The sequence below is a fragment of the Rhamphochromis longiceps genome, linkage group LG2, assembly GCF_057381845.1.
Source record: "Rhamphochromis longiceps isolate RC_006_pf linkage group LG2, R_longiceps_female_GT1.1, whole genome shotgun sequence".
Taxonomy (NCBI): Eukaryota; Metazoa; Chordata; class Actinopteri; order Cichliformes; family Cichlidae; genus Rhamphochromis; species Rhamphochromis longiceps.
Window position 1 is genome coordinate 33629739 of NC_140558.1, and position 288358 is coordinate 33918096.

At 39.6% G+C, this 288358-nt stretch overlaps 2 protein-coding genes and 1 long non-coding RNA gene across 4 annotated transcripts; 1 reads left to right on the plus strand and 2 right to left on the minus strand.

Moving 5' to 3' along the window:
* Positions 1 to 1234: 1234 nt before the first annotated feature.
* Positions 1235 to 12536, plus strand: bicc2 (bicaudal C homolog 2). The gene is made up of 19 exons (XM_085424453.1): positions 1235 to 1614; positions 2760 to 2806; positions 3172 to 3241; positions 3377 to 3456; positions 3606 to 3767; positions 3860 to 3913; positions 4164 to 4379; positions 4461 to 4712; positions 4840 to 4971; positions 5169 to 5358; positions 5467 to 5600; positions 5677 to 5879; positions 6230 to 6335; positions 6804 to 6843; positions 8186 to 8349; positions 9387 to 9597; positions 9692 to 9861; positions 9999 to 10098; positions 10213 to 12536. The coding sequence occupies exons 1-19, from the start codon at positions 1338 to 1340 to the stop codon at positions 10341 to 10343; spliced, it is 2739 nt and encodes a 912-aa protein (XP_085280579.1). The 5' UTR covers positions 1235 to 1337; the 3' UTR covers positions 10344 to 12536.
* A 2137-nt stretch (positions 12537 to 14673) lies between these two features.
* On the minus strand, positions 14674 to 133928 carry spock1 (SPARC (osteonectin), cwcv and kazal like domains proteoglycan 1). 2 transcript variants are annotated; one of them, XM_085424470.1, is made up of 12 exons: positions 133789 to 133928; positions 133153 to 133284; positions 67066 to 67111; positions 57504 to 57584; positions 47414 to 47528; positions 41718 to 41850; positions 37827 to 37947; positions 21094 to 21213; positions 19207 to 19428; positions 18711 to 18773; positions 17990 to 18127; positions 14674 to 16113 (listed from the first exon to the last, which is right to left on the minus strand). In XM_085424470.1, exons 2-12 carry the CDS (start codon positions 133282 to 133284, stop codon positions 15917 to 15919), a joined length of 1368 nt encoding a protein of 455 aa, XP_085280596.1. In that variant the 5' UTR covers positions 133789 to 133928; the 3' UTR covers positions 14674 to 15916. The 2 variants fall into 2 exon arrangements, with proteins under 2 accessions (XP_085280596.1, XP_085280589.1); XM_085424463.1 differs by having other exon boundaries at positions 133153 to 133287; positions 133789 to 133924.
* A 108384-nt stretch (positions 133929 to 242312) lies between these two features.
* LOC146677628 (uncharacterized) lies at positions 242313 to 261611 on the minus strand. The gene is made up of 3 exons (XR_014913957.1): positions 260534 to 261611; positions 249647 to 249751; positions 242313 to 247561 (listed from the first exon to the last, which is right to left on the minus strand). It is a non-coding gene; the product is annotated as an uncharacterized LOC146677628 (long non-coding RNA).
* Positions 261612 to 288358: the final 26747 nt, after the last annotated feature.

A 288358-nucleotide genomic window follows, 5' to 3' on the forward strand; every position in this document is an offset into this window, starting at 1 on the left:
ATTTCTTCATATTTTGCTTCCAGTGAGCCAGATTTCATTTTTTTTCCAGGTGTTAGAAGGTCTTTCAAAGTTATTCTTTGAACATTGGCTGCTTTTCCTTCATTTTTCACCTGATCCCACTTGTTAAGCCACTTAACACAGACCTTTGACTCGTCCGAGCATGAAAAAGGTACCTAACCACAAAAATGAACAGAGATTGTTTCTTTACATAACAGACAGATTAGCAAGGAAGCTTTTTTAAACTGTATCTTTAGGTTTGTCACAAAATCCCATAATTTGTTCCCATATCTTTAGGTTAATCTTTGATAAAGATCAAAGATAATACAATTTGACAAGCTTAAATCAGTAATTTTACACCAGCAAGGTGATTCCCAGAGAGCTGTTAATTAAAATTTTTCCATATTTCAGCATGCTGTGCAATATGTCTTCAAAAGAAATCAGGGAAACAGTATCTGAAGGAAAATAGGACAAAATCCAACAAAAACCTGATACAGGATCTGAGAGATGCATATGAAGTAGTTACAAATGTGTTACCTGGAACAGTAAATGACACTACTGACACTAACGATGTGATCATACTTTGATACAGTATATATATGTTTTCATATCTTACAGTATTCTGTTGGTAGAGTTGCAGATAGTAGGACTTTTTCTAGTACAGACAGGAATTGAAAGCTTCTTTTGAAAAACTGCTGCATTACACCCCTTTGATCGCTTTCACCCCGACCTCTGGAATCTGAAGCCCCCTGTGTCTCATTTAGAGGACGGGGAGGGAGTGCAGACATGATCTGAGGTGGCTGGATGACCTGTTTATTTTGTTAGCTGTGTGCGTTGATGTGAAGCTGGATGTCAGGATGTGTGCGTGTGTGTCTGTGTGAGAGAGTTTTGTGTCCTGACTTATCATTGGACCTTGACTATCAATCCAGATAATCTGTGGACACTGAAGTGAGGATTACTGAGGATTTGTTCTGAGAAAAGTGAGCCTTACTTGAAGTTGTATTGTCTTAGCCTTTCTGCAGTCACTACGATAGAGCAGACACTGTGTGCCGGTGCAAAGAAGCTACTTTTATCCATCTGTGCAATGAAAGCCAAAGAGACAAGTCCTTCAAGGCTCCTAAAGCTTGAACGGGCAGAGAAAGAGTTTTGTGTACCAAACTAAGTGAAGGGGGCGGGGGATGTTTAAAAAAAAAAGACACAGGGGGTGTTTCTTGCCCCTCTCTCCCTTTTTTCTGTCCCTGTTGGTCTCCTTGGTCACACACATGCACACATACTCCTCGGAAACACACACACACACACACACACACACACAAAACCACTGACAAGGGCTCAGTCCTGCTATGGCCACCACTACCACAGAGGAAAGCTCTCCAGTCCCGACCACTGTAGCACCCCAGCAGCCTGACTTGGATGACAGCCTAAAACCAAACTCAGAGGCAGAAGCTGAGCTGGGCGAGACCCAGTGTGACAGAGAGGAAAAAGAGGATGAGGAACATGAAGAAGTGGGAAGAAGCTGTGATTCGGAGCAGGAGAATACAAAAGGGAAGAGTTTGGACTCAGAGTGGGTGGAGGAGAGGTTCAGGATCGATAGGAAGAAGCTGGAGACCATGTTGTATGGTGAGTTAAATGGGATTATCAATTTTTATGGATGGAACTGTCAGTGCTATGTGCCTGAACTTCTGGGCTTTCTTATCGACTTCATTCTCACAGTCTGCCTTGAACTCTACAACATCTGAATTTTGTGTTATTTTGAAACCTATCCTATCCTGTGTTCCTCATTGACCTTGTTATCTACCTGATCCCACGTGCCTCTGGGGGCCTCCAGCCGCCTGTGCCCTTGTTGTCGTCATCAGTAAACGCCATCCACTAAACCCCTGTTGCTGCATCATTGTGATTTATGACCTGCAATTGCTTATGCATTCGCAGGTCCTTTTGGCTATTATCATTCCCGTCTGTGAAGCAAAGGTAACTGCCTCTGTTAGTTATGGCTGCTTGGCGGGTTTATGACAAATGCCTCCCCTGTGTCGCCGGGGAAACTCTTTCTGACAGCGTGCCACCGCTGTAGACACAAGCTGATGTTTGCGCTTGATGGGAAAGTGCTTCAGCTCTGATAACCGCGGCTTGGTTTTTAATGCGCGCGCAGCTGGGACTTCTGCTTTTACTGCTGTTTGAGCAGCCTCAATCAGGCAGTAAACACCCCATCTCAACCCTTTAGGTAATAATCTGTCACACCGCATTCAGGCCTTCACACTGATTTTCGTACATCCCCCTCCCTCCCCTTTGGTTTTGTACTTTAATTTTTTTTTTCTTTTTGTTTGGGTAAAGTGGGAGGTATTTGCGTCAGCAAATGCCATTGATGTGATTAGTTGTCTCCAGGCTAATTTGTGGCTGCCTTTCCTAACCACCACCTTTTGCTCCACCCCATAGTGTTTTCTTCTCATTCCTCAGCTCTGGCCAGCGTAACCCGTAGTGATAAAAGGAGGGGGTTGAAGGCGTTCCTGGGGCTCCCCCTGAACCCTGTAAATGTCACCATGGAGCAATGGCCTTTTAAACTTGTTTATGTTCCCAGCAACCTCTTGTTCCACTGGCTTGACAAATTTCAGCCAAGTCAACATTGAAATGCAGACTTTGTGTTCACATGCGTCATATTGAACATTGCGTGGCGACCAATACAACCTGACAAATCTCTCTGCTGGGTTTTATTAGGGGTTTATTTTATCTTTATCTGCCTTGTTTTTACATTTGCCTACTTCTTCTTTCAGCTCCAAAGCATGAGGGTGTCGAGACGGGAGAGGAGTTTTTTGAGAGAGTAAGTGGCTCTACACACATTCAAACACTTTATTCATAAACCAAACAACTAATAATATTTGGCCATTTTCCTTTGTAAAAACCACTGACAGTGTAATCACTAGTGTTTTAAAGCCTCGTGGTGAAATTTATCTTAGACCAGTGAAAACATCCCTGCTGCAGTTTTATTACTTGTTGGATGCTCTTCATTCAGTGATTACAGATTTTATGGTGGTGATAATTGGAGGTGGAGGCAGCTTTGTATCCTAAGATCTGCTGTGTTCTCTGAATGTGTGTGTTCTCATTGTATCTGTTACGATCTTTCCTGCATAGAGTGATAGCAGCTTCTTTGTTTCTCACTCTCTTCTATTGTCCGTGCTTTCACAGGTAATGAGAGAAACTAACACTCAGGTGAAATGGCCATCCAAACTGAAGATAGGAGCCAAATCAAAGAAAGGTGGCAAATTCTTCATGTTCCGTTCACACCAAAATCAGTGCTCTTTGTTTTGTGTTTTTCCCACAGCTTTGTGTGTGTGTGTGTGTGTGTGTGTGTGTGAACAGAGATTTATCATTTTCCATCTATTGTTTCTAGATCCACACGTGAAAGTGGAAGGGAAGAGAGCTAATGTCCTGGAAGCCAAAAGGAAGATACTAGAAGTGTTGGAAACCAGGGTGAGGTTGCTGGTGCCTTAAATTTACAATGTCAAGAATCCATAGAGGAATGTAAGCTTTTAATAAAAGTAGTTTTATGTTTTTTTTTTATGTTAAGGCCAGTATTGAACTGAAATCTGCTCAAATAACCAGTGTTTATATAAAACCAGGTAAACAAGGTGACTCTAAAAATGGACGTGGCCTATACGGAGCATTCTCATGTGATTGGAAAAGGCGGAGGAAATATCAAAAAAGTGATGGAGGTCACATCCTGTCATATTCATTTCCCTGACTCCAACCGTCACAATGCTACTGGAGAGAAAAGCAACCAGGTAGGTGGCATTTTAATTCCACTAACTGCTGCCACTATGACAGGAAACTGAAAACCAATTTGTTTACATGTTATTTATTTATTAATTACCAGGTCTCCATCGCTGGGCCCGTAGAAGGCGTAGAGGAAGCCAGGAGGAGGATAAGAGTGAGTTGTCAATGTGTAATTTGAGCAAACTGCACAGAATAGATTTTTATTTGTCTCAACACTCAATATTTTCACTCCTGTCAGACGGAAAGATCAATAGAGTGATTAAGAGGATGGCTGACACAAAAAGGACAGGTATATCTGTCAATGCACTGCCTGTCTTGTCTCTGTCTTTGTTTCTCTCCCACCTCTTCATTATCCCTCCCTTCTGTGTCTCCTTCTCATCGAACCCTTGCCCTTCTTATCCCAGGACCTCCAGCCGCTATCCTTGACCTTTGACCTGCCAGTGAGTCTTGTGCCCCAGGCTCTGCCAGATCCGGGTTCACCACTTATCCAGCAGGTAGTACAGACTCTGGGGGTCAGTGTGAGCTTCAGGGCCATGCCACCCCAGCCTCAAGCCCAGCCGCCCTTTTATGGAAGCTGCTGCACCGTCTGGGGTCTGCAGGGCAATGCAGATGTTGTAAAGGTTAGCATTAAAGATTAAGGAGACTACTGGGTAATGAGGTTTAAGTATCATGTCGTGACTATATATACCATCACCTCACAGAAGGCGACCTGCATCTTGATGGACCTCCTGCTGGGAGCAGAGGTTGCAGGCGGTATTGTCAACAGCCAGCTGGACGTCACCTCCCAGCAGCACCTATTCCTGCTGGGACAGAATGGCGCTCACTTCCTGAGCGTTATGCACCAGACCCAGACCCAGATCATCCTACCGGACCTCAGCGCCCCTCAGAGTCCTCCCTCGCTGCTCATTCAGGGCAGCCCTGATGGGGTTTGTCTGGCTAGGCAGCATCTCATGGTACAGCGGGGCTGTTTATTTTGTGTGCACATAACTGCTAAAAAACAATGCTGAGAAAACTTTGCTGCTTTTAATGTTTGACACTTTTACAATCTGTGTGATGTTTGCATATTTGTGTACACAATAGGACTGTCTGCCTGTGTGTTTGATGTTTGACATGCGTGAAGATGGGGAGGCCGATCCCTGTAAGCTAGCTCAGATGATGCGAAACCTTGGAGTCTTCATTAGCGTCAAGCCCAAAGTAAAACAGACCAGCAAGGTACATTTTACCTCGTGGCTCTGATGCTTATTGTTTGAGACACAACTGAAAAAAGAATGCTAATTTGATTGGGCTTTGTATTGATAAAAACTTGCCCTGAAATATTTCTTTGATTTTGAATGCAAAATATTCTCCCCTGTAGTTTTCTGCTGAGTTGAGTACTGATCTAAAAATCTGTGTTGGTTTATAATTGTCAGTCAGTTGTGGTGAAAGGTCTGGAAAGGAATATTTCCTGCCTCTATGAGGCCCGCCGTCTACTCCTGGGGCTGGATTCCTCTGAGACTGTTAAGATAGCTGAAATGACCCCTGGCTCTCTGCTACCTGGCAGTGGGCTGACCAATTACTGGCTCAATATGTTGCTGCAGCAGCTTCGCCTGTCTGAACAGGGTGAGAGCATTAACACATGTGATTTGTTTTTGCAATCAGAATAATTCTTTTTAAAATTTTTCTGCTTCATACTGATTCATTCATATCACCCTTCTTCTTGATGATCAGGCCCCGTGCCTGTTCCTGCTACAGAGATGCCGAACGGTACAAAGCCACGTCCCTCACCTCCACCAGGCCTCACCTCTCCCACTGAGGAGGGTAGGGTAGGGCCGAAGGGAACAGATGGTCGACCTCTGGAGAAGGTGTTTCACTGTTAATGTTCAAAATGACAAAACACAATGGGAAATTCTTCTGAAACTTTCCAATTCTCTTTTTCAGATTCTGGAAAATGAGGACCAGTTTGGTCAGCATGAGAGCTCTGAGTGTGTGGCGATGTCATCGTCTGAGACGTGTGACGCTTTGAAGAGCAGCATCAGCAGGATCGGACTGAATGGTCGGAGGGGGAGCCTTCAGGGTCCTGAAATTGCCAAGGTTTTCAGCCAGGGCAGGCGCCATTCAACAGGGCAGGTGTTAACATACAGGTGAGCGTTTTGCAGGTACACACACCTACTCTCTGATGACTCTTCATAATCTTTAAAGTCTTAACTTCTGGAAAATTCTTTTGTTGTTGTTTATACTTGCTCTACTTTGGTTTCTGTTTGATTTGATATAAATCAGCTCTACAGAGCGTGCAGTTTTAATGATGCAGCTCACATTTAACACACTCTATATTTAAACTGCACGATGACACTTTGAAAGAACTGCTGCAGCCAGGTGAAAGAAAGAGTTAGTAAGAACTCAAAGATTGCACAGAGCCATCACAGTTTCACCTAACCTTGTGTGCGTGTGTGTGTGTGTGCGTGCGCGCGTGTGTTCCTCCTGACTGTGCCAGACTGCTGAACGCAGACACTGAGGGGGGGAGGAGTGAGCGGAGGAACAGCCTGAGGAGAGATGTGACTCTGGCTCAAAATGTTCGCGCTGACTCATTCAAGGCTGAGGTGAGAAAAACAGGAGCTGCAGGTTTCTTCCTTGCTTGTTTCTTCACGAAGTTATGTAGAGATCTGTGGCAGACATTTTGGTCACGGATGATGCTCAGTGGACAGATAATCACATTTCTGTAGGACAGTGGATGAGCGAACGCTGAAAATGTCACGTTAAACTGAAAATGGGAAGATCATTTTCTTTGTCACGGTCTATAATCTATTGATTTGCAGTTTGATTTTGAAAATTGGGTTCTCTCTTTGTTGGTCTCCCCTCTTATTTTTCTCCCATCTCACATACGCAAAGGTTATGCAAAGAAGGATTAACAAGTTTACTGCCACGGCAGCAGGACGTGTTTTCTTATGCAAGTGTTTGTTCCTGCTGTAAATTAGGTTCCCGCTATCCTCCCATCTCTCAGTAACCAAAGAAAAAAATTCAATTTCATGCATTATTTACCTACTCCATTTCCTGTTTGTACTTTGTAGGATTATGACTATGAAAAGAAGAAACTGCTGGCAACCAGAGGTTAGTCCTCCTAAATGTTTAATATTTCTTCCTGTCTTGCTGCGGTTTCAGAAACGTTCTGCAACAATGATTAGCACTGCTAAGCAAGCGTTCCTTCTTTTTTATTGATTCACAGTTGCTGTTCTGCAGATAGTTGCATGAAAATAGATTTTGGTGAAGTATATTGTTGTTTTGCTCATCAGCACACTTTTTTGTTTTGTTTTCGGAGCTGAACAGGAGCAGGAATAATTTAGTTTTGCTGGTAACAATCACATGTTTTGCTCACATCATTGCTGGGAAAATACTTAATGTCAGTGGATTAAGCCAGATGAAGTAGGCTTTTAAGTTTATTCAAGCATGCTATAGGGGAGACACATTAATATCCCAAGCAGAAGTAGGGATTTGATAAAGGGGTCCCATTTCCGCAGTGCTCACTGCCAAGACAACTGATGAAGGGGGCCTGTTTATGGGCTGCAGTGTGCCAAAGTTATAATAGAGTAGCACTGGCACTCCCACTTAATTCACCAGGGGTAGATACACAATGCAGACAACCCACGCACACATGCATCCAGGAATGGTGCGTGTGCTCTCATACACAAGCGTGCGTGGACACACACGTAGCATCCCTCACGCAGAATGAGAGATACTGAAGAGATCTGCAGCCAAATGGTACCAAATTCCCTCAGTGTTCCTTTATGGGATTATGAATTAGCAGTTTGAATGGGCCATCTGCCTCACAGCCATTAAGACACCCGTATGCCAGGATATGAATGGGACATTTACGCCACAAATACACACAAAGACACCCGAATGAAAACCTACCAGTAATAATCCTGTTGATATTGCACTCTTTATGGAGTACTGTTGCAGTTTTTATCACACATTCACACATGGAAGAGGCCCAGGGTCACTTGTTTGTCGATTGAATGCGTATGCCAGTCTAAGTCTTAGCGCTCAGAGTTTTATTAAGTATGCCACATGCTGGCAAGAGAAGTAACACTGTTCGTGATTCATTATTTAACACATGAACCCAGCCTGCTCACATCAGAGTACCAAAGAAGACGTGGAAAACCTGCAAAGCATTTTTATGATAGACAGACTGCGGATATGAGTATTGATGCTTGCTGCAAAATCCATTTATGTGAATTTAAAGCTGTAAAGCTTTCTGAAAGTGTTTCCTTATTCACTTCTTTTGCCACAGCACTACTACAGTCAGACTTTCCGCATTGAACATGCAACGTGCTGCATTTATGTGAAAGCTGGCAATCAGATTTCAGACAACATCACAGACGGTAATGCTTTTGATACCAGTTGGTCCCAAAGTCACATTTTCTAACTCTGTGTTTATGTGTATTTATGTTAGCCATGCAGAGGAAGCCTATAGTCACAGAGGTCCGCACGCCCACAGACACGTGGAGTGGCCTTGGCTTCTCCAAGTCTATGCCAGCCGAGGCTGTAAAAGAGCTTCGCAACATCAGCAGACGCAACTACAAACCCTACCTGAGCACCGGTAATAACCAGCAACAGGTACAGATGAGCCTACTGCTTACTTAAAAGCTGAAAAAATGGTCTCACAGATTAACATTTTGAGTTTTCGTTCAAAGTTATAGGTAGAGTTCATGATTTATAGGTACAGCTACTTTTGTTGGACTGAATTCAGTTGAAGCTTTTACTGCAGTGCAGTGAAACAAGCGCTGCCACGGTGTCCCTCTAACACAGTCTCATTTATTGGTTTTGCCCCCTAACAGTCTCGGGCATTTATCTCACTGTGTGGTAAGCACTGCCAATTTGTACGCTCAATTACCTGGAGTCTGATACCATCAGTGTGGTCAACACAGGCACTCTTTGGCAACCTGTTTACCTGAGCTGGTTCAGCTCATCTCCCCTGCTCTTTTAAAGCCTTTTGAATAGCTGCTCTCTGACTGCCCACTGGCCATTGATGTAGAAGCAGACTCACTTAGGATAATGAAAGCAAGAGGCATTTCTCCAATGAGTTCAATTTTCCTCTGAGACCCAGGCAACTGGGAGGAAGCATTTGCTATGCCCGCTGCATTGATAGATTCGAGTGAACGACTTTTACTGTCACAGATCAGCCCACAGTGGCAAATAAGCTGGTTTAGAGACACGCTAAATGGATTTGGCTAAATCCTTGGATCTACAGGCATTAGAAAGTTTATGGCCACTTGCAGCTATTTGTCTCTGGGACAGAGACAGGGGAGAGATGACAGTAGGGCATGGTGGCAAAATGACACGATGATGCTATTGTGCAAAACGCTGTCAGAAGAAAGCAACATTAGCCTGTATATGGGAACTTATTATAGATTCCCATATTTTCAGTTTGGATACAAGAACAGCAGTAACATCCACCTGGTTTTCAAACCTGTCAGACAAAGTGTCAGAGCAATACAAGAAAAAAAAAAAACAGACAGTGGATGAACGGAGGGGATGCACCAAGACCCAGTAAAAGATAAATAAGGAATATCTTTAACCTTGCATCATGCAAAGTTAATAGAGTCCAAGAGCAAAAATAGGTCCACTTTAATGCTGTTACTATCTCCTTCTAGTCTTGGGCTGCTCAGACAGGAAAGGTGGCTAATGGAAGCGACTCTGAGAACTGGAGGGACAGACGTGGATCCACATCTTCATCCCAGCCCATCTCTTCCTCTTCGTCCTCATCCTCATCTTCCCCATCCTCACCTCTGACTACTTTCTCCTCATCATCCTCTTTTCCTGCATTTGCCTCCTCAATGAACCGCAGTAGAAGCGACAAGCCCTGTAAGTCTGACCTCTGTGCACTCAGCTAAACAGAGATCACCTGCTCCCTGCTGCGTTTAACCTTTTCCTCTAAACTTTGGCCTCCGGTGTTCAGCGGAGAGCTTTGCGAGCAATGGCAGCAGCTACTTCGAAAGTGTGTGCTCACAGAGGAGGGGGTCGACCTGCAGTCAGCGGAGCCCCAGCCCCCACTTGACAGATGACCTGCCCGAGCTGCTCGGCCAGCTGGGCCTGCTCAAATACATCGATGTGTTTGAACAGCAAGAGGTAAACTCACACACAGAGTCGCACTTGATCATTTTTTGAAATCACTTTTTTTTTCATTCAGCTTGCAAACACAAGCCGAAAGAGTTAATGCATTATAAATGAGCATCATGATGCAACTTCGGTCTACACTCCCCTAGATCGACTATCAGACATTCCTCACTCTGTCTGATGAAGATCTGAAGGAAGTGGGTGTATCTACCTTTGGAGCAAGGCGCAAGATGTTATTAGCAATCTCAGGTGAATCTCTGAAGCCTCAGCCGGGATTTATGCCGTATCCGCTTCTCTCTCTGTTTTGGCAGTATGCTGTGCTCCTCTCCTCTTGTAAAATTGATTATTTTTCCTCTGATACAGAACTGAACAAAATCAAGAGGAGGCTCTCGGATACACCTGCTGTGAAGTCTGGCTACCTGGAAGGTGGTGCTAGTGGTAGACTTCCACGAATCATGGATGTGGAAGCTGCAGCTCAGAGTAACCGCTGGTGAGGGAAGACGCCAAATATGTGGAGATATTCTAATGGGAAAATATACAACAATGATGATGCCAGTGCAAAAGTCTTACTAGCTCATTTACTACAAAGGGAGAGGTGCGAGATTATCCTGAGAAACTACAAAAATTATGTAAAACATTTAAACAGGGTGCCTTTCTTCTACAACGTAACCCAAAGCTTTTTTTATATAATAATTCAAAACAAGGAGGCTTTCCATCCAAAACTCAGTTATGACAAGAAACGAACTACACAAAGCACACAGGAACAGGAGAAAATGTTGATTTTTTTTTTTGTCATAAAGTGCCTTTCTTATGCAAACTCTATATTTTGACCATATTAACCACAATCTTTATGCAACTGTAACATTTACCCAAGAAAAAAAACATGTCATAGTGATGATAATTAAAAGGTTGCTGTAAAAGACTGTTTTCTTTTATGAGAGTGAAAAAATAGTGAATGACATATTTAAAAAAAAAAACACAACACGTCTATGGCCGGACTCAGTTATGTGTTCAACGCCTTAAATTGATAACCTCCTATGTCATCAGTGGAAATGTGTGAGGCAAGTAAAAACTGGGAGCAGACCACAAGAGGGCACTAGTGTCACACACAGTCTTCTTTTTACAAATTCACGTCACATTTGTGCTGCATGGAAAATAATGTCATTTGTTTCAAAGTGACAGCAGCATCACAGCTCCTGCTGGACAAGGTGGGGTTTGGTTTTGAATTATACAGGGCCTAGTATCAGATAAGACAAATGATTTAGAAACCATAAATACATTTATTTGTTTGAGGGTAATATGAAACTCCTATTATAGTGGTTTGCATCTTCTGACTTCTCGACAAAGAGTTTCAATTCGTTTTATCGCTACTCCCTGGAATGAAGCCAGTGCAGCCACTTTTTGCTACCTGTTAATATTATCTGCAGAAGGCTGCATGCAGCAAAATACGTGCCATCAGGGAGAGGGCGCTGACAGAAATGTGCAAATTTGGAATAGCAGTGCTGCTTATCACATGGAATTGAATGGGCCAAGATAGCTCCACTGGAGGGCATGAAGGGGTCTCGAGGCTCGACAAGCTGGTTGGTACAGTGGCAGCCAAGCATGAAAGAGAGCGTGAGTGCGATTGGTGGGCTGTGACAGATTAGGGGGAGATGATCCCTACTTATTACAATGTGTCTGCCAATTACATAGGCAGGCTTTAGACTGGTGATCCTCAAATCTGGTCCTTGGGCTCTGGAGGGATGCTGAATTTCTGTCCTGTCAGGTAGTTATTTGCAGTCCCCTGGGGTTGTGAGCGTGAATTGGTCCTTGATCACACAGCTAGAATGAAAACAACCTGGAAAAAAAATGAGCAGTGCTCTCATTCCTGAGGACTTTGGAGATCCACTTTGACTTTTAACATGTAAAGTGGCAATCTTGACTTATGGCCCAGTTAAATATGTAAAATGAAGGTATGAGTGACTCCAATAGCAGCTTGCCCACTTTAGAGAAGTCTGGTTTAGTACTGGACTTAGCTTGTCGATATTAATAACTTGTAGTATACCCTGCAGCTTTTAAATGGAAGCCCATGGATTTAACTGACGTGTATGTAGGGAACCTGATACCAACAAACAATCTAATTATTTCAGTATGAATGCATTCAAACATCACCACATCGTCATAAGCATCTCATCAATGAAACTACATGCATGGTGCTACATACAATCAGCTTCCTGTCATATTTTCCCCAGTGGGAAACTCCAAAACTGTGCAAATGACCTTTAAAACTACCAGTCTTTATTGTTACCAACACATACATGGCAAAAGATGGTGACTTATTAACCTGTGCTTGAGCCATGATGACAGCTTTATCTGTTTTCTTCACAGCCATTAGATAAAGACAGAATGTAGGAATGTATCTGTGCCGCACTAGTGAGTTTCATAAAGTGGAGCAAATCCACATGTAGGACATTGTCTCCAAATGTGGGATGAGGGAAGAAAAATGCTGTGTAGTCCTACATAAATGATGACCCCTTGTCACTGTGGATCAGTCACATGGCCATTTACTGAATACATCTTGTGTGAATGTATGTATACGGGAAGCAGTTTTGGAAAATATGCTTTGTTACCTTTTTGCCAAGTGTTAAATAACAATCTTTCAACTTCAATGTGAATCTCCATGCAAGCATCTTAATAAAAATTCACTAACAGAAAAACTACATGAAGAAACAAAGTATAGGTATAACATAAGGTTTTATGTGTTGGACAAGATCCTGACTAAAAGAAATTCCTTTTTTTGCTTTAACTCTTTAACTCCACCCAGGAGCTTGATTTCCATACGATAACTGCAGCCAACTGCATAAAGCCCCACTTGTGGCCATCACCGGTCTCTATGGAGACGCTGGGTGGATACGAGGATCCACCCAACAGGAAAAGTCATTTGGGGATAATAAAGAAGCAGCCAATAGAGAAACGAAACAGAGCAGTGAAGTGCCCTGAGGATAGAATGCAACCAAGCTTTCCCTTTTCTGAGATGAAGACAGAGCTCACTACAAGAGGAGTGAGTTTCAGTGGGAAAGCAGAAGAAAACAGAAACAATAATGAGACAGCATGTGAGTGGCTGAATGTGAGCCGTGGTGTGCAGTACACCACGTTAGCTGAAGTTCCTAAACAACCTTCCGTGTGTTCAAAATATCCATCATACTCCTGAACCCAGTGATACTTTGTCTGATTACTCCTTTTAGTAAAATGGCATCTGCACGAGTTGGAGTTCTGTTGCAGGTGGCTGGACGAACCCATGCTGTGACAAAAATTTCATAACAAAGATACCGAGATGTCTTCAAGCAAAAGCACAGAGTGAGAGGAAAGATGAAGAAAACAAGCCGATTTCACCTTAATTCTGAATAAACAAACCATTTCCTCCTTAAACATCACTCTGAATAACAGAAATTAAACACTTTATGTAACGGCTCTAAAGAGGAAGAGATGTTTTTCTGAAACTGCAAGGTCTTTCTCCTGAAGACAGACAAGCATGGCCTTGGTGCCACAGATGCTTAAGTAGATGCATTCCTACTTATGACTATATTTAAAGGTTTTCTTGGAGACCTTACCAAGGAGAGGAATCCCTGCATACAGGCAAGCTGTTTTGCATTTTATGTGAAAAAAATTAGCTATTACAATGCTATTTATTTGTAATAGGAATTTGAGCAAAATGTATTTTCGTTTTCTTTATGATTTGATAGACTGTGTTATCACTAGGGCGATCGTGGCTCAAGAGTTGGGAGTTCGCCTTGTAATCAGAAGGTTGCCGGTTCGAGCCCCGGCTTGGACAGCCCAGTTGTTATGTCCTTGGGCAAGACACTTCGCCTACTAGCCGATGGCGCGATATGGCAGACTCGCTTCTGTCAGTCTGCCCTGCCCTGTTGTAGCAGGTGGTTCGTCCAGCCACCTGCTACAACTGTAGCTTGCCTCCACCAGTGTGTGAATGGGTGGATGACTGGGTGTGTAAAGTGCTTTGGGGTCCCTAGGGGGATCTAGTAAAAAGCGCTATACAAATACAGACCATTTACCACTAATTATTATTAAGGCTCCAGTGAAAGGAATAGCTGAGAGCCATATAGCACTGCAACTGGGAATATAGGCGGATACAGTAAAGACACAAGAAGCAGACATTTTCTTTCCAACTTTTCTCATGTAGCCTGATGACAGCAGAAGACGCACGAGCCAGGGTCCCAGAATCGGGTGATTATACACCCTCCACAGCTTCCAGCATAATTTGATGCACATAGTTAAGCCCATTGTCTATTCTGTGTGACAGAGAGTCCTGTGAACTGCTGAATAGGCTTTTTCAAGCCAGAAGATTCAGTTGTCCTTTTAGCTTCTGATTGTTGCTACAATGTGTTTTCAAAGTGCTGCGCAGGCTGTTTCAAGCCAGTGGGGTCAGCTGTCCCATTAGCCACTGATATTACAAAAACACTCATTAAGCTTTTATGTTCTTATGGGCACCGCTAGCTTTGTGATTCTCCTCTCTCAAAGGCAAGTGATAAGAGTATTTTCTGCAGCTACCATTTATGTCTGCTTCTAACAGGGACGACGCTTTCTCAAGGTTGGAAAAGGTCAGTATTGATGGAGGGCTTTGATTGTAATACTGCAGCGAAATCCGGGCTTTGGAAAAAAATAAAAAATCTTATGCAAATGTGTTTGTGGTTTCAAAGAGAGGCAAGAGATGTGTTTTTATTCATCATTTTTTTTTTATCACGATTTTGTGAAATGAGATGAAACACATGACGTCCTGCCTAAAAGGTTTCATCACGGGGGAGCAAGAGACACATGGACGCAGACCTGTAAGGTTCAAAAGACACCCAAAGTGCCACTTTACTTAAATTCTCAAAGTTACAAATAAAAGTTCACGTAGTTGACATGGTGAAGATTTCAATTTCAAATCACTGAACATATCCAACGCTTTGACGCACAACTGAGCCTCTTCTTCTGCATGACTTCGTGTGTCCTCCCAGCTCAGGAGCAGCTTAGTGTCCATGCGCAGTCAAAAATCCTCAGCAGCCCTATTGACCAATTAGTAGAAGAATAGCTGGCTGAGAACCAACCGATTTGGACTGTAGGTTTTGCAGTTTGCTTTTCTTAACTGCTATCACACTTTGCAATGCAACTTCCTACCTCCTGAGATTGGGAGAAGAACCAAAAAGACACTAGACAGCATCAACATAGCAACAAAGTATTGTAGCAGCCAAATAGGCATCACTTTCTGTTTGAGATGCATAGAGCTAGACCTGGCCAGGTAAATCTCTCTTTTATAGAAACACGATGAGAAACATGCAACAACAACGACAATACATCATTAATCTCATTGTTTCCTGGGCTTCCTGGAACATTCAAGATCAACAAATATTTTACAATCCTCCTTAAAACAACAGAGAGAGAGTGAGAGAGAGAGGGAGAAGGAGCATCTCAGAGCCTTAAACTGTGGCAGCAATTTGCAGAAACATCATTGAACACCAGAAGGAGCCCGACGGTGGAACACACAATATGAAAATGAGCCGCTGATGGAGCAACAGGGAAGGTAGTCCATAGCCTGGCCTCCCTTAAGGAAACATATTTACATCCAATACATCAGCTAACATATCTGGGCTCATAGACTGACCAGAGATTCTGACATGGACATACAATGATAGGAGAAAGGGAGAACGACTGAAAGAAGATGGAACGAGTGACAGAGATAATAGAGTCCCTGTTAGAAGGTGTTTACGATCACAGGTTTGGGGGAACGTGGAGGCAGAAAGTGGACAGCTCGAGCAGAATTCTAAAAGGGGCTTGACAGTTGTTGAAATCTAATAGTCTCTCTATTTTCTGTCTGAGGACAGAGTGAAACGCTTGAAAATGAAGAGGTCAGATGAGGTTCACTGAAGAGAGAGATTTGGATGAGAGACAGAGATTGCAGTAGCAGGTTGAGGGGCCAGGAGATGGACTGCTGCCAAGGTAACTGGAGGAAGAGACATTGGAATGGCTTTAGATCTGTGCTGAGTTAACGGAGTTTCCTGGTCAGCTGATGGCAAAGGAAAATGGAGCGGAGCTACCAAACGTAGCCGATTTCGTCATCCTTGTCCTCTTCCTCGTCCTCGTCGTCCTCGATGGTCCCTCGGGGATGGATGCGGCCCCGTCTCTTCTTCTGCCGGCTCCGACCGGTCTGTGATGGCTCCTCTTCTTGATCGTCGAGGAGTATGACCGCACCGCCGCTGCCAAAATCCCCCGATGTCTCCTGATCCTCATCTGTAGAGAGAGAAAAACATAATAAAGAGATTACACAGATATCCCCAGATTAACATTAATTATGATATATTAATGATTTCCCAGATTATAAATTCTTTGCCAGTGGGCTCCCTGAAACTTGAAAGCCTACTGGAAGTAACCCTTCCAGCACTTTTCTGAACTGACAGGTTTCTGTCATATTTAAGGCCTGCTTACATAACAAAATTAGTGGGTTTGCTTCGGCAGTTAGCAAGGGTGGTCTACGCTTCTGCAGCTACCTTTGGAAAAACCCGGAAACTATGCTAATAGTCATCAAACCACATCTTTATTGATATATACAGAGGTGTCAAGACTTTCATTAGAGGGCACAGGAGGTCATGATGCAAAACAAAACATTCAGTGTAACACTTCACCCCCAAAGACCTTCAGAACTAATTCCACTCTCATTAGCTCCAGCCTTATTTTGTTTTGCACTAATTGCTAATGTTAGCAATTAGCCTGGGTGTAAACTCTTGAAATAGGGCACAGAATCAGAGTAGGCCATCATGAGCTAACTCTTTCCCTAACCAATACATTCTTTTCAGGGGAGCAAATAATCTACTAGAAAAAATAAATGAAAAAACAACAACTTTTGCTTTCTGTTGATTTACCCAACAAACAACATGCGGCTACAGGGAGTTGATTATACTGGATGGTTTTAGTGGTGTTTGGTTAATGGGAGGCTAATGCTGAATCCAGTGGAGCTACAGTGTGAACAGGAGTCATTATCAGCTTCTGCCTCGAGCATTTTTTGAAGCTCGAACTTCAAATTAGTCTGTGTTCAAAACAGCCTATTTACACCTGGGTACAACTGTGCTGTGGTTGAGTGGCACTTACGCTGTTAAAATCAGTTTGGTGTCCTTGTGTTCAGGCTATTGAGTGGAGAGCTGCTGCATTGCTACCTGTTTGTTCTACGCAGGCCAGAATGGGAGAACTCCAGGCAACCCCTGCCTCAGGCCACTCAGCCAGAGTTAGATGAGCTTGTTAGGACTGGTGTTGTCTACGCGTGTGCATGTGTGCATGTGTGCATGGAGGCTGGACGGACATCAATACTGGAACCTGCATTTACTGGTTTTCGACTAGACTGGCATCCGTGCGAGGTGCAATCTGCCAGTGAGTTGGCTGTTTGATTGGTAATTAGTATGTCTGCCTGGATTCTTTCCTCCTAATTATTGTTCTTTTTTCCACAGTGCAATTGATTTGTAGCAAAGTGCTTTTATTGGCTTTTTGACCATTTCATTTGAATTTCCATGGCTGACTTGTTAGGTATCACTATAACATGTCAAAAAACTTAATCTTGTATATTCTTTGTCAAAATATAATGCAATAGGCAGTAGTTTATTTGTTTATTCTCCCCTGTGAGGTACGCCTCAGCACTGCTTCAAATTCATATTCATAACAGATCTTTTGACATTGCTCCCTGCTGACAAGTGTGACAAATTTTCTGTCTTGACTTGCAAGATGCTGGTGTTTTATCAGAGGTACACGAGCAGGATATCAGAGGCAGATAGAATCAGGCATATTAGAAACAGCTGAATTGGCTCCAGAGGCATGCCTAATGTTATCTATTTCCTAAATGATAACTGATCCGTAGATACCGGTACAGATAGAGACACACGGGGAGAATTACTGAGCAAAGAAAGAGAACAAAGTTGCAGCTGCAGTGCTCTCTGTGTGTCAGTGTTGTAAAGAAGAGATCGGCAGGCTTTCTAATTTGTAGAAGATTACAAATGAAACAAAAAAGACAGATGTTCAAGCAGACAACGTGGATCAAAGCACTAACACAGAAAGAAGGTCAGAGAAATGGAGGAATAACAGAGCAAACTGAAGAATATCTACATGTGTGGCTTGGTCTTACCACAGTTGGGATTGCCTTGTTTTCTAGAGCCAGCTATCTCGTTGCCATATTTGTCCACACACCAACACTGGCCAGTGCTGCCGTGACACTGAGTTGGTTTGAAGTAGCCCTCGTCAGTACAACGGGGAATATAAGTGCCTGGAGACGAGCAAAGAAAAGCAGGAGGAAATGAGAAGGAATGACGAAAAGTCACAGAAAGTTATAGAAAGCTGCTGGAACGGTTAAACAGACAAAAATTAAAAATAAAATCTGAGCATATAATGCAAACTCTGCTCAGCAGAGGTTACATGTACACGTCCTCAACTTGCAGCAAAGGTTCTTGTGTATTCACACAGGGAGGGAGATCAACAATCAATTACTGCTGTGAAGGTTGCAGACAGGAACCATACATTCTGCTTAAGGAAAAGCAGTCGCTTGATAACACACATCCACAAACGCACACATCTATTTTCTCTTACCTTCATTTGACCCTGTCCCAGCTCGTTTTTCAAGCTGTTTTGTAGTGAGCTGAAACACTACACGATCTGCTCAATGGGTACAGATGACATGTGTACAAAGTGCCTGGATGTGCTTTATAGTGCTGGTGCAATATCTCCTTTTTTCCCCTACTCGAAAATATTTATTAAAAGAAATCCAACTGCCATTTCACTCTGTGGTCGTGAGTTTTCCTCCAAGGGCATTTAAAGGAGCGAGCAACTGACAGCTGCCACTTCAGACTGACCTATGAGGCTCTTTCTTCGACTTTGACTCTGGATCCTGCTCTTCTCAGTTTGACAAGGCAGTCCTACAACAACAGAAGAAAGTCAGTATCATTAAATTGAAAACTGAAACAGCTCTAGTTGTATCTTAGATTATAGTTAATAATCACTCAAACCTGTTTCCCTCCACTAACAGCTTAGTGACATATTATACTGGAGACATCCTCCTTTGCTATCAGGCTCAATACCCATTATCCTTACATTCACTATTGATTTACAGTCCTTGAATGACGTGACTATTTATCCTTCTTAATACATTATTAATTAAAAACATGTTTTTATTAGTACTCCATTACTAACATTTAGTTCATTACATTATATCAGAACTACTGTAACTGGTCTTAAATGAGGTAATGCAGGCAACTCGTATCTGTGTCACTTAAGCTTTCTTTCCTTCCTTACTTATTCATATGTTCCCTCCTTCTTTTATCCCTTTATCTTTCATCCCCCTTTCCTCACCATCGGGCTTCTGGAAACAGTAGCACCACTCGTTATTAGAAAGCTTGCCATCCTTGAACGAATCACAGGAGTTGAAGAGAGGCTTCATGCACAGTTCATACTTGTCAAGGTAGATGGCACTCAGCTCCGACTGGTCCAGGAGTAGGTCAAAGTTCATGTCTAGCTTGTTGAACATCCAGCCCAGTGAGTCCTTACAAATGGGCAGGATGCTTGTATCAAAGTCTAGAGAAGAAAAAATGGAGACGCAAAAAAGAAAAAAAGGAAAAAAAAAGCACATCTGATACTGCAGAACATGTCCAAGTCACCGACATTTCCTTTTTTTAAAGTAACACACTGAGTTTCGAGTTCGAGTATGTGCGCAAGAGTGTTTTCAGCGGCAGAGAGCTGAGATGTGTTCAGACTAGAGATGGCACGATACCACTTTTTATGTCCGATACCGATATCTTAAATTTGGATATCGTCCGATACCGATATAGTGTGTTTTTTAATAAATAAAACTTTTTTTAAAATATCTTGCTGCATTTTGTATAAGTTCAAACTCAAAAAAAACCCCACTAAAGCTATTCTGTTATACCTGTATGCAAAAAATACACTGCACCCAAAATATTTCATAGTTCAGCAATACTGATCAATCTAATAAACTTAAACCTACTTCATCTTTCCTATTCTGGTATTTTAAAGAGTAAGCAACCTAACTAATAGGGTTACAAACTCCCAGCAAAAAAATAAAAAATAGGGAACCACCCTCCACCTCATGATGCTTAATCGACGTAATCAACTTTAATTTGATGCAGTGTGAAAAAAATGCACAGAAATCAATTATTTTTCAAGAATAATTAAAGAGATTCAACATCTTTCTTCAACAGAATTGCAGACTGCACAGATGGTATCTTCCCAAAGGAAAAAGTACTATAGTTTACTAGGGTATATTAGACTTAATAGTTACTATATACAGTAATGGACTTCTATACTTTTTACATCAGATTAAAACTTTGGGTGTAAGATTCAGATAATTATTTATTAAAAGCTAGACATTTTAAATGAGAATAAGAAAGAAAAGTATGTCTTTGTGCCCCCTTTTCCCTGTTCATGCCCTATCGGCCCCCCTGGCTAAACTTTGCTAGATCCGCCCCTGCACAGTTACCAGCCGTCAGCTATGTAGAAAAAGATCCTGGTGTAGAAAGTAATATTAAATAAATTCTAACAACAGCTTATCAAGGTTAAACGTGCTGCTGTTGTTCAGCCGCTGGTTTCCTCTTTCTGGCGCGAAGTGGGCGATAAACAAACAAGAGAGACGGACTGACGACAGAAAAGCCGATCAGCTGATCATTGATCAGTTTCACGATTGAAGTAGCAGCAGGCGAGAGAGAGAGGCAGTCGCTCCATATATTGGTTGTTAAGCTTAACGCAGGAATGCTTTACAAACATTCAGAGATGAACTTACACACTTGCTTTACTTCTCTCTGGGATAACTTTCTCGGAGATGAAATGCTCAACCAGACCACCGACAGATCTGGCACGCCACAGCCGCTCTATCACGTGATGCATACTGCTCTGACGTGCTAAGGTTATGAGCCGAGTTATGCCATGTCGCAAGTTTTGTGAGGTGCTTTTTTGATATTTAATGGATCGGATTACATTTTTTATTTCTCTCCGATATCCGATACAGTAATTTAGGTCAGTATCGGACCGATACCGATACGTAATATCGGATCGGTCCATCTCTAGTTCAGACATGTTGACATTACAGAGAACAGAGCAGGGTCACTGTCAACATCAGTGCTAGCCCTCATGAGAACTGAAAAAAAGCATGACTTTTCAGCAGCTACTGGGTACACACACGCACACACACACACACACAGGCACACGGCATGGGGATGTACTCACGTCCAGTGGTGGAGTCAAAGCTGTCAGAGGATTTGAGGTCTCTGTTGGCATCGAGGTGGAGAACTCCGAACCAGTCCTTCAGTCTGGCAGAGAGACTGTGAAGCTCTGTATCAGTGCAAGCTGCAGAAACACACACACACAGACACACAAAATAATGAGGAAAAGGGAAGCTGTCAATCTACTGCTGTCATCTGAGTAAAAAAAAACAGCTCTTTTTCTTGCTCCTCATCAAACTTTCATTCCATTTCTGCTGTGTACTTTTCCTTTGTATTCTTTCCTTTCTTTTGTCTCGTCCAACTTTTCTCCTTGAGCAAACACAGTGGGGTGATAACGCATACTCAAATACTGGTTACCATAGGAACACAATCTGACATGCACATATGCACATACACACATGTACAGTATACATATTGTTATTTCCATGGCTCTTAGCATTTCTGTCCAGTTTCATTTAGCATTCGTTCAGAGTTCAGATGAATGACTTTATCTTTGCAGGAAAAGACACAATCTCACACACATACACCATACCAGTGGAGGTCTGTCATGCCACTTTGCCTTCATAGTAAAACAAGAAAAAAGAAAAGAATAGTTGTGTCTGCATTAGATGCCACTTTATTGTTGCAATTTTAAGATAAATGCATGTGTTTCTATTAGGGCTGCCACAAACGATTATTTTGATAGTCGACTAGTCACCGATTATTTTTGCGATTAGTCGACTAATCAGAGTCGACAATGCATCCATTGGACGTAAAACGTACAGCTTATTGCACCAGCATGCATCTGCTCTTATATAACTATCATTAGCTTACAGCTTTAAGTGTTTAAGCTATGTGCTAACTCAAAATAAAGGCAAGATGATAGTTTATTAAATTTTAATGAAATTTACAGATTGTTTCGGTGAAGTTTAATAAACTCCTTGCTACTTAAAATATAACAGGACACCGGAGTATATTCTTGAGCATCTCACACTTCTGATAATCAGTTGTCTGCTTGACATTTATTCAGCTGTGTAAAAACTATAACTTTAATCTCAGCCAAACCGATTTACTCAGGAACAAATAAAATACTGAAAAAAGCCAAACAATAACATTTTTAAGTTATCTAAGTGACTTATATATGTTTAACCTGAGTAGCGAAAGACGGCGGTGGGTTTGAAAACGATTTGCCCGGAGTCCGGGATTCTCACCGGCTCTAGTGAGCTTTGCCCCTGGCTAGCTATCGAGCTAGTGGGTAACGCTTTTCAAAATATGTGGTGTCTTGATAAACTGAGCAGATATTTGAGGTTTACACAGTTACATTCTCGTCTGAAAATATGTTAAACGTTTATTTTGTGACCCAGAAAGAATAATAAGAGTAATATTAAAACTAACTAGCTGCTGCCATTGTTGGAAACTGAGCTAGGCTGCGCTATGAATTCTGGGACAAAGCTACTTCTTCTTCTTCGGGGTTTAACGGCAGCTGGCATCCTTGTACATGCAGTGCTGCCATCTTCTGTTTCAGTCCGTTATTACACTCTTAAATCCTACTACTCATTCCTGCGTCTTTTGTGATCTTACAAAGCTTCAAACGATGCATCGACTATTAAATCAGTCATCGACGATTTTGATAGTCGACGTAATCGTGACTAGTCGACTAATCGTGGCAGCCCTAGTTTCTATCTTTGTGCATGATCGCTCGCATCTGTGCAAATGCAAAGAAAGTTCACCCAGCACTGTCACCCATTTTGATGCTTTAATGACAGAGAGCATCAACTGAATTTCCCTAATTTGAGTCATAAACAACAAGAAAGAAAGCTCTCGTTGCTTCAGCCCCGTGGGACAGACATGGTTGGACTGCAATTCAAGCAGACCTCTGCCTCTGCCTGTCTCATTCTGCATCTTTGTGTGTCAATCTTCTGCGCCTGATTGACACATTTGTTTCTCATTTTCTTTCGTCTGAGAGTTTGATAAATGTGCCTAGAGGACAACAGCCATTCGGCATCTCGAACCATCATTACCGATCAAAATCCTTCAGCTTTGTCGTGTAGCACAGACGATCCACAGAGGAAGGTTGTCGACAATCCTGTTGCACGTGGCTTTCCTTTGATACAATCGTTCTTTTTCTAGTGTTTACATCTGAAGATAGAAAACTGAGAAAATCTTCTGAATGTTTGAAATGTGAACGCCTAAATGGACCAAAATCACTCATCCACACACGCACACAAGGACTTGCACTTAAATAAAGAGAAGACCTGAATCACACTTTGCTGTCAGTGGATTAAGATGTCAGCAAACATGGGATCAAAAGGATATGAGCACATCACACACACAAGCAAAGTGTAAACACTCCTCAGCGTCAGTGGTAGTTTATAAGCACATATTTCTGGCATCTTGCTTTTAGCTGAGCCACACTCAACATCCTGTATTCATGCATTCTTGTCAGGTCATGCACACATGGAGATACACCTGTACATACTGCATTTTACAGTAATAGTTTGGAATTGTGCACATCTTCCTCCATAAAAGATGTTCTTAGTAAAAGAGGATGAAAAATACTTGTCTGACTGAATTCATGTGTACATGTGCGTAACTACGTATGTGTGAGTGTGTGCCTTCAGGACCAGACAGATAACATTTCACAGCACTCTTCATTTCCACAGTCTGGAAAGAGAGAACAAAATACCAACAGCTAAACATCATCTCTCCTCAGCGATTCTCAGTCGGTAGCACGTCGCCCGTTCGAAGCTCAAACCTCTGGAAGGTTTGTCCCTGCCTGATCCTTTATGTGACTGCACTGCATTCCTACATCATCTCTGCCCTTCATCGTCTTGCTCTCTGTTCCCTCTCATTGCTTTTTGTATCACTCTTTGCTTTTCTGATTCTTTTGTTGCCTTTGAGACTTGCTGATTTCTCTCGATTGCTCGTTCATTTCCAATTCTCTAACTCTGTCGATTTTCAAGATTCAATATAAGCCACTTATCACACCTGGCTGTGGCTAAGCCAGTTTCTTTTTATGACGAAGAAGAAGGCCACTTTGATATGTCCGACTCTCTTTATTTCTTTCTCTCACCTAAATTGCTTTGAGTGCTTCATTTCCCATTTCTCTCCTTGTACATCCCCCTACAGACTCTAAAGATTTAAGCGTTTCTTTAACAGTTTTTACCTTTGATATCCACTCCCTCTATCGCTTTCCATCTTATTGTACACTTTTTCTGACTTCACTACACTCATCTTTTCCTTTCAAAGTTTCTAGACTTGGCACTATGGCTCAGAATGAGTCTAGATGGACTCTTATCTTTTTATTTTGTCTGCATTGTTGAAATAGTTTCTGATAATTCCAGCACTGCTGAGTGCATAAGGAGCCTTTTCAGAGGGCGTTAAGTTAGAAAGCTGAAAATATTCACATATACATCCAATGCAGAGAGTTATAAAGGCCTGTTCTTACACTTTTCTATGTTAACAGAATACATTACTGTGCAAAAGTCTTGAGCCACTCTTTCAATCAATCCCACACTGGTTTAGTAACCAGTCCGGGGACTGGTGAGGCCAGTCCATGACACTTATAACTCCATTGTGTAGTTTTTCTATCCAGGTATGTTTTTACTGCACTGTTGGTGTGTTTGAGGTCATTATCACGATGAAAAAAGAAACTGTTGCCAGTCTCATATTTTCTAGATCAGCGGTCTCCAACCTTTTTTGCGCCACAGACCAGTTTAACTCCAACAATATTTTCATGGACATACTTTAAGGTAAATAAGGTAAATACAACAAAATAAAACCAGCACCAGTACAAAAAAGGGAACATTTATTCATAAAACACATGGGAAAAGACCCAGGGAAACCGAGTTAATGATAAAAATTATTTTAAAAAAATGACAAATACAGATAAAAACCTTGAAAACTATACATTTCACACCCAAGTCTCAACTCTCATGGCCCAGTACCAAATGACTCGGCCCGGGGGTTGGGGAACGCTGTTCTAGATGGTATTGCATGATGGATCAAAATCTGCCACCTCTTATTTTATCCACTTGTAGATTTTCCTTACATTTTTTAAGGGCATGTGACACACCATGCTGAGGTACATCAGCTTGTTACTGTAAAATACTATTTTATGTCTAACTATGTGATTGTGTACATTTTTCATAGATTTGACTACAAAAATTGGGACAAATTAAGGGTTTTGTGCCAAAAGATACAATTTAACATTTGTCTGTTATGTTTAGAGACAACACCCATTCATTCCTTGAGGTAGGTCTATTTTTAAGCTTCCATTCCTCTGTAAATGTCAGCTATAAGGACTGAAAATGAAACAGAAAGAAAGGCAAGAAAGTCTGGGTCTATGAAAGCAAAGTATAAAGAAATGATGTGTGGCTCAAATTTTTGCACAGCACTGCACATCATATTAACATTAACATTTGTATAAAAGCTAAATTTTAATGGGTTGTTCCTGTAGTCGTTGTATTTACTTCTTTTCACTTACAAAATCAAAAGCCATGTAGGCCAAATCTATCCCTGGATACTTTATAACTGTCTAAGGTTCTCAGTTTTCCCCCCTCTTTTCATTAAGTTGTCAGGATTTTTCCATTGTGTATTTTCATAAAGAAAGTTTGCTGACAGCATCCATCAGTTCAGGTAGTTTCCAAAGAGTTTTGTATGTGATACTGCAGAACTATGACTAAGCAGCAATGCAGTCCTTGATTTCCTTGTGAAATCATAACTGATGCAACAGGTGTGAGAAAAACAAAGCTGAAAAGTTTTGCACCTTGTCAGCTTCAAGAAACTGGAAGATCTCTTTGGTGGCTTTTATATTTTAGCAGCAAATTTAACTCTTACTTATCACAGTGCAGAGTGACAAAAAAAGGCAGAAGTGGGCAGAATAAATAAAAACCTTTGGGTAAATAGCTACTTTGTCAAATCTCAACAACTAAGAGCAAAATGTGCACTCTACTTTAAATAATAAACCAGACAACTGCTTTCCATCTGTTCTTAGGTGGTGTGGAGACTGCAGTGTCAGATTTGTCAAAGCCCCACTCTAACCTATCAAAGAGAGTTTGACGAGGAACCTTTACAGCGGATGAAGCAGACAGAGGCAACAAGTCAGCCAGCCAGACACTCACACACACAGACACACGCACATATATAGAGGCAGCGTTCTCACATGAGACGCCATCGATCATAGCTGTGGGTCAAATATCAACCACTGAATCGTGGCTTAGAATCACCATCTATCCTTCTTCCTTCCTTCTGCTTTCCCTCTCACCCACCACATCCTCACATCTGCTGTCTTTCATGTCTGCGAACCTGGATGAAAATCTGGCACCTAACTAAAAAAAAAATATCACAGTCTACGAGTCCTTCACAGACTGATTCAGAGGAAAACTACCTGCTGAATGTGGAAAAGCAAAGTTAAAACTGAAATCCATCACAGAAGATAGAGAAATGGACAAATGAAAAAGTGTGTTGAACAACATTATCTTAGATAGTGGCAGTGAAATAAAAAATGAAAATGAAATCAAACACTAGCTGGACATTTTAAAGAGGCTGAATTGCTTCATTATGTTTAAAGTTTGGTTTATGTGTTGTCTCACTGGGAATTACAGTTTTCTTTTCTTTCTTTTTACACCTTAAAAGCTCAAATTTCAGCTGTAATCTTTTAAATTGAAGTGTACTACACTGCTACTAAACACCATGACAACAACGATAGCACTGTTTGTGTCCTTTAATTATTATTTTCCCACCACACATACATATAAATATATATATATTTATGTGCACACTGGATGAACACGGGCAGCTCCAAAGAAGACTGGTTTGTGGGTATTCTCGGTGATGCCACTTTAAACATTTTCATTTGTGTTTACAGATGTGTTTTGTTGACTTGTCGTACTAATTATCCCTGAAAAACTTTATTATGTGCCTGACAAAAAAATGCAATGTCCTGGTAGCTCACATAGCTAAATGGTAGTAGCCAAGTTTCAAGGAACCATTACAACTAAAAAACAATGATCTCTCAGTATAAAAGAATAATATATAGTTTGTGTAATTAGTCGGTAAATGTCACAATGCCCATGATTGAATGTTAGCCACTTGAAGACAAATGTGCTAATTAATAGAGGTGGGAATCACCATACATCCCACGATACAATATTATCACAATACTTAATGCACGATACGATATTATTGCAATTTTTTAAAATATTTTGCGATATTCAGATTCTGTACATAAAGGTAAACTTTATCAATATTCATTTTATCTAATATCAAAGTCTCGCACTCAGTCTTTCTCTCATTTCAGTCAGTTTTAATGTTGACAAACTGAACGGTTTGTATTACAGTCTAGTCCAACTTAACTAAATGCAACCATCTGGTACAATTATAGCTATTCTGAACTATGCAATTTATGAAAACTATGCAGCCCCTTCAGCAACTGAAGAATTTGAAAGTAAATTAAAACAAAATATAATTTTACATTAAATAAAAAAGTTTTAAACTTAATTAAAATAAAAAATGTCTTAAGTTAAAATAAGTAAACTGTCATGTTTATTGCTGCAAAAAAAAAGTTAATCTTTTGCTCAGAAAAATATCACGATACTACACAGTATCGATTTTTTCTCACACCCCTACTAATTAACTAGATTTAAAAAAAAAGGGGGGGGAAAGGGGGGGAAAAAATCCCTGCATGAGTGCTTAAAATTTCAACATCTACTGCCTTCAGACTTTAATCTTACAAAACTGATGCATGAAAATGCAAAATACTGTGTGCGTTTTTCTGTGCTAAACAAGCCCTTAAATGTCTCTTATGCAATGACAACAGTGAAGACAAAGGCGAGGCAAAGCTATTGAATTTAATTCAATTCAGGTTTATTTATACAAACCACAACAATCACCTCAAGGTGCTTTATACTGTAAGGTTCTGAAAACAACCCGTAACGATCAAACAAACCCCTATGAGCGAGCACTTTGTGACAGTGGGAAGGAACAACTCCCTTTAACGGGAAGAAACATCCACAAAAGGAGAAGAGAAAAGACAAAGAGAGCATAGTTCTCCTAAATCTTCTAGAAATATTCTCCCATACTCATCTGTGCACTTTTGCACTATCACCAGATGTTAGAGTTGTTACTTTCATTAGGAGGAGATTGAGCAGAACTTTCCCAAATTACATATGTCAAACCCTCCAGGGCAGTTTAGGTCATGAGATAAATGTGTGTGCCAGACGTTCTGAGATACAACTCCAAATATCAAGAGAAATTAGGCCTTGAGGTCCTCTGTGGGTCCCCTTTATCACCTGTAAATAATTAACTAAGCGTCTCACTGGCTCCAGACAAAGTAAAAGGTAGGTGGTGATCACCTTGAGACATCGAGAGTAGCGTCTGATTGAATCAAAATTAAAGATAGATGGAAAGCGAGAGAGGATTGGTGAGAGGCAGTGGAAGGAGATGGCATTTCTTAACAAGGTAACAGAAAGAGAAAGAAAGGAAGTGCGACAGTAAGGAAGGAGATACAAGGAAGATAGAAGGTCAGATTCATTAAAAAGATACAAAGGTATGTTTGATTTCCTTTGCCCCGAGCTATCAGCGTTCCAGAGTGATTTCACTGGCACTGAGCTAAGTTTCGCCCAGATAATGATCAGTAATACAGTGTCTACACAGGCAGAGAGACAGGTAGAGATAGAAATTGGCCAGATACACAAACAGCGGAAGGCAGACAACCAATTCAGGTTTAGCCTTAAGAGTAATTTTATTTTGGCAAAATCAGTATCTCTTCTACTTTTTTAAAGCTCATTTTTCAAAGTGGAACTTTTCTGTGTAATCCAACATCACTGGATATAAAACAGTCTAGAGAGGCTGGAGGAGAATGTGTAGGGATTAGGGAATTAATAAACTAGCAAACCAAAAGTAACCATTTCAGTCACCATTTTATTGGTTATTTAAATTTACGGCATGGCCTGGATATGATAAGGCATGTGAAACTACTTGTTTGATACTATAGCTATACAAAGACAGCAGAACGCAGAGGTTCCTATTATCCTGATGTTGGATTGTCCATGCATCACTCCAAACAGGTTATTTCCTCTGTTTGGAGTGATGCATGCACAGCCCTTTGCTGTGTTACATATTCAGAGCAGTGCCACAAAACAAATAAAAACAAAGAGTGGAGATTCTTATTAAACTTCTAGAAAATGCAACTATTTTCCCCAATTATAACTAATCATTCTTGTAATTATTATCTCCAAATGTGAGATATCGGAGCAGCCACAAGTTCTGGCATATCTTAGCTGTTTATGTCAATGCAATTCTATTTTTCTGCCTTAGATTAATTGTAATTTAGGCCTCAATTACACAATGCAAATGCGACATGCTTAAAGTTGTAACCACAAAGTTGTACACTAAGCCCTGCAGATGACTCTCAACATGACGCTAATGCAAAATCATTTAGGAATTATGTATCAACGTAAGAGCAAGGTGTATAGTCAGGAAAGACCAACAAAGACTGTTTGAAAGTGGTGAAGACAGTCTCAACAAGAAATTCGAAAACACTCTTCACGCTGGTCAAGACTCTGGAAAAAATCCCTGAGCAATTGGCACACGTCAGGAGAGCATAGGAAGTGTGGAGGCAGGAGAAAAGAGAGCACAATCTGTCCTCCTGTGTGCTCTCAGTAGAACTGTGAGACTGAAATGCCAGGGCAAATTTAATTTAGCGAGGGGATTTAGCCTGTTCAGCATCTTACAGTGCTCTTTGTTTTGTCAGTGTCTTTTTTCCCAGTGACAGCTGACATAAAAATGATCTATTATTACTTTAAAAATCTCATTGACCATAACCAGCGCTGACTTACGCCGTTATAGAAGATCATCTGCTGGATCGCTTCATGTCAGGTCGAGTCATTGTTTTACAGGGGAAAGTAATGATGTGCAATGTCACAGAGTGCTGCCTCAGGGGAGATGGCAGATCAAATGAAACCTCAGCACCCCCGTGTCGATGTGTTAACCTTCTCTGACAAACAGGCAAACAGCAGCAATGGATTTCTGAGCACATCAGGATTAAATGTTCATTAGGAAAACTCAGAGAAATTACTGGTTAATGCATGTAATTAACCTGCAATTATGGCCTAATTCTTAAGATTTTTCTAAATTCTCTGTTGTAGACAATTTATTTTCCCAGAGCTTTTGTAAGTTACAATTCTGCAGAGACTTTCTATCATCCGTTTATGCCAAGCAGACACTAATTTGTCCCCATATAAATGCAGTTCAGAGATGCATGTGTTTCACAGTCTTCTAAACAATCCAAAAAATCCCCAAAAAACAAGAAACAACAGCAACAATGAGAAAGACAAAAAAGCGGAGGTGGAACTTTAACCTAACACTCTGCAAAATGATGGAGTGGAGGCTTGAGACAGAAAATAAATGAGAAACTGATAGAGTTGGGAGAGGGAGGAGGAGACTGAGGAGTCAAAGGGAAAAGTGGGAGTGATGTGACTGACAAACACACATGTTCCCCATAGGCCCGCTACCACTCAGCGATAAATAAAGGTTATTAGTGTGGTTTAGGGAAAAGTATACTCGCAAACATGGAATCTGAAGACTACCACTCTGCCTTGTCAAAGAAAAACAACAATATTCACCCTGCTCTCCAAATAAATTGCATGCTGCAGCGTAGACTCTTCTACAGCTATCATTCAAAATCAAGGGAGTGTGCAGCAGACATAAGATACAAAGACTGAAATCTATGTACAGAAAGTGTTCGATGCCTTTGCATAGTCATATGACAGGCAACAAATTCATTTATTCCCAATCCTCAGACTATGTGGCCCCTTGCGTGCCCTATTCCATCTGTGTATATATTTTCTGTCTTGTAAAAGCCTTTTTATGGAAGTGCAGAGTTCAAGATGAACTAAAAAAATGTAGCTATAATAAATATATATTCAGTGTTCACTTTGCCATTCAAGCCGAGCGTCCAAGTGGAGAAGAAAACTGATTAAAGTGACTTTAAAGCTGGCTTGATTGTTTGTGCCGGATAGTATTTTAGAAACTGCTGAGCTGCTAGGATTTTCCCACTTAACCATCTCCAGGGTTTACACAAAATGGCCTGGAAAAGAGAAATATCCAGTGAGAGGCAGGTCTCTAGGTGAAAATTACTCGTTGAAGCCGGAAGTTAGAGGACAATGGCCAGAGTGCTTCAATCTGATAGGAAGGTAAACATTCATTAAAGCCATAGTATGCAGAAGAGTATCTTTGAAAGCACAACATGTCAAACCCTGAAGCAGGAGACCACACCTGTCAGTAAAGAACAGAAAACTGTAGGTTCAATTTGCATGGGCTCACTAAAATAGGGCAACAGAAGATTGGAAAAAATGTTGGCTAGTCTGATAAGTTTTGATTTCTGCTGCAACATTCAGATGGCACGGTCAAAACTTGGCACTAGCAAACATGAAAGCATGGATCCATCCAGCTTTGTATCAACGGCTGAGCTGCAGCTGGTAGTGTAATGGTGAGGCGGATATTTTCTCGGCACACTTGGTTCCCCTTACTACCACTTAAGCATTGTTTAACTCCCACAGGCTACTCAGTATTGTTGCTGACCACGTCCATCCCTTTATGACCACACCGTACCCATCTTCTGATGGCTGCTTCCAGCAGGATAAAGCATCATTTCACAAAGCTCAAATGATCTCAAATTGGTTTCTTGAACATGACAATGAGTTCACTGCACTCAAAAAGCCTGCACAGCCACCAGAACTCACTCTAATAGAGCACCTTTGGGATGTGGTGGAACAGGACATTCTCATCATGGATGTGCACCAACTGTGTGACGCTATCATGACAATATAGGCCAAAATCTCTGAGGAATGTTTCCATCACCTTGCTGAATCAGTGCCACAAAAAAGCAGCTTAGAAAGCAAAAGCGATCCAACCTGATACTAGCACAGTGCAAATAATGAAGTGACACCTAATTTAAGAGTTCAAATTCTTTGAAAAACTCCAACAATATAGCAAAATCTACTGCTTTGTATTCTGTTACTTTTAAGCTTGAATACTTTACTACACTACATCCTACATTAGCGTACAAAAAAAGCAAACAAACAATAAATAAACAAACAAAAATCCAATGACTAATAAGTTTACCTCTTCTGTTACATAAGGAATAGTGGGTGACTGTTTAACACAGGGTTAATCAGAAAATTTTTAATTAGATCTCAGGTTGCAGAAAAAGTGCTAAATGTTGCCCTGGCAGCAAATTCTAAGGCATCTATATTCAGTGTTTACTTAATGTAATGGAAAGGAATTTAAAGTGTCTTGTTTACTGGGTTTACTGACAGTTATATAAATGTTTTAATCATTAGACTCACCTTAACAGTCTATGTGCTCATTATAAATAAACGGTATAAAACGACTACAGGAGTAAATTTAAGTAAAATGGTAAATGGTCTGTATTTGTATAGCGCTTTTACTAGTCCCCCCTAGGGACCCCAAAGCACTTTACACACCCAGTCATCCACCCAGTCACACACTGGTGGAGGCAAGCTACAGTTGTAGCCACAGCTGCCCTGGGGCAGACTGACAGAAGCGAGGCTGCCATATCGCGCCATCGGCCCTTCTGGCCAACACCAGTAGGCGGTAGGTGAAGTGTCTTGCCCAAGGACACAACGACCGAGACTGTCCGAGCTGGGGCTCGAACCGGCAACCTTCCGATTACAAGGCGAACTCCCAACTCTTGAGCCCCAAGTATTAGAGCATAATGTGTTTTCCAGCCTCAGTGTAGCCCCACAGTGTTTACAGGAAGATATGAAAACATGCACATTATATTTAAAAAGAGAATATTATGTTTGGCTCATTTAAGCACTTCTTGTAAATATAACAAGGTCAAATCAGTGATATTAACAATTACAATAAATTTGTGTAATTTATAAGCTTTAAATAGTGATGTAATCATACACAGTTGAACTTGATATCATATAAAAGTAAAAGCAAGTCTATTTATGATTTTAAATGATGTGTTATATGTTTTTAAAACTTGATCTCAGAGCATCTAATACCTCCGGGGTTGCAGCTGAAACAATCAGGCACACACTACAACGCTATAAGAATACATGCAAGCATAACATCGGTTTAATGGAATATGCTATTGTCATTATAGCTGGATATACCAGAGCCTTAATGATGGTGCCACATACTGATAAGTCGTGTAATTGAAATGGTGTGCTTCTTTTTTGCAGATATGCCTCCTGGCTTTAAATGGACTTGATCCAGTGCTTTTACCTTGTTACGAACGACTTAAAGTCCTTAGGGCACACATGCTTAGTGGGTTTTTTTCTGTTACTTACGTACTGCTTAGCACCCGGTTGGATTTGGGCACTTAACCACTGTGCATTTTTCTAATATAATAGTTTGCTCTTTCTTTAAAAAACAAGCTGTTCTTCTGCTGTTTGTGCTTATATGTTGGAAACACCACTAATTCCCATTCATACATAAGTTGCATGAATGGGAATTAGTGAAGCCACGTAAGGAAAATGTTGTTGTTGTTTCATGAGTTTTAGCACAGACAGATGTGGTCAAAGTGATTCCTTAGTCATTGCTGCAGTAAAAAGCTTTGAAGTAAAACTTTGCTGTCTGTCAAGAAAGGCACTGCATGCTAATTTTATATCAGTCAAAAGTAATAAGCAATCCCATTGGATTAATTACTGACATGTTAATGCTAAAAATAGTAGATTTCCTAAGACTGGAGCCAACTAAAGGAAGTTTGGCAAGCTACTTCTTGCTGCTCCCTTATTCCACACCACAGCAGGTAGTTTGTGTTTGATGCGGCATTTTTTTTATACTATGTATGGTGGCCCTGAGAGGCCAAATGGACAGCAACTTAAGAAAACACCAGCAAAAAGAAAAACGCTGCAAAAGCACACAAAACACAACGGAAATAGGAAAAAACAGATTTCCAAAAGCACAAGGGAAGTGTTTCTCAGGAGACAATAACATGATAAAAGACACCTAGCATGTTTTGGGTTCCTGCAACTGGTCCGTCGGGTTATTGTCTCCCCAGAAACATTTCCCTTGATGTTTTTTCCTATTTCCAACGTGTTTTGTATGCTTTTACAGCTTTTTTCTCATTGCTGGTGTTTTCTTAAGTTGCAGTCCGTTTGGCCTCTCGGGGCCACCGTATGGATGCCCTTCCTGATGCAAGCGGATCCTGAAGTCACACTTATAACATATGAATACTATGGAGTCAATAACAAAACTTTTAAGCAATTTTAACCCCCTCAAAATAGACACTTGAAACTTTTTAAATGCAACTGATTGTAACAATCAAAAAAGTAAAAAAGTAAAATCAAACCAGCTACAGGCCCGTGTCAAGCTGAAGCTCACCAAACGGTCAATTAAACCATCCAACGATATCAGAATCAGACTTTATTTATCCCCAAGGGGCAAACTATGACTTCTGATATAACTATGACTTATGATATGACTTCTGCTCTCTATAGATAAATAACCAATCCATGACACTCAGAAAAAAGACAAACGTCTCACTAAAAGCACAATCAGATAACATCAGCATGGATTTATCACAGTGGAAATGAGAAATTTTCCTTGAACATGACAGCCGCCGATGCCCTTTTGTCCCCACACAGCTTCACAGTTTGTTTCAAAGTTTGAATCAATAATTGCTCCAAGACATTCATAAGACTGAACACATTCCACCGTCTGACCCTTAATGGATGCGATCTCTTGTGTATGAGTACATGTTCTAAAGCCAGTGATCACATATTACTTTTTAACAAAATCATCAAGGACTGTGCCACGGTTGGGCTCATTATCCTGGAGCTGACTAACAATAACAGAGTCATCTTGATACTTTAAAATGAGCCTGCTTTCATACCCAACTCTGTACACACATATTTATTTATGGAATAAATAATAGATAACAGATAATAAATAAGGGTAAAAGCACACATCCTGTGGGATGCCAGTCGCCTTCTGATTAAAATGTGAGACTGAATTGTGTTGAAGGTCAAAGAAAACTCAACAAACAGTAGCTGACCATGAGACCATGAGAAGTATTTCCTTCTAAGTGTTTAACAGTTATGTTCATCAAGGTTATTGTGGCATCATCTACTCCTTTGTGTGGTTTATAAGCTAACTGCATAGGATCAAGGATATACTTAGTTCGTTGAGATTTTCAATTATTTTCCTATCAACTGATGTAAAGATAATTGACAAATGGATTTAGGAGCAGGAACTAAAACAGCTTCTTTCCATGCAACACTGTGCCTGTGAAGACTTTTTAAAAATGCAGTGAAATACAGGTCTCAGCTGTTAAGCACAAGATTTAAATAAACAACCATAGAAATTGTCAGGTCCATGACATATATTTAGTCATATGGAGCAGAAAGCCTTTTCATCACTCCTTAGGGCAATGTTAAAATACTGATTATTTCCAAGCTTTGAAGCAGTTCCTGAATCATTATGGCGGAAAAAAAGTATGAAAATGATTTTAAAGATGATAAAGTATATTAGCTAACCTAAAGTCTGAACAGAAGCCATCCAGAGTGACCTGACTGCATGATTTGGGTCTTTTTTCATACTGGACCAGTCTTAATCAGGTTTATTTGCAGCCATTTTATTCTTTAAGTAAAAACGAGAGAAGCCTAAAACCTGAAAAATCCATAAAAGTACCCATAAAAGCAAAACACTTAAAACACACAGAACATTTATACAAGGACGCCAAACTCTCACTGCTGGTCGCTGCGTGTGCACGCGCCATTATCTATAATACATCATATATCTAATAATAAATGTGCATTTTCCCATATTTACAACTGTGCATATGACAAAACAAACAAAATTTAAAAAAGAAAAAAAACCACTATCATCTATTCCTTTTTATTAAATCTAATTAAAGTGAATATTAAAACAATAGCCTGCATGAACACTTGTACAGGTACACATTAGAGTGCACACCATCTGTCGTTCTTCCTGTGTCTGAATCTAAGCAGAGAAAAAACCCGAAACAAGCAAACACAGAGGGGCAGTAACACAACAGCACTGTTTACTGATAAAGTGATGCTTATGGTCCTGCAGTTACAGACGCAGGTGTAGTGTCGAAGTGTCGGAGTCGAATTTCCCAGAGGAACCCACCCGAGGGATTAATAAAGTTCTATCTTATCTTATCTTATCTTATCTTAGTGCGAAGTGAGATATTTACTAGTCTGGTACCAATGTTCAAACTCCGTAAACACAGTCGAATGACTGCACATATCAACCTGATGCAATCTATTGACTGTTACCACAGGAACACAATCTCACACATACGCAGAGTGTTTTCCTCACCTACTGCCACCCCCATCTGTTTACCATTTTATGTTGCTGATCTAATGAGAGATTCTATCAGGTTGGGAGACGACAAACATTTCACTCATCCCTGCCACCTCTGAATGCACAAACATTTGGACCTGCTATCTGATCGATGGTTTTTAGGACAGACTGTGCTGAAAAGGTCAGTGAGAGTCATAAAAAGAGGAAGACAAAACCATAGATGAACTTATTTAAATGAGAAATAGGGACAGAAAAAATAGACCTTAGTGAAAAGAGTCAAAGCAGGAAGCCAGACAGAAAAAAACCCCCAATGCTGCATGCTGACAGTGTCCAAGATCTGGAAATAGATTTCCTTTTTTCCCACAAACTCATCCACTCTGTTCCCTCTCAGAGCCAGACTCTTAGCAAACCAAACACATAATTATCGTTTTTATTGAGCAAAGACAGAAGGGAATTAATTAGACAGCAGTCAAGTTGTTAAAACACTTCTCTGTAACCGCATCACTTTCTGTTCCCGCCATTCATTCAGACTTAAGCTAATGGACGAGACTGTAAGATAAAGAAAGAGTTGTCATTAATTAGCAGACACTGAACCTCGGGAGCTTTATAAATGCTTCACAATCAAATAGTAATTAGATAAGACCTCTGAGAGTGCAGTTTGATTTCTGTATGAAGTATATATATATATATATATATATATATATATATATATATATATATATATATATATATATATATATGTATAGAGAGAGAGAGAGATAGAGAGAGAGAGAGATAGAGAGAGAGAGAGAGAGAGAGAGATAGATAGATAGATAGATAGATAGATAGATAGATAGATAGATAGATAGATAGATAGATAGATAGATAGATAGATAGATAGATAGATAGATAGATAGATAGATAGATAGATCGATCGATCGATCAACACTACACAAAGTAAAACCATTCCACCAATCCCCTATTTGTGAGAGAGGAAGTCTGTAACGATAACAATCCATCCTATTCCTTTGCTGCTTTCCTTTAGATTGCATTTCTCTACCAGAATCTCTCCATCCATCTGCTGAAATCCTATTTCCATGACAAACAATAAGACACACACACACTCACTCCATCACTGATCCCTGCAGCTGTCAGAGAATGGGTGGGGGTGATGGGACGGTAAGGAAAGAAAATAACATAAGTAAGGAGAGGGATGACAGGAAAAGGATGGAAACACTTTGAATCACCAGAGAGTTTGAGGGATTACCAGTGAAAGGATGTTTTTGTGTGTGTGTGTCTGGTGAGACATAGTAGAGTGCTTCTGAAGCTGAAAATTGCTAAAATGCAGATAATCTTTTTCAGCTCAAATAAAGGCAAACACGACTAACTACGTAACCGTCTAAATAAAAAGGAAGCAACTTTAAACCTGATGGTTAAAGAAAAAAGATCACTATCAGGTTAAGTACTCACCAGCCTTCTCGCCATTGTGCAGTGGTTTGCTGAGCTCCTGACTGGGCAAGCAGGGACATAGCCCATCACATTTCACTGAGATTTTCTTCCCAGACAGGCAGCTCTGGAACTCCAATTTACACTGTAAAAAACCACAAAGACCTTTTCAGGGTCTAATTCCCACAATCACTGATGACAAGAGCAAAAAGGAAACACTAATTTGACAAGTTTTTCTGTTGTTGTTTTGCGTTTTGAGAATGATGTTAAAACTTTGAAAATAAACTCATTATTTTGATTAAAAAAAATGCTGAAATAGTATTTCAAAGAAAACAATTGGGATTGTGAGGATAAATTTGTTATACAGTGTGGTGATACGTATAAGGGCTTTGAAGAGATGGTGCAGAATAAAACTAAACATGAAATAGTTAATTTTGTAAGTGAAATAGCTGGCAATGGACTTGATCTTATGCTCAACATTTCCACTTTATTCTCAACTTATTCTTGAAATTTCCACTTTATTCCTAACATGAGCAATACAAAATCCTTCAAACATTTTTTCCTTACACTTGAGATACTACACAGCTAAATAAATAAAAATAAATTCATCTGCATGTTGTATAATGTCACCTGTGGCCTTGCAAGCGCTATGAGTGTAAGACAACAAGCTGTCATTGACGAAATCATTGACAAAGTTTGCGGGAAAGAAATAAAAATAAAAACCAGAGTGCATGGGTGTATTAAAGATCCCTATTATATACTGCAGTCTAAGGAGGCAACACTTCACGAGCACTTTCAGTCCAAAATATTGCCCTGAATCTACAACTTTGACCTGACTGAACTGAAAGATGGTAACTATGAGCAAAAACATTTTTCTGCAAACCATGCAAACAAGCGTGAACTTTGGAAGATTTGGCAAGCATCAGGAAGTGAGTGTTTACTATAGAATTTGTACTGAGCTGCGTTAAGTGGGAACTGGATGTTACCTGAGGTGAAAACAAATAATGGCGCTCCTTAGCTGGTATGTTTAAACCATGGTGGTTTATTATTCTATTTATGAAATTACAACAAAACAAAAACATGAATATTTCTTATTTGAGCTGATTATGGGAAACATTTGCTGATACAGGATTGGTCATTTATCTTGGATGAACAAATATGTCCGTTAGGCAGTCATGTAGACATGCCATTAGAAACCGAGATTCCCGTTGACATTCTATTATTCACTGCAGTACAAACCTAATGCAACCCAAAAAGCAGACTACTTCTGAATGTAATTTAACAGCATAAATCTCATTTCAGGTAAGTGAGGGATAAGAAATTGTTTGGACTAGTTGGAGGAAAAAAAATCCAATTACCAGACCCTTCCAAGAGGAATAATGAAAACTGAAATGAGATATGTAAATTCTGTTTGCGAGATGATGACGACAGGATTTGTCAGAGTGGGACCATGACGGTGCATAAACATCTATACGCATATCACGCCTTACACAGGCTTAGCCTTATCCTTCCAGCACTTTCATTTCCCACGTTCTAATTCAAATCCATCATTTCCTCCCTGTCACCTCTTTGATAGCGCCGCTAATGTTGCTTAATGAAATCTGTTGACAAAGGAACAGTGCTCTGTCCTGTTTTCAACATATTGAATTAGCTGTCTGCGGATGGGAGAGGGAGAAAGAGAAAGAGAGAGAGACGGGTGGGGATAGAGGGTGGGGGAAATGGATGTCCTCCCCCAGTCACTGTCAGAGAGAGAGAGGCACCATGAATCTTTATGTTTGTCTCTCTCCTGGGGTTAATGTGGTTTTGATGAAACAGTATTTTAACACCTGACTTGGTCAAGTAAAAATAGAGGTGAGGTGAGGAGAGAAGCCGAGGGGAGAGGAGAGGAGAAAGGATGATTTAAGAGGAAGTAAGTAATGGATTTAACTTAGTGGGCCGAAGCCTCTCAGGAGATAAGAGCACTGTCCTCTTAATAGGATATTGAGTGTGTGTGAGAGTGTGTGTGTGGTTATGATGAGGGAGGCATGTAATGTAATAATAAAACATGAATAAGCTTGAGACCAGCAGCTCACTGGTGAGCAGAGTTTAAGTTGGGCCACAGGGACCCATCACTCCAGCAGCTAACTGAACCCCTCCAACTAATTTACCACAGAGAGCAGAGGGATTTCCTAGCCCTCCCCCGGCTTTTTGTTCTTCCTCTTTTTTCGCCTTTAACACGACTCCTCCTCAGCTCAGTCCCAGCTCACAGGCAGTGTTGGTCATTAGCGAGGCCTACGTCCCGACTTCTGCGGGTCAGGGCACAGACCTTGATAATCGCAGTTTGTGTCATACTGATTGGTTGGAGTTGCAGTTGTGGATTTCGCTGGTGCAGTAAGGATGGAGGTCTGGGTAGGTGCGTGGGTCAACAAAACATAAGGATGCGCATGAAAATGTTTATTAGCCAGTTAGCATTATCTATTTACTATTATTTTTGTACTCCACCTCCTACCCTATGACCCTAACCCCCAGCAGGTCGTGGCAGACCGCTGCCAGAGATTTCCTCTTCTTAAACGTTTTTCCTTGCCAAGGTTGCCAAGTGCTTGCTCATAGGGGTCAAGTGGTTGTTGTGATTTTCTCTGTATTATTATATGGTCTTTACCTTACAATATAAAGCACCTTGAGGTGACTGTTGTTGTGATTTTGTGCTATATAAATAAAATTGAGTTCATTTGAATTCTTCCCTCAGTCCTGAACTGGAACAGTGTGGTTAAGAAAATGTATAGATGGATGGATGTTCTCTAACTATAACATAAATGGAAGCTTATGGAGGCTATTTGAATCTACAGCACACTTCAACCACAGTGTCACCGTGCTATAAAGATCAATGTATGTGTGTATGTGTGTATGTACGCATGTATGTTCCCTTCTCCTTCTAGACGAGTGGACCAATCTTGAACAAACTTTGCATTGAAATTGCCTAGGGCACCGTGAGTGCCAACATCTATATAGCTTATACAAAAATTCTATCTAAATCTCACAATCATATATATTTGTACATTTGACAGTTCAATTGAGCAGTTATCGTCCAAAGGAGCTGAGGAGATTGACATGCTTAATGTTGGGATGTCCCCCCAAAAATTTCCAACACACAAAAACATATACTGCTCTACTTTTATTGATTGTGTCTCATCAGACAAAATTGCGCTGTTAAGGTAAGTTCCTGACTGAAATGTTGGAATACATTACAGCGAAAGTGACAAAAAGTCTTCAGTTCCCAGATTGCTGCATTTTGCCAATAACTGTCATTAAGACTTTGAATTAGCTGTGTAAGACACTAAAGTGCTGTCCATTATGTTTTACGGTTTCTGTGTATTGGACTGTGTTTCACTGCTGACAACCAAAGGGTTGAATACAAGGACAAGAAGTTAAGATGAACATGGACGTCAATAAGAATCTACAGTGTGTTATACCAAGGACGGAGCCTCACTTCTTTATGGCATTTTCTGCCCCTGGATATCGATCTCCGCCTCCCCCAGCCCTAACTTCTTCTATTTACTTTCTTCTTGACTTATCACAAAGGTTAAACCGTGAAATGTCTTTTCTAATTACATGGTGAGTTTGTGTCTATGTGCGATTTTATGTAGCTCAGGAGGCGCTTACAGGTAGGAGTTAGTGGCTAGAAAGAATTGCACGGGACAATGGGTGAACAGTTTTTCCAAAATGCCCAGTGACATCACAGGCAATGTGATGTTTTGAGAAATTTGCTCAGCAGACTATTGGGAACCTGCAGCTCAAAATGAATCAATGCAGTGGAGGCATCTGGGTAGGAAGAAAAGGTGACGACTGATGAATTTGAAGAAGAATGAGCACATTGAGTAAGAGCATCAAAACTATAGATGCTCATATTCCAATGATGCTAACAGAGTTATGTCTCACCTCGGAGGAGTAAGTGTGCCCATCAGAACCACAAACAGGAGTTGACTGGAGGGCTGAGCAGAGCCTGCATTTCCCATGAGCACCAGCTTCAAGCCTATGCTTGTGGCCTGCACTGCCTTTCCTGGGTTTCACACTGGTGGAGAGAAAAAAACATTACAAACAATGTTTTAGACCAGCGGTCTCCAACCTTTTTTGAGCCACGGACCATTTTATGCCCGACAATATTTTCACGGACCGGCCTTTAAGGTGTCGCGGATAAATACAACAAAATAAAACTAGTACCGGTACTGAAAAAAAGAAGATTTATTCATAACACACGTGAAAAGACCCAGGAAAACCGAGTTAACGATCAAAACGATAACAAAATAATGCTGAAAACCGATAAAAACCCTGAAAACCATACATTTCACACCTGAGCCTCAACTCTCGCGGCCCGGCACCAAATGACTCACGGACCGGTACCGGTCCGAGGCCCGGGGGTTGGGGACTGCTGTTTTAGACAGTTATATGTTTGACTTTTGACATACAAAGTAAAAGATTACACAGAGCCAGAAGCCAAACTTTTAGTAGTACATATAGTATAGGCATAATAACATTTGTGTGCAGAGGGAAATTGTTGTAATGATCATAATTCTTTTTTTTTGTCAGAGTCAGAAGAAGCAGATTTTCTGAGAAGTCCCTTTCAATAAGCAGTGTAATTATGTTTGATCCAAATCTTGCAGCAATTTCTGTCTAAGTGCTCTCATTGAACACCCGGCTGCCTCCTGATCTATCAAGCAGATAATAAAGCTGAAGAGACTCTTGAAAATTCTGTAAATTTCTGTAATATTTCTCAATTTGGAGAACACCTCTGACCAAGTGAATGTCTGACATGTATAAAATATTCAAGAACAAAAAATAGTAAAAAAATCCATTCCAGAAACCCCCCCCTCCCAAACCAAACCAAACCAAACAAAAAAAACTTTCCCACTGGAATATTACCGTAAGTGTTGGGCTATAAGCCGCTACTTTTTGCACAAGCTTTGAACCCTGCGGCTTTTAGTCAGGTGCGGCTTTTCTATGGATTTTCCATGATTTTTGTCATATCGTAAGACGATTTGTTTTGTTTGTTCCGGTGTTGTGCGGCACTACGTTGCCTGGCGGAAGGGCATGTGATCAGACACACAGTATCGGGTTCAAGAGTGGTATGTTGGTCACATGTCCATCCGCCAGGCAACATAGTGCCGTACAAGTAGCGCGAAAAACAAACTTCAAAGTACCGCTATGCGACACTGGAGAAGAGGACTTTGGTGGTTTTAGTGCGCAGGAAGATGGTGGTGAATGACTGACTTTTCTTCTTGTTAAAGCCGTGTCACTGCACCTGAGCCTAAAAGGTAGTCCAATCTATTTTTCTGGTGTGCTGTAGGTTATTGTTATGTACTACATTTGTTACTCATTCATGAAGCACAGTACATGTTTTGTACTTGTAATTACCGCTACTTGTACATATACCTAAAAAGTTATGCAAATATGTACCCATAACTTGTTTTTCAAAATATTAATAAAAGGGGTGTGTCTCCAAACAGCCATCTCTTTCCTGACAATTCGCTTTGTGCATATTCTCTTACATATGATAAGTCAACATTGAAACACCTGCGGCTTTTGGTCAGGTGCGGCTAATGTATGTACAAAACAGGATTTTCCCCTGATTTTAGCTTGTGCGGCTAATATTCAGGTGCGCTTTGTAGTCCGGGAAATACGGTAACTTACAAACGTTTTCACAAATATTTTGTTCTGATCAACAGTTTCATGTACAGTTATGTAAACTGGTAAGTTTTACAGCATACACAGCAAATAAATCATTGTTGGCTAAATTATCCAGTCCTGAGACTCGTTCATTAAGTGAATTAAATACCTTAATCAAATATACAGCAAAGCATTACAAAAAAGATACTAAATATAAAAAAATGGTTGGCAAATATCCTTAAAATGAGGGCCCGGTGGCGCCAGTGTTCGGCAGCCTCGCCTCTGTCAGTGCGCCCCAGGGTGGCTGTGGCTACAATGTAGCTTGCCATCACCAGTGTGTGAATGTGTGTGTGAATGGGTGGATGACTGGATATGTAAAGCGCTTTGGGGTCCTTAGGGACTAGTAAAGCGCTATATAAATACAGGCCATTTACCATTTACCATTTAAAATTGCAACTATTTATCCCATATTTTAAAATTTAAATAAACACAGCTCGCAGCTTTCAAATGAAGTGAATAATCCAAAGGTCAAATGATTAAACATGGAAACCATTTATGAACCAAATAAAAGAATACATAAAACACAAAACAAAAAATGCAACAAATCACCAAATAAGATCAAGATAATAAAAGCACAGGATTAAGGTATTACAATCTTCAGTCACCCCACATTTATTTAAACATGTGCAAACCTACATGTAAATACAGTATATAAAACAAAAAACAGAGTTTGTACAATTCTAACAAGCCTGAAAATCAATATTTGTTATGACCAAATTTATTCTTGAACAAAGCCTGACCTCTCTGAGAGAAGCTTTTTTTCAAATTTCTGAGTTTTTTAAATAGTCTTCACCTCCACAGAGCCTCCATCGTGTTTCTCAGATGGCTGTAGACACTCACTGTGGTATCTCTCTCCTGACCTCCTCCGTACATACTGACAGGAATCTGAGCTAAAAATGTCACATTTGGATTCATCACCGTATAAGACCTGTTACCACTGATTTTCAGTCCACTTCTTGTGTAATCTGGAATACCTCAGCCTAAACTCCCCATTTTCCTTCCTTAAGAATAGCTTCTTGACAGCTATCCTTCCACTGAGATCAGTTCTGATGAGGCTTCAGCGAACAGTAGATGAATCGACTGAAGGCCATATTTATCTCTCAGGTCCTGTGTCAGGTCTTTGCTGGATTTTTTACTGTTTCTTAACCTGTATTGTTCATCTTTTGTAGATAGTTTTTTTTTCCAGGCTTGTAACTTCTTCTTTTGTTGTCTACACATCCAGTTTCCTAATCTAAAAAAAGTACTATTTCATGCCTATCAAACTGCAGCATTTAAAACTGGTTCTCTGCTAAACTATCTGTGTGAACACAACACGGGTGCATTCTTGATGTTTGAATGATTCATAGGTCAGTGTTCAGGGGCTTAAGAAATCCTGAAAATCTTTTAAAAAATTGTCAGGTAGAAGGACTGGATTGAAAACGAGTGAACAAGCAGCCAATGTCCAAAGAAAAACTTAGACAGACCTACAGAAAGCCTGAATAACTGAACTATTGCTCCTGATTAATTGAAAAAAAAATCAGTCTTGCTCCTACAAAGCAAATTATATATACAAAATGAGGGGTCGTTCAAGACTTTGTCCCAGTAATGTACATTTAAGTCTATTCCATTATAAAATCATGTTAAGAGCGCAACAAACTAACTAAACTAGTTAATGCTGCTAAAGCACAGCAGGCATGCACACATCACTGAAAAATAACCCATACAATCAGCTAAATGTAGACAAAAGTTCATCACAAAGGCCAACGCTTCCCCTCATCCATCTCCCAATCATTTTATTAGAAGACAAGACAGTAGCGATATTTCCATCTCAAACAGACAAAAGAAAGTGATCATTATCTCCCTCATCTAACAATATATTTCAGCTACCCGCTGAGAGTTTCCAAGATGCTGTAGTCTGTAAAGTTTCTGATTTGACATAAGTACAACCCCGTCACAGCGGGACAGAGGGGGCGAAAAATTATAAACGAGCCTCCATAATGGTTTTTGAATTACAGCTTGGTTGCTAATGTAGACGTTCAAGCCTGCAGCTAAATATTATCACCCCAATAAGAAAAGTCAGTTTTATACTCAAATCTTTCAGTTTGAAGAGGAAGACCAAAGAGTGCTTGGGATTTTTGTGTCGACAGCTGTTTAGAAAAGGAAACTAATTTGCATAAGGATTTTTGTTTGTGCTGTTTACAGGGAAGCAGTGAGTAAAATCTAGATAAACAGGACATACTTCATCACTGTGTAAATTATTACACAATATGTGTTTGCCAATGTCTGGAGAACAACAAAGTTTGGATTTGGCCTCTAGGAGGACACTGAATCGGTTTTATGCCAATTGGTGCAACTAGTTTATCTTAAATTGATTCAAAATAATATACATATCATTGTCAAAAGCTCGGGTGAATGATAATACTTGGAAATTTCACAGTCCAGGTGAATAATTTGTCACATTAGAGCGAAAATAGCACTTGTAATTAATTTAATACAAATGGAGGGAAAGAAAGGATTATAGTCAAGATTCTTAGGAGCTAATGACTTGAGGAAATCAATTAAACCCAAGACAGAGACAGAGAAATATTCTGTCGTCTTCTTGAAGAAATGCTTCTTGAACTGAAAAATTGAAAACCCTTAAAATTGGCAATGGTTGAAAACACAAACAAATTGGGTGGTGACAGAGCAAACAGATAGTGTGATTAAAATTAATTGGTGTTGGGAATACGTAAGCCAATGTCTGTCATTGAAGCACGCTGAGTTATTACACAGTGCTAAAACACAAAACGATACTTGTTTGCTTTTGCTTGATGTAATTTGTTGAAACTGCCTTGCAGGTAGTTAGGATATTGAAGTTAAACTTGGCATAGCACTTTAAAAGATATAATAAGTTGTAGCTTTTCGAGCTGGCTTAATAGCACAAATTTGATTTAAAGAGTGAGAAAAAAAACTCCCGCTGCTCTTCGGTATATGACAAAGATAATATGTGTTTCGAAACTGTTTCAAAACTGCTCAAAAACACAATTAACGTTGCATTATCATAATCACATTCACAAATCTGTTTCTGATGTGTTGTAAAGACTGCAACAGAGTATGTTGGAGATTCACATTATAATAGTGTGTCCCTTTCATCAAAAAGTACAAGCTCACTCCAGTATTTTTCTCGATCTTAAGATTTCTTTTAGCTTTACATTATTCTTAGGTGCAATTTAGATGCTGGCCATTGTTAAAGACAAACTTAAATTATAACAAATCTCTCATTTTTCATGCTTTGTTCCTCAGGAGCCAGACTTTCTTATCATTTTTAAAGTGGTCTTCACCTTTCTGAAGGTCTTTCAAAGCGTTTCTTAGACATTGGCTGCTTTTTCACTCATTTTCAGTCCAGTCCTTGTATCTGTTTCTGGGTTTGTTAAAACACTTAACAACAAAGTGTTCACACATTAAAAAGGCACCTAAGTCAAGGAACAAACCACTGTTGTGTCTATACATAACAGGCAACTTAGCAAAAAAAAACTAAATTTTGATCCACCATGTAATACCATCTGGAAAAGAAATTGGGAACTGCATGATTTTTCTGCAGTGACCTGAAACACTCGTAATGTAGCAAAAAGCATACCTCATACTGTTCCACACAAAGTGGAATCATGGATTGGCCTCCCCAGAGCCAGTGTGGGATGTGGGATCATCTTGACAGACAACAGAACAGAAGGTGGACAATATCCAAAGAAGAGCTTTGAATGTCCTTCAAGAAGCCTGAAGAACTATTTCCAACAATTACTCAAAGTACAAGAAATCTTGCTCGAGAAAGTTCAGGCTGTGCTGAAGAATAAAGGTGGCTGTACCAAATACAACTTTCAAGTTATTTCCTTTGCAAAACATGAAGAAATGGGGGGTGGCTGAAGACTTTTCAAAGCACTGTAACTGACTCTTACCTGTGGCCTGGCTGCTTGTGATTGGTGCAGATCGCCGTCTGGTAGTCATGACTGACACAGATCTTGTGAGGAGGACAGCGAACCTTCAGGCATGGATCCTTGGTGGCATCTGGTCCTAAAAATGAGAAAGCAGAAACAAACTTCATCTCTGAGCTGCAAAGAATAAGTTATCAGAAACACATAGAACAGGAGGATCAGCACAATGAAGCGCTGGGGTTGAAAACTGATGCAGCAAAACATCCAGCTCCTCTTTTGGTTTTACAGTTGGCGGGCTCTTATGTTCTACTAACTGAAGCAGGCAGAAAAATAATGAGTTGGAGAAAACGACAGAGGAGAAGAATGGTAAAAGGTATGAAGTAAACGTTGAGTTTTCCGCGTTGTGAGCTGCTTAATGAGTACTATTCTCTCCGAGCGTCAACCCCATCTTCCTCCAAATCAATCTCCAGAGTGACATTATTGCCGTGGCAGCCAGGCACAGCTGGCTGGTGTCCAAGATGACAAAAGATCAAAGCAGCTCATTGACTCTGAGCATTGTGTCATTTCACACTAGGCTAACAGCACAAACCCGCTTTCATTTGACAGACTGAGGAAAAGGGAAAAAAACAAAAAACCCCATAGGAGGCGTGTGAGGTGAAAGCGACAGTGGGAGTAAAAGAAAAAGACAAGAGCTTTTAGCACAAATGGAGTGAGAGAGGCCAGCCAACACCAGCCAGTGCACTCTGGACTAGTGGTCATAGTAATTCTGTCAATTACACAGTCTGTACCAGATATGTATAAAAGAAAGATGAAAGCCCTTAAAATGGACAAACCCGAGTGACAAGACAAAGCTAATAAAATGAGATCAAAGACGGAGTGGGTTTTTAAACCGCATACGGAGACTGCATGCTGTCCCCGCAGTGAGTGGACAAAAAATGATTTCAAATCCTAAGTTAATTCTCACTCCTTGGCGGCCGCTTATCGGGGCCTGGAGCCTGGGGCTCGCTCGGGCCACTTCGGAGGTGGGGTGCCCCCGGCCTCTCGGCCTGGGGCTCGGTCACTCAGGCGCAGCTGGCTGCCGGCGGAGCTCACGGGCGCGTCACTGCAACTCCCCCTGGCTTCTGCTCCGCGGCTGCTGAGTGAGCCCTCATCTGGGACTCTCCTCAGCTCTTTCCGGGACAGTGGCGCAGCTGCCCCTCTGTTGGTCTTCCTTGGTCTCTTGTGTTCTGGGGGCCTCTGGATGTCTGGAGTTTTGATCTCCTCCACACCTGCTTCACGCCCTGGAGGACGGGGCTGTGGCCCCCCCACACCCTCTAGCAGATTATTACATGAAGGAACCTTTTAAAAAAACAAAAAACAAGCGCGTCCATGCTCACAGGTGTACACACGGGTGATCACACCCACAAACTACACCCTTTTTGGCTCCTACCTCAAAGCACACTGTGTTCTGTTGATCTTATGTGCTGCACAATAATGTTTAACATTTAGTATTTACTGTCATATTCCCATATATCATTGTGATGTTGTTTATTCTATTACTCTTGTTCTCTTCTGCTTGCTTTCTTTTTTCTTTCTCAGCAGGTGATCCAGGTGATTGATATATGCATTTTTTTTCTCTGCCCGTTCTGTTGGTTTTTGTCTTTTGCCCTTCTCCCCCGTCCCTCTTCTCAGCTGTTTCTCTTTCCCTCTTTCTTTCTCCCCTTCTTTCCCCCAGTCAAGTCTGTCCCGTATTCAGTAAGTGAAAATAAAATAAACAATAAAAGGTGAATCAAATGGACCATTACGGCAAGGCTGGGATGGTCAGTTTGGTAAAGTAAATCCGTTGGGCATCTTTCTTTGCCTTTAGACAACAATTCTGATGGCAAAAGAGCCAAACGGGACAGGCCAAAAAATAAATAAATAAATAAAATAAAATAAAAAAAATAATTAAGAGTGAGTACAAAGTGTATAGATCAAAGCCCAGCATTATGTACAAGTCATTACCATGAGGCTGCTAACATCATAAAACAAGAGCGGCCTTGTCTCCATTAGGAAACTAATGGGTTGTGTTTGAGCCACAGCTGGTGTCTGATGCCAACATCAAGTAGTTTCTGACCTGATCACACACCGCGCTACGGTTTGCATTATACTTTATCATCATTAAATTGTCCAGAAGTCCGAACACGGTGCTGCAATCTCAACAATCTTTGGGGAAAATATATAAAACAGCTATGTATATAAATTGTAAACATGTGCTACTGTGAATATCTGGAGCTGTCAGATATTATGGAAGAGCTTTCTTTATCTCTGAGGAAAATGTACAAACCAAACACTAAAGATGGTGAAGCTTAGATAGTCTCAAGGAAAGAGATTCATAGTCCCCTGTAGACATCTGTCATAAATGAGCAGCACACTTTTCTTCCTCCTTACAATGCGTGAAACGCATGCACAGATGCAAAAATACATTTATAAGCCTGCATGGCCTCTTGTAATCTCCAGAATGCAGAGAGAGATGGAAGGTCAACCTCCCTCCTGATAGCTGTCTGTTGTGCAATGTGCTTCTTTTGCCTGCTGATTTGGGGGCCTGTCCTCACCTCCATCTATCAGCACTGGAAGAAACCCATCTTATTTCACTTAGCTGAAAGATGGCATTACCACTGCAAGGAAATGAGAGATGAAGGAAACGAGAAGAAAGTGACAGAGGAAGGATGGAGGAAAGAGGGGGTGGATAGGTACCTGGTTAACAGAGGATTGGAGGACAATTTGGGATCATTGGGCGACCTCCACTCTTAGATAAATTGGAACACACACACACACACACACACACACACACACACACACACACACACACACACACACACACACACACACACACACAAATAAGGGACACCTAAATACTCCCAATCACAGAGGATCCTATCATATGTAAGTTTTATGTAGTAAACAGTAAGAAGTCACTTTATAGAGACAATGATAGTCCAAATGAAATATTGTGTTCAGCTGGTGTTGAGAGTATTTTGGATAGGTGAAGAATTACAGTAGATAAAAATTAAGTGAAACCAGGACAAGAAAAAACAAGGGAAGAGAGAAAAAGGGTGAATAAAGCAGGAGAAGGTGGAAGAAAGAGGAGCCAAGATAAGGATGAAAGTTTAAGGAAAGGAAAGAAAAAAGATATTGAAAAGAGAAGAGAAGATGACAGGATAAAGAGGATGGAGAGAAGGCAGAGAAGAGAAGAAGCGACTAAAAGAGTGCTGGGTGACAGAGAGTTTTATCCATCTATTTAAAGCTTGAGTGAGCAGCACTGGTGGTTAAACCGGCCAATCAATTGTAATGCAGGAGCACTGCAGCACATTTGCCACCTCTCTTTCAGTCTCTCCTCTGCTTTTCTCAAGTATTTCTCAAGTATAAGTCGAAATGCACAAGTAACAATCAAATTGCACTTAGTAAAAGTGATTTTACTTTAAAATGTTCAATTTTTACCACATTTCTATAAATAAACCCACTCTCTGCTGCGGATATGATTTTTTCCATAAAGAAACAGAAAGTGCAAAAAATCTGGTCCTCGTCTGTGAGCATGAAGTAAATATGATTCATTGTATGACACGCGCAGTGGATAAACCATGCTTTGCTTTACAACTGAGAACTCATAAAGGAGAAAAATATGGAGCAAATCATGTGTGTGTTCTTTGTGTGACGCTAACCATTTCTGCAGAAGAGCAACAGTCTTACTCACAGACACCACTACTAATTTGTTTAGCCATTGTCCTTGGCCATATGTAGGGATGACTGATTCCCCTCGGGTGAAGGGTTACCAGTCTGTTGGGATGAGACAGATGGAAGAGCTGGCAGAGCTGTAGCTGAGGGTGAAGAACGCACAAGATGCCTGCAGAGCATTAACAAATGCCCTCCGTTTGAATTCAAGATTGGCATATTTATTTTTTTCCTGTCATTAACAAACATTGTTTGTATATAAACACTAGTTTGTGGGGCTTGTGGCATGGAATTCAGCGTTTTAAAGTGTACAATAATGGCAAAGTTGAGCTTCCTCAATGGACAAACTCTACGACTTTTAAGAATCTGCCTTTGAGAATCTCTTGGCCTACACATACATAAACAATGCATGGCTGTTGTAGTGCTTTGAACACTGCAAACCCAACATCAGCCCCACTCCCATCTGGTCAGATCTGCTTTTATATAGTGTAGTGAGGATCAATATACTCCCTGGTTGGTAGCTCACGCTCAGAGAGCACAGCAAACACATAAAAGAGAACACATTACCTGCTGAAATCAAATGTTGTGCTGCATCTTAGTAGGAAAGATAAGCTCAACTGAGTGAACATTAGGATCAAAGTCACCCTCTTTAAGATCATGTATAAATAATATCCATATATGTCTATCGGTGAGAGATTAATCAGCTCTCAGCATACACATAAATCATTGTGTTAATGTTTTGTCTAAGCGGCACGTCTTTTATGCACTCTAGTTTTAATAAATGCCTCACGCATTAATTTTCAGAAGCCATAATAATAAAACCCAATACTTCCATCACTCTGTTCACTATGTTACATACTGTTACAGTATATCTCAAATACCATCTTTCAGCTCTCATATAACTGACAAAAGAATTGAATTATGACTGCAGTGATTCACTTTGTGCTTATATGGCAAGCTTTTAAAGATGCAGTATATTTTTTTTTCAGACGTGTGTGTTCTATGTATATCCAAATCCTTAGGGACTAATAAAGTATGCTGATTCTGATTCTGATAACAGTGGGTCTCATACTCATCTGTCATATTTTAGTAAGTTCTAGTGCTATAAGATTATTATTATATGATTATTATTTCAAATAACTATAGATTAGATGCGTAATGATTTATTTGCTTATAAAAACAGGCGATAATTAACTTTTCCTGATGTCTCAAGAAAGGTGTCCAATTATAACAAAACGTCTCAGTTTTTCAGCGTTCAGTCCACTGTGATACTACTCTCTGCTGATGTAACTCAAATGCTTGGAATTGTTTCTTGGCTCAACCACATTATTTCGGTGTTGTATGGCAAGCCATGGGTGATGTCTCTTTTGGTAAGAAGATTGTAATACTACCTGCATGCTGCTAATAATTCAGACCTCTCTGTCTCAGATGCAATAGTTTGGAAAACCAAACTCATGACTTTATGCATTTTTAAAACACAGGGAGAAGTAAAAAAGAAAAAAGAAAAAAAAAGGTAAACAGACTGCTTTTTTAGAGTTCTCTTTTACTTTTATCTACCAAACAGTTATTACTATGCATACAGTGCTTTTCTCAGCACAAACCCTTTTGATGAACATATTTTAGGAACCTGTACCTTTCCCAAAGACACTTTGACCAATCCTCTGATTAGTGGACAACCTGCTCTACCTTTCGAGCCATAATTGCTCTAAATTATTCCCTCGTTTTCTGCAATTTTCACACTTTGCAAAGCGTTCTTGTGGTCCACAGATCAAAAGTTTGAAATCCCTGGTTTAGAGGAATATGCCCAGAGGGATACGGGAAGAGGATTTCAGTGATTTTAAACTCCCTGCTTTTTTTCAAGAGATAAAATCTGGCAACTGTAGTAAAGTGATGACATTGTTGTAGTCATTATTTAAAAATGAAACTTGCAGATATGGAGGTTTAATGTCCTCAGTCTCCTCATTTTCCAGGAGATTCAATCCCATACATAAATTGTAGCTATTTAATTGCTGCAACCCTTCCTGGCAGAAAAGCACATTGTACTTGTGGCTGTAAAATGTTATCACAATTAGAGCTGACAGTAAATGACCCTACTTGCTTACGTTTTTGTCTTCGCAAGACTTTTTGTCCCTCTTTTTAAAACTTTAATGTTCCTTAAGAGGCAGGTAAAACTTCCTAGAAAAGAAGCGGTGGAAGATAAAACACTCCTCTTGTGTCCTCTAATACTGGATGAATGCCAGGGTGAAGTGCAGTGATTGGGTAATAAAGATAGAGTCCAATAGTAGAGGCCACAATCCCAGCAAGCCCTGCCAGAGAACAGACCATAACCTCAATTTAATTGTTGTTGAGCTTTACATGGGTCAGCCAGATATTTTTAGTAACCTTTGTGTATGGATGTGTATATTCCTTTATTCATTCTGTTCTCAATTGCTCGCCATTGTTTGTGCTCCTCAGATAAACAGCTACTTTCGGCTGCTCCCTTATTCACTAGAGGTCACAGCAGGTAGCTCTGCATATTTGACATGGCAGATATTTACATGAGATGTATCCTCACGCAACCCCCGAGTGATGTGTTTCCACCTGGGGTTGAACCAGGGATCTTTGACTTGTTAGGTAAACGTGTTAACCACTTTTTTTTTCTAATAACACATAAGCTTGAAATTAAATAAACAAGAGCTCCAAAAAACATTCCCAAAGGACAAATTCACAACTCTTATTAGAAATATGAGCACCACTTTTAGGCTTTGATACACTAATTAAAAAGGTGTTTCTTCTCTTTTGCCTTAGAGGGTTAGAAATAAAAACAAGACGGGGAAAAAGAGAGGGAGATAGACAAACATATCAATAGGAGATTAAAATCTTCCCTCTATGCTTTGTGAACATTCCTCGGGATCTTACTATTTGGCCTCACAGAGGTTCTAGAGCAAAAGATGTCAGAGAGTAGTGATAGAGGGATGAAAGCAAGCACAGAGAGCCTTGGGGACAGCACAGGGAAAGAGCAGAATCACCATCCAGAAAATTAATTATTGAAAACATGGGCAAATCATATTATTGTGGATGTAACTGAGGAATGGAGAAGATAAACAGGCTGCTACAGTTTGAATGTCAGAGAGCACATTGGCTTACGGAAGAAAAATATCTAGAGAGAGAGGCTATTGACTATCACTTACAAGCTGAATATTCATCACTGCCAAACAACCATTATATGCACACACACATATACACACTTTATTGTGAAAATCCCTAAAAGAGGACGCTTTGTGAAGCTGTGGCTGGCAGCAAAACAATTCTAAAAGGACACTATGAAAGAAAATAATCAAAGAGTCTTTGAAGACAGCTTCAAAGAAAAGGCACAAAGATGCTTTTAAGGACAACATGCCTACTAGAGGACATTAATTTCTGGTGGAAGTTGTTAATAGTCACGGATGAAACAAAGTTAATGCCAAAGCTACCTAGCCTGTCTTGCTTGAAGCATGTTTATAGTTTTTACTGTTGGTGTGAAGAACAGAGCAAAAATAACATAGAATATGCATGAAATTGTCTAGTTTGGGATGGAGACACACTTTTAAAGTGTTCAAACAATGCTAGATGTAGAAGCTGGGGGGTCATGTTGCATCCTCGCTGAGAAAATAAAAACAGGACGTCAGCTGAAGCAAGCTGCTGATAACAGCTGTTAAACCAAGTTATTAGGCAACATAGCTATGCAGTGATAACTTCAGCAGTTCAGGCCTGTAATATCTAGGTACAGCAGGCTATTGTACAGCTTATCAAGTATTTAAAAAAAAAACAATGTAACACACAGAGTAGAATTTTGACAGGTTGGTGGATTATAATTTATAGCTTATTATAATCTGAGGGACCTGTGAATTGCAAATTATGTCCATTGACTCCAAAGATAAGTCATTTCCCTCAAAATCACAAATGTGAACCTCAAGGAAGTACAAACTTCTCCGGCACAATAGTAGGGGATTCATCCTCTGAGGACCATCATGTTTGTCACAATCTTTTTCCAATCTAGCGTCAAAATTTATTTTAATGTATTTTGTTTTTTAAATATTTTAGTATGAAACCTGTGATGAGCAAGCATTTGCATTTATTTTGAAGCCCTGCATCATTACACAGTTTTGTAAAATGCAGTCTGTAATTTCCTTGCTCCTTTTCTTCAAAGCAATGCAAGGAAGAAAGAAAGAAATATTATAGACATTACACCTGTGGGCACCAGATGCTTGAATGGCAAGGAGCTATTCAGGAAGGGAAGTTTTTCCATTTTATTCACTCTAGAATTCTTTTAAAAAAAAGGAAAAACCTTTTTTTTAATGCTTGTACAATGTCAAGTGGTCTCCTTTCTTCTTCTTTAAGAAGATCCCCAAGGCACTTAACTGGCCATGTGTTGCTGCCAGACAAGTAGCTTGTGTCAGCTTGACCTTTAGTCAATTTCAGGAGAGGTCACAATGAAAGACCACAAGCTTGACTTACAGTGTGATTTTTGGCTCATTGACACACTGTGATCTCGTCCTTTTTTTTTTCTGTACACACACACACACACACACACACACACACACACACACACACACACACACACACACACACACACACGTGGTCAGAGGGCCCGGTGGCGCCAGTGTTCGGCAGCCTCGCCTCTGTCAGTGCGCCCCAGGGTGGCTGTGGCTACATTGTAGCTTGCCATCACCAGTGTGTGAATGTGTGTGTGAATGGGTGGATGACAGGTTGTGTAAAGCGCTTTGGGGTCCTTAGGGACTAGAAAAGCGCTATACAAATACAGGCCATTTACCATTTACCAATACACAAACATGCACACATGCACAGAGGACAGATCTGACCTCTTGCCCCACCCTTCAGTGTCAGAGATAATTAAATGTTTCTGCACTGTCCTAGACTGTGGCATTCATTAATCTGAAGCTGAAGTGTGTGTTTGTGTGCACGTGTGTGTACAAGCATGGATAATCTCACACAGATATAGCCCAGTTTTCCCCCTGCTTTTATCTCGTCTCCTCTCCTGTTATCAGTAACTAATCTCACCATCTTATTATTGTTCCTAGAAAAAATTACACAAACAGCAGTTAACATGGCCAAATAACGTGTCCTTTATATCAACTTTGCATAAAGTGCGTAAATCAAATAAATATTGTGCTCCATTTAAATGGGAAATCCGTGAAGTTTATTTCCCAATAGTCCACACAGGGTCAGCACCAGTGAATCACTTTACTTTACTCTGTTACTGAGTTTTTTGGGTCCTACAACTCACAGCCATGATCATTCTGTTTTGAAGCTAATGTATAGCCAATCAAAAGCATGTTTTAGGATACGCAGCACTGCATTGTTATACAGTGACACTGCTTTCATCATCAAGATGACATCAAACACAAAAGAACCTGTAAATAACTAAAAATAACCAGACGTCCAGATGCATCTGTGAAAATGTACTGAAAATGTATCCAGGGTTTCGCAACATCACAGGTCTTTTTCGTAGAAAGTGTGGATTACTATGTGTTCCCGTGTTATTTATCTTGTACTGAATTACAGATAAAAATATGTGTAACTGGATAACAACTCTGTCATTTAAGGTGCACTGTGCATCTTTAGTAGCACAACAAATCCTCCACACAGCATAACAAGCACTCTCAGGGGATGGTCATTACAACTTGCTCCCCTGGTGCATGCTCTTGAAATGATTCTGTGAGTTTCATGGTTATGCCTTGTCAATACCTTCTGGCGAGTGGACATAGGAGCACTTCTTATGTTATTTAACAAACTGACCTTGTGTTTTGCGCAATTATTTTATTCACAATCTACTGTGGTGGTGCACAGAGGAAAAACTGCAAAAATTGTATCCAACGTATTAAAGATCTAACTGCATGTTAGTACTGAAGACAAACCTTGAAATTACTATTCGTTAGGAAAGAGGCTAGGCTTGATCATTCTGTGTGAATATGCAGTGATCCATCTAGTTCAGATGAAGCAATTAGCTTTATTTATCTTTTATTTACCACCATGGCATCTTTGTAATCAAGCTGAACAGGGCTGGGGAACTAAATTAATTAAACACTTTTGCATTATATCCGATGTTATTCATAAACTTCAGCAGACACATCAGACCAGTTTAAGCTCAATGTAAAGTAATGCCACAGTCTATTGTCTAAATCAGTGCCTGTCCACAAAGCACCTTATAATCTGTGATCAGTCTGTATAGCTATATGAGAAGCAACATCATTCTAACCTAATAATACATACACAGCAAGTCAGCTAAATCCGAATAGGTAAATGAACTCTATCTACAAGGACAGGATCGTTATGGTATCAACCAAGTATGAGCTAAAAGTAGCTCAGAGTACCTGGAGCAATAGAAAAACATATATTACCATGGATTTAAATAGAAACTAAACAAACTAAAATAAGAACTCACCATCCTGTACTGTCTTTTTGGCCGAGCTGGAGTGGGCTTTAGTTCTTGGGTCTCCATATCGGCCAGGTTCAGCCACTCGCTCTGAATGAAAAAATCATAAACATAAGACAAATTCATTAGAGAATGCTTTTTCATGGTTAAAGTAATAGTTTACCATATTCTTTAGCCACTTCTTTGTTGCCTTGGTGGTATGTTTTGGGTCACTGTTGTGCTGGAAAATCCATCCATGACCAATCTTCAGTGTTCTGGCTAAGGGAAAGAGGTTCTCGTCCATAATATTACAGTACACAGCCCCATCCTTGAACCAAAAAAGCCTCAACGCACAATGTTTCCATCTCCGTGATATGACCTAAAGAACCGCATCCCCACAATGGTGTTCTCGAGGTCACACACAGGAAGAGAAATTATCTCTTCCCCCAAAGATGCCTTGTGGAGTTGATGCCAGATATCTCAGTTTTGGTTTCAACAGCACCTTCTCCCATGTTTACTGGCAAACTGGTTGATATTCTGTCTCTCTTCATTTAAATTAAACTACCATAAAATCAGAGACACTTCGTTTCTTTTTAAGTGAGAAAACGTAATTATTCAGAAGGAGATCAAATAATTATTTTCCCCACTATAATGTAATTCCCTTCATCTCCAGTTCTGTACTTAATAGACAAACATGTCAAACTCTCAGAAAGAAGGCAAATGCGACTGTGTGCCAATATTTTACACTCCTACTTTGTGTTTTAGCTTAATCAATTTACAACCTGACCAGAAGTATTTCCTCACATAATGCCTCTTAATCACCAGAAATACATTATAGACTCCATTGGCAAATTTGGCAGGGAGGCAAAGTGACAGAATTCTCCTCATTATAAAAGAGTAATTGCTACACTATTCTCGCTCTTACACACTCACAGCACTACAACATCCCATATGGAAGGAAGCCAGTGGCAGCACTACCTCAGGGAGGAAGCAGAGCAGCCAAACACTGAGTTACAGGGAGTTTGTCATGTCTGTCTGTAGGCTGTGACATTAACACCCAGAAATGATTAACTCTCCGAACTCATCCATCTCCAGTATTTATTAGCGAGCAAGACTTTTGAGTGGGGACTGACCATGAAGTGTATTTAATGATCAGGAAAGAGGGTGTGGGTGTTTGTGTGTGTGTGCAAAACTTAGTCCAACTTTTGTCAATATGCCCTCTGTTCATTATTCCTCCCTTCTCTCCCTTTTGCCAGACTTTCTCTCCTCCTCATTATGGGAAAACTTTCTTATCTCTGAGTTATCCTCTCTGCAGGCACTCTCTCTCAAGTGTTCTCTGTAGGCCTCATGTCTATATATCTTTTGTATCCTCCCCTGCCTTCTTCCCTCCCGATACTCCCCGATGCCACTGTCACTTTTGCGTGCTGCCGTTTAGCTCGAGGGCTCCTGCTATGATCGCTTGCAACAACTGCCTGCTCATATCCTCTGAAGTTTATTTATCCTATAATTTACAATTATCATCAGAGTCTCTAGTGGCCACGGGGCAAGAAGGGCAGAATCAAAACAACAACACACCCATTCACTTGACTCTCTGTCTGCGTGATCTACTACTGAGCGCATCTCTCCTTGAAAACAGCTTGTTCAGCACCGTTCAAATAACTGCAGTTCACTTTATTTTGTTGTTGATTTTGGTGGCGGGGGGCAGTAATAATTCACTCCACTCTGTGTGGTCTGCTGACATTTGTCCTTTCTTAATCACTGCTTTAGCGCCTTCCATACCTTTACGTCTTTCCATCTCAGCTGCACAGATATTTAATTGCTTTGTTGTTATGATTGGCTTTGTCTCTTCATTGAATTAACAATACCCACGGTGTGACTGTGTGTATTTACTTCCTCTGCATCTCAGCAGGCTCCAGGTATCATTGATTACCTCCACTGTGTGCGTATTTGACTGGTTAATTTGCTGTGTATGCCTCAAATCAGTGTAGCATGTATCTGTGCTTTTTTGTTGATAATCCCTTTTATGTGCCGAGGCTCAACACGGCGAGAGCTCACTCCTCTGAAAGAGCGAGATAAGGGCTGAGCTGAGGGTCGTGGATATTGAGTCATTTTTTATGATGTGGCCAACAAGCCATTAAAATCAGAGTGGTAAACAATGTTTAAAGAACGCCTGGTGAGCGAGCAACAAACCCTTAGCACATTACACCGAAATGAGATATTTGTTCTTGCTCCAGCACACACTCTGTTTCATACACAGAGCTGAGGTGCTGACTGTTTGTTGTCCTATATGTCTCTTATCAGTTTCCCTCTTTCTAATTCTTTTAGCTCCTCCAGGCGCAGATCAAAGGCGGGTTTATGAGAACGTATTAAGAGGCAGTGACAGAGTTACAGAAGATTAAAGATGGACCAATGAGAAATGGGAACTGACAGACAGAATATCTTCAGAGAGACTGTGACTTAGTGAATTGGAGAAAGAGCTGATGAAATATATAACAACGACGAACACTCTGCTGGGAAAACGCAGTGTCATGTCTAATCAGGCCGATTGGCAATTTGGAAGCTCCAGATTTTCAAGGCTTTGTTTGCCGCTGGTACTGCCAAACCCGAGTGCTTCGCAAACGACTTTGGGTTCTGCTGCCAAAACGGTCCCCATAGCAACCACTAATTCATTATGTAAACTAATAAGAATAGACAAGTAGCAAACACCTGAAAATTGACAACTTGAATTGTATTGTTTTTTTCTGCGCTTGTATTGCATCCTCTAGTTGTATCTTGGTGCCAGTTTGACTCTCCTGTGCTCCTCTGGACTGGCTGTGATAATGAGGCCCTGTCTGGCATTTGTAATCTTCCCTTTGACTCCCCTCTCTGGATAATGCATTGCAATAACAAGCTCACAAATCTGTTGGGCAAGCCCATACGGAGGAAGCCAGATTCAAATAACCAGAATACTGTTTCTACCATTGGTCTCGCTGACAGCACATCCGTTATCTTCTGCCAAGGACTCTTCCTCCTCTCCTCTCATCTCTCTGTCTGTCTACTTGGGCTGAAAAGCCTGTTAAGCACAACTCTCCAACCATTACTGATGGGACTGAAATTAATGCACATGTAGAAAGTTATAAATAATAATTCAGTCTGACTTTGGAAGAAGTCTAAGCTGCCCTGGAGGACATATAGGATTCAGGTTTAACTGGATGGATTCTGAAGACCAGGCAGTAATATGTAATAAGTTGAAACATGGTACACAGTGTGTTACAACAAGGCGAGAGAATGTTGAGACACTGGTTAGTACAATGTTTCAGTAAAAGAAATAAAACACATGCCTAAATTAATGTAAATACAAAAACGTGTGATCCATATTTGAGACTCTCTAACAGAATGTATTTTTTCTACAAAATTTATTAATTTATACTACAAAATTAAATGTAAATGTCAGGACATGGCTGATATTTTAATCACTGTAGTAGGCTGTCACTCTTTTTCCAGGTCACTGCAGTCATGCTTGAAAAGTAAAAACAATAATTAAAGTGTATGCATGTCTTCCAGCTTGTCTCTGACTTCATATGCCTCTGTACTGTCACCGTTGGTGCAAAAAAAATAAAAAGTAGTTTGTTTTTTTTAAACCAAACTCACGTTCTTTTTGAGATGGAATTTTCTCAGCTGTAAATTAATGTTTCTGAATGCAATGCTACAAATATTCTGCAGCTATGGCTGAGGAGATAGAGCAGGTTGCCTATCACTTTGAAGGCTGGTGGTTCAACCTATAGTATGCATGTTGACCCAAATGCATTTATCAGTATGAGTGCGTGCAAATATTCAGTTAAAAGCACTGAGGCATAGAAAAAAGCACTTGTGTAAATAAGTGAACGAGGCCTGTAGTGACAAAACACTGAGTGGCTCAAACACAGTATGAAAGCATTATAGAAGCGTGAGTCTATTTACCTTTCTGATAACCGATTAACTGTGCTAGTAATTACAAACCCATGCTTCGTGTTCGTACCTGTCAAAATAAAACATCAATTCAAACAATTTTTCTTAACAAAAGAAGCAAATTAACCAAAATAATAACAATAAAAATATTATTTGTTAAATAATCTTTGTTAAAACTCTGGAAAGAGAAACTTTAGTTGAGAATATTTTGACTAGTTATTTTTGTAGTTTTAATAACATGAGGTTTGGCTTCTGTGGTAAAACATGTATCTTGTTTCATATTCAGTAACCTCTTCCTGATTGTTCCTGGGCCATTTTGGGGTCGTTCTGGCACACTATGAAACATAAGCCCTGATGTGAGTACAGCAGATGTCTATGTAATCCACCTACAGGATGAGCTGAGCTGTCTGGGACTCAGGCCAGTGTAACCCACACAACCCTACCTCCTCAGAGGGCTGTAGAATTTTGTATTAAGCGCAACACGTAAAGAGGCAGTTTTTAACAGTTTTTAACCATCCATGACTAGAAAACAGGCAGGTCAACGAACTGTCACCATGGAAACAAGTTCATGCACAGCAAAATATCTGGGCACATGGACAAGGGAGACTGAAGGGTTGTAGCATTTAATTGCTGTGTGGGATTTGTCCAAATTTTGCTTTTTAAAGACACATTTAATTGCAAACTTAATTCCTCTCTTTGTGTATCACGCTACGTGCATTTTGATCAAGAACATTATTTGTTTTGCAAATTCAAATTTGCATTTCTCATTTACTTTTCTAAGCACTATTTTAATAAAATTTTTTATCATAATTATTTATTTTACTTGTTAGCAACTCAAAGTTATCTGTTAAAAAAAAAAATTAAAAATTAATGAACTACTAACAAGCAGGAGGGGTGTTCTGTTGGTGAGTTATTCTTTTTTTTAACAATTTAATTTAAAGAATAAAATAAACTGACAAAACGAGCACGAATAGTCATGACTACAAGAGCACATGCACAAAAATATAAGAATAGCAACCAAATTCTTTAAAAAATTAATTAAAGGTGCATGAATAAAGCAACCAATGAACTCTCACAGGCTTTAACTGCATGTGTGCGTGTATTTACGGCACTGTGGCATGTTGATTAACAGTAACCCATTGTTCAATATTATGTAATTTCCATGTGATGAACTCAATACGTCAGAAATAATAGAAAACTGTGTAGAAACAATGAGCAGATACACAGGGCTGTGAAGTGAAAAGGATGGAAGAAAAAGGAAATTATCTTGAAAATATGAAAGAGAACAAATAAAATTGAAGGGACAAAACAAAATGAGGGTAATGTTTAAAGAAAAGGCAGTGAATTAGAATTCAGCTGCTTTAGTAAATTGCCTAAAACTTAACCTAAAGTTAAATAGTTAAGTTTGTGACTACTTTAGTCTTTTAGAAAAATGACTTGTGAGATCTGAGGAGGTGAATGTTTACTTTTAGCTATAGGATACCAACATCTATATGATCTAGCCAATTTACAAATGGGTTTATACAATACATAACAGGTTAAAAAAAATCAAAAAATATTTCCAATTTTGCAGCGTTAGAACCTCCAGTGAGGAACTAAACACATGCAAACAACAGATTTGGAGCTTGAAACGAGTTTGATTTAAGAAATTGTTTGCTGAAATTCAGTGCAAAGAAGTGCATAAAATCTCCTTGTAACTGCTTAAATAATAGATAAACTTGAAAAAGTGCAACTGTAAACTATTCCAGTACTGCTCTATGTGTGGGGAAGTGTTTTAAGCCAATCGTACATCTTTTATAGAAAATTATAGGTGACCACGGCAACCTGCTAGGGACCAAAGCAATCTCAAAAGGTTTTTAGTGCAGCCCTGTATATTTCTTTGCAGTGAATTTCACTGCAAATCAACTGCCAGCAACCACTTTGCAGTTAGTTGGAGAATACACATTTTTCTCTTGTTGCCTTTGGTTGTCAAGGAGTCACTCACTGGTCTCTAGGCTTGTGTCACTGTATCCTTAATTGGACACAGTTTTTTGGGGGGATATGTAAAGAAGCCAAAACAGTTCATCCATGACTAGAAATCAGGCAGATCAATGAACTGTCACCATGGAAACAAGTTAACAACATTTAGCCTTAAAACTACTCATCTGTGGGAACTCAGTAGGCACGACATGTCTGGAAAACAGATTTAGCACCAGTGGATTTGATGACTCAGCATTACAAACAAGCCATTTGTGATAACACTAATTTCATCCATGCTACAAAGGTGAACATTAATTGCAGAGTGATTCATCAGGGACTGGATTTTCCCCCAATCAACCTTTCTGCTGCTGATTAGTCTCCAAGGACGACCTGGGATTCATTAGTCAAAGTGAAACCTGCAGGTGCACGGTATTGTTTTTTCTGTACTGACCTCAAATCAAGTGCTGTGGTCGCACATGTCATTTCAGTATCATTAGCGATCTGACCACACACATTAGATTATATAAGATTTAATCATTTTGTACGTTTTTTTTTTTTTGCAGTGGTTCCTCACATTCACTCCGTGTTACCTAGAATCTTTATTGTCTACCTTTCAGTTTAGGCAACTTTAATTCCTCATTTTAAAACTTAAAGGAAAACTAAAATCCTCTGAATACTAAAAATTGTAGATAGTTGAGGAGTCAGTTTTGCTTAGATCATGAGTCATTCACATCCAATACTCTGATTTGGTTCAAAGGTGAAGTTTACAGTAAGGAATGAAATGCCTGCAGTATCAGCTGGGTGAAAACTGGACCGACTGAAGAAGCACGTGATAACAGCAAATATTCCCAAAAGAGGACCAGATTGTTAGATTGATTCCTCATACTTATTTGGTGCCTAATCATTTAGCCATCCATTACTCCCAGCTGAGCTGTTTGTGTGGGAGTAACTGCAGAGTGCAGTTTGAAGGAGTGCAGAAAGGGCAGGCTGTTTCGAGCTCTGCAGCAGGGGAGCAGTCATGTTGCAGCTGATGTGCAGCGCTGCAGGAGAAATTATACGGCACAAAAAAGTATGTGCAGTATTTAATTGGCATGAATATGACCTGTGCTTCAGCTGCACCCAATGAGTCTCCAGATAAATGCACAGATGTCACATTGCTGTGTTGAACCAGAATGACTCACATGCATGGAGTGGACAGTTTGATGTTAGTGGTCTCATCAAGGAGCACTTTCGAAACAAAATGTAACAAATGGTAAAAGACAAATGATGTAATCAGTGAACTTTACTGACTCTTGTTGCAATTAAAGGAAAACTACACCTTGGGGTTTTTTTGTTTTGTTTTTTTCAGTCTGTCTTTTGGTTCTAGTATGTCCCTGTTGGTTACATTTAAACAAATGGCTGGACATATAAAAATTAAAACCCCTGGTATAATTACCAGGAGCTAAATGCTAGCAAGTAAAGAGTAACACCTCGCTTGAGTGTACATGAGTAACCACACAGATGCTGAATGTCTTTAGTTTGCCAGTGCAGTAAGTGTTCTTTCTCTTCGGGTTTACTCTGTCAGCACCAATGAAATGAGAAATGAAGCTCTCTTGTGTTTATTGTGTTTGGTCTCCGGCCTAATTTGGTGAAAGATGTTGCAAATAATATACAGCTGACAACATCAATATTGAATCCTATGAGAGGTTAAATCAAACCAGTGCCTCCAGGTATAGAAAGAAATGTGATACAGATGTTGTGGCACTACAGTACCTTTTTTTGGCCAAGTATATAATTCTTTTAGCACCTAAATCTGGCCTCACTCCTCCTGGATTTTGGCACAAAGAATAATATTCATAATGCAGCAAGCACTGAGTCCCTAGTTAAGAGAATGAAGCTCTGTTTACCTTTTGTTTTTACTTATCTCTGAGAAAATAGAGTATCACCAAAATTTGATGCACTGAGGCAAGGCTGTTCTCATTAGGCTCAGTATCCACGAGGAGCTGGCCCAGATAAACCTGCTCAGCAAGTCTTTCCCTGAAGAGTTGCAGTTACTGTGCTACATATGCAAAACCAAGCCAGCAAAGAACAGAACAAGCTCAGTGGTAGCAAGATTTCTGGTGCGCTGTTCAAAAAGCTGCCGTCCAATTAACCCCACAAACTACCTCGGTGTGAGAGTGCGTGTGTGCGTCTGCATACGTAAGTAAAGCAAGACTGTGAGTGTGAATGAAAGTGAGTTAGTGTTTGTAATAACTGAGGTTAGTCAAGAGTTACTGGGGGTCTAAGAGCATTACACACTTGACTGTGACGGATAAAGTGGACTTGGCATTATTGCCATACTAGTCCATAAGCAGCACGTACAGTTCAAAAGAAAGAACATTTGGCCAGACACATGCACACAGTCAAAAAACAGCAGAACTACCCTAACTTTAAGAATTAGACACCACTTGCGATGCATTCTTGCTAAAATGCTGCAAATCACATTATGGAGACTTGCTTTTAGAAGACAAAAGAAAGATGAGTACACATAAACTAAAGGGATTTTTGTCTGCACAATAAGAGTATTACATAAGGGAGATTATTGGGTTGTTGGCAGCAAATCACTCAACAGTGCAACTCAGAGTCCTTCTAGCATCTTTACTGAAAAATGCTAAAATACAAAGGTAACATGTAAATGCAATGTGAACATCAAACACAAGTCACACAATAAAGTTTCAGTGACGTAAATTATCTCTTTATAACACTTGACATTTACTGGTTTTGAACTAGTTGTACTTGTCGATGACCTTCAGTATTAATTTCTAATTTATCAAACAATTTATATATTTATTACACTGTCTACATACTGTGTTATGGTTTTATTTTTAATAGTTGCCTCTGGTTTTCTTCATTGTTTCATTTTCTGTGCATAATCAATGTCTAACTTTCAATTAAAGATTATGATTTAGGTCTTTTACGCAGCCTCTGAGTATCCCGATTTTGGGTCCTTTTATTGGGGTGCTATTGACAAAACACAGTGTTTAATTTAGTTTCTTTTAAAGCTCATCAGATGACAGCAAAGTGGAGCTGTCTGACCACAGCGCCACATTTGATAAAAAAAAAAACAAACACAAAAAATCAGCACAAACACCTCATACCAGCTGCAAAGCACGGTGGTGGAGAGGTAATGATTTGGGCTTGTTTGGCTGCTAAAGGACCTGGACACCTTCCAGCCATTAAGTGGACCATGAACTACTCTGTATCCCAAAGTATTCTAGAGTCAGATGTGATGCTGTCTGTCTGGGAGCTAAACCTACGCAGGTCCAAATTGGGTCATGCAGCAGGACCATGATCCCAAGCAGAACAATAAACTCCTTTTGGACATGACTGTATGTGTGCTAAAAGAAGGTTAAATATACTATACTGCATTTTAGCACAAATATACTCCTTGCAATAGCTTCAATTTGAGGACTATGCACTTTTTATATCTGTTGAATTTGACAAAATCTGACAAATCTCTCCCAGTACTCCCAGTATTTAATGTTTCTTAGACTTTCTGATTGGCTTACTTAGATTATTAGACACATAATACGTATACGGTAAAAGGTATAGCATCAGGCATCACTTACTAGTTTAAAATCAACTTAGAACTCAAAGCAGCAGTGGAATTTTCCATTTTTACCCGTAGTTTCACATACAGCTTACAGTAATACAAAAATTTATAGTAACACAAAAAAGCAAAACTCACCTTGATCGAGAGACTTTGCAGGTGCCCAGCTTTTGAAGTAGTCATCCTGAGTGGAAACACAACAGAAGCGATTGGGTTATGAAAGAACTAAACATGTGAAGAGTGGACAGATTATTTTATTGAACAGAAAGTAAACAAACCAAATACTAAATGTCACTACTGAGAAATCCTGTTTCCATTCTTCTCTCTTTTTGTTCGTCTCTTTGTTGATTTCAATAGAAAATATGTATGGTATGAGCTTGTTCGGATAATAAAATAGGGACAAATGTAAATAGAAACTTGCAGCAGAAACACTCGAGCGTAAAGAAGGTTATATGCTCCAAAGAACAAACAAAGCAGCATAACATTTAACAGCCATTATGAATTAACACTGGTCAAATATGATTTTCATGACTCTATTTGAACAAGTCTTTGTTCACCACAGTTTTGTTTAGAGTTAAAGGGAAAGCTTCATGAACTGAACATATTCAAATAAAAAAATAACTGGCTTTTTTAATACTATTTGATACATTGGTTCAATTAAGAGCAGACTTCCTGCCTTGTTAGAGACATCTTCTGCTGTGTAGAGCAATTAAAGTAATAAGCCCACTGTGTAGAGTGATGACTTTGTTAGTGTCATGTAATGTGTTTTACGTAAGTAAAGAATAAACAAAGAATGGTCTGACATACAGATGAAAGGAAAAAGTGGTATAAGTGGTGTCATTTTGGAGTAGCTACTTATAGAAAAAGCAGCAGATTTGCATTTAAAACATCTGATCTGTTAAGCATAAACTGATATTTGTACTTGATTGAACTTTCGTGAACACTTTATGCTTTAACATACACGATAACGGCTTACAACACACTAAAACGATTGTGTTATTAGGGTTTTAAGGAAATTTTGGGTTGTTTTTATAATTGAAGGTATTTTTCAATTATTTAGATTTACCAACATTTTAGTTTATTATAACAGTTTTATTACCAAGACACCATGTGTGGGTACCTAAAGGAAGAGCTGTAGTTGACCCCTCCTGTCAGATTCAGTTTATATTTAATAATAAAGATAATAATATTACATAACGTACTAATACACACACATATATGCACGCAGAGGTGTGTAGTGGTGGTGTCTTCTAAATGATTTCCCTGGGTGAACCATATGTGTGTCAGCAGGAAGTGAGCCTGAGTCAGTGACATTTGTGAACCTGCTGGGTCTGAAAACTCTATCTCCTGTGCTATTGAGTTATAGGGAGAGCGAGGGAGAGCGAGCATATAAGAGTATAAAAGTGAGAGAGACTAAATTAGTATCAGTGATATGGAACAGTCCAGTGAAAATGGACAGTTGACCCACTCATACAGTCCTTGTTCTATAAATGACAACCGTCAAAATTTGAGCCAACGCAGAAGTTTGAAATCAGGAGATGAAACCTAATTAGCCTGTCCCTTAGGCGCTTACTTAAATCATGTCCTCACATCATTTTCTTTCATTTATTTTATGTCCACATCTCCTGTTCTGGTTCAGCATTATTAGTGTCTTCACCGTTGAGCAGCTTTCCCGTTCCTTGGATAGTGATACAACCTCAACCACACTGCCAGATGCTGTCTTTCCTCTCTAAACCAGACCAGTCATTCAGTCAGACATGCACAGATATGTCCAGGTTCTAAAAAAAAAAAAAAAACACTGCACACAATAAATAAATATAGGTACACAACCATGCACATGCATACTTGGATTTAACTTTCTTTTTGGATGCTACTTTTATGATTATTTTTTTTCAAAATAACTAGTAGTTTTTCTTTATTTATGGAACACGTAACTATGACCTTTGCCAACATTTTTGGGATGAACACAGACAGCCCACATAACCCAGCCTCAGTAATGCTCTGAAGCAAACTGCCAGAGAAGTCCGGTTAATTCAGTTTACTTCATTGAAGCATAGTAAGCTTGCTTGAGAGTGTGAAACCTACAAGCACAACAGCAGAATTTTAATATGCTGGACTATAACATACTATGCATGACTAGCCACCTAACCTGCTGTGCAATTAAATCAGCAACACCTATCCAGCAGTTTGTAAGTGCACTAAAACTTTACTAAAGAATTACAATGTGTTTCAAAATAATGACAGTTACAAAAACAATGACTCTACTTACCTCTGCTTCCTTTAGATGATTGCAGAGGACAGAAAGGAATAGAGGGGAGAGAGAAGAAAAGAAAGGTCAGTGATAATGGCACAGTATGCTATGTCTATCAGATGTATTACAACCCTGTATTACTCATTCTGAATACTGAGTTGAACTCTAGAGTTTCATTTAATACGAATCTGAAGGTGGTGGAATACCCAAGGACCCGCACACTTGCACCGGCGCTCGCAGCATTATGAGATAGCCTTATTTGATGTGGCATGTAATTTGAAACACATTGAGGCCAAATTGTACACGCAGCGTAACAGGGCAGCATAAGGGAAAGGAGAGAAGAAACAGAGAGGGAGAGGCACGGAAGTTGCGCAGAAGAAAGCATAGAATTATTTAACTGGGGGTCCTTTTTACAAATGCCAAAATGCCATATGAAAAAAAAGAGAAAAGGAGGGCATGTAAAATTTTCAGGGACAGAGACTAAACAAAAGGTTTACTGTTTTAATCTGGATCTAATCTGTAGATGAAAAATGTCCATTAACTAATTGATGCTGTAGCTAAATCCAGTCCCAACTGAGAGGAAAAACAGCTAAAGTGACATGCAAAAACAACATCATCAGCAGCAGCAGCAGCGTTGAAATGCAGTGAAATCTGTAAAAATCAGGGATGGTCCAAGAAATAACATGTAACCATCTCAGTGTAACAATAATAGCTTCATAATTATATTCATGGGACACTGACTTTTAATAGGCTTTATGTAATCTCTATGGATGCTATCCTTTGGGTAAATGGGTGCAATCTTCTGGGATTTAAAAATAGACATATGATTCTTGGTGAATATGACAACGTTAAGACAGAAACAAGAGGGGTAAGTGGTCTGGTCAACAAACTAAGCCAAAGGCTAGATGGGTAGTCCTGTATTTTCTTTCTTTCACTAAACTCAATTTGGCCTGCTGTGGCGGGAACCGAACGCACAGAAGCAGACGACGAGCTGCTTGCTTTACTTTTGATTCTTCTAACAACATTTTTGAGTGGACTGAGACTTCTGGTCGGGGAAAAACATAAGAGGTAGTCAGTAGACTTAAGGGTCGGTACGCAAGCTGCTCTCTGACTAACAGCAGTTGTTGAGCAGCATAATAATGTATTATGATCAAATGAAGATTGCTTTCATGTTTTGTTGGCTGCCTGTGTTAACAATGCTGTTGAGGGGCTAGTTTTATCACAAGCAGAGCCCATTCTTGCTGGACATATCTTAATGCACTGAAACAGATGGTCAGCTAGATTAAATCCTTATAGACATTTAGTTCAGATGAACAAAAATTTTAAAAGAGATTGAAAAAGTTTATTTTTAAATCCCTTCTTTCTCCTAAGACAGGGATGTCCAAAAATAAGGACCAGGAGGGAGGGCATAGATTTTGGACTTTGCATCATTTACATCTTAACTTTTTTTTAATTAATAAACTTAATTTTAACATGTAACTTCACACATTTATTTCTTACAATTTAAGAGTTACAGTATAATTCTTTGATTTACTATAGGAGCATTTCTTTATCATGTATCATGCACTTTTTTTTTTTTTACATATCTCAGGGATTAAATGTGTAGTTAAACATAAGTTAAACATCTTTACACTGGTCTGGCCCATTTAAGGTCGAAGTGGGCTGCATCTCGACCATGATGTAAAATGAGTTTGACATCCCTGCCCTAAGATCACTTAAAGTGGTCTGAAAACATAAAAAATGTAGTTATTTTGAATTTTCTTCAAATAATCCAGAAGCTAACTTGTCATCTATAATAAATAACATTTAAAACCTGATTAAACTTCAAGACATTTTCTTATTTTTGTTAAAGTCACAGTATTTTCGCTTTTCTTACACCTGTGTACAAAAAAATCACACAAACATCATGATGGATTATAGCGCCTCTTTGCAATGGGTTATTTGCAGTCAGTAACACTAACGGTTTTCATTTGTTTTTCTTCAGCTTTGGTAGAATCACTATATTTGTTTTCTGTACCATCTACAATTTGGAACTCCTCTGTATTTTCTAGTGAGACAAATTTTACCTGTGACTAAAAAACCCCAAAAAAACAAACAAAAGTTCACAACAGATAAGAGCGTTAACTGTATCCAACAGAGGACAGCAGCTGAGCTGCTGTTGCCTGAGAAGAGCCTTCACTGTTTTCTAGCTGGTGTCACTTAAGGTTCACAGTGTTGCTACTAGCTCTCTTATTATTCAGCTTCAGTCACAGTGATGACCTTTCCTTGCCCAAGTCCCCCATTAATATTTTATTGTGCTCATCTCAAAAGCATTAACTGGCTGTTTAGCTCTCTGCGACACTGCCCCAATGTCATTCAAACCCTTTAAAGTGATTACAAGGACATAAAACTGTGTCGTTATTATCATATCGTCTTTGTTGGAGGTGATGGTGGAACTTTCAGGAGCGAGTCTCAGGAAAAAACCTGTTAACCATGTTGTGTCCAAACTTGTGAACACTGCAGAAGCTCTGACACACACATACCGTAAATGTCGGGCTATAAGCCGCTACTTTTTGCACAAGCTTTGAACCCTGCGGCTTTTAGTCAGGTGCGGCTTTTCTATGGATTTTCCATGATTTTTGTCATATCGTAAGACGATTTGTTTTGTGTGTTCCGCTGTTGTACGGCACTACGTTGCCTGGCGGAAGGATCGGGGTTCAAGAGTGGTATGTTAGTCACATGTCCGTCCGCCAGGCAACGTAGTGCCATACGAAGTAGCGCGAAAAACAAACTTCAAAGTAGCGCTACGCATTCAGCGGGAGGCGTGGATGATGAGCGGCGATAAACTTGCAAGTTATGCCCAAAAAGCAAGTTATGCCCAACTCCACCGGTGGATTCTGACAGCGTGGAAAAGTGTGAAAACATCCACGATCACCAACGGATTTTGAAGGGCTGGACTGCTGCATGATGGAGAGGAGGACACCGCCACGGCCCTTCTGAGGGTGTTCGACTCTGACACTGACAATGAGGATTTCTTTGGTTTTGAAAGTGACAACGAAGGAGAGAAGAAGAGTGGATGACGAAGCCATCCTGAGCCTGTTTGTATCCGACACTGGAGAAGAGGACTTTGGTGGTTTTAGTGCGCAGGAAGAAGAGAAAGATGGTGGTGAATGACTGACTTTTCTTCTTGTTAAAGCTGTGTCACTGCACCTGAGCCTAAAAGGTAGTCCGAATCTATTTTTCTGGTGTGCTGTAGGCTACTGTTATGTACTACATGTGCAAATATGTACCCATAACTTGTTTTTCAAAATATTAATAAAAGTGATGTCTCCAAACAGCCATCTCTTTCCTGACAATTCCCTTTGTGCATATTCTCTTACATATGATAAGTCAACATTGAAACACCTGCGGCTTTTGGTCAGGTGCGGCTAATGTATGTACAAAACAGGATTTTCCCCTGATTTTAGCTTGTGCGGCTAATATTTAGGTGCGCTTTGTAGTCCGGGAAATACGGTATACGCACACGCTCACACAAAATATCTGTGTAATTAAGTCTTTTTTGAGGTGTTCAATTAAAAATCAATTTAAAAATGTAGCATAACAGCTGTCACTGAAAATTGGATTCTTTTATTATACACCTGTTCATATTACAGTTTATTTACAACCTCTATTTTAATTATGGTTAACTGACTACATGTTTTTGTGCAAACACCTTCAAATTGTAGTGAGTAGTTTCATTAAGCTTAGGAGCTAGAGGATACATTAAAACGTAGCAGCAGTGTTTTAACTGTCTTCCCAGGGAAGGACAAGGGGCACCATGCCAATGAGGAAATGCAATGAATATAGTGAAAACAACAAATTAGGATATTGTAGGTAATACATTTATATGTATGACTGTGCTGTTTATTCTGGGTCTCATCTCTAAGTCAGATTTCAGTCAGGAATATGTTTTTTCTGCATATATTACGTACTGAAAAAACATAGTTTCCAGTTCCTCATTTTGAATATACAGTACTAACAGGAGTACTTTGAGAAATCAAAGTGGCATATAAACACTTTAATGCATGAAAAGTGGGATATTTGTCAGTTAGCCACAGTGTAAATTGCTGCAGAACTGCAGTTTAACAGGTTTCTCAACAGGATTGTGGAGGCAAAAGAAATTCCCCTGGCAGTTCACCCCATCTGACCCTTGACTTAGAGGAGACTGTTAGGTATTCAAATGAAAAACATAATATTATGAAGGGGTCACAGCTAAAATGTACTGAGCTCTGCTGACTCTGCTATAAAATATTCAAGCTCAGTATGATACATGGTGCAACAGGAGAAACACAGTGAAGCAAAGACAATAAGACAATAATAACAACAATAAGAAATGGGATTGTGAACATGCTCATATAAAAGTTAAAGGCTGAGAATTGTTTCACCAGTGTGACACCAGATTTTTATTCTCATTCTTTCTCAATGTCATTTCTATTTTATTAGTTATTGTACAATCATGAAGTAATTGTGGGCTGCTGACTTCTTTTGTATTGCCATGGTACCTCAATGTTTATTCTACACGAGGATGTCACATTCATTTACAATCAAATTGGGCTGTATGCACCCCAATTTGATCCATACAATCTGACTAAGTATAGCCATTGCATAGCAACCTAGAAAACCTTTTTTTTTATTTAAGTATACTTTATGAAAGTTTTCATATTCAATAAAACCACATTGCTGCAAAAGCAATCCGTCTTTTACGCTCGACATATACTGTTTAACTACTTTTAGACAGTCTGACATTATCAATCAATTGAACTTGGACTACGAGCAGACAGTAGATATAAAACAGAATGCCTCAAGCACCAAAAATCTTGCTCTTCGTCTACAGAATCGATATATGTACAGTGCTGTGAAAAAGTATATACCCCCTTCCTTATTACTTTTTCACCTTTTTACGTTGGGCAATTACTTTTTCACAGATGGCCTGCTAGGTTTGGGTTTTTTTCCTCTTAATAAATTAAAATCACGGTTTAAAAACTCAATTTTGTATTTACTTGGGTTATATTTTTGTAATAATAAAATTACTCTGATCACCTGAAACATGTAAGAGCAACAAATATGGAAAAAACTGATGAAATCTGGTCGGAGGCAAATACTTTTTCACAGCACTGTATATGAAGATGCAACTTAAAACACAAAGACACAAAGTGCAAAAACTGACTAAATAAATAAAAGCTGTCTTTTCGTTTGTTAGGCTCTGACAGATTATCTATGGAACGCCAGGACTGCCATAATGAATTAATTAAATACACCATTAAATAATTAATTAAATGTGGCAATAATTAATTAAAATTGGAATTAATTAATTAAATAAATAGTTATGACACATGTAATTAATTAATTATTGACACATTTAATTAATTATTTATGTATTTCACATTTTAATTAATTATTGACACATTTAATTAATTAATTATTGACACATTTAATTAATTATTTATGTATTTCACATTTTAATTAATTATTGACACATTTAATTAATTAATTATTGACACATTTAATTAATTATTTATGTATTTCACATTTTAATTAATTATTGACACATTTCATTAATTATTGACACATTTAATTAATTATTTAATGATATATTTATTTATTTCATTTTGGCAGTCCTGACGCCTGGCTCTCATCATGAAATAATTTTATCTGTCAGCCTCACCCATCAAACTCAGGGGGCGGGGTTAACGCTGATCAAGTCAAAACCATTGCTTAGGCCTGGTGGCCATTGTTTCTAGCACACAACAACCGGCATGTGGAAGCTAACAGAACTGAGCTTTGAAAAACCCTGTTTGTGTGTTACCAAATACCGTTTTAATATTTTTTTAGCCGAGAATGTAGTGGTTTAATCTTCATGTGTCTGGTCGGTTTGTCAAGATACAGCCTCTTTGCAAAAGTGTTTCGATGATTTCGGAGATGTCTGCCCAGTCTCACGGCAAAGCGTGGGATAGACCCGCTCGCCTCGCAAGCAATCCCACCGACAAAGCGCAGGCCCCGGTACACAGCTGTAGTAACCCCCGCTGACTTCTTTTACTGAGGTTATATTTATCGATGTTTTATTTCCTGATGTTCTTATGTGTCCTACGTGTTTCAGTCGCCAATTCTGAATTATAACTAACATTAAAAACATGTTTAAGGAGGAGAGAGAGCAAATAAATCTGTTTAACATCTGATCTTTGGGTTTTTGTTCAGTAATCAGCGTGACCTGTGTATAAACACATAAAAGAGATAACGTTGGTGTTTCCGTCATGTAGTAACTGCTGGCTTTAACTGTACAAAGGTTGTTCGACACTATGAAACACATACAGACTTCATGATGTTCGGCTAATATTTTTATTGTGAATATTAATCATGCTGACCTCGCTCTGTACACCACGCAGCGAGGTCAGCATATCCACGATATCCTCAGCTCCATGAGTTAACACAAAGTTTCCCAGCTGACTATCTAACTGCCAACTATTCCAGAGACGTGAAAATATACAGCATAAAGAAAAGTGTAAGAGACTCAGCAGCAGATTAGAATAACAGTTATACATTTAATAAATCACCAAATGAATCCAAGAAACGAGCAAACCTGTTCCGACAATTTGAATTTGTATTCCCTCAGCTGCAGACTCGCTGCTGTTTAAATGTTTGAAAAGGAAGATTAGATATAAAAAACGTCAAACATAGACTCAGTCTGCCTTCACATTTGATATGAGGCCAGCACGTATAGTGGCCTCAGCAGGCTATTACTGAAATACACATGCTATATCATAAACTATGATATAAATAGGGAGGTCCTATTAACATGTTTAGTTTTAAAGGACACCTTCCTGCCTTTAGTCTCATTCATGAGCAGTATTAGTTTTCTTCTAACATCCAGAAGTCTGCACAATGTGTTTCATAGTTTGTAACAAGCCTTTGACAGGTAAACATAACATGACCGAAAAAGCAAAAAAAAAGAAAAAAAAAAGAGAGAGAGAGTGTTGACATAAGAAGAGAAAATTCTCTCAATTATGGAGACAGACAAATGGTTCATTTATGTTTGATGTGTGTTTATTCCTCCCTAAATATCGTCGGTGAAGTTCGCCATGCATGTCAGATTTTCCTGCGCATTTTTATACCTCTGCCAACAGAGAGAGAAAAAAAATCACATTCTAACAGACAGCTGGTGCTTAGAATACAGTTGAATAACTATTAAAAAACAGATGATATTTAGATGATAGTTCAGTCTAACACATGTGCCAGTGAACCATTAAACGTCTGTGAAACTATGCAGTTATGAAACGTAACTTTAACCTCAGCCAAACCGATTTGCTCAGTTGTAAATAAAACAGCGAAGTAAACGTGACCCGACAGACAGAACCTGAGTGAATGAAGTCCAGCGTTTAACCACTGAGAGCTAAAACTCAGCTGAGGTTTGAAAGCTGTGTGCCGGTGATTGGACATCAGCCGCTGATAAAGCTGTTCGCCTATAAAGTGCTCTGTAAGGAAACGAGCTCCAGCAGCTCTGCGCTCGGGGAAAACACTATATTTACTTATCTTGTGCAGAAAAATGCGCTGACATTGCGTTATATCGAGCACCGGCTGCCCAGTTAAACTGTGACTATCACCAGGTAACTAGGCGTGTTTCTTGAATTAGCAGCAGGTGTTAAACAGCTGACAGATGAGGAGGAGGATGCATGCAGGTAAACTGAGGGTCTGTTGAGCTGATCGCTGGTTTCGTGAGAAAAATGTCAGCTCGTTCTTTATGTTACAGAAGCACAGAGACACAAGACCAGGCGGAAAGAGACGATCGTTCGGTGAAAATGAGAATCTGCGAATGCAACATGTGGAACACGGAGAGTGGAATATGTAAACAAACCGGTTAACGTAACCCCCTCGGTGCACTCTGCATGCTAACTGTTAGCAGAGCTAGTGAAATCTCTGAAAACATCTGAGCACTTTTGCAAACATGTTCTATGTTGACAACCTGACCAGACATACGTCGCGACATTCGCGGCTAAAACACTGTTAAAAGTGTAGCTGGTGACAGAAAAACGGGGTATTTTAAAACTACACCACCACCATTGCTGCTTGTGATTTGATCTGCATTCTGGGATAACTGGCTGCCCCAAGTCTACACAAGCAATCGATTTTCTAGGATCGACCTGTTTTGACTTACTTTGCACGGCAACCAATCAAATGTTAGAGAAGCTGCATGGGCAGCGTTAACCCCGCCCCCTGAGTTTGATGGGTGAGGCTGACAGATAAAATTATTTCATGACGAGAGCCAGGCGCCAGGACTGCCAAAATGAAATAAATAAATATATCATTAAATAATTAATTAAATGTGTCAATAATTAATTAAATGTGTCAATAATTAATTAAAATGTGAAATACATAAATAATTAATTAAATGTGTCAATAATTAATTAATTACATGTGTCAATAATTAATTAAAATGTGAAATACATAAATAATTAATTAAATGTGTCAATAATTAATTAATTACATGTGTCATAACTATTTATTTAATTAATTAATTCCAATTTTAATTAATTATTGCCACATTTAATTAATTATTTAATGGTGTATTTAATTAATTCATTATGGCAGTCCTGGCGTTCCATAATTATCCAGTGAGCCAGACTGAATCCTTTGGTGAGCCAGTTGTAAAGCGCCCTGTAGGCTATCAGTGTGGGGGGAACTATTAAAGCTACAAAAACAGTGCTTTTGGTCTGCTTCTAAGGAAGATCTGAAATAATCTTTCACTGTTACGATGACCTCACAGTCAGTCTAGTAGGACTTCACCAGGTCAGCTCATTTTCTTTTTCTCAGTTTAATGTGATGTGCCTGATATTATCTGATAGGAGGTTCCTTAGGAAATCTGTGACAAGAAAAGGGACAGAAGGAACCAAAGCGGGAATGGTTTCAGCCCGATTAGCTTCTCTCAGCAGAAGTAACCTTCTCTGAAAAGTGTGTGTTTTGTGTGAGTGTGTATGTGTGTGTATATGCCTAATAGTGAATTTGTGCAAACACTCACATTAACATTAAAATGGGCAATGCCAAGCCTGGAGTGCTGACTGAAGATGTCATAATCAGGGGATGAGGATGCAAATCTGGCCTCTCAGTGGAAACTAAACAGCATTAAAATTTTACTGTGTACTTTATGCATTTTATTCATGGCTCTGGAACCTTGCCGAATTCCCATCCTCCCACCCTCATCTTTTTCCCCATAGTCTCTAATTCTCCCCCTCCTCATCTTCCTTTCCGTCTCCACCAAGTCTCTGCTCTTTTCCTTAGGCAACATTATACTTAGAGACAAGGACTGATCTGGGATCTGATCAGTGCCTTGTGAAGCTGATATATGAGCTTTGTGAACAGATAGCACAGAGCAGCGAGTGGATTTCAGGGATACACTGCGTCAGATTACTGTACTGCAGGAATGAAGAATGCTCAATAGAGGCAGCAGATTTGCTTTACATAAATTTTAGATACTACATGCTCACATTTGGAAAAGCAACACATTGATTTAGAGTGAGAAGCTGAGCAACCGATAAGCCTGTTCACACAGTGAAATCTTGCAGTTATTAGAACAAAAGTACAGGGAGTGCAGAATTATTAGGCAAATGAGAATTTTGTCCACATCATCCTCTTCATGCATGTTGTCTCACTCCAAGCTGTATAGGCTCGAAAGCCTACTACCAATTAAGCATATAAGGTGATGTGCATCTCTGTAATGAGAAGGGGTGTGGTCTAATGACATCAACACCCTATATCAGGTGTGCATAATTATTAGGCAACGTCCTTTCCTTTGGCAAAATGGGTCAAAAGAAGGACTTGACAGGCTCAGAAAAGTCAAAAATAGTGACATATCTTGCAGAGGGATGCAGCAGTCTCAAAATTGCAAAGCTTCTGAAGCGTGATCATCGAACAATCAAGCGTTTCATTCAAAATAGTCAACAGGGTCGCAAGAAGCGTGTGGAAAAACCAAGGCGCAAAATAACTGCCCATGAACTGAGAAAAGTCAAGCGTGCAGCTGCCAAGATGCCACTTGCCACCAGTTTGGCCATATTTCAGAGCTGCAACATCACTGGAGTGCCCAAAAGCACAAGGTGTGCAATACTCAGAGACATGGCCAAGGTAAGAAAGGCTGAAAGACGACCACCACTGAACAAGACACACAAGCTGAAACGTCAAGACTGGGCCAAGAAATATCTCAAGACTGGTTTTTCTAAGGTTTTATGGACTGATGAAATGAGAGTGAGTCTTGATGGGCCAGATGGATGGGCCTGTGGCTGGATTGGTAAAGGGCAGAGAGCTCCAGTCCGGCTCAGACGCCAGCAAGGTGGAGGTGGAGTACTGGTTTGGGCTGGTATCATCAAAGATGAGCTTGTGGGGCCTTTTCGGGTTGAGGATGGAGTCAAGCTCAACTCCCAGTCCTACTGCCAGTTTCTGGAAGACACCTGCTTCAAGCAGTGGTACAGGAAGAAGTCTGCATCCTTCAAGAAAAACATGATTTTCATGCAGGACAATGCTCCATCACACGCGTCCAAGTACTCCACAGCGCGGCTGGCAAGAAAGTGTATAAAAGAAGAAAAACTAATGACATGGCCACCTTGTTCACCTGATCTGAACCCCATTGAGAACCTGTGGTCCATCATCAAATGTGAGATTTACAAGGAGGGAAAACAGTACACCTCTCTGAACAGTGTCTGGGAGGCTGTGGTTGCTGCTGCACGCAATGTTGATGGTGAACAGATCAAAACACTGACAGAATCCATGGATGGCAGGCTTTTGAGTGTCCTTGCAAAGAAAGGTGGCTATATTGGTCGCTGATTTGTTTTTGTTTTGTTTTTGAATGTCAGAAATGTATATTTGTGAATGTGGAGATGTCCCAAGGTTCCATCTTGGGACCCCCTCTGTTTAACATTTACATGCTCCCACTGGCACAGATTATAAAGAACAACAAAATAAACTATCACAGCTATGCAGATGACACACAAATATATATCACAATGTCACCAGGAGACCGAGGCCCTGTACAGGCTCTTGGTAAATGCATTGAGGAAATTAATGACTGGTTGTGCCACAATTTTCTCCAACTAAACAAAAACAAAACTGAGGTAATAGTCTTTGGCGCCAAAGAAAAACGATTACAGGTCACCAGAGAACTTCAATCTATACATCTAAAAACCACAAACCAGGCGAGAAATTTGGGTGTAGTGATGGATGCAGACCTAAACTTAGAAAAACACATTAAGACAATAACAAAGTCAGCTTACTATCACCTCAAGAATATATCAAGGATAAAAGATCTGATGTCTCAACAGGACCTGGAAAAACTAGTCCATGCATTCATCTTTAGTAGGCTTGATTACTGTAACAGCATCTTTACAGGTCTACCTAAAAAATCAGTCAGACAACTACAGCTCATTCAGAACTCTGCTGCTCGAGTCCTCACTAAGACCAAAAAAGTGGACCACATCAGTCCAGCTCTGAGGTCTTTACACTGGCTGCCTATCCGTCAGAGGATAGACTTTAAAGTTCTGATGCTGGCCTATAAAGCGCTGAATAGTTTAGGACCAAAATACATCAGTGACCTCCTGACCCAGTATGAACCTTCCAGATCCCTCAGGTCATCTGGATCCAGTCTTTTATCAGTTCCCAGAGTCAGAACCAGACACGGAGAAGCTGCATTCAGCTTTTATGCTCCTTATATCTAGAACAAACTCCCAGAAAGCCTCAGATCAGCTGAAACACTCAGTTTATTTAAATCCAGGTTGAAGACTCACCTATTCTCAGCTGCATTTGAATAAAGCACCAAATCCACACTTTTAAGCTTAAATTTCAAAACTTACACTAACTACTGATCTTATCTATTTCTGATTTTATCTGTTTTGATTTTATATACTGTTTTGTTTGTTTGTTTGTTTGTTTGTTTGTTTGTTTGTTTGTTTGTTTGTTTGTTAAGTGGGATTAGAGCTCTGGGTAGCTCCCCAGCTGGGTCTAGACTGGGTCTAGAGAGTATTTTAAATTCAGGGAATTTAAAATAGAAAGTAGCTCGTCCACAGAAGGACTGGTAGCTCCCCTTACGATAAGGGTTCAGATCGCGCGAACAGGTGTGAAATGTGTGTGTTTAGTTAGTTTGTTTGTTTGCTTGTTTTAATCAATTTTAAATCATGCTTTTTATTTGTTTTTGTTTCTAATGTCTCTGTAAAGCACTTTGAATCACCTTGTTGTTGAATTGTGCTATACAAATAAATTTGCCTTGCCTTGCCTTATATTGGTTTCACTGGTAAAAATAAATAATTGAAATGGGTATATATTTGTTTTTTGTCAAGTTGCCTAATAATTATGCACAGTAATAGTCACCTGCACACACAGATATCCCCCTAAAATAGCTAAAACTAAAAACAAACTAAAAACTACTTCCAAAAACATTCAGCTTTGATATTAATGAGTTTTTTGGGTTCAATGAGAACATGGTTGTTCAATAATAAAATTATTCCTCAAAAATACAACTTGCCTAATAATTCTGCACTCCCTGTATTTAACATTTCAATCAAGTCAAACCATTTTACAATTCTCCAAACTATACAAATGTATCAACAAAAGATATTAACAAATTAAAAAAAACCCTAATCTCTGCATTTAAAATGTTAAATGACCTTCCATTAACAATTTATATCACCTCAAGTGGATTTAAAGCCATACAACTGAAAATAAAATGATTATAAGGGCTTATGAAGCCTTCTGGGTCATTATCACAACAGTGATGAATTAATATGAAAACTAATTAGCTGTAACACACTTAACAAACTACTTGGATTAAAAGTTTTTAAATGGAGCCCAACTAATACAAGCATTTTAGTGACATGAGCAAATTCTAAACTGACTGCACCACTACTTATGCCGCAGGATGGGTTATTATGAACACATTTAGGTACGTTTTGCAACTTATTTGTAGCTGGGACAGCTAGCAAGAGACTGTGTGCTGGCTGGAGCACTGTTAGTGCTCTGTTCAAAATATAAATTTGAGAATTCAAAGAGATTAATCAAAAAGAGACTGTCTTGATCATACAAGTTTGACTACAGTTTAACCTTTTTTAGACTCCATATCGATATTTTCAGCAGGGCAGCAAAGTGAGAAGGTCGTGGGTTTTTAAATCCAGCCTGGGGCCCTTCTGTGTGGTGTTTGCATGAAATTGACCATAACCGTGAATGTTGTCTGTCTCTATGTGTTAGGTCTGCAACAGATAGTCTGTTTCAGCTCGGTTGGGTTCTATCCCCCACCTGACCCCTATAGCAATGACGAACTGGATGAGCAAAGGAAAATCAAAGGATAAATAGATTTTAGCACGTTATGAAGCACATTATATACCTTCTCAAAATTTCTGACAAAGCTTGTTAAATAGGTTTTTTTCTTAACAGGCAATAGTAGCCTCCACAAGTGAGAGCCCTTGTTTGCATATCCATTCAACCCTTATTTCTTCGTAATGGAGCTATGAAATGGACGATGTGAGAAAATGAAGATATAATCAGGAGAAGAGGAACAAAAAGCTGTACTGGGAAAATTGAGGATTTAAAGCACCTGCAGGAAGAGAAAATATGAAGGCAATTATGAGATGCTTTGCAGGAGGAGAGCAGGAGAGGAAGCAGAATAGTCGACGAGGACTAAAGAAGAAAGACGACGAGACGAGAAATGGACAGACAGGGAAGAGGGAAAAGGTTTGGAGCACAGAGTGAGAAGGCAACGCAGTGAGAGGCAAAAAAGAAAGAGGAGAACAGAAGAAGAACAGAGAGGAGGGTTTGCTTTCCTGAAGCAAAGGTCCACCGGAGTCGATCCAGTATTTGAGTCTCTAGCCTTAAGATTGACAGGCAGCATCTCATTCATATGAACACATGGATAACACTGAATATTACATGTGCTGCTCAGAAGATGATGGAGGAGGATACCCCACATGCACACACACACACACATAGACGCACACACACACCTCCCCTTATATTATTGGAAGGTAGTCAGCCTTTACTGCCTCTCTTTCTCTCTCACTCCCTGTTTTGCACCCACGCGCGCACACACAACTCATCTAAAATAAACATGGCTTGATCATTAGAACAATGATTTCTGTCCAGCCTGTAAAATTATGTAAGACCTGACCTACCAGTGATAACATGTGCATTCACAGCCAGTCCAGCTCCTCTAAACTGAGACAAACAACTTCTTTTCTCTCTGCATGCTTCCCTTCCCTTCTCCCTTTGGCTTTCTATTTTTACAGCTTCCCTCATTCATCAACTCTCTTCCTCTCTGCTCTTGTGCTATTTTTTTATACTGCTGAGCACTATCCCCTTCAGATCCAGAAACTGAACAATATGGCTGGAAGCCGACATCAAAAATCTGCTTCCTCTTCATTCTGTCCTTTCTTTTCACGTTAATGAGAGGAAAACCTCACTGAGGAGTGTGTTATTCAAAATATCTTGCCATCTTCTCTGCAGATTTATCTCCTCCTCCAACAGTTCCCCCCCCAAAGAAAAAGCTTCATTCCATTTTCTCCCCATATTTTCTTTCAGTTTCAGGATATTGAACATGAAAAGGATTCAATTATGATAGAAGAAGTGGAAAATGGAAAGAGAGGAGTCAATTTAACAAAAAAAGCATTGAGCACTGAGTAGAGTGAGAAGAATAAGAGGACAACTAGTTTGAAGTAACAACGAAAAAAAAAAGGCAAAAGACGGATGATGGAGCCCTGTGGAAGAGCACTCTTTGCATATACCTGCTGACAGCAACCAGACCAGAGTGACAAGCACAGAACACAGTGGCAGGAAGGATGATTGTTGAGAGAAAAAGGGTTGCTTTGGATGTAGGAAAATAACTGTCTATTAGGAAACAAAAAACGACCACACATAAAAACAAAAAAATCTTTGAAAAATGTTCTTCTGTATGTACGCTCGCACTCACTTTAAAAACGTGCACATTCATAAATCCAAAATGTATCCTATTTGATGCCAAAAAAGTTGAAACAAATTTGATCTGAGGATATGCTAAAGGCTGTAACTGCATTCTCTGTCAGAACGAGTTTGTACAAAATGTTGTTGAAACTAATCAGAGAGCAGAAACTGTTTTAGCTGCACCCGAAGGCCTCACTCGAAGGCAGGGAGAAAAAAATCTGAGAGTAGCTGTTTATAAATCGGGAATAGAGCTGCACATTTTCTAACAGTCTTTCCTCGCAGTGATTATTATTGCTGTTTACGCCTAGTATCAGATTCTATTTATGTGATATTCTCACTGTAGTTCTGGTAGACTCAGTATTTTGAATACTTAGGCTTGCGTTAAATAGTAGAACTGAGCTATTTTCCTGCTATGACTGTAAAAAGATAATGGGAGGAATGTAACATAAGTCCAGCTGGAGCTGGAGCGCCTTTATCTCTTGCTATTTAGCATTGTCATGCAAAATTAGATCAATTCAATAAGGAGAGATCATTTTGAAGAATTGAACATGATTTGTTCAGATAGCGAAATTAATCAATATATTTGGCGATTAGACTCTGATGACCCGTCATGGCAGAACAGAATCCCAGCAGTAATACGATTTAGGACAGGACCCCCTGGAGTCTAGACGCTGGTGCTAGTGAAGATGGATACTGAGGCTTGGATGGAGCTTCGAATGACTTGGGTGAATCAGGGGTGGGGAGGAGGTGGGTTGCATGAATGAGAGTCTGAAAGGGAGAATGGTGGAGAGCATAGATTTAAACCACATGGGGCAGAGGCTGATTGGCTCAAAGAAGGGAGGCAAGAAGATGATTGGATGTCAGTATTGAGTTTGACAGCGTGGGAAAGTGGAAGGGATGAAAGAACGGGCTAACAGGCGAGCACCCAGACAGCAGGCAGCACAGATCCTTATTAATTTAAACATAAGCTTCGTTTGGCTCAAACGCCACCTTCTTGTCATTTTTGTGTCTTTCACACAAAAAAATGTCCCATCTTGTAGAGAAGATGAGTTAAATTCAGCAATTCATTTTCCTTATTGATTATTTTGTGATACTCGTAGCTAGGATAGGCTCCAGCCTCTTTACGACCCTGAACTGGATAAGTGGCAGAAAAATTAATGGTTAGATGGATAGAATCCACAATTTTGTATTGTTTCTCTTCAAAATCTAAAAGTTTTAAAAACTGCCATCATTTCCTTGTGGTGATGTATTTGTTTGTATACAATGTTTAGAATATAAAATGGAATAAAGGAGCTGTTCTGAGATTTGACAAAGAGGAATGAGCAAGACATTTTTCACCACTAAATCTCTTTAGCAATAATCGTTTAATTTCATTTCGGTGCTGTTTGATATTATATTTTTTCAGTCGTGTCTACTTATGTCTGGTACAGCATGTGCCAACTTTGAAAGCTTTGTGAAGAAAAAACGGGTATTCGTGCGTCCCCATCACTAAGTTTGTAAGAGGACAAACAAGTGACTGCCCAAAAAATTGTAAAATTGGCAGTCAGTAAGTGACAAAGATAAAAGGAAAAAGGCTGAGCATGAGTTTTGTGTTAAACACAATGACAGAGGAGTCTAAATGAATTTGCTGTGACTCAGAGATTTTCTCCACATGCCTAGCTAAGTGTCATGCCATGAACTGTTTCCATGTCACAGCAGCCAGCATGTAAACCACAGGCATCGAGGTCGACATAGATCTAGGTTGGTCTAAGTGGAGGGGAGATACAAGCTAGTGGACACAGTTCAATAAATAATAAATAAGACAGCATGTTAGTAAATTAGCCTGACACTACCACAGATCTGCCGTCCTTCATTTTCAGAGGAAGCAGGCAACACAGAAGCATTAAGGGACTTGTTGTTTCAACAAGCCAGCGAGTATGTCAGAACAGATTGTTTTCAGTGAAGGTCAGAGGTGCACAGATCGATAGGCTGGTGACCAAAATCTTTAATTTTTCCCTCATAGATCGTGTAAGCTCTTAACTTTAGTGCTTACAAAGAAAGGAAAACACAATTGGCAAGTCAGGCTTTTGAAAAACTGAATTGCAATCGGTCCCTAACTTGTGTGGTTCTTTGATTTTTCTTATCTATGACGTGAGCTCCACTAGTGAGCGTACAGCCATAAGCTAGATGATGATGATGAATTACTTCCTCTGCCGCGGTCTGCCATGCTTCCATAACCTCTTCTTGGTGTGAAAAAACAAAGCAGTAGCTGTAGAGCTGGGCGATATATCGAGTTTTTAAAACATATCGATATATTTTTATACGAGATATAAGATGTGACAATATCCTTTATATCGATATAGTCTATGTTACGTTATAATTATAGTTGTGGAGCCGCAAGTTTGCCTCTCTTTCGTCCACTTTTGTCTCTACGCAGCGTTACTCCGCCTCGCCTTCACTGAAGACAACTCCCCCTCCTCCCCCATCGCTTCACATGCAGGCAGCGACAAGACGGACACGGCAAATCTCCGTTAACGAGTTACTGCGCATCGCCCCATGCGTGGGGCTGGACGGCGTCAACGTGCTAACGAGCTAAACATGCTAACGAGCTAACAGCGCTAACCCTAAAATCCTTTCATTCTCTCAAAAGTTGATAGCGCGCCTTATGTATGAATTCTGGTTGTGCTTGATGGCCGCGAACTGATTTTATGTGGTACACGGCGCTCAGCAATCTGTCAAAAATGTTTGAGTACGACTTTGGTAAGCTACGGAGCTGCACCGCTTGATAGATTGTCGGCGCATTACGGCTACCGAGGAGCTTCGCGGAGTGATACGTACTGTGCATCAACGTAATATTACCGTATTGTGTGTGTATAAGGACCATAAATGGCACCTGTAAGAGACGTGGTTATGAAGCGGATTTCAAACTCCAGGCTATCAGTCACACAGTAAAACTTGGGAACAGAGCAGCTGTGAAATCTGTCTGTCTTTGTTATTACGCTCAGCGTCTTTTAGTTTACATTTTGACTGCACAATTGTGAGCTCTTTGTTTAGCACAAAAACAACCTTGTTTTCTTTTATTTATGGAGCATTATTATTTAATGAATGCTCATAATTTAATTTTGAGTAATTTTTCATGTACATCTGTGCTGTATGTTAATAAAAGTGCCTGTGTGACATCTGGGGGACAGCTTTGACTAAGAACTCTCTTTTTGTTCTTACTTTATGGCTTAAAAAAAAAATCGAGATATATATCTTATATCGCCATCCAGCTAAAAAATATCGAGATATGAATTTTGGGTCATATCGCCCAGCCCTAAGTAGCTGTATTTTTCTTCAGCTGCTGGATGAAATTCTCTTAACACTTTGCTGTGATCGTTTCGGTTTAATCTCTCAGTGTTTTACAGACTGATAGGGAAGACAGCAGAGCAATGCTCGCTCTTATTTGGTTTCTACTAGAAAGCTTCAATTTGTAACATTAGCGTGAGACTGTTGTAATAAAAAGCCATAGTGGCAGTAACTGACGCCATACATTTGCACTGATGGGCTTCGAAAAGGTTCCAAAGTAAAAGATTCAAAAGGTTACAGCTGTCATAATGAAGTGATATGGCAACTCTGTTTTTCACTCTCAAAGAGAGCTAGTGCCATAAAGGGAGATCTATTCAGTCTCACAGCGAAAATGTGTAAAAAAAAATCGAGGAAATTATGCAAAGAAAAAATAGAGAGTGAAAGGGACCATGATAGGAGGCTTACATCTGTGTGTCTTGGGCATTTCATGTTCGAGCTCAGGTTCACACGCAGCATTCAAATACGCTGATTCAAATTCAGTCAGCTAACTTCATGTACAAAATTATCCAATCTTTTTTAAACACCATCCCATCTGACAGAATCCCTCAGCTCCTGATGGTATCCCACAGTGATAGCGCAGCAGTGGCATAGGGCCAAGTGTTAAGCCAATCATACACAAACCCTCTTATCTGTCTGCTCCACTGAGGAAACAAGGGAAGAGTTCAGGAGGAGGGAGAGATAAATGCCCTTTCTTTACTCCAAGTACATTACTCTGCTCTGTTTAATCCTTTTCTCTTCTTCCTCAGTTCTACTCTGTAAGTTTGCAGAGTTTCCTCCTCCCTTAAGATGTTCGAGCAGTACCGAACCAGTCAGAGGATCGCTGTGCTCATCTTCTACTTTCATTCGTTCCCCATCTTTTTCTCATTTGCCTTCATTCTGACACTTGCTGTCTTTTTTACTGTTTTATACTGTGTGTTCACAGAGTAAATGCCAGGAGAATGTTCAAAGGAAGCTCATGGGAAGGAGCACTTACATCTCACTGCATGCGACTGTTTATGTGTACGTCTTTGTGCAGATACTCACCTGTCTCTGAGGCTTTGCCAAACTAAACGCAAGTCAAATAGCCTACATGCAGACAAAGCCTCCACGCATGGCCCCAGACAAATTCCCACAATGTTTTGAAGTTTGCTGCATGGGAACAGAAAATATCTGTTGGTTCAGCACTTTGTTAAAATAATAAAATCTGCAATATTTACCCTTTGGGTTTTCCTAAGGGCCAGCCAAATTATTTTTACAGTAAACACTGCATAGGCGCTTTTAAATAAGAATTATTAATGCTATACATCCCCCACTTTAACAGTCAAAGCACAAGGGTTGTGGGTTTTTTTAGGGCTTATGTGGATTTCATGAACACAAAGTCTGATACTTTTGCAGCATGAACAAAAATCTTGTTGTTAATGCTGAATATAAATATGCAAGGCAGATTTTTGTACACAAAGTAGTAGTGGAAGGGCACATAGTATTTTTCTCAGTATATAACTGAGCTCTTTGGTCTGCAAAACACATTTCACAGAGCCCTAAATTATGCCACAATGCATTTTGTTTAATTCTTCAAATTTCAAAGACCAATTTACTATAACTAAGCCTTTTATCACTATGGTCACAATAAAAACAAAACATAAAACAGGCTTCATTTGTGCATTTAAATTTTAAAATATTGCCAGACAGTTTGTTCTGTTCAAGTAAATACCATTCCCACTAAAGTTCCCACTGACATTTTTACTAAATACCACATTCATCATATTTATCGCAGCTGAGTGCGTCCTGTACAGGAAACAACACTGCACTGAGCCAAAAAACGGGACACTCCTCTTTACCAATAGATTTCTTATCTGTGCAGAATGTTTTTAAAACAGCACTGCTGCTGCTCGAGGTAAGGAAGATGGGGTTCAAGCAGGACAGCACTTTGGAAAACTATTGCACTCCTTTGCTTTTATATTAAAACACAACAGAAAAAAACAGCAGTGTGCCTTATGTCTGATCAAAGTTAGCAGTAAAGAATACCAGGACTACTCACTGACACCCCCACCATCTCACACAACACAGCTCTACGACTCCCAGCAGCCAGGAGCTAATTTCACACAGTCTCACGGGAACTGAAAAGGCTTACTCAGGAACAGAATCAGTGAGGGAAACAAAGAGAGAAGAGGAAAAGGTGCTGATGTAGGAAAATGAGAAGGAGAACGGATTGGAAAGGGGAATGCAGGATAAAAACCACGGAAAAGGTTGAGCGGAGAAGAGCGGCGCGGGGAGAGATGAAGCAAACACAGTAGCAGATTTAAGATGTTGTTGCAGATAACGGCAACTTGAGGTTTGCTCGAGCTGACAGACGTCTTTATCTCAATAAGCGCGTTCCTTCAAAACGAAAGCTTGCACAAACAATGCACTCGATCCTTTCATATTTGAGGATAAATACATCACTTATTGTTCTGTCAACACTTTCGAAGGCTCCTTTCCATCATGTTTTTTGTTAGAGTACTGCTTAGTTTGTGAAAACAGAGTTTAGTTCTTTAGATTATACCGGTGTGTTGGGCATTGCTTAAAATCTGGTATACAGTAAGAGCACCTCAAAAATAATGACACACAATCTACAGCTTACTGCCAAAGCTAACAAAATACCAGTGAATGTAACTGTTATTAAACTTAAGCATTTATTATTGATTAGTTGATTGGTATGATCAAATAATCAATAATGTCCCTATCCCTGTGACTGCAGGTAAGACAAAACAAGTGTTTCCAAATACATCATGATGGAGTCTAATAAATAGTAGTAACTATTTTTCATGATTATGCCACGTTTATGGACTAACAATTGATTAATTAATTAAAGTTACTGTGTTTGAAAAACATATCAGACCATCACCCACTGTAAGGTTTATGTCACAGCTCCCCTAAATTAACTGTATTTTTAATTTTAAAAAGCACTTTTTATATTCCTGTAATGATTACGCCACCAATATGTACAAACTTTTTAATCAGAATCATTTTTTGAATGCTGATATATTATCATTATTGTTTTCCTTGAATTGTATTTATTTATTTATTTTACAAAAAAGCTGAATAAATAAATAAAAAGCAAATCATTAGTTTTTTAATTAAGGTTCCATTTCTGACTTAGTCTAGTGTGACGGCTCAATTGTGGGTATAAAAAGGGGAATTCAGTTTAAGGAGGTCAGAAAGTTTTAGTTTTTGACAGTCTTGCATTTTCTTGTTTTTATGTGTTTTTAAGTAGTCCAATATGGTAATGTAATAAATTTGTTATGCATTGTATATGTTAATTCTACCACTGAAATGAACATAACATACGATTAGGCGAGTGATACTAGAAACTGCAGCAGTTTTACACTGAACAAAAGGCGTGAGATGCACTTTCATAAAAGCAGCAGAAGAATATTTCAATTCTGGAGTCATTAGTTTCATTTCAACTGGAGTAAACATTTAACAATAGAGAGATATTTAACCACTGCGGTTACTTGACATTAATGTTTTTTCTTTAAATGAATGTTCAGCCCATGATCACTTCATACCTTCCAATTTGCTCCTGGTGCTGCTAGTGACACTGTATTTTTGCTATACTGACGAGTACCCATGGAGACGGGAAAAGACGGGAGCTAACAATGGGATAGTCAAGACTCCTCTGCAGTGATAGGCTCAAATTTTACCAACATCATATTTAATAGAAGCAGGAAGGACAACTAAAATCATATTTGCAAACAGGAAGGTATGATATGTGGGCTGAACATCACATACATATCATGTATTAGTGATGCACCAAGAACAGCACACAGATTACTTTTGATATCAAACCTGTATTGTTGACCAAAATGCTGAATGAAAATCCAAGAGATAGTCTAAACTGTCAGATGTGATTGTAAAAACATGGATGCATGGAGAGGAAGGGCATCTGAGGTCAAAAAATGAAGCCAAGGAAACACAGGGTAAGAACACCAAAACCAAAGAAAAGGGGGCAGAGTGGAATAATAATGACATCAAAAGGAACCACAACATCACCAGGTCAATTAATTCAAAATTAAACCACAAATATTATAACTGCACAAAGACACAAATAAAAATGAAATTGAACCTTGGAACCAACATGCGAAATCGGAACAAATCCCAAAAAACTCAAAGTCAAAAACCCAGGATCACGGCAGTACCTACAGCAGCTGTGGGCACACTATGGTGGCACACTATACCACATAATGACATTCAGCAATTTAAAAATGTTTTTGTTCAAAAATTCCTAATTTGACTAAAAAAAAAAAGAAATCAAAGAAACAATTATTAATCCAACTGAAGTACAGCTACATCAGTGAAGTTCTTCTGTCTGCAAGTCCTTCACAGAGTGATTCAGCTAACAGCCATGTCTCTGGACACTGGGAAGAAGCCACTGTGATCTTCCACACATTTGAGCAGGAGGTTCAGACAAACTTGCTGTAACAGTGCTAACAATTACGGCACTGTGCCGCCCATATTCCGGTATTTAGTTTTGATGTTTTTAAAATTATTAGCAGACATTCTTATATTTAAACAGCAGCAAGCTTGCGAAAACATTTTGCCAAGTGCACCAACCCACTGTACAGAACACAATGCTACCCCTTGTTTTTATTTAATTAAAAAAATACAGGTTCCTACCATTAGTTGGAGAAAAACGAGATGACTGGTCTTTCTCTAGATTTACTGTGACAGTTATTTTGCATATTGGAACAGTGTGTACAGGACTAACCATTGTCTTCTTAGAAAGGAGGACGCTATTATGTGAATTCTCTCTGCGAACAAACAACACGTCCCTAACAAGACCACATGGGGATTGGTCCTTCCACCTGGACGATCTGTGCACTGACTGACGTTCTCACACCTCTGCAGGAGTGATATAATAATCCTCCTAAAATTATGATATTCTGTCAGACCCCAAATGATGCACAACTGTATTGGGTAGGGACATATTACTGTAACTCCAATCAGACGAACATCTGAGACGACATATAGGAAAGTCTTTCTTCTTTATTCTGACGTAATAAAAGTAAAATCAGATTTAATGAGCCCTCCTGGGAGAAGTGTTCTCTTTCAGCTTTCACCATTTGATGGAAGACTAATTTTCATTTTATAGGTAAGACAAGGGTTTTCAGCTGTAAATTCATGTGCAAAACAAACATGACACATTCAGTGTATCCAGTCCCCTTAATAGCTGCAATTGTTCAGGAGGATCAGCTCCTACCAAATCCTAAAACACTTTTTATTTCCCTCTAAATACTTAACTTAAATAACTTAAAAGCACTCATACTGCTAAACTCACTACAAAATGTGTCACATTAACCATCTCGTTCTTGACGCTGATGCATATGTCAGTAGAAAACAGTGCTAGCTTGCAAGCACTCACCAAGGTTTGGAGATCAATCACCTTTCTCCTGTGCACCAGGCTGTTTATGTCACTCCATCTCTGAGGCACATGCTAAATTTACACCAGTGTCCTATTGCTGTTGTTTCCTTTTGGGGCAACTGGGACCTGTTTCATGCAAGTTGCAACATGCAAAAAGAGATCTTTTTCTCTCCTGTTAATTTGGTACTTTTAAGCCATTAAAAGAAAAATCACATGTGACTCACGCATGACCATGGGAGAGGATTTTGGAATTTGTCAATTTGCAACTATCGGAAGGAAACAATTGTTAAAGGCTCCATTTGCAGTCTATGTGGAGCCTAATTAGTGCAAACTAATCACGATCTTAAGAGATGCTCACTGTTGTTAGAACACAAGTCTACAAACCCAGTTTTACCTTGAGCCGTCATCTGAATCCACTGGACCTGCTGTTAACACCACTACAGGAAATCAGCCTTTTGCTACCAGCTAAATCAAGATTTGTTCACTTGCCATGCTAAATACTGAGGATACAGAAATCCCTGAATGTTGGCTTTTCTTTTTAAAATCTGTGTTATGCAAATCGAAGCTTAGTGACCAGTTTGGTGATTGGTTCTTTGAAGGGCACCTTCTCATGTGACTGGTTCCTTCCGGATGGCATATGAAAGATTTAAGTAACAGAAATGTGGTGTCTGTGTTTACTCTTTAACGAACACAGTCGTGCTCTAAATGTTTGCAACTGCACTGTTGTATTTCAGAAATTAATAACTGTGTTGTCATTGATGTATTCCAAAGGAAGTAGCTATGCTCTCTCCAGCTGGCAGGTTAATAACTGCCCAGTACTCTAATCTGAAAATTCATGTCGCAATTCTTCAGCCATTTGCAATGTTAATTATACCGAATTTTACATGCCCTTTAAAATGGCGAACTTACTAGCATGACTCAAACATCTTATTTCACTCTCTCTCTTCTCAGTTCTGAACCACAATATGAGTGTAGTCGCTCGTCTTTGAGCCGGGCTCCAGAGGAGGTGCTTTTACACACGCTATCAACTTGAATCTTACCAGCTGCTCCCTGGAAAACCTCATATTTCAACATGTGGCAGCAAAGAAGTTCAGTGGCTTATTCTCCATTTTATATCCACTTAGATCGGCCAAGGCAGCCTTAATGCTTCTATTAAAATCCTTCTTTCTCACTGTGTAATTACAAGATCAGTATAATTAGAGTGAAAACATGAGAGTCATGCTTAAGATACTGAGACGATAGCGAGGCTTGAAGAAATCCCCTCGCTTAAAGCAGTGACTCCTCAGAGGAAACCTGAGCGGATCTTTACATTCATATGCTTAATGCTCTTTGCAATTGCTCTGGCTGAGAATGGTGGAAAGAACACCGACATACCTCACACACTCTTCCTGCCATGCTGTTGAAACAGATTTAGTAAGGGTGATGGAGGAGCTTAATAACATTTCTAGAAGCCCTGCTGTAAATGCAGATTTGTTTTGGTTGAAGCACTCTGAGGCAGGAGCCGTTCTGTGAGGTCCTGTGTTTAGAGAGCCGCTGTGAATAATGAACGAGATCTACATCATTCACCTAGACAGGCGGCCCTTCTGCCATTCAAAACGAGGACTGAAAAGTGCTGTGTAGACCTGTCAGGTGTGCTATCAGCAGATACTCAGTCAAATAAAATCCACAAAGAATGTGTGATGAGCTAGTCTTTGTTTTGTCTGTTTTATTGGGACAATTTTATGATTTTTGACACTAAAGAAAAAAGAAAACACTGACAGGCACATTTCCACAGCTACTCATCACTGCTGTCATTTAGTTATTCTCCTTTCCCTTCCCTTCTGGAAAGCCAACTGAGAAATCCACCCCCCACCAAAAAATGCGTCTATTTATCATTTCATCTATTCTTCCTCAAATTCCTTCTTAATTGCTGTTAAATGAGATTTGAGCTTCTGCATGCAGAGGCAGCATTTGCTGTTATTTCTCCTTTGTTTTCCTCGACTGTGCTTTCATTTCCTCCACAAATTACTGTTCTGATTACATGCCTTAACCTCTGCCTATGTGTTTGTTGGCGTGAGCATATAAATCCTATCTGAGAGGAGTGCGCTTGCAGTTATTCACACCCAATTCACAAAGCATCATGTGTGAAACAAGAGGAATATTTTCCGTAAGGGAGCTGCTGTTTTCTGATTATTTCTCTCTCTCTTTTCTCTCAACACCCATCCCCAGGTGCCCCGTCTTTGGCTTTTTCTATTTCTGAATCTCTCCCTCTGCACAGGACAATAAGCAAGACCATGCCACTTTGGAATAAGGAAATAGGACATTCTTCAGACTATAAATCAAACGTTAAATTCGCAAGCAATGAAATGCACCCTTAATTAATTTAACAGTTCTGCTTGTTTCATTGCTTGAACACGGATGACGGTTTTTACTGTTATGATTTACCTGCAATTGTCTCTTGTGGCTTCAGATGCTACAGCGGTCTCACTTTAAACATATATTAAAAAATAAAGGCAAAACAACAATAATTCAAGTTAATGTTTTTTCTTCTACCTAATAATAAAGCAGGTGAGCTGTTGAGGATGATTATTGTTATTTTTTTCCGCACCTAATCACTGACTAAATTGAAACCCTACACAGATTTACATCTCCCACATGCCCGTAGTAGTTAAAACTCCCGGTTTTCTCCTGCAGACAGCAAATTCCAATCAGAACGAGCTACGGGCGATAAATGAATGTACCAGAGACACAGCCACTGTCAATAAGGAGTGTAATCACAAACACAATCATCATCATCACAACAGTAGTGATCAACAAAGTCAGCATCATAATCATAAAGCTGACAGGGATGCTAATCAAAAAGCTGATAGTAGAGTGGAAAAGTAATTGGAATGAATGTGACGGTATTTATCTCCAATTTAAAGCTGGATAGATTTTTTTTCCCTTGACTTTCAAGACTTTCAAATGTGACGGTATCACTGGAGCCTGTGTTCCACATGTGTGAATACTGTGAATATAAAAAGGACAAAAATATGCATGCTTGTGCAGCAGTTAAAGAAAATTGTGGAAATTAAAAGGTTGCAGAGGGGAGAGAATAAAGGAGAAATATAATACTGAAAAGAATGGTGAATAAATTATTGCTAAGAGAAAGCCAGGTAGAGAGTTGGAGGTTAAAGGTGAGGGTATTAGTGTTTTCATACAAGATTTTTTATTATGGGAAAAAAGGTCGCGTGTAGTTAGAATTAGATGTAGAGCTGTTACTAAAACACTATATAACTACTGCAGGTGTGGTTTTTATATGTATGTACGTATGTACACATATATGTACGTATGTACACATATATATATATACACACATATATATATATATATATACATACATATATACATATATACATATATATATATATACATACATACATACATATATATATATATACATATATATATATATACATACATACATACATATATATATATATATACATACATATATATATATATATACATACATATATATATATATATACATACATATATATATATATATACATACATATATATATATACATACATATATATATATATATATATATATATATATACATACATACATACATACATATATATATATATATATATATATATATATATATATATATATATATATATATATATATATATATATATATATATATATATATATATATATATATATATGTATACATATATATATATATATACAACAGGCCACATAAGTGGTCTGTAGGGGCGCATTCGCTGTCAAAATAAAAGACGCGCACCAGATAAGAAGTTGCAATGTGCAATTTCACGGCATATTCTGCACCACATCTCTGTGCGTTCATCATTTGTTTGACGCCAGCTCACCTTCTGCAACCACTTTTCCGAGAATACGCGCTTTTTTTGCGGTTCGGACTCCTTCTGACATTTCTCTGGTGGTGGAGGAACACCAAAGTAATTGCTTAAAGAAGCTTGCTTCTTCGACATCTTCAAGAGTTCTAAACCAATATCTGTTCTCCTACAAAAAAATCTTACTTCCTATCTGGTGCTTATCTGGTATATATATATATATATATATATATATATATATATATATATATATATATATATATATATATATATATATATATATATATATATATATATATATATGTGTGTGTGTGTGTGTGTGTGTGTGTGTGTGTGTGTGCGTGTGTGTGCGTGTGTGTGGGTGTGCGTGTGCGTGTGGGAGTGTAATATGTATATGTAATGATTCTAGAACGAGATATAGTATAGCTGAAGGGTAGAAAATGGTAAGGTAAACACTGACTCTGTAGACTCTTTTAAAAGGCAGTTAAAAACTTTATTTAATCTACCTGCTTATTTTACTGTCATATTATCTTTTTATTGGTTATCATTGCAGTTAATTCTTCTATATATTTTGCTCTTTTTGTGTATAGTGCTTTGTGGCTGTCTGTGAAAAGTGCTTAATACTAGTCCTGTCAGCGTTATTCTCGTTAAAATGACATTAACGCCATGGCGCTGCAAGGCGCCAATGCGTTAACGAGCTAACCGCGCTGATGCGTTGATGCCATGGAGCCCAACGCACGGGGCGATCCGCGTTAACTCATTAACGGAGATTTGCAGCATTAACGCGGTTATGGCGTTAACGTCATTTTTACGAGATCAACGCTGACAGCTCTACTTAGTACATAAACTTTTCTTACTTACTTACTAACTAAAGGAATTTTGACTCATGGTTTTATGTAGATGCTGCAGGAAGTTAACAATTGAAAAAAACAATTGAGCATAAATTGTGTGCCATTGGACAAACTTTGCACTCAGTATCGCCACTGCATGAAATCTTGAGGACAACATGTCATAAAAAGTATTGTAGAGAATGTAGAGAAAGTCAAGACAACCTGACACTGATAAAACTTTTCAAATAAAAAAAAAAGAAAAGTCATGAGCTCTACGGAATTCTTATTAGTGAGCCCGACCAACTCAGATTAGCACAATGACCCATTTAATTAATTGCATATAGATCTACATGCAAGTCAACATTTCTGTAAGGCTCTATAGCTAGAGTGTCAAAATGTGTAAAAATTGCAGAGAACAGTTACATAATAACATGTAAACATAATAATAACACGAAGCTTTGAGACTATTTTCTGTATTTTAAACTGTTAAACATAGTCTTGCAAGTTGTTCCAAATGTATCATGTCATGTGAACTTCTGTCTTGTCATCGGGTATTTAAAGAGTGGCTGTGGCCGCAGTTCTTCACCACATTACTGTGTCCGCTACAATGGTAACTTGGCCTAACCTAACACTGTTTAAATCCTGTTTATTCCAGTGACAACTAACTTCAGTCTCTCTGCCATCTTTACAGTGTTTCTCAAAGATTTCACCAGCTGTCAAGTTAATCATTCTGCCTCTGGAGAAAATGAGCCAATATGAGTCAATATCTCCAGATGCTTCACCTACAATATCTACTTATCTGAGGATATCAATGCCCACTCCTCAGCCTATACAGGTATACTGTATGCTAGAGTTTGGGATAAATGCTTCCCTAAGGACAGATAATACCACAGCCGTGCAAAGCACACAAACTGTAGCAACTAGCTGTAAAATAAACTAGACCAGAACAGAGCACTTCCTTCCATTACTTTCCCATTTCCTTTTGTTGCTGTGACCATTTTTTTGCTTGGATTTAGTTTGCTCTAAGTTTCCTTTGTAATGACAAGACATTGAGGACAGAAAACTGGAAACCTATTGTTGGAATTGCACTCATTTTTACAGTCATATCAGTACTTTGATCATCGATTTGGCCAAATGGATAGTTCATTAAATGAGAATGTTTTCTTGTGCTCATTGACCTTAAATGAAAGGGGGGGAAAAGTTTCTTTAGTTTATTGATTTTTTTTTTAAATAAATAAAGTTTAAGCATATTATGCACAGGTTTTTCTGGTCAGGCCTGTTGAGATTAAATTGGGCTTCATTTCAGGAGCTAAAATGAGTCTGACACTTCTGCTTCATAGTTTTTTAATGTGCCGATTACCATGTGTATGAGATTACATTACCACCACATTTTTCCAATGAGCAGCTGAGTGTGGGCCAATAAATTTTTTCCATTTGTGCTGACAACTCTCTGTCCTATGAGGTGGATTGTCAGCCCGTCTGCGTGACATTTTGAGCTGAGCTGGATGCTTCCCAACACCTGAATCTCAGCCTGCGCTGCCAAAACTGAGCTGCTATTTTCCCATGTGAGTCTTATCTCCTTGAAGACCTTTCCATCAGCACTGACAACATGACAGTGAGTCCTGGCCAGACTGCCAAGTGTGATGTTACCCAACCCACAGCTGACATATCCAAGCTCTTATCATCTTGGATCTTGACTACTGTAACCCTCCACTAGCTGGGCTGCCAAAACTGTCACTTCAACCACATTCATAAGTCAAAGGTTCAGCATGCCTGTGCTTTAGTCTCAATAAATGTGGAACCCAGTGTGCCAGTGTAAAGCACAATCCACTTCTAAGATGAAAACAATAACTCAACAGATCCTCAACAATTTAGAAAACAAGACTTGACAACAGAGGTTAAAGTCCACACAGTGACTCTAAGTTTGCTGTACAAATTGAAAATACTGAATAATTCAACACCACAGACAAAAAAAATGTCAAGAACCATTTGAAAATGTTGGCCAAAATCCAAGCATGTATTGTGCAAGACAGGGATTTGTTAAGAGATGAAAGAGTTTGCCATTTCTCTGGAGTACACTTGTTGAAAGTGTAGATAAGTCATTGAGCTCACTTTTATCTCTTTGGAAGACAACACATTAAGCTCCATATGGCCACGGGCTGATGACATCATGCAGTCATGTTTTGCATTATGGATGCATATTCTAAATACAGATTCAAATCCAGATATTCACCCAACAAACAAGTGATACAACATGTTATACACTGATAGTTTGCCAGTCCATAAAAAACACACACATCTACACTTACAACTAAATCAGAATCACCAATTAATCTTTCAGTTCATGCCTTTAGGACTGCAGGAGGACATCAGTGAGGCACATAAGCTTTTAAAGCATGTGTCTTTACTTCCCTCATATTGTGTCTAAGTACCATGACAGACAGTGGAATAACCGGACTTCAAAAGAAGATGAAGCAGACAGAAATGTACATCTTAAGATATCTGAAATAATATACGAACACTGGCTTTATACAGTTGGATTAAGTGCGGATGTGATGATAAGAGGAACTTTGCACTTTTGTGTTGCAGTGCATCACAAGCTCACATAAATTCCTCTTATTTACACTTCCTGTATTCACTCTCACAATGCCACAAAATGTTCCAGACATCAGCCAACTAAAAATATCTTGACGATTAAGAATGACTGCAATTACAAGGAGATTTTATCAGGAAAAAAACACAGCTGCACTTGCTGTGCTATTTCAACAAATAACCCTAACACAATGTCTTTTGGATGCTTGGATTTTTGGCCAACATTTTCAAATATAATTGAGTCATGTGGCTTATGTATTAGAGTTTATTGGTGAAACTGGTCACCAATAAAATGTAACTGGTTGCGTAAAATATATTTGGCTAAAGATTCTCATTTCTATAGGCGCAGAGAGAACCAATGCTACTCACTGCAAGGTCGAAATCACATGATATCATTTGTCATTTTGATTGGTCACCAGTTGCTGATTTGAGCTGCCTAAAGAGCAACAGCTTATTAAATGTTCTTGACTGTTAGTAGCTGCTATGACTTAAAGCTCAATGGTAGTTAACCCCCCATACCTACCAACAAAGAGATCTATTTCTCCTCCCATCAAAATAATTCTGTGCAGTTGCACTAACTCCATGTTTTTCCATTCTCAGATCTATGGCAATGTATTGCAGACAGCAACAGATGAGCAATAAGCAAATCAAAGTGAGGCTTCCAGCAAATTCCACATGAGGTCAGAGATCGAGGCACAGTTAGATAAAAGTGCCACTAAATAGCCTGGGAACTATAAATGTAGCGGGTGAATAAGGAATCTGCTGTGTAACACTGTAATTTCAAGGTTTCTTTATTCACAGTAGGGATTTTTTGTTTCATTCTGTATTCATCCATTTTCATTTATTTTAGAATTTATGATTCAAGCAATACCCAAGTCATTTGAAAATGAAGGGCAGCAAAGGACACGAGTGTACACACACACGTATACATGCACACATACACACACGTGCACACAAGCTCCGGTGAAAGACCACGATTAAATCATTTTTTATCAAGGCCCCAGGCTCCCCAGTGACACAGAGGCTGATGTGGGATCATCACAGCAAGCAGGCAGACATATAGATGATAGAGAGGGTCTACATGAAGATAATTTTGGATACCTGTCTAAAAAATATATTGTACAATATAAAATGCAGAAAGAGAAAGCACTGTGCTGCATTCATGGATTTTTTTTGGGGGGGGGGGGTGAGGCAAAAAAAAATCTTAGTTGCTTTGACGTCTAGATCCTGCCGGAACAAAAATTACAGTTACACAAACACGGCTGAAAGATCGCTTTCACTGGATGGAATTTTTTTTGTGCTTCAGCGTGTTTTCTCAAACTGTGGCCTTAAACGAAACTGAGGCAGACAGACACAAAGTTTATGCAAATCCAGCATAAAAGTGTATTTTCAGTTCTCCATTTACCATGAAATTGCACTTGTGTTACAGCTCGCACAGATCACCTCTTAATGCAAATGCAAGCACAAAGCATTTTTGCAGCTGTAATTGGCAAGAGCACACACAAAGAAATGGACAAAAAAAATATGGATGTTACACAAGCCTTTGTCGCTTTAACTTTTATTTGCTTTAATGCTTAAATATACATATTCAAATCTTCCAACAAGTCTGTATCAATTAGCATTTTTCAATGTGATTAAGTAGAGACAACTGGCAAATTCATACCAACTAAGTAATCAAGAAATCTTTATATCTCCTCTACATGACATTCCTCTCAGCTCACTGATCACTTTAGCAATTATGCAGTAATAACGTGATTCTCTGTCTTCTGTGTACTTTAATTAGTTACACAGGATCAAGATCTAAAAAGATTTTTGTTTTTGTAAAACACTTTGAGGAGATTTAAGATTGAAGTTTGAAATTAGCTGTAGAAAAAGATCATTTGTATTGGTATCTCGTCCCCTCATCAGACAGAATATTTATACTACTATTAACAAAACCTCTTACAGTGGTACGCATCCTCTAAAGTACTCATATTTTGTCTGTGATGCACACTGAATTATTATAAACATGTCTTCAAAAAGGTAAAACTCTTGCTAATCTCAGAGTTTCTACAGGAGTGGGCACATGACAAATATAGCGGTTACAAACAACTGCACTGCTACTATATGTTGGAAATACTTCATTAAACAAGAAAAAACAGACTGGCTTAATAAGGCACAAGTTACTATAATTGTACTTTCACCACCACACAGAATTTTTTTTTCTGATGAGAACATGGCCTGGCCTCTCCTCCCGGCTCATTAGAAAACTGTCTGCTGCAATTAAAGTGGCTAAGAGGAACCAACGTGATTGTCCATTATATAGCTCCCTCCAACTCCACCTTCTGACACCGCATTCCTCCTACTCATAAAGTGCTCATCACACTTAGTGCTAAGGCTGCACTTCTGTATCTGGTTACCCATTTTTTAAAAGCTATTTGGTCACATCAGACTTTTTATATGTGCGTCTAAGTGTGAGTTTATATGATGAACACACCGTAATAGGGCGGGTGGCTGCCTCCAAACAGAAATTCAATACAGACTTGGCAGTGCAATCGAAGAAGCCAAGACAGCAGCTGTGCATTTGGGTGTGTTTTTGTTGCGTTTAACCCTCCTGCCTTCTTGGGACCTTTTTGTGCCACTGCTATGTGTTAAATGGCTGCCATTTCCACTGTGTTCAGTGGAATATAACCAAACTTGCCACAGGATAGTTTTTACCTGTCAATGTTAATATTCCAGTGTGAATTCCTTAAATCAGCCTAAAATGGCTGAGCAGCAGAAATCCCCACACCCATCACCCTGGGGACCATTTTCTGCCCATTGACTTCCATTATAAACGCTATTTTTCAACCCCAAATTATCATCATATGATTTTATTTTTTCTTCTTTTCTTGGATGTCAATGAAGACTCAGGGCCTTGAAGTTTTAATTTTTAAATTGCAAAAAAAATGCAAAAAAAATAATGGCAGGTCAAAATGTATGTTGGTGCCAATCTTTGGTCCATCTAAAGGCCTACTTATAATGACAATCACATATTACTTCAACTGTTTTTTTGTGGAAATATTTAGTTTCGTTTTTTGGTTTTTGGGGCTTATAACACAGGGCGCTCATGTAATAACACTGGGATTTGAAGGGTTAAAACAACGAAAATATAATTAAAACTTTACATGAATATTTCAGGGAGAAGTAGTTTTACAAGGTTGGCTAATTTAAAGTGGAATAAAATATGGATATATGGTCTTTTTATGGCGTGGCTGAGAATGGTCCCTAGGGTGATGGGTGTGAGTTTTTTAAAGGATGGCAGGAGGGTTAAGCATGTGTGAACTGTACATGAATGTTTACTCAATTAGAAGCATCCTAACTTTGGGTCTCAGGACATCATCAGTGAGTGAAAAGTCAGAAGAAGGGGTATATTAATCTGTTTACACCCTCACATTGCGTGGATTCAAGCCAATCACCATAATAAGGTCAGTGATTACATTTTAGGCTGAAGACCTCCCGTGAGCAACACCAGATGGTTGCCCCTCCCTGCACATGGTTCTATCGGACATTTCTTTCTGTTAAAAGGAAGTTTTTCCTTCCCACTGTCACCAAGTAATTGCCCATAGGGGAGTCTAATTGCTGTGTAATTGGTTTTTCTCTGTATTATTGTAGGGTCTTTACCTTACAATATAAAACGTAACAGCTACTGCTGTTGTGATTTGGTGCTTTATAAATAAAATTGAACTGAACTGAATCGAAGACTTGGCCTATAGTCAAACTAAGGTTTCAAACAGGAACTAGGATTAGTTGACTTAAAACTGTTGGTTGCATTTCCTTTTATGATTATATGCCTTCATAAAATTTTATCCTCCATTTTCCTTTTGCATTATATTGTTGAATTTATTGCTTTAAATTTTACTTCTAGGTCTAAGCATATTACTGTTTATACTGCAAAACCCAGTGTCCACATGAAGATCGATAAAATTTTATATTTTCCATTTATCATCTTATAAAGAAAGCGACATCTGCAGCCTTAGTTTGGAGCTCTTGTTGAATTTACTGCCATCGATTGGCATTCGCACAGACACACCCAAGCAGCTTGCCTGCAGGCACGGAAGGTATATTTGAAGGTTCTGACCTTGTCCATCTGCAGGATTTCTGTTATTGTACTCCATCAACTACTACTGTATGATCTCCTTTTCAAAGACAAAGAAAAAGACAAATAGACACCTGTGGGAAGTGTGTTTAGTATGAGTCTGAGAACAAGATGAAAACAGAAAAAAAAAAAGGTACAACTGAAAGATGGGCTAGGAAGTGTGAAGACGTGGTGAGAGAGCAAACGGGCATTCCTTTCTGAAATGTGATTTGTTGATTTCACTGTGGAATCGATGCTGCAAGAAGGCATGCAGGACAGACCACAGACCGCTTCTATCTCTTTCTGTCCTTCTCACAGTTTAATTACCGTTCATCACAAACACATATAGCTGCTGATTGGCATTCTGTTTGAGAGTCGACATCGGTGCTATGTTTGTTTGTCTCGGTGCCACAAAGAGTCATTTCTAGCACTAATGACTTAGCTGGCTCCTCACAGATGATGGAAATAACAGAGCCATCACTGCCCAAACTCAAGCAGAAATCACAGCCACTTCATTTCATTTTCCTTTCCTTTCCTTTCCTCTCCTCTCTTTTGCCTCATTTACATTGCTCCATTTGATATCTTTAGCATCAATTTATGTGAATTACATCTACAAAACCCCGACAATGCCCGTCAGCTTTTTAACTGTCTGTCACAATCTCTTACCATATTTTCTTTTCGGTATACTTTCCTCTTTCTCACCACTGTGACCTCTCTGCTTGCTTTCCATTCCTCTCATTTATGTCGGGCTATTGACACTCTGTTTGAGAACAGAGATTAGCAATGTGTTTGTTTGCCTCTGTGAGCGCCTGGATTCATTTCTCAAACTAATGACCAGGCTGGTTATTAATGGATGAAAGAAATAATGGACCTGTCACTTTCAAAACTCATACTCCTCCGTTTGGTTGCTTTCCCTTCTTACTCTGCTACTACGCTCTACTATTTTCTACACTCCAATCTCTCCCACTGTTTAGTGTACATATGGCGACATAAATATTTCACTATTCTTCATTTACATTTGAGAGTTGTACATTCCCAGGTATACATACTGGGATATGTGCTGTTGTAACAGAATATGAGCACAATACACTCAGCATGACCCTTTGAAGTTAAAAGAGGAATGGATCCAGATGTACTGCTTCACTATTACAATCATCCATTTTTGTTTCAATTACAAAAAGCTTCAAAGGTGGTGTGATGGACCGAGCAGTGAAGGAAACTTAGGCACAGGTTAAAATCCAAAAAAAATATTTTTTATTTAACCCAAAAAACATAATTGGTTAACTCATGCAAAAAGAATCAAAATCTTGGGCCCATAAAAGAGGTCAAAATAACAAAACTCTACTCAAAGTTGACAACTCAACTGATTACTCACACAAACTGACCTAACTTAATGAGACAAAGGGGAAACTTAAATAGTGGCTGATCAGCCCACAAAAACAGGAGAAGGGGTAAAACACACAAAACCTAACTAAACCAAACATAATGAACTCCAATTCCCCCCCATGGTCCTGAGTTATGGCATGAACCAATTTGTAGCCTTCCTTTAAAGCTCGCTCTGCCCCTTTCCCACCTCTTGGCTCCTTAATCAACAGCTGCAACGAAGGCAACTCAGAAAACAAAAGATTAATCATACATAACAGTGTAAACTAAAATGTGCGCACTTATTTTAGAATGCAGTGTTATGTGGATATGTGAGTGAATTCTAAACCAAAACCAGTTATTTATTATCCTGTAAATTAATTCCTATATTTAAAGAAAGACATGTGAATGCAATGTTACTTATAAGCCTCTACACTAACATGGTGATATTACCACTGTGTGGCTGTAAGTGCAGCCATCACAGGTGGAAATTTCAATTATGAGCCAATTAGATTAATGTATTAATATAAATTTTAGGCAGTTTTTGCTGAGATTGTACAAGAGCACAAAAAAGGGATTGCAAAAAAACCTAAAATGTGGTGAATCCAGCGATATATATGCATGTGGTCTTTGATCTTTGGGCTGAAGGAAGGACAACACTCGGTGTATAAATGCTCAATCAACAATCAATTTATTCCATACAATTCTCATTATTCCATACAACACTTTTCAGCATAAACCATCCGGAGGGGAGCTTTTCTCACATTCTTATAGCTTCAGCCCCCCTCCAAAGTCATAATACCTAAACATCCACATTCTTTCTCTCTCTGCTTCTCAATAATTCTCCACTCTCGCTTTATTTCTCCTTTCTCTACATCAGGTATAGTCGCTGTCCTAATTTAAAAAGTGTACGGTGTAGTCAAAGTACAATAAAAAAGATGTAAATAGGGTGAAAATGTCAAGTTTATTTAACTTATAATTAGTTTTGTAGAATAGATTTCACTCATATTGGCAGAGCGTCTTCAACAAAGCTAGATATAATCACTAAGTAGGTTAAAAATGATATCATGACTTGCTGAGTGTGATTGGCAGAGGTCAATTTAATTAATTTTAAGCTATTTAAAACCATGTTCAAGTTCTAATTTGACCCGTTCCCATTAGCGGCCTAGCTGCAAGCTGTTTTTTAGGAGTATGGCTTGCTGACTCCACTTCTTTGACTTCAGCTAAATGCAAATGATGCTTAATTTCCTCCTGCTCATTCGAGTCACCGTAATAAATTTTGTGTTCTGAATCTGTGTGATCTTGAAAACTAAGCAAGGCACTTTTTGAGGGTCATCCCTCTAGCCTAGAAGGCAGTATAGTCTTTAACATTAAAACCAAACAATTTTTGTCATTTAAAAACCATTTACATATCTGGTACTTGTGTTCAATGTTAATTATTTTACATGGTTTTCCACCCACAAAAGTTCAAGGCAGTTCGATGTTTAGTGCACACCAAAGAAGTTATGGTGACAAACTATACCAATTTTACTGCCAAGAAGAAGACTGAATCACACTAAGACTGAATCTGAATTTGAAGGCAAAGTTAGCTTTAGTAATAAACAATAGGTCCTTCTATCTCCATTTAAAAGCAGCAGCAACAGCAAAAAAAAAAAAAAAACTGAAGGAAAGAGCTTAGGTGAGAGAGAACAAAAACCTAAAAAGAGCAAAAATATAGAGCACCCCAAATATTTATATCCTTCGTCCTATATACTGCCAGAAGTAGAATAAACAGGCTCCTATGCTTGTGCTTCACTGCAGAAAAAGCTGCTGCAAACAATTCTCATACTTCTACTGGTTAATCTATTAAAACTCAAAGCTTCTTACCTTCTCCTGCATATTAACAGAAATACATTGATATGTATTAAATAAAAAAAAGAATCTTAATGTAAAATGTCACCATTTGTCTAGAAGAAAAAAATAAACAGTAGTCTTATCCTTTGAAGATAAGTTATTTTTCAGAAAAGTGCACAAAGTAGGCCATCATTAAAGACAAATGTACCCAAGCTGAGCTATGTAATTATTGAGTCTACACTATACTAGAAAAGTTTTAAGTATACAAGAATTTGTATAAGGGATGATTGTCAGCCTCCATCTACTATTTCTGAGCAGAACGCACAAATAAAGAAGCAGCAGAACTTAAGTGAACTCAATGCACTATAAACTCCAAGGGTGTGTTTACCTTCACAATATTCGCCATCCTGCCCAACAGCACTTCTGAGCCTTAATCATTGTACAGGTTTAGGTTTAATATTAACAGGGCGAGTCGGGTCTGAAATTGATTTACAAATAATAGCAGGGTATATGAGCATTTCTTATTCCACTCAGGAAAAGGTAAGGGACTGCTGAACCTCTGCAAACTTGACTTCAGGGGTTCAAAAAAATAAAATCCAAAATAAAAAGAAAGTGAACTTTTAAAAACTGTTTTATTTGTTTACCTTACAGTGTTACTGACGACTTTCCTTGACAGTAAAATGAAAACTACTCCATTTCTTATATTAAAAAAAACAATTACCAAAGGTTGCGGCTCGAGGTTCAGTTATTTTGAAGATAAACAAGTAGCTTTTAAAAAGTAGTAAATTAATAATAATACGAGGTAATTTCAACAACAGGAAAACGCTACAATTCTAAAAGCGTATATGCATCAGATGGTGCTGACACTAACTGCCCTCACTCAAACACACCTTAGCCACAGCTTTCCAAACACAAATTTTAATAAACCAAATGATAACAAAATGCAAAGAAATCTATCTAAAACGCCGCAATGAAGAACTAAGTAGTGTAGTAATAGTAGGGTTACTATGCTGGAGGACCTGGACTCACACACATGCGTGCATGATTTATAGTTGCTTACAGAATAAATTAAGTTGAAATGAACTGGATAATTAATATGTATTGATCTGTGTGTATCTTTTATTTTATGATAAATTGGATTTTGATGCTTTGACTTGTTAAAAAAAATGACAATTAATAAACAATATTGTCATTACGATAAAGCGTCTTTGAATTTGAATTTGTATACACACACACATAATTACCATGTGCGTTTAGGTCAGTAAGTGACAGTTACAATTAGACATTGCCATGTGAAGTGGATACCTGACGTTAAGGTAAAAAAATATAATCTACCTCAAGACGATGTTGATGCATTTTGCTATATATAGTTCTATTTACCATTTAGTTTGATTCCTTATATCCTTATATCTTAAACCCCAACAATAATACTGTTAATTGTCTTAGGAGTCATGGTTCAATATTAGAATTTCTGGGTTTTCTTCTGACGAGGTCAGACTAACCAATAGCACTTATTCTGGCATTGTGAAACTTGTTACAGGGCAACATATTTCTATTGCAAATGAAGCAGCTAGTGTTGCCATAATACAGTAAGACTGTATGAAAAGTGTAATTTTATGCACCATCAGCAACCACAGCATTTGATAGCGACTTTCTATTACTTGGATTGCATACATCGACTAGGATAGGAAGACGTTCTTACTAAGGCAAACTAAAGAGGTTCCACTTGATAAATAAACTTTACAGCCTGCTGGCTCAGTGTTTTAGAGGTAAATGCTGCACTCATAAGGAATTGTTATAACAGAACTGATACACAGTATATTTCTTTTTTAATGTCTTTACTTACAACACTACCTCCCCAACTTGTTTAAAACTGTGTAAGAACTGACCTAACTGAAATAACTATACTGAATACTATACTGGATTTTGTTATAAATTTCTAAGTACCATACTTTACACTGCAGCCAGTAAGTTTAACTGATTTTTTTTAAATCACTCTAAGCATATCAGTACAATATCCTACTGAATCTTTGATTTATTATTACTGTGCAACATGCTAAATTGTAGTCTGTGTCCTGTCCAGATGTACCTTAAATAATGGTGCAGACATCTGTTTGCCAGTTGGCAGGTTTTTACCCTCTAGTCAGAAGTGGAAAAAAAATGCTGTGAAAACTATATCAGGATAATCATTCCCACAACAGTGGTATAAAATTGTACAAGAGGGCTACATTTCCACATACATCAGTGGTGTTATCAGTGAACCACGGTCAGAGACTAAAGGCATTAGATTTTTCCCTGCTTTTTTGTAGTGCATTGGAGCCCCATCAAACTGTGGTGAAATCAAACTGTACCGTGTCTGTGGAGATGAGCAGGGTTACATATCTCAGTTGTCACACTCGAGCCTCAAGGTCTACAATGCAGTCACCAAAGCTCTACCTACTAAGACACATAACCCACAAACACACTCTCTGTAGGTACGTGTTTATATAACCCAGCTGAAAACAAATGCCACAATCCCTCGAGTCCCAATTACTTGCCAACCAGAAAATAAACGTAATAGCACATGCTGATAAATAGTCATTAAGTTTTGTGCTGTACCACTTATGTTTATTCTTTGACAGCTATCGTATATTTGTTTTGATGATCCCAAGATTAGAGCTCAGCAAACATTTGCCTCTGTGTTACAATAAAGAAAGAGAAATACAGACTTACCTGTTGTTCCGTCAGGTAAGACATGACAGAAAAACAACAAAATTACCCTGCGATTAAAGAAATTATGCTACATTTATTTTAATTTCATATCCAAATCGACACAAACTCTCCAGTTTAATGTGAGCTGAGATCACGGTGTGTTTGTGTCCCCTAAAAGATGTTGCCTTAAACGGGCAAAAAAAATCCCGATATTGTGTCAAGCTATCTATAACTTTTACTTTATTTCTACTTTTCTATAACTGTGAACATTTTTCACACTTTTTGAAAAACAAAGCTCTTTAATGAAAACAAATCTAAGTTACGTCCACTTCAAAATTCTGTTCCCTGCAACCACGGTTCTCTGTCACAGTGAATAAAGTTAGGAGAGAAGGGCAAACATTGCAACCACAACAAATAGTTTTATATATGGCAATAAAACTAGGCAGACCTTACCACCATCACTTCTACCACAAACTAAATGAAAAAAGTCAATCTGTCTATGACTTAGAATAACGATACAATAACATAAGGAGTTCAGTAGTTAATAATTCTAACAAAAAGAAAAAAAATGGATTTCACCAGATGTTCTGATGAAATCTGTCTATATGACGAGGTTCAAGTGGTTCGAAAACATTGGACCTTAAATATGAAATCATTTCCTAATACCATAATGCTCTCCCATAAAGCAATAGCTAGTAATCTCACCATGTAAACCTAAACAAAAAGTTTGAAAAAAGTAAATATGTACACACACACACACACACACACACAAAAAAACAAACTACAGTGAGTGAAAATATAATTTACTGTAGCCATACACATAATGGGCCCTCACTGTATTTATTCACATCCATCCATCCATCTTCATCCGCTTTATCCGGGACCGGGTCGCGGGGGCAGCAGCCTAAGCAAAGAGGCCCAGACCTCCCTCTCCCCAGCCACCTCCTCCAGCTTATCCGGGGGAATACCAAGGCGTTCCCAGGCCAGCCGAGAGATATAATCTCTCCAGCGTGTCCTGGGTCTGCCCCGGGGCCTCCTCCCGGTGGGACATGCCTGGAACACCTCACCCAGGAGGCGCCCAGGGGGCATCCTTGTCAGATGCCCGAACCACCTCAGCTGGCTCCTTTCGATGTGGAGCAGCAGCTGCTCTACTCTGAGCCCCTCCCGGATGGCCGAACTTCTCACCCTAAGGGAGAGGCCAGCCACCCTTCGGAGGAAGCTCATTTCTGCTGCTTGTATCCGCGATCTCGTTCTTTCGGTCACTACCCACAGCTCGTGGCCATAGGTGAGGGTAGGGACGTAGATCGACCGGTAAATTGAGAGCTTCGCTTTTACACTCAGCTCCCTCTTCACCACGACGGACCGGTGCAGCGTCCGCATTACTGCAGCTGCAGCCCCAATCCGTCTGTCGATCTCCGGCTCCCTTCTCCCATCACTCGCGAACAAGACCCCGAGATACTTGAACTCCTCCACTTGGGGCAGGAACTCATCCCCGACCCGGAGTGGGCACTCCACCCTTTTCCGGCTGAGAACCATGGCCTCAGATTTGGAGGTGCTGATCCTCATTCCCGCTGCTTCACACTCGGCTGCGAACCGTTCCAGTGCGAGCTGGAGGCCCTCACCCGATGAAGCCAACAGAACCACATCATCTGCGAAAATCAGAGATGAGATTCTGAGGCCTCCCATGCACCCTCAAGTATCCTGGAGAGGATAAAGAGCTGGTCCAGTGTTCCGCGACCAGGACGAAAACCGCATTGTTCCTCCTGTATCCGAGGTTCGACTAACGGACGAACTCTCCTTTCCAGCACCCTGGCATAGACTTTCCCAGGGAGGCTGAGGAGTGTGATCCCCCTGTAGTTGGAACACACCCTCCGGTCCCCCTTCTTAAAGATGGGGACCACCACCCCGGTCTGCCAGTCCACAGGTACTGCCCCTGATCTCCACGCAACATTGCAGAGGCGTGTCAACCAGGACAGCCCTACAACGTCCAGAGCCTTCAGGAACTCGGGGCGGACCTCATCAACACCAGGGGCTCTGCCACCAAGGAGTTGTTTAACTGCCTCAGTGACCTCGCCCCCAGAAATTGGCGGGTCATTCCCCTCATCCCCAGACTCTGCTTCCTCCTCGGAAGATGTGTCAGTGGGATTAAGGAGGTCCTCGAAGTATTCCTTCCACCGCCTGACAATTTTCTCAGTCGACGTCAGCAGCGCTCCGCCAGCACTATACACAGTGCAGGTAGAGCACCGCTTTCACCTCCTGAGACGTCTGACGGTTTGCCAGAATCTCTTCGAGGCAGTCCGAAAGTCTTTTTCCATGGCCTCTCCGAACTCCTCCCACACCCGAGTTTTTGCTTCAGCCACTGCCCGAGCCGCATTCCGCTTGGCCTGTCGATACCTGTCAGCTGCCTCCGGAGTCCCACAGGCTAACCAAGCCCGATAGGACTCCTTCTTCAGCCTGATGGCTCCCTTCACCTCTGGTGTCCACCATTTGGTTCGGGGATTACCACCACGGCAGGCACCAACCACCTTGCGGCCGCAGCTCAATGCAGCAGCTTCGGCAATGGAGGCGCTGAACATGGTCCATTCGGACTCAATGTCCCCAGTCTCCCTCGGAATGCTGTTGAAGCTCTGCCGGAGGTGTGCGTTGAAGATCTCGCGGACTGGGGCCTCTGCTAGACGTTCCCAGCACACCCTCACTACGCGTTTAGGTGCACCAGGTCTGTCCAGCGTCCTCCCCCGCCACCTGATCCAACTCACCACCAGGTGGTGATCAGTTGACAGCTCAGCCCCTCTCTTTACCCGAGTGTCCAGAACATATGGTCGCAGGTCTGCTGATACGATTACAAAATCGATCATCGACCTACGGCCTAGAGCGTCCTGGTGCCACGTGCACTTACGGACACTCTTATGTTCGAACAGGGTGTTCGTTATGGCCAAACTGTGATTACCACAGAAGTCCAATAACAAAGCACCGCTCGGGTTCAGATCAGGGAGGCCGTTCCTCCCAATCACGCCCCTCCAGGTGGAGCACCCTCCAGCACCCCCCCCCCCCCCCCAGGGACTCTAAGAAGGCTGGGTACTCTGAACTGCCACTCGGCGCATAAGCGCAGATGACAGTCAGGACCCGTTCCCCGACCCTAAGGCGCAGGGAACAAACCCTCTCGTCCACCGGGAAAAACCCCAACGTACCGGCAGCAAGCCGAGGGGATATTAGAATACCCACCCCAGCCCGCCGCCTCTCACCAGGGGCAACTCCAGACTGAGACAGAGTCCAGCCCCTCTCCAGGAGACTGGTTCCAGAGCCCAAGCCATGCGTAGAGGTGAGCCCGACTATATCTAGCCGGTACCTCTCAACCTCACGCACTAACTCAGGCTCCTTCCCCACCAGAGATGTGACATTCCATGTCCCTATTGCCAGTCTTGGCAGCCGGGGGTCAGTCCGCCAGGGCCTCCGCTCCTGGCCGCCACCCGGCACACAATGCACCCGACCCCTATGGCGCCTCCTGCGGGTGGTGGGCCTGCGGGAGGATGGGCCCATGTCTCCTCTTCGGGCTGTGCCCGGCCGGGCCCCATGGACTAAGGCCCGGCCACCAGACGCTCGCCCTCGGGCACCCTCCACGGGCCTGGCTCCAGGGCGGGGCCCCAGTAACCCTATCCCGGGCAGGGTAAACTGTTCCCTCGGTGTCCTTTTCATAAGGGTCTTATGAATCGCTCTTTGTCTGGTCCCTCACCCAGGGCCAGTTTGCCATGGGAGACCCTACCAGGGGGCAAAAGCCCCCAGACAACATAGCCCCTGGGATCCCTGGGACACAGAAACCCCTCCACCACGATAAGGTAGCGATTCAAGGATTTATTCACATTTTACATAAAAATTATAATATAAAATACTAATGCAGATAATGTTCAAAAAGATTTTTACACATAAACATATTAACAGTGCATTAACTAATGCTTATTAACTAATGCTTAATACATATTGATTCAGGTTAACTGAGGCAGAATCTACATTTGAATTTGAGTCAACAATGAATCAGCCACTGACTGGTTATTTATTCATGTAAAAGGATTTACAGTAGAAATAATATTTACCAACGATACTGTGTCATTTATAGTAATAATGCATACATGTATTACAGTGTAATTATTTTCCAATTACAAAGAAACAGTTACAGTTTAGGCTGGAACAGATGACACATTCTTGGACTCGTTGTTAATATTATTATTATGACAATCAGTTATCACCTAGTCTAGTGGGAATCAGCAATAGAATCAGTTAATTGGTTGAATTAAATCAGGGTATCAGCTTTGATCAGTATTAAAACTCTTTAAAGTGTTTTCCCTAGAGATCCAACAGTTAACAGTAATACAGTTTCTGAAATCCAGAAAGTGAAACAACAGAGGTTGGATTGACAGAATTTCAACTAAAGCAGGCAGTGTCCTTCTTGCCCTTTGGCTACACATGGCACACACATACCACACACATACAAGTACACACAAATACAGGTAAAAACATTATGATAAATAGTGCTTTCACTGGAAGTGAGCCACAGAAATTCTCACCCACTCTCTCTTTCTGAGCAGCCAGTTAGAGAAAGTCAGAGTGGGTTGATACTGGCCATTTCCATTTAAATGTCAAAGCTCTCACCATGAAAAGTTGCTGTAATAAAAGCGAGAACACATAAAAGCAAGGGTCATAAACTTTTTCATCTGAGTGTATGTATCTGCATGTATACACAAGAGTAGATTAATACTAGTGCAAATCAAAGTATTGTACACTGTTGTTGAATACTTCAAAAACAATCTACTTAAGATCATTAAACAGAGCACTTAAACCACATGTCAGCCTGATTGGATCTTCTATTAGGTTCCAAATATCTCTGTGTGTGGTTGTTCGTCTGTATGTGCACTTAATTACTTATGTACAGTCCAACAATTTCTTTCCGACTACCTGCATTAACCAGTAACACTAAGTGACACTTGATTAACACGCCTTTCTATACTTGCCATTATGGCAAGGCTGGGATGGTCAATTTGGTAAAGTAAATCCGTTGGGCATCTTACTTTGCCTTTAGACAACAATTCTGATGGCAAAAGAGCCAAACGGGAGAGGCAAAAAAAAACAAACAAAAAAAACAAAACACGCCTTTCAATAGGCAGCTGCAACAGGCTTTATTAGCTCTATGCAACATTGCCTTGGCTCTAACATATCAATTAAAATAATACATTAATAGGCGAACAAGATCCCATGCAAGAAGCTGCTATACACAACAACATCAAGCTAACAACTTAAACAATTCCTAGTATACCAACTGATACAGTGCCAGTTACAGTTACGTTGTTCTATACTATTGCTCCTAGAATGCTCTGGTAGTATCTAGTATGAGCAGCATTTTAAATATTACGCCGAATCATTTAGTGATATCAGATCTCAGCGTGAAAAGGGACAAACTCTGATGCTTTTTTTTTTTTTTTTTTTTTTTAGCAATGCCAGCAATAAGGGGTGGCTGTAGCTCAGGTGGTAAAGCAGGTCATCTGCTAGAAGTTTGGCGGTTCAATCCCTTGTTACTCCACTCTGCATGCCAAATGTCCTTAGGAAAGCTACTAACCCCAAGTTTCTCTCTGAATGTTAAATAGAAAGCACTTGTGCATAGAAATAGTGTTGTATAAAGTAGTTTGAGGGCACTGGGAAAGTAGAAAAGTGCTATATAAGATCCATCTCTAATCGTCTAACACAGCGGTCCCCAACCCCCGGGCCTCGGACCGGTATCGGTCCGTGAGTCGTTTGGTACCGGGCCGCGAGAGTTGAGGCTCAGGTGTGAAATGTATGGTTTTCAGGGTTTTTATCGGTTTTCAGCGTTATTTTGTTATCGTTTTTATCGTTAACTCGGTTTTCCTGGGTCTTTTCACGTGTGTTATGAATAAATCTTCTTTTTTTCGGTACCGGTACTAGTTTTATTTTGTTGTATTTATCCGCGACACCTTAAAGGCCGGTCCGTGAAAATGTTGTCGGGCATAAACCGGTCCGTGCCGCAAAAAAGGTTGGGGACCGCTGGTCTAACATACATGCTGGTTACAACATATCTGTGATAAGCCAACATAAGCTGATAATATTGGACCACCAATATGTCAGTGAGGCTCTAATGCTGTGCAAATAAAAGGTTTTGGCAAAGCAAATCTCTTAATTGCAGCAATTAAAAAAGTCCCATCCAAAGCGAAGCCATGCCTGCCAAAACTGGCTGGAAAGGAACATTTTTTTTTTCTGTCAGTTTGAAAAAAAGGAAGCTCCTCGTATTGATCAGCAGCATCTGAGCACACCGTACTATCCAACTGAAAATCCACGAGGAAGTCACTGGAAATAAGCCAAAGGCTTGTGCTTTCACAGGAGTGCGCTCACATACATGTACACACTCACACACATGCTTAGTTCTGTTCCCATTTTTTCATGACTTTAGAGAACTTTATTGACTTACAATCATGTTCTTAAGACTTACCTTAGTCGTAACTACTACCTGCCAAAACCTAAACCCTGTTTTCATCTTAAAAATTAATGTTTCACATAATGGGGACACACACAAGACAGGCAGAAGAAAAGAGGGAGGTTTAAAGAAATGCACCTTATTCCGTGTGGGCTGCTGCGTGTGTGGCTCATTAAATTGTGACTGAAGTCGCAGCTCAGCCGCCTGACTCAGCTGAGTTTAATTAAAGCTGTCAAACAATTCTTGTGTCAGCCTCCAACACGCATATACATAAACGTATTCATTTTTACTCCCACATCCATCTCACTCTGTCTCTCTCTCATCAAAAGTGTGACATACGCATAATCAATCTCCCTTTATTTAGCCAATGCATATGACCATTTTGCTTCACTATTCTTCCTATGTCTTTCCCCAGCTAACTGCTCGATCATTGGGACTGCCGTTGTTAGCACATGCAACATGACAGAGTCAGTCTATCATACAGAATTAGGGGTGTCACAAAGGTGACAAAGTGAAGGAAATGATAAAAGTAAGTCCATCACACAACTGTTTATTAAGTGGGAACATCCAGATCCCGGGAAAAAAAATCCAAAAGCATGGTTAAAGATGGGCAAAATGCTACTCATCCAATGCCGTTATACAGAAATGAGAACATAAATGTATACAATCTGAGCTGATCAAAATAAAAACTGCACTAATGCACTATCTATTTTGGTCAGATTAACTGTAGTGTTCCATTTGTTCTTGTAAAGCAATTTTACACTTCGTTTTGAATGGTGCTTAATGTGTAATCAGTGATACAAATCCCTGTATGAGCACATGCTATCCTCTAGTGTGTAATGTAATTTATATGGATTATAACTATGAATAAAACAAACCTTATCAGATTCCACATCACAAAACATGTGCATAAATTTGCTTTGCAGATTTTGCAATAAACACATCAAAAGCCAAAAGAAGGTGAAAATATAGACTTAGTATTAACTGTTTGATGCATAAGTAGCTTTACTGATAGTGTCTAATGTAATAATGGTTTAGATTAAAAAATAGCACAAACTCTACAACTAACAATGAAAGGACTCCACTGTTTAAAATAATAAAAACTGAACTTCACCAAATGACTTTTAAATGAGCGGTTTCTCCTTCAAACACATGTCAATATCTTCAACATTAAAAGTTTAAATAACATACAGCATAAAAACACCATCTGGCTTCAATCTGGTTACTCATGTCTCTCTGGGTTTGAAAGTCAGCCTGAAACAGGACATCCGCCCAGCTGTTACTCTGACAACACTGTGACATCTGATTGGAGAGTGGTTGTGTAACGCCTCAGAAAATGGGTCTAAAGTTGGCAGTGACATACTAGAAGTATCTCCAATGTCTGGAATAACTTTAAGAGTTGTTACAGATCTTGATTATTGTGCTCAATATGGTTTTTATCCATTTCAACTGCCATTTCTGACCCTCAACACAGAGCAGAAAATACTCACCACCACAGATTCCCACCAACACACAGGGCTTACAATAAACTGGATTCTTCTCTATTAGGACTTCGCAGCAGGAGTATGGTGCAGACTGTGTTGCTGAAATGTAATACCTGAATTCCAGTTGAATGAATCCTGTACAGGAGCAGTTTTCCTACTATATGCCTTTATAGTATGAAATGGCAATGGCCATGTCCGTCTCTAGATTGGTTTGCCCTATGCTTTGGTCAAGACAGGCAATATCTCAACAAGCTGTGGGAAATTGTTTCGGACTCCTGCGGTCCCCAGAGGACAAATCCCGCTGACTTTTCTCCATATGCCACCAGGAGGTCCACTCTTGTGGTTTTGTGTGAAATATCTCTACAACTGTTGGATAAAACAGCATGACCACAGCTTCAAAATGGGATGTTTTTTGTCTGTTGTAATAACTTTGGTGACTCCGGAAAGCAAAATTGCAGTCTTTCTAAACCTTGATCTTATTTTCAGAGCCTTCTGGGTTTCACTAAATACAAAAATGTTTGGAAACATAACAAAGTCTTATTGAAGAAAAAGCCTGAACTATTATGTGCTTTTGTACTCAATTTAAGTGCTCAAAGCTCTTTTTCACCATAAGCCTCATTAACAAATACATACAGGGTGCCTTTTTCTACACCTAAATGCTTATAGCTTAACATCCAGATGATCAAGGGGACCTGGCATTTCAATTTCTTGCCCAAGGAAGTTTCACAAAAGCAAGGGTTTGAACCACTAACTTTCAAACTCTACGTCCTGAACCACAGCCATCACTAATCTTGAGGGAAAGTGTGCTGTTGATGGTATTGTGCTATTTGAGTGACAGTTAAGGAAACATATTCATGGAAGAGTGTAATTAAAGTACAAATACAGAAAACAAAATAGAAAGTTTAACTTACTGAGGTAAAGGTTAATAAACTCATAAAGGTACATGGTTTCTGGTTCCAAATTGTGACCACAAACTATGCAATAGTTTGTAAATGTTTAATAGACTACCTTTAGAGATAGGGACATGCTGAAAATGTGCCTAATTTTCCTGTATTGGATTAAAACACTCTACTCTGTATGCTGGTCCTTGCATATCAGTGCATGCAGTGTCAGTTTTATGAAAGATGACCACTACGAGTCAAAAGGGTCAAACTCAGCTGCATCACTGCATGCATAACATTGTAAGAATAAAACAAACTGTAACATCAAAACATTCTCAGACACTTAGCAATCTGCTATAATAACCCTCTCAAAATTCAGAGAATTGTCGCTATTGCTTTGATTTACCCAGAGTTTGCATATCATAAATGAAAGTGTTGCAGGGACTTATTTTATTTTTTTAAACTTCATCAGTATATGAATATAAAATAGAATCCAACATTGTCACATAATTAAGCACGTCTAGCCTAAGCTTAGGCTAGATAACAAGGATAGTAGTAAAACCACATGTTCAACAAGGAAACACGTTTGAGGAAAAAATACATGTAAAAACGTGCACAAAATGCAACCTATTTACAGTAAACCAAATCTAAAAATTGGGATAACATAATAGTTTTACTGCAAATTTATTATGATTTCTGTTACGGCCCATTTTGGGGGAATTCTTTATTTCTCAACTTTTTCTACTTGATAAGTTTATAAGCAGTCTTGGTTTTAAACCACACATCGAGCAATTTTTGGCTAACCAAGACAAAGGATTACCATTGTGTAAGAAATGTGATATCTTAAATCATGGCTCCAAATGAGCAGTCATAAATCAAAAGTAAAAACTTATCTGTTTTCTTGTGACCAGACACGCCCTGAGACCACAATTCTGATACAAATACAAGCCAATCAATAGAAAAGCAGCATGAAATGATGCAAGTCTATCTAAGCTGTCAAATGGACAATCTGGATAGGTCACCAGTCTATCTCAAGTCTCTATTTAGTATATTGTCTGTTAATTTAATAAACATTTGCTTTCTGGAGGAAAACCAAATTGATACTGTTTTCTAAACCTTGAGTGGAAATGATGAGTTTTTAAAACATGCTGTAGAAAGTGATACAGTAAGGGATATGGAAAATCAATTACAGCTACACAAAATAAAATCTGTCAGATCTCGGTGCGTCTTCCTCTCTCTGCCTCTCTTGGTATCTCCCCTTTACTCCCTCCCCCTCGAGCATCACATGAGCCGCAATAGCAGAAACCTGATGAATTATTGAAGGAGACAAGACATCTTTCAAACTCACACACGCGCTCTAACACACAAACAGTAACTGTATCCCTTTCCTCAGGGGAAAAACGAGATAATGACCAATTCAATCTGACATGGTTTTAGAGACTGTAAACATCAGAGTGAGAGAAGAAGAGAAAGAGTGAAAGAGGTGGGGAAGAGATGCTGACACTGATCTAAAACTAAACTGCGAAGGTGTGAGGAAAAAAAAACGGAAACAGACTTCTCACAATTTATTCCACATTTTGATTCTCAGGTTTGGAAAGGCTTATTTTTGTTTTTCAAATGTGGTAAGCCAACTTGCATATAAAATCTAATGAATTACAATAAGTGATTATACTGCTACCAAAACACAATATGTAGCCAAACAATTCATTCCAGAGGCTGATGTGTAATTTGAGTGCTGTTTGTATGATAATCTGCATCAGTTATCACGATGAGAAAAGCGATGCGTTCATCATCTTAGTAACAACCCCTGTGATTACGGGGAACAAGCAAAGGAAGACACTTATAATCAGTCATGGCAAGAAGCTGGCTTATAAATCACAAGATATACCTCACTACATGACGGTGGAGAGAAGAAAATGTTGGTCCATTGTGTGGCAGCAAAAAATTGCACAATACAAAAAGTGATTATTATAACGGAGAAACAGTTGAACAGTGAGTATTATCTTTCTCTGCCTCATGCTCACATTTCTTCTAATTAACCCTTACTTCTTCAGATGTCCAGCAGCTTTTTTTCAGTCACATAGATTTCATGCTGCATAATTATTATAATATTATGTTTTCTTTTGACGCCTTCTACAGAACTGCTCAAAGTTTTTCTGTCTGTCAAGAGCCAGGCAGACAAATCTTGACAACTTGACTGCCAGAAAAAGTTCTGAAGTTTTCAATATTCCAGAGGAATGAATCATGCAAACTATGTGTTACCTGAATGTTCTACACTGTCAACTTTTGGTTTAAGAATGAAAAAGCTCAACAGCTACTGAGTGAGGGTATTAACTATGGTGGGCAGATTTGAACTACCCCTGAGGATGAACATTATACCTGCTCAGCTCAGTCACTGTCAACATGTTGAGATGCTAAGTATTTAATAGAACAATACAGTCTAGCACCACCCCTCGCACAGCTATACATTCTTACAATACTATTGCATTAGACTCAAAGTAAGAGACACCAAATTAATAGGTGAAAAGGTGTGTTATTCCAAGGCTATTAAATAACCAATTAAATAACCAAAATTCAATTCAATTTTATTTATATAGCACCAAATCACAACAACAGTCACCTCAATGTGCTTTAAATTGTATGGTAAGGACCCTACAGTAATACAGAGATATATAAAGCAGATTAACAGGGATAGCTCAGTAGGTAGAGTGGTGGCCCCATGATCGGAAGGTCGGGGGTTCGACTCCACTGAACGGCTACCCTGAGGTACCCCTGAGCAAGGTGCCGTCCCTACACACTGCTCCCCGGGCGCTGCACTGGTGGCTGCCCACTGCTTCACTAGGTGAACGGGTTAAATGCAGAGGAACTTTTTCCCTATGGGGACTAACACGCACACTTTACTTTACACTTTACTTTTACTTTACACTTTACACACTGCCGTATGGAGAGATGCAGAGAGAGAAAAAAAACCCCAGAGGAAAAGACATCTGATCACACTCTAAAAACAGGTGCACAGTGAGGATGACAGCTTCATCAATGGCAGTGGCAACAGATTCAGCAAGAACAACTGTGACATTTATACTTTACTCGACCATTAATATATAAAAACAAACAAACAAACAACAATGGCATAAATCAATGAAAATGAAATATGGTAAAAGAAAATGAAGGGAGGGGAGGGAACAGCTCAAAGGTGTATGCATACGTCCTGCATGCATTGTAATCACATGTTAACACTAGAGATTTAGAACGTAGATTGAATCTGTTGTAGTGCTCAAATGATTAGTTGAATTATTAATTAGATGGAATCCTGCTCAATACCCATAGCCCAAAGCATTATTGAATTGGTAAGACTGTGAATCAAATAGCCAATCAAAACTATATGTGAAGAAGCGGCAAATGAAAGCAGAGAAAGCTCCACTGCTGATACAAGAATCTCTTTTAATAGGCAATAATGCTTGTGTGGTTGCTAAAATTACTATTGTGACCCATTTTTAATGATAATGATCCCAAATTTTATTTTTCAGATGTAACACTCAAAATAATGTTCAGAAAAAAAAAGGACTGAAGAGGGAATCCACCCAAATTCCATCACGTTGTTGCATTAAGGGAGGGTTTGATGGCATTCAATTAGTTTGTTTATGCAGCGATATAATTACTGCTAATGCTTTTACCTAACATTCAGAGAATGGTAAATTCACATTTCAGTCTCTAGCCTGTGAGATTTTTTTTAAATGATTATATTGCTAGCTAATGCTTGTGAAGGAAATTTCATTACATTTTTGGCACTTAGTGGAAAAGTTCTACAATCTCTTTGCATATATAACTAGACACATTTAACGGTTGTGGCAATGTAATAACTCATTATTACCTCATCTATTACAATGGTACCAAGGACAAGGGTTCTAAATGCAAGTTTTCTAATATATTGCTTAAAGGAATAGATCTAAATGTAGATCTGGTGGCATTACAGTTTTTTGTTGTGTTTTTTCCATGGTCTAGCAGTAGTCTGTCTAGGTAAATCTTTAGAGAGACGCAGACTAATCAGACAGCATCTCTTCAAAAGAATCAACAGCTTAGCAGGAGACCTTCATATCTGCACCAAATAGACCAACAGAAAGACAATCCCCACAGAGAAAGAATGGAGCTTGGAGGGGCTGCCGTAACAAAGCTGACTGAAACACACGCACACGTGCACACACACACACACACACACACACACACACACACACACACACACACACACACACACACACACACACACACACACACATAGATGATCGATTCCACATTTCTCCTATCCTTCCATGTTTGTCCATCTGTTCTGCCGGTGCTCATAGGCTTCACATTAAAGCTCCTCCTCTTCCTCTCTTCTCCTAGCATCTCTCTCTCTTTTTTCTATTTCCCCTCTCTGGTCTGTAGCCAAAATTACGGCCAGTCCTTTATCTCCCCTGCTTTGTCTATCTCTCTGTTGTACACTCCAGTATTGAGTGTACACACATGTGTGCACACACCCACACTTCACAATCAGTGTGTCCTGGTCATAAGGGACAGTGACCTTTGTCTTTCCTGTGACCGAACTGCCCTCAGCTGACTATGTATGCATGGTGTGTGTGTGTGTTTGTGTGTTCCTGTATTTTTCACTCTTATTGATTAGATCAAGGCTCCAATCCAGGTTACCCTGCCCTGTGAATTGAATAATTGATCTCACCAAAAGCCTCGGGGTGGATGGGATCATGTGTTTGTGTGTCAGTACACACAGGCAGAAACATCAGCAAGACAGACACATGGAAACTTTAGTTTGAAGAGGTACTAGAACACATAAAGAAATGCACACAACCACAGTCCTTTAGAACAGAGATTAGAATCAGAATGTTCTCATTTGACATCAATGGCTCAAAGTGAAAAATATTCACACAGAAGTAGAGCATGGAAAAAAAATCATGGGTTGAAAGGAGCAGAAAGCATGAGAGACAGCGGGGGTTTATTTTGAAGGGCACTGTTTCATCGAGAATTAGTGGAATGTAAAAAAGAAAATGGGATGAGCCAGGAGAGAGAGAGAGAAGAGAGGATAATGAAATGCATGAAGAGAAGGTATAGAAGCAGCTGAGTAGGAGAAAGAGAAATGGAGGGCAGAGCAGAGGGGGAGATAAGAAAGAATGACAGGTGTTCAGGCAAGTCTTTGCTTAATTGACAGAAATACTGTATGTCTGCTGGGGAGAATACACTCAGGATTTATGTATGTGTGTGTGTGTGTGTGTGTGTGTGTGTGTGTGTGTGTGTGTGTGTGTGTGATCGTGTGTGTGTGTCAGAGAGAGAGAGGGGGGGAAGGTGAAGGTGACTCCAGGGGTTCATCTTTTCTAAGCTACCTCTCTAAACCTCCCTACCCCTCCCCCTTGGCTGTGCAACCGACCAATCAGAGCACATGCATATACAGGCCTGCACAAACCCAGACACACCGACCAATACCATTTAATTTGGATTCAGAGGGGTGCATCCAGGTATAAATGTGTTGACTGTGAAGCAGTGTGTGGAACAAAAAAAAAATGCATGCTCAGCAAAATCCTTTCCTCCATAAATGCCAAAGGACAAAACATGTAAAACAAGCTACCAAACAAACCATTTGTGAATTTAATAAATGATAATAACTCTTCAGGTGCTTCTGTTGCAGACAAAACTACGCCACAGGCGGGATCTTTGACTGACAGTCCCGAAAATGCTGGCATCTTGGAAAACAGAATACGGATGGCATTTAATTCTCATTGTGAGAATGAGCTGAGACAGGTGGCTCTCATGTTTAAATTACAGGGCACCTACACAAGCACATACACAGGTGTTCATCATGTCTCTCCATACACCGACTAATGAATAGACAGTCTGAAGACGGAATGCATTTACACAAATACATGAGGTAATACACAGCAGACATCCAATGTCCCTCATAAATTCGACTTATTGGATTTCTGTAAACCTGACAGCACACCCTGCAGGGTGGTAGACAGGATCTCACTCTGAAAGGAATGAAAATAGTGGAAGTGGACAGCTAGTAAAAAAGCCTCCTTTAGAAAAGAAACAAACAACAGGCTCAGAAAATTGAAAACTTTTTTCTTTTTACCTCTTTAGTATAAAAGATTCCAGAATAGAAATGACAGCTTTTATTCTGTCAGGAAAAAAAGCCAGAAGAAATGGTGAGAGAAGATGACACGGTTGAGATGTAACTCCAAGTATATTCATGCATGAACCAAATTTTCAGATCAGTATGCATTCCCCAGGTTTGTCCCACAAGTCTAAAAGTTAAGAAGTCTATGTCAACATACTTCCTGTACAAGATGGCATTTTTAAATCTATAACCAGAACTTTTTGTCAGTCAAAAAGTTGTTGTACATTACCTATAGCATGCTAGCAGGGGTTGTATTGAAAGCTAAGGGGCTTTTTTACTTTCCACTATAAGTGTCTATAGTGACTTGTGGCCATGAATGCAGGCAATTATAGGCACTCTGAACATGTGTTCTTTCAGATGTTATTTTCTAGTCTGCTTGGAGAACACAGTTGCAGTTGGTGTCTTTGTTTCCTAGTGACAGTGCAGAAAAGTCTGTGGTGTGCTGTCAGAGATGACTAATGCCACAGGTATGCTTGCCATGATAGTCTTTGCTCACGTAAACTGTGACGTCAACACAGCCATCTAACCATTTTTTTGTTGCACTCAACTTAATGCTTTCTGCTAATAAGCCATAAGGTCTTGCAAGTCACCCATCAGCAGAAGATGACATATGAGTAAACTAAGCAGCTGTTGAGTTTTTGCTGCAGAATGCCTTATTTTTTCCAGTTCTTTCAACAATCTCTCATTCTGCCATCTGGGGATCTCTACGCTCATGCACTGATGTTTCATTTCAGATCAACTAAGCTCATGCTCACAATATAAAAAGGCTCTTCAGCTGTAATGCTTAGAGTACATTTATTTCAATATAAACTAACCAATAACCAATAAAATCCACCTGTGATAGACTGTCTTAATCCAGAATAGCAGAACTGACCCAAACCAGCCAGCCCAACAATGTACACACTGTTTGTTGATAGCTTTCAATATTCTATAAAATTTGATTATAAAAGGATCTTTTCAGTTGCATTGTATATCTCCAATTGCACTATTTTATGAAATGTTATAAATAGATTATCCTACATTATTACCTCTATTCCCTGCAGAGGGCATCTAAGATTGTGGTCAACAAGGTGAACGCTGCTGTAATTAGCCAAATGATTTAGAAAAAAATGAAGGACCATAATTATCTGCTAAAAATGTGTCTATTGACAACACTTGAGATAAGCGTCTGAGGAGAGATAGAGTGGATGAATATGTGCCACCAGTGTGATGGAAGTGTGAATATTGGTGCCTCCGCTCCAGGAAATCAGCGGGGTTGCTCTTTGATGCTCTGTGGCATCATCTCTGTCACTAGGTTTGGATTGGTTAGTAAGGTTTGCAGTTTTTGCTGCTACTAATTCTACCACTGCTCCAGCTGGACCTCTCATATTCACTTTTGTCCTGACCAGAATACTTTGATGTAGCCAACAACAGAGGGCAGCTGCAGGCTTACAACAAAGTTGACCCTGTCTGAAACAGAAACACAGTTGAACCCTGTGCTGCATACAAATGTGTGTATATTCTCTGCAGCTATAGTTTATTTGCATAAGAGCTTATGAAAATTAAAATGGTGATTGCAACCTCAGGACAACTCAAAAAGGCTACTGTTGGCATAAACAACAACAACAAGTCGTTTGGCAAAAGTGCAACAAAGGAGGTTTAGCAAATTTAAGGATTAATAAACAATTTAATTGGTCGAGAACATTTAGGTGTCCTCTAGCAAGCTGAACCACATCTTCAACAAATTAAAGCAATTTTTCACAAGACAGCTAATCACAATATTGTGAGTATTTGAACTAGCTCTGGCAGCAAGTCTTTCTACAGACTTCATTCTGAACATTGCATGCCATTTATTCCACAAACATGTTCTGTTGTCTGCATAAACAGCATAAATTAACGTTTGCATCATGAATGCAACTAAGGAACAAAGACACTGGAGCTACTATTGATTGAGAAAAATGCTATTAAAATGTCAAACTGTGCTGGTAAGAAACACAATTATTTTTCTATCGCATGTCATTTAACAAAAGGAGGACTAGATTAATCTGCAGCACACTTATCTCCCTACACGTTAGACCTCAGTTAGTAATGTGACTAAGCAATTGAATAAATCAAATCCGTGTACCTTTTTTTTTTTTTTTAAGATAAGCCACCTGGACATTGACTATTTAACTATTGCACCAGCTCTGCCAAGAAATGGACACTCATGCATTATGCAGAAGGAGCAAGTGGCTCATCAACAGGGATGCAGAGTGAAACATGGCAGGCAGAGGAGAACAGAAGAGAGGAGGAGTCATGGGTAAGGCCAGGGGAAGAGAAAGGGGGAGATAGGAAGGGCTATGGTTGAGGAAGCACAGGGTCATTCGCTGCTCTGCAGACAGAGGGAGAAAATGACAGAAATGGAGAAGCTTGGAAGAAAAATGTTGACTTCATCACTCAATAAGAATTGATGAAAGAGCAAAGAACTGATAGAGAGACTGACGTACTGCTATAAAAAGAAATTGTTCACAAGATTAATAAGTGGTGATAAAATTAAATTGGAAAATATAAGGATCGGGATAATTTATAGCTGATACTCATTGTTATACACTAAACTTTTTCCAGCAAGGCTATTAAACCTTGAGATATATTTTCAGAGTGCAGCTAATACATCTGTTAGCTGATATCAGCCTATTAGAGATATATTGGTATTGGCAGCTATGCTGTCTGGTAGAGATGTTTTACAGAAAAGGTGCTTGGGTTAAATTATAAACGGTGTCACCATCACCATCATCATAGTTTTCCCTGCAGAGCGACTCCAATACTGTCATTAATGACTGCAGCAAATGTACCAGAGTGTATGTCAGACGAACAGTAGAAGAATATTGGTCATTATAGCAATATATTTTCAGTATGAGCATCAACTCCCCAAAATCCAGTACTGTTGGGTTCTACTGTTCACAATAAAGTAATTATTCTTTATATACTTCGCTTACCATCTGCTTTCACTGTGATATGATAATTTTCCAAGTGCCATCCTGTAGAGAATAATCATCTTTTGTTTTTAATAATTATGTTTTTAAATAATGTAAAATATTTGTTATATTACTCACTACAAGGACAGGCAGGGGTTTTTTTTCATGTTACAATCTGCACATCATCTTCCTTCCACACTATATCAGCTCTGAGGAATGTCAGATGATTAAGACAGCGCCAGATCATCAGCTTAACATTCAACATGTTGTTGACATACTGCGTCCACCCCACCCCAAATTAAAAAAACCATGAGGGGAAAATGGAGAAACCATGGAGTCATGGTTGAGAAGAAAAGGAGGGGGGGGGGGGGGGGGGGGGGGGGGGGAGTGAACTGGAATCATATCAATCTGTGTTTTAATTACCTGGGTTGTAAACATGATTCATAGCAGCAGTCACACTGTGGGATTGCAGTGCTATGGCTGGGGTCCTTGTTCTTACTAAAGACTTAAATAAAATAATTACATACATGACACACAGTTTAATTTAAGACTATCATTTAAGACTGATGATTATGCCAAACATTTTTTCACAGTGTTAAGTCTCCTTAGATCACTTAATTGTTGTCTAGGACCAAGTAGTTATGGTAAAATTAATCACAATCACAATTACTCTGATGAAATTAAGATTGTGCAACGTGATTGTTCATTGATTTGGGAAAAATGTGAATTTTTCAAACTTTAAAAAAATGTCTTTGAATTGATTCAACAAGATGCTGGAAGCATTCATCAGAGATTCTGGTCCATATTGACTTTCTGGCATTACACAGTTGCTGCAGATTTGTCAGATGTCCGCCCATGATGTGAATCTCCCACTCCACCACATCCCAAAGTTCTAGTGACTGTCGGGGCCATTTTGGGTAAAGTTTGAGATGATTTGAGCTTTGAGCAGCCATCAGAAGATGGTGGTGCACTGTGGTCATGAAGGGGTGACCATGGTCAGCAACAATACTCAGTTAAACTACCAACCTTCTGATTAGTATTTGAACTGCTCTGCCTCCTGAGCCACCACAAGCTTAGAACACCTGGTATTCCCAGGCAGTCTCTCATTCAAGCACTAACTAGGACTGACCCTATTAAACTTCCGAGATCAGATGAGATCAGGCATACTCCAGGTTAGGACTGCTCGATTATGGCAAAAATGATAATCACGATTATTTTCACTGAAATTGAGATCTCGATTATTTGACGATATTTATTTAACCCTTTAAGACCTACTATAGAACCAAGTCCACCAGAGCTTATATTATTTTTTTACATCTTGTAGTGCCATTTGTGGGAGCATTTCAAGTTGCTATACAACTGTTATAGCCCATATTTTAATAATATGTATGCATTAAGTCCATAGTAACTACATTAATTGCAAAAAAGTGCAATAAACTACAAAAAAATTGAAAATCGTTTTTGTTTTGTTTTTTACATATATTTCTACTTGGAGAAATTTAAGAGGTTTATCCCTCAAAACTTTAAATACAAAAAAGTTGCAAAAAATAGTTTACAACAACAGGAAATTTATTTTGAGTGTCTTCATAGTTTTATTTTGGAGATACACCAATTTTTATGTACTGCAGGAAAAACGAAAAAACAATCCTATGATGCAAATTTGCAAAGAAAACAGCTGGTGCATCAAAATAAACTATTTCCAGCTGTGCAATTCGAGTTCTAAGCATCCCAGAAACTATTCAGAAAAGTCAAACATGACCAGTATAGGCTTTTAAGGCCTACAAGTAAAAAACTACATTTTCCGCGAAAATGACGTCACTTCCGGTTTCGGGCAGGAAATGGCAGACATGCGATAGTTCGTGCTGACGTCTGTTTCACTGTGGGAAGTGTTACGAACAGCTGATCGGATCGGCAAAGCCTGTTTCTGGAATATTATGTTTTTGTTCCTGCAAGCGCTTTTTATGCAATTTTTGCAAAGCTATATGTGGAAGAAAACCGTGACCGAGGACAAGCTGATGGCATCAGATGTAAGTACAACTCCTCCGGTTTCATATGCAAAATAAATTATTGCGCTAGCTTACACGTTCAGGTTCTACAGGGATTTAAAAATAGTTACACAAAACGGAGCGTGCTGCTCTGACCGGATCTAAAGGGTTAACAATAACAATGTATTGAATAATGACTTTAAAAAATAATATAAAATAGTGTGCAACACCACTGAAGTTTTTTTTACCTCTCTTTTCAACCAACAGCAGTCACTCTCCTCTCCAAATAACTTCTGCTTAGCTTTCCGAGCTTCCCTCGGGTCCTCTTAATCAGCGGTCTCCAACCTTTTTTGCGCAACGGACCGGTTTATGCCCGACAATATTTTCACGGACCGGCCTTTAAGGTGTCGCAGATAAATGAGGGAGGGGCTAATAATCGGCTCAGTCATTTTTAATGATCGTTGAAAGCCCAGATCGTAATCGTGATTAAAATTCGATTAATTGAGCAGCCCTACTCCAGGTGGTACGGCCGGAAGAATTGCAGCCTGGGTTTCCAGTTCTTAGCTGACTGCTGCTGTAGCTCAGTAATACTACAGACTACTCTGCATAGTCTTCTGCATATGCCTCGGTTGTAATGAGTGGTTATTTGAGGTACTCTTGCCTTCCCATGAGCCTAAAAGCATCTGGCCATGCTCTTCTGGCCTCTAACATCAACAAGGCATTTTTGCTCAGAGAACTACCTCTCACTCAATATTTTCTCTTTTTTGGACCTTTCTCTGTGAACCCTAATAATGTTTGCATGGGAAAATCCCAGCAGATTAGCAGTTTTTGAAATACTCAGACCAACCCATCTGGCTTCAACAACCATGTCACATTCAAAGCCACTTAAATCACTTTTCTTCCCCATTTTGATGCTTGGTTTGAGCTTCAAAAAGTTATCTTAACAATGCTTACATCCCTAAATGAACTGAGTTGCTGCAATATAATTGGGTGATTAGATATTTGAAATATTAGCTAAACACGTGTACCTAATAAAGTTGCTGGTAACAGTATAAAATAACTAGAAAAATAAAAGCTAGATAAAACATTTGAGCCTGACTGGGAACGTTATGCTGTAAAGGCGCTGTAAAAGCCACTGCTGTAAAAAGAGGGATGTGCTCATTTATAACACAAGACAAAAATAGAGCATCATAGCAAAATGGATTGTGGCACAATGTCATCTATGTTATTTTGTTTTCATAGTTGCTAGGACCTATTGAAGCTCAAACATATAGCTGAAAATAAAATCTGATTTATTGCCCAACCCTAGTACTGTCCCTGAAGATCACAATTTCCGCAGTCATCAAATTTAGACAGTTGTTTTATAGTTTGAAACTGATTCATACAGAGCAGTCTTCTTACTGGCTGTGATATTAAAGAGTTTGGTGCCAGACACAGGAGGAGAGAAATCACTAGGAATAAATTGTGAAGGAAAGAAGACACAGTTGGACAAATCGCAACCAGCAGGTTTCCCAACATGATAGGTGTGACAGTACACTCACACACAGGGACACAAAGACACATGTAAACACTACAGCAGCTCCCTCATTTGGTTAGTTGCACTGCTTGAAATATTAAACGTACAGTAAATGTCGCAGCCTTTCCCCCCTATATATTTGCTCCTCATTTCCCCTCCTTTTCCTCCTTTTCGTCTCCTGTCCTCAGCTCTCCACTGACAGTTTCCTGTTAATGACTCTCATTTGCACAGGAGACCAGAGAGTGGAATAAAGTGGACACACACACACACACACTGCAGGTAGTAGAGCTCAAACTGAATGTATACTGCAATGACCACCTCTCACATCACGGTAACAGTACTATGTGGGGAAGGCCAGCTCTAATAAGGCCAAAGTTACCCCTCTGTCTGCTGAAATCTCTGGGGATTGCAGAAAAGCGCATCATGATGTTAAGAGTATGGCAACACTGCTGTTACTATTGGTCTGGTGATGTGTGTTAGTTCACATTAGGCCAAACCTAAAACATTGGTGGAAGAGTTTGCATCTCAAAATACTTAAAGAAGAGCACAGGCTCTTCCTAATTATTTGAAGAACACGTGTCATGCATCAAGACGTCTGGGTATCCAGATTTATTCTCACTTAAATTATTAAAGATTGCTTGAGAGGTATCTTAACCCATTTAGGGCTCCCCCAGCAGACAGCTGTGTTACACACATAGAGATGGAGGCCAAGCATTTTCCAATAATAGGACGCTTTAGAACTGTTTGATCATGCAGAGTTGATAGAAGATCAAGACAGAGTCCCAATACAGTAGGAACACGGCAGGTTATAGTTAAGGTGCATTGGATACACTTTAATATCTGTTTTAGCAGCTTTAAAGCTGGTAAATTCATGCTGTCAGAAAACACTGCAAACATTTATTTTCAGGTCTGTGTTGAAGATGTGATTCGAACCAAAGACTGCACATTTTTATGGCTTTGTCTTCCATGAAATGAAAATACTATCCAGGATTTTCACCTTACCCTTCAGGAAACATGCCCCTTCGGTTCACCGTTTATGTGCACAGCTTAAGAACACACATACCTCTGCATATAATAGCTGCTACATAAAGTTTGCATTAAACATTAATATTGTTTTAGGTTAAACAGAAAAGGCTTATGGATAAAAAATAAATAAATAAACATTAACTGCAAAGGTGTTTTGTATGTTAAAATCACATAGCACACGCCCATGTCTTCTGATCCCAATGAAAACTGAGATTAATTATTGTTAATGAAAGCCCTATATAACAGAATGACACCCTATGAGTTTGTGACAGCATTACCAGAAGAAGAAAAAAGGCAGTTCAGTAGCAATATCGTTCAATCAATCAAAGCAAAAGCTGGCAAGAATTCTTCCCCGTCATGTACAGAAGTGCAATGTCTGTCGATAAGTCTGATTGGCTTTCAGCCGGGGTTTGAACCTGCTGAGTTTCTACAAGGTGGATTATGCCTGCTGGCAAGTGCTCAAGTACTCACAGGGTGTATCAAGGGTGCAGTGTGCTCTCTCTCTCTCACACACACACAAATCCAAACAGATAAACACAAACACATGAAAAGATTCGCATTGAAGCTAATTAAAACGCCGCTTTTGGCTAGATGTTGTGTTTCTCAGAGCAACTCACATCTCTGAATCTGTTCCAGGATCTGTCCTTATACTGAGCCACGGTTCCCAGCCATTTCTCATTATTGTTAGCGGAGACCACCGTTTCTCTGCTCAGCAAGAGAGCCACGACAGGTAGCAGAAAGAAGAACATCTTCTGAAAGGAAACACAGAAGAGAAGAGAGAGAGGAGAGAGGCGGGGGTAAGAAAAGAGTGAGAAAACACATGGGGAGCGGAGGATGCTGCAAAGTGTAGATGAAGTGAGATGGAGCACTTTAGAGAACACACAACTCTCACGCTGTGACGCATCATGGGTCAGAATGTCACAATGAAGCAACAAACGGACCCCCACTGAAAGACTGCACGGGGTGCAGAGTGATCATTTCATCAAACTGCTGAGGCTCCATCTAATCGGATTATAAACACTGGAGAGTTGTTACCGCGGCAGATTGGGCACAGCGTAACATTAGCTCGCGAGCTTCCCATCCGCTAATTAAAAAACAGAAAAGGAAAAAAAAAAAAGCAATTATCGGCGTCAACACAATTGCTGCCCTCACGGACCTTTGTCTTGGCTTTCAGCTGCTTTCTCTCAATATCACTTCAAATTTAGATTTCTTTTCAAATTCACACCAGCGACGCGACGCAGTGAACTGCCCACCTGGAATAGTTCGTTGGTGTCCACTTCTGATTCCCGGGGTAAAATAAGTCCACAGCCCCGGGCACACTCCGGTAGAACCCGACTGCTTGTGGGATTGACGGCAAAAGCGAGCAGCGAGGACTAGAGGACCGGGCGCTTTCTCCTCCTCCTCTGTCAGGAGACACCGCCTCCTCTCTCTCTCTCTCCCTCTCTCTCTCTCCCACTAACCGTGTCATTGATTTTCATCAGGGGATTTTTTTCTGTGTTCACAGTAGAGCGCAGGCAGGATTTGGGAGGCACGTCAAAGCGCTGTTTGGGTGTACATTACAAACACAAATTTCTTGTCAGTCCCGCGCATTTGTTGTGGAATTCGAACTCGTGTCCCCGTAGTTAATACAATTATATTACATAAGCCACAACTGAGCAGTGCTATGTGTGTCTGAGCGTTCAACGGCTTCATTTCCTATGGAGGATGCGCACAGACGGACAGACGCAGGGCCCTCTTTTTAAATGAAAGTACACTTCATAAATAGGGCGCATAACCAGGGCTTTATTTTCCCGGGTATGTGACAGTGTATCTGTAAATTATTAATCGACTACTCTGTTGTGCCTCACTTTGTAGGCCTCTGGTGTCTGTGTGAATGTGTTTGGTTCAGTGAAAAGTTACTGTCGGGTTCTGTACCTATGCTGATGTGAGTAACAGAAATACACTCCTCTCTGTGTGTTCTGTTCTGTTTTGGCGCAGATAAAACCAATGAAAGGTTTAGAACATATCTTTTATCTCCGCAAATTCGTGTACTCTTGCTGATGCTGCAGTCGTTTTCACGAAATAGGCTGCTACGAGGATTAATAAGGTTGTCAAGCAGTAGTCAGTAGAGAAACTGTTCCTTTATTTTGCAGTTCTTTCTCGAACAGTCTGTTTGGGTTAGGTGTTTCAGGTGCTCCCTCCCCCCCCAAAGCTAATAAAGTCGGAGATTCCTGTATTTCACTTACTAGTGTTAAAAATGTGGAATTTAGAAGAAATGTTATATCATTACATATGTTACATATGCTATATTTTTAAAGGCAGTTATCCAGTAGCAATGTGCCATGCTGTAAATTTTGTTATGATCTGTTACCAAGTAAATACAGAGACAGGATTGACGATACCAATACCGATACTTTTAACTAATAAAGGCAGCTTATATAGGGGAGATATCATTGGTTTACTATGGCACACCCCACCCCAAAATTAGTTCACCATCTCAGTGGTGTTTAATACTGTAAATATCGGTATCAATCTGATAAGTAAAGTAAATACAGAACCAGTAGTTCTGATACCAATACCAACACTGAAACTTAAGCTCTAAAGGCAGATCATGTAGGGAAGAATCATATTCTGTGTCACATTCTGAATCCATTTTCAGGACCATTTAATAACTGTGATTTTTACTTTTGACAGTGCAATAATTAAGTAACACAGAAAAAAAACATCTCTCAGCTTTTCATGTATTTTGAAACCTTTTTTTTAGACCTGGAATGTAAATGTGCCCGTCTTGAAAGCACTTTGGGGCAAGCTCTGTTGTTTAAGTGTGTTACATGAATAAAACAGACTTGATAAAAACACATCTTTATTAGATTCAGGCATTTTTCACATTTGTGTTAATTAGTAAAATATGAATAAAAACATTTATTTCACACAGTTTCATAGACTGAATATTTTATTTGAATACCTGAATATAGTCTATAGGCAATCAGTCTGCTAAAGTAACAATTACGAAGACCAGTGACACTTTAACACTCCTGAGTGAAACATGACTTTCACCACTGTCTGAGCTACCTGGATAGTCTTTGCCTCTCTGAAAGGACAGTGACAGTGACCTCTGTCTCTGTGCTGGGTGTCTGGGTCTGTCTGAAGGATTTCCTTCCTCCTCTCTTCATTTCTTTTGCTGCTTATTCCAGGACAAAGCCCTCGTTTTGGTCTTTCATTTATTTATATAAGTCAGGGTTGTTGCCACAGTAAAGAATTTTCTTCCAACACACACCACTTTTTTAAAGGATTTTCATTTACTGTTGTAAAGTGCCTCTACACGATGCTCCACTTTCTCAGTCACTGTAACCAACATGTTGCTGCTCAGTGCTACTGAGTTACATGACTGCAGGACATCTAAACAGTAGTGAAGGGAGCAGGGGGTGGAGCAAAGTGTGCTTGCATGAGAGGAGCTTTATTTGCACAGACATATCTCCTGTGTAATGAATGACTAAACTTAGAAGAGGCAAACAAACCAAAGCATCAATCTTATTATGCTAGTATCGATCCAATATCAATATCAGCGTTGATACTGATACTACTGGTACTCGGACTGAACTGCCCACCTCTATTATCCAGTCATAATTAAACTAAACTAAGGAAATATATTTTCTTAGAAGACCCAGCTATGTTTTGGGGATCATTGCAAATATTTTCCAAAATGAAGTCATTGTAAAGCATAAACAATCAAAACAAAGAATGCAAAAAGTAGGAGCAGAAGAATCATATTAGAATCCAAAAAATATTGCTTTTTTATATGTAAAGCTGCTGACATTTAAGTTTGAGTTTTTCTGTTCTTTATTATGAAAAGCAAGCCCCTCTCGAAAATCCAAGCATGCCATTCTGCATCATATGACCTCTTATGGAGGTTCAAGAGACATACATTTTGAATACTTGTGTCTAAGATCTTTTTGTTTGGGAACGTTATAAATATTCAAAATTGTCTCTGTGTATGACAGGACAAAGGTGAAGATATATGTAACACTGGTTCTTTATTATATTATTGTTGTCACGGACCCAGCTCTGGGGACTCGGGGTCCGTGGGCAGTGGGGACTGTGACTATTATTGTTGTTGTTGTTGTTATTATTATTATTATTATTATTATTTGGTGTGTTGTCTGCACTGCCCCTATGCACATCTGTATGTAGGCAGGTATGTGTGTGTGTGTGTTTTGCCTTTCTGCTGTGGCCAAATTACAGGCACCTTCAGCCCTGGGGGCGTGGTCTAACTTGAGGGCTGGCCACACCCGAAGTCCTGGCCGCACACCTGCTCCTCATCTGGGCTCGTCGGGGGAGCTATTTAGATGAGCGATGGAGCTTCCACCGACGCTGGATTATTGCGTTTGACTACACGTCAGTCTTCAAACAAGTCAAGTGTGAGTGTATGCCTGCTGGGATAAGTGTTAACGGCTGCCTCTATTGTTTTCCCCTCAGGAGGAGTGTGGGACGAGAAGGAGCAGTGAGCACGGGGAGTGCAGGGACACTGGGGCAGAGAGCACTACACGGGGACTTTTGGGAAGAAGACACTACACGGGAGTCTGGGAAACTGGGGATTTATTGTTGTTTACTTCACCACCTTGTAAATAAACACTGTTGCACTGAAGAGTCCGGCGTTTGGGTCCTATTTCCCCATCTCCCCACGGTCTGCCAGCCAGACCGTGACAGAATAATCCAGCCATTATGGGCCCAGCGGACTCAAGGACCGTCTCACAGGAGGAATTGCTCGCCCAGCTCTGGAAATACTGTCGGAGCATTATCCAGGCGGCGGATCCACATCAGAGACACATGCAGGTCGTATTTTTTGATGCCTTCCTGTCTTCAACCACCTGTTCCATGAGCTTTCTGGACATTGCAAAACTAATTCAAATTGTAACTGTGTTGAGGGCTAGCTCTAGCTTTGAACTGTTTGGTTTAGGCTGTCCAGGCAAGGAGGATGCGGCTGCCTCCCTGGCAGCCCTCGCTGCCTGGTTTTTTCTTAATAGGCGGAAGGTTTTCCCACCGCCGCTTGCTGCTCACCTATTGGACCCTCCACTGCAAGGAGGACGGCGCCCTACTCCATCTCCTCTCACGTCTTCAATGACCTCTGTGTCAGCAGACCAAAGACCGACAGTGCTGGTCACCACAGTGAGTAAACCGGACCCTGTCATTTTAACTAATCCAGTCACAGATGAACAGGGGACAGGTTCCTTTGCCCCGCCAACACGAAAGAGACGGCGCCGGCGTCATCCTCGTCAAACCGAAGCTCACCTCACTCCTGTGGTTTGGGAAGAACCAGCTGACTCTGGACTGACCGTACGAGGAGCCGCGGACCCAGTGCTAGAACATGAGCCTGCCACTACAGACAATCGGGAGGCTGAGATTCTCCCCAGGGCTTCCCCAGAGGCTGAACTGGAGGCCTCAGTTGCCTCTGGCCCCCTGGAAATTGCTGAGCCAGCGGTAACATTGTTTTCCTCTCCACCCTTCATGTTGGACATATCACCCTCACTTCAATTAGCTGCCCAGCTAGTCGGTCAGTCATCATCTGTTCCACCTTCCACATCCACTGCTCTGCCACCACATCCACCGCCTGCTGCTGCCATGTCGCCATCGTCACCGCTAGGTGACCGGCTCAGCGTGCAGGGGGATCCCGCGCCGCAGCCGGAGGAGCTCAGCGAGCCAGCTGGGGGGCCAGCGCCGCTGCTGGAGGAGCTCAACGAGCCGGAGCTGGAGCTCGGCGAGCGGGAGCCGCAGGAGGAGCTCGCGCTGCCCGAGCAGGAGCTCAGCGAGTGGGAGCCGCAGGTGGAGCTCGCGCTGCCCGAGCAGGAGCTCAGCGAGCGGGAGCCGCAGGTGGAGCTCGCGCTGCCCGAGCAGGAGCTCAGTGAGCGGGGGGAGCCCGCGTCGCCAGCTGTGGAGCCCGCGTCGCCAGCTGTGGAGCCCGCGTCGCCAGCTGTGGAGCTCAGCGAGCCGGAGGAGCTCAGCGAGCTAATGCTGGAGGAGCTCGGCATGCCGAAGGAGCACAGTGAGCCGGGGGAGCCCAGCGAGCTAATGCCGGAGGAGCACTGTGAGCTGGAGCAGCTCAGCGAGCCACCCACTGAGAAGCCCGCACCGCTGCTGGCGGACCTCAACGAGCCGGAGGGACCGGCGTTGCCAGCAGAGGAGCTCAGCGAGCCTGGTGAGCCCGCGCTGCCACCGGAGGAGCTCGGAGGTCCGGAGGGATCCGCTGAGCCAGAGCTGGAGGTCGGCGTGCCGGAGGGGCCGCCACGTCCAGCAGCCCGGCCGCCACGTCCTGCAGCCCGGCCGCCACGTCCTGCAGCCCGGCCGGTACATCGAGAATCATGGGTTGTGCTGAGGCGGGAGCTACAATGCCGCCGCCACCGGACCCGTGGCCGCCCGCCGGAACTGCAACGCCGTCGCCACCGGATCCGTGGCAGGCCGCCTGAAGCGTTCTGCTCCCACCACGGGGTTGGAGGTAGGCCGCCCGAACGGTTTTCCCACCACTGCTTGACCCATAGCGGGTTTTGCCTGCTTGCGGTCCACTGGGTCGGCCGCAAGAACTGTTGCTGCCACCATGGCAGTGGTTGGACTTTTGAACTGGGGTTTTCCGGCCCTCCGTCCTGTTTCCCCCCCGCCGCCCGCCCTGGGGTGGTTGGGTTGTGGTTTCTGTTGTGTTTTGGGTCGTCGGGAGCCGACCCTTAGAGGGGGGGTACTGTCACGGACCCAGCTCTGGGGACTCGTGGGCAGTGGGGACTGTGACTGTTGTTGTTGTTATTATTATTATTATTATTATTATTATTATTATTATTATTATTATTATTATTTGGTGTGTTGTCTGCACTGCCCCTATGCACATCTGTATGTAGGCAGGTATGTGTGTGTGTGTGTTTTGCCTTTCTGCTGTGGCCAAATTACAGGCACCTTCAGCCCTGGGGGCGTGGTCTAACTTGAGGGCTGGCCACACCCGAAGTCCTGGCCGCACACCTGCTCCTCATCTGGGCTCGTCGGGGGAGCTATTTAGATGAGCGATGGAGCTTCCACCGACGCTGGATTATTGCGTTTGACTACACGTCAGTCTTCAAACAAGTCAAGTGTGAGTGTATGCCTGCTGGGATAAGTGTTAACGGCTGCCTCTATTGTTTTCCCCTCAGGAGGAGTGTGGGACGAGAAGGAGCAGTGAGCACGGGGAGTGCAGGGACACTGGGGCAGAGAGCACTACACGGGGACTTTTGGGAAGAAGACACTACACGGGAGTCTGGGAAACTGGGGATTTATTGTTGTTTACTTCACCACCTTGTAAATAAACACTGTTGCACTGAAGAGTCCGGCGTTTGGGTCCTATTTCCCCATGGTCTGCCAGCCAGACCGTGACAATTGTAGTTTTGTCAGATGTGATATATAAAACTTTAGACTTGTTCAAACAATACAAGAACTTTGTGAAAAAAAAAAAAACATAGTCATCAGTACCTTCTCTTGTGGATTCACATTTTTTATATATAGTGCATTTTCAAAAGTCTCAAGCCACTCCACATTTCTTTATATTTTGCTAAAAAAAGAAAAAGGAAATACGGTGCAGCAATTTATTTAAACACATACAAAAATGGAAATACTATATTTAAAGTAAAAAATGAATTTGTAAATTCTAACAAGCAGTATTTGTTATGCGATTTTATTTTTCAACACATCCTGAACTCTCCTTGACAGGTATGCTGGTAATTTCTTTAAGTAGTTTCCAGAAAACGTGAATCATGCTCTTCAGCCTTTGTTGGAAATATCTTTGCTCTTTACTGGAGAATAGAGTATATCTGTTGGTCCAACCTCAGATTCTGGAGGAACAATGCAGTTGTGGAAAGCTGGACCAATTCTTTATCTGTTCAAGGATACTCAAAGGTGTCTGGGAGCTTGCCCACCCAGTTTTGTTGACTTGGTGAAGGCACAGCCATGTCTGTATCCATGTCCTGTTCTGTTGTACAATATGGCTATCTGAACCCTGTACAATAACATAAAGAGCTTGGTCTGCATTACTCCACAAGTGATATTCATTCTTTGGTGGGTGTTGGACTCTGCCAGTGCAGCTATTGGTCACTAATTCTGTTCATAATTTTCATAGACAGGATTTCTAGGCACAGTGATTGCCACAGTGCATGGGGTGGACCAAGTGGAGCAGACAGAAGTGAGGAGGCGGAACTTGAGTTGCAAACCAAAAGCGAGCCTTTATTGTGGCTGAAAACATCAATACAACTCAAACGAAGACAAACATGGGTGAGAGCTAACTGAAAACCTACACTGGGAAAACTAAGATAACTGCGCCAACAGAGACGATACCGAGGAACTATGAACACAGGAAGACCGAGGACTTAAATACACACATGAGGTGATCAGGAGAACTGGCGACACATGAGGACACAGCTGAGTTGAATGAACATAATGAAACACAGGGGCGAGTAACACTGGACACACTAACATGAGACAGGGACCATCAAAGTAAAACAGGAAACATGACAGGCACAGACTAGACACTGAACTAACCTAAGAACAAACTTTTAACCAAAATAACGCTGAAATTTAGGATTAAAATATTCAAAACAGGAAAACTAAAGAATCAGAAAATAAACCATAATACAGAAAAATACCAAAATACAAGAAACTGAAAATGCTGGGTCAAAATGACCCAGAACCGTGACAGTGATGGGCAGATGGTATCTGGTTAATTGGTCTTAAGATCTCGTCTCTGCTTTTAAAGAATGATGTGGTTTTCTGGCTTCATTAAAGAATAATCTCCAATACACTGGGGCAGCTTTCAGCCAAGTGTGAAAGGGCTGGGAGGAAAGTAGCACCTCAAAGTTTGACACCATGGTCCTCAGTTGCAAAAGGGTTTAGTGCCCACTTCAGATTGGGAATGAGTTACTACCCCCGATGAAGAGAGGAGGTCAAAGCAAAGCTGGCAGTTTACTGGTTGATTTAATCTCTTGCCTTCACCTTGGTCACAAACTCTGAGTAGTGACCAAAAGAATGTGACCAGGGATACAAATGGTGAAAATGAGCTTTCTCTACAGAGTGGCTGGCTTAGAGTTTTGAATTGGCTCGTAGTGGAGCTGCTATTCCTCCACACTGAAAGGAGCAAATTAAGGCGGTTCAGGTATCTGACAAGGATGCCTGCTAATCTTCTAGGTGAGATTTTCTGGGGATGTCCCATTGCGAGGAGGGCCTGAAACAGATCCAGGACACGCAGGAGAGATTTAGTCTCTCAGCTGGCTTGGTTCTTGGTGTCTCTGCTTAGATTAGTGGCTTTACAACCCAGACCCAGATTAGAAAATGGAAAAAACGATGGCTCATTTTTCTGGTGTAACTTGAAGTCTTAAGTTTTAGTTAACTTTATTAATAATAGGATCTTCTTTCAAAACATATTTCTTACTCTTGTATTGTGTACTGTGAAAGCTGAATTGAAAAGTCCAATAAGCAGCTTATGAGCTAAATGATTATGAAACACTTGAGTTTGACATTTAGGAGCTCATACAAGACATTTATATGCAATATAAATTAATAGTTATGTAGCTTGTGTTAAATGGTACTCTGACATTTATAGTAATACCGGGTAAAGTTGGAGCAAGACTTGGAAATTAGATTAAGCATTTGTCCTTCAGCTGCCAAATGCCATTTCTTTAGCCTTGTAACGTACACTGAGAGAGACTCTACAAGGTACACAACAATAAACACCAATAAAGATACATTTTCACCAAAGTTAATTGTTTACATTAAGGTTGGATTTTGCAATACATTGTAACATTTTTCATTAAAAATACTGATGTCAATGATTGCACATTGTAGGTATGTTAAAAAATACTAAAAGAATATCTGAATGATGCAAAAGAAACATGGTTGAATGGATGAATGGGCAAGAGATGTGAAAAGGCTTTTACCAACCCTTTGCTCAAACACATGCTTGGAAATAAAAGCCATGGTGACATATTCACTGTTTTGACAGTTGTTCATTGTTATTGAGTTGTTATACCAGATTAGTCATGTCACCCCTCTCTGTTTTTAAAAGATACAGTCCAGGCTCACTTGAGTCAGATATTCTGACCCAAACCCCATTGTGCGAGAGGCAGGAGCAGCTGGGAGATAAAGTACAAGTGTGGCAGTAGGAGAGCCAATTTTGAATAATAAAGATCAAAAAATATGAAACAAAGCAAAGGGAAGCAGGGTGTCCCAGCAGTAAGTTTATAGTCACGCAGCTCCCACACAGTAGTTGCAGATGGTGAAAGAAAAAGAAAGATGGTGTAGAAAAGGAAAACAAGAATGATGAAACAAAATTAAGCTTCTGTGTGTACGTGCGTGTGCGCGCATAGGTATGTTAGAGGCAAGTGGGAAAGAGATGAGAAGGGGAGGCGTGCAGAAGATGTTTAAAAGTAGGCAGTGTGGTGTGTTTCTTAATGAGCTTCGTGTCTGTAACATTGGCAGGGAAACTCAGTTTCACTCGAATGACTCCAGAGAAAGGCTCTGTCAGTCTGCCTGAGCACAGACCGTAATCATAAACCCTATCAGCTTCTGAGATCCTACCTGCCTGGGTTGTCCCACTGTGCGAGGTGAAAAATGTTAGCAAATATGGCATTTCCATCACACAACAATTCACATCTCTGCTCGGGGCTCTTGGGGGCATTTATAAATCCAATTACACCTCTGACGTTCCACATAGGATGAAAAGAGAAAACTCAGAGCATGAAACATACCAGCAAATTGGATGAGAGTATAAATGTCTCAGCATCCCAATAGATATTTTTATATGCTATATAGATATCCTAATCAGTTCCTCATCAAGACTTCAGCGCCAGTACAATGTGCATGCTGTTGACATGCCCAATGAGAACACAAGTAATTTAGCATCCAAATAATAATGAGATAATGTTCAGCATGTAAGTACATGAAATTACCATAGACTCTTTTAGAAACAACCTCCAGTCAGCTCTCATATTTTTCTCTGTCATGCAGGCACTATTGCAATTGCATGTTATCTTTTTCAAAGCAAAATTATGGATGTCTCTTGTTGTCACTTCCCTCAGAATCTGAGTGGAAAAGTAGGTTTGTCAAGGCTTGAAAACGCCTTGACAAACAAACATTAGAAAAGCACATTTCTTTGTGGAGATGAAAAGTAGTTTTGGCCTCAGAAATAATAAGGGAAAATTTAAGAAATTAAGGGAAAAGAGTTGTGAACTTTGTTTGGTCCCAGCAAACAATACAGATATTGGATTGTCAAGGCAACTGTGGAAAAAAAAAAATAATTTAGAAACCAAGTTATTGGATTTTAACCAACCGGTTTTGATTGAACTGGTTTTACATTTCTAGATGAAGACATCTGTTATGTTACTTTCACAATATTTAAATCACAACCTCACAGAAGAACTGTGTGACAGGTAAACGCTGCATGTAAGGCAGCTCCCCAATCATCTACTTAAACTAAACAATTAAACAAGGATTACACATTGATCATTCAGTTTTAGAGATGCTGGGAGGTGGATTTTATTTACCTTTGCACAGAGCTAAGTTGGCTCTCTGATCTTCCACACTTTGTGCTAATTTAAGTTCATTTGCTGCTAGAGGTAGCTGCATGTTTAACTTTCTCAGTGAGCAGGGAACTGCAGGCAGAGGACTGCTTTCCATGGTGCTGCAGGCCAGTGAATCAGAGGACTATTGATTGACATTCAGTGGAAGAACAATGATGACCTGAAATATTGAACTACATTTCAAAATTTGTCGGTACTATTTATCCAGCGACACTATCTGAAAAGATATTGTAGACCTGTGTGGGAGCCCAGCAAAGGAGCTCACAACGTGACACCAGATTACTGATGGCTTACTATTAAAAAGAAACTTGGATTCCTGAAAAAGGCATGTCATCATCATTACTGTCTTACATTTCTAGCTTGACATATTATACTAAGTCTGGCAGTGACAAATGTAGATGATAAGAAAACAAATCAGGTATGAGAGAAAAGCAAAACAAAAAGGATAAGTAAACAGAAATACACTTTTGCTCAATTTTAACCTAAGTATGGCATAATATAGAACACTAGCAAGCAAGACGAGCCACAGACAGTAAGGCAGACAGCATGGCTGGTCAAGGACAAGAAGGCTAGTAGTGAATAGGTAAAGAGCCACCTTAATGGCATTCAGTAAAAATACAGAAAATACTTAACAAGCTTTAATAGCACTGCAGTCTGTCTGCTATTCAGGGTTCAAAGATCCCCAAATGGTTGAGCTGATATTCCACGAGGAGGACACAACAAAGGAGAAAACAGTATAGTGTTACCAATAAGTCATGGAAGAGAGAAGTTATCTTCCCACTGCAGCCCTCTGTTCGGACACAACAAAAAGAGAGATGCACTGCAAGGCAGCACAGCATCGAAAACTACTGGGCCTCCCTCCAGGGTAGCTGTGAAGAGGCAACACACAAGGTGACCAAGGTTTCTTGACTCGGGCAGTTAGAAGAGTCTTTCTCAGGAGGGGTTACTCTCCAGAGAAACAGCAGCACCCTAGAGAGGCATCTTTGACACCATTTACTGCACTGGATGAAAGCAGTGCATTTTCTATCCCTCTTCACACAACTTTTAGAGAAGTTTCCTCTCATCACGAGTTTGAGTTCAGGTAATAGAAAAGTTATACTTTTAGTTTATTGCTATGCTACGGAGCCCCCCAGGGGACATGGGAAAAAAAAAAATTAGGGAGGAAAAAAAAAATTAAGACGGACTTTTGCGAGATCTCGCAATAAGTATTGCGAGATCTCGCAAAACTCCAACAATGGTGGCAGCTACTTAGTTGTAATATTACTCTTTCTGGGTCACAAAATACACTTTTAAGATATTTTGAGGCGTGAATGTAGTTGTGTAAACGTCAGATACCTGCTCGGTTTACAAGACATCACATATTTGCAAAAGAGCTCCGACGTTTTTGGAGATCTGACACCCACTAGCTCGAAGCTAACGGGAGGTCGAGACCTACTACAGCCGGGAGGAACACCGCTTTCCCGGCACATCGTGCCTCGACCTCCCGGTCGGCTTCGAGCTGGCGGCCACTAGCTCGAAGCTAACGGGAAGTCGAGACCTACTACAGCCGGGAGGAACACCGCTTTCCCGGCACATCGTGCCTCGACCTCCCGGTCGGCTTCGAGCTGACGGCCACTAGCTCGAAGCTAACGGGAAGTCGAGACCTACTACAGCCGGGAGGAACACCGCTTTCCCGGCACATCGTGCCTCGACCTCCCGGTCGGCTTCGAGCTGGCGGCCACTAGCTCGAAGCTAACGGGAAGTCGAGACCTACTACAGCCGGGAGGAACACCGCTTTCCCGGCACATCGTGCCTCGACCTCCCGGTCGGCTTCGAGCTGGCGGCCTCCGAAGAATGCGGCTAAAACTTTTGCGAGATCTCGCAATACTTTTGCGAGCGCTCGCAATACTTATTGCGAGATCTCGCAATACTTTTGCGAGCGCTCGCAATACTTTTGCGAGCGCTCGCAAAAGTCCGTCTTAATTTTTTTTTCTCCCTAATTTTTTTTTTTTTCCTCCCTAATTTTTTTTTCTCCCATGTCCCCTGGGGGGCTCCGTACTATGCCATGCTCCTGGATGGACTGTGTCTTTAGACTTGGATTATTGTTTTTTGCTGAATTAAACCTAACAAATGGTCCTTCACAAATGCATTTTTTTGTTGAAATGCTGGTTGTCAGCATGCAGTCACACAGGACAGCAAAAATATGGTGTGATATAGACCTAAGAGATAAACTAAACTATGTGTCAGACTTGCCAGGTAATGTTGGTAAAGATTCATCCTTACTGTTAACAAGATACTTTTAATGTCTCGTTTTCTTTCTTCCAACTGTGCTTAAAAAGTTAGATGTGTAAATGTTCTTGAGTACATTTCACAAAAATACTCTTTCAAAAAAAATAAATAAATAAAATTGGTGCTACTTCTGATGAAGGATGACAGACTTCAGTTATTAATGTGTTCAGGCTTATTGCATTAAAACTTTTATAACAAGACAACATGAGATGCGTAAGATAAGATAATCTTTATTAGTCCCACACGTGGGAAATTTGTAAGTTTCTGTTATGGGGGATCCCATATGGAAAAGAAATAGTAAAAACTTATAAAAGACTTGCATAAGATGTGGCCTACTTCATATAGTGAATCATATAAGGCTTATATGATTTACTCATGAAAGTGGCCACTGCTTCCTCTACCTACAGTGATAGAGGAAATTCTGCAGCTGGCTATAGTGGTGGGCTCAGAGCTGCCTCAGAGTGGGAGGAAATAGATTACCCTTATCAAAGTTTTCTCAAAGGAAAGTTGCAGCCATGAAAGCTAATTACACTGTGGCTCCACAGGGAACAACTACAGGATCTACTGATTTCCTACATGTTATTATCTCTAAGCTTTGCTGACAGGATTATGTGCACAAAGTGCTACTCATGGTCATATTTCATATGTAGTTACATTACTTTATGTGTGATAGCATGTGCAGTGTGCTTTCACTGCAAATCTTCACTGCAGGCACAGGATTTGGCGTCCTTATTATGGATCTACTGGGCTGCTGCCAATATTTAAAAGAGATAAACAAAACAAAGAAGAAAAGAAAGGAAATAGAGATTGTAGGGAAGAAGGATGGTCCACAAGGAAGACATGAGCAAAAAGTTTATCTGAACCAGAGACTGTATATAAAATCTGGATGCAGCCATCTATACATTGCTGACTAATGTTTTGAAACCTTGCGTTCATGATGTGGATGCTGAAGTCGTACGCGGTAGCGAACTGTTAGTTACAGTGTAGCTCGCTTTTTCATCTATTTAACCCCAATTGACCATAAATTTGAAAATGAATGTAATTTTTTTTCTACACATGATGTGAAATTAGAAATTGAGATTATAAACTTATTGGAAAATGGTTTACCAAGGTTCCAGTATAATAGTAATGAAAGTTGAAGATTTTAACCATCTTTTTTTGTTTTTTGTATCCATCAGGAGGTGGGTAGGGATCCAGGGGACTCTTCCAGCCAGTAGAAGCAATGCAGCTTAGAGGTACTTGCACACTGGATTTACTTTTCAGACCCACGTGATCTTTAGTCTTTTGTCCACACACCATCCCTGCAGAGAACTAGTTAATTATCATCCAATTAATTTTCAGAAACAGTTCTCCTGACACGTTCAAATCTGTCTAATATGTGTGAACTTGCTCTAAGCTGTCTCTTTCACCACTGAATAAATCAGTCATTCCTTCAAATGTTTGACATTGACAATGATTGACTACCAATTAAAAAGACTTTTCTCTTTCTCTGTCTTTCAGTCCATCTCTACATGTCTTTCCCTTCATTTTCCTTTTGTTCAGGTCAAAATAATTCCAGCAGAGCACTCTTAGCATTTTGCAGTCAATCTAAAAGACAACATTTTGTCACGCCTGATGGAAAACGTATTAATATTCCAAAAGGAGGCATCTGAGAACCGACCGGCAAAGTTCAAGTGCAGCCTGACACACTGATCACTTATGCGAGACAAGTGATAAAATTGTAGATATGCATAAAAAAAGATCATTCGATTTTTGAAATAAAACTATTTAATAGAAAAAGTAAGTAGAGAAACCATGTCTCTTATCTCATCCTAATGCTATATTTGCAGTATTTCTAAAGTAGCTGCACTTGTAACTCCTACCTTAGTTGTGTGACGATGCTTGTTGCACAGGGGCGTGGATCTTTTGTTTGTCTTTTGCTTTTTTGCAGCTGAACTACATGGGAAATCCAGAAAAAAAAACCTGTGGATCTTGCATTAAAACTTGCAGTAATCACTATGGAAGAGGAATCAGATTTTACTCCAGTGCAAGTGGAGCATTTATGTGGAGCCATGTTAACGTTTGGTTTACGTTTCTATAATGGTTTGACTTGTAAATCTGTGTTATCAGAAAATGGGCCCACAGGGCACATAAAATCAGCTTATAGTCTTGTTTTTGCGCAGTCTCATCTCATTTGTGGAAAATGAAAAATGAATGAATGAAATACACAGCCCTTTGGGTATTTTAAATGACTTCATGTCTTACTGTATATTAGAGCACACCCTTGGTGATGCTGCTGCCCCGTGACAACACTGTATCTAAAATAAGTCAGCTACCTTTCTCACTTTATGAATCATGTTATAATAAACTTATTTTTTCTTTTTCCTCTCTCTTTTTTATGTTTCCTTCCTCCTTTGACTGCAGTGATTTTACTTTACAGTATATTCTCACTTTTTGTCGATAGCCTTGGATTCACTTGAGCTTTTCTCCCACTTCAGTTATATTCCTGCACTTCTTTCAAGTGGGCGATCACACAACCATGTCATCTTCCCTCTTACTCATCTTTTGCTTTAATTACCCTCTTTGGCCCATTCTTTGTCTCTGTCAGAGTATTTAATTTATTTCCTTTTCCTGTCCGCCTTTCACCCCTTTCACCCGTGTAAACACATAACAATATCTCAAGTTTATTTCATGTACTTTCCACCCTCTAACTTTACATTACATCCCCACATTTCAATCTCTTCCACCTAATTCTCTGTAGACATCAAATAGAGGATAATGGCTCCCAATAATTCTCAGAACTCCCTCGTATCTGTTTCTCTGGGTGTGACCCAAATTGTTTTGGAGAGGCACGACATGGCTACTGGTGCCAGAGGTCCTTTTGTTGGGCAATGATTCAGAAAGCTGAATCATTGCATGCACTGAAACACACACAAATAGTCAGAGAGACAACACAGCCTTTTTTGTGCTCCATAGCAGGGTGAGTCAATTGTTGGCCTTGTGAGCATCATCAAATCCTTTCCAAGCTAGAGGAGCGATTATACAGTCACAGCAGAAATTACAGCTGCTCAGCAGAGACAGCATCACTGTTGACAAAAAGTTGAACTCTTTAGAAGATTATTTGGAAATTTGCAACAGACTAGTCTCACGAGAACGTTAAACATGACATCTCCTCTTAAACAACACAATGCCCATTGCTCCATGGAGAGAGAGAAGGAAAAAAAGACATGACCAGATGAGAAGTGGACTCCACTATACACTATGAATAACCTATGTTTTATTCAGATTTAGGGGAAGCAATAAACTCTACCCGAGGCACTCACTTGGATGTTCTCTATTCTCTTATCACACTAAGAAATAACTTTCTGTACACGCACAAACATACACATGGGGTGTGAAGTCTAATCCCAGCCTTCTGTTACCACAGCAGCCACCTGTGATGGCTTCCTCTTGCCCTCATTGCTTTCTACAGAAAAACAAATGAATCCCAGGTGAGGGTAGAAGAGAGAAAAGGAGAAAAACACGGAAAACAAATGAAACACAGCCAGGGGTGCCAGGTTGGCAGCTTATCAGCATGTAGTAACTTCAAAACAACGCACGAGGCCTGAAAAAGACACAAGATAATACCTAGGACAGTAAAGCAACTGTTAAAACAACAATAAACAACTGACTTTTTAACAGTGTAGCAGTAGTTCACATAAGGCCACAGCAGAACATGAAACTCAAATACTATACACACTGTTCTTTACATCCTTTTTGTGTTATTTTCACACTACTTCTCTGCAACATTTAATAATCTGGCAGATTATTTTGTGAACCTTTGATAGAGGCTGACCCTAAAGCTGAGGACCTCTATACTACACTAACCAAAAGCGTTAAGTGTATAAATGAACTAAAACAAGTTCCACAAACAGCTAAAACACTAAAATAGCAATTAAATGTGTTGAAAGTTATTTTACTAAAGTGGTATTTCAATGTGGGGAATTAAGTTGAACCAAAGTATTTTCACATTGCTGTACTGGTGCTTTTATTCAAGTGAAGGATTTTAATAAAGGTCAAGATGGTATAAATCAGACCACAGCACACCTCTTAAGAGATTTACACTTTAACTGAAGCAAATGAAGCTACAATAAAGCATCGAAAATTATAAAGGCTAAAGCAGTAATCCAGCTTCAGTTACCAGCCTCTCTCTTGCTTTTGAAAAAAAAAAGAAGAAAAGATTGCTTCTGTGACTCAAATGAAATAATGACTCTGTCTATAAAGGGACTGGCTGTAACAGCAAGTAATAAACAGCAAGTTGCATGAAGGGCAAAGAAAAAAATCCCCCAAGCTTCAGACTCGGAGGTTGCTGCTACTCTTATGAGGATGTAAGGGGAGGGGGGTCAAGTTATATCTGTCCACCGTAATATCAGGGGAAGGTGCTGCAGAAACCTCGAAACTTTTTGACAGGTTTGTCTATAAGAGCTGGTGGGAAACTCAGGGCCGTTGATGTGGATTAAAGCTTGAAAAATTATCTCTGACCAATGTGTTCTTTGCAAAACTCTTAACAAATCTGTTGTTTGGTATACAAAAAGTCTGTATAATTAGATTTGGAGATTAAATCCTGAATTCATGCTTCCATCGTGTGGTAGTCTGCAGGGGTGCCACCAGGGATTTGGGGCCACGTGACCCCCCCCCCCAAAAAAAAACAAAAAAACAAACCCCCCTGAGTGATGTTTTTAATGATAACATTATTAGATTTTATTTTCTGTCACGGTCCACGTGGCAGACTGTGGGGATGTGGAGGAATATGGAGGACCCAAAACGCAGGACTCATTGATGAAGGCAGTGCGTTTATTTACAGTGATGTAACAATCCAAACAACAATAAATCCCCAATGCGATCCCGACTCCTGTTCCGTGTCTTCTCCTTTCTCCCGTGCTCTGTGCTCTGTCTCCGTTCCTTGTGTACAGTCTGTCTGCTGCTTCCTTGTTTCCACAAATCCTCCTGGGGAAACACACATAGAAAGTCAGCCGTGAGTACCTTTACATAACGGCAGACTGGCACTTACTTCGCACATTTATACTGAGAACTGATAGAAAGTCACTCAACAATCCAGAGTTGAGGAGCTCTTAGCCACACTGTTTTGTAGCTCCCCAACGATGCTTGATCAGCTGCAGGTGTGTGATCATTTCCTTAGGTGTGGCCAGCCACCTGGCAGGGCACACCCACCAGGCCTGAAGATGCCTGTAAACAGGTGCTCCCAGATACACCTGCATCCACACACGCACACACCCACACATACCTGCCAATACACAAGCATGGAACACAGGAACAGCAGCAGTGCAGAAGACACACACATCAAATAATAATAATAATAATTAAATTCACATCTATAAAATGGTGTAAAAGTGTTTTCTACTGCTTAATTTTTTTAATATTAAGTATTGGCATTGGCAAATATAACTTAAATAATCCTTTGGATATACATTTTTAAAACAAAGTATAGCTAACTAAAATATGTCTCTGTCCTTAGACCCAGTGGAACTCAGGCTTTAATCTGTTTTAGCTTTCACCACCTGAACAGTCAAAGGCATTGTGAAAAATGTATCCAGAGCAATACACACTTCCTCACAAATGCTCTGTTTATGTGAGCTATAATGATAATGTATTATCATTATAACCTTCTCCTTCATTTAGACCCAATTTTTGACACAAAAACACCCCCCATACTTCTTCAGATATCAGCCAGGCTGGTCCAGTGTTAGGTGTTTCAGTATGAGGAGATGGTTATGGGACAGGTAAGTCTAGGAAAGACAAGGAGTTTCTTTTTTTCATGTGGACTTTGCTATGACTTTAATTTACAGCTGTTGCTCATCTGTCTTTTGAAACATGGACTTTTAATGGGGCTATCCAACTGTCTTACCGCACTAGCGTTCAGCATCAGCTAGGAGTGCACGCACTGGGCCAAACCAAATCGCGATATAAGGAGGGGGAGGAAGGGGGGCAGAGTAGAGGCTGGGTGGATTTATTCTTTGTTGCCAAAAACAAACAAACACGTTTATGAGAACCATGTGAAAGCAAACATTATTTTAAGGTGATAGGTTAATAATTTTCATAAAAAAACAAAAAAACAAAAACGACTGTTCTACTGCTTTCTGGGGCCGCTGTCAGTCATGTTCCCTTAGAATCGTCATCACTTTTCTCTCCCTTAATGCGGCCCCTGGTAGTCTACACATGAAAAGGCAATGTTGAATCTTAAGAGTTGATGTATTTGCTCTCTTTTGTCAAGTGTAGCAAGAAGGAGTGGGTCACGAGAATCTATTGATCTGAGCCAAAGGTCAAATCTCAAATACTGGATTAAATTAAACTCAGATCAAATGTGAAATACAAACAAACAAGCAATCCATTTTTTTTCTCAGACACTCTGGACTGGAGTTGGTGTGCCTGGGAGTTCCAACAGCCAATGCTAGATTAGCCTGTTAGAGTGCCCTGGATGTGCTATCGAGCCCCTTCTGTAGTCTCTGGCTCCCAGTATTTGGATTTATATGTTTTGGACACCACAGTCAATACTGCCTTACATGAATTTAATTTGTTCCAAATTCAATCATCTATGTTTATAGTTTTACCTGTTACTTAATGCTACATTTAAAATTTTAAACAAGTGTTTCACTGGAATTCAGCCAAAATGTCTTGTTTGTAGAGAAAAAAGTAGCAGCAGGGCTTATGAGCACTGAGTTGTTGACCTGGTAACCTTTTTTCTTTCCAGTGGTTTTTGCTGTTATAAAGGGAGCAGAGATATTTTACTATCTTGATTTCTTTAATGTTTTGCCTAAAGACTAAAAGTATTAAAAACTATAGTAGCAGTGCTTGCCTTTCTGTTTTTATTTCTTAAACATCACAGCATATAATTCATTCAAAATAAAGCACTCATATCACAGTCTAATGTTAGCATGGTATCATGTGTCTTAACTAAAACTTACAGTACGAAATTCACAATTTTGGATTTACTTAGTCCTCATAACTGGAGAAAAAAAATCTTAGAGTTAGAGTTGGGGCTAGGGATGGGTTCTTCAGGGATCAAGTTAACAAACAAACTTTGCTGCACTACAAAGCTAGCTGAAATGTAACCAGAACTGTGCTACAAGTATGTAAAATCATACATTTGGTGTATTTTCTTTGGAACATTCCCCTGATCGGTCATTAAAAGGTAGCAGAAAAAATGGCAGAAGCTGCTGACAGCAAATGAAAGGATGAGATAGAGAGAGGAGTCTGAAACACAAGTCTGGGAAATTTGACTGACTAACACGTCCACACACAGTGGGTGTTTCCAGCAAGCATGAGGCAAGAATATGCATGCAATTTGACAGCGTCAACTCTCCCCTGAGAGAACCTCATGCAGCATGCAAAGCTTGTTCTGTAGACATTAGCCTGGTCGAAATATTTTGATTTTTAACCTGAAGTTTAATATATATTTTCAATAAAAGTATAAATAGCCACAACATCAAGAGCATTAAAAAAAATACATTTTCTAAGTGAAATTAAAACAAGGTTATAACATTCCAGCAAGACATATTGGCTTGTATGTATCCTTCATCCTGTGGTCACCTAAATATAACATTTTCAATCTGGACTCAATAAAAGAGGATTACAGCTGAGTTTCCCCCCAAATGTGATATTTGTCTCCAGAGGTCTGCCAGAAATTATATGCTTTAAAAAAAAGTCAGAGGGGAAAAAACATGTCTGAACTATGTAATTTAAAGTTAGAATTCTGAGAAAACTGGAAGAATTTTGACAGTAATCACAGAATTCTGAAGTTTTCCATAATTCTGAGGAAAAAGGTCAAAATTCTGAATTTTGGGACAAAGTCAGAATTTTGAGAATAAATTCTGAATTCTAAGACAAAAAACTCAGGATTATGATTTTAAGCTGAGAATCTTTTTTATGGTTCTGCAAAAAAAAAAAAAAAAGTGACAGAATTCAAAATTCTGGAATTTGGCTTTTCCCCCCACTGATTGTTTATTTCTCTTCAGTCTTGATAAAAGAAAAAGGAGTCAGAATTTAGACTTCTAAGGGGAAAAAGGCAAAATTATGAGATTAAATTCAGAATTCTGAGGAAAAAAACCTCAGAGTTCTAACTTTTTAAAAATCTTTTTTTACTGAGTTCAAAATTTTCTGATTCTGAACATTTTCTCAGAATTCGAAAGCAAGCAAGTGACAAACAAATCAACCAACCAAAAAAAACAACAACCCCCAAATAAAAACATCCAACCAAACAAATATACAAAACAAAAGTACATTTTTTGGATACCAAACTATGGAAGCCCGTTTCCGCCACTAAAAAAAAAAAAAAGGATCCATAACTCAAAATTTCGAGTTATTTTCTCGAAATTTCGAGTTATTTTCTCGAAATTTCGACATATTAACTCAAAATTTTGAGAAAAGCAACTCGAAATTTCGAGTTAGCGCTGCCAATCAGTAATCTACGTGAATGACGTAATTTCCATGTTACCCGGAAGCTGAAGCCCTCAGCTACAAATGCTACAGCTAAGCTACCGGTATTACATCCAGTCGTGAATGTTTTCAGCCTGGCTTCACAAATGATGAAATCCCTGTGTTATTAGCTGAATCACATGGTGTTACTATCAGCAAACATACTTTAATTTGTTGGGATCCATTTTTGAGTGCGCGGTCCTGCGCCATATGCTTCCGGGTAACAAGAAAGCGACCTCATTCACGTATATTTTTGATTGGCAGAGCTAACTCGAAATTTTGAGAAAAGTAACTCGAAATTTCGAGTTATATTTCGAGAAAATAACTCGAAATTTCGAGTTATGGATACTAGCTTTTTTTTTTTTTAGTGGCGGAAACGGGCTTCCATACCAAACAGTGCTTCTATTTTTTAAAAATCTTTTGTCTTTTGAGATTCTTTTTTTTTCAGTCGCCCTAATCTGTCCCTCATCTTCTGTATACTTGCCATCTTTCTATCAGTGTTTCATTTCAAAAGTCAAATTCTGAAGAAGTCATGATCCCAAAATTATTTCCGTAGCATAAATCATCATCTGTACACTGTCCATCTTTTCATTATCAACATATCATTATTCCCCTGCAGTGAATGAGATGAGAGATGAAAAGAAGATAGCTCTCTGAATAAGGAAGAGCGATAAGGCTGTTTTGTAGGCACTGCTTCAACTCTGAAAAGTAGCACAGAATGTTACAAACATTTTTATCTTCTTCTAATCAGCAGCACCAATAATGTATGCAAAAAAAAGTTTTTAAAAGTGGGAGGATGAATGGAAAACAATGACTTATTCATCAGACTCAGTTCAGCTAAGAAAAATCGATTTACATACAATAGAATCTGAAAAATAAAGAGAGAAACAAAGGCTAACACTGTAAATCAGTGTAATGCCGCAAATGCAGTCCAATATATGACAATAGATTTTGTTACTCTACATTCAGACTCTTCCACTCCCTTAACTCCCATAGCCAAGGTTTCAGCAAAACAAACACATAATTATCTTTTCTACTGCACAAATAAGGGGTGGAATTAATTAGGCAGCAGTCAAGTTTCCAAAATACTTCTGTGCATCATTTAGCCCTAAACTAATGAACGAGAGGATTGCATAAAGAGAAAGCCATCATTAATTGGCAGATTTTTTTTTTTTTTGTAATAAGTGTGTGTATTAATTCTTTCTTATTAGAGAATGACTAGAAAAAAAATGTTACGGCTCAGTATGTCATGATCCTGGGTTTCGTACCCAGCGTTTTCTGTTTGAGACTTTTCTATTTGACTTTGTTTTAGTTTTCAGTTTAAATATTCCCGTTGCTTAGGTTAGGTTTTCATTCTGATTTTGTATTCATTGTTTTCTTTGTTCTATGTTACCCATACCTAGTCTGTGTTTCTGTTATATCTTCCGTGTTTAGTCAGTTTTGTTTTTGTTTACTTTGGATTTTCAAGTTAATGTGTTTTAGCAGCAGTCTCAGTGTTAGTTTCCAGTTTTATTTTGACAGTCTCTCATCCTGTGTGTGTTGTGTTCAGTTTTGCTTCCCTCTTGCTTGTTAATTGATTCTGTTCACCTGTGCCTTATGTTCCCCAGCTGTGTCTTTTCCCCTGATTCTTTGTCTTGTCATTGCTGTACCCATTTTGCAAGCATGGGCGCCCAGTTTGCTCATGTAATCAGTAAGTTCTAGTTTTCTATAAAAGTAATAGTTTTCAGTAATTCAGCAATAGCCAATTTAGTAGCTTTTATGCTCTCTTTTTTATTTATTATACTTGCCTTTGTGAAAAAGGCTGCTGTTAAAGAGTTTTGCTGTTTTTATTGTAAAAAATGCACACTGACAACAAAGAATTAATGAATCAATCAAATTAATTTCCAGACACTCAAGAAAATTTAGTAAATCGTCATACACAAGTTTGTAAACTATTAATATAGGTTTGAATGATAAAGAACCTTGAAACTGGCATGCTTTATGCTAAATTCTCTCACAGGCTTGGTTTAAAAAGTGTGAAAATATAGTCAGAACAAATGATCCCAGTACTAGTTAATGTCTGGCAAAAGTCATATATACCATGAACACATCTGGCCCCACGTGTTTGAGAAGCACAGGACTCGTGGATGACTATGTGGTCAAGAGAAGTCCCTTTGTAACTGCACAGGAAGTCAAGAACTCTCTTGAGTATGCGGTTCATGAGACATATCCAAAAAAAAGAAACTGAGTTGGGGAAGAACAGAGTAATGAAAAACCACTCAAAATCCATCAAAAATGATGACAAGTGGACAGTGTGGAGAAATACAGAACAGCTTATGACCCAAAGGAAACCTTCTCATCTGCCAACAATGGTGGAGCTGCTGTTATGACCTGGACTCTCAGTAGAATAGTCACCCTGGCATTCAGTGAGCGCTGCAGTGCTGAAAGCAGAAACAGGAGAATGCACAGGAGGAGACAGTGTGTTCAAAATGCATCACAACTCACTGGGCAAGATTTCATCATTTAGCAAGATAACAGCTACCAATGAGCTTTACTGCAACAAAATGTAATATAACCATTAGTGGCTTGAGTCAATGACCTGATCTTAGTCCAGTCCCAGTTAACCTGCATTATACCAGATTAAAAGCAACAGCGAAGGTCTGAGAGAGCAAAACAGCAGACATAACTAATTAAAGCTATGAGTTGTTTTTATATTTGCATTGTAAAATTAATCAAATTAAAACTAAATCTAGACTATTCCATACAAAAAAGGAGGATAGATGCATTAGCAGATTGTAATTGACTTTTTGAAATGAAATGACCAAATGACAAATCATTTAATACATAGAATAAAATACGTCCATTCCTTGAATTAGTGAAGTCTCACCAAAACCACCACAAAACAATACATAGATGGACCAGTGAACATTGATACATTTGTGGAAAATCATTTTTGTCATTCTTAAAATGTAGAGAACATCCTATCTAAAGAGAATCCCTGTTCATGGACTAATACGATGAAAATCTAAAAAGATGAAATGATATTAATATGGATCAAACAACATGAATAGTTTATAAACCCCTTGGGAAAATTTGCTCATCATCTCTGCCTCACCCAGCATCTCAGAGGGAGGCAAAGAAGAGCAGCGCTGGGAAATATGTATCCTTTCATCCTCTGCTTTCCACTTTATCAAAAGTAATCAGTTATGCATCCACCAAATAAGATAATCTATCCCTGTCAGCGTGTAGGTAGCAATATTTACTTGTGATTGCAAATATCATGTTGAGGCTCATTTCCTTTTCTATCTATATCTACAGGGTGTTCCTTTCTTTTGTAGAAAATATCTGCTTTCGCCATTTTCCTCCCACATGAGCCAAACGTCAAACACACACAAGAATTCAAATAATATTAGGATACATGCCAGCACATATCACAGATACCACACAAGTGCTGGGTCATACACTCATGTATACACACACACAGACAAAGACTGACAAAAGAACATTCAAGTCTGTTAACCCCCCACCATGTTTGAGAAACCATAACCATAATCATTCTTTCTTTCTGTGTATACTTTCTTTGAGATTGTATTTCTTTTCCAGAATCTCTCCATTAATCTGCCGAAACCTGATTTTCATGACAAACAATAAGACACGCAGACTCACTCCATCACTAGTGCCAGAGAGCCAGATGGAGGAGGAGGAGAGGGGAGGAAGAGAAAGGCACAGGGTGGGGGATGTGACAAAAAGGATGGAAACCATTAGAATTTGAACGGTTACCAGAATCTGCAATTATGTTTGGTATTGTGTATCCTGCTTTCCAGTCTTTAGGCATGAAATATATAGGTGTTGAACATGCCACTCAGTGTTCAGTGAATGACAGTCATGAAAAAGGGTGATATTGATGGTGCAATTAAAAAAGAGTACAGAAGGTAAGGTGCTAATAATTCCTTCATCCAGGCCTATTCAGATTTTTTATTTTTAAAAACAAGCCTGGCGATACATTTAACTATTATGCAGCCAACTCCCATTACATCTGCATGAAGAGAATCTAAACCACTTCAGTAAACTGCAACAGTCAGAAATAAAACCTGATCACAGATCATCCACTGCATAATGAAGATGGCAGCTTGTACTTGGGAAGGAAAATAGCTAGTTACAATATCTTTGCAGGTCCATAGCTTTACACTTACAAATGGCCAAATGAAAACATTAAAGATGAATATTGATAATAATGTGAAAGGAACTGTTGTCACTATTTTTGCTTATCCATAGATAGAACAATAGGAATAATGAGGCACAGTTACCAGAATGTCCTCGCATGCAATATCGACTCTCTCTGTCTTTTTATGCCTGTATCTGTAAATGACACATTGAGCTTCAAGTGGACAGATGTGAAGTGTTAAAAACAGCTGGGGGCTTCCAATCATTATTAGTGTATCAGATGTTGCGTGAATGTGTAGTGTAATGTGTTTATACAGTCTATTTTGTAAACTCCCACTTTGTTGTAGTGATTATTACGCAATACAAGACAAGATAATGCATTCAGTCAAATTATTACCCAGCGAAAAGTTTGGCTTTGTGTGTTATTTGGTGTTATATGTACAGTGCTGTGCAAAAGTCTTGAGTCACTCCTAATTTCTTCATATTTTGCTTGCAAGGAGCCATGTTTGGCCTTGGAAACTAGTTCTTAAGGCTTTTTGGAGGTTTTTCAAAGCTGATCTTTGGACATTGGCTGCTTTTTTCCCTATTTTCAGTCCAAGCCTTGTACCTAACCATTTTCAGAGGAAGTCGTTTTTTTTTCTTTTTAATAATCTGCTTGGCACCAATCTAAGACTCATTCAAGCATAAAAAGGCCGCTCACTCAAAGGGTGAATAGTGTTATGTCTACTTAGCAAAGAATCAATATATAATTCTGTCTTTAGGCATTTTATTACTGGCAGGTTGTCGCAAACACATCATTTGTTTCCATCTCTTTAGTTAAATCTAGGAAGGCCATAAAACAATATGTTTGCACCAACAAGATGATTCTCAAAGAGCTATTAGCCTAAAACTTGGCATGTCTGAACATCTTTAAAATATTTTAAATTCTGTCAGCAATAACGCCACTTTTGAGTTTTATGTTTGGTTTTCTAAGTCCTGTATTTGAGTCCAACCCTGCCTGCTAGACAGCTGTCCTTGACACTTTTTGTATTACACAGTGTTTCCACTGAAGTTTGCATGTTTCAATAAATTGCTGCACTTACTTCTTCTATGTCTATTGTCCTAGCAAAATATAAAAGGACCAAGGATGTGAATAAGTAAACTGTTACCAAATCACATTTTGGAATGGAAAGGGACTTTAGTCTGGGCTCTTTCTCTTTCAGACATAACAAAGTTTATTATTTATCTCTTTTCACTTTCAGAAAAATTTGCAGCATGATATCAGTGTTGAAGAGAGTGTGCAAAAAGCTAAGTTTTCTAAAGTTATCTTTTCTCCTCCCTCTTCTGATTATATTTGCCAATTGACTAAAAAACCAAAAAAACCAAAAGGAAAATAAAATGCAAATCCCACAACTGAACCATGACTGAAACCCAAGCCACTGTTAAATAAAGGTGGGTAAGGCTTCACTCACAGTACCGACCATTGTTGCATAACAGAACAATGAGCAATGCCCCCCGAGTCTCCTGACTGGGGGGAGGTGAGAGACTCAATGGGAAAACTACAATGGTAACATTATAACAGTAACAGCTACAGGAAGTACACTGACCCAAACCACACTAACCAGGGGACTGCTGGATGTTAAGCACCACTGCGGAAAGATAAGATACATCAATCCAAGATCACCTGTAAAAGAAGCGAGAAACAGTTGGCGCGCATGGTGGAAACATGCAGTAAAATGCTCGAAGATTCTTGTCAGGAAGCACCCCTCAGTATCGGAGACCCCTAGCAATTGCTCCACCCCTCAGCTATGCGGTACCCACAGCACTACCCCAGACACCCAACCTACAAGAAAGAGAGGGACAGACACACACACACACACACACAATTATAGTGGAACCATACCACTTGGGTGTTAAGAAACTGTCAACTGCCCAACAGGAGAGTAAAACAGATCTTGCAGCTAAGAATGGAAATCAGGACCCTCAACAAGAAGTGCAAACAGGGTGGCACCAACAAGAAGGAGGGGATAAAAGACCCGACGACTAAACTATGGGGACAACTGTGCAGACTGAGGGCTCAGAGGTCTCAAAGGCTAAAAAAGGAGGAGGCTCAGCGAACTCAGTTGATCAACGACCCATACAGGTTTACCAAGATCGATGGCTCAGGCCTACCAGGCAAATTCAACGTGCAGGATTGTAATGCTCTTTAGAGGCTCCAATGACAAAAAGGTGAGAGATGCAGGAGTCACCACAAGAGCTGGAAGCAAATGGGCTGCAGACGCATCAGTGACGCAAGCAGAAAGCATGCTCAAGTTGCGAGACATTATTGGCAATCCTTGCATGGAGCGTCAGGGATATGGATCCACCCACTTTTGACAATTGGAAAAAGCTTATCCAAGACAGAGGAGAGAAATGGTCCAAGCTGAAGTCCAGGAGTTTGAGGAGGAAGGTAGAGTGTTCAGAGCCACGGAACTGGGTTCACAAAGAACTTGGACAAAATGGGACCTGCGGGAGCAAACGATTACTTTGCCTTACTTTGGAGATCGGAGCCTTTCTGCATCTCATTCTTGCTCTGCTCAGATTATGACACACTTCCATCACAAACAAACTTGTATAGGTGGGGAATGAGTGAGGATATACAGGTTATGTGGGGAGACAGGGACAATGGCGCACATTCTAGCAGGATGCAAGACTACTCTCAGCCAGGGAAATTACAGGTGCCAAGATAAGGTCCTTAGGGTACTGACCGACATTTTGAAGCAGAAGAGGCAGAGAAGACATCAAGTTTGAGGAAGACCAATGCTATGCATCTAGCTTTGGAGTAGGAGGGAGCAGAGTAGCTGGGGATGAGGAGAAGATGGGCAGTGACTGGCCATCATTTCCAACCCGCCAACATGAGGGTGTTGTGATTCAGCGCTGAAAATGCCCAATGATAGTTGGACACCACCTGATGACATCTTCTCCTGGTTAAAAGCTTCAATCGCCTACAAAGTGACTTGAGGTGGATGCATTTTAGGGTGCATTTTATAAAATAAAATACAGGTTAGTTTATAGTAATGGACTTCAGCACTGTTCAACATGCTATCTGTCCCACTGTTTTCCTTCAGCCACAGTCTATTTAATGGAATAAGAACTATATTTTAGCATTGCTCTGTAATCTCACCAAGTGATAATTTGGCAAATGTTACAGCAAATTACACACACAAATATGTGAGAATGGAAAGTAATACCAAAATGTCTCCCTTTTTTAGTAATAACATTATCAGGACAGAAAATTTGCAAACCACACCCAGCTTTACTTTAAAAGACAGAAAGATTCCTTTTATTTTCTGATAAATGTGGTCCAAGAAATTTTGTGGGGAAAAAAATCCAATTACAGAATCCTTCCTAGAGAAATAATGAAAATTCAAATGGGTTATGTAAATTTTGACTGTTAAGTAGCAGGGGACAAGTGTGGCAAGCAAGAGATTGTGCACTCACCCACACATACATTAGCCATTTTGCTTTTCCAACACTTTCCATATTTTCATTTGAATCCATCATTTCCTCCGTGTCAGTTCTTTGATAGTGCTGCTAATGTTGCCTAATGAAATATGTTGACAAAGGAACTACGCTCTGTCCTGCATTCAGCGCCGCTGTCTTGAGTCAGAGGAGCTGAGAGAAAAAACCCAGGAGATAGATGATCCCCCCAGTCACTGTTAGCACACAGAGAATGCAGGAGAATCCCCTGCCTCCCCCACCATCAGGTTAAATGGCTTCAATACACTCCTCACTGACTTAATGTAGCATAAAAATAGGAGTGGAAAAAAAGAGAAGGAAGAGAAAGAATGTGGGGGAAGATTAAGGAAAAGAATTGCACTGTGGATAAGCGGTAGATGAAGAATGGAAAAAAGCAGAGGATGAGGAGCAGGGAAGAGTAAGAAAGGTAGGCTAAAGGAAAACAAAGACAGTTGGAGGGATAAGAGAGATATAGGAGCTAATGAGTGGCAGAATCAGAATGAAATATGAGGGGAGGATGTGAGTGATAGCAACCACAAAAAGGGGAGAGCGAGGCATGAAGTTTAGGGGAAAGTGCCAGGGAAAGACTTGGGGGTAAATGGTTTGGAAAAAGAGCCATGACTTGAAATAAAAAAGAACTATTGGGGGGGAAAAGGCATGAGAAGAGGAGAAGAATGATGTGTAACGAGGAGAAGGAATTCATTGGACTGGGTGTGTGAACACTCTTGAGATTAAAGCATTTTCTTATTAACAGGATCTGGGTATGAAGGGTCAAGCTTGCAGGTCTACATAATCAAACTGACAAAATAAATCTAAATCTGTCTGTGTCTTCTTCATGAAGAACAGCTCGCTAGTGAGCCCACTAGTGATTTTATCTAGGACCAGGGGGACTCGTTTGGCCAATCATTGATGTGGACTGTCATCACTGATTCCACTGGAAGACTTTCTGACCTTGCCTTGATATTTATTCTCCTTTTTCTTTCCTAATCCCTCTATGGACCATGATTCAGTCCTGCGCCTTGCTTTTTTTAAAACCATAATGGTCCTTAATACTTCCGTGGTTTGCCTTTCCTTTCACTTTACAGAATGAATGAGGTCATGTGTTTGGATCTGTGTATAAAGGATTTATTTTTAATAGCCAAACTGATATTCATTTCTCACCTTAACACAATGGCAGTAGCAGACAGTAATGGCACGAACTGGGGACAACATACAACTTATTTTTTTAATTTCTTTTTTTAAAAAGAGAGAAATGAAAAGCAGTTACTTGGAGGGGCTGGCTAGAGCAGGTTGTGCCTAAATACCAGAAATTTGTTGTTCTTTCTATTACCACTGATTCTCAGTACCAACTCTGATGCCTTCCAACCTTTTTAAACTTCTGTAATGCTTCTCTAATGTTTTTTATGCTCTTTAGTCAAAGTGAGATTTTTAATGTTAAAATATAATTTGAGTTTTAAATGAATTTTTAAATTTGCTCTTTTACAAAAAAGCAGAAAAATAGTGAAGCACATTATTACCTTTTCATTAAGATGCCAGATTACAGTTATTTACTTGCATTACTGAACAGAAAAAATCATTTCAGTGGCTAATGAATTTTGATTAATGTTTAATTTGTCAGAGAAGTCCAGTGTGTCAGTTTTAAACAAGCTCTTGGTAGATTTTTAAAATATCTTTTTTCTTTTTCTTTTTTAATGACATTTTGGTCTAATACCTTTGTTAAGCACCCCAACCCGTCATAGCAGCCACCCTGAGCCTGGTTCTTCCCGAGGTTTCTTCCATTAAAAGGGAGTTTTTCTTTGACACTGTTACCAAGCACTTGCTCAAAGGAAGTCATGTGATTGTTGGGGTTTTCTCTGTTGTATTATTATAGAGCCAACCTTACAATGTAAAGCACCTTGAGACGACTGTTCTTGCAATTTGGTTCTATATAAATATCACTGCATTGAATTGAAGTGAATTCAGCACTGTATAATTTTATTGTAAGCCCTCTCAAACTAGTTAAATGATGCAGGATAATATATGCTCAATAAGATAATCTTAGCCACTGCATCATGTGACTTTTCTTATTTTTTAACACTTTTCCTCCAATCTTTGTTAAAATATTAAAAGTTTCAGTGGAGGAAATAAAATACATGATAACTGAGTGGTTGATAAAAGATCAGAGCATTAAAAGCAAAATAATTAAAGGTAATGGAGTGATAGAGAATCAGGATAAAAATTAAAAGGATTAGTAAAAGTCAACACAGGAAGTATGATTCTACTGTGTATTGTGTTTCAAATGTAGAAGTGCAAGTAAAAATGAAGAAAAAAAAGACAAAATAAGGACGCAAGTTGAGTACAGAATTTGTTCATACCTCTTCCAATATCCATTTTTAAAAAAAATCTTTGTTATAATTAAATCACATGATTCAAAAAACCAAAATCCAACAAACCCTTTATAGTTTTGGTTGGTGACAGGTGCAGAAACCTGGAAAGGATGCAATTTCAAAACAGAACTCTAAAAATGTCCAAGGGTTAGACCTTGGATGTTACATTAAAAGGAATTGATAAACCTCAGCTACTGCCTTTGCAAACCAGTACACATGCTCTAACAGAATTACCAAAGCCGATATGTGTCACAGCATAACCCAATATTTATGTGACTGTTCTGTGCTGACTGCTAAATTTAAATAAATTAAGAAAATTGCCACCTACAAAGATCTAAAGTAAATAAATCCTTAAAGTCTAAATCTTTTAATATCTGAGTCCTTGCCTATTTGTGGCCTTTCACTTCTGATTCTGCTAAAGATTATACAACCGAGAGAAGCAATATTGTATGCTGCGAGGTAAAGGTGCTGGAAGAAAGAACAACACTGCATTAGGAGTCAGGAGGGGTAGCTTTTGCATAAATGACATTAACATGCTTTTAATGTTGCATTTACTCATGGTTTCCTTAAGTTTCCCTTCAGGTTTTAGACACAAAAACTCTTTGTGCTACTTTAGAAGTATATCATTTTACCTTGCACAAATGACAGTTGATGAACACAATGTGTTTACATGTAACACAAAGAGATCCTGAATGTGAAAGTAAGACCAGTCCCATCTGTAACACCAACTGTAAACGACACCTGGCCAGTTTTTTCCTAACAAAACTTCAGTACTGCATACAGTGCTACTACATTTATACTATATTTATACTGGTAATTACACAAATAGTGGGTTTCACTCCACTGTGCTGGGAGAGTACATGTGCATCTTCGTGTACTTTAAACAGTGGGGACCAAAACTGAGCACATTACAGTTGAAGCTAATAAATATTTAACAGTAGGTACTTTTACTGAAATGACTGCAACATAGACTTGAGGAATGCCGGAACCAATGGCGCCAATACACAGCTGGAGCCATAAAAATGAGAAAATGGCACAGGATTACATTGAAAGAATATTTACTACTGTGTTTGCATTAAGCCAGATGCAATTACAGAACCATTATCTATGTGCAAACAGGGCATATTGCTATCAAGTGGACATATTATGGGTGTCGAGGTGTGAAAGTAATCACATTTCTGGGCAGGTACAAATCAAGCTAAACAGAAGAATAAATCACAGTTAATCTGGATACCAAACAATGTGGTTCTTAGCCAAACAACCTGAGATTCATCACGTTTCCTGTCTTCTTCCCCTCTCTTTGACTTATTCTGTCTTGTTTCACTTTTCTGACTTCAATCTCTCTCCTCGTTCAAAGTCATTAGCCTTTAAAATCTTGAGTCGGCTATGAACTGCATAGTGCCAGTCAAATTAAGATGTGTTTTCACATTTTTCAATACAGCTCTGCCTTTACACCCTTTTTATACTCCGTCTTTACTGTATCTGTCTCTTTTTAATTGACTTCCTCTCTTCTCAGCTTCTGCCCTGTTTTTTTTTGTCAAAAATGCTTCACTAAAATCTGAAAATCAGCATCTGTACTAGTCTGCTCAAAAAGTTGACTTCAGTCAGAATAGCTGACTATAAACTTTGAGGGAGGCAGCAAAAAACAAGGGGAACAGTAAAAGGGATTAACAAAAAAAAAAAAAAAAAAAAAGACAGACTGAAAGCAGAAGCAGTAAAAGTTTGGAGTTGCACAACTGACCAAGTTTCTTGAGTGAAAGTTCTTCTTCATCAGTAATCTTGTAGACCGTCTTTAGTAGTTAATCACCTTGGAAAGCTGAGCTCCAAATGCTGGAGAGGCCTTGTGAAGTCATTCTTTCCAGTCAGCATGTGATACATTGTAGCTCATTTCTTACTGTTTGGAATAGCAGAACAACTGGATGTGTTTAGCCCACTTTTCCAAGGAGCATCAGTACTGATCATAAGCTATACGCTGCAACACAGGAAATCACCAAAAGCACCACTCTCTTTAAGGGCAGAAATACAGTTTTGAACAAAAACAGATTAAACATTTGATCTTCCATTCACCCCCCCCCCCCCCCCCCAAAAAAACCCCTCACACACTCTTGAATAAATATAAAATTATATATATATACATATTTATATATTCATCAACTCTGCTTTTTACACTCTCTGCTTTCCTTGATCACCTGAAAGAAAGCATGGACAGCTAAGTTGACAGGGTGGGCTTTACCTCTGCTGTCATTCAGCAGCAATTACTTATTCGGTTTGTGGTGTTAATAGTGGGATGGGGCTGTCCAATAATAAATAAACTGGTAATTGAATCCATACATTTGCATTGATTAGCCTGGTAGCACTAATGAAAATTTCAGAATATAGAGATAAATGAATGTGTTGCCATCCAGCAGTGTTGGGGAGTAACGGAATACATGTACCGCCGTTACGTATTTAAAATAAAAAATATGAGTAACTGTATTCCGTTACAGTTACCGTTTAAAAAGGTGGTATTCAGAATACAGTCACTTTGTTGAAATAAATGGATTACACTGCGGTACTTTCCTGTTTCATATTGTCGCGGGTCAGGACTGTTTGGGTTTTGTTTGACAGCTACGTTCTGTTGTTCCAGGCGGCAGCGTTGCGGTTGCCATGGTTACAGGGCGACGCTCTCTCTCTCTCTCTCTCTCTCTGCGACTGTGTGTTTCCTGGGTGAGAGAGCGCCTTTTCGTTGTTGTTGTTGTTGTGCTAAGCTAACAGGCAGAATGCTACAAGCATAGCTCTAAAGCAGGGGTGCCCAATCCCGGTCCTCGAGAGCTACCGTCCTGCAGCTTTTAGATGCATCCTTGTTCCCACACACCTGAATCAAATGAATGGCTTGTTATCAGGCCTTTGCCAAACATGATGGCATGCTGAAGAGGTAATCAAACCATTTGATTCAGCTGTGTTGGAGTAGGGATGCATCTAAAAGCTGCAGGATAGTAGCTCTCGAGGACTGGGATTGGGCAGCCCTGCTCTAAAGAATGTAGCATCATGGGCAGTGTAGTCCGTGTTGCAGGGAGAATGGACTGCCATACACGTTATGTGTCTGTGAGCGCGAGGAGTGTCATGACCCTGTGCCTTCTCGGCTGACTCTGTATGGCTACAAGTGTTTTTGTTGTGCTGCATCTCTCTCTCTCCCCTCCCGCGCACTGCGCTCTACCGGGGCGGAGTCGTGACGGCTCCAGCCCCTGGCTCGGACACCTGCAAGCAATCATCTCACCCACTTCTTAAGGCGGCTGCTGAGAGTGCTTCCTCGCTGGATTATTGTGTAACACTCGTCAGTGTCATCACCTATCTGAGCCGTTTTTCGAGTTTCTGTCGTGCCACTACTTACCTGCCTTTCCTCTCTGTGCCAGAATTCTCGCCAGCCTGAGGACCGCCGTTGGTGAGCTAAAGCCGGAGTCCGAGCTACCTGAGCTTCAGTGGATTTTGTACCTAGCCCTCTTCTTCCCGTGCTTGTGTTCCCCGGAGACCCTCTTCCTGTGCCCCCTCACCCGTATATGTTCGCACCTGGTGTCTGTGTGTGTAAATAAATCACGAACTTAAGTGACGGTCTGCCTCCGAGTCCCTCCTGAGCCTGACAAGGAGGGAGAAAAAGGGGAGTGGAAAGGTACGAGTTGTCATCGAGGAAAAACGGGAGCTGGAAGCATGTAAATATAATAACCACTTCAGCCAAGAAGAGTGCCTGACGAGCCCAGTTGTAAGTAAGTTATTAAGACTCGACTGTACACCGTGTTCGTGTTTTCCTCCGAAAACAATAAGTTCCGTTGGAGCAGCCTTTCAACGGCTCTCTCTGTCTCTCGCAAGAAAAGTTGACCCACACAACAAAGTAAAGCTATTTTTCGGCTACGAGCCGACAGGGACCCCGCCGTATTAGTCAGAGGTCCCTTTACTACAGTTCGGACTCGCGGACCTTCAGTAATAGTAATAAATCACACAGCAATAGTACATTAACGTTGTTGTAAAAAGCATGATAATATATTAAGTAATTCAAAGTATTCAGAATACGTTACTGTCATTGAGTAACGTAACGGAATACGTTACAGAATACATTTTGGGGCATGTATTCTGTAATGGAATACATTTTAAAAGTAACCTTTCCAACACTGCCATCCAGTTTGTGGAAGAGTGATTCATGTGGTTGGTTACTTGTTGTTCCTAGAGTATTTGAAAGAGGAATGGGAGGCAGAGCATTCCGTTTTAAGGCCTGTCAGCAGACAGATGTTGTCTCCACTTTTAAAATTAGGTTTAAAACTTTCTATTTTGCTAAAGAATATAGTTAAGGCTGGATCAGGTGACCCTGAATTCTCCCTTAATTATGCTGCAATAGGTGTAGGCTGTTGGGGGATTCCCATGATGCATTGAGTGTTTCTTCTTCACTCACCTTTTTCACTCACTATGTGTTAATAGACCTCTCTGGATTGAATCTTTACTTATTATTAATCTCTGCCTCTCTTCCACAGCATGTCTTTTGTTTTGTCTTTTCCCCTTCAACCCAACTGGTGGTGGCAGATGGCCGCCACTCCCTGAGCCTGGTTCTGTCCAAGGTTTCTTCCTGTTATAAGGGAGTTTTTCCTTCCCATTGTCGAGAAAGTGCTTGATCATAGGGGGCCATATAATTGTTGGGGTATTATAGGATCTACCTTACAATATAAAGCACCTTGATGTGACTGTTGTTGTGATTTGGCACTATAGATAAAATGGAATTGAATTGAATTGATTTTAACTGAGTTCCCTTTATGAAGCCACATTTAGTTGATTTAACTGATTGGTGGACTGCAGTGATGTATCACAACGATCATCCTTGTTTGAGTTTGTTTTTAAACCAATTTACAAGCGGAGTTTTAAAAAGAATTAAATAGTTGAACTAGTCTGCACCCATGCTGGGACTAAAATGTAAATGAGCTGCTGATTTTGCATCATTGGCTGCCAAAGTTAGTAAAACTAGATAGATCGATAGATAGATCTTCTTTCCCTTGACACGTTGCCCTTACTTTTTTTTTTTTTTTTTTTTTTTTTTTTTTTTAAATCTTTCAATTTCTGGCCGATCTGCTCATTAAAGCTTCTGTTCAATCCACCACTCTTTTTTTTTCTTTCTGACTTTCTGAGAGCAAATGTCAGACATAGAACATTCAAAGGTAGGTGTGTGTGTGTGCACATGCCTCAGATATATTTTATGTCAATCTGTCAGCCTCTCACTTTATCAAGTAAAAATTTAATAAATAAAGAACATTTTTCCCAGCCAAGATGTCGCTACATTGAAGAAAAAAACATGTATTTACATAGTTAGAAATTGATGTTAATTCACCGTCTTGATGGCACTAAGAGGATTGTTGGTTAAAAAGAGGTGTTGAATCTTTCTACCATAAGAAGTGCAGTTCTATTTTTTTTAAATAATAACTGGGATGGTTTTTTTTTTTTTTTTTTTTTTTGCAGCATTTAACTTAATTTGACACCTTATAAATGACATTCAAGAATCGAATTCATTGTCTTTGAAATTCATAACTATTCAGGTCTCCTTCAGCTCCTGGCATATTTCTATGAACACATAAGATCCCAAAACACAGACAGCCATAGCTCACGACTGAAAATCTCATGTTAGGATCTCCCACTCTTATAGACAGTGCAAGTGGGCGTACATCAGTGTCATCTAATAGGCTTAATTTGCTGTTAACACCTCATTATGTAGAGGATTTGCCATGCTGCTTAAAAGACATACATAAGGAATTAAAGTCTGCATAAGTAAGCATGTGTGATAAGATCACTTTTTACCAAGAAATTACATTACTCGTATTTAAGTGCATGTTTCACTCACTGTTTATTTTCACTTGCTATTCAGTTAAGTTTAGGCAAAGTCAATAATTGGTCAGGTGGCGGGGTTTGTGTCCCAGGGACCACAGAGGCTATGTTGTTGGGGACTTTTTGTCTCCTGGTAGGGTCTCCCATGGTAAATTTGTCCTGGTTGAGTGACCAGACAATGAGCAATTCAAAAATCCCCATGAGCAGAAGATCCAGGGAATAGTTCACCCTGCCTGAGATGGGGTTACTGGGGACATGTCCTGGAGCCAGGTCTGAGCAGGGTGCCCAAAGGTGGGCATCTGGTGGCCGGACCTGAGTCCACGGGCAGGTACACTCAGGCACCATGGGGGTTGTGTGCAATGTGTGCTGGGATCTCAGGCGACTGAGACTAGTGATTGGGACATGGAATGTCACCTGTCTGGTGGAGAAGGAGCCTTGGTGTGTGCGGTACTGGCTAGATACAGTCTGACTCACCTCACTGCACGGCTTGGGCTCTGGAACCAGTCTCCTTGCGAGGGGCTGGAGTTGCCCTTCTTATTATCCCCTCGGCTTGCTGCCTGTACGTTGGGGTTTTTACCAGTGGATAAGAGGGTTTGTTCCCTGCACCTTGGGGTCGGGAAATTGGTGGCTGTTCTAAAGTGGCTGTTGGTGTGGCGGTAAAAGATTATCTGTCTCTGCCTGTTAGCCTGTTTAAAAAAGCTAGAGGTTAAAAAATATATGACAGGGTGTATCGCATAAGACAGCTAAAAGCTGCATGTATTGAATACATGAAATTCATTGAATTGCACGGGAATAGATTGGTACTAGGTGAACGTTAAATGTCAAAACCAAGCTGCGCGTAAGAGGTAAGAGGGCAAACACTTGAACTAGAATTGTTGTTGGATCATTGGAGCAAGATGTAATATATATGTCATTGCATTTTCTTTCTAACCTTGGAACAAAGAAGCTTTGAATAAAATTTTAAGGTATAAATCTGACTTAAATCCAAAGGCATAAAAGTTTATATTAAAACCTCTATTTAACCAGTGGTTGAAAACCTGTAGCAAAACAGATGTATCTTGAGGTGGAAATTATGTCCAAACTACAAAATTCTGAATTTTTTAAAAAGAATCCAAGCAGCTAGAGGGACTTTTTTAATTAATAGCTCCAGGGAGACATGGAAATTATGACACATTTATTCAATTTAATTTTTTTTGTTATCTGCTATATTATTTTAACAGACTGCATTTTAATAGAAAAATGTTCATTTGTGCATGCATGCTTTATTTTTCCACAGATATGGCCCCAAAATCACGCCAGCTTGACTCATATCTAATGTCTATCATTTAATATATACTCAAAAAAATTAAATTGGATGGTTGTTACATTTTACAAAATTCAAACTTGTAATGTGAACAAAATAATTTCATGTTTCTGTGGTGAACGTAATTAAATCATGTAGGATCTGCATGAAATCCAGCAACTTAATTTATTCTTGTTGAGATGACATGATACAATCTAGTAAGAGTGGTTAGTTGCCTGTATTCACAAAATTCACAAGATCAGACAAGAGTTCAAACCACAGGAAAATCACTAGGGTTAGAAGAGACAGACAACCATACACACACTATTAGCTATTTATTTATTTGGTTTAACCTGTAAAGGACAAAAACGTACAGAAAATTCTATATAAAGCCTTGTAATCATAGTTTCCCTATATTTTTTTATTTTTTTTTTTTATTTTTTTAACTCTATATTGACAGCTCGGTGGCACAGTGGTTAGCACTGTTGCCTCGCAGCAAGAAGGTCTTGGGTTCAAATCTGCAATCTGGCCAAGTTTGCAGTGGGTTCTTTCTGGGAACTCTGGTTTCTTGCCACAGTTAAAGTCATGCATAAATTAGGGTTAGGTTAATTGGTGTTTCTAAAATATCTGTGAATATGAGTGCAAATGGTTGTCTGTCTCTCTGTGATAGACTGGTGACCTGTCCAGTACCCTATCACATCTGGGATAGGCCCCAGTGTCACTGCAACCCTGGTAAAGATAAGAGGAGTGCAAGTTATTATAAATCCATTAACATTTTATGTTAACAAGACTCTAGACTTTGTTACACTTTGTTGAACACTCCAAAAATAAATAACTCTATAAATGAATGTAAAATAATCATGGAAAGGATTTCCACATTAATAAATGGCTTTCTATCACAATTAAGCATTTTTGTTGCACTAACGTAATTTGCATTGGTTGGATCAACTCAATTAAATTAAGTTGGACTCAACTGTAGTAAAACAGTTGATTCATTATTAATTAATCAAGTTAGTCCAACTCAAGTACATTAAGTTGGATTAACAGAATTGCTTAATGCTAAAATAAAGCAATTTAATTACGTGGAAATTCTTTCCATGATTTTTTTTTTATGTTCATTCAAAGAGTTATTATTTTTTTTTTTTTTTTTTGAGTGTACAAACTGATCCAATGCTAACCTGGATTTTTTTTTTTCTTTCCTTCTAGGGCATCGAGCAGATTTGAATCATTGTCAGTGTGAAATGTGAAACTATCTAAACACTTTGACTCATTCTGGTAACCTGATTCTCTCTTTCACATTGGTTGTGGTTTAAAATTAGTAATAACACTCACTCACATACTTGTGTGGGGTCATCATGGCTCAAGAGTTGGGAGTTCGCCTTGTAATTGGAAGGTTGCCGGTTCGAGCCCCGGCTTGGACAGTCTTGGTCGTTGTGTCCTTGGGCAAGACACTTCACCCGTTGCCTACTGGTGGTGGTCAGAGGGCCCGGTGGCGCCAGTGTTCGGCAGCCTCTCCTCTGTCAGTGCACCCCAGGGTGGCTGTGGCTACAATGTAGCTTGCCATCACCAGTGTGTGAATGTATGGGTGGATGACTGGATATGTAAAGCGCTTTGGGGTCCTTAGGGACTAGTAAAGCGCTATATAAATACAGGCCATTTACCATTTAAGGATGTTGTACTTTTTTTTTTTTTTTTTTTTTTTTTTTATCAGCATTTCTCTTGAGCATATCAAGACAATCAATACTGTTTAGCTAGCCCTACCCACTAGCCACAAGTATGGTAGTTATTACAAATGATAATGGTCTAAGTGCTAGCTTGCATGTCATCTGCTAAAAAATCAATGATAGAATTGTAGCTGTTGCTGCACATTTCCACTCTCAGAAAAAAAGGAAGAAAAACAAAAACAAATTTTCAACAGCTTCTTTCTTTAAAGAAGTTCACCAGCATGTAGTGAACTAATAAGGTAATAGGGTAATGCAAAGGTAAGCTTTTTGAACAGATAAAACTCAGGTGTGGGTACTTTCTTTTTAATTTGCTTGCCTAATGTAATACACAAACAGGCATGTCTAATTATCATCCCTGCTGATAAAAAAAAAAACCCAAAACATGGTCATTAATACTAAGAGTGACTTGATTCTGTTTGATCTGGAAATCTGGACCACACACACACACACACACACTTATCTACATAGCCAAAAATCCATACAGTGATCAATTAATTAATCTCTGACTGACAGCCTTGATTGGAACCTTAATGTAATCAATAAGAGCTGGAGAAATATGTGATGCACACATACTTGTGCACACACTCTCTAATTGCATACCTTTGTATAATACGGTGGTCTGCAGATAGTGTGTCATAGATAAGGGAAATTTAGCAAGAAGACGAACCAGCTTCAGATAGGCTGCTATAGAAGAGCTGACTAACTCACTCCAGGCTGATCGAATTATCCACAAAACCAGACTTCACAGGTAATCCAAGGGCACTGTCCTAGATACAGTAAATAGAACACACAGAGTAAAATACAGACGGTAATGTCAGGTCATAGCAGTTTAACTGAAGAACATGTTGTAGTGCCCTATGATAAAAAAAGAAAAGTTAAGGTAAAAAAACCCCAACATGGTTTTAGTTTTCAAATTATTGTCTAAAGGTAAAAAAGTCCATTGTTATCTGACTGTCTCCAATCAGCTGTACCTCTGACATACATATTAATAATAATATTATTAATAATATTAAAAAAAATAATAAACCTGTGTTATCACACATGACTCTTTGCTTTGCTTGCATTAATTTCTATTGACATGCAATTTATTTTCTTTTTACTCTAAAAATAAGCATTGGCAAGAAAAAAGCCATTCCTCACACCAATTCCTGTCCACCACATTATCCAGAGATAATTTCACACTTGCAAATTCTTATTTGTTGTGGGTTACAACCCCAATTTGATCAAGGGAGGGTAGGGAGAATATCAGGGGTCAAGCAGGTCAGTCTTCTTTGTTATGACTTCAAACCTATGTGCATGTGTTTAGGACTAATGACTAAAATGTGGCTTTACACTGCCAAGAATACAATAGGGATTTAAACTAAATAGCATACAAAAAGGATTATTCTGAGTGTAAATAGGTAGCAAGACTAGCCAAAGGATCCAGAAGTGCAGCTCTTCAGCGTTTATCTATCATGAGTAGATGGCAATTGACTGCAGGTGCCCTGCTTCAGCCAAGAGCGTGAGGGAACGAAGGGCTACAGCTGAGGCCCACAAAGCCCATGCAGTGTTACTAGCAGCAGGTAGAAATTTAATCAAACAAACTCTGACACAATGCCCTGAGGCAAATGCTAGACAAAGTTGGTGAACGTGGTATTTAATTTATTTATTTATTTATTTATTTATTTATTTATTTTTTTGGCTTCCATGTCTCGTGTGGATTCAGAAATTTAAAGTTCTAAATGTGCATCCAATTTAAATTTCTGAACCGTGTGATAGGATTCCCAAGCAATGATTCTCCAAAAGGCCACAAGGAATGAATCATGGTAAATCAATGCTTGCAGCCCTTTTGACACTCTTTGGATTTCAGTGTTGAAAACTTTTCTACAAGGATCCAGTTTGGGTCACAGAAGCACATTCTTCACTAGCTTTTTGCAAAGGCTCTTTGTTTTGCTTGCAGCTCAGTGAAAAATCAATATCTACAGCACACTTAGACAAACTCATATAAGATGAGCACTCCTTGATGTTTTTGTAAGTATTTTATCTACCATCCCAACCTATGATTGTGCGCCTGGTGGTATATTACAGAAGTCATTGTCTCAGGGTGACAGCCATGCTGTCGTTTTGACAAGCGTCACAGGCAACAATGTAATGAGACGTGAAGGGAGAGCAGAAATGTTTGGCACAAATGTTTGGAACTCAAACAATATCAATCACAGTCAGCTTCCCATGTCTGCCCGTGTTTCTCTTTGTGCGGGGATTTGTGTGTCTGTTACACAGCTGCTACATCTCCCAGGGATAAATCCCAGGACGGCTAATCAGATGCAATGCTGAGGAGGAAAGAGGAATGCACAGTGGAAATGATTTCTCTATCCCTTGCTGGTCAAGGAGTGTTTGGGTAAATTCATACAGTGTGCACAGGGATTGCTCTGCAACAATTTCCTCAGCTGAGGTGACAAGAAACAATTGTTTATAACAAAACTATTTGTTAGATTCTTCAGATTTATTTATAAAGTAGCAAACCTAGTCTGTTAAGCACATTTATAGGCACCACTGTGGTTTTTAAAGTTGACACTAGTTTTAAAAGGTTATATCAGATGTTATGTTCTTTGGTTTGTGGCCAAGCAGATATAAACCATTAATAAAATGAAAGCCAGGCACAGCCTCGCAGAAAACAAAATCTCAGCTCACATTCTGATCTACAGTTGCACTACTCCTATAGGCATGTGATATGTATACTCTCTTTTTTTTGTTACTTCTTGAAAAGTGGAGAAAAACACATTTATTTCCAAATACATTAAAATAATATTCATTTTCCTGTTGCCTGGATACATACTCAACATAAAAGTCCATGTAACTATTGTTGCATTACAGTTTTTTCTGATTGCTTAAGCACATTTTTTGTAACTATTGGCTAATTTTGCAAAACTCTTCACACAAATAAGAAAACCTGTCACCCAATAATCAAAACATTGTAGTTCTCTTGCAAAAGCAAACACAGCTAGATTAACTCTTCACACCTTCGTAAAAATGGTGTTTCCGTATCAAACAGTACACACAAGCCATCATCTACTAAGCACACAATGCGCCAACTGCACACTGATGGTATGAATACAAAACACATCTGGCTTTTGCTTTCTCTGTGCACAAGGTAGGCTATGTCAGTTTGAGCTCATACTTCTGTCATAGATCCATAAGCATAGAGGGATCCAAACTTCAAGTACTGGTGTTTATTCAAACACATCAAAACAAACACAAGTGTTTATTTCCAAGTATAGGATTATTTGCAATCGCCATAATGACTATATGGGTTACTTGGTCTGCAGTGAACATGCTTCCTCTGCCCCAGCATCTGGTCATCTAGCAATTCTGTAAAGTAACAATTTCAGTATTTTTACATCAATGGTATTGGTGTGTTTCTCATTGGCATATGGCAGTGCTACAAATCTTTGTGCAAAGTGACTGTACTCACCGATTCTCATTTCAAAATGTCCTTATGGTACTTGCTACAGTGTAGCGGCTCAGTTTAGGCTGGACCCGTTGGCCAGCTACCCTCAGGGTCATTCCACGGTTGATGACATGGTCCACTATTGTAGCTCTGATGTCATCAGCAATTCTATTTCTTACTCTTCCTACCCTTCCTCTCCCCCCTCCTCATCTTCCTCTCCCCCCTCCTCGTCTTCCTCTTGCTCCTCCTTGTCCTTGTCGTCCTCTTCATCCTACTTCTTCACCTCCACGTCCTCTTCCTCGGCCTCCTCTACTTCTCACTCTTTCTGCTCGCTCCATTGTACTCCGCACACACAGCTTACCTGTATTATAGTGCTTAGGCTGATTGCAAAGTGAACGAATTATCTAAGAAAGTTTTGACATGTGAAAGTGTGCCAGACAGTTGGCAAATTAGTGTTAATGATAGCCATACATGTGTATACTTTTGCTAGGAGTGTGTTGGAAATTTGGTAATTGAGTGTTGTGCAGTGAATTGTGCCTACAGTTTTGCAAAGTGTGTGTTACAAAATTGCAAACTGAGTGCAAAGCAGTTTTTGTGCTTTTAGTTTTGCAAACTCAGTGAGTGGTTTTGCTATAAGTCTGAATAGTTTTAGAGATTGTGCTACAGGAATCACAGTTAGGGTTTAAGCATTCAGAAAAAACTGTAATTAACAACACTACATTTATATAACCTGCAAAAGTGATGGCAAATTCACTGAAATTCTAAAATTCAATAACTTCTCAATTGCAGGTGCTCAAGGACTGATTATTATCATTTGGTTATTTTACCGCAGGTTTGTTAATCTATGCAATACAACCTCAATGTTAATAGTTTGTGTGTGTGTGTGTGTGTGTGTGTGTGTGTTGGGGTGGGGGGGTAGCTTCAGTTAATCAATCTTACAATCATATTCCAACACGACAGACATACAATTGTCATTTAACCTTCATGATGTTTTTGATCCCATAAATCTCAGTTTATGTGTCTGTCATATTCAAAATCACATATACTAACACGTAACTGAAAGTGGGAAATCATCTTGAAACAAGATGATTTTTTGCTAAATCATAAATAATCTTAGCTTTGTATCCCAGCTTTGTCTGTCTTATAAAGATGTGTATCCAAACGAATAGTGATCATTTTATTTATTTATAGTTTATAATTTACACACTGTTATATTTCCATGATGCATGCAACACACAATAAACAATGACGAAGCTGACAGCATTTTTAAAATATCTTCTAAAGATACTGCAACAGTGCTGCTTTTGGCTGCAACAATCTGATACTGTTACAGCCCTAGTGCTTGCATGGTCGGGTACATGCACATCCATTCATCTCCATGCAAATATGCCTCACAACTGAATTCATTAAACAGCACCAGGCTGAACGAACCTCTGGCAGCAATAAAGGCCGTGTCTTTCAAAGAAATCCATGTCTACAAGCAATAGTCCAAGATGGCCCACTGCCAAATTGATGGGCACGTCAAGAAAAAAATCAAAGATCCACATCAGTTTGCGTTTCATTGTGCTCAAAGTATTGATCAGCGATAACCCTGTTCACCTTAATGCTCATGGTCTTTAGGAAAGTCACAGTCTGTGTCTCTGTAGAGGACTGATCGAATCCAGTGCACAGGACAGCCATAAACACCCAGATTCACTACATTCATACGGGAAAACTCTGAATTTTCACTGGAATAACAGCACAAAGCCATTTGTTGCGTTTAGATAATGTTACAACTAGTGTTGACTATGTTTTTTTTTTCCCCATTTACTCATCTGACCACCAGCTACAGTTCCCTTGTGTTGAATAGTTGAGAAGGCGTGCTTAAAGAAGACAAGATGTTGATTGGTGAAAGGTGTTGTTGATCTGAGAAGAAACACAATCTCTTTTAACAATCCTCTGCTCTGTGCCCCAGGTTTTCACTTTTGCTTGTCTGCTTTTTAAAATATTGATGCTGAATCTCCCTCTGCATTTCAATTGAAAGCCTCTACAATTTCCACAACAACAACCCCTTGTTGGCTTTTATGTATTGCAAATAGTTGTTATAATGCACATCTCCACTCTACTGGAGTGAAACACACAACAGAAGTAACTGGTGCTGCTACAATTATGTTTGGAATGGAAAAACATCACCAAATGGCGAAATGGATGTTTGAGAGGTATTTATTATGCCTTATTATGCAGGGCCATGCAATGAACGTTTATTAACTCATGGAGTATTGAGCCAGCTGAAGTGGAAAGAGCAGAGCAGCGTGGTGCTGGGGTCACATGTGTGTCCAGCAATTACACACGAAATGGTTCAGCTGTCTCTAACACACACGGGTGATAAAATGCCCTAAGAAATGATGTCAGAAAAACGTAGCATGGAAACAGTGGCAGCTCTGACTTTACTGTAGATACAGTGGCTTGCAAAAGTATTCGGCCCCCTTGAAGTTTTCCACATTTTGTCACATTACAGCCCCAAACATGAATCAATTTTATTGGAATTCCATGTGAAAGACCAATACAAAGTGGTGTACACGTGAGAAGCGGAACGAAAATCATACATGATTCCAAACATTTTTTACAAATAAACAACTGAAAAGTGGCGTGTGCGTAATTATTCAGCCCCCTGAGTCAATACTTTATAGAACCACCTTTTGCTGCAATTACAGCTGCCAGTCTGTTAGGGTATGTCTCTACCAGCTTTAAACATCTAGAGACTGAAATTCTTGCCCAGTCTTCTTTGCAAAACAGCTCCAGCTCAGTCAGATTAGATGGACAGCGTTTGTGAACAGCAGTTTTCAGCAGTTTTCAGATCTTGCTTTCCTCTTTCTTAGAGCACATCCTGTTTGATGTTGTAAGCAGACTTGTTTCACTGAGGGTTTTTTTTTCTGTTTTGTTTTGTTCTTTTGGTCACAGTTACACACAGCTATAGACATTCACACCTGGAGGCAGCTTAGTACAACCACAGTGTGATCTGTCATCTGAGTAGCTCCACTGGAGCAGTAGGGGATTAAGGACCTTGCTTAAGAACAACACAGTGGTTGACCTCGAGGAAGGGAGGAGGCTTTTATTAACTGTTCTCACCCAGTTTTTTCTTGCTGGTCCAGGGGTTATAGCAATACAGTGGGGCAAAAAAGTATTTAGTCAGCCACCGATTGTGCAAGTTCCCCCACTTAAAATGATGACAGAGGTCAGTAATTTGCACCAGAGGTACACTTCAACTGTGAGAGACAGAATGTGAAAAAAAAATCCATGAATCCACATGGTAGGATTTGTAAAGAATTTATTCGTAAATTAGGGTGGAAAATAAGTATTTGGTCACCTCAAACAAGGAAAATCTCTGGCTCTCACAGACCTGTAACGTCTTCTGTAAGAAGCTTTTCTGTCCCCCACTCGTTACCTGTATGAATGGCACCTGTTTGAACTCATCGTCTGTATAAAAGACACCTGTCCACAGCCTCAAACAGTCAGACTCCAAACTCCGCCATGGCCAAGATCAAAGAGCTTTCGATGGACACCAGGAAAAGTATTGTAGACCTGCACCAGACTGGGAAGAGTGAATCTACAATAGGCAAGCAGCTTGGTGTGAAAAAATCAACTGTGGGAGCAATCATCAGAAAATGGAAGACATACAAGACCACTGATAATCTCCCTCGATCTGGGGCTCCACGCAAGATCTCATCCCGTGGGGTCAAAATGATCATGAGAACGGTGAGCAAAGATCCCAGAACCACACGGGGGGACCTGGTGAATGACCTGCAGAGAGCTGGGACCAAAGTAACAAAGGTCACCATCAGTAACACACTACAACGGCAGGGAATCAAATCCCGCAGTGCCAGACGTGTTCCGCTGCTGAAGCCAGTGCATGTCCAGGCCCGTCTGAAGTTTGCCAGAGAGCACATGGATGATACAGCAGAGGATTGGGAGAATGTCATGTGGTCAGATGAAACCAAAGTAGAACTTTTTGGTATAAACTCAACTCGTCGTGTTTGGAGGAAGAAGAATACTGAGTTGCATCCCAAGAACACCATACCTACTGTGAAGCATGGGGGTGGAAACATCATGCTATGGGGCTGTTTTTCTGCCAAGGGGACAGGACGACTGATCCGTGTTAAGGACAGAATGAATGGGGCCATGTATCGTGAGATTGTGAGCCAAAACCTCCTTCCATCAGTGAGAACTTTGAAGATGAAACGAGGCTGGGTCTTCCAACATGACAATGATCCAAAACACACCGCCCGGGCAACAAAGGAGTGGCTCCGTAAGAAGCATTTGAAAGTCCTGGAGTGGCCTAGCCAGTCTCCAGACCTCAACCCCATAGAAAATCTGTGGCGGGAGTTGAAAGTCCGTGTTGCTCGGCGACAGCCCCAAAACATCACTGCTCTCGAGAAGATCTGCATGGAGGAATGGGCCAAAATACCAGCTACTGTGTGTGCAAACCTGGTAAAGACCTATAGTAAACGTTTGACCTCTGTTATTGCCAACAAAGGTTATGTTACAAAGTATTGAGTTGTATTTTTGTTATTGACCAAATACTTATTTTCCACCCTGATTTACGAATAAATTCTTTACACATCCTACCATGTGGATTCATGGATTTTTTTTTCACATTCTGTCTCTCACAGTTGAAGTGTACCTCTGGTGCAAATTACTGACCTCTGTCATCCTTTTATGTGGGGGAACTTGCACAATCGGTGGCTGACTAAATACTTTTTTGCCCCACTGTACATCTAGCATCTGTATAATATGAGAACATCTGGTCCTTGAAGAATTAAAGTGAGATCTGTGTGTACAGTCTGTCAAAACCCATTATTTTGTGGGTGTTGGGGCATGTTGTTTCAGGGTGTGATCTGTCACTTTCTAGTGTGTGACCTTCACTTACAGACACAGTCATTGATTGCAGGGTTTCTACTCAGGTGACCTAAGCAGCTTCTTTTTGATGATGGTGTAGTTTTGCTGGTTTGATGAGACAATAACCTCGAACACGTGAGATTCTCTTTCTAACAACCATATGTCTGATCGCCTGCTGTGGCAGTCACTAGCTCTAAAGCCGTGTCTGCTCTCTGTATGTATAAAAGGGACAGCGAGCATGTCTCAACTGAGTCACTTGACGAGGATTAGATATTGTCATCTTTTATCAGCAGTGATTTCTTTGCCAAGCTCTGACAGTCTCTAAGGGGTTGCCATTTTGCAACTCCTTTTCTCTTGAGTGTGTAGAGAGAACACACACACAAATGGATTCTGCATAGTTTTATCTCCGATCTTGAATTTTCAGGTATTAAATCCAAAGCAGATTTTGATCAGCTTGTAGATAACCTTTCCGTAAGTAGTAGTAAATTGATCTGTCTCATTCGTCAGGGGAAACCAGGATTGCACTGAGAAAAAAAAAACTATGACAGATATAAAAGATACATATTAATTAACCATGTCAAAAAGATGCACTTGAAGGATAATCATTTTACTGTACACTAAGTCACCTTGTGTATAAATGTCTTGTTCCATTAGAAGCATATAGACGTTGATTATTGTGCCAACACACTTTTGCAGGGAATTTGCATTTTAGTTGTTGAGCTGTAACATAAAGAAACAGATTAGATGTGATGATGCCGAGCAACGGGGGAAGCGAGGTCTGCAGCAGAGGTAATCTAATTCCCAGAGGGAGGGCGAACAGTCAGGCATGGGATGGGGGAAAGAAAACATTTGATAGCGCATCACTAAGCCAAAAGTATTAGAGTGACAGTCTCGAACAACAGAATATAAATATACAGTGCAATTTAAAGTACATCCACATTTAGTTTGTATGTGATAAATTGAGACAACGGCATGAGACATTTTCACATAAAGACACAATGACATATTCAAATGGATTGAAGAAGCAGTACCAGCAACCTGGGGCCTTCTTAGAAATTGACTTTGCATATTATCCTCGTGCTTATGTGGATTTTCTCTAGGTGCTTTCGCTCCTTTCCACAGATTAATGACTCAGACGTTTTGCAGGCTGGATTAATTTGTGACTACCAGTAGGTGGGATTGTTATTGTGAATGGATGTCTTTCTTATTGTGTCAACCACATGAACGTAGGTGGTAATGTTATTGTGAATGCATGTCTTTTTCTTCACGTAAGCCCTGTGACTGATTGGCAACCTATCCAAGGTCTACCCTGCCTCTGCCAACTGTCACCTGGGATAAACTCTCTTCCTTTGCAATAGACGACTATAGCTAATAAATAGATGATAAATTATGCCCCCCAAAAACCCATAGCTGCTGTAACTTTTCCGTAATGCAATTTTCCAACATCGTCTGCTCTTTTATGAACTAGCACTATAAGAAAAAAGCTAATAAAGCATGGTTCCCTGAACCATATATCATCATAACTGTTAAAATAGTACCAACAGTACCTATAATGTGCACTTTATAGCTGACCCTACTGTATTTCTCTTCTAATGCATTGTACTTTATGAGGATAGCTAAAAGTTCAAGAAAAGTCCAATTTATTACTGACGATGTGACTTTGCATTATCTTTAGATCGGCTCAGCATTGTAATCAAACATCCATCCATCCATCCATCCATCCATTTTCTTCTACTTATTCAAAGTCAGCTCTGTGCAGCAGGCTAAGCATGGTAATCTAGACTTTCCATTCCTGGAAATACTTTTCATTTTCTCCCTTAGGGTATCCCGAGGCATTGCCTGGCCAGGCAAGATATGTTTATATTTATGTATTGCTGCCATATTTGATCCCAAAAAGCATTCTGAATCATACTCTTCTTATTTCGATGTGTGTGTGTATTTCTTTTTTTACAAATTTATTTGTGCAGTTTTACATTCTTGGATGAAAGCTTAAAGCATGTTTTGTGTGCGCGGTCATTTTGTGTGCATCCTAAAAACAATCTCAGATCCAGTATGTATAGTGGAATCACAACTGCTCAAAAAGTTTTTGCTATATGTTAAAACCAAAGACAGTGACAAAATACATGTATGTGCACAACTTACTATTATTATCATTATTATAAAGTTATTAAAGTCAGTACATGAAATTTAATTCCTTGAAGATATCCGCTGCTCTGCTAGCCTGAAGTTACCCCGCAACATGTACATCCACATTGTTTTTCATGTTTCCACATTTTTGTCCATGTGTCGATATACATACTTGGCAGTGTCTGCAGCCGTGTGTGTACAGTGTCTATTGTTTTAAAAAACTAGCCTTCAAAAGAATTGGAAAATTTTGAGAAAAAAGCAGCTAAGCTTGAATAACATTATGACCATATTGTCTGAAGGTAAATATGAGTGCATTACCTGAGAATTATGTGACATCTGACAGTTTTCACATATGATTGGGGGTATGTTATATTTCTGCATGTAGAACAATTTTTGAATATTGCTGTAATTATGAATGACTCTAAATATTGTAATAGTGCATTTCAATAAATGATTTTATTTTATTTGTTGTTTTATTTTTTCAGCAGTACATTTAAAGTAGGAAAATAAAAAATACTATGTACAAATGCTACAATTATTAACTTTACTTTTAGGATTTTCTTTTTTTTTTTCTATGTTAAAAATATCAATACCAGAGCCTGGTTATTTTTCAATTTTAACTATGTAATTTTTTCCAAGTTTTTTTTTTTGTTGTTGTTGTTGATAAGGTTACAGAGAATACAGAGAAATTCATTAATAATCCTTCTTATGCATAATCTAAAAATAGCCTGATCTAGTTAATTCTCAGTTTTACTCTTTCAGTCTCAGTTCCTTTTTTTTCTTTCTTTTCCCTGCTTTTATTACAAACGTTTCATTCTCGGTCACCTCCTACTGAGTTTTTTTTCTTTTTGTCTGTCTTTTCACCTTTGCCTCCTGTCTGTCTCTTTCTCCATCTGACGTGTATGTTCTTGAGAACCATGTCAGCTTGAATTGGTCATTATCTGCTTTTATCCCTCAAGGGCAGGTATTCAGGTTTCCTGTAGTTATGTCAGTGTGTGGTTGTGTGTGTGTGTGTGTTGTGATAGAGAGAATGAGCGTGAGAGAGGGAGACATGTCTGCTTCAATAATTCAAGGGATTGTTGTACTGTGTTGTGAGTGTCTATGGGAAGAGAGAAAGAGAAGGACAAGGGGGATTGAGAGCAAGAGAGAGGTTGGGAGGGGCAAAAAAGAGCAGCACAAAAAGATGAGTTTGACAGAAAGACATGCCAAATATGATCACTGTAATCTTTAGTTCTAAATTACCCCAAGGTTTGTTACTACCTAATGGAGTGTTAATAGTGGGGTAAAAGTGTGATGATGACAGTTTTGTGCATGTTTTACTGTTACAGCCTGTCAAATTTTTATTCTTGTAATCTCTCCTAAATTGCGTTAACCAGGCACAAAGATTTTGACCACAGAGCACAGAGTTATGAATGTGTGTCACAATTGAATGTAGCAATGTCTGTTGGGCTGCACTAATCATACTGTAGCTAGAGACAAACGTAACAAGCTGGGTGCCAAAAGGTTTGCTGCTCCAATCCCCAGCAAACTGAGCCCTAGACTACAGCACATAGACACAAACAACAGCAAAAAGACTCTCAGTTCCATCTTATACTCAATGGATATCTAGCCAGCCAAAAAAAAATTGTGTCCTTGATGAAAAGGCTTTTGTTCAGCAAGGAGAATCTTTCATTTTTAGGCCAACACAAGGAATTCAGCTGCACTCATCTCCAGTTACTCCAACTCAGAAAAGAAATCTCGTGGTCTTAGCTTCTCCACTGTGTCCTGCTCTTCACTGTGGTTGTTTCCATCTTCAGTAACACCATTCCATGACTGAGCAGTAGGTCCCACTTTTGCATCACACTTACCTGCTGTGCTGTTTTCCAGCTATTGTGACATTTTTTAATATTTCTAGAAGCATAGGCAGTTTTACAAAAGGGATGATCTCCTAATTGAGCACACTTGTACTCAATTATCAATCAATCTAACACTTCCCACTGTGCAAAGTTGGAGGGATGTCTTTTATATGCTTGTCTTTAAGTAGCAAATGATTTTATATAAATTCTCTTAACTCTAAAGCTTAGTGATGAAAAAAATTAATCCTTTACTTCTTTTAAGTAGAGTGCTGTACAGTTATAGCACTCGATGCAAAAACTCATATTTCCACAGCTTTGAAGACCGTGCTGGCTTTAAAGCGCCTGTTAAAGACAAAGGAATCCAATGATTCTATCAATGCAACGATATAACAGAAGAATATATATTATGCCATTTTTAGTAAGATTTTTGTAGGTGCACATTCAGCTCATCAGTTAATTCATAATGTTTAAGTCTGGTTTTTGGGACAATCACAACATCAGCACAGTATCATAGGAATCATTCAGTCAGTCATCATGAGTCAGTAATCCATCACTACTGGTTCTGTTTTTCATAAAGTTCTATTTAAACAGAGTGATGGATCATATCATCCAGTTATGTTATGATGTTATGAATCCCATAAAATCATTTATGGCATGCCTTATGGATAAGCTTTGTATACACACACACGCACACACACACACACATATGTGTGTGTGTGTGTGTGCGTGTGTGTGTGTGCTGTCAGCTTTAACCGCATTAACGCCGCAAATCTTTGTTAGTGAGTTAGCGTGGATCACCTCGTGCGTGGGGTCAAGGCATTAGTGCCGTCCAGCCCCACACATGCGGCAATCTGCGCTAAATCTCTTGGCGATAAAGACCCCTGCATTTTTTTTCAAAACGTGTTTTAGATAATATTATATGGAAGTGGAAAAAACTTCTTGCTGCTTGACCAATATAAAACTGAATTTTTAGTAAAAGAAGTAATAGGGTGTAAAGCATAGGGTTAGATATTGATCATAAAATTGAATTCTCTTGGGCATATTCCAAGCCATCAAGCGAGAAACCTAGGAGGGATCTTTGGCTCAGATTTTAACTTTAGCGCTCATGTGGGGTCTGTAACTAAATCCACCTTTTATCACTTTAAAAATACAAAAAACTGGCACATACTTTTATATCTAGTGCTTTTATATCTAGTAGGCTCAACTACTGCAGTGCTCCACTATGTGGTCTACCACTTCAATTGATTCAAAATGCTACAGAATGTGACTAGAGCCAGAAGAAGAAAATACATTACAATTGTTTTAAAGCCACCATGCTGAATTCCTGTCAGCTTACATATAGAATTTATAATAATTTGACTTGTTTTAAAAGCACTTTGTAGTGTTGCTCCACTATGCCTCCCATGCTTACAGTGTAGCAATCAGCACAGCCCCTGAGGTTATCTGGACAAAAGCCTTTGGCGAGATCATTTTTAGCTTTTATAATGCCTTCGGCCACTGGACCAGTGTGGTGAAGGACTAAAAAACTGCTGGAAGTGAAGTACCTTGTCAACCTGGTTTTTGATGGAGTGTGCCAAAGACATTGCACACTTTATTTTTATTTACTTTTTTCATTCTATCCAAGTTTGACTATTCATTTTTTTCTAATTTGCGTCATGTATTATTTTAATGTCATTGTAATTTTAATTTAGATTTTATTAGTGATTATTGTTGATATTAATTACTTCTAATTATTGGCTATGGCCAATAGAGAATATGGGCCTACGGGTATTTTTGAAAACGGAGATTTTCCGTTTTCGTTTTTAAAAAAAAATCCCGTCCACACGTAAAAGTCAAAAACGAAGGAAAACGCTGCTAGGAACATGCCAAAGCAGCAGGTGGTGCTATATTCCTATCCGTGTAGAAATGTTGGCCAATCAGAAGTCAGCCTGGGTGGGAAAGAGTAAACAAAGATGGCACATAGAAGCAGAAGTGAGTCCTATGTGTGGAGGGGCAGTAACAGTAATGGTATTTTGTGTAAGTCCGCCATTGTAGAAATTCAATTGACCGAAACAATAACCTGGCGCACAGTGTGACATCAAAAAATGCGCACACCTTTGATGCTGCGTTTTCTCCATTTTTCTCGTCTACACGTAAACGCAAAAACTGAATTTTCAAAAATATCCACCCTGGCAGGAGTTTTTAAAAATCTCCGTTTTCAGTGACCGAAAACGCCATTTACGTGTGGACGAAAGGTGCAAACGCATAGAAAAATCTGCGTTTTCAAAAATACCCGGGTATGTGTGGACGTAGCCTGAGAGACATAATCTGCCCACTTGACTGGTTTACAAACAGTTATATTTCAGCACCATGGACAGCTGCCCAAACTACCTGAACTGGCCCCTTTCAATGTGGAACAGTAGCAGCTCTTTTCTGAGTTTGTCTTGACTGACCAAACCCTTCACCTTGCTTCTAAGGAGGCCAGGCATCCGTTGCAGGAAGCTCTTTTCCACAACTTTTATCTGTACTTCTGTCTTATACCACCTCCAGTATTTCTTTCTTCTTTCTCTCTGTATTAGTGAGGATGCAGCATCAAACCATCTATGCTGGCATTAGGTATTTTCTGTTCTGCAGCAGTTTGCCCTCTAGTGGTTGTTTTTGTGTATTTTTTTTACTCTGTAAGATCGAGCCAGAGGCAGTTTCACCTCCATTAATCTGTTGCCATCCATGCCTTCACAAGCTGATAAACGGCATCATCTGTGAGTAATATTGTTTGTTATCACTGAGACAACTTGTGTGCATTATTATTTGTTGTGAAGGCGTGATATAGTTTGTAGTTAGAATTTAATTTGAATGCATGTATAACCTAAGCTAGTGAGGTTAAGCTAGCTCATATGTCATGTGGTTTCTTTAACGTTTTGATCATGAGTGTGATTTCATTTGATGTTTTATTCGGGCACTCACTAAGCAGATAAATATTGTGCTCATATTTTTGAATATGTGTTTGTTATACTGTATATTGAGGCAACATTTTTATTGGTTTATTTCTGGTTTTGTCAACAGTTTCACACTTTTTCCTTATTAAATCATCCAACTCAACACATTGGCCTGTTCCCTGGATTTTGATTAGGAGAGTGTTTAGCTGTCTGTATAGCTGAGTCTACGTTCACGAGGACAACGCTTAGTGAGGACAGAACAGTGAAAAGATGAATCATCACATCAAGCTTTGAAGGAATCTCGGCAGCCTATTTCTTCGCCACCAGTAACCACTAAGTAGAAGAAAAACATCAAAGAGGCTATGTTCGCTTCTTCTGTATCTTTTTACGGGATTTGAAGACCCATTCACCTGCCTGTATTAAACGATGTCCAGCTCAAACCCTATTGACGCCGATATTCAGAGCCTGGAGGTTAGGTCAGAGTGTGCTGCCTCAGCTGCATTTTCCAAGCAAAGTTCAAATAAATCTTCAGCTAGTGCCGCTGCTGCTAAAGCTCGTGCAAAGGCGGAAGCTGCACGCACACGAGCAGCCTATGCAAAACGTCAAATAGACATGCAAGTGGAGAAAGCACGCATAGAGGCTACATTGAATGCACTAAAAGAAGAGTGTGAAGCTGAGGCTGCCTCAGCAGAGGCTCAAGTGTTTGAGGCTGCTGCGGATTTAGACAACTGTGACCTTGGGAGTAAAGCCAGTCATGCTCAAGCAACGAAGCAGTCATTACAGCGAACTGGTGAGTTCATCCAAGCACATTTCTCTTCAGGGCAGAGTTATGCTTTAGCTCAAAATGAGAAAGAAACACAGGCTGCTGCTTCTGTACCACAACACAGACACCTCCCAGATATCAAAGTTCATTGCGTCAGTCGTGACACACAACAGCCGTATCCTTCTGCTTGCTCGGCTGAAGGCCTGCACCCAGGCAACCAGAGAAAGAATCGCCCTGACCCTCTGCCTTTTAACACAGATAGAGATGTCCCCTCCATGCACACACATCGCTGCACAGACTCAACAAACCAACTTCCACCCCGCTCACCACTGGAGGCTCAAGGTGTATCTGAGTTAGCTGTATATCTGGCGCGTCGAGACCTTGTCACAGCTGGACTAAAAGTGTTTGATAACCAGCCTGCTAGTTATCTGTCATGGAAATCTAGCTTTGTTAACGCTGTGGAGGGACTTAGCCTCAAACCTAGTGAAGAACTGGACCTGCTCATTAAGTGGCTTGGTGGGGAGTCGCTACACCACGCCAAGAGGATAAGGGCAGTTTATGTCAACAATCCATTCATGGGTTTGAACATGCTTTGGCGAAGGCTGGACAAGTGTTATGGCTCTCCAGAGGCCATTGAAGCTTCTCTCTTCGATAGATTGAACCACTTCCCAAAGCTTTCAAATAGAGATCACCAGAAGCTTCAAGAACTCGGAGACCTGCTCCTAGAGATCGAAGCTGCTAAGCAAGAGGGATATTTGCCAGGGCTCAGCTTCCTAGACACTGCAAGGGGAATAAACCCTATAGCGGAGAAACTGCCCCACAATGTCCAAGAACAGTGGATAACTCAGGGGTCTCGCTATAAGAGGGAGCACCAAGTTCCATATCCCCCTTTCTCATTTTTTGTGGACTTCGTGTATAACCATGCAGAGATGAGAAATTATCCTAGCTTTGCTTTTGCTAACTTCAGTTCAGCTGTGTTCAAAGGTGACGGATCCTTCTCCAAACAATGGAAATCCAAACCTCCTTTATCCGTAAGTAAAACTGAGGTAGGAAACCCCCCCACCTCTCAGTCCTCCAAAGGACTCACCGTTGATCTAGACAGAGAGTGTCCTCTCCACAAGAAACCTCACTCCCTCAGGAAATGCAGAGGCTTTCGAGAAAGACCACTTGCAGAGCGAAGACGCTTCCTGGTGGAGCACTCCATATGTTTTAAATGTTGTGCTTCAGCAACTCACCAAGCTAAAGAGTGTAAAGCTGACACCCACTGCTCTGAGTGTGACAGCGACCGGCACATTGCAGCACTCCATCCTGGACCGGCACCTTGGGCTCCAAGTTCCAGACCACCTTCTGCAGAGCATGGTGGGGAGCCTACCGAGTGTGTCACTGACATAGCAGCCTCTTCATGCACAGCCGTGTGTGGTCAGGGTCTTAAAGGTAAATCATGTTCCAAAATCTGTCTGGTCAGTGTGTATCCCAAGGGTCGCCCAGACCAAAAGGTGAGGACATACGTGATGCTGGATGACCAAAGCAATGTGTCGCTAGCCAGATCAGCATTCTTTGACATGTTTGACATCCAGGGTGAGGCTTCCCCCTATACCCTCAAAACATGCTCAGGAATCACCGAGACTGCTGGAAGAAGGGCCTCTGGATTTATGGTGGAGTCAGCTGATGGACAGTTGCACTTATCATTGCCGACTCTTATTGAGTGCAACCTGATTCCCAATAATAGGGACGAAATCCCTACTCCAGAAGCCGCCCAAAGCCACAAGCATCTCAGGTGTATTGCTGACAGGATCCCTCCTCTTGATGCGTCAGCTGAGATACTTTTGTTACTTGGGAGGGACATCATCAGAGTTCACAAAGTGCGCAGTCAGCGTAACGGCCGTCACAACGAACCTTATGCCCAACAAGTGGACCTGGGTTGGGTAATAGTCGGTGACGTCTGTCTCGGTGGGGCTCACCGGCCGACTGTCAACACATTCAAGACCAATGTCCTTGAGAATGGACGACCAAGCTACTTCAAGCCTTGTGAGAACAGGATCATCTGCAAAGAAAAGTTCATAGAGGAACAGCTAATATCCCCTGACACACTGACTTCCAGTCGGCCAAGCTTAGGTGAGCTGGTCTTCAGCCATTCAAAAGAGGATGATAAGCTGGCACCCTCCATCGAAGATGAAATCTTCCTCCAGATCATGAACAAGGAGTTCAAGAAAGATGATTCCAACAGCTGGGTGGCTCCCCTGCCATTTCGTAGTCCAAGACCACGTTTACCAAATAATCGAGAGCAAGCCCTCAGCCGACTGATGTCACTTCGCCGTACCTTGAATAGGAAACCGGAGATGAAACATCATTTCATAGATTTCATGGAGGATATTTTCAAAAATGGACACGCTGAGCCAGCTCCTCCACCAGAGCCTGACAAAGAGTATTGGTATTTACCTTCCTTTGGTGTCTATCACCCCCAGAAACCGGGAAAAATAAGGATCGTCTTTGATTCAAGCGCACAGTTCAAAGGCATCTCATTGAATGATGTGCTCTTACAAGGCCCGGACCTCAACAACACCCTAATTGGGGTTCTCATGCGTTTCAGAATGGACCCAGTGGCTGTGATGACAGACATTCAACAGATGTTCCACAGTTTCCTAGTGAGGGAGGATCATCGGGACCATCTCCGATTCTTGTGGTTTCGTAACCACCAACTTGATGACAAAGTGCTGGAGTACCGCATGAGGGTTCATGTGTTTGGTAACTGTCCCTCGCCAGCTGTGGCCATTTATGGCCTGAAGAGGACGGCTATGGAGGGTGAAGAGGACTATGGACCCGAAGTGCGGAGCTTTGTGCACAGACATTTCTATGTTGATGATGGCCTGAAATCTTTCCTCGGTGCAGAAGATGCCATCAAAGTGCTGAAAGGTGCACAAGACATGCTAGCGCAATCCAACCTCAGACTACACAAGATTGTGTCTAACAGTGTTGAGGTCATGAGGGCATTTCCAGCTGAAGATCTTGCTAGCAACCTGCAAGACCTGGACGTGGGTCAGGACTCCCCTCCCATGCAGCGCAGCCTGGGTCTTGGTTGGGATCTTGCTACAGATACTCTAACTTTCCATGTGGACTGCGCAGAAAAACCCTTTACACGTCGGGGTGTGTTGTCTACTATCAACAGCTTATTTGACCCGTTGGGGTTCGCTGCTCCCTTCAGTGTTCAGGGCCGCCTCATTTTGAGAGAACTCACTACTGAGACTTGTGACTGGGATGCACCACTGCCCCGAGAAAAGCTTGAACAGTGGCAGAGGTGGTGCACATCTCTTCAAGACCTAAGAGAGTTGAAGATCCCAAGGGCCTACACAATGGTCCCACTCTCCACAGCTCAGAGCAAGGAGATCTGTATCTTTTGTGATGCATCTACCAAAGCTATTGCTGCTGTTGCTTATCTGAGAGTCACAGATGCTGCAGGACATAGCGAAGTTGGATTCCTGTTTGGGAAAACAAAGTTGGCACCTAAGCCTGACATCACCATCCCAAGGCTTGAGCTCTGTGCAGCCGTTCTTGCAGTGGAACTGGCAGAGGTTATGTCTGCAGAGTTGGACATTCAGGTAGACGACATCAAGCTTTTCTCAGACAGTAAAGTAGTGCTTGGGTATATATCTAGTGACTCTAGACGGTTCTACGTCTATGTTCATAACAGGGTACAAAGGATCAGACGTTCAACCAACAAAAGCCAATGGAACTATGTTCCTTCTGATGTCAACCCAGCTGACCAGGCAACTAGAGCGATTCCAGCTAACCAGCTTGCAGCTTCCTCCTGGTTGTCTGGACCAGCCTTTCTTGTAGACAAGCAACATTGTCACTTAAAACAGGAAGCTTTCAGCCTAGTTGAACCCGCAACAGATGTGGAACTACGTCCAGAAGTAGTGACTTGTGCCACAAATTTGTCATTTCAGCTGGGCAGTAAACGCTTTGAGCGATTTTCAAGTTGGAGGTCACTCACCAGAGCTATTGCCAGGCTCTGCCACATTGCTTACTCCTTTACAAGGGCAGCAAAAGAAGGTCCTTGCCACGGTTGGCACAACTGCAAGCTGCTTTTCAGTCCAGACCAGCTGCATCATGCAAGGATCAGAATTCTTCTTGCTGTCCAAAGGCAGGTCTATTCAGAAGAAATACACTGCTTACAAAAGGGAGGTCAGGTCCCTAAACAGTGCTCTCTCAGCAAGCTTTGTCCTTTCATTGATTCTGAAGGTCTTCTCCGCGTCGGAGGACGACTGAAAAAGTCACAGCTCACAGCAGAAGAGGGTCAGCCAGTTATCATGCCTGGTAAACATCATGTTACCTCCTTGCTTATCAGACACTGCCATGAACAAGTCTGCCATCAAGGACGACACTTGACGGAAGCGCTTTGAGGAGTGCTGGTTTCTGGATTGTTGGAGGAAGACGGTCTGTCAGCAGTTTGGTCTACAACTGTGTGACATGTCGAAGATTGCGTGGGAGAGAGGAGGAGCAGATAATGGCAGACCTGCCTGCTGATCGCTTGAGTACAGATCCTCTGTTCACCTTTGTTGGATTGGATGTGTTCGGACCATGGTGTGTCACCTCAAGGAGGACACGTGGAGGGCTAGCCAACAGTAAGCGTTGGGCAATCATCTTCACATGTATGAGCGTGCGTGCCATACACATCGAGGTCATCGAATCAATGGATTCATCCAGCTTCATTAACGCTCTAAGACGCTTCTTTGCAGTTAGAGGGCCTGTCAAACAGCTAAGGTCAGACTGTGGTACTAATTTTGTTGGAGCCTGTCGAGAGCTTGGGATCACTTCCAAAGGCTGTAACAACAAGGAAGTGTCCAACTACCTGTCTGATCAGGGCTGTGTATGGCTGTTTAACCCTCCCCACTCTTCACACAAGCTGGGAGAGGATGATCGGTGTCACACGTCGGATCCTTGACGCAATGTTCCTCAAGCTTGGGTCTTTTCAGCTCACACATGAGGTCCTGACAACATTTATGGCAGAGGTAACTGCAATTGTCAATTCCAGACCACTTACTTCAGTGTCCACAGATCCAGACGAACCTCTCATCCTCACTCCTGCTATGCTGCTAACTCAGAAGATTGCTGTACTTCCTGTTCCTCCTGGTAACTTTGATGATAGTAATATCTTCAGACGTCAGTGGCATCAGGTTCAAAGCTTGGCCAACACATTCTGGGAGAGGTGGAAAAGGGAGTACCTCAGTAGTCTACAAGGTCGAAAGAAATGGAGAACGGAGAGACCTAATCTCATGGACGGAGACGTTGTTCTAATGAAAGACAATTCACTGAAGAGACATGACTGGCCCACAGGACTGATCACAAGGACTTTTCCAAGTGACGATGGGAAGGTCAGGAAGGTCGAGGTGAAAGTTTTCAGAGACAGTGTTCCAAAACTTTACTTAAGGCCAGTGTCTGAAGTTATACTCCTGTTGCAGAGAAACTCTGTCAAGTGATGTGCAGTTTGACATCCTGGGGATGTCAGGTGGGGAGTATGCTGGCATTAGGTATTTTCTGTTCTGCAGCAGTTTGCCCTCTAGTGGTTGTTTTTGTGTATTTTTTTTACTCTGTAAGATCGAGCCAGAGGCAGTTTCACCTCCATTAATCTGTTGCCATCCATGCCTTCACAAGCTGATAAACGGCATCATCTGTGAGTAATATTGTTTGTTATCACTGAGACAACTTGTGTGCATTATTATTTGTTGTGAAGGCGTGATATAGTTTGTAGTTAGAATTTAATTTGAATGCATGTATAACCTAAGCTAGTGAGGTTAAGCTAGCTCATATGTCATGTGGTTTCTTTAACGTTTTGATCATGAGTGTGATTTCATTTGATGTTTTATTCGGGCACTCACTAAGCAGATAAATATTGTGCTCATATTTTTGAATATGTGTTTGTTATACTGTATATTGAGGCAACATTTTTATTGGTTTATTTCTGGTTTTGTCAACAGTTTCACACTTTTTCCTTATTAAATCATCCAACTCAACACATTGGCCTGTTCCCTGGATTTTGATTAGGAGAGTGTTTAGCTGTCTGTATAGCTGAGTCTACGTTCACGAGGACAACGCTTAGTGAGGACAGAACACCATCTGTCAGTCTTTCACTCCCATCTTCTCTCACAAAACAAAACCCCAAAATGCTTAAACTGCTCGTCCAGTTGGGGCATCCCACCCAGAGCAGACACTGAGAACCATGTCCTCGGCCTTGAGATACTAATTCTCATTCCCCCCACTTCACACTTGGCTGCAAACTATGCCAGTGCAAACTGGAGGTCATTACTGGCACTTAAATGAGAATGCCTTATACAATTTGAAAATGAAATGCTTATTTGATCATGTAATTTTCAGGATGTTATCAAAATTGCAAAAATACAACAGTTAATGTTGCATTATGTTGTAGTCACAATCATCTAGGCCAGTTTAATTTGTTTTGTTGAAAATGTTGCCTTCAGTGTGTTGTATGCGATTTATAATTGTAATTCTGTGGCTTACTAAAGTTTAGAAGCTGAAATATTCCAACACCATGGACAGCTGCTTGGTGTTGGAATGTTGTTTTTTGGCTGCTCCGACCGAAGAAAGCTAATGATGTTTCCCTTGCACTGCACATGCACAAGACCACCTTTTCCCCCTGAGCTGCTGTGGTTAAATAAAAAAAACACAAACAAAAAACTGACTGATTTGAATTTAAAAAGATATTGTGTGATAAATTGTAAACTTATTGTTAAAAACCATTTAATTCCATTTAATCTTGTTATTTAAGCAATCGAGGTATTATTTGTATAATTTATAGAAATGTGTCGTGTGCTTCAATTAAATGCTTCTGTCACTTTATCGTGTCTCATTCTACCTTTCTAACGGTGCTGGAGAACTTGGACTTTAAATAATGTGCTGTGTGCTCATGTGAGTGTTGCTGACTCTGCAAAGTGTGTTTGTGTCAGAGGTAAATTGCCGTAGCCCCTTTGATGTGGAAAGCAGCAAAAAGAAGATAAAATATTCAAAGATGCTGTCCCGTGTGTGTATGTGCCTGTGTGCATTGTGTGTTACTGCATTTGTTGCTGAGCGGCTGCTTGGAGCAACACTATAGTAAAGCCTCTGATTTTAGTCTCGAAGCATCAATGTGTGCACACACACGAGCACAGTGGCCAGTTGTCTCCTGGTTGTGCCTGACTTGTAAATCTCCTCATTAGTGGAAGTCCAATAGAGAAATCAAGGGCTCTGATTGGAGTGTTGAATCTATCATCACGACCCCCAACATGACTCACTTGAGCCTCTAATTAAAGCTCTAAATCACAAATTCCCATAAGCCTCTCCTCTCTTCTCTTCTGCTCAACATACTATCAAAATTTTAGGGATTGTTTGAGGTCAGAAATTTCACATATCACATTGTTGTTTGACATGTGGTTTTAATGGGTTTGCCACCATATCTCAGTCTGCCTTACTAGGATATATTTCACTTTATGCTAACCAAATCACCATTATTGTTTAATGGGTTGATTTGACGGCTGAATAATTTGAAGCCCAATCAATGCTTTTTTTCCTTCACTGACCTTAAACTTAAAATTAAAAATAAAATTACCTGCTGGTCAAAATTAGTACAGTTAGTTCATCAAATTGTTTTGGAGATAGTTTAATGTCAACCTGATGGTGGTACTTGAGGAAAGGAGGACCACAGTTAGATCAATAGAAAAAAAAATGACATGAGAAGACATTTTTTTTCACATTTGTTTAAATATATTTTTGTTTAAACAACTTTATGGTGTTTCTTTTTTTTCTGTATGTAGGGAAGCACACATATCTGTCAGCAGCAGTGAATTGTTTTGTCATCAGCTTACACTGCTGCATGACCGACAATTTCATTTACCTAATAATAGAGATAATGACACCACTCATGCAGTATATGGAGGGTTAAATAACCTTGTTAGGAAGCGCCAAGTGGAGCTGTCAGCATGCCAAGCTGTACAATAAAGCTGTCACCCCACTCTGTGATAAATCAAACTGGTTCAGCACAAAATGTGTCAGCTCTGTGTTGATATGAGGTAAATAACCAATATATCCAAGGATTAAGCTATAGGAACTTTTTTTTTTAAATTAACTCTAAGTGATTTTAATACCCTATGCATTCAGTGTCTAGTTTTTTTTTTTTTTCATGAAACACTGATTCATGTTTGTATTTGCCATACAACATTTGCACAGATGTTGTCAATACACACAGTAGTAATCAGAAAGTTTTTGGGATATTTGCAGCACGCAGATCCAAATCACTGAGAATACATCTAACATCAAACACTCGGGGATGTACTCTGTGAGACAGATCATTCGGTGACTTTTAGGTTTCTGTTTTACATTACTTTTTGCAATTTTGCCTCCAGATGCCGGATATTGTAGCATCCTAAAAATGTGCTTTATAAACCAGGTAAAATTGCTATAAACCTGTGGCCTTTTGATGTCACTGGATTTACATGCATGTGTCTCTAAGCTTTAACATACAACAGCAAAAAAGCTGCAGTGCAGCACAGAGAATATTCATTTTCTATTCTTTCACTGTAACTTGTTAGCTGCCACTTTCACTCTGCTTGTTCTATCAGGTACATTGCTTTGTGTCACAAGAGAGTGTGTAGTTGGCACTGCAGGATATAATCATTTTTTCTAGTGTTAAAAACAAAACAAACAAACAAAACTTTTTTAGCTCCTGAAATTACATTTTTCAAAAATATGATAAAACTCAGCATGGGTTTGCCAAGTCATCTGGCAAGTCAAAAGAGAAGAAGTGTAATAGCTTGTTAGCTACACTTTTGGTATTTACTTATCTAGCTATCTGTCTATATGTCTATCCATCCATCCATTGTTACTGAGTTCGTCTGAGTGTTGAATCTTTGGGGGTGTTTTTCTTGTATGTTTTTCTTTGGGTTTCTTATTGTTCTTAAGCCCTGAGCTTTTGAAAAACTCCCTCCAGGGTGAAGCTTTTCAGAAACTCTTGACGGCACCTTTTTCTCCTTGTTTTATGTCAGACTGTGTGCCATGCTATTGTTTGTAGGCTTCTGACTGGCTAACATTTCTGTGTAGTTATGGTTATATTGCAGCATGCTCTTGACAGTGCTTGATATCAGTTTGGCATTTTCATATAGATGGGAGATCTTCAAAGCAAAAATGGAAAAAATACCTGCTTGAAAAAAGTACCTATATACACATGGACGTAACCCCAGATTTTTATTTTGAACGGTTACGCTGAGTTTTTGGTTTAGCTATTCTAGCCCCTCCAGTATCCCTTGTTTCTTCTCAGTTGTGAGTCTTTGTCTCAAATTGTGTCTTGTTGCCTCCTTAATTCCTTAATTTTTACTTTGTTTGCATCTCTTTCGTCTTGTGTGAGTTTTACACTTTGTTCTTGACTGCCTTAATTCTGTTTAGCTGTTTGTTGTTTCCCTGTTGTTTCCACCTGCCCAATTAACCTCAAGTGTATTTCTACTCCTGTGTTCCTTTTAGTCCTTGTTAGACTCTACTTACCTACCTTGGGAGGTCCCTGGTTAATGTCTTGAATATTTGAATGATTTCTGATAGTTTCCTGCTTTTCTCTTTTCCTTATTACCCTGGATTTTTCTGCAGCAACGTAAATAATAGGTTTGTTTCGGTAACTTTTTGCCTGTTTTTGGAGTCCTGCATTACAGCCCATTTTCGCTGAACGGGATGTGCTAAATAAAAATAAAACTATAAACTTTACCATTGTGCATTGAGACACTTTACTAACTGTGTTATCATTAAACACTGAGATTAAACATTGACTTCTGTTGCCATTTCTTTACATTTTTATGCAAATACATTTGTCCTAGTAAATCTTCTGTTTTTCTTCACACTGAGTCTAAAGCAGCCTTTCTATTACAGTACAATATGCTTTACGTGTGCTTTTGGCCAGATTTGTGAATTGGAACAGAAATAATTAACTATGAATCATTGCTGACAGATTGGAGTCATGTAAGCTATGATTCATGGTTAACTGGGAGATTGAAAGCAGCTAGGTGTTCCTAATCAAAAAATCTAATCTTATGTACAATGAGGAGGATGGAAGACAAAAGGCACAGTGAGGACAAGCAGCTGCAAAAATGTGGGAATGTGTGGCAGGGAGTTCTGGAAGATTGTCATAAATCCAATCACCTGACCAGACACCTTTTTCTTTTATTACTGTTGTCTTTGATCCTGGTACCCTGTGTTCTTTTACCAAAGGATACCCCCTCCACTGATTCATGTCATCCCTGCCTCTTTTTTCTTTATAAATGGTATGCTTGTAGATTGTCCATAGTGAGCTTACCTGCCCTTCACTCTCTGGGTTGGTAAGCTCACTGTATACTAGAATACTTAATAACACACCACCACAGCCAACCCTGGAAAAACAGGACATGGAGTCATTTGTTTGACAGAGCAAACAAGGGTGAGAGAATATGGAAGGGAAAAAGACACACAGGAATGTTTGTAGTTCATCCTGCTGGTTTTTCTGTTCTATGTTTACCACCCTCCCATTTCCCTGCCTTTTCTGCTACCTCTTTTTGTTTCATGAATATTTTCCTGAAGGCATATTTTTATTATTCTCTGCTTTCTCCCATACCCTCACAGCATCGACTCTTTGACCTATTGTCATCAATCCTCTCTTTTCTTCTGAAACTGTGACAGATGCAGTAGCATGAAGTGATTACTTTGAATAACTTTAAAGCAGCGTGAGAGTAATATTTATCAAGTCAAGAAAAGTATCACCCAGGTGTTTGTGTAGTTTGTGAAATTTAAATGTATTTAAGGTCAAGGAAAAAGGAAGGGGGAAAAACAGAAACGTTTTTTTTTTACTATTTCTATATTATTTGTAAAAATTTTTTACAGCTATTCTGCCCAGAGACGATAAAACTGCATTCATAACCATGACCATGGCATTATAAATTCACTTCTGTGTCTTTTTTTTTTCTTGAGTGTCTCAGTGTTCATTCTGGTGGGTGTGTCTTCTGGGCTGGCAGACAGTGCAGCATATTGATAAGCAGAGTAGAGCCTATTATCTTGTTTGGCCCGCAGCCTGAATGCCACTGGTGATTTTCTGTTTCTGGTCATAAACCACATTCACAGTTATCACAGAGCCAGCGGGGCACAGGGCGGTTTACATCACGTGATGTCTCCAATTTCTTTATTCATTAACTCCAATCTTCACAGCCACAAGTCTGGTTTGTTGTCATTGTTTCTTTTCATTCAGTCATTTCTCGCTCGTGTGTTTGCTGTGTGCCTCTAGCAGGCTTCCTCCGGGACAAAATTTGTCATTTGGAGAGGAAATTAAACATTCTTTATTTTATCTGCATTTGGAAAAGAGAAGTCCCAATATTTTAGCTTTTTGTACCCTCCTCGTCTTGCCACAGCAGCAGCAGCAGCTCAGATTTCTTGCTCTGTTGTCAATGTGTCTGGTTCCATTGTATTAAAGGCACAGTAATTCAAAATCCCATTTTGTGCCATTTTGTGTCGAATCACCATGGCAACAGTCACAATTATTGACATAATCTTTCATATTTTTTCTGTTTTAAGATGTGTCACAAGAGTCTTTGGTTTAAGAGTTTAAGTATGAGGACTGGCAACATATTTGAGTTCATCCAATAATAAACGGGTGAGGACGCTAAGCAGCAATGTGTTTATGCTCCATCTAGCCCCTTTATTGTTCACAACACAAACAGTCTGTCTTTATCCACTATTTAATAAGCTTTTAATACTTAAAAGAAAAGCTGAGATGTAGGAGATTTGTTTGGATCTCAGCATAACTCCACCCTGAATTCTTCTTCATCTAGATCTACAGCCTTCATTTAACTCGCTCTGTCGGTGAATATATCATTGTGGAAACAGACTGAAGAGTGAAACAGATGGACTACCTATAACTGAGGCATTCAAAATAATATAATCTTATGGAGTCCCTGTTGTTTGTTTAGCAGGTGGCCATTATCAGTTCCTGTGCCAAAGACAATCCAAACCAGCAGCTGGTGTTAGCTGAATAGTAATTTGGGACTCTGATGTATCCATTTCAGAAACATGTTATTAACTGAAGTTTGTTGTTTGTTATCTGTAAAATGCAGCCAGCGTTGTAGTAAACAGCTATTTATTTATTTGTAGAGAAAATTCCAATAGAGTAAAGAAAAGAGTAAAATACAAAATCATGTCAAATTCAATTTTAATGTGTAATGTGTAATCTCTGTAATTATGGTGATCATAAATGCTGTGATGATGATGGTTGTGGTTTTGATTACTTTGCTTACTGGCTGAAGCCGTGCTTGTGATTCAGTCAGACAACTCCGCCAGCTTTTGACTCATTCAACAAATAATAGCATCGTGCAGAGGGAGAGATGAGCTTAATGAGATTGTGCTAATCTTAAAAAAATGTGTTTTTATCTCTGTGTGTTGCACAATGCAAAATAAGCAATACATTATAGCATACATATCTATCTATCTATCTATCTATCTATCTATCTATCTATCTATCTATCTATCTATCTATCTATCTATCTATCTATCTATCTATCTATCTATCTATCTATCTATCTATCTATCTATCTATCTATCTATCTATCTATCTATCTATCTATCTATCTATCTATCTATCTATCTATCTATCTATCTATCTCCTACTGAATAAAAATCAGAAATGCCATAATTTGTAAGTAATTTGTTATTTTGAAATTACTCTCCAAGTTATGGAAAAAGAATGGAATTATGTATATTCCTCAAAATGAGGATGTCTTATCTTAGGAATATCTAATAAAAAAAAATAACCAGCAATATTGTTTATATTGTCTATTCCAATGAACTATTTTACAATTCCAAAAATGTCTTTACATAATATAAGGTGGATGATTTTAGCATCAAAGTCACTGAAAGGCAACCAGCAAAAAAGAAAAAAAGGTGTTATTTTCCCTCCTAATTAACAAATTCAGTCACCAAAGACTGGTGACTGAGAATATGGGGCAGGTGAGACTCGGGAAACCCTCATGTGACATAAGATTAAAAGACAAAATGTTCATCATGCAGCAGCTCTAACAAAAGTCACTGGATTAATTCAAGGAGAGAAAATCAGTTTGGTAGATGCTATGTAGCCTCACTCTCAACCAAAACGGAACCCAAAAACACTGATTTTGAAGCGATTCATAGTAAGTTAAACTTTGGCGTGTGCTCTATTCTATTTTCAGCACACTACAACAGAACAAGCATAATTTAAAAGGATAATAAATTATTTTTTTCATAATGAGGTACTAAATGAAAAGGGTATGGTTATTTTTCCAGCACCAAGCTCTGCCAGGCAATACATATTCAGGATTTTACATACACCTCTGTGTAATCTGAAGAAAACAAGTGATTAGCCTTGTTTATTTATTATTGATCAGGGAAAAACACCAGAGGTGCTCTTGCTGCCTGTTAAGTCAGAACACGATAGATATGGCTAAAGGGAGCATTGATTTTTTTTTTCTTCTGCCTGGAAAGCTTCTTATAATCATTAAAGTGCAATGAGACCTCAATTTGTTTTGGTGACATTAATATTTGTAAGTGGTGGCTCTTTGTATTTTCCTCTGCCCTCTCCTCATTGTATTTATGTTCAAATGGTTTAAACAGCCTATGCAAAGTTATATCTGTATACATAAGCGCACGTAAAATATCAGATAGTGTTGAGAAGAATTTTGAAAAAAAAAGAAAGAAATACTGTGTATGTTGTGTGTTTCTTGGTGCTGAAGTAAATGCAAACAGGCTGTTTGGTGAATTTAATTTAATGTTTTCTTAATTTAAGCAACTACTACTACACTGACACAGTCGGTACAAAGGTGCCAAACCAATTAGTGGTTTAATTGATTAATTTCAAATTCTTACATGTTCCAGGTTCTCACAGGATCTGATTTATATATGCTCTACCCTACAAATATGTTCAACCTGTCATCAGATACCCTTCTGGAATAATAGGCTGCCTACATGAGGGGATAGATGCCACGGATATCAAGATATGAGTACTCCTCACAATGCACACAGCTTTCCACCCAAAGTCCAGCACCCTGAGGCTGTAAGAGCAACAGAAGGGGGAGGGCAAGGATTAGTGAGTGTCAAAGGCACAATACAGGATGAAATGAGAATCGTCTATGAATACATCAGGTAGATGGCCCTGTGAGATGAGCTGTTACACGAGTGCCTCGGGCAGTGGAGGGCTGATAAGGCACAGCAGAAGAAAATACTGTAGATCAAGAAGACGACCAAGCTGCTCCATGGAATGCACCATCAACAGATAAAGGAACTGGTTGGCATTTGTGGCTAGAAAAGTCTGACCTAAAGGACTTGTGTTGACATGATCAGAGCCCCTTTCTTGTCCATGGCGGCACAAGAAAAGATCTGAAGCACCAGATTAATAGGGGCAGGAATCCCACAGCTGAGACACGCCAAGTTGCAGGATGTGTAAAGGTGCCTTGGAGATTCATTAGCTTGAAGTACCACATTTAGCAACAATGACTAAAAGTAATGGTTTAATGTATGACTTTATCGCAGTTTCTCACGTGATGTGGAGAAATTAAGGCCCACTCTTGTTCAGAATGTTTCGTCAATTCAAAGAGTTCACTTCATGTTTTTGTTTATTCACAGAGGTCTGGCCACAGCATTTGTTTAACGCTCCAGATCAAGAAATGAACAAAACTTCTGCTTTTATACAGGTTCTCAAACTTGCTGATGATCAATTAATCAAGAGCATTTGATTAGCAGAACCTACTTACCCTTTATTCTTGTGGCGGCGGTAAGGTTGTAATTAGTTTTCGTATCACTGAGTGCTTTCTTTTTCATATGACTGCATATTTGTATGTGCGTCTCTGTGTGCATTTGGGATAAAAATTAACAAATTAAAAGAGCATTTACCCTGCATTTTGAAAAATTACTTAAGCAGTGCATCTAAGTGTGAAACCAGGGGATCATTCACATGTGTGCACATGTAAAACATTGGGAGTGACAGACCTGTGCAAAATGAGTGTGCCACTTCCTTTCAAAAACTTTTTGTTCTAAGTTATGAATTTTTTTAAAAAAGTAGGAGGAGAGGCATGCCATGCACATTTTTAGCATTATTCTGATTTTAGATCAGTTAACTGGGTTCAATAATCTGCAAAAGAGGTTCACAGTTTATATCCAACATAAAAAAAAAACCCTGAAAGCAGTGCTATTCTATTCAGTTTGGCTATTTATGTTTCTCAGCTTTTCTGTAGAGCACAATTCACATAAAAGTCCTGTTTACTGTACATGGGCAGGCAGTACACAGGCGCAGTGGGGGTGGTTTAGTTAGTTAAGATGCCTCTGGATTTACTTGCTAGCATTTAACACAAAGTGTCTTTTTTAAATGATCCCACTGACTGTTTAAGCGGCTATTAGTCTGTTTTGCTATTCACATCAGGGCTCTAAAACTCTAGAGTACCTTCAGCAGCAAGCTGTGCTTCACAAAGCTTCATCCAAGATAAATCAGTATTTGCAGCAAGCTTTCTGGACATGTTTCTAAGTTTGTCTGTTAACTTGGGTAACAGGAAAGTAGAAAATTAGTTATTCCAGTGGTCCTCAGCAACTGAAATATAAAGCTATTAATAAAGCTTTTTAATAGTTAGGTTATTTTGGGTTTACACATAGATTGTTTCAAAATCTATATCACATGTATCCAAATGTAATGTGGGTATTGAAAATCAAACTTCAACAAATTTACTTCTGCTGAATGTATTAAATAAGACACTTATAGTATATATAAATAAGACACTCGACTCTGCTTTCCAGTGAGGATCTGACGGAGTGCCGACTTGATGATGTAATAAAAAACTAAAATAGCCTCTCTGGTGCCTGTCTGAAAGGCAGAACTGAGTGATGCTGACAATGAAAATGTATTTTCACTTCCAGTGTCATCAATACTTGTTTTTTGCAAAATGACATCACAAATATTCGATACATTTATGTGTGTGTGATGTCACATTTACTTCTCCTACAGAGTTCTTGCTGTGAAGCTGCAGAAATGCACTAAATAGACGACTGGCTCTCCTTGACCAGGCCGATCAGACTGAAGATAATGCAATAGGAAGACAGGGAGTTGTATTCTCATGTGGACTCATTAGATTCCTTGTAGCACTGGTTGAGAGACACTGAGAAAGATTTTGAAATACTGTGGGATTGCTATTAAGAAGATTTGATTATAAGAAGCAACACCACTCACTGAAATGCAATGATATAACTGGGAAAATTGTAAATAAAACTAGGAAATAATTATGTGATTTCCTTCTTTGTTTCTGAAGTAAGACATTCAGCTTCCTCTAAGATGATGTGAAACGAGATCACAGTTGCTGTGTTCCTGAGAGTCGAGCATGTGCACGTGTTGAGCAGGAATTAATCTTTGAAATCTTGACTCTTTGATCAGTGATAATGCGGGTGCTGCACACGTTCTCCTCCTCATGTTTCCGACAATATACAGTCGACAACAAAACCACGTCTTTGGTGTTCTTTGGCTGAAGAAACTGAAGCTTAAAGTTGAAATATGGACTTTTGTGACAAAGATGAAACAGATAATGATAAGACTGATAAATTAAATCCCAATAGTTGTTCAATTCTTACTCTCATGATAGGATTAAATGTGCTAAATGTGTTGTCTTCTTTTTGGGGGGAAGGAGGATGGATTGCTACTTTTTTTTGGTGAAGCACTGAACATTAGGGCCAGCCTTGATGAAACTGTAAAGGAGAGATGATGCAGCTTCTTAGCTGCTGACCTGGGGGCCTGTATCATTCATGGTTAATATGGTTCACACAGTGTGGTTGTTGTTGTTGTTTTCTTGTATTCAGCTTATTCCTGTGCAATATGACTCTCCCTCTTCCCTTGGGTTTACTCAGGACAAGAAAGTGAGTAGAATCCTTGTTTTGTTTGTGCAGGCTTTGGCAACAAACCACACTACTGATGCATACACACATGCACAGGATGTGGCATGGAAACTAATGTTTATTGAGGTGACATCATGACATGATTGTATTTTATATTAAAAAATCAAAGGTCAACTTCAATGTAACATGAGTCTATTCATCTGGAGAGTTGTGGCTCAGGAAGCTGTGTGGGATGTTGCCTGCTGGGCATAGCAGCTATGTGTATGGCAGCTCAATTGTAAATTACTTTTTGTGTATGCACATTTTATGGCTCCAAAACAACTTCTCATTATTTAAATAAATAATAGAGTAAGAAAAGAATGAAATCATAGCCTGTCTGCGTTTTGGTAACCACACAGTTCCTGTCTTTAGAACTACTTCCACTCACAATAATAAAGAGACTTGAGAATGACCTCTGACACTGCATTGTAAAACACAGATACGAGGCCTGTGTGCTCAGCTGCAGGGAAACTTTTTAAACTTTTCTCCACTAAAGTATCCACATTCTTCAGCTAAAAGGTCACTGACAAAAAAGAGAAAAACACTGGCACTGCCATGTCTTCCCTGAGGTGGAGGCCTCTGGGAACTACTAAAGAACATCATGGTGATTATGGTTTTTTTTTTTAACTGATTTTGTCTCTGCATGTGAGAACAAACTGGTCAGCATCCCATACGTGCAGCACAAAGCCTCTGCTAGTGGAGCACAGATGACCACAGAGAAAAATATATAGTGAAAGTGGTTGAACTATGACTATGATTAATGTATTTAGAATTCAACTTGAATCCTGTTTTTGTTTGTTAATGAAAGCAAATTTACAGGAGCGTGGCTGTAAACTTTTCCCAGCTACTGAAGCCGGGCATGCAAGGGAAAGTTTGAGAACCTACTAGAGGAACGTCCCCTGGCTCAGTTATACTGTTACACTGCACTTTTAAGGTTAAAAAAAGGGTTATGCAATTGGAGTCAATTTGCCATTTTCCATAGGTATTGATTTGAACTTGCATCTGCTTTTCAAAACAAGTGCACTTGGCTGTGTTTATTATGACTGTGCATTTGTGTGTATATTATACTATCTACTAATTAAGTATTGATTACTGCAGCAGTTTGCTTCTCTTCAAAACCAGATGCAAAGCCGTGTGGCTGTGAGTGAAGCTTCATCATCTTCTTGGCATCACATCTAATATTTAGCACTATACCTGCCTGTTCATATAAATGAGACACTGCCTGTCAAAGCTGGAGACATGAATATGGGATTGAATCCAGATGAGCTCTACTCCAGGAAAGCAAACACCATTTTATATTAACTTTCTCTTCTTTCCTCCTCTCCCATCTCAACACATTCCCTTAATATCTTCTCACCTCTGTCAGTTCATATTTCTTCTCTGCAGTGTATTTGTTCTCTTTTTTTCCCCTCTTTCTCAGAAATCCTTGAAACTGACGTACTTGCCATTCATTCTGATTCCAGTCATCATCCATCCTGTCATCTACACATCCCTCTTTCCATTAACATTGTTTTCACCTGCCTGTTTTTCTTTCTCTCCTCTAGGCCTATTATTGGATAACTGCAATCCCACTGACAAGCTTGGAGGGTGAAAATTATAGAGGCAAACTTTGTTCAGCCAAGTTCAGAGAGTAAGAGCCTTTGCACATCCAGTGATAAATAATATTCATTGTCTCTTTCTGCAGAAATACTTTGTTTAGTGCTTTACATGTACTCAAAATATGAGTTGATTCATGTGTATATGGCAATGGTAAGCCAGGCAACAGCATTTCATAGAATGTTGTATTCAATATTAGAGGAGTGAAGCTGTGATTTTTTTTTTTAGATGTTAAGAGTGCTCTCTAAGCCAGGGGTGGCTCTAGTGTGCTATTCATTTCAAACTTAGAAAATGTTACATCCCAGTAGAGCCAGTGTTTGTCTGCTTATGTAGTATACAGATATTAAATATTAATACGACATAGTTCACTATGTTATTTTTCAGGCGGTGTGCAATACATCTTAAAGATTAGTTGCAAATGATGCTTGCGTAATATGCGGTTAAAGACACTGTAAAACATACATATAAGTGATATATATATTTTTATAACCTTGCTTACTTTTGTCAAACCAAACAAGCAACAAGTGCATAACTTTTTTAGTGATGTAATACATCTTCGGTTTAGTAATATCATTCATGTAATTAGGTAATCCCCCCCCCCCCCCCCCCCAGAAAAAAAAATGTAAAAATGTGGCAATATATTGCAATATATAAGTGTTACATTTTTAAAACTAAACCATAATGGTACTTAATTACTTCCTGGAGCAACAAATTCCTTAAACTACTTGTTATATTACTTTTACTTTACATGTCATGAAATGCACACATAATTATCAATATAAAGGCTACAACACCACATACTGAGCCAAAATCCCTATAATAATGAGGACATAGGGTCTTTATTTGTATGACTTTGAACACAAAAGAAAGCTGAAAACCAGCCCAAAGAGACTTTAAATAATCACTACTGCTATGCTACTGTGGAAGCATTGCCCTAAGAGGCCAAACACACTGCTACTTCAAAAACAACAGCAAATAGAAAAATGGTGCAAAAGAACACAAAACACATGTACGCTGAATCAATTAAACACAACAGAAACAGAAAAGGTACCACAAAGAGATGTTTTGTAGGAGGCAATAACATGACTGTCCAGCAACAGAGTGCTTGGTGAATTCTGTTAGCAAAAGAAACATATAGATTTTTAATCAGTCCCCATTCTGAGTCTCTGTGACAACATGAACGCCACTGATGTAATCCCAACAGAAGTTGTTATGTGGTTTGATTGTCACCATGTATGCACAGGAACAATTATAGACATGTTCCTGTCAGATATGTACACATATCATTAGGAATAAAGGCTATTAAGGTTTTGTTTATCCAAATGATTAAGAAGAGTCATATTAACCTAACAGATATTCTTGCTTTTTGAATTATTTTTAAGCCTTCGATCCTGCACTGCAGAGGCACCATCCTACTCAGGTTAATATTTAATATTTACTCATTTATTTTCTTTTTCTCAAAATAAGGACTATTGTAGTTACTCTGGTATTTCATCAACAACTTTCACTGAGACCTAAACAGAGATATGGCTTGTTAAATATCTAACCATTAACAGAAAAGAGAGCTATATGCTGTCACGGTCTGGCTGGCAGACCGTGGGGATGTGGGGAAAGGAGGACCCAGGCGCGGTGCTCTATGTATAAACAGTGTGTTTATTTACAGAGTGGAACAAAAACAACAATAAATCCCCGTGTTCTCCCAGACTCCCGTGTCGTGTCTCTGCGTGAATAGTTCGTGTCTCTGTGCTCTCCGCTCCCGTGTCAGCACCCCCCGGTGCTCGCTGCTCTTCGTGCCTTCCACGCTCCTCCTGCGGGAAACAATAGACGCAGCCGTCAGGACACAAATAACCGCGGGCATACACTTACACACATTAACTCAATTCAATGGGACGACTAACGTGGAGTCTCAAGGAATGATCCCGCGTCGGTGGGAGCTCCAAGACTCTCTTAAGTAGCTCCCCCGACGAGGCCTGATCAGCAGCAGGTGTGTGGCTTCGGGTGTGGCCAGTCCCCTTGCAGGGCCACACCCTCCAGGCCTGACGCCGCCTATAAACAAGTGCTCAGCCACCCACACACACATATACACAAGCACAGGGAAGGGGGAGCAACACCCAAAATACACAACAATAATAATAATAATAATATAATACATGACTGCTCAGGGATCCTGGGTCGCCCAGTCCCAGGACCCTGACATATGCACAGGAAATGACACAAATAAAAACTCTAATACAGTTTAGTACAGTTTTTATTTAATTTTATATGCCAAAAAATGCAAAACAGTCACTCAAGACTTAAAGAATTATAGAATGCTGATAGTGATATTTGATCTGTTTGGCATTTGGAAAGGCTTGTTAATGTAAATGAAGAAAAGAAAAACATTATACAAAATGTAAAACTTTATCTACATTTGTACTCTTTCTCTAGTTGATTGGCATTAAATAAGTAACCAAACCTCTAACCAAACCCAAACCTCTTATTTTTCATAAAACTTCATGTTACAGTCATACTGAGAAATGTATTAAAATGATCCACTCCTGTCTGTATGTGCTGTGTACAATACCTTTGTTTTGGGTCCTTCATATGGACTGTTCAGATTCCTCTTCTCTATTCATTTATCTGTTGCTTTTGTACATAGACAAATAGAACAACAAAAACTTGTACATCATCTTTCCCGTTAAACTTGTCCTTTCCTTGCTCCCCAACATCTTGAGATAAAATATCACTTTATTCTTGCGTGTGTCACACAGCACTGAAACAGCTGTTAAATGACTTCCTTGCCTTAATTCTGGATTCAGAAGAAAAAGTTCAGCACCTTAATCAGGTCTGATGTACGTAGCATACACCATTGCCAATGACCTTTACTTATTTCCTCCTCTTTATTCCCTCCAGCTCTCTCATCTGTCCTTAACAATTATTTAAAGTATGTGCAGTTAAGTTATTAATTCACTGTTGTTATGCTTTGATAAGTATGTTAAAATTCACTGCAGGATCCTGCCAAACCTAATTCTTCTCTCCAGTGGGGATGTTGTCACAAGAGATTTGTGCAGAGCTTCAGACCTGTGGCTGATTTGAATTCACAGCAGGTGTTGGTGGGTAGCCAGATATTATCATTTTAAACAGCTTGCTACACATTATCAAAATATCAAATGGCCAAAGAAAAAATAATCCTGTCAATAATCGTGTATGTGTTCAGCAGCACTCACATTATTACTGTGAAGTATTACAATTCTGACTTACATCATAAAATGTATCAGATAAAACATAAAACGTTTAACGATTGCTTATAATTAAATGCTCCCTGGCCAACATGCTGCAAAATGGCCAATTTTGTAACTGACTGAATGTCTGTAATTATTCTATGCCACTTAAAATAATGAATCCCCAGTTTGGGAGATAATAGCTTTTCATTTGCCTCAAGACATGTTAGTGGATAGAGAAGTTATACCGTTACTTGAAATTTACTCCACTGACTGTCAATGTTTTACAGCAGGTTTTGCTTCATATCCCAATAGAAACGTCTGGATCCATCCATTATTCGTTTGTCTTTTACTACAAAAATGGGAAATTTTAGATGTTTTTAGGTGCAATATTTATTAAAACTTCTAAAAGCATACATAAAAATACAGTATATAAGGCAAACACAGAGGTTTTACATTTCTTACAAGCTTAAAAGTCAATCTCTGGTGTGAGCACCTTTATTCTTCAATACAACTTGAGCTCTCTTAGGTAACCTTTATGTGAAACCTTCAAGTATTCTTGAAGAATAGCTCTCTTGAAGGACATTCTTTAAATGTTGGTTGGTGAGATCCGGGCTGTGGTGGGGTCAATCCATGACTGAGAGTAATCCTGACTGACCAGGTATGTTTTACTGCAAGGACACTCACTGTTGCACCTCTCACCTGACCTCGTCAGTACACACTGATGATAATTTGAACCAGAAATGTCGAATTTGGATTCATCAGTCCATAACCTGTTGCCACTGACTTTCAGTCTAGCGCTTATGGAATTTGGCATACCTCAGCCTTTTCTCCATGTTTCCCTTGCTTAATTATTGGTTCTTGACAGCATCTTTCTACTGAGACCATTTCTGATGAGGATTCAGTGAACAGCAGATGTATCAACTGAAAGGGCCAGATCCATCTTTCAGCTCCAGTATCAGGGCTTTCCTCCTATTTCTTAAGGGCATGACTCATATACTGTTCCTCTGCTTTTGCTGCAGACTGCTAGCAACAAAGTGACACTTTATTAATAACTGTGCGTTTACTTTGTCTGCCACTTTTGAGATAATGCAGGTCATAAGAAAATGTGCATTATTTTTCAATCAAGAAATATTTTCCCCACCAGACTAGCAAAGTAGACCAACTCCCAAAATGCTCAAAAGTTCAAATAGGCTCCTGGAATAATTGGCTTTCTTTTAGTGAAACTTCAGCAAGTACTTTAAATGAATCAGACTATAACATGTTGATAATATTGCACTTCACATTTCCATAAAGGTTAATTAAGTCTAGCTCAGTCAGAGGAGAGTTAAATGAGACAGAGAAAATCAGAGTGAAAATAATAGCTGAAGTCAAAGATGTAAAGCCAGTAAGAAGAAAAAGAAAGAGTAATGTAAGATCTTCATAAAGTCTGAAGTTTGTGCGTATATGCACAAGGTAGAGTTTAGTCTGTTTCTTTTGGTTCGTTTTGTAAAAAGTTGCGCTGCTTAGTCAAAGTTGACCTTCGGGTACAATATGCTTCCCCTTACTACCAGTGTTGGGAAGCTTACTTTTAAAATGTATTCCACTACAGATTACAGAATACAGGCCCCAAAGTGTATTTTGTAGCGTATTCCATTAGGTTACTCAGTGAGAGTAACGTATTCTGAATACTTTGGATTACTTAATATATTATCATGCTTGTTACAACTACATGTGTTATTGCTGTGTGATTTATTACTATTACTGAAGGTTATTCGCCATACCAATACCAACTAGGTTTTTAAGTCTTAATATAAAATGAGTAACAGTAGGGTGGACATTAGCTAAGGCTGCACTTTTTGCAGCGATCTCATATAGAAAACGATATATAAAACAGGTCCGCGGCTCCGAACTGTAAAGGCATAAAACCGTAAAGGGACCTCTGGCTAATACGTCGGGTTCCGTGATATTCGGCTCGTAGCTGAAAACTAGCTTTACTTTGTTGTCTGGGTCAACTTTGCTTGCGAGAGACAGAGAGAGGCGTTGAAAGGCTGCTCCAACGGAACTTATTGTTTTGGAGGAAAACACAAACACAGTGTACAGTCAAGTCTCAATAGCTTACGACTGGGCTCGTCCGCCACTCTTTTTGGCTGTAGTGGTTATTATTATATTTACATGCTTCCATCTCCCATTTCTGCTCAGTGACAACTCGTACTTTTCAACTCGTTGTGTCGTGTCTTTCCCTGAAAAGTTTGTGTCTTTGTGCTCTCTGCTCCCGTGTCTCAGCACTCCTCGTGCTGGCTGCTGTCTGGCGCTCCACACTTCTCCTGGGGAAACAACAGAAGCAGCCGTCAGGACACTTTACAACTGCGGGCATACACACACTAACTTTACTAAGCTAAAGACTAATGTGGAGTTTCATGCAACGATCCCGCGTCGGTGGAGGCTTCACCACACCATTAAGTAGCTCCCTCTGCCGACGCTGATCCGCTGTGTGTGGCATCCTCCTTGGGCGTGGCCAGTCATTCACAGGCCTGACGGTGCCTGTAGCCCGGCCTCCTGGCTACCGCCACAACCACGCACACACACACACCTCATCATACATAGACACATGGAACAAAACCCCCAGACAGCGGAACAGTGCACACACATACACCAAATAATAATAATAATAATAATAATAATAATAATAATAATAATAATAATATTAACAACAACAACAGTCCACACTGCTCCCAGACCCCGAGTCCTCCAGAGCTGGGTCTGTGACAGTAACTGTATTCTGAATACCACCTTTTTTAAACGGCAACTGTAACAGAATACATTTACTCATATTTTTGTATTTTAAATACGTAACGGCACTACATGTATCCCTGCTTAATACATGTATCTAACCATCATTCCATCAGCATTAGACTGAAAACATTTCTTTTATACTTTATATCTCTCATAATTAGACAGATAGAAAACGAAATGGGGACATTTTATTGATTCCCTTGTGGTCTATTTTGTTTGGTATAAAGAAGAGACAGGCTCTGATTTCATGAAATTTAGGGAAAACATTACTGCAAGCACAAGACATAAAGAGAGAGTGCAGTAACAATGAAAAAAGTATAAAACATTTAACATCTAAAGAGGAAAAACGATAAAGAGTCGCAGTTAGAAGAGCATTTTTGTATTCTTCTTCTTTAAATATGAAGGTTTTTTTTTTTGCTGTTTTGCTGTATGTGGGAGGATGGATTTTTGTAATAAGCTATCAGGGTTGGTTATAGCACACAGTGACATTTCTTTGAATAAATGTGGAGATGCCTTTAAATACAGAGGGTTTGCTGATATAAAGAAATACAGAGATTTGTGTAGACTTAAAACAAAAACTGATGGCAAAACCATGAAACTTGTGTGATCCTCTGCTCAGAGGCTTAATAAGTAGACTGTGGATTACTGTGCGACTGTATTTAATTAGGGATACTTTCCTTCTACTGCTCACACCACTCAGCGGTACACAGAACTAAACTCATCTCTAGACTAATGAAAAAGAACAGATCTGCATAATAGCATTCATTTACGGTACGGAGAGTTAGATGGCATCCATCTGCAAAACTGTGTTTGTATTCAGCTAATTTATTTTGCCAGTTACATTTTGATAAGTAATGTAGTGGCTGAGCTGAATATATTTACTTGCTTTTCGGGGAAGGAATCAGAACAATATGCAACTGCAAATGAAGGAAGGTGGTCAGGATCAACACTTTCTCCTAGAAATGTTCCTTATATTCAGCTAATTTTCAGCATGAAATACATTCCGAAGAATGGATAATGCTGGTCAAAATACATTTTCCATTAACACAATGAGAAAATCGTAATAGTTAGGAGGGGGGTATATGTTTTCCTTTGTTTTTTCTTTCCTTTCAACGTGGCCTGCTCAGCCTTTTTTAGTTTCACCTCTATCTTCTTCCTAATGAGTTCTTTGTGTATTTATAGCCCTTCCCCTTTCTTTGTCTTTATGCATCCCAGTATACATGTCACAAAGTTTATCTATGAGTTTGGCATGCTTTCTTTGATGTCATTTTTCATTTCTCGTTCTTCTTCACAATTGTTTGCTTTGCTAGGCTATTTCTGTGTCTGCATATGAATGCTACCCCCCCCCCCCCCCACACACACACACACACACACCCTTCAATGTAAGAGAAATATATTTAACAAGTTGCAAAGCTGTTTGTATTAACTGTAGCGGAGCAGCAACATATCCACATAACTATTTCGACTATAGTCTACCAGAATATCCAAGTGGGTGATGTCAAGGTGCCGATCAGTATGACTTTGTTGCTTAAGTACGTACAGATAGGATTAAGTGTTTTAGTGTGTCACTAGTGATTTGAACATAAACCATAGATCTTTTGAAAATAATTTAGCATCCAGTAAGTAGATATGACTTGTTGGGCTGTCATATTGTTATGACCATTATTACAAGACAAGGAAGAAAATGAGTTTTCCCATCCATGCATTGGCTGTTCTTTTTTTTTTTTTTTTTCTGTGTCCATGTTATCACATATATTTGTGATCAGGATACATACTTTAGTACTAATAAATGTGCTTTAAATATGCTTTTAATTGCCTTTATCCTACTTTACATTTCACATCTAGATTGACTTTGAATGTGCAAACCTGTATTACTTTTATTTAGTTAGAGCGCGTTAAGATTATTTCACTTATATGAACTCCGGCTATCATGCTAGAGTATCATGCATGTAAATATCAAATGGCTGTACATGGGTGGGTGGTTGGGTTGCTGAGAGCGCAGTTGTTCTGTAACAGATGCTCGCTATGGCAACAGTGAAAGGTTCTTTATGTTAATTACATATACATAACCTCCCTTTACGCATTTGCAGACTTTAAAAGGATAATTGCTAGATTGCTATGCAATATCTTCATGAGTGCAATAACCATCATTAATACTGTTGCTTTTTAAAAAGAACCATTTTCCACTGAGACAAAGCGAAAGTTGCCATTCCTAGTTGAGCTTGACACATATTGTGAGTAAAAGTTCCAATAATATATGTCTTCTGATATTTTTTAAAACAAACAGTCTGTTAAATCATGGGATAATTTTCTTTAAATTTCACACAAACACAAACAGAGCATACTGGGAAGACAGAACTTAACTTTACTAGACAGCGCTGGGAGCATTGTAAATAATAGAGTCAGAGCTGCTTTGCTGGACAAACTATTTGACACTATTCCAAAATTAACTCTCGCATATTTTTCTGTAAACCATTATACTGCTATAAATGTTTTTTTTTCCCTCCTTTTTTCATTATGCTGAGTTCCTTTGATTTTATATTTACTTTGGTTTGTAAGGAGTGTTTCAGAATATAACAGATTTTTAAATGGGAAAAGTCTTTACATGGGTGCCTGTTTATTTTATAAAAGAATCAGTCTCTGTCTTGTTGTGTAGCTTTTTTAATTACTTTACTCACAGCCAATGTTTTTTTTAATGTGAACTGCCTTGCAAGCACTGCATTGTGTTCTTTTCATGGTGGGCAATTTATTAAATGGGCGCTACCTTGGTTACAAGAGCTTATTTGTGTAGTTTGCTTTGTTATATAAAGGGGACACTACATTAGACCTGTGGTCACACTCATCTGTTCTTTCCGCTCATAGTCACTCTTCTTTTGTACCCTCATATAACACCATGCCCTTCACACACATACTTTTCCAGCTTCCATTTCTTAATTTTTTACAATTGCTTTCTTTCTACTTGTGGCTGTCCCTGCCCTACACAACCCAAATTTTTTTCTTTTTTTTTTATATATCTGTACAGCTTTAGATTTAGAAGTTTTGAAAAAATTTAAAGGTATCATTTAATGAGTTTTGCAGGGAGTGATAATCATACAACAGAGATGCTGTAACAGGCTGTGTTAACTGTCAGTGTCAAATGCTGTCATGTTGTTATGTCATCATATTCTTAATGAAGAACTTCATAACTTCTTATATGTCTGTTACGGTTTAAGTCTATTCATCAATATGATTTATAGCCCTGCAGCAAATACTAGCATTTCTAGCTAGTATTTGCAGTACTAGCGGAAAGTGTCACTGCAGGTACGGGATATTTAAGGTAGAGTAAGGGACAAACCAAGTCCATGAAATAATTCATTTTGTTTTACTTATAACAAAAACAAAACAAAAAAAAATGTTTTGAAAAAATCTTTGAGGGAGCTATTGTTTTATCATCTGTTTGAACAAATGTATTATAAATGTAGGTCCAATGCCACAGTTCTAGTGTGTGCTGCAGTCCTTTTGATCAGTAAGACAGTTTACTCCCAGGTACATTAACAGTAAAGCAAGTTTCAGATTTTTTTTTGCCCAGCAACCCTGCAGGCTACTGCACAAGTGTCACTGAAATCGCCATAGTCATCCCCTAGTTGACTTATGATATAGCTTCTACAGCTCACCTGCACTGCAGTCTTCTTTTCTGTCTTCACTCTGTTTCCATTCTTTCCTTTGGTATATTCTTCTAAACTAAAATAGTCTAAAACTATACAAATTATGAAGGCTTAAATAATGCAAGGTTAGTCTACCTCACAAAGGTGAACCCTTATTTTTTTAAAGAACAAATATATTGTGAAATCAAGATGTCCTATTTGATTAATGTCTTTTCTTTTTTATTTCTGCCTCCTTTTGGTCTTATGTGTCGAGTTATTTCTTTAGTCTCGTTTAGTGCTTTTACTGGTTGTTTGAGATGTTTTTGATCTAGTAGGTGAAGGTCAGACCAGTGCTATACTTTCAACAGATGGATACAAAGATCATAGACATAAAGCCGAAATGGGGTTACTCGTTGTAAAAGCACAAATGGAAATAAGCTGTGTGTGTGTTTTCCTGTGGAGAGAGATAAGGTGACAGGCAGAGGTCATTCTGGCCATATCTTGCAGACAGCCTTGCTTTCCCTGTAGGTGGTTTAACCAGACATCTGCTGAACTCACATCAGATCCTGCAGGGCGTCATGTCTGCCACCACTCCCCTCAGCTGACCTCGATCAGTATGCCAAGATTTTCATGACATACGACAGAATAAGAGACGTAGCTTTTGTGCCAGAGGCTGATATCAGATCAGGTCTTAAAGGTTTGGTGATTATATTGTTTCCCTCACCATGAGCCTTTCCTTTTAAACTATGATTGGAAATTAGAGTTAAGGGAATTTACAAGCTACAGCATACCAAACAGTTTTGTGGGTCAGTGAGAGGATTAAAGGGGAGTTGTAGCCTCTGGTTTTCCACTTATATATTCCATGGATGTTTCATGTTGATATTGAAATGTTAAGTGAAATTAAATTTCTGTCTGGATCCAAGGGGCTATGCAGTTATAATTTTAACTTCGGGCTGGGCAAAATGGAAAAATAATCTTACTACAATATAGTTGTTTTTTTAATATCAGTTGATATTGACATATAATATCACAATATAAATCAAATCACTATCACCATCAAGCTTAAAGGTTCCTCTGTACTCCTAAGAGAAGATATAAGGTTAACAAGGGTTACATACTTCAGTCAGCTGCTTCTGACATGTCTGACTGTGGTTACTACTGCCATATCTTTTACAATAAAATAAGCATTCATGATATCACTGTGTCTCTTCGTTTTCTTTCATTATGCATAGCACTAGAGAAACTAGTCTTGGATTGTGCACAGTCTAAAGATGAGACTACTTCAGATAGTAAAAATGATTTATGGTGTCTTTGGGGAAACATGCTTTTGACACAATTTGAAGTACATGTTACACTGCTTCTTTAAATATTATTTATTTTCTTTAAAAACTGAACATGGTAAAAGTACTGTAGAACATTATACACCTGTCTTCTAAATAAACATATATACCTGTTACACTAGCTTCTGTTTAAGATTCATTAATTGGAAAGTAACATCTAACATCATGACATCATCTGGAGAAAGGAATTATCACTGGTTATACCTTATCAGTAGTGTTGTTTAATCTATCAGTGGCAGGCTATAGTTGGCTCCTTCATGGACTGGAGAGACTCTGACTTAAGCAAGCATATCCTTTAAGTTGGCTAAGACCAGATCCCTGTTGCTAAAGAAAGGGAAGGTGGAGGACAAGCACAAGGTTCCTGGAATAGTCTCTGCACTACAGACGTAGGCTTCTTGGCATTAGAGGGTTACTGGAGAGAAAGCCACCAAAAACATCAGTGAAGGTTTAAATGGAGCTTCCAAGTGGCTGTGAATAAAGAGAGGGGAACCGCTCTTGAGAGGCCCAAGCCTGGGCCTGATCACCCAGGTGAGGGTGTCTGAAGACTAGAGACCCAAAACACCCGATGACCCTGAGCTCTTCACTAATGATGCCTCCAAGCTGGCTATCTGTGCAGATGGTGTTTCTTTAACCATGAAAAACTGACATCTTAATCCTGAAAAGTCAAAAGCTTTAAGTGGTACAAAAGAACAAACAAACTGAAAAACTACAGTGCTGTAAGAAAGTATTTGTCCCCTTTCTGGTGTCTTATTCTCATGTTTTGCATATTTATCATATGATCTTTCAGATTATCAATCCGCATGAGACAACAAAACCCTGAGTAAATGCAAACAGAAGTTTTAAAATCATGATTTCATTTATTAATGGACGAAGCCATCCAAATCTACCTGGCTCAATGTAGAAAACAAATTGCACCTTAAACCTAATAACTGGTTGCGCCATTATTGGCAGTAAGAGCTACAATCAAGCATTTGTCATAACTGGCAATAAGTCTTTCACAACACTGTGGAGAGATTTTGGCGTATGCTTCTTTGTTTTAATTCATGAACACCGACCTTACTGAGGCAAGTGAAGCCTGCAGTTATTCAAATGTTCTGGGCTCTTTATAAATAAAAATATAAAAAAGACATGGGCAGTGAGCCTCATATATGGATCAGATGTGTGACTTAAACAAAAATCTAATCTGGTAGAAAAGTATGACACAACTGTTCAAGTGCTGTCTGAGGAAAATGTTTGAGTAGGGAGCTGGTGAAGGTCCCTACTTAAAAACCTACAAATATGTTTAACCTTTTATGACTTGCTCAGTGATTGGCTCAGTGATCTGGACGCCACTAAATATGACATGTTTTGCATCCTTACTGGCATTGTGACTTTTTTTTTGTCTTTTTTCAGCCCTCACACATCTGGACAATAGAGACTCATATATTAGAATGCTGTTCATAGACTTCAGTTCAGCATTCAACATGATCATTCCCCAGCAAGTCAATCACAAACTGGATCTGCTTGGAATCAGCACCTCGCTGTGTAACTGGCTGCTGGATTTCCTAACAGGAAGACAGCAGACAGTACAGGTCGGCAGCAACACCTCCAGAATACAGGGGCTCCCCGTATTCAGGATGTGTGTTGACCCCCCTGCTCTTCACTCTGCTGACCCACGACTGCACACCATCACACAACTCCAACCTTTTCATCAAGTTTGCAAATGACACACCTGTGGTAGGTCACATCAGCGACAATGATGAGACCTACTACAGGATTGAAGTTAGCCATCTGGCCGAGTGGTGCAGCAACAACAACCTGTCCCTGAATGTGGAGAAGACTAAGGAGATCAGGATCCAAGATATCTACTGCACCCGCCTCATCTGGAAATCCCTCTGCATTACAGGTGACTCCACTCATCCGTCCAACAGCTTCTTCAGTTTGCTGCCATCAGGAAGAAGACTGACGAGCCTCCGGGCAGAACCAGCAGACTGAGAGATAGCTTCGTCTATCAGGCTGTGGGGATGCTGAATTCACTCCCTGCTCTCACACACACAAACTCCAGACCTGCATTCACTGTATGACTGTGCATATGGTCTTTGACAATAAAGCTGACTTTGACTTTGACCTTGATAGCTTTTGTTGTAAACCTCTTCATCCATTAAAATATAAAAATTTAAAGTTAAGTTTTAAAAAAGTAAAATAAATGGATAAAACTTTACACTCAGTTTGGCCATTCAGACTGCAACTCACCAAAACTATTTCCATTAAAAGGTTTTTCATTAATCCTTTTTTTTTTAATCTAATCTAATACGTAGATACAAATTAAAAGAAAATTAAATGGAGAAAAATAATATTCTTGCATACAAGCTTCCTCATAGATTGAGAACTAATTTTTAATTTAGCCTAATGTTTGCTGGGTTGGTACTTCTTCAGACCTCTATTTGAATTATGAGCATGTCCTTCATTTTTCTGTTAGGCTACAGCTTAAGATTTTGATTTATTCTTTACATTTCTTTATACTCTTAAAATGTTAAAATTAAGTCTTGAGCAACCCATAATTTCTTTATATTTTGCTTAAGACAGGCCAGACTTTCACCTAGTTTTTCTTTTTTCAGTGGTCTCCAGGTTTTAAGAAGGTAAATCAAGGTTGTTCTTTGGACATTGGGTGCTTTTTAAATCATTTTCCATCCTGTCCTCATACCTTAGAAGAGAATGTTTTTCATGCTCTGTTTTAACCTTCCAACCGTGCAAATTAAAGTGTATTCTACCAGCATTAACTTGATGAATGTGTGTGGGTGTGTAACTATCAGCAGTTTGGGCTGAGTTTTATGGGGGCTGGGATAATGTTTTTGGATTGAACAAACAGAACCAAACTCATGGTGCTTTTCCAAAAACGGGATATTAGAAGACTTCCCCAAAAAGGTTTCTCTGACTGAGTAGACCTACATAAACTAGTAACAGGATCAGGACCACTGGAAAAAGAAAAAGTGGGGACATTTTTTTTCTCAGTTTTGAGAAAAAACTCATTAAGACCAGGTTGAACATTAATAGCTGTTAATTCTCTCCTACCTGTCATCACATGGACTTTTTCCACTTATAAATCAATAAATGAATACTGTAGGTTAAACACTTACTCGCAGGACATGCACCAGTTGTTGAATTTGGAGTGTCCCTTTCACAGTGCCAAATTTTTAAAACCAGAGTATTAAAATAAATGGCGAAGTTGATGGGCTAAAATTAGTGGCAGATAGCTTGAGTAAGGTATTGATATCTATATCAATATTTTGATCTATCAGGGTCCTGTCATTAATGAAGCCATTTTAAGTGGCTGTATCTACTGTATACTACTTTGCTTCATTGTAAGATTTCAAAAAGTGAAAATATCCCCACATTACTGAAGTCCTCTGACTCTTCTTTTCATCAATATCTTTTTGAGTTTTTACCCTCAGGCTTTGTCAGTTGAAGTGCCGTGTTCAGTAACCCTATTGTTCAAGCTTTGCTTAACATTTTCTGTTGTCAATTTGTCTTTTATCTTGTCCACACTCTTTTTTATCACCCAGCTCTATTTTAACCATAAGCATTCCATTTGCAATGACTGATTTTTAGTAATATGTACCGTATATGAGCAGTAAAGTTTTCTTGTTAAGCTTGTTCTGTATTATCTTCAACTACTCCCACACACTAATGATGACCTCCAGTACCTGATGTGCTGTTGTTGCCAAAACTACTCCACCTCACTGAGAAATGGACTCTGAAAGCGCCTAAAGGGGCCCTATAGTATATGGCACAAAGTAAGCTGGTGGATACAGCCACACTTTAAGCAGTGGCAGCAGACTGAATGTGATTTGGATGCAACTGTATAACTAGGAAATAAATTATGCCTTCAGACACCTGCTTCAAACCACCTGCTGTCACACAAACCACCTGCAACTCAACACCTCAAAGACTAAGGAACTGGTTGTGGACTTCGGGAAGTCTAGAGCAGGTCCACTGCCGGTTCAGATAGAGGGGGAGGAGGTGGAGGTGGTCAACAAGTACAAGTACCTCGGGCTGTGGGTGGACAATAAACTGGACTGGTCATGCAACACAGAGCACCTGTATAAAAAAGCCCAAAGCCGACTGTACTTCCTCAGGAGGCTGAGGTCTTTTAACATCTGCAGGAAGCTCCTGAGGATGTTTTACCAGTCGGTGGTTGCTGGAGTACTTTTCTATGCTGTGGTGTGCTGGGGGAGCAGCACAGCAAAGAAGGACTCATCCAGGCTGGAGAAACTGATCAGGAGGGCTAGCTCTGTGGTCGGCATGAAGCTGGACACTCTGGTGACAGTGGCAGAGAAAAGGACATTAAAGAAACTGATGGACATTATGGACAATGCTGGGCATCCTCTGCACACGGCCATAAACAATCAGAAGAGTCTGTTCAGTGACAGGTTGCTTCTCCCCAAGACAAGAACTAACAGACTTAAAAACTCCTTTGTCCCACACGCCATCAAACTGTTTAACTCCTCTCTGGAGGGGAGAGGGAGGGGAAACAGGAGGACAAAGGAGGGGGGAACAACTAAGCTGTAGTGCCTCTTCACCTCACTGTGCAATACCTTTTGTGCAATACTTTTGTAAATAGTCAACAGTGCAATAGACTCAATACTTGAAATGTGCAATTCACTTGTATTTTTATTTTTATTTTTATTTTTATTTATTTATTTATTTATTTTTTTAAATTCCTATTTATTCTATTTATCCCCTTCGTATATTTTATTTATATTGTCTCTGTATTTATATATATATGTGTGTGTGTGTGTATATATATATATATATAATATTCTGTAACTCTGTAACTTCTGTCGGTGCTGTGCTTTTTTGGAAATCGAATTTCCCAGAGGAACCCACCCGAGGGATTAATAAAGTTCTATCTTATCTTATCTTATCTTACTAGACATGACAAACAGTTGAGTTATACACTGTACTGTTAATAGGCACAGTTTTAGAGACACAAGCATCGACTACTGCATGTCAGTAAGTGAAATGCTTTTGTAATTTTACTGTGGCTCACGAGAATGGTTCCTAATTGATTAAATTAATATTAAAATGGTTAGTTTTATGTCTCTTATGACAAGTCTTACTAAAATCTTGAAGTAATCCCGAAGGAAGAGAATCATTCATCTAACGGTGGAAAAGACACTTGATTAAGTGTAGGCAGACATCCCTACCCAGCAAACTGAAAGCTTTAACAGGAATTTTGAAATAAAGGTATTGAAACTGATAAATTTTCTTGATCTAAAAAGTATGATAATACCTGTTATATAATTTTTAGTTCATGAACCTTTCAAAGCTTGTTAGAGTTCTGTCTTATGGTTTATGTCTCTGTGTAATCCTTAGTTGCTGTCTCCTCTGTCTGCTATATCCCCGTGTCCAGTCAGTGTCTGTGTCTGCCCTGGTCCCATGTCTCTGTTCCCTCTGTTGTAGTGCCTGCCTGTGAGTCTGTGTCTGTAAGTTCAGTCTGTGTTATGTTTCCTGTTTTACTTTGAAAGTCCGTGTCTCATGTAAATGTGTCTGGTTGTGCTTCCTTTGTCTCGTTAGGCCTGATTTGCCCCAGCTGTGTTTCCCTCCTGTTGCCCATTCCCTGATTGCTCCCTCTGGTCGTGTCCAAATTCATGGGCTGCATCCTCCTGAGGACCCGGCCTTTGCGGTCTACGTGGGCTGGGTCCTCAGAAGGTCGGGTAGGCCGGAAGTAAACGGCCGTGAAATTGGACGGTCTAGCCTTCTGATTAGCGTCACCGCTGTCTCGGTGGAGTTTAATAAACTCAGCCGTCTGCTCCTTGCTATCTAAAATATAACAGGACACTGGCGTAAATTCTCGACTGTCTCATACTTCTGTTTAATCAGTTTTCTGTTTGACGTTTAGTCAGCTTTGTAAAAACCAAGGAGGAACCCACCCGGGGGATTAATAAAGTTTTATTTTATCTAATCTAATCTAATAACTTTAATCTCAGCCAAGCCGATTTACTCACGAACAAACAAAACACTGAAAAAAGCCCAACAATAACATTTTTAGGTTGTCTAAGTGACTTATATATTACGTTTAACCCGAGCAGCGAAAGTCCCCGGTGATCTGAAAATGATGTGCCGGGAGTTGTGCCATTCTCGGCCGCATCAGTAACCCTCGAGCTCCCGGCTAGCTATCGAGCTGGTGGGTAGCAGACGTCTCCGAAAACGTCGAAGCACTTTTGCAAATATGCGATATCTTGATAAACCGAGCAGATATTTGATGTTTACACAGCTACTTTAATATGTTAAAAATTTATTTTGTGACCCAGAAAGATTAGTATGAGTAATTTTAAAACTTAGTAGCGGCCGCCATTGTTGGAAACTGGAGTTTGGCTGGGCTGCGCTATGAATTCTGGGATATGGTAGGCCACGAAGGACACACCCGACCTATCCTTCAAATTCAGGGAAAAGGAGGACGCATTTGTCGGCTGCATTCGGAGGAGTCTACGAATTTGGACAGCCTTCAGCGCGTCGCTGTGACGTAATCGGTCTACAAATGTGGCCTCAGGAGGATGCAGCCCATGAATTTGGACTCGACCTCTATGTATTTAAGCCCTGTGTTTCAGTTTGTTGCTGTTGTTATCTACTCTCATCTTGTTGTGTGTTCTGTCTGCGTAAGCTTATTTTGTATTCCTAGTTTTGTTACCATTTTGAGTTTAGCAATAAAGCTGTTTTGGCTTCACGTTTTGCCTCCGAGTGTCTGCACTTTGGGTCCTCCTACTACCACTCCTGCCTGCACACAGCCTTCACATGACAGGTTTTTTTGCAAATACTGTATAAATAGAATGTTTTGCTGGGGTTTTTTTTCTTTTTTTTTTCTTTTTTTTTAAAAAATGTGATTTGCTGTTTAGAATTGTGTAACTGCAGATTACATGACACTGTAAATCTCTCTTTGACATCCCACTCTTTAGACAATACCTAGAACTACTTTCAACATGCACTTTACAGCTGCATGTTTCAGAAAATTACTTGCATAATTATTATTACAAGCAGAGCACACAGCCTCCACACTTCATGAGTTTTGTGACCCTAACATAAAAAAAAGTACAATGTATTGTATTAAGAAGAAAAAGAACAAATTTAATTGCTATATGTAATTGTAATTATCCACAAGTTTGCAGCTTTCTCCGTGGGTGTCCTCTACTTATTGTTTGCAATGACTTGTTGGGCACATTTAAAAAAAAAAAAGTGACTAAGGAGACTAAAAGACTTGTTTTTATATGCATATGAAACATGCACAATTTTTTTTCTTTTCTTGGGAGGATGGCTAAGGACTTCATAATGGGATGCGGATTACGTTTTGTTTAGTTTTTTTCCATTAAGGCTTTTTGTCTCATGCACATGTATGGTGATGCAGATAAAATTGTACAATGCATACTCAAAGGGTGTCACATTATTTCAGTGATGAACATGTGGGAATGATGGATCAAGAAACAGAGCAACTGGCTAGCAAGGGCAGAAGAAATTGCTTTAAAAAAACATGCAAACTTTAGATATAGACAGTGAACTGCAAAGCAAGACTCTTAGTTTTTAATAAAAATTCTACATGGTTTCTCAACTCTTGTATTGTTTCTAGTGGTATAGTGGATAACACATCTGCTTGGCAAGCTGAAGCTTGCTAGTTTGATTCTAGCTAGAGACACCAACCCTCTTTGGGCTGTTTTCTGAAGGACATCTGGGTTAAAACTCTTGTATCTAAATGTTAACAAACTGTTTGGATGGAATATCTAAACTTGGCTCTAGAAAAAAGGGATCAACAGGTGTTTTGTATTTTTAATTCACCTAAACATGTGTGGACACGTGATTCGTGGCCCCTGATACTTAATATTGGCAAGTAGAAAGTTGGAAATGAAATATGACAGCAGCCTTCAGTCCAAATACTGGGAAGTTGACCAACCCATGGATAAGAAAAAAGAGATGCCCAGGGATATGAACAGGCTTGTAAAAGTCATCTAGTGACGGATTACTCGAGCAGAGGATTTCTCTGATATAAGAAAGAAACACTCGCACATGATGAGAAAAGGGATTTTGGAGAATGGACACAGAAAGATCCTCAGAACAAGAAAGAAACTGTGGCCTTTTGAAAAATAAAATGTAATATCCCACATGTCTTACCAACAAAAAACATGACCCCGTCACATTTCTCTAGCACTGTTTTGTTACTCTCTTTTCTCAGCCCCTTTTTTCTTCCACATCAGTTTTTTATGCCCCTACCAAGTCCTTGGGGTGGAGACCAAAGAGTAAAAGAGATCCATCAGTGTTTGCTAAAAAGCCTTTGCTGCCTCATAAATAAAGAAGGTGGATGAATTAGGAAGTTAAATCATGTTGGGTTGTTAATGTCATTGCCTACAGACAAACATGAAATACTCTGTGTTTGGCCGCTTTGCTCCCTCCCTTAGGCTCTGCCACCACCTTATTATATGATGAGACGTCATAGCACATGTGTGAAAAAATGGTGCTGAAACATCATACCTTATATTTTAGAGAAAGCAGAAATATATTTTTTATACTGAAATATAATAACTGCCCTTGATATTTTGGAGTAGCTCTGTGTTATGGCTCAAATAACAAAACTTTTTTGTTAACAAAACTTATTTTATTTATTTATTTTTAATGTTTTAGAAGTTGTACCGCATGTAATTGATAATACAATATCACAGGGATGAAATGCATCTGTTCTAGAGCAGCCGTTGACCATATAACAGGAACAAACCTGTTGATTTTACTTATACTCTATCAAGTACTATGCTTTTTTTTTCCTTTTTATTTATTTTCAAGTCTGTTTAACAAACAAATTGTAAGGAAATGTGCAGTAATCAGCATTTTATGCATTTGTTTTTCTCAGTTAGGTAAAACTTTGCTCACTTCAAAAGGGAACGCAGAAAATCAAACACTGCTATGAACTGGAAATGCCGGCAATCACAACACTCACTATAGCATAGCAATAGTCTAACTTTTCTTTTAAATTCTGCCTGGTTTTGAGCTTTCTTTTGATTTTATTAACTTTAGTCCAAACACATTTAGACATAGTAGTGCACAGTAGTCATCTCAACCAAATATCACAAAATTATTTCACTAACTGAAAAAATAAACTTGCATGGACCAACCACCACCAGCACTTTAATCACCACCCACCACGATAACGTCAAGCTGGACTTTAAACAGTTTGAATTCTGTGCCTCTTTACTCTTCCTCCAGACTCTATGATCTTGATTTGCAAATGAAATACAAAAATGACTTTAACTGAAAAGAGGAAGTCCACTTCTTTTCCTTAGCTCATGTAAGATTCTTCTGAGACTGGTTTAGGACTGGCCTAATATCAGGAATGCAACATCTGCTGCCCCTTTCCTGAAGACAACTGCTTGTGGTGGCTCTTGATGCACTGACATCTGCCTCTGTCCACTCATGAAACTCTCCCTCTCAGATTTCTTGACAGTCCTCTCAAGGCTGGGATGACCCCTGCTGCTTGTGCACCTTTATTATGCTTTTCCCTCTCAGTGGTTGAAGGCAAAAAGGTGGGGTGGATGTAGCATCTACTAAACTGAATGTTGGCAGTTCTGTTGCTGCTCGGGTCTGCATAACAAATATCCTGGATATTTGCAAAATACCAAGTTGCTCTCCAAAGCATCCATCAGAGTGTCAGTGTTAGCTATAAAGCACTTAAGGATAAGAAAAGAAAAAAGGACATGAATGGGTGAATGAGGCATACTGTATAAAGTGCGTTGAGCGTTCAGGTACAGTAGAAAAGCACTACCAGTCCATTCCAGTCCACTTTTTATTGACATGCTTTTATAAAACACTCGGTGAACAAAGCAATGACCTTTCTCTGACTCACCCTTCTTGTGGAGTGTGTAAGTGATTTTCATCTGGACAACTGTCAAGGCAGCAGTCTTCATCAAATCAAAAAACTTCATGATACTCACAATTAAAATAGGAAATTCACTATTAAATAGATTTGAGGGATTAAAACATTTTGAATGCTTGGTTGACAGCAGCTACATAACGTTAGGAGCCCCAATATATTCTTCTGTGTTAGTCTCCAAAAGTTGATTCTGTTCATCTGGACGTGGCGTTTTCAGTGTTTCCACTAAAAACGCTGCGTCCAGATGAATAGAATCAACTTTTGGAGATTCATTTACCTGGATGATTGAGCATGCATCAAGACATCTTCTGTGTAAGCACTTTTTTATATGTCTTCAGTAGAGAAAGCAATAACAGACGTCTATACTCTGAAGTTGTCTTACCATGTACATCTGCCAACTGTTTTCTTGTGCAAGCTTAAACACGGTAATTTCATTTCTTCAAGTATATGTCATTAGGAAGTATGAACAAACTAGCGCTAACACAATTATCAAAAAGGGTAAAATGTGTGCATTAAATATAAGTATCATTTCAAATGTGTCAGAAACGTTCAGAGTTGCCAGGATGAAGAAAAAAAAGGAAAACCAAGCCTACAGCTTGTCATTTAAACCAGCTAAAGATACCATAGCTAATGCACACAGAAGGATCAAAGCTCAGCCCTATGGTAACATTGAGCTATTTCTAGAGTTAGGTTCAAATCTAACATCATGGTCTGTTAGTGTATGCTAACATGAAAGCTTTAGCAAGGGACTTTGCAACACTGTAAATGTATAGGCAGCATATTAATGATCAGTCTCTTAAAAAAAAAAAAAGCATAAGAATATTTATAGTTGCATCAAATTATTGTGTGTCATGTGATTATAGTTTATAGAGTCTTGGGGATATTTGTGCACTTTCTATTTCTTGTTTGAACCTGCAGTAATATACGATCCATACAACAGAATAAATACCTCAGTATACCCACTGAAATTCCCGCAGTTATGTAAGTAATAAGTAACATCCCATTAACAAGGGATTTCAACACAAATTTGTTTTGCTTAGACTTTTCAAAATAAAATCTCAAAATCGTTTTTACATTGTACATTGATGACTCATTTGTTCAACAAATAAGCATTCTGGGTGCTGTGCCAGGAGCAAAAAAGATTGCTAGGAAGGAAAAACTGCTCTTTTCTGAATTTTGTGTTCACCTTATTTAATTTGACCAAATGGATCAGTTGCTTTTTCCGTTTGTTTTCCTGCTATGCCTCTGTTTCTCACCATTATTATGATTCGGTAGCATAGATGAGATACAAATGAGATGAATTCTAGTCACCAATAGCATTACCTGCTGGCAGTTTGTGTGTGTGTCTATGTGTGTGTGAGAGAGACAGAGAAAACCACTGAAATTAACTATCTGCCGGTTGCTTGTGTGTATCTGTTTGATGAATGTGTGATTATCAGAGAACCGCAGCACTGGGGTGTTTTCTGAGCTGCAAAAACACAAAGCGCACGGCCATTTACTTAGATACATCTCGCTGGACTGGATTCCCTTTCACCTTCAGAACTGTTAGTTCTTCATAGCTTAAATTCAGCAAGGTGCTGGAAACATTCCTCATAGATTTTGGTCCAAATTTACATGGTAGCATCACACAGCTGCTGCTGATTTCTCAGCTGCACATCCATAAAACAAATTTCTCATTCCACCACATCCCAAAGGTGGTCTATTGAATTGAGACCTGATGATTGTGGAGGCCATTTGAGTACAGTGAAAAAGTTTGACATGATTTGAGCTTTCCAACATGGTATGTTAGCCTGGTGGAAGCAGTCATCAGAAGATTGGTACAATGTGGTCATAAACAGATCGAAACAATGAGCAACAATTAAACATTTATAGAATATATAAATATAGAATACATTTAATGGGAAAGGAGAAAACAATTACATAAAGTATATCACTGAATGTATTTCTGTATATACTGTACAGTAACATTACCTGTTCTCCTGCTGAAAAATTCTGACAGCGGATGCAACAGTGTTTCTGTTTAGAACAAGTTGTACTCCTTGCCCAGTCTCTCTAAGTGAAAGACCACCACTGATAACGTCATCAATAATAGTTGCCTGAATTTCTTCTGAAACTTGAGCCCTTCCAACTACACCTCCACCTCTCACACGGATTCCTCTTCCTTGTACCCCTCTACCTCTTATTCGCACTCTCATCTGCCTTAGACCTCCTCCAGCCATGATGGTAAAAAACGACATAGACACCTTTTAAGACATGCAGACTGACTGCTGGTTGAAGATTTGTGTGAAGGAATGTCAATCAGCTGTCAGTGTACATGCGTATGTGTGCGTGTGGCTGTGTGTGTGTTCCGTGTTCAGCCGGGAGAAAGTGTCCCTTCACACGCAAAAGACAACAATCTTCGGTCAAGACAGGTGGCCTTGAATGAGGAGGGAGAAAGTCACAACACAGTCTTGTTATCTAAGGGAGAATTGTTATTCCCATCAGCTTTTGCCTTGAGCATCCAGCTGGCGCCAGGGGGGCCACATGAGATGAAGATGGTAGTTGTTTTGGTTAGTGCGAACAAACTGCATCCAATTTTACAGTAGGTCTAATGTCCGTCACTGGTCACCAGGTCTCTCAATTCCCATTGTTCTTCTCCAAGATCTTATCCATATTGCATTCAAAAAAACACAGTCTGAGTACACACAGCCCTGCCCATCGTCTATCATGTCGGCCAGCCTTTGGGATTTTGAACAGCTGTAGCCGCTTCTTATTCTTCGAAATGCCAGGTCCAAGCCAGATCCAGTCAGCCAGAACTCTGTTATCGTGGTTCCGAATTGGTAGATGTCGTTCAATGTCCTCCATCGAGAGTGTCGCCAGACACACAACACAACCGACCATCGAGTATCCGGCAGCAAATGTCTCCGCAGGACAATCAGGCTCTCCCAAGCCCAGGAGTTGTCAGTTTCGTTAAGGGACCAGTTGATCAAATCCATAATTCTTCTTTAGGTTTTTAGAGAACAAGTCTGGGACACTCTCTTAGGGTTAGAGAATAAGCAAGACTATATACAAAAGACATGAGAAGCCAAGCAGGAAAGGTAAGGGAGAGGGAGAAGGAGAAAGTGCAACCGCCTCCGTCAAGAGCCAAAAGTTTAGTTTGTTTGGTTACCATACAACAGTGAGGCTTGGACTGCTTGAATGGCCTTTGTGTTAACTGTGTTGCAAAAGGGTGGGGAAAATGTGTCAATCCAATGAGAAATGGTTAACATATTTCCAAGAGGTGTCTTCCATAATACTGATACAATGATGACGAAAACTGAGTGGATCCTGTTTTTTTTAGGTCGGTCAAAGCAATCAAGAAAACTGTAATCTAGGCCTTAACTTAACTAAACAAAACATTTTATGTCAGCCACTATCTGAACACTAGCCAGACAAAATAATTGCATGCCTCAATGATGTTTTACATTTAAATAGACAATCCTACACAAGTGTGTTGGTTTATGTGATGGTTGATCACATGATCTACATAAAATGAATAATTTAAATAGCTTGTGTAAAGTCACAATAATTGCTTCTAACAGTGAATTCAGTCATTCAAACACTGTCACCAAGCTCCAGTTTTTATTTCAATTTTATTTTTTTTATGTCTCTACTGGATGTAATTGCTCAAAATCTGCAGTGGCATTATGTAGCCTTGAGGCAGAGTGGTCACATATTCACTCTGCTGTTCCTTCATTAACACCAGAGCATAGGAGACAGAGCCCCTCTGTGACACCAATAGACCATTTATTGGCTATACTCAGCTGGCCCCCTTTGGCATCAGTCCACTGACCCTCTGGTATTATGTTTTTCTGCAGCTTATTAGGATTTCAGTACTTCAGGAGGACACACTGCAGAGGGGCAAGATTTGGGTGAGACACTAAGAAAGCTCAGGGCAAGGGAGGAGTGTCATGATGACTTAAGCTAAAACAAAGTCCAATGAAGTCCAATTGAAAACAACATTTAGTTCTCTTTTTGGCAGTCATAATTATGAAACTTACCAATTAAATTTGTCTATCTAGTTCATTTTGTGCTGTGGGTCACAAGCTGTTGGCAGACAAGCTGTTTGATAGTGAAGAGTAAAGACCACAGTAACGTCTAAATAGACCAAAATTAAATTTGCGGATTACTGTTAAAGTTTTAAAGTTTGCTTGTTGGCAAACTATCTTAACAATGCCTTTATTTCCTGCTGGATGTTTATTAGGTTTCCCATTGATCTGTGTTAACGTGTGTAACAGAACCTGTATCCTTTTTCAGGAAACAGTAGCAGAAAACCTGACTGTTGTTAGAGTTGGTGGCTCTTGTGCAACATGGTGCTGTCTCATTGTTAATGTCACTATTTTTGTTTGTTTTTTTGCCAAAAATGAGGCAAAATGCAGAAGCAGTCCTGTGAACAATTAAAAACACCCCACGATTCAGTAACTTGTAGACCACCAACGTACACTGATGGAGCTGAGGCATTGTACTTCCACTGTAGTCAATGAATGTGGGTAGATCAGGGACATATAGTAAAATGAAAAGGTTTTCACAAGACTCTGTGCAGTAGACTCCATGATTTGGAAGTTTTAAGGAACTTGAAGTAAATGTTTTCTGTATGACTTTAACGGTCTCTTAAATCTTTCTGTAAGGATTTTGGCTCACTCCTCTTTACAACATTGCTCCAGTTCATTGAGGTTGGTGAGCATTCATTTCTGTACAACACTCTTAAGGTCCGTTTCTTTCAACTTGAGGTCTGGACTATGACTGGCCATTGCAGCCCCTTTATTCTTTCCCTTTTTATACTCTGTTGTTGAATTGAGGGTGAGCTTGGGGTCATTGCCTATTTGCTTGACCCAATATGGACCCAACCTTATACATCATATAAATGGCCTCAGATTTGACTCAAGATTGACTCATATTTTTGTATGCATAGGAGTTCATGGTCAACTTAGTGACTGCAAGGTGCTGTGGCTGTAAAACAAACCCAAATCATCACTATGCTTGACAGCTGTTATGAAATCTTTGTTGTAATATGCTATGTTTGTTTTTTGACAAACATGGCACACTGTGTTATGCGTGTTATCTCCACTTGTGGAGGTGTGGTGGTAGTGTTGTGGGTTTGTTTGTTTTTTTCAGATTCAGTTTTACAAACCTGAGCCATGTTCTCTTTAGAGAGAAGAAGATTTTTCCTGGCAACCATTCCAAACAAGCCACACTTGTGGTGATCGCGAAATTTTTAAAAATCTAACTGAAGCCTGCAAAGTCAGACATGTATCTCTTTGTTTTTGTTTTTGTTTTGCACGTTCTCTGAGCATTGCACAGTCTGACCTACAGTAGTAGTGAATTTGATGGGATGTTCACTCCCAGGAAGATTGGAAATTACCATATAACCCTTCCCAGACTGGTGGGCAACAATATTTGGTTCTCTAAGATCACTGCTGATGTTTTCCACACACCCGAAGGCTCGGTTAGTATAGAGGTGATCACGCTTGGCGATAATCTGTCAAAACAAATACATTCATTTTTCACATAATGCTTCTGCATATTAGCTTAATATGTGTTCAATAAATAATGACAACCCCCCAAATCAGTCCAGAAGGCCACAAAGAATCAATGTACACTCTGTATCTTAATCTTTAGATTAAAGTTAGATATACAGTCATGTTTACTATTTTTAAGTGGTTCATCTCCCCTCTCTTCTGTTTCTTACTTTCGGTTATCCCTCAGTACCTAAAAGCTAGAATCACATTTTGAAGAATATTTTAAGAAGCGCTAATTGCATCTTGTTCTATTCCCTCAAGAGCTTGAGTGGGATACCTTTAACTGTGTACCAAACAAACCCCAAAAGTCTCCTTTGTTTAATCTTCTCCCAAAACCTCCTTTGAAAACAATTAATGTGATAACGCAGGCGTTTGGTGCAAGCTACTGCTGTCCTTTTAACAGACATACACAAACAGCAGTCACTGGCATAGCACCGGGATCATCTCCTCATTCGAATCCTTCATGTTTCAGATGACACTAGAGTGAAAACATTCAGTGTGTTTATTGTGCTTCAAATGAACAAACAACAGCTCGAACCTTGTGCACAAGCACCAAAGTTTAGAAATAACTAGCAATGGAAGAAAGAACCAGTTTAAATGAGATGGCTGATTAACTGAGGCAATGTCCTTTGAGGAGCAAATCTCACCTCTTGGCAAAAAACATGGTAACAGCTCCACCAGAAGATTTTAATCTTCTGGATCTAGAATAGGAATAAGAATAAGACTGTGAAAAGTTGTGTGTACCGTTGTGGCTTCATTAACAGCTCAGTCCAGAGTATTTTCATGATCAGCATCTCTGGCTCACCCCATTGTCATGTTATGGATACAGCTGAAAAAAGTATATTTATATACAGCTTTACCACCATAACAAGTTTATACGTTCACCATTACACATTTGAAACTACTTTGAACCCCTACTGTGTGTATCTGTGCATCAGTACAATAGCATGACTCATTCATATTTTCAAGTACAACTGTTGATTGGCTCTTTGGTTGCAATTGCAATTTTTTTCATACTCTGAAAGATTTTTATTCACGATCTTTTGAGTGTCATGTCTCTCCTATAATGTCTAGTTGAGAAGAGAAGTGGTTTCAGTGGCAAATGGGAAAATTTCCATTTAGTTCTCCCTCCTTACGGATGTTTCTTCTGACAGGATGCTGTGACTGAATATCTGGCTAACTAAACATTAATGCTATGTAATCATCTTTGTAAACTATCTGATCTTGTCAGACTCACAAACCCCAAATGAATGCAATCATGTAGACACTGTACTTTGATCTACATAATAATCATGATTATCAAAGATCAACGAGAGTCTGAATTACCTTTAGTGTGAATAAATGGGCATGTTTCTGGGTTTGTGAGACAGTTTAAAAGTCTCTGATCCTTGTTACCTTTTATTTGAGTCAGCTGTGTCTCATTAAGCTTATCATTCCTTTTCCCCCTTTTTTCTCTTTTTGTCTTTTTGTCACTTTAGGAAAGTTATTAAATACGATAATATACCAAAATACCAAAGAGCAGCAGTGCTGGGGGAGCAGCACAGCAAAGAGGGACTCATCCAGACTGGAGAAACTGATCAGGAAGGCTAGCTCTGTGGTCGGCATGAAGCTGGACACTCTGGTGACAGTGGCAGAGAAAAGGACATTAAAGAAACTGCTGGACATTATGAACAATGCTGGGCATCCTCTGCACACGGCCATAAACAATCAGAAGAGTCTGTTCAGTGACAGGTTGCTTCTCCCCAAGACAAGAACTAACAGACTTAAAAACTCCTTTGTCCCACACGCCATCAAACTGTTTAACTCCTCTCTGGAGGGGAGAGGGAGGGGAAACAGGAGGACAAAGGAGGGGGGAACAACTAAGCTGTAGTGCCTCTTCACCTCACTGTACAATACTTTTGTAAATAGTCAACAGTGCAATAGACTCAATACTTGAAATGTGCAATTCACTTGTATTTTTATTTTTTATTCCTATTTATTCTATTTATCCCCTTTGTATATTTTATTTATATTTGTCTCTGTATTTATATGTGTGTGTGTGTGTGTGTGTGTGTGTGTGTGTGTGTGTGTGTGTGTGTGTGTGTGTGTGTGTGTGTGTGTGTGTATATATATATATATATATAACAATTCTGTAACTGTAACTTCGGTCGTTGCTGTGCTTTTTTTGGAAGTCGAATTTCCCAGAGGAACCCACCCGAGGGATTAATAAAGTTCTATCTTATCTTATCTTATCTTAGTTTGTTATACTTTTAAAAAATCATGCTGCTTAGCCATAAAATGAAGTAATGTCAACTTTAATGCTCAATTAGGTTACAACTGTTTAAGGGCCATATATGGGATCTTGTTTGTGAATAGAAGACTGCTTATTCTTTTCAAATTCACATAAGTGCCAACTTTTGCCATCTTTTTAGCTTTGTCATATTGCTTATTCATATTGCATTAGATGCCCTTCACAGCCTTTATCAAGATTAGTATCTGTTATTATCCACTGTAGTTAGTGTAATCACTGTAAATTGAGAGTACCGTGTACTAAATCCAGCAGTTTTATCACAAGTACTTGTAGCATCTCTCGCTGATCACTTTGCAATATTAGAGTAAAGTTAATATGGTAGCCTTGAATTAGTGATTGAATTAAATTTTTTACATTCTGTAACTGATTTCAAGTTTTTACAGAGACCAGCTGGTTACACATATATCCTCGACCTGTAGGCTACCACTTTAGATTGTGAGGCAATTGTACAGGTAACCTGGTGGAAGGCAAAAAAGTTTGTTTCCAAACACAGTTCAACTTAGACTGACTGAAAACAATACAATAAAGAAGGTTTGTAATTAACTGCCTTCTAATTTATAAATGCAGTGGGATTGTTAGCAAGTTGCAATCAATCTCAGTCAGTCTGTGCCAATGACTACAATGTGTTTGTGATGCTTTTCTTTGTAATAGGGGATTAAGCTGGTTGCATTCTGGTTACACTCTTATACAAATGTTCTCATCTCATTTTGCGGTTGCTATAGTAACTTTGTCACTATTTGCGAAGGAATTCCTGAATTTCTTTTTCAAATTAGCTACTTAAATGAATGTAAATAGGTAATTTGAATTTCTCTATATGTAGAGTGAAACAAGAAAAAAGTTATAATCACGAACAAATTGCTGACATGACCCCATTCAAATGCAACTTGACTCCATCTTATTTAGCTTTTATTGCTCTCTTGATGACCACTAGAATTAACAGACCTGATTCCCATCTTCCATCAACAATTTCAAAGCCAACAAGGTGGCAAGTTTATTTCACATGGTTGTGATCATTTTGGTCAAGCTGCGATCTCCAACCGCTGTTTTCTCTAGTATGACTAAAGCATAACAAATTGAGCCTTGTAATATTATATTCTTGTACAAGCAGGAATACCACAATTGAATTACATTGTATGCATGCAGGGGAGAACGCATACTGTCAACATGTATGTGACCGATAACTACGACAGTGGCTACTGGATCGGCTTATAATTTCAAAAACTGATGAATTTAATCAAAATTGTTTTTACATAATGGCACGTTTCAGATCTTCCTTTTACTTGTGTCTAAAAACTCAGCTTCTGACATGCATTCAGTATAGTACTCATCATATTAGATATTTAATCACTTTACTGGTAAATAACAAATTAATCAACATCTACTCATTCGCAAATGAAACAAATAAGCACTTTGGCCAAGAATATAATCAATTTGCATATGTAGTTTTGTAAAATTAGGGCAAAAGCAAACACATTTTTATTTTAAATATAAAAAAAGAACTTTATTAGTTTTTCTTGGTTGCAGTCACATGGATCAGGAGCATGAGTATAGTCAGCAAAAGCATGGCCAAGTGTGCAAAGAGAACCAAATGAGTCATTTTTCTTTTTTAAAAGCAAGAGTCAATTGTCCTGATATTTAGGGGTGAAATTGTTGTCCTCCCACGCGTTGCAGTTCCAGTTATCACGTCTAAACCTGCAGTCACAAATAATAACCAGTCTCTTCCACACATCTTCACACACCTCAACAACCCTGACAGAGCAGATGACTAAATAATAACAATAATAATAATACATAAAAGCAAGTCTTTCACCACCCCCATTTGGGCATCTCTGCTTTTTCCTCGTCAACATCAAATTAGTTATGCAATTAAAAGGAAATAAGTGCTCATTTTTATGCTGTTGCTGCTGAACATGTACCTTCATATCTTACTGAGCAGAAACACTTCATAGAAACAAAATCATGGAAATTGCCAAGAAGAATGTGTTAACCACTACACCATTATTGTAGAATTAGATGACTGAAAACTAGTCATTAATGATTTTATTCAGGTAGACAAGAAATTGACAAATGCTGTCTTTACTCAGGTTTCCTCTCCTCAGTCTTCAGGAACTCAACTTCTTAGGCTAAATTTACAAATCCCCAAATAAAAATAAATACATTTTTAAAAACTTTGTTGGTGTAAACACCAAAACTATGAACCCATGAACAACCTTTGTCTCTATGGTTAGAAAAAACATCCTGGAGAATCTCGCAATATCTGACTTTGGAAAAACCAAAACAGAAATTGAAATTTTGACTATTTTACAGACTGTTCACTCGATGCTCTGGATTTTCCAACCTTGAAAAAATGCTGGTAGACACATATAGCCTATTAGCCTGTTCCAGGTACAAAAGGGAAAGGGTTTATATGCTTAACTTAAACATCTGCAGTCCATACTAAAGTGGTGAAATGCAAATAAGCTGCAGAAAAACAGACCAAGTGGACAGATGCCAAAAGAGAACCGCTCAAGTATGCTTTGAAAATTTTCTGACTATCTACAAGCTCAGATGTTCTTCTTTCCTCTGAATGTAGTTTTACAGATGTAAAAGCAGTTGTACTGCTGTGGCATGCTCACCTTCCCACTTCAGTAGTGGATGGGATGACTCTTATCCTCTTGCTGGACAGTCAGGAGGCAGCAGGGTGTTCTGTGAGGGAACTCGGTCAGGAAATTTCTTTTAGTTTGAATTTTATTGTATTCACAACCGAGAAGACCTCAATTGAAACCTGCACTCTTGAAATTGATGTATTACTGAATATAAAATCCCACCTATAACCATTTTTGAAGGGCCAGTTCTTCAAAAATTAAACATCTGTGTCTCATGGTTCCTACTTTCTTATTCTTTTGCAAGTTGTTAGTTGACGTGTTTGATATAAAATCTTTAGTCACTCTCTTTTGACCTTTTGCTCAAACTAAATTTACCCTGATTCCACCTCTTTTATTTAATTCCAGCTTCTTACAACTCATATAGATCCTGATAATGTCTGCCTTGTTTTGTCTCCTCTTCCTTCCTGCCTCATTTTGTCCTTTATCCATCTCATCACTCTTGTTCTTATGGAACTTTTTTTCCTGTATAAATTGTACATCTACTCATACAAACGAATACAAGATCCCATTAATATGACGATGCTCTCATCACTGAAGAGACTGCAGCCCATTGAGTATAGTACATCACTCCTCGGCTCTCTTAAATCATCGTCCCTCCTCAGCTCTCTTCTCTTCATCCTCCGGTTAAGTGGAGCAGCTCCAGATTGAACCCCTTAGCAACTGTCATCGTTCGCTTGGTCTCCCGTCAATTTTCTGTTCATGCAGCATTAAAACAGTGTATCAAAACCATATTAATGCACAGAGACAGACCCACAGCTACTAGAGAAAACTGCTTATCATTGGAAGCATTTAAATTACTGGTAAAGTGATGAATCCCCTTTTTTATGCAACAATCTGGCTCACTTGGTGCTCTATGCTGTTATTACATATCAAGCTACACTCTCCTCATTTGTGGTTATATTTTATTGGTATTTAAAATGAACACTGGATCTCCCTGTCACTTCTTGCTCGTTTTTTCCCCCATTACATAAACTGTTGTAGGAGCAGGGTTTCATCAAGATCACATTAACCCTCAGAGGAAAAAAGGAAAGAAAGAGACATGCTAGCGACTTCAAGAGGTCATCTATCTCCTGGGTTTTCTCTCATTTTTCCTCTGCCGGCTCAGCTGGATAATTCAATATGTTCAGGCCAGGACAAAGTGGTGTTCTTTTGCATAATTTTATTAAACAACATTAGCTGCATGACGAGGGACGTGACAGGAAAGAAAGAGATTTGAATTAGAATGTGATAAAATCCATGAGAGAAAGGTGAGGGTGTGAGTAACGTGTGCTGTGGTACTGACAACACTTGGCTTCAGCTTCTTAGAGACAAGATTTTACATAACATACTCAAGTTCCCATTAATTCTATTGAGGTCACCCTGTGATTTCATACTTATAAAATCATCTTCTGATTTCATGAGTATGAACCCCTCCCTGGTTTCAGAGGGGAGTGATCCTAATAAACTGCATTCTGAACAGATGATTTATTTTGTCCCAGCTGTGCGAAAATGTGCTTTAGTGTGATTACAGTGGTTATAAAAAAAATGGCTGTTCAGTTACCAAATGCCTATCTCTAAGATAAAGAGCTACTGCCTGTGATGTGGACGTGCTACCTAGATATTGCTGGGCTCATCTCGGCACTCAGTTACCACCTCTGCAAAATCACTCCTGGACAGAACTGGGATGCCCCAGTTTTGCAGAATTTCACATGTGTACACACTGAGTGTATTTGCTGGTCTTTTTGTCTGTGTGCTGGTGTTATAAAGCAATTGGAATTAGAGTCAGCACCGAAAAGTCTCAGGTCATGTAAAAAAGGCTACTCTGACTGAGAGAGGGAACAAATATATCTGAGTCTTAATTTTGACCAGAATGGCCAGAATGCAAAAATCAGTCCAGAGGCAAAGTTACTGATATATGGTTTGATCAGTGGTGGAACCTGTGGAAACCAATAGACTGAGGAATTAAATTCTTGCACAGTGATACTGAAAGGACAATCCCTGTCTGAGCTTTGCTAGTAGAGCTATGCAGTTTTCACACAGTCCTGGTCCAGTCCAGTTTAAGTAACAGATCAGTGAATTTGAGAGCTGTGCAGCTTTCATGATGCTATCTTCTATGGTGCTTACTTTTATAATGATATCAGTCAAGTTCTTACAGCTCTTGAAGGTTTTAACAGCAGCAGCTGTTTTGTTTTTTTGTTGCACCAAGTATGAGTTAGACTTTATGTATTTCTTATGTCTTCTAATCAGCATAGCCCAGTTGCTGCTTCACAGTCTGTAGGCTACAGAGAAGACGAACGTCTGATACTGTGCAGAGTAGGTCAGTCAGAGATGTGATGAGAAGGTTTATTCCTCGGTGAGTTGCTGCTGTGAGCGATAGCACTGATTGTCGAACGATTGCTCCCACGGCATCCGCTCCAGCTCACTTTGATGTTTGAGGACAGGGGTGTTGTGACAGCACATGCTGACTTCACATCTGGGTCCCATTCCCTGTATGCGGATAACTGAGTTATAGCTGAGGTTGTTGACAGTTTGGAAAACGCCCAGGATTTTCTGTTCCCTGAAGCAAACTTTGGGTCTATCTTGTTACCAGAGCAGCATCTCAAATCTTCAAAGTCGCCGGTTTAGTCAGAGTTTAAGCTTTTTTTTTCTTCTTTTTTCTTAATCCGTGACCATTTTCAGATATAGCTGGCCTTTTCAGTAAAGAGCACGGTCTGAGTGCTAATATTGTTACACACATTCTCAAAAGACAGCACGATCCTAAATGCATGTATGATGTATACCGGTAATCGAAAATACAGCTATATTAACAACAGCACTAGACATTTAACATTGCAACATTTATTGAACTGGGAATCCAGTGCAATTTGTTTTCATAACAAAGACTAATTATTTTTGTTAATAGCCAAATTAAAAACCAAATGTTATTATGCCAGTAATATAGAGGTTAATTATTTGTTGGTGATGAAAATTAGTTTCATTCATAATTAATTCATTGTAACACACAGTATTATATATATAATAAATTACATTATAAAAAACAATCAGTACTCCTAGAGACAGGGATTTACATCACATTTTAGATATGTGCATACTACACTGCATTAAAAGAGGTAGATGTCATATGCACAAGGTGTCGTTTCGTGTCTGTGATGTGACACTCGTTCATGGACATAGTCAGATGGGTGACACATGAATGTATATAGTGGGTACCTTTAGGTATTATTTTTCAACTTTCATGGTTATGCATTGAAGAGGCATATTTTACCCTAATTAAGAAGTTTCCCAATTTACTCTTACATATTTCTGGTACCTAAACCTAAACAAAGACACTGAAAGGAAAGTTAAAAAAAGACTGAACACAAAAATAATCAGCCAGTGAAAACTGGTTAGAAAACACAAAGCTCCCAAATGAAACTTGAAACACAGTCTGGTGGCTTAGAAATTTAGGCTCTACCCCATTACCACTCCCCCGTCTTCTTATGCAAAGGCTGTTAATTTTAAAAACCGGATGTCACCTCCTAGCGTCCAGTATTGCGGCTGGTTTGTCAAAGCACTGTTACCAAAGAAAGGCTTGTGCAAATCTCTGTGACCCCATCACCTCAAGACAACAAGGCAATTTTAGACTCACTGGGATAAGAATGCACTGAACAGCTTTTTCACATTCACCACTGTATTTGCTCTGGTCTCCAGCAATACATTGAAGTCGATCACATGAACAGCTGTTGAGATAAGTGAAGAGACAGACAGACACAGAGAAGCTTTTTAAAACATGTATTAGTAACATCATATAAGAACTATAATTGCTTGTCTTCTCCAACCTTGTGATTTGTAATTCTACTCCATTCTTTGTTCATCCCATTCCCTGGCAGCTACAGGGTGAAGAGATGGAGTGAGTGTGTCTGTCTTATTGTTTGTCATGAAAATAGGATTTCAGCAGATGGATGGAGAGATTCTGAAGGAGAAATGTAATCTAAAGGGAGCGGCACAGAATGGATGGATTGTTGCTGCAAACTTCCTTCCTCCAAATTCAGGGTTTTGTAGCTCTTAGCAGTCTCTAAGTATGCGTCTGCACATTTAATATACAAAAAGAATGCACAGAAGGTATCTTTTACTTCTTCTTTTTTCTTTCTTTTTGGGGAAAAGATGCTGTTCTTAGATGCTGTTGAAATATAATTTTTCAGGCTGTCAATTTGAATCCCAATAGAAGACGTCAAATCAATTATTTTAATTAATATAATTAATCCAAAATGAAAACCGCTAACTCTTGCCATCACTGGATTATCAAACAATCACACAGAGTTTGACTACATAAAACTTTTTGGGAAACTTTTCAAATGCTTTTTAAGAGCATACAGCCAGTGTCATCACTACGTTCAGACATTAGGTCCATACCTTCCAGTGACATTTGATATTCATTGATCTAGCCTTTTTTCAGACATCTAAATCTCCAAATCTTACATTTTTTCTTTAGTGAGAGTGGAAAAGAAGGAGCAATTGAGTCTGATTATTGAGCTGTTATTGACTGGACACTTGAACTCACATTTTCCACATTCCAACAGAAGGGAAATGACTGTTAATTATCCAAAACTTTGTGCTCTTGGTAAGGAAATATTATCTAATATTAATATTAACCTAAGTTCCACTAGTTTTCTTTCTCTTCAAAGTAGATAGCTGTTGTGGAGGTATGTTTACTGTGCAGTTTGCTTGCCTATTTGTTAGAAAGATTATCTACATAACTTTCTTGAAAATTAGAAAATAGGCTATTCCAGTTGCCCTTCTAGTTTTCTGCTTGGTTCAATCTTCAAAGATAGCCTGCTATTCCCCAGGAAAGCAGTGACTGCACTGTGCCCTTCAATTTACAGGAATGGCTGAGCTGCTGTGTTTTTACAGTACCTGAAATATTGTGCTTTTGGGAAAACTAATCCATACCTTACCTTACCTTACTTCCATCCCAGCCCTATCCAAATTTTAAGGTCTTAAAAATGCTCTTATTTCTCTTACCGCATTGATCTTCATTTGTCTGAAACAATCACCTCCCGAGATAGCAGTAAGATCCAAAAGAAAACCTGCTTAGCTTATAAATGAGCGAGAACAATATCAGATTTATTTCTCTGTGATCAGCTTAAAGTCACTCCTGTATTTTATCTCCTCTGTTTCTTGTGATTCTCATATTATTCACAAACTGGACAGGATCATTTGTCTTGAGCTGATTTATACTCTGTAATTCTTCTGAGATGGAGGTAAGGAGGAACAGGTAAGAATTCAGTCATGAAATCACACATTGGCTTTAGAAACAATCCATCCATCCATTCAGATAAAAAAAGTACAATACAAAAAATGAGAAGATTACATATTAGAAAACTTTCCTTGAGTTAGTTTAAAGAATTAATTCGCTGATTTGAGGTACCCATCTTCTGTGCACACAGCTTTACAAAGTAAGTGATAATTAGTACAGACTGAGATTTCCAATATAGTCATTCTTACTTAAAATTCAAGTGTAGTGGTTTAGTGAGTAGATTAAAATGATTAAAAGTAGTTTAAAGCTTGGCCATCATCTGCTATCCAGATGCTTGAGTCTGGAAGTACAATGTAAAGTATGACTTCCAAAACTATTAAAAATATTATCCATGATATGAAAACAGAAACAAAGACAAAAAGAACATAGTGAAGCTACAACTTAGTAATCTTGTCATCTTCAGAAGTCTGCTGGCTAATTAATTTGTCTCCGTATTTGATCAGTGGAAACTATTCAGTTTGTTTAGAGCTTAAGAAAGTGGATTTTTCTTAAAGAAGATCTATTTCCAGGTCTTGAATTGTGTAAATAGCATTATGTTGCGTGACGCTCTGCTTCTACTCTTATCTGTGTGCTTTCTATTCTGTCTCTCTCTTGAAAAATAACAGTCAGTACTTCAGATATTAATTTCGTAAGTAAAAAGACGTGTGTTGATATCCAGGCAGATGAGCTCGATGAGCAGAACTAAACTCATTAAGTCGAAAGTCTGCTCTGCTCGTTCTTTCACATCATTCCCCAGTCTGTCTTTTCTTTTTTCTTCCTGGCAGCTGTCTTTAATATCCAAACTCTAGTCACAACATTCCCGCTAATTAATCTGAGCGTTCATTCTCTCTTTTCTCACTCATTCAGTGCTCGATGAAGTAAACTTTACAGACACGGACCTTTATTCCTCATGTTTTGCAATAATCTAATGTGACATTTAACCACTAACTCTCTCTTTCTCTTCTCACCAGGCAGTCTTTGTCTCTTTGTCATTTTTCTTCATCGTAATGTGGAGGTAGAAAGACGATGAGACTCTTCCATTGCTCGCTCTGCCCACACTTCATGCTTTGACAAAACACCATTTGGAATGACTGACAGCCAGGCAAATAAGGCCAATATTCAGTGCAGGAAGATGTTCATTCTTTCACTCTTCCTCTACCCATATGGGGATGGACTGATGCATGCTGGGATAAGACTTTAGTAGTGAAACTGTCTTAAACCTTTGCACCTGTTACCTCGGTGCAATGGGACCTTCTCCGTGGTTATGGTGGGTGGAGGGAGACAGGCGGTATTGTTTGTGAAGGCATGCCCTCCTCACCCCCAAATATATCTACACACAAGAGAGATATCTATGCTTTGCAAGAAAGGAGCTACGGCTGTTTCATTCTTCACAGATTTTTCCAGAGATTTATTTTGTAGTTATTGTGAACTGAAACCAGATGCTCCGTTTTATTCACAAAGCAGAAATTGTATATAATCACTGCCTGGCTTCTATACCTGTCATAAGCATGAAATGCATATAGGCCTGTTATGTTAGTAATAATTCAGTATTTCAGCATATTGAAAATAAGTGTAATTGCTACAGTAAAATATCCAGCAGTGTTTTAATTCTCCAAATTGTGTCTGTGGCTAATATGAACTAATTACACCATGAAAGTCTTTTGCCGTTGTAAAGTTAATGGGATGTTCAAACTGAAGCCACAAAGGTAAATAGGTTCGGATCAGTTAACTCTGGTTCTTCATCAGCACAGAGCAGCCAAATAAAACTAGACATTCACAAAGCAAAAGCAGGGACCGAATAGGCTAAATCCCCTGACTAAATTAAATTTGTCCTTGCAACATTGTCTGACAGCCGCACAGAGCTCACAGGAGGACGGATTATGTTTCTACTCTCCGCTACTTTCCCTACCCTCCATTCTCTCTGCTCTCCTATAATGGAGTGTCTTTGAACCTGTGTTATTAAACATTCGCCTCAACCGCTGTAGGGACATGCCCATCATTGTGAACACGCACACAATCGCTATGAACATCCTATTACGAGACAGCAAAAGACTGTTACGGCTTCATTAAAAATTCTTTAAAACAACCTTTTTGAATTACTTCAGTGTATCAAGCTTCAGGAAGGCAAGTTTGAATTTCAGCAGTGTATAAGCTGATTTCTAAAATTTGATGAATGCTACATAACAGTAGTTTGAAAAAGTTTTAATGGTTTGCTGCTCCTATCACCATATGAGCTGATAATCAGAAACACAAAGCACAACAACAAACTGCTCATGCTTGCAAAATTATAAAGCATGTGTCATCACAGAGACAATGTAGGTCATCATTAACTAGTAGAGGAGTTCAAAAATAAAGCAAAAAAGTATTTTGTAAGTTATTTTATTCTTTATGCACATGATGCATTATGACCTTAGTTACTTGTCAAATTTGGTAACCTTGTGTGAGTTGGAGACATATGATCAAATGTGTCATGTTTCATTTTTTAAAAAGAGAATTCAGAATGAGAAAGGGTTGTGCAGGTGTCCTTTTTCTCTTTTCGTTCTGAGTAGGATATGGTTACCCAGCATCTGCAAAGAATTCATGGATATAACTGTGCCTCTTTACAACTGCAGGTTTGTAAATGTATAATAAAAACGTTCATGTTTTGTTTACTTACAGAATACACTCGCATAAGTGAAGAGGAAAGAGTGTAGGGAGAAGAGGAGTGAAGGCACAAAAGGGAATTCCACTAAATGAAGAGCTTGTGAAACTGATGGATGTTGCCATTCTGAAAGATGTATGTGACAATCTTGAGCCTCTGTGTTCCCCTGACGATAGCTGCCACATCCTCATCCTTCACATCTAGGTGTCAGAAACCCCAGGCGATGCTGGTAATCTGTCTGAGAACAACACAGCAGCACATCCAGACCTGCTGAATCATACAAGCACGTTATTACAGGCACATGACCCCTGTTTGCACTTTTAGCTTCATGTCATTCTGGTGTGTGTGTCTTCTTCTTGTGTTTACCCATACTATCTTGTGTTCACAATCGCTCAGTTTAGAAAGACTGCCTGCTTTATCCCTTATTTGGTTTGTGCACTAACACAACCTCAGAAATACACCGGGCTAATGTCTCTGATGTCAAATCTTGACTGCAGTTTGCAGACTTCCTTGAAATATAGACTTAGTGCTATCTTAATTGGCACGTAGTAGGGAACATCTGCAGGACCACTTGTGAAACACACTATTATGCATATGGTAGAACTGCAAACTTTGTCTTGAGGTGATTTGTTCAGTTCTGGTGTCCTGTTTTATGTGTGGATAATTCATATAATAATTACACTTTAGTACTTTAATACTTTATACTTTTCAATTATACTTTACCCAGTATGGTTAAGGTTTTGGCTGGTATGGCTGGCTCAGAACTAAAATGTTTTTTCTCCTATTTGTTTCTAAGGATTTTTTGTTAGTTTGAGCAATTTCTCCTCTAAAACTGCTTCTCTAACCTGTGGGATTCCTCAAGGTTCAGTGCTTGGCCATTTATTATTCTCCTCTTACATCCTTGATTTAGCCAGCATTATTCAGTCTTTTTCTGGCATTTCTTATCATTTCTATGCTGATGACATTAAGCTGTATGTGTCTTTTAAGCCTCAGCAGGTGCATAGGGTGTCTGCCCTAGCTGACTGTTTATCCCATATAAGTGATTAGCTCTCCAACTATTACCCTGTTATAACACAGTATGAATGAGGTCATGATTACATGAAATACATTTAGTAATCAGTGAAGTTATTCCTCCCTTTTGCTCATCTGCCAGCAAAGTGTTTATAATCTTAGCATAATATTTGTTTCTTGATGTAAAATCTTTCTTATGTTCCTGTTTCTTTCATTCAAGGAACATTTAAAAATGTGAGCTACGGTGTCCTCTACTGAACTGGGGAAAATAGTTCATGCATTCATGTCACTGTGCCTAGATAACTATGCCTTATTTACCAGCTTGCATAATTCATCTCTTTCGTGCCTCCAACTAATCAAAAATGCTCCTACTGTATTCCTTATATGTTCTAGTAAGCAAACTCACATTATATACTCTTTACATTGGCTCCCAGTTCATTTTATCATTTGTTTTTAAAACCATCATACTTACATAGAGAGGACTAAATCAACAAGCTGCAGACAATTTATCTCAACTTCTTGATAAACACACAGATTAAAGACTTGGGGAGCCGAGGTTGTTCATCCATGGCACCAACTCTTTGGAACAATCTAACACTTGAGCTACATTTAGCTGTTGACACCTAAGCTCGTGAATTTGATAACCTGAGAATGAGCCAAAGTAGGAGCTTTAAGTTGATACCATAGGGGTTTCTACTTAAAATCATGGATGAGTTTGAATCTCAGTGATCTCAGTGAAGGAAGTCAGGTAGGATTTTCAAACTCATGCCTTAGGTGCATCTACTGCAAATCTCTGAGTTTGAATCCCGGTGTCATTGACCTCAAGTTTAGAGGTCAGGCTTTCTGAAAAAGCTGGGTGTTTAGTCAAATAAGTATAGCTCTGGTGAATTAATAGATCCATAATATTTTACTGTGAAATAGGCAGGATGATACTATGAATTGTTTTATTTAATAATATATTTTGTAATGTATTTTATTATATTTTGTAATTAATATATTGTATTTATTTATTTCTATATTGTATTTTAGAATATTTCCCTCTCTCTCTGAATTTATTCATCAGACTCTATAAGTTGTCTTTTATTGATTCTGTGTATCCACCAATCTACTTGAAGGAGGTATTCAGTAAATCAATGCATGTGTATTCAAGTGTATATTTGACCTAATGTGTGTTGGGAAAGACAGAACTGCTGGGTTTTATCAGCTCTGTTTCCCAGGAGTGTGTATCGATCTCAGGCAGCAGACATGAAAGAGTGAGGGAGTGAGGGAGACAGGTGCAAGGAGCGAGACAGGAAGCAGAAAAAGAAAACAATATCAACAAAGCAGTTTTTCATATCTGACCTGCAGTTGATTGATAGAATTTCCTATGAGAGGCTCACTGCCTGCCATCCCTAGGTATGTAGTAGGAGACACATTCCCCAACTTTAATCGCATGTGGAAACAAATCTGCAAAATAGTTCAGTAAAACAAGAATACAAGAAGTTTACAAAATCTCTATCGAGCCTGTCAAACCATAAACACATTTGCACAACAGCTATAGCACTAATCACTATTTGCTGCATGTCTTTTAGAGCTGAGACATAAAGTTTTGGCTGCATTACGAAAACTTATGGTCAGCCTAATTCAAATGTGAGTTTTAACTTATGATTTAGCTGACAGAACTAACTTGACATAGCAATTTCAGATCAGTTAACAAATACCTGGAGGCCATAATAAGACCAAATTTTCACATATCCAGAAAATGAGGGGGGAAAACAGAAAACAAAGAAATGCTCTCTTGGGGTTGAACACTCAAGTTTGATTTATATTTTTCATTAGTTTTCCCCTTTTGCCACTTCAAGTCTGAAATGTCAGCTGTCTTAAAAGATATTTCATGATTCCAGTACATTTATGGTCCAGGGAGGTTGTAGTAACAAAACTCAGATATTGTAAAGGCCCTTTCTATTAAAAAAGAGAAAAAGAGCACTCTGCTCATAGTTGATGTCTGTAACTGATGGACATTCAAGGTTCCACCTATGCAGTTAACCATATATACATATATATTTATCTTACATGACAGTGGAGAAGAGAGGGACTAGACAGATTACCATAAAATGTGGTCAGTATGTTGTTCACAAAACCTCCACTGATTAAGGAAAGCAATGGGATCACTGACTTAACAAAAAATAAGTGAATAAAGTAAGGGCAGTATGGCCGCTACAGATGAATATTCTTATATTTAGTAATGGGATATGATGAAATAATAATTTCGCTAAGTTCACAGCTTACACTGCATTAATAAGAAAGCATAAAAGATGTTTTGGGAAAATTTAATTAAAGCAAAAATATGGCCCATTCTGACACTGGTCTAGTTGGACTGTGATTGTGGGGTGCAATCACTAAATAAAAAAATCCACACCAGAGGTATCCATAGTAGCACTCCTGTTATATTAAACATAAATCCAGCTTAACATTTTAGTGTGACTTTGGCACTTGCTCTACTATGAGGAACATCCTGTAGCTTCTGTCTTCTTCTGGCTGTACACGTTATCATAAAGACTACCTAGAAGTAGATAAGGGGTCAACCTGGCACCTCAAGGTCTGGTTATCTTTTACTTTGACTCCTTTCCCTTCTTTGCGTAATGGGTTTTGTCGAACAGAGACAGAAAGCACCGGGGTAAATAGAGTGCTACTTTTATAGCTGAGGATTCTACATGGTCATAACATTCAAGCAGTGTTTAAGATTCACAAAAAAAATGTCACACTTATTAAAGTGCTGGCATTTTGTCTTATCTATAACAAAGGATGGTCCATTGATTTCTGACTTTGTCCAGTCCGAGCATCAATGTGTTTGTTTGTATCTGTGTAATCTGAGGTGTTTGTTGGTAATCCCTGTTTCTGATGGTCTGCGCGTGTGTGTTTGTATATGTGTTTGCAGAAAACTAATTTCTCAGTGTGTGATAAGAGACTAGAAAATCCTGTTCAGAGCCCAAGGCAGAGTTTATCAGTGCCTCTAAATCTAAGTAAGACACAGGAGACTTACGGTTCATAACACATCCTGACAGAGGGGTATCTAGTTTTCCCTTCTCTCACATTCTCTTTAAGTCTCATTGTAAACATTTGAGCATCTTTCTCGGATCTTTTGGATCCAAAGGTAAATATATTTTACACAAATAAGTCTGTTTTTCCTGGTTCTCCAGTGGCAGTATCCCTGATTAGCTAATTATAGATCGATCTCCAGCCTTCTTTTAATTTATACCCAAAATTCTTGAGTAGCTGAATGGGAGACAAAGCCTTCAGCTTTCAGGCCCCTCTTCTGTGGAACTCGCTCCCAGTTTGGATTCAGGAAGCAGACACTCTCTCTCTATTTTAAATATTAGACATTTTGATGAAGCCCATACTGTAGATAGGGCTGGATTACAATAGCCTTAGGCCCATCATCACTCACCTCTTTTCAGTTTCTGTGTGTTTATGCACCACTATGCATTTAATCATTAGTTATTATTCATCTCTGGCTGTCTTTCACAGTGTGTCTTTCGTCTTGTCTACCTTCCCTTACAACCAGCCACTAGTGGCAAATAGCTGTCCCTCCACGAGTCTGGTTTTGTTGGAGGTTTCTTCCTGTTAAAAGGGAGTTTTTCCTTTCCAGTGTGACCAAGTGCTTGCTAATTGCGGGTCATCTAATTGTTGGGATTTCCTCTCTATTTATTGCAGGGTCTTTAACTTACCATATAAAGCACTTTGAGGAGACTGTAATGATTTGGCCCTATATAATTGAACTGAATTAAACTGATTAGGTCCCTCATGAAATTGTGGTCTGCTATAGTCCTATTTTTTTTCCATTCAAATGGCCCCGCAGTTGCCGTTTTTTAGTACTTTCTGACACATACAATTGCAGGAACCAAAACTTTTTGAACCTTGTTCAGATATTTTGGCAAAAATCATCCAGTCCGTGCAGGCCTTTGGTTAGCCTTTTTTTTTTTAATTTGAAGAACAAAGATCCATCACATTTTGATCTTTACAACATATGTTTACTGACTCCAATAACTGCATGAACAACTGTGATATTTGAGGGCTTCACAAAAAGAATTACTAATCTTAGAAAAGATTACAAAACCATCTCTGAAAATCAATAGTCAGATAGACTGTGTACAAATACAGGAAATTGAAGATCATTGTTACACTTCACTGGAGTGGAAAACCAACACAAATCACTCCAAAAGCAAGGAATATATGAGGTTTAGTGTTCTCAAAGGCACCCTGGGTAACTTCCAAGAAAGTAAAGATGACTCTCTGAATAGCTATTGTTAATGTCCATGAATCCACTTGAGAATACTAAATGAACAATAGTATGCATTGCAGTGCTGGAATGAGAAATTGCTGCTCTCCAAAAATAGAAAGTAACACTTCCGCCTGTCTGCAGCTTATTAGAAACTGTTTAGACAAACCAGAAGGCTACTGGAACAATATTTTGTGGATAAACGAGACCAAAGTAAAAAGTTTTAACTTTGGAGAAAAGAAAACATTTTATTTTATTATCAACCTGAAACACGGTGGTGTGTTGGTTTTGGCTTCCTTTGATGCACCTAGGCCAGGACAGATTGTTATCACTGATGCAAAAATGAATTCTGAATTATACCAGCTAACTCTAAAGAAAAATATACGAACATCTGTCTGTGGACTCAATCTAAAGAGAAAGTGGGTCATGCAGCAAAACAACCCTCAGCACACAAGACAATTTACCAAAGAGTGGTGAAAGAAGAAGAGGAAGGCGGATGCTGTTTTGGAATGGCCAATTCAAAGTCCTCACAGTAATACAGCAAAAAAGTTGTGGAATGACCTCAAGCGAGCAGTTCATATGAGGAAACCCTTCAACATTCCCGAGTCAAGGCTGCAAACAATTACTTGAAGATATTGCAGTGCAAGAGGATCACACAAGACAGTGAAAACAGTTCACATACTTTCTCCCTCAGAGATATGTAATATTAGATTCTTTTTCTCAATAAAATGACCAAGAGTAATATTTTCATTTCATTTGTTTAATTAGATTCCCACAGGACTTGTGTAAAAATGTTTTAGGCCGTATTTATGCAGAAATATAGGAAATTACATAAAACATTTCTCCTCCAACTGTAATAAACTATGATTATTATTCATTGCTTATTTTCCTCTACTGTACTTTATGTTAACAATTTATGTTTAACACACTTGGCATTTGCCTGGTATGCCAAATGAATAAATTCCAAACAGATGAGTGGGAGTAAGGAGAAGGAAAAAATGGATAGTGGAGGCAGTGAGTATCAACAAGAAATGTATTTCAACATTTTAAAGTTGTAGAGAGGAATGGAAAAAACGAAAGGAACCACTCAGATCAGCCTTGAGCTAACAAAAGAAGGCGTATAAGAAAAGAGAAAGAGAGATGGTGTAATGATCTAAAGAAAAGGTATCGTTGGGATAAGTGGCATCTATTGACTGACGGGAGATTGACAGTTCACGCAGAGAGAAATTGAGAGAGGACAAGCAATATAGAGAAATGAATGTCCTCACAGGCAGCAGTGGAATGAAAAAGGCTCAGAGTGAGTGAAATGACAGAGAGGGAAGAATCACTGGATGTGAGAAAGAGGTAGAGAAGAGATAAGGGGGAGGGGGGGTGGAATTTCCAGAGGTTTGTATCTGGAAAAGGGCACCACGTTACAGATTCACTTCAGCCTGAGGAAGAATGATATTTAGAAGGTGAAGGCAGATAATGTTAGGATCCTGCTCTCGTTCTCTCTGCACCACACCTACGGAAATGAAGGACTCAGAAATGTTATCTGTCTACACTGGTCAAAGGATTTTCTCACACACACGCGCGTACACACATGCATGTGCACACGCTCACACGGACAGGCACACAAATACACGCGCAATCCTGTCTTTCTATCTTTTTACAGATACAGACTATGTAGACATGTGCTTTCAAAACAGATTTTAATTGGTCTATACAAGAATAGAAAGGTATTCACACACATACAAATTCACAGATGACACACAAAGACTGCCTTTAATTTGAGAACAATTGTGAACTCAGCTCCTAGACTGTACAATTCTGTTTTCATTTCTCCTTCTCAGGTCTAGTGTTTTTCACAACTCCATTATTTTACAGGAGCCAAAATATAGTGGCTTTCACCAACTTTAATACATGTAATTATGACTTGCGTGTGGTTGTGCTTCTCTGTATTTTGACTTGAGTGTATGTTTGATTTAGGAAAGTTAGACTGATGGACAGATTTAAACATTTTACAAATTGAAAATCTTTTTTTATCTTCATGCAGCACATGCAAAACAGGCTAATATCTGAATGAGCAGGGGTGCTGCAGCGTACCCCCTCCTACACAAACAGCCTTGTGGAATATTAACATATGGTTATCTGAATGATTTGCCAAGAATATTGAGTTTTTGTTTTGTCTCAGTGGGAGTCCGAGAAGACTATTTTGCTGGTAACCTTGTTATGACCTTTTCAAAACAGTACACATAGGAAAAATCTGCAAGTCACGTCCAGCATCTCCTCACAAAGAAAGAAAAAGTTACATTTCAGAAAGTCTGAATTATTGTAATGATCATTAGTTCTTTTAGTTCATTTAGTTCATTTTAGTTCTTTCTCTACACCGTATCTTTTCTATATGCAGCTTTCAGTTTTTCCAGCAGTTTTGCACTCAGTTTCATTGACAGTGTTAGCAACATTTCCTCCCCACTATTTAGGCAGTTTTATTGGAAAACTGTTCATCAGACTGACCCAAACTGCCTGGCCTCACATAAATCTCTAACGATCATTTTCTAGTTCTTTGAGCTCTTCACATGTTTTGGGGTTTTTTATCCATTTTTCCACACATCTTTGTCTTTCATCCATCCAGTGACCATCTCAAAGATCCTTCCTGTTTCTGAAAACTCACCAAGATGGAGAATCAACAAGTTAAAGCTAAACTTTAACCGCCTGCTGTGTTGTCCACTGCCTGAAGAATAGCAAAGTCTTCAGTAAGTGGTGGTACTGAACCAAAAACCCAGGGGGAAAGGAAGGACAGGTGAGATCAAGGGGGAGGGGGGGAGTAAAGAAGGGAGAGATAAGTGAAAACCAGACATGTGTTGCCTCCAGCAAGTGACAAGGGAGGGTTGGTAAGATGAAAAATTAAGGCCACAGAGACAATATGAGTGCAGGCCAAATTCATGGAATTCATGTTGCACAGCAACTGATGTTCAAAGAGGTAGAGATGAAGGAATATAAGAAAGAAAGAAAAGGGAAATGACTGAAAGAAGAGATATAAAAAAAAAACAAGAGAATGAAGAAAGTAAGGAGAGCGAAAGGGAGGTTGTAAAGCTAGATTGAGAGAGCTTGGTTGTACACTGAGCAGAGTGTTGTGACTCTAAAGAATAAATCCTGTAGCTGTCAGAATTAGATGAGTCCCATTCAGGGTCACTGGAAAACTCACAGCTCAGGCTGAGTTGCTTAATTGCTGTTCATAGATTTCCATTCTGGTGTTGTATTTTTATAATTTAAGCCAAAGAGACTGTATTACAAATGCACAAAAAAAATATAGAAGGAACAAAAAAAATAAAAAACAAAACAGGTCTAGCCTTATATTGGGACAATAATCCGACTCAATGTCATGGCTATAATTGTTTAGTAGTCATGAAATGTGATCTGTTAACCACATGTTAATATTCTACAAGGCTGTTTGTGTAGGAGGGGGTACGCTGCGGCACCCCTGCTCATTCAGATATTAGCCTGTTTTGCATGTGCTGCATGAAGAGAAGGACACTGTCTCAGCTGAACTATGGACACGCACACACATACACTTACACTGATAAGAACACACTCATACCCCTCCCTTTCCAAACGCTTTCGATGCTTGTTTCCTGCGGGGTACACGGCGGGTCTGTGTGCCGCGCTGGAGTGGTAGCGCTGTGCAGGGCGGCTGCTGTGTTCGCTTCGGATTACTCCTCACCCCCCACCCAATCCTGTGGCTTGTCATGTCTTTCACAAAGTTGTGCTGTGGACATTTATGTGCTTTTTGTGCAGAGGAGTTTTTTGTTTCCTGTTCTAATGCTGTCCTACCATGGAAGCACAGCATGAGTAGAGGTCTCTTTTTTTCCTCTTGTACTTTCCCACTGTAGTGTATATTTCAGTGTTTTTCTGTAACGCTACCGATCTCCGACTTGTATCCCCATGTAATGTCTGTGTTGTGTATGTAAGGTCGGGGGGGGTCCCATTTCACTGCAGGGCAAACCTGCATGTGGCGAATAAAGCTTTGATTGATTGATTGATTGATTGATTGATTGATTGATTGATTGATTGATTGATTGATTGATTGATTGATTGACTGACTGATTGTTTGCCCATGCACATAGACCTAAGTTATCCTCCTTTGTAATAGGCAGTATGTCTAAAAGGATGATTCAGACAATTTTTGAGACACATCTAAGGGTCCAGGCAGAAAATAAAGCTTTGAAAATTGTGGTTAAAGTTTATTTTGAACCCAATCCATGATCTTTTTCCAAATCTAACAAAGTTTATTAACTAAACTTGACAAAGGAATGGGGGAAAATAAAAGTGCGACCGAAGGGTAAAAATAATAAAAATCAAAGTGTAAAAACCATTCGCCCTGAGAGGGATTTGATCCGTAGGCTCATAGAAAAAGAAAAGAGGAAGAGCTGCAATTCATTTCAAGACAAATTAATATATAGAATTTTGTGTTTAAGTCATTAGCCATTTCATGACAGTTTTCAAATGGCTATTAGACTGTGTCACATCATAAGAAGTGGTGTAGTAAAGGAGTAGTAGAAAAGCACAAAGGCTTTTAGTTTTGTTCTCCTGTGCTTTTCTCTCAGCTCTGATATTTATTCGTTTTGGTTAATGTCTCAGATTGTCTCCCACTAGCCTCCAGGCTCGTGCTTCTTTGCATTTTCTTTCTCTTCCTGGTCATTGTTTGAGTGCAGACAAATATGGCAAAGAGACTGACCACAAATCAAGCCCTTTTTCTGTGCCATCTGGTCTGGAAGGGTTTGCTTTTGTTGTTGTTGTGTGTGAGTGTATGTGTGCATGTTTGGCTACACAGGCTCCCATTTGTCTGGCTGTCTTTCAGTGTTAGCACTTTGATCTAGTTGGACTGCTGTGTGATTGTCTTTTCTCAGCCTACATAATCTAAGCTGCTGGAGACGGCCTAAAGAACACTTCTTTAATTTTGAAAGCTGTGGAACATCACAGTAACAAGTGTACTGTCTGACTGACTCAATCCCTACAGTATTATATTTTTGGTGAACATAGAATATGTTATCTTCTTGGGTTTTCACATGCATCACTATCACAAAACAGCATTTTGTCACTTTTCTACTTTCATTTTATTTTATGTGTGGCTCTGCACTCTCTGCTGTGTCCACTGGCCACCAACATTAACACCTTTAGCTTTTTTTAAGCTCAGACATCCAATTTAATACATCAAACATACAAACAACATAATACATCAAAGAAAAAAGATGTCATAACTATTAAAGTTGAAATTCAAACACCAAAGACTTGGACTTCATAAGTGACATCAAGCAAATGTGCAGTTATTGTTAACACTAGTTAACCTGCGCAAATTTGTGTAACTTCACTAAACCCATCACCTACTAGAATTACTGGCTTTTTTATTTTCTGGTGCAAATCCCGAGGTGTTAATCACCCCTGCTGAGATTTTCACAGGTCGTCAGCTCGTTTCTCCTCCAGCTTTTGTTGTGCAAACCACCCATTATCCTTGACGCCTGGCACATTTGCATTTGCTCACTCAGAGTTGCTCAGATCCAAGCCAGGCCAAACCTCTGTGTTACAACCTTCAGAAATTCCTGCCATATCAATACAAAAGACACACATTCACAATATATGGGTACACAAGTCTGTTTTATTTCAAAGTGTTTCAAACTTTACAGCGTTTGCAGACCCAGTGTTCATCATCCCTGCATTTTGGCACAGGTGAATTTCTGACATTTTGCACAGGTAAAAATGTCAGAAACCTGCTGCGATTCCTATTGCAGCTCTCTTGCACCTGGCACTGCATTGTCTTTCCAGTCCCTGGCACAGCAGCTGCAGCAGCTTCAGCAGCCTGTGCTAATATTTCCTTGTGCTGCATGAATCGGCAATGAAGTTCCTGAGCTAGAAGACTCAGAAACAATCTTCTTTTGCCTGTCCACCCTGTACATGCCTTGTACAAAATGTAGGCATTCCCCGTCGCCAGGTCCAGCATTTTGTAGAAAACTGCTACTGGCCACCTGCGTGTTGCTCATCTTACGGAATACATCCACGCAAGTTGAGGAAGTTCACGCCGGACTTTATTCACCGTGCCCAGTAACATTGTTTTGCGCTGCAGCAGTCTGTGCGACAGTGACAGTCAGTGTTGGGTAAGTTACTTTAAATTAGTAACTTAGTTACATTACTAGTTACTTCTATCAAAAGTAACTCAGTTACTTCAAGTTACTCGTTACTTTCAGAGTAACTAGTTACTAGGGAAAGTAACTTTGGTTTTACTCAGAATTCTCTTGTTAATGTGTTGCTTCCGTAACTGGATACCCAGCCAGACTGCCAGTCTTCTAACTTGCTTACTTGCCACAAGTGCACTGTGCCACCTACCAATAGAAAGGAAAAAACATAATGTGCATATTTCCACGAGAGACTGCCGCATGATTCTAGCCTGCTTTTTACATCCAACACAAAAAATGCAGTCGTGGTGCTTTCGATTGTACTCAGAACTCGGAAATTCTGCCTTCTGAATAGGAAGATGTAGGTAACAGACGACTGCAGATGAGCTGCATACAGAGCTGGACTGGGACAAAAAAAATCGTCCCGGGGAATTTGACTAGAGACCGGCCCGCCATTATGGGAAAAATCATAAAGCCTTTGAATGAAAACAAACGCTGTTGTGACAGTGATGTACACTGTTCTGATGGTATATATGCATTAATCTATCAATTGTTTGTTGTAAGACTCAGATAATTATTTTTTTAAAAGCGAGACATTTTAAATGAAAATAAGAAAGAAAAGTATTTCCCCTGTCCCTGTTAATGCCCTACCTGGACCCCCTGGCAACACTTTGCTAGACCCGCCCCTGCACAGTTACCAGCTGTCAGCTAAGTAAAAAAAAGGATCCTGGTGTTATTTGTCTCTCAGAAACAGTTCATAACTTCCCTTCAACTCATTCATGTCACCTAAAAGGTAAACCTGTTTCTCCATCACCTGTTCAGCTCTGATGATCCAGTAAGGACATCTCCTGGTTTCATCTTCATGTTTCCCTCTCACCACATATCCAAATGGATATCATGACCAGCAGCTTTACAGCTTGGCTCCAGCAAACATCAGCTGATAGTAGAAAGTAATATTTAAATAAATTCTAACAACAGCTGATCAAGCTTAAACGTGCTGCTGTTGTTTAGCGCGACATCTGCTGGTTTCCTCTTTGTGGCGCAAAGTGAGCGATAAACAAACAAGAGAGCCGATCAGCTGATCATTGATCAATTTCATGATTGAAGTAGAAATGGTAAATGGCCTGTATTTATATAGCGCTTTACTAGTACCTAAGGACCCCAAAGCGCTTTACATATCCAGTCATCCACCCATTCACACACACATTCACACACTGGTGATGGCAAGCTACGTTGTAGCCACAGCCACCCTGGGGCGCACTGACAGAGGCGAGGCTGCCGGACACTGGCGCCACCGGGCCCTCTGACCACCACCAGTAGGCAACGGGTGAAGTGTCTTGCCTAAGGACACAACGACCGAGACTGTCCAAGCCGGGGCTCGAACCGGCAACCTCCCGATTACAAGGCGAACTCCCAACTCTTGAGCCACGATCGCCCAGAAACAGGAGAGGGAGGGGGAGAGGATGAGAGGAGAAGAGGCAGCTGCGCAGCAAAGACGCAGAAAAACTCCAGCTTTGTGTCTTTTTCATTGTAGATGAAGTGCGGGACAAACTGTGTTCCTTTTCACCTCAATACGAAACCCGTAATATTTTCTCTGAATACGAGATGATTCTGTTTTTTACGGGACGGTTGGCAACTCTAATAATTAACCGTATGAACAAAATAAAGTTCAACATCAGTAACATAGCACCCACCCAGCTGTATAGAAACTCCGTCATGCTAGCTAGCACGCAGTACGAAAAAGTCAGCATAGCAAAAATAAACTCCACCTAAACTTGGTTTATATCTGACCTTTATAGACTGCAGGTCATAACTTCTTACCTGAAGTTCAGTTCACACCGGCGGCTGCCTCGGGTCTCTCTTCCTTCTGTCCCCTTTCTCTCATCCACCTGCTGGCCTCCACCACTTGCTAATGTTACTGAATCTGTGGAAGCTCCGCCATAGCCACCACACGAAGTAACGAATAACGAGCCTATTTAAATCCCAGTAACGAGTAACGCGTTCCTGGTTTTGGCATAATAACTAGTTACTGTGCTCATTACCACAATAATAACGTAGTTACTGTAACGCGTTACTTAATAACGCATTAGTCCCAACACTGGTGACAGTGAAGTAAAGAAATTGTCCGTTGTGACGTTTCTCCAATCATCCAAAAACGGCTCCATCAGTTTCATGACCACGTTCTCTGCCAGCCTCTCTCCCTTCTGATGATTGGGGTCCTTTCCCAAGTAAGGAGATGCACTGCAGACATATTTGGTGTCCAAGTCTGTGCCCATCCAGAACTTGATCCCAAATCTCTCTGGCTTGGTTGCGATATACTGTGTGAAAGGACAACGAACCTTGGTAGGGAACAGTTGTTCATCTATGGTCATGTGTTCTCCTGGAGTGAAACTCTTAGCACATGATTCTCCCTCCTGGTCGGTCTGCTTTTATGCACAGCACTGTGCTGTAGTCAAGCAATGCCACTCCTACACATACACAAATGTCTCCTGGTTGGAGGAGGGTGTTTTGCACAACAAAAGCAGGAGAACAATGGAGCTGAAGGCCTGTGAAAATTTCAGCGGGGTGCTAGCACTAGAATTACTGAGCCTTTTTTTCCTGCTGTAAGTCCCTACTACTACATTTACTAACCCTGTGCAAATTTGCATAAATTCCCTGAACCTAACACCTCCTAGCACCCTGCTGAGAGGCCTTCAGCTCCATTGTAGGGTTGTAATACAGATTTTTCTCTTGCCTTGAATCTGAGCTACTCTGAGTGAACAAATGCAAATGTTCCAGGCCTCAAAGATAATGGGTGGTTTGCACAACAAAAACAGGAGGAGAATCGAGCTGATGACCTGTGAAAATCTCAGCAGGGGTGATTAACACCTCGGGACTTCCACCAGAAAATAAAAAAAGTCAGTAATTCTAGGATGTCTTACCAGTAGGTTCAGGGGATTTACGCAAATTTGCGCAGGGCTAATAAATCTAGTAGTACACAGCAAATTCAAAAGTGTTAAATTTTTTGGTGTTAATAGTAGTTTAAATCGAGTGTTAAAAATGAGTGTTTCTCTGTCAAATCTGGAGGTGTTACAATGGAAACATTAACTCTTGACCTCTTAACTCTGAACTCCTAGAGGGGCTATGACACCAACAGAGTAAATTCACAGACTCCGCCCTCAGCACGGCTCCAATCGAAGCTGAAGTGAAGCCGTTTCAGAACATTTTGCTCTACATATTTGAGTTGTTTGCCATGCTTGGTAAGTCATTCTTTCAAAGATTGTTTCAATTGTTATTATTAGCTTTTACTTCTGTGGCTCTTTGGAGTTGAGACAAAGCTGTGTGAAAGGCATTAGCCATGTTGCTCGCTGATAGCATAATATTCTGTTTTAGCTAGCTGAAAGGTATTGTTTGCGGGCAAATACCACAGCCTTGAAAAAAAGCTTGCATGTGAATTTTCAGTCAAACTTTTGGTCAAATACACCTAAAACAATGTCTAGAATGTGAAATGTTGGTATAATGGTGCTACTTGAAGCCTGAAAACGATCGCCCATAAAAAAAACGAGCAAACAGCAGTAGCTGACGTCCTGACTGGATTCTACGTTAGCATAGATCCCTCCAGAGTTTTGTGCGCACGGTTTAGGTAAAAATGAAAAAGGTTGAGGTTTTACATTTAGTTCAGTATTACCTGTTGCCTGTGTCCTTGTCTTTTGGGAAAATACTTTACACAAGTAATGGCTCAAAGAGGATTCCTTTTTTTTTTTACTGTGCTGCAATTGTTTACTGGATTATTTGTGCCATTAATTAGTGTCAACTAATTTTTATTCGATCTCCGCACAGGATATGCTTGTGAAGATGGAATATGGGGGAGAGCAGAAGTGCGTTGAAGTTCCACAAAGGGATGAATGAAGGACATGCATATTGTATTGAAGAAATAAGTGATGAGATGCTGTTATTTGCATTTACCATGTCAGACCTTTTGATAAACAAAATTCTAATGAAAGTGAGAGCATGTATACTGTTACATCTTTCAGAAAATGTTTTGAAATTGTGGTGCACAGTTCAGAATAAATGTTTTTCAAAAACCATTGCATCTTTTTAGTAAATGTTTATTTCCAAAAGAAATTTCTAGAAGTTCAGAACAGTAAAATTCCCGCTTTTTAGAATGAATTAGAAGATAACTCTTACGTAGTTAAACTAAAATACTCTTTGAGAGTTAATATATAAACTCTTAACACCAAGTGTTAAATTATCAACTCCAGACAGATTTGGTGTTTAACACTAAATCAGAGTTAACGTACCAACTCTCCAAAAAGAGTTAAATTAACACTCTCTGGTGTGGACCCATATAGACACTTTAATAGTGTTGAAATCAAATCTGACAGTGTTAATTTGGACATGCTGGATTTGCTGTGTAGGGACTTGCACCAGGAAAAAAAAAGGCTCAGTAATTCTAGTGTTAAACCAGTGCTGAAGCTGCTAAAGAAAATGACATGATTTTGGAATCTTTTCATGCCCTTTATAATTTATTTATTATATATAATGTAACTGGCTATTTGTGGCTTTATTGTGAGCATGTTGTGTAATATCCTCATCTAATGCTATTATCTGTCAAGACTGTCAAAACTACAAAGGAATCTTAATTACTCTGACCTTCTTTAAATCTTGGAAAAGCGGCATCCTTCTGGAGACAGACACACACATAAAGGGTAACAGCAGCAATGCTCTTATCTCTTGGCTTTGAAAAAAATGGGTACATAAAAACAGCAGTGGCTGACTGCCTGAGAGCATATTAAATCTTAATAAGGGTTGTTTGTAGAAGAGTTAGGTGTCTGAGACCTATGAACCTTAGTTACTGACCTCTTAAAGTTGAACCTGTCATTTTTTTAAGTGCATATGGAGATTAATATTAACTAACTTGCTTTGTAGATACAGTAACTTATTGCAATATTTCATTTTTTATGGAAGCATTTTCTTGTAAATACTGCTTTTGCTCCAATGGTGCTGTACCAAACTCCTACAACACGCAGGTACGGTGATCCAAACACCATGATTCAATGATTTATCTGACCCTTCTTTTATAAATGAGCCAGTTATTATACCTGCGTGGGCTCAGTCTCTCATTTGCAGGCTGGATACACTGGCAACAAAGGTAAAAAAATACAATTACATTTAAAATATGCTCAGTTACAGTCATAAAAACATTGCCAGGTCAACTGTATTAATAAGGTTGGCAAGATGGCGTCGTAGCGCGAACACCCGTCTCGCTGTGCTCCGGTGAGGTCCCCCGATTATCCGTCTAAAATACGTGTTCACCTGGTGAAACGTTACAAATGTGCGTGGGAGTAACTCTATAATGAGTCTGGACGACTATTTTTCTAAAATGCCTAACGTCAGGTCTAAGAAAAAGACAGCTCCGGTTGTGCAAGCTAGCGACATTGTGGGTCCTATGGCGGCTGAGCCTGAAGAAGCTAACGCCAGCGACACAGAAATCTCCGCTGACGCTGAGGAAACTGGGAGTGATATCGACCCGAATATCCTTGCGGCTCTGAGTAAGATAACTGACAGCATTACAACTTTATTGGATGTTAAAGTTGATACTGTGCTGGCCGCAATCCGTGAACAGACGTCTCGGATCCAGGCTCTGGCGACACGGGTGGGAGACGCCGAGATACGGATTTCAGGCGTGGAAGACACAGCAGGTGCATTGCAGGCGAAAGTGGCTCGACTCGAAAAACAAGTAACTGACATGGCAGACCACATGGACGATTTAGAGAACCGCAGCCGCAGATGTAACCTTCGCCTGGTCGGGCTTCCCGAGGGCACGGAAGGAAATGATGTTGTCGCCTTCATGGAGTCATGGCTCCCCTCCTATCTCGAGCTCACAACTAAAAATGGGAAGATCAAACTAGACCGCGCTCACCGCTCTCTAGCACCGAGGCCGGGCCCCAGCCAGCGCGCCAGACCCATCATTATGAAGCTTCACAACTTTGCTGATAAACAACGTGTGATGGCCGCAGCTCGGCGCCTGGCTACGCAGCCGAACCAACCAACAAGTCGGATCAAAGTCTCCTTCTTTAATGATTATTCAGCGGCGGTAGCCAAGAAACGCAAGGCTTTCGACGAGGTGAAAAGCTGCCTGAGGAAGAAGAATGTGGATTATGCGCTTCTCTACCCCGCCACACTGAGGCTGTTTGCCAACGGCAAGGAGAAGAGATTTAACACACCGGAGGCAGCTGCGTCCTACGCGGACTCGCTGCCCTGAATCCCCGTAACCACCGGAGTACTCCTTTTCTTCACACTATGCCTTAATTAACCGGTGTGAGTACTTGCCGAATCTAGGCGTATATGACTCTTTTTTTTTTTTTTTCGTCCTCGCTGCTTATAAGCGACCAGGTGAAATCTTCCACCCCATCGGGCACCGGACGGACTGTGTTTTCGTCTATGGGTAGGCGTGAGTTACGCGCGTGCAATGCCCTTCGGCTTTCCCGACGGGCAGGAGGAGATTGGTTTTTCCCTACATGTTTAGTAGGGCTGTTGCCAAATCACTGTTCTTTGAATGTTCCGTCACACAGCTCTTTCATGCCTTTTTTATTTTTATTTTATTTATTTATTTTTTCAACCAGGGTGTGGTGAACCCTTTGGCTCAATATGCTTTGTGTGATACATGAATAAGTCTAATAATGAGTAGGCTGCGAATATGCACCTGGAATGTACGAGGGGTTCACAGCCCTATTAAGAGGAGGAAGATATTTACTTGTCTAAGAAAGGACGGTGTAGATGTTGCTATGTTACAAGAGACACATCTTGATAATAATGAACACTTGAAGTTGCAACAAGGATTATATGGACAAGTGTTTTTTTCATCCTTCACTACAAGAAGTAGAGGAGTGGCAGTATTGATTAGGAAAAATGTACCTTTTGTAGTAACTGATTGCGTTAAGGATCTGAAGGGCCGCTACGTGATAGTCAAAGGGATTTTGCAAGGCCAAAATATCTTATTACTGAATGTTTATTTTCCACCTGCCCACCCAACTACCTTTCTTACCAAAATGTTTCTGGAATTAGCCCCATTTCTTCCTAACTCTACCGTTATTATTGGTGGTGATTTCAACTTAATGTTAAATCCGCTTATGGACAGATTTCCACACAGCATTGCAACTCCTTCTCCTCAGGCCAAAGCGCTTCATGCTCTATGCGACGAGTTTGGACTTGTGGATGCTTGGAGATATACTCACCCCTCCGATAAGCAATACACATTTTTTTCGGCTCCGCATAGGTCCCAAACTAGAATTGATTACTTTTTTCTCCCGAAAACTGACTTAGGTTCAGTAGTATCGTGCGACATAACAAGTATAATCATCTCAGATCACGCTAGGGTAATCATGGATCTCGATCTTAAAGCTGCGCTTCATAGGTCCCGCCACTGGAGGCTTAATACCATTATTCTTAAGGATGAGGAATTTACCTCTCACTTCTCTGCAGAATTTAAAGCGTTTTTGGATATCAACACCCCCTCAGCTACTACTGCCTCTGTTTTGTGGGAAACATGCAAAGCTTATGCGAGGGGCCTAATTATTTCGTATTCTGCGACAAAGAAGCGACAACGGATGGAGGAACAAAAATCTTTAGAGAGCGAATTGATGGATAAGGAGAAAACATATATTGCCTCCCCATCACCACCATTATGGCAAGAAATAACCGCACTCAGGTCAGCGCTGAATTGCCTTCTTACCAGAGATGCAGAGAAGAAACTTAAATACACCAGACAGAGGTTCTACGAGCATGGAGATAAGGCCGGTAAATGTCTGGCGTACTATGTTAAGAAGCGCGCAGAATCGAATACCATTGCAGTGATATCTGATGAAGGTGGCCACAAGATATATGAAAACAAACTGATAAATGACTGTGTTAAGAAGTTCTACGAAGCCTTGTACTCTTCTCAACAAGTCCCGGAGGGGGTGCAGCTGATGCATAATTTCTTCACCCAATTCGACTTACCAAATTTGTCAGAGGAACAGAAGACTGCCCTTAACAGCCCTATAACTAAGACCGAAGTGTTTAAGGCTATTAAATCACTGCGAAGTGGAAAGTCGCCAGGGCCTGATGGCTTCTGGGTCGAAAAGGGTCGAAACTCAGCCACCAATGTTAGACGCTTACTGAACGCTATTGTAGCTTTCAAGCAAAAATCTATTGACGGCCTGGTGCTTTCTCTCGATGCGGAGAAAGCATTTGACAGAATTGAGTGGTCTTATTTGTTGTATACTCTGGGCAAATTCGGCTTAGGGGAGAATTTTATAAAATGGGTCAAAGTTATCTACAATAATCCACAGGCAGCAGTCCTGACTAATGGACTTAGGTCTGATTACTTCAACACTCATAGGGGAGTTATGCAGGGCTGCCCCTTATCGCCCCTTCTATTCGCTCTGGCCATAGAGCCTCTTGCTGAGGCCATAAGGGCGACGCCCACAATACGTAGTTTAGAGATTGGACAGCTGTGTCATAAAATAACCTTATACGCGGACGACATCTTGATTCTTTTGACTAACCCTGTAACATCCGTACCCAGTCTCATTGAGGTGATTGACAGGTTTAGCCATTTCTCTGGCTATAGAATCAATTTGGCTAAGTCAGAGGCCATGCCTCTCGGTACTCTTTTCACAATGCCGGCTACTGTTCCTTCCTTTCCTTTTAAATGGTCTCCTAATGGATTTGTGTATTTGGGGATCTTTATTACCCCGTCTCTCGACCAATTGTACAAAGCCAACTTCACACCCTTATTTGGCAAACTCAAACAGGACCTAGAGCGGTGGGCGTCACTTCCTGTCTCCTGGCTAGGACGCATTGCCCTGATCAAAATGAATGTGCTGCCCAGGCTATTGTATCCTATCCAAATGATCCCCGTCTTGTTCTCTAAGAGAGTACTGAAGGACATAAATGGTTGGCTCACCTCTTTCATCTGGAACAAGCGCAGACCCAGACTCAAGATGGCAGTGTTGCATCTGCCAAGCTCCAGGGGCGGCTTGGATCTACCTAATATTAGATTGTATCAGCTTTCTGCCCATTTAAGATTTGTGAGCGACTGGGTTAGGGGTAAAACCTCAATCTGGTCGGATATTGAGACAGCTCTGTCACAATGCAAACTGAGCGATCTATTATTTTGTAATGATTTTAACGGAATTAAGGCCCTTTGTACAAATCCTGTAACAATCAACACCCTAAAAGCGTGGCGAATTGTCCGCCGTCTTGAGAGAAGATCGAGAATAACATCAACCTTTACCCCTATAATGAATAACCCTGCTTTCCCTCCGGGTTCTTTGGACCCCGGCTTTCAACGATGGTCTGATAAGAATATTAAGTCTCTTGGTGACCTTTTCTCGGGTGGTGAACTCATGTCGTTTGAACAGCTTACCAACAGTTACGGCTTGCCTAGACAGGATTTCTTTCGTTTTTTGCAAATACGACACTATATCACTCACAATACAACCCTTGCTGAGCACCCTGAAGTATCTGATGTTGAGAGGGTTTTGTTTGGGCAACAGCTGACGGTGTCTCTGAGTTCATTTTACCATGTGCTTAATGCTTTGACTACCACTGATGCGCAGGGGATTAGAGGTGTGTGGGAGAGGGAACTGTCGGTAACCATAGATGAAGATAAGTGGGATACCGTTTGGTCTCTCGCAAAAAGGATTTCAATTTGTACTCGGACAAGAGCAATCCAATTTAAGATTTTACACAGATTACACGTATCCCCTCACCGCAGACACCTCTTCAGCCGCTCTCTTTCCCCTGTGTGTCTTAAGTGCAAAACTGATGTAGGGACTTTAACTCACTGTTTTTGGTCCTGTTATAAGCTTCAAGAATACTGGGCTGACATTACAGGTGAACTGGGGAAAATCTTCCACGTTGATATAGAGATGGACCCTTTGTCCCTGATTCTAGGTCTTCCAAGTGACCGCCTAAAAGCGGCGGCCAACAAAAGATTGTATAACACTCTAACATTTGCAGCCAGGAAAAATATCCTCTTACAATGGATCAACGATAGGACTCCCACTGTCTGTGGCTGGCGCAAAATAGTTTTTGAACTGATTCCTCTGGAATACCTCACACACGTTATACACCACAGTGTGGGTCAGTTCTATGGGATGTGGCACCCCTTTTTGGACTATATTGGACCGGACCTTTCCGCTATCTTATTCAAAGGACTACTACACACGTGATCACCACCCGGGCGCTGTAAGACTGACTCACCACCTCTTGTATGTTATATTTTGTATTTTGTATCTTGTATTATGCCTTATTTAAGAGCTGTTGTGTACGTTTTGTGTTTGTACTGTTTTGTTGTTCTGTGTCTACTGTCGAGACACTGTCGTGTTAAAGGAAAATCTGCAATAAAAACAATGATGAAAAAAAAAAAAACTGTATTAATAAGAGTTTCTGTAACATGAAGCACGGCTAATATAGCCTACAAGAAATAAAAATGTACAAAGAGTGTCACAAGGCTGAAAATAACAGAAAAGAAGCACAACCCCAATTCCAAAAAAGACGGAAGGCATTCCTGCTCTGCACTCGGACATGTCTACCAGCGGTCCCCAACCCCCGGGCCTTGGACCAGTACCGGTCCGTGAGTCGTTTGGTACCGGGCCGCGAGAGTTGAGGCTCAGGTGTGAAATGTATGGTTTTCAGGGTTTTATCGGTTTTCAGCGTTATTTTGTTATCGTTTTTATCGTTAACTCGGTTTTCCTGGGTCTTTTGTGTGTTATGAATAAATCTTCTTTTTTTTGGTATCGGTACTAGTTTTATTTTGTTGTATTTATCCGTGACACCTTAAAGGCCGGTCTGCGAAAATATTGTCGGGCATAAACCGGTCCGTGGCGCAAAAAAGTTTGGGGACCATTGACGTCTACTATCAAGCCATGCTGGGTAGTAGATACAGTATGTGGTCTAACGTTGGTTTGGTGAACTCTGCAAGGTCTTACCTGAAAAAGGCATCACCTGAATGGGACCATATATTTATTTAAAACCTTTATATACCCGTCAGCACTGACGGTGCCTTTCCAGATTTGCAAGTTGCCAATTTCATTAGCACTATTCCTCCAAACCATCAGGATTGCAGACTTTTGAGCTGAACACTGGTAGCAAGCCCAATGACCTCACTCCCCTTTAGTCCAGAGGATGTGGTGTCCATGTTGTCCAAAAGAATTTAAGTTTTTGATTCGTGTGACAATGTAACAGTTTTCCACTTCCTCTTTGGTCCATTTCCAATGAGCTTTGCCCCAGAGAAGACAGCATTTCCAGACTATGTCCATGTATGACTTCTTCTTGCATTAAAGAGTGCTAACCTACAATTCTGGATAACAATGATTTCTGGACATGTCCCAGAGTCCATGCAATGATTTTCATGACCAAATCATTCCTACTTTTAGTGCAGTGCCGACTAAGGGGCCCAAAGATCACAGGCATACAGTAAAGATTTTTGGCTTTGCCTGTTGTGTACAGGGATTGCTCCAGATTGTTAATCTGAATCTTTCGATGATATTAAGTAATGTAGATGGTGATCTATTTCAAAGTCTTTGCAATTTTACTATGAGAAACATTTTGCTCAAATTGTTTCACAATTTTGAAGATTAGTGAACCTCTGCCCATCCTCCTGCCTCTCTAACATGCACTTTTTATAGCCAGTCACCTTACTGACCCATTACCAGTTCATCTAATTAGTTGCAAAATGTTCCTAGAGCTCTTTTTTAGTGCAACTTGCTTTTCCAGCCTTTTGTTGGCCCCATTCCAACTTTTTAAAGAGGTGTTACTGCCATCAAATTCAAAACAAGCTAAGATTTTTAATGAAATAGTAAAAAAAAAATCACTTTACACTTCATGTGTTTTCTATATTCTATTGTCAATAACATATGAGTTAACAAGATTTACAAAGCACCGCACTGAGTTTTTATTTACATTTTTACATTACATTTTTATTCTACACGTGTTGCATTTACTTTATCCGAGGGGCTCTTTAAACCTCTGACTAAAAATCCAAAAATTTCTCATTTGTTCAAGATGGTAATTATTTATTAAACCATGCAGTGATATGGCATTGTTAATTACACACCTAAAATATCTAAAGCAGAAGTAATCGTTAACCTGAATGACACAATTTAGTGTTAAATGCCACATTATTTAGTTACTTATTACAATCACAAAGCTATCTGTTTCCACTTCCCAGAACCTTTATCAAGCTTTTTCAGTCTGAAAAAAGAAGGTAAAAATGTTTGAGGAAAGAAACGAAAGAAAGAAGAAAACTCATTTGGTTTACCCACACCAGCACAGATGAATTATGCATGTACCAAGGTCTTGAGCCATCTGACTGACAAGCTCTGCCCATGGTACTGAAACAGCATTATCTGCATGTAGCTGCAGGACTAATGAGCACCTTCAGCCAACATTATAATGCAGTGTAATCCAACAAGTAAGCAATACAATACCACCAAGTTTATAATTCTTTTTTTCTGTCCACAATTTGTTGGAAAAGTGTTGTTATAGTTATTTTCTATAGCGGCCTGATGGTTAATGGCTGTGTGACACACAAAGGACAAACTTACAGAACTGATAAACTATATGTGACATGTGCTTGTGTCAAATTTTGGAGGACAATAACTAAGTGAGCAGGTACCAATATCCCAACTTACGATAGCCGTTTTCCATTGCTGTAGCCCGTGGTCTGCCATCTTTATTTTGATTCAGAACAAACACCACGGGAAATAATTTAAAACCTTTTCTAAAAAAAAAGAAAAAAAAACCCTCCATGGGTTGAAATACTTTTTAATCCAGTTAATGAAAAAAGTGTTTGAGGTCTTGGACCTTCAGAATAAGAGTAATTTTATTTGCATTTTGGTTTTCATCAAGTATGGCTGGCTAATTTACGTGCTGAAAAAATAAAAAGTAAACCAAAACTCATAAAAATTGTTAACACTATGGTTACACCCGCAGCTAAGAAATAAGAGACTCAACAAAACTCGGTGACCACAACAAGAACCATTTTATTATAAACAGAATTTTTTTTTTTTTTAGCAAATTAAGGGTCTGGAGGCCTGGCAAAAAGTAATGAAAAAGGTGGAAGGAATCTGAGCCAATGGTGTAAGGACCACTGTAGGACCTAGAAAACTAATGACATAAGCAAGACTAAACAAACAAACAAACAAGAAAGCTCTATGAAAACATATAAGTTTGATCTAATTTTCTTGCCTTTCTTTCTGTAGCTCCACTGGGGTCTCTATCCTGCACCTGTCTTTTTATACCTTTTATTTTATAAAATACAGAGCACCATAAACACAGACGGATGAGGCATGAGTAGAGTAACATTCAGACCAGCTCTAAGTTACACCATTCATTTTGGCTTTGTTAATTCGTTACATCCTCATGGGAATGCACCAGAGTGTTATTGCAGCCTACTGTACTATTAAAGCAGGTATGGTATGTTTATCACATTCAGTGCTGGAGAGTTGTTTTCTTCTGAAGAAGTGCATAGTTCCGTTACATAGTTTCATTTTTGAGTAGCTATCAAGTAAAACTGCAACATTTTTTAATGTCAAAGAAAAATTATGTTTTTTTTAATCATTTTTTAGTTTAGCTTTGCTTCACTGTTTTCTTTTACTGCAGCCCCTTTTGACAAGCTTTGCCCTTTTTTGTCATGTCTCTGATGACAGGTAAGACATGCCACTGGAAGATGTTCAAAAGGGCAAGAGTTGCTCATGCAGTAATAACATTATTATAAAATTATAGAAAAAATTTCCAGAAACTCTTAATTACAGCTATTTATGAGAAATATTCTCAGAAGTTATCATGTGCTGTTTTAGAAAAAACCTTGATACCAGAAAAATCTTGCATGAAAGGAAGGTGCTATCTTTATATACATTGTCAATTTGAGCTTTTTTTTTTAATTAGGAAGAACTTTGAAAAGCATTTTCTAGATTTCTCCTTCATTTTTCTATAGTTCAGAAAATGTCAAAGTCAGGTAGCTGTGTGTGCCACTTCAAAGCTTCAGTTTGCTTTTGTTGAAGTAGTAAATTTCACATTTTGATTTATCCTGTGGATCATTATCCTGTTGTAGAAGCTGGTGCCTTTTCAATTTTAGTGACTTGGGTGACTGCAGGACATTGGACCTAGAATTTGATGACATTATTGAAATTCATGCTGCTTTTCTCTGTGGAAATAGTGAACAAAAGCCATGTTTTTTCCCGAACAAGTAAAAGTGATTTCACCCCCCTTCCCTGGCGGGTCGCGAAGGGTGGGAGTGCCTACTGGGGTCAGCGGGGGAGCTGGCCCCAGGGAGGGGTTACCTGCCCCTCCCTTCCTTCCCTCCCCATCTCCAGCTGCCTCCCTCTTCCCGCTCCTCCACAACCACCCACACATGCAGGGCCTTGGAGTGGGGGTATGTCACCAGGGTGCAGAGGAGGCTACCCCCCCCCCCCCCCCCGTCCCCTTCTGGCTGCCTCTGCCTCAATTTTATCCCACAACTTAGACATTCACATTATTCACACTCTCATTACACATACATATAGGATCTTGGGGGTGGGCACAATCACGGAGTCCAAATTACCATCAGGGTGTATACCTCACCCCTGACGTCGTTGCCCACCTCTCAATTTTAAATACACTTAGTCATTGAGGGCTAGCAGGAGGGACTATGCGCTTACCTGCTGCTCCTTGGCAGGTAGCTCCATGCCCTCCTGGGTTTTAATTGCACCTTAGAACACATATGCATCAACACTACAATGAGCGGGTGGAGGGAGGTTTGGAGTCTTCTCCCACCCCCATTCTCTGCGGCCTGCTGGAGCGGGAGGGCTAGTAGGAGGAGTTGGCCGTCCGACTGCGGTCTGGGGTGTGGGGCCTCCCTGCTGCTGCGGAGTCGGGGTGGTCTGCCTCTCCCCACCGCAGGGAAAAGGGCAACACCACCTGGGTCTGGGTGCAATTCCCCCCTCCAGGGGCAAGGGTACCTAGACCCGGTTTGTAGAGTACGCTTGGGGAGTGTGATTGTGTGTACAGCGTCTCTTTATGTCTGTCTCCACGTTGGTTGAGTGTGGAGTGAGTGCATATGAGAGCATGAGGGTGGGAATGGATGTTTGTGTCTGTGTGTGCCTGTATGTCTGTGTCTATATGTCAGGTTGGGTATCAGACGCCACCTCTCTGGGGACACCTCAGGCCCTCCAAGGTTTGGAGGCCTATCTCCACCCACCACCACTTCCCCTGCCGGTGGCGGACTCCCTCAGGTGTCGGTGTGTTGGTGGTTCTTTGTGTCTGGGGGTGGGCGTCCGGGTACACACCGGCTCACTCCTTGGCGGCCGCTTGTCGGGGCCTGGGGCCTGGGGCTTGCTCGGGCCCCCTTTGGAGGTGGGGTGCCCCCGGCCTCTCGGCCTGGGGCTCGGTCACTCAGGCACAGCTGGGGGCCGGCGGAGCTCACGGGCGCGTCACTGCAACTCCCCCTGACTTCTGCTCCGCGGCTGCTGGGCGAGCCCTCATCTGGGACTCTCCTCGGCTCTTACTGGGACAGTGGCGCGGCTGCCCCTCTGTTGGTCTTCCATGGTCTCTTGTGTTCTGGGGGCCTCTGGATGTCTGGAGTTTTGATCTCCTCCATACCCGCTTCACACCCTGGAGGACGGGGCTGTGGCCCCCCCACACTCCCTAGCAGATCATTACATGGAGAAACCTTTGGAATGCAAGCATGCTGATCCACACAGGTATGCACACATGGGTATTCACAGACGCGGACTAAAGCTTTCTTGGCTGCTGCCTCAAAGCACACTGTGCGCTGTCTATCTTGCGTGCTGCACAATATCGTTTATTATTTAGTAAATATTGATATCTATGACTAGCTAGTTTATTGTGATGGTGCTTTGTTTTCTCTATTATTATGTTGCTCTTTGTTGTTTGCTGTCTCCTCTGTTTGTTTTTTTTTGTTGTTTGTTTGTTTTTTTTCTCCATACAGGTGACCCAGGAGTTCTTTTTTTTTTTTTCTCTCTCTTCCCCCCCCTTCTCACCGTCTCTTCTCCCCTTTGGTTTTCTTTCTTTCTCTCCCCCTCTTTCTCTCATTCATTCCCCCTGTCCTATTTATTTAAAAAAAAAAAAAAAAAAAAAAAAGACAAAGGATGAACTGAAGCTCTGCCATCACGTAATGTCGCATACTGCTGTTTCTGATGTCATTTAGAAAAAAAAAAAAAAAAAAGTGATTTCACCCACAATAGGTGGACAGCCTATTTTGTAGTTTTTTGCTGCTCATGCTGTTCTCCTGTAAAGCTTGCCCTTTTACCTTTCCTTTTCTTTGTGTGTCTCCTTCTGATGATAGAAAAGTCTCTGATTTCCTTTTTTTAATCATAATGCTCCACTGCAGCACTTATGAATAGAAATAAGATTGTGCACAATATGTCTAGATTATGTTTTCCTTCTGTTTGCATTTGCTTGCCTTATGGTCTATTTGACCAACTTTTAACTTTATTTGACTCCCAGATCTTCTATTTTTCACTTTGGATGAAACAACCATTAAGTCAGAACATAGAGAGACTTTCCCCACTTTCACTGGGGTCTTCTGTTGCTGCTGGCCAGCAAAGTGGTTGATTACTCATTATTAACTCTATCCTGCCACCTATTAATTTCCTTCTCTCTCCTCCTTAACTCAGCTCTCTTTAATCTTTGTGGGGACCAAAAATTGGAAGTTTACTATACTTTTGGGGACCAAAGGCCCTTTTGGGGGGACAAAATCCCCGTCCCCACGAGTTTAAAAGCATTTTTGAGACTTTTGGGTTAAATAGATGTCCCCACAAAGATATGAAAACACGACTGTGTGTGTGTGTTTCTCTGCTGTGAGCAGGCTTGGGGAAGAGCCTCTTATCTCAATACACACAAATATATGAGCATGTAGTTATTTAAACCACCCTGAGGTTACTGGGATGAAAAACGTTAGAGTCATGCATAAGTAATTAGAAAAATGAAAAATTACCTAGCCTCAGACCTTGATTAGCAACTTGATTTAATCTCTGTGTGTGTGTGTGTGTGTGTGTGTGTGTGTGTGTGTGTGTGTGTGTGTGTGTACAGTACAGTCTTGTGCATCTGATACTTTGGTTGATCCATCTACTGTCCACTGAAGTCTGTGTGGATGGCTGACAATAAGCCTTTCTTAATGACAAGTTGCAAAATACTCAAGAACTGGACTGGAAATCAGTGGCAACAGGTCCTATAGAGTAATCATGAAAAAAAAAAGGCAGGCAAAAAAAGAGTTTTGGGATATCCTTCAAGAAACATGGAGAAGTATTCCCGAAGACTACTTAAAGAAATTGTAATTTCATAAAGAATTTCAGACTGTTTTGGCACAAACACCTCCCATCTTCCTAACAAATTGTAAAGAAATGAGGGGTAACTCATGACTTTTGCACTGTACTGTACACTTACTGTAGGTGGATGGTATGTTAAGCACTGGCACTGTTGTTTAAACAGTAGATAAACAGTAGAAGTAATCAGTGTCAAAGAACCACTGTTAGTGGTATCAAAAAGATTAGAGTAAAATCCGATCAGATTGCTATCTATTCACATCAGTTCACTTCAGTCCAATTTAATTAAATTTCATCTATAATCACCTTAAGGTGCTTTACTGAGTTTGAGACCATAGAGTATGACACCACCAAACAGACGATCACCTATGTCTCTTCTGTTTACCAGCTCTGTTCTACAGACATTACAACTTGTTTTTAAAGCTCGCCTAACTGAGGACTGCTGTTTGTGGTGTTTTAGCATAAAAAAAACACAATGTGAGAATCTGTAGACAAACAGATAAAAAGATGGCACACCTTCCTTGTTTAAAATCCCCTCTCACCATAACACATCATCTCTCTGTGAGTTTGTTGATTTCACTATTAATATTCACAGTTTTTACCCTGCTTACCATAATCTTTTTAATCAGCCCCTCCTCCTCTTAAAAGGCTGGCTGGACGTCATGTTTCTGGCTGACCTTCCAGCCCTGTTTGTTTTCATGAATATATGTGTGTGCGAGAGCGAGTGAGTTGCTGGTGACTGATCTAATCTCGGAAACAGATGGTGCTTGATATTGTTGCTGTATAAATTCTTTGATGTCACTCATATTGAAATTTGTCGAGTTGGAGCCAACATTTAAAGGTTGTTAAATGTCCACAGCTACAGCTGTGCTTTATTATATTTATCATCTACCCATTCACTTTTGCTTAATGAAAGAGGCTTGAAATTTAGCTAGAAATTGTCTCAACGAATTGGTTTGCAGTTTTTGAAGTCTATCTGAAGACAACAGCATGTGAACAATGACAAATTTCACTTGTGGCCAATCTGAGTGGATCCACTCTGAGTGGAAGAGATAGGCTATATTCACAGTGCTCACTATGTACTCTGCAGTATTACTGAAGGGGACATCAGGCTTTGGCTGTCTTAATTGTCAAATCATGCCATTATCTTCTGAATTCTAAGAATAAAATTCCCATTTGCGTTTCCTCTGACAGTCTTTCCTTGATGAGCTGGGAGTAACTTTGGAAATTATCCACTGGATTTGATTAACTCACCACTTGCTGCTAGGCCTCATTTTGTTATTGGGCACATTTTGGAAAATAACTTTGCACAGAGCTGTGAATTTTTGGTACGTTGACAATTCTTGTCAGAACACGGCTACATGTGTACAGCAGTACTCCATATATCCACATGACTATCACATAAAAGCAAAATCCGAAAAAAAAACATTGTTGCAAAAATTTGTAACAAATCATTTATACAGTAATAGATATAATTGTTGCAGAAACCCTTCTTATGCACACCTTACAGGTGTGCTTTAAAACTAACTTCAAATCAAATTCAAATTCAAATTCTAATTTTATTTGTCACGTACACAGTCATACACAGTACGATATGTAGTGAAATGCTTGGACAACTGCTCGTGACCTAAAGAGAACAAAAAAGGAAAAGGCTATGAATAAGATAGGAAATAAATATGAAAAATTAAAAAGGGTAAATTTAACTAGGAAGGAATAAAATATAAATTAAGGTTAAAAATGAAATAACTGTACAACACAAATTAGAATGAAGGGTAAATTTAACTGGGAAGAATAAGATAAAGATAAATATATAAATTAAAGTTGAAAATAAAATAACTGTACAACAAAATACACAATACACAATATAGAACTATATAAGAATGTATGAAGGAATCTAAATATAAATAAATATATACACAATAACAGCAGCTGTACAAGTATTAACCGGAAATGAAGAATATAGTGACCAGTGTTGTGCAAAACCAAAGTCCAGAAAGTCCAGTGTGTGTGTAAGAACCATATGTGTGGGTCAGTACTGTGTGGTGGTGTGATTGAGAGACCGTATCGCCTGCGGGAAGAAGCTCCTCCTCAGTCTCTCTGTGTTGGTCTTCAGGGAGCGGAATCGCTTTCCTGACCTCAACAGAGAGAACAGTCTGTTGTTGGGATGGCTGAGGTCCTTCACGATCTTCCTGGCCTTGGTCCGGCACCGCCTGCTGTAGATTGAGTGCAGGTCAGGGAGCTCGGAGCGGATGGTGCACTCAGCTGACCGCACAACCCTCTGTAGAGCTCGTCTGTCCTGCATGGTGCTGTTCCCGAACCAGGTTAAGATGTTTCCCGCCAGGATGCTCTCTATGGTGCACGAGTAAAAGTTCCTGAGCACCTTGGAGGGCAGTTGGAAGTCTCTCAAGCGTCTGAGGTGGTAGAGACGCTGTCGGGCCTTTTTCACCACGGTGTTGATGTGACAGGACCATGACAGGTCCTGCGTGATGTGAACTCCGAGGTATTTGAAGCTGTCCACTCTCTCCACTGGGCACTCGTTGATGACGGGGGTCTGGTAGTTCCTCTCCTGCTTAGTGCTGAAGTCCACTATCAGCTCCTTTGTCTTACTGACGTTTAGAAGGAGGTTGTTCCTCTGGCACCAGTTCTCCAGATTCCTAATCTCCTTCAGGTAGGCCGTCTCGTTGTTACCAGAGATCAGGCCCACCATGACGGTGTCGTCAGCAAACTTGATGATGGTGGTGGAGCTGGTATAACTTGCATAGTTACCCTGCAGTGCCATTTATTGTTCAAATGTATGAACTTCTTAAAACAAACTTTTTAAAGTCAATAAAGAAAACTTTGCAAACAAAAGAGATGTTTTTCTGTTAGAGAGAGAGAGAGAGAGAGAGAGAGACTGAGACTTCAGGGTAGAAAATAATTGATGAGGCTGAAAAGCATGTCTCTTGCCAAGCAGGGTAGAGACCGCAGATACCTGACACTGCAATTTGTGTGTGTGTGTGTGTGTGTGTGTATGTGTGTAGTAGTGGTAAACGGCTGTTGTTCACACTAGTGTTGGGAGCAGCTTAAATAATATTTAAAGTGACAGTGGATATAGAGTCTTTGTCTATAATTACAGTAAAATAGCTGTTTGTCAAAAAGTAATAATTATGTAATATATGTCTAATTTTATGAAGCAACTTGTCTGTAACTGAATCACTTTGCTGATTTTCTTTTTTTCAATACCTTGAAGTAACAAGAATAAAAGGTTAAAGTCAAATAATAAAGTCTGTGGCCTGCTACATATATTTACACAGATTTTGTTTTTCATTGTTAGACTAAATTATCAATGCTTTCTGGTCAGGTCCCTGTTTTTGTAAAAGTGCTGTTATTCACCCACTGTTAAAAAAAAACAACCCAAACTTGATGCTTCTCTGCTTATCAACTATAGACCAATCTCAAAATTACCATTTATTGCGAAGATTTTAGAGAAGGTTGTGGCCAAGCAACTCATAGCGGTTCTTGATGAACATAACATTCTTGATCATTTCCAATCTGGTTTTCGTAGAGCTCATTCCACCAAAACTGCACTTCTTAGAGTGTCAGTGATATATTGATGAATTATGATGCTGGGGAGTGCATTGTACTACTGTTGCTGGACCTGACCTCTACCTTCGATACTGTCGACCATCATATTCTGTTAGATAGACTAAAACCCCTGTGGGTGGACAGCAAAGAAATAATTTCATTGCACAAAGAAATGCCCTTTCTAGCAACATTGGACCATCCTTTATGAAGGAAAGGAGACGGCTGGCTCACAGTTTTTCTGTCATGACATAACCTGTTATTTTTTTTACATTTTAAACCCATTTAAACATTTTAATCCACTTGTTATGCTGTTGCTGCTTTGTGTGAAGCAAACTGAGTAATGGGATTAACAAAGAACTACACAGTACATGCAAAGATAATTAACCATTATTTGACTAATGAATGTGAAGAATATGTTGTGTTTATGTCCTTATTTTGACTGTGACTGACTCTCAGCTTTTAGGATTATTATAAAATTAACTTTGCTTGAGAGACGCTGAAAGGGTTACATAATTTACCCCGAAAATACAGCAGACAAAGCTGCATCACACTTTAGCTCCAGTCCAGTCAAGCAAATTAATAGGTCAGAAAGTCAGACACAGGAACATATTTCAGATAGAGGCTGGTCAATTTTCAAAATAAAAGATTAAACACTCCCAAACACACTCTTTACTTCCTTTGATCGCCTTGGTTCTTCTTTCTTATAACTATAATGTTTTCAATTAAGGTAAGGATAAAGGGATAAAGAAGAGATGTTGCAGATAATCTCTTAATCTCTTTATAGCAAACATAGTAGCTAATTAAACTTTAGTAAATAGTGTTTTCTAAACATCAAACCAATGATATAGCACAATGAATTATCATTTCCTTGATTTCGTGGCCTTTCAGTTCAGCTGTAACTAAAACTTAGTATAGTCTTGTTCATTACGTTTCTTTCTTTTGCTCTTATTTGTCATATGTTGTTAAAGCAATGTTTTCTTTATAAAGTTTGTTTTCTCAAGTTTCTGTGCCATTTTACGATCTACATGAGTGTATTTTTTTATTTTATAAGAGCTTTGAACACTTCAGTGGTGTTTTATCATTTTAGAAAAGAAAACATTAAAGCACAATAGTTTTCCCAAACAAATCTTCTTACCTTTGTTAGAAGACCATTATTTCCTAATCCAGTAAAGGTGTTTCGCCCTGCTGAACAGAAGTAAGGTGTCGTTTTCATTCAGGTTAAAATAAAGGCAGAAAGGTTGGCTGTGGCTGAATCTACTCGACTCTCATATTTGGTACACAAGTTCAAGATGCATCTTTTGGACTTTTGATATGTTAAAATAGTTTGCTTACATAGCAACCTAAAAAGCTGAGTGAACAAACCATGAACAGGAAATGCGGAGCTTTCAATCATTAATTCAACTAATTATTTTGCATCACATCAGATATTGCTTTATGATGATACTGTTTTGTTTTTCTTATTATTGTAGCCTCATAAGTTTCTCTTTGTATTTGGTTTGGGGTTTGTTTTTTTAATTTTTGGCTATTGTCCTTATTTTACTTTGAAAGTTGTTTTTTTCATATATCTGACTATGAGTTTGACTTCCTCTTCTGTGGTTGTGTTTCTTTTCTGCCAGTGTTTCTAGTTTTTCTCAAGTTCCTTATCTTCCCTGATTACCCTGTGTGTATAAATAGTCCTGTCCTTCTCCTCAGTATTTCTTGTAGTTGCTATATATCCACCCTGTGTGCTCCTTGTTTTTCTCTCACTCCCTATGGATTTTTTTTTTTTTGTCTGCCTTTAAGTCCTGCATTTAGGGATTATATCCACAGCACATGACAGTCATGCGTCTTACACGGAAAATATATCAACTTTATCCATAGAAGAATATAAAGTTGATATATTAGGTAAATATCAATGGATGAATATTCTTACTTTTGGTGTGGTTGTTGTTGATGTTGTTGTTGTTTTAAAAAAAACAACAACAACAAAAACAAACAACTTTAGATGTAGACAGTTTTTAAAAGTTTTGTTCAAAATAGTCAAAATAGTCAGAAATGTCAGTGGTGTTTACTTATTTACTCAATGCAGATGCATTAAGACTTGTGTAGCCTTCATCAGCTTACCTTCACTATGGAGAGAAAATGTTTCATTTCCAGGATATCCATCACCTTGTCATGATAAACCAAAGGTCATCTAGTCGACCAGGTGGGCAGGGTCACTCTGCCTTCCAGAGGACAGCTGGACAGTGGTTTGATTGATGGACAGCAGTGGCCTAGAGATTCTTCTACTACCTGGCAGTTTGATGAATGGTTTATTTTTTTACAAGGACAAACACAAGACAAATTTGTTTGCAAAATGGGGAGGGTTGTATCATTGTTGGACTCAAGTGAAATGGGGACTATGCACATCTGTGTGTAAAAAGTGTATGTACTTGTCTGTGTGTTTCCCAGTTGGTGGTCATAGCTTTTTACTTTGGCTATTAATACCCTGATTTGGTATTAATATCTATACCTGCACAAGCTACACAAGTAAAGAGGTTTTGTTTCTTATGTCATAGCTGCTGGTTTCCTAAAGAAAAATATCCAAATTGCTGTAGCACTCAGTATTACAGTTTGGTAATAATGTGGTCATATCGGTGTAATAAGGGTAAAATGGAGCAGTTATAATGTAGATGTTATTATCAGTTAATTAGCAAAGCAACATCGACTTAAACATAAATAATACCAGCAACTCATGTAACACTGAAATGCATGTAACTAGCTAATAAGAGGCCAGAAACTACAGTAGAGGTTGTAATGTGGAAGAAAATGAATGTCCACCACCAACTGTTTATCATATTATTCCCAAATATTACTAATCTGTTTGCAATAAAACAATTTAATATATGTCTATTTTAATGTTTTCAAATAGACAGACTTTAAAGTGTAACTAATGAAAATAAGGTAATCTTGGATGATACTTTCACATTTAAGAGTAATGTTATTAGATTGTAATACTACATTTAATCCTACCTTATGTCCCCAGCATCATTGTTACCTTGTTTGTTTGAAGGTAACAATGATATTACTTTAGTAATGTTATTACCTTCTTGTTTCCACCTTATTACGGAGCTGTAACAGAACGTGCTACCCAAATCACTCATGTTTAATTTTATGTGGCGTTTTCTGCTCACACCCTGTTGTGGATATTTTAGTGTAGTGAGATATGTTACTTTCAGTGCTACCTGTTACATTATTGTTAGTTTTAAAGCCAGATTTACATGACTATGCTGTAACTGTATTGTCATTTACTGGGAGAGGCTGTCACCAGGGTATTATGTTTAATAAAATGCCCAGCTCATATTGCTGTCTGAGAATCCATTAACTATGACATAGCCTCTAAGGACAAAAGCCATTTTGGGGGTTTCTAATGTGACCAGCTGATATAACTCAAATTCAGTTTTTGTGTACAGAGTTTAGAAATGTAGATACATTTGAAGGCTAAAAAAAAAACAAGCCAAATTTTCATTAAATAATTCCCAGTGTTTTTGAGGTTGAAACTGTTACCAAGGTTAAAACGGATTTTAATGCTCAAATATCCAAATATCACATCCCATTAAAATGCCATCTTAATTTATAAAGAGTGGAGGCAATAACAGTAATTTTTCCTTTCCCTGAGTGTGAAAATCTTCTACTCTATTATCCATTGCTACCCAACAAGTCATTAGCACTAGAAGTGAGTCCTACTGGACAGAGATAGACATAGTGTTGATCTCAGGCCTCAAACACAATGCCATTCAACAGGTATGTGTGTTTTAATGAGTGGTAATTTAAGTGTGAGAGAGACAGAAAGGAAATAATGTCTAGGGATTTTCCAATATGTGCTCTCACTGCATCATTGCCACAGTAGATGCAATTGCTTGGAGTTTAGAGAGATTAGGTCTCCCCTTGGTATTTTACCTACAGAGAGTAACTTGCATACTATGTCCTTTCCTCCCTTTTCACAATTGTGACCTTTTTTATTAGAAGTAGCAATTTAATCGCTATATAATAAGCATGCACTACATGCTAAACTATGAACAAGGCCTTTTTTGTCCCCACGGCAGTATCTTGGGAAAAGGTGATACTCGCTTTGTTTGGTGTTTTGTGGTTTGTAGACACATTGTAGTTCTTTCTGTCCAAAAACCAATGAGAAAGATTTAAGCTGCTCTGTCAGCCAGAAAAATAGTTATTATATGCTAAGGTTATAATAAGTCAAGTGTGAAGTCCTTTCCACTGTTTCCTGTGTGAACAGTCCCAGGTCCAAATTCCCTCTTTCTTACCAATTTGGCTCGGCTAGAAAGAAACTAGAAGAATCCACACACAAAAGGGTTTCAATTTCACATTTAGTTTATCAAACCAAATATGGGTAATAAAAGTGTTAGACATGAGTAGTGAAAAGAGTGAATGGATGATTGAAAACATATGTAGGAGTGTTAGGTAAGGCTATAAGAACTCCTGCGCCCTTTAGGACTTGCCACAGCAAATCCTCTAAATATCCTCCATCACTACATCCATAAATCTTTTCAAAACACCTTAACAAGCCGAGAGGATCACATGGATCGCATGTGGAAGCTACCTAGAAAGATGTAGGGAGGACATGGAGCAGGCTTTATATCTTCACCCGCTCCCACCTCTCAGGTGCAGCCGCTTCTTGGACAGCTCACCGAAATTGGTGCCAACAGAAAACAAGGGGAGCAGAAAGCAATGAGGCTGCCAGACATTGTCACCAACAAATGGATAATTATTGTGATGCTAACAAGTCACAATGATTAAGCTTTAAAATCACTGAAATACAAAAAAATCTAATATTGTGCCCATTTAGCTCATTTGATAACATCTTTTAAAATAATTTAAAACAAAAACTGTGTAATGTACATTACCTTTTTTTAAAAATGTTGACATAGACACTGCCTTATTTAAGCCTGCATATCCTTTCATTAGATTATGACATCTGTTTAATGAGTGACATTTTCTTTATATAAAGCACAAAACAAAAAAAGAAATCAATGATATTACCGTAACAAACATGACATGAAGTGTTGTCTCATTGTTGAGACAGTTCAAATACATAGAAAACCTCAGATGACAGCCTAAACAACAGTATACTGTAGTGTCGGGGGTGGGAGCAGGTAGTTAAATTTCTGTCAGATTAGTTTAAGATGACAAGAGTAAAGAAAGAAACATGATGAAAACAGAGTTGACAGCTCTGCTCACAGAAGTGAGGCAAGGCCAACTCCTTCAAATATGAACGAAATGCCACCTTTCACCACAGCAACATTAATTAAAGGCAGTGCCCTTTGATAGATTTTTTTGTTTTACCAAAGAAGAATTAAGGAAAACATTCTTAGTTTAAAAAAAACCCCTCTATTTAAAGATAAGTACATACAGATTAAGTATCTGAACTTAATCTGACAAAACTGTCATCTATGTATTGTATGTAGAGGAACTTTGCTAACTTTTTTTTCATTTTACATGCATTCCCACAAATATTACAAAGAAAAAGAATGATAGAGACTTTCACAGAGGCTTGCACAATTATTTTTTTCTGCCCTCTTCACACAGTAAACACCGTCAGACATGCGAATGCAGGTGCTGCATGTATTTATGCAGGCTCAGGTTCACAGGTGGAGTTCTGAATCACTGTGTAATCGCATTTTTGAACAGATTTTTGCAGCTTATCCAAGCATTCAAGTTCTGAGTGCGAATAATCGCACATGCATACAGATTTATGACTGAGTCGCTTAATATATGGCGCAGACCTTTCCTCTCAGCCCCTTCATCTGCTTCCTTCTCAACAACAATATGGCACTTAACTGGCTTAAATTGTAAAGCTCTCGGCTCTAAACAGGAGAGGGAGGTTCATCCAGGACTGGGAGGCAAAAAAAAGAAGGGAGGCTTCCTGTGTGTGTGGGCTGGCAGACAGTGCAGTGTACTGATAAGAGGGTGAAGCCTATTAGCTGTTTGGCCTGGAGCCTAAATGTCATCGGTGATTTTTTAGTCTCTGGTTGGAAACATAGTCATTGTTTCAGGGCTAGAAGGATGGTTTCCATTATCCATTCCTGTAGCATTTGCTTAGGAAGAAGCAGGTCTAATGATTAATGTATATGTGGGTTAAAGATAGTATGCAAAGTGACCCCTTAATTAAATGTGTATTTGTACAAGAATAGACCAATATAGATGCACTGCACTCAACCTTGTTTGCCTAGTGAATACTGAGAACAAGCGGAATGCACAGAAAATTTTAAATACTTCTCAGATTAATTAAAGAAGTGGTATATTATGATCTTCCTTCTGTGTATAAGCACAATATGAAAAGCAATTATGAAAAGCACCATACGAAAGATTTGTACGATTCTGTGCAGTTCTTTAAAAAAATTATGTTATAATTATTATTTTTTATTTATCAGAAAATCACAGAGCAGTGAGCAAAGGTGTTCTATAGAGTTGAGGTCAGGAATCTGTGCAGGCCAGTCAAGTTCTCCTACACCAAACTCGCTCATCCATGTCTTTGTGGACCTTGCTTTCTGCACTGGTGTCATGTTGGAACAGGAAGGGGCCGTCCCCAAACCGGTCCCACATGAAATTATCCAAACTGTCTTAGTATGCTGAAGCATTAAGAGTTCATTTCACTGGAAGGGACTCCTGAAAAATAAACCCACACCATAATTGCCCCTCTACCAAACTTTGCATTTGGCACGATGCAGACAAGTACCGTTCTCAGTTAACTGTAGAATATTTAGGAAATTTCACGCCTAGACTTGTTACACAGGTGGCATCACAGTACCACGTGGGAATTCCCTGAGCTCCTGAGAGTAATCCAGCCTTTCCCAAATGTTTGTACAAGCAGTCTGCATGCAGATGTGCTTTTATACACCTCTGGCCATTGAAGTGATTGGAACACCTGAATTCAATGATTTGGATGGGTGAGGGAATAATTTTGAACCTAGCTGCCTGCATTGTATATTTAAACATTTGAGCAATATATCAATTATGTCACGACTGGGGCAGCAGTCGTGTGATGAATAAATGAGGACTCAAGATGCAGATGGTGATGCGAGTGGAGGTTTATTTACAGTGAAAATAACAGAAGTGAGGGCAGGACTGAAAATAAACTTAAACTGGGTGAAACTAACAAACAAACCTGGAACATAAGGTCAGCAGGAGAAACTCAGAGATGGCAGATGAGGACGGCAGACCAGGGAGACGTAGAGAAACATAGGGAATGAACACAGACGACACAACGAGGAGCACAGGCAGACACGCAGTATAAATACACACACCAGGTAATTAGGAAACGGCAGACAGGCGGGGACACAGCTGGAACTAATGGACATAACGAGACACAAACCTACAAAGTAAAACAGGAAACACAAAGACTGTTTTACACTACCAACTGGGGACATGAACAGAACACAGAGGAGAGACACGGGTAGGGATGATAGAAACACACAACTCAAACCCTAAGAACAAATACAAAATCAGAATAAACTAGAAAAATGATAATAATTAACTTAAAGCGCTGGGTCACCAACCCAGGACCATGACACCAACCCAGGACCATGACAAATTATACCAAATATTTATGTGAAAACAAAGAAATTAATTGGGTTTGCCACAAAATTCAGAATGTAAAAAATATAAAAACACTCCTAACATAATGTGTTGTTAATATAGGAAAAACCCCAATACTTTCTCAATTCTTTTACTGTTTTAGGACATTTATGATACACAAACCCAATAAACCCTGTTTTTGAATACAGAAAACTGGAGCAAAACAATCACTTAAAGCTTGCTATAAATCTGTATTCTATTGCACTTTTTGTGTTCCAGTTTTCTTCTCTGACTTTGAACAGCATGAGCTACTTTTGGCTGCTCCCTTATTCACGATGGTTTGCCACAGTGGGGAGCGCCACATGTTTGATTTGGCAGATTTCTTACACTGGATGTCCTTCCTGGTTCAACCCCAAAGGGATTTGAGTCTCCTCCTAGGATGGAACCAGGATGCTTTTTTTAAACAACCTTTTAAAAAAAAAAAAAAAAACAATCAAAAGATGATAATAAATAAATAAATAAATAAATAAATGATACTCTGTCCCGATTTTCTACTAGTATTGCAAATCATTCAAGTTAACACCACTTTGACTGCCATCACAGCAAGACAGTCAAAGGCTTGAATCTACCAGCCGACTTTCACATTTCTTTTTAGAGTTTGCATGTTCTCCCTGTGCTTGCGTGGTTCCTGCCCGGGTAATTCTACTTCCTGCCACATTCAAAAGACATGCATAGGTTAACTGGTTATTCTAAACAGGCATTAGGTCAGTGTCTGTCACTCTGTATTATCTCCACAGTGAAGGACTGTTGACCTGTCTGGGGTGTACCCTGCCTTTCGCTCTGTGACATTTGGGATAGGCTACCATAGCTCTGAATTGGATAAATGGAAGATAATGGACATATACTGGTATTTGCCATGAACTTGTTTAGTGAAGAAATTGCAGGTATTTATCTGATCTAATGAGTTATTCTTTAGTCAGACGTTGTTTGCATGCATGTTAACCTAACCACAAGCAACTAAATCTTTCACTCTCAGTTATTCAGTGCACTATATTTCATTCCTTTCAAAGACCAAAGGTTGAGGCTACTGAGTTTACATCTATAATTATGCAGTTAAAATATCAGGTCCGCTGTTTGTGCCTGCTGAGCCAGAATAGGATAGATACAGCTGAGAGGGAGATTGATTTTACCTATCTTTTCAGTTCTTCTGTTTTCATTTAACTGCAGAGAAACCTCC

What these genes read in the sequence shown, in the direction of transcription:
- spock1 (XM_085424470.1), bottom strand. Translation starts at nt 133,284, where the DNA reads ATGTTCTTCTTTCTGCTACCTGTCGTGGCTCTCTTGCTGAGCAGAGAA. An exon ending in TGCAAAGTCTCTCGATCAAG is followed by an intron (nt 57,585 to 67,065) that starts GTGAGTTTTGCT and finishes TTTTTCATTCAG; the next exon opens with AGCGAGTGGCTGAACCTGGC. An exon ending in GGCACACTTACTCCTCCGAG is followed by an intron (nt 37,948 to 41,717) that starts GTGAGACATAAC and finishes GGTTTTTTACAG; the next exon opens with TGTAAATTGGAGTTCCAGAG.
- bicc2 (XM_085424453.1), top strand. Translation starts at nt 1,338, where the DNA reads ATGGCCACCACTACCACAGAGGAAAGCTCTCCAGTCCCGACCACTGTA. An exon ending in AAGCCAGGAGGAGGATAAGA is followed by an intron (nt 3,914 to 4,163) that starts GTGAGTTGTCAA and finishes TTCTTATCCCAG; the next exon opens with GACCTCCAGCCGCTATCCTT. An exon ending in GATGTTATTAGCAATCTCAG is followed by an intron (nt 10,099 to 10,212) that starts GTGAATCTCTGA and finishes CCTCTGATACAG; the next exon opens with AACTGAACAAAATCAAGAGG.